Raw genomic sequence first — 259,715 nt, 5'->3', positions numbered from 1 at the left:
TCAGTTGATCCACAGCAGAATGAGAGTCGTGGCCTGTCCCTCGCGATCTTGCAGAGAGATTGAGCCACGTCCAGCACCCGGGCTTTTATAGTCCCACTCCCCATCCCCCCGGAAGGGGCCTGACATTCATGGCGGTCATTGACAGGCGACAGGATCTCAAGATTTTTTAAACACTAATAACTCTTTTATTTTTCATCAATGGGAAAAATCCTCTGGGCCTGATCAGCGGAGCAGGACTCTGAGTAAGATGGCCAAAAATCACTGCCATATGTGGTAACATTTTTTCTAAAATCAGCAACAACGCAAACAGGAAGTGGTCAAGATGAGACTTTTAATTAAATAGATGTGGAGAGATAAAGAACAATAAATGAAAGGTATGCAAAAGGTTACTTCTTTTGACACTTTGGCTTTCATCAGTCAGGGAACTGAGTATAGAGTGGAGTCTCAAGGAACTGTAGTTGCTGTGGTTGTTTGAGTTTTGATTTAAATCTTTTTATTTGAATTTCACAGCAATTTGCATACATACAATGATAACAGACAGTGACAGTCAAGGCATAATTGTGCAACAGTATGTAAGCGACCCTCAAAGCCCTTACCCTTACCCACCTTCAACCCATCCGAATCAGGTCGGAACCAAACGGGGACAAACAACACTCACATACATACACATCCACACAAATATGGTAAGATAAATGAAACAAAAAGCACTACATTTTTTTTTAATTAAATAAATTAAAAAAAAAATTTAAAAGGGGTCACCAATAACAGTAAATAAGTAAGTAATTAAATAAATAAGTGTGGGGGGGGGGGGGGTTAAGAGGAGAGCAGCTGCAGTAGAGCAGAACAATGGTGGAGAGCACTCAGTCCTCTTCCGAGTCCGGGGACAAGTTGAGAGAGTTAACAAGTTCCAAGAAAGGGTTCCATGTATCTAGGAATGTCTTGGTAGAGCCTTTGAGAGAGAACCTAAGTTTTTCAAGCTTTATATTGTAAAGCACCTCCTTAATCCAGCGGGCGTGTGTCGGGGGACAGGTGAGCCTCCAGTTAAGCAAGATCAGTCTCCGGGCTAACAAGGTTGTAAAAGCTAGGACCCGTTTAACCGCAACAGAGAGGTTGGTGTTGGGGTTGGGAGGGATACCGAAAATGGCTGACAGTGGGTTTGGAGGAATAGTCTGGCCGTAGGCTCTGCTTATCAAGTCGAAAGCACTCCTCCAAAAGGCTGCTAGCTTAGGGCAAGACCAAAACATATGGCTATGGTTGGCAGGAGATTGATTACATCTGTTGCAGGTGTCCCTAACAGCGGGGTAAATTCTAGATAATCTTGCATTTGTGTAGTGGACTTTGTGAAGGACTTTCCATTGGATTAGGCCATGACAGGCACATATAACCATATAATAACCATATAACCATATAACAATTACAGCACGGAAACAGGCCATCTTGACCCTTCTAGTCCGTGCCGAACACATAATCTCCCCTAGTCCCATATTCCTGCGCTCAGACCATAACCCTCCATTCCTTTCCCGTCCATATAACTATCCAATTTATTTTTAAATGATAAAAACGAACCTGCCTCCACCACCTCCACTGGAAGCTCATTCCACACTGCTACCACTCTCTGAGTAAAGAAGTTCCCCCTCATGTTACCCCTAAACTTCTGTCCCTTAATTCTCAAGTCATGTCCCCTTGTTTGAATCTTCCCTACTCTCAGTGGGAATTGCTTATCCACGTCAACTCTGTCTATCCCTCTCATCATTTTAAAGACCTCTATCAAGTCCCCCCTTAACCTTCTGCACTCCAAAGAATAAAGCCCTAACTTGTTCAACCTTTCTCTGTAACTTAGTTGCTAAAACCCAGGCAACATTCTAGTAAATCTCCTCTATACTCTCTATATTTTGTTGACATCCTTCCTATAATTGAGCGACCACAATTGTACACCATACTCCAGAATTGGCCTCACCAATGCCTTGTACAATTTTAACATTACATCCCAACTTCTATACTCAATGCTCTGATTTATAAAGGCCAGCACACCAAAAGCTTTCTTTACCACCCTATCTACATGAGATTCCACTTTCAGGGAACTGGAATGGAGGAAGAATGGATCAAATCCAAGGCAGAGTCCCATTGCTGGTCTGTTAGTTTTGTATTCAGCTCACCCTCCCACGCAGCTTTTAATGAGGTATGAGGTTTCAATATAACCGACCCTAACAAGTTATACAAAACAGAGATGCATTTCTTCCGGTTGGGATCTAGAGCTAAGATGGTATCGGTCAGGGTTTCAGGGGGGCGATTTGAGAAATGGGGGAATGTCTTCTTCACAAAATCCCTAATCTGGAAAAAACGAAAAAGGTGGGCGTTTGGGAGGCTATAGTTGGGCGAGAGCTCTGCAAAAGACGAAAAGATGACATGCTTGTATAGGTTTTTGATACTACTGATACCGTTGCTATGCCAGGTTTTGAATGCGTGGTCTGTACTTGAAGGTTTAAAGATGTGGTTTTTAAGCAGTGGGGTCAAGATGGAAGGGCCTTGTAAACCGACGTTTTTCCTGAGTTGACTCCATATCTTGAGCGAGAGGGATGCAATTGGGCCTGCACCCACAGATGTTATAGGAAGGGGGAGTTGGGAGCATAGGGCGGACGGCAACGGGAGATGTGAACTCGCCTTTTCCATTTGTACCCAGGCCGGTAGGTGGTCGCAATCATCATTCATCCAATACATGAGTTTTTGCAAGTTAGCTGCCCAATAGTATCGCCTAAAGCCAGGAAGTGCCAAACCGCCGTCACTCTTAGGAGACTGCAGTATCGCCTTTCGGATTCTAGCCGGTTTGCTACCCCATAAAAATTTAGATATTGTCCTTTCTAATTTATCAAAAAAAGATTTAGTGATAAGTATAGGGACATGCTGGAAAAGATACAGGAATTTGGGTAGGACGACCATCTTGACCAGATTTATCCGGCCCACGAGGGATAGCAGTAAAACTGACCAGCCGTCAAAGTCTCTTTCAGCTTTCTCAACCAGAAGCAGAAAGTTTGTGCGGAACATATCAGATAAGGGTGTTGTGATAAAGACGCCGAGGTAGCGAAACCCGTCCTCTGCCCATTTGAATGAGGTTAAAGAGCGAGGGAGCTGCTTAGCCAATGAGTTAATCGGTAATAGCTCACTCTTTTGGTAGTTAAGTTTATAACCAGAATACGCACCAAACCGGTCTAAAATATTCGTAATCACAGGGAGAGAGCTGACTGGGTTCGAGATGTACAGGAGCAGGTCATCCACATACAATGAGACTTTATGAGTTGTGTTGAACCGTGTAATACCTTTAAAGCCCTTCTCTGAGCGTAACCAGACCGCCAAGGGTTCTATCGCGACAGCAAACAGAAGTGGTGATAACGGGCAACCCTGCCTGGTACTTCTCCGAAGGTGGAAGTGGGGTGACAGTGTGCCGTTTGTTTGTACTGAGGCCACCGGGGACGAGTATAATAGACTGACCTAAAGAATAAAACTGTTACCGAGGCCAAACCTGTCCATCGCCTCATATAGGTACCTCCACTTGACCCTGTCGAAAGCTTTTTCGGCGTCGAGGGAGACCACTATCTCTGGGGTCTCACTACTCGGTGAATGGATGATGTAAAGGAGACGCCTAGTATTGTGGGAAGACTGTTGGCCTGGTATGAACCCTGTTTGGTCTAACGAGATAATAGAGGGCATCACTCGTTGAAGACAGAGCGCAAGGGCTTTAGAGAGGATTTTGAGGTCCACATTCAGGAGTGAAATTGGTCTATAGCTACTACAAAGCAGGGGATCTTTCTCCTTTTTAAGAATTAGGGAGATAGTAGCCCACGACAAGGTGGGCTGTAGGCGGCGATGTAAAAACGCCTCATTGTACATATCTCTCAGGACTGGTGCGAGGAGAGCAGAGAAAGCTTTGTAATATGGTTGTTTGAATCTTGAGCAAAACACAAAGTACCGGATTAACTCAATGGTCAGGCAGCATCGGTGGAGGGAATGAATAGATGATGTTTCTGGTCGGGACCCATCTGCCTGACCGGCTGAGTTACTCCAGAACTTTGTGTTTTGAATAAAGCATAGAAGTTGGAACGTCATGACACAGATTACAAGGCGTTGGTCAGGTCACACTTGTGTTGTGTTTGGTATTGTGCTCATTTTTTGTCATCCTGTAGGAAACATGCCATTAAGCTGGAAAGAATACAGAGAAGACATCTAACAATGTTGCCAGGACTCAAGGCCTGACCTATAGGAAAAGGTTGGGCAGACTAGGACTTTATTCCTTGGAGTACAGAAGGCTGAACGGTGATATTATCATTGTATCAAACCATGAGTGTATAGATAGGGTGAAAATGCAGAACCAGAGGACGGTGAAGAAAGCTAATGGCATGTTGGCCTTCCTTGCGAGAGGATTTGAGTTTAGGAGCAAGGAGGTCCTACTGTAGTTGTACAGAGCCCTGGTGAGATTGCACATGGAGCATTGTGTCCAGTTTTGGTCTCCTAATTTGAGGAAGGACATTATTGCTATTGAGGGAGTGCAGCGTAGGTTCACCAGCTTAATTTCCAGGATGGCGGGACTGACATATGATGAAAGAATGCGTCGACTGGGCTTGTATTAACTGGAATTTAGGATGAGAGGGGATCTTATAGAAACATATAAAATTCTTAAAGGTTACATGAAGGAAAAATGTTCCCGATGTTGGGGGAGTCCAGAACCAGGGATCACAATTTAAGAATAAGGGGTAGCCCATTTAGGACTGAGATGAGGAAAAACCTTTCACCCAGAGAGTTGTAAATCTGTGGTATTCTCTGCCACAGAAGGCATTGGAGGCCAATTCACTGGATGTTTTCAAGAGAGAGTTTGATTTAGTTCTTAGGGCTAAAAGAATCAAGGGATATGGGGGAAAAGCAGAAACAGGGTACTGATTTAAAATGAAATGGCTCCATAGATGCTGCTGCACCCGCTGAGGTTCTCCAGCATTTTTGTGTACCTTCGATTTTCCAGCATCTGCAGTTCCTTCTTGAATACTGATTTTAAATAATTAGTCATGATCATATTGAATTGTGGTGCTGGCTCGAAGGGCCGAATGGCCTACTCCTGCATCTATTTTTCTATATTACTATTCCCAGGGTAGGGGAATCAAGAACGAGATGACATAAGCTTAAGATGAGAGAGGAAAAAATTAATAGGAACCTGAGGGGCAACTTTTTCACTCAGAAGGTGGTGGGTATATTGAATGAGCTGCCAGAGAAAATAGTTGAGCCAGGTAAAATAACGATATTTAAAAGACATTTGGACAGGTACATGGATAGGAAATGTTTAGAGGGTTATGAGCCAAATGTGAACAAATGACAGTCGCTTAGATGGGGCATCTTGATCGGCATGGATGAGTAGGGCTGAAGGGCTTGTTTCTGTGCTGTCTGACACTCTGACACTTTGACTCAATGACAATGATTCAACCAAGCGTAGTTTTCATCCATAATCACCTCATTCTGTCTCCCACACTAGTTTGGCAGCAGGCAATAATTATACGCTGCTGTTCAATCTTAGCCGTTAAATTGACACCTTGGGTGACAACAGTTATGTTTTCCTGTCATCTCTGTTAGCCATCACTGAGCGGCAAATCATTTCTGAACTTGACTTGTACTTGGAGTACATTAGCATAGTCATTCAAGGCTCATATCAAGTGGGGGGCCTCAGTGAGTTTAAATTGTGCTTCTAGAAAACGTATCCTCAGTTGTTAAAATAAATCTAGAGCCAAAACCAAACTGCTCGAAGAACATGTCAAGCGGCATTAGTGGAGATAAAGGCATAGTCAGCATTTCGGGTCCAAATCCTGTGGTGGCGCCACCTGCTGGTCAGGCCACTTACTGGTCGAACGCTCGTCATCAGAACGGGGACTGTCACGTGACAGGCTTTGGCGGGAGCATGACATCATTAGTTAAGTGGAGTGTCCTGCCACATCAGCAGAAACTTACCTCGAGATCATTAGTCAACAGATGTGCCTCTCAGCAGCAACAATTGCATTTGTGTTAGAGTGCCAAATGTGCATGTATGCCTAACCTATAATGCCTGAATAATGAAACCGTTTATTCACAATGTTTGCTGTCTCTACATTGGTGACACCAACAACCCCATACGGTATTTTGGATTTTGCGTTATGTATACATCCGCCACCATGATGCTGCCGACGTCAGCCTCACGCACTACAGTAACCTGTAGCTTCCGACACCACTATTCTTGTCATTGCCCACTAAGAAGACTATAAATATGGTGCAGTAAAGATATATCTGTATGGATCTAGGAATTAGGGATTTCCTTCATGTAGATAAACTAGGGAAACTAGTGTTGGCCTCCTTGGAGCAGAGAAAGTTGAGAAGGGATTTGATAAACATGATCAAAATCAGGATTAGGCACATAAGTTATAAGTAAAAAGGAAATGCAGATGCTGGTTTACACTGAAGATTGACACAAAATGCTGGAGTAACTCGGTGGGATGGGCAGCATCTCTGGATAGAAGGAATGGATGACATTTTGGATGAGACCCTTCATCAGACTCTATCCAGAGTATAGAGAAGCTGTTCCTATTGATGAAAGATTCAAGGAGACACTGATTCAAAGTGATAGCCAAATGATCCAAGCGTGATTTGAGTAACAAAAAATAATGTGGCAAATGGCTGTGATCCAAAGACATTGCTTGAATGTATAATGAAAGCAGTTTCATTTGTGGTTTTCAACATATTGAAGGATGAAAAAAACTTGCAGGATTATGCGTCAAGAGCAGGGGTATTGCGACTGATTGAATTGGTCTTCGTAGAGCACACACTGACACTATGGGCTGAGTAGCCCCATCCTGTGCTGCAACGTTTTTTTGCCTATGATTCCCACTTGCATTTTTCTTCTGCTGAGATGCCCTCGCATCTATCTTACCAAGCTACCTGATGGCTTTGCTGGAGATCGGAAGCCAGATCGACATGGTCATTAAGGTCAGCCAGTCTGCCCAATCCCTGGCTCTACCGTGACCTTCAGTGCTTCAACTATCCCGCAAATAATATTTCAGAGAGCTTTTCTTCAAGAGGGCCCAGTTTAAAAGCATTAAACCTTGTATGTGACAACAGCTTCCTTTAATTGAAAGGAAATTAAATGTAAATGCCTTCCTTCATTTTAATACACACTCCAGATGTAGTGTAGTGCTCAAATGTTTCTATCCCAGCTCCACTGCAGAAATCCAAGAGCTTGGTTCAATTAATTGGTGCTTGAGATTCTTGAAAACAAGTGGAAGGGCTTTTCAACATTAATCCTCACCCCGTTGAATAAAACCCGTGCCATTGTGGGAAACTGAAACGTATTTCCTGGAGAGAACAAAATTACAGAACAACCAAGTTTTTAATCCATTTACAGAGCCCTTGTAAAATCCTTTTGACCAATTTAATTTAACATTTAACATTTAATTAGATTAAATATGTAAAACAGGAGCTTCCCCAGACAAAAACTTGCTTATAATTTTTAATTAATCTTTGTTTTTTTCCAAGTGTAGATAAATCGTGTATATTAATTTTTCCAATAACTCATCTACCATGGAGAATGTACTCCCAGGCCTGCAATTAGCCGGATTATCCTTGCTGGTCTTGTTGAAAAAACATAACATATGTTGTGTCCTCCAACGATCTGGCATGATACCTACGGCCAACAAAGATTTATAAAAACTCTGCCACTAACCCACCAATCTCCCCTTTCCTCGTATAGCAGCTTGGGATACGTCAGGGTGGCACAGCGACGCAGTGGTAGAGTTTCTGCCTTACAGCCCCAGAGACCCGGGTTCAATCCTGACTACGGGTGCTGTTTGTATGGAGTTTGTACATTCTCCCTGTGACCACGTAGGTTTTCGCCAGGTTCTCCAGTTTCCTCCCACATTCCAAAGATGTGCAGGTTTGTCAATTAATTGGACCCTGTAAATTGTCCCTAGTTTGTAGAATAGAACTAGTGTACAGGTGGTTGCTGGTTGGTGTGGGCCATAGGGCTGTAGTCCATGCTGTATCTCTAAAACTAAAACTAAAAAAAACTAAAAATTCAGCCTTGCGAATTTATCCACCTTTATTCATGTTTAGACATCTAACACATCCTCCTTCTTAAACCATCACATTGCTCCTCAACACTTACTTCATCCTCCACCTAACAACCACCATCATCCCTTGAATGTCCAGTGCTTACGTGGGTCTCAGAGAAGCAGCAATCAAAGAGAAGCAGGGAGACGAGCTTATTGGCTGAAACCCGTCGGAAAGGTGAGTCAGAGGGGGAAAACAGTTTAAAACTGATGAATTTGATTTGTAAATTTGCAAATTAGGCAATTTATCAGTCAGCTCTGGGGGAGCTGCAGTGAGGGAGTGGCCTTGTGAGGGAAATGTGAGTCTTTGGCTCGAGAGTCTTCGGTGAGGCGGCTGAGGAGAGGAGACGACGTAAAAAGCTGGCGAGGACGGGATGCGGTGAACACATGACAGGTAAGATGAGACAGTGTGATGCTTGCAGGATGTGGGAGGCCAGGGACACAGATGGAGCCTCTGACTGCTACAACTGTGGCAAATGCTTCCAGATTCAGCTCCTGAAGGACAGTGTTGGGGCACTGGAGACGCAGCTGGATGATCTCAGGGCCATCTGGGAAAACAAGAGTTTCCTGGACAAGACCTACAGTGAGGTTGTCACGCTGAGGATACGGGAAGAACAAAGATGTGTGACAGAGAAAGGGTGGTAACCGTGGAGTGCAGGAGACCCAGGTGGCTGTGCCTAATGAAAACAGGTACGCCCTCTTGGGAACTGTCCGGGGAGATGATGTTTCCAGTCCGAGCGGTCGACACGTCGGTGGCTCCAATTCTAGAGATGGGACTCGACCGGCGAAACCGATGGTGGACAGAGCTATAGTGGTGGGTGACTCCATTGTCCGACGAGCGGACAGGAGATTCTGTAGCGGCAGATGAGACGCGAGGTTGGTCTATTGCCTCCCTGGTGCCAGGGTTCAAGATGTCACGAGCTGAATTCAGAACATCCTCGAGAGGGAAGGTGACCAGCCGGCAATAGTTGTGCACGTAGCCACAAACGACATCGGGAAGAAGAGGAAGGAGTTTCTGCAATGTGAGTTCAGGGAGTTATGAAGAAGGAAAAGCAGGACCTCTAGGGTGGTTATCTCTGGATTGCTTCCAGTACCTCGTGCTAGTGAGGACGGAACAGGGAGATAGGCGATCTGAATGTGTGGCTGAGGGGCTGGTGCGGGGTGCAAGGATTTAGATTTATAGACCACATGGATCTCTTCTGGGGTAGGGGTGACCTGTACAAAAGGGACTGGAGGGGGGACCGATGGTTCTGGCAGGCAGGTTTGCTAGGGCTACACGTGTGGGTTTAAACTAAATAGTGTGGGGTGGAAGGATTGACATATTGGGAATATAAAGATGGAGTTGAAGGGCATGTGAGTACAGGAAAATTTACAAAAGACTCTCGAATTAATGGGAAGGAAAGTTCGAGAAGGGATAAGAGAGTAAGGAGGACACAAACAATCTTCCTGGTAAACTAATGGTCAGAGGATCTGAGGTGACGGAGGAACTGAAGGACATCCACATTTGGCAGGAAATGGTGTTGGATAGACTGATGGCACTGAAGGCTGATAAATCCCCAGGGCCCGATGGTCTGCATCCCAGGGTTCTTAAGGAAGTGTCTCTAGAAATTGTGGACGCATTGGTGATAGTTTTCCAATGTTCTATAGATTCAGGATCAGTTCCTGTGGATTGGAGGATGGCTAATGTTTCCCACTTTTTAAGAAAGGAGGGAGAGAGGAAACAGGGAATTATAGACCAGTTAGCCTGACATCGGTGGTGGGGAAGATGCTGGAGTCAATTATAAAAGATCAAATAGTAGCACATTTCGATAGCAGTAACAGGATCGGTCCGAGTCAGCATGGATTTACGAAGGGGAAATCATGCTTGACTAATCTTCTGGAATTTTTTGAAGATGTAACTAGGAAAATGGACAAGGGAGAGCCAGTGGATGTAGTGTACCTGGACTTTCAGAAAGCATTTCATAAAGTCCCACATAGGAGATTAGTGGGCAAAATTAGGGCACATGATATTGGGGGTAGAGTGCTGACATCGATAGAAAATTGGTTGGCAGACAGGAAACAAAGATTAGGGATTAATGGGTTTCTTTCAGAATGGCAGGCAGTGACTAGTGGGGTACCGCAAGGCTTGGTACTGGGACTGCAGCTATTTACAATATACATCAATGATTTAGATGACCCTTCAAAGTAACATTAGCAAATTTGCAGATGACACAAAGCTGGGTGGCAGTGTGAACTGTGAGGAGGATGCTATGAGAATGCAGGGTGACTTGGACAGCTTGGGGGAGTGGGCAGATGCAGTTTAATATGTATAAATGTGAAGTTATCCACTTTGGTAGCAAAAACAGGAAGGCAGATTACTATCTAAATGGTGTCAAGTTGGGAAAAGGGGAAGTACAGCAGGAGCTGGGGATCCTTGTTCATCAGTCAATGAAAGTAAGCATGCAGGTACAGCAGGCAGTGAAGAAAGCGAATGGTATGTTGGCCTTTATAACAAGAGAACTTAAGTATAGAAGCAAAGAGGTCCTTCTGCAGTTGTATAGGGCCCTAGTGAGACCACACCTGGAGTATTGTGTGCAGTTTTGGTCCCCTAATTTGCGGAAGGGCATTCTTGCTATTGAGGGAGTGCAGCATAGGTTGACAAGATTAATTCCCAGGATGGCGGGACTATCATATGCTGAGAGAATGGAGCGGCTGGGCTTGTATACTCTGCAGTTTAGAAGGATGAGAGGGATTCTTATTGAAACAAATAAGATTATTACGGGTTTGGACACGCTAGAGGTAGGAAACATGGTCCCGATGTTGGGGGAGTCCAGAACCAGGGGCCACAGTTAAAAAAATTTAAAACCATGTATCATTTTCCTTCCACTTCACAATTATGCGCCACTTTGTGTTGGTCTATCACATAAAATCCCAATAAAATACATTTACGTTTGTGGTTGTAACGTGACAAAATGTGGAAAAGTTCAAGGGGTATGAAAACTTTTGCAAGCCACTGTATTATTCGGTATTATATGAAGGTGTCAGCTAAAGTTAAGCACCCAGTTTCATGGTGATTCACAACTGAAATTGAAGTAGGTAAACCATCACCGACAAATTGAAGGTCAGCTGGCTCGAAAACATGACTTACACTAAATTTTATTTGACAATATTCCAGTGAATCATGTGATGTTTTACAGATTTAAATATGCTAAGTCTAAATAAATTGTCACAGATGTTATGGATATTTGGCAAATATCCTTTAATAGAAATCAAAAGCTCTGCACATGTTTGAAAAATGAAGCCTTTCTGTGAACTTTAAAGACTTATTTGATGAAGGCCAAAGATTGTCAAGGGTTGGCAAGGTTGGGAGAGGATCGTCAATTAAACATGATTAGAAAAAGTGACAGGGGATTAGAACAAATATAACCACAGAAGTGCTGGAACTAAACAGATCAGGCAATGTCTTCATCTGGAGGCTTTGACCTGAGACGTTAAGCCTTCTTTCTCTTTCCACAGAAGCAAGTAACCTGCTGAGTTTCCAGCATTTTCTGTTTTTACCTCTTCAACTGGATTCAACTATTCAGGATAATATAATATAATATAATATAACAGTTACAGCACGGAAACAGGCCATCTCGGCCCTACAAGTCCATGCCGAACAAATGTTTTTTCCCCTTAGTCCCACCTGCCTGCACTCATACCATAACCCTCCATTCCCTGCTCATCCACATGCCTATCCAATTTATTTTTAAATTATACCAATGAACCTGCCTCCACCACTTCCACTGGAAGCTCATTCCACACCGCTACCACTCTCTGAGTAAAGAAGTTCCCCCTCATATTACCCCTAAACTTCTGTCCCTTAATTCTGAAGTCATGTCCTCTTGTTTGAATCTTCCCTATTCTCAAAGGGAAAAGCTTGTCCACATCAACTCTGTCTATCCCTCTCATCATTTTAAAGACCTCTATCAGGTCCCCCCTTAACCTTCTGCGCTCCAGAGAATAAAGACCTAACTTATTCAACCTATCTCTGTAACTTAGTTGTTGAAACCCAGGCAACATTCTAGTAAATCTCCTCTGTACTCTCTCTATTTTGTTGACATCCTTCCTATAATTGGGCGACCAAAATTGTACACCATACTCAGTATCCTGTACCTGCCTTCTCTCCATACCCCTTGATCCCTTTAGCCACCAGGGCCACATCTAACTCCCTCTTAAATATTGCAACCTGGAACATCCTCTTTCAGGATCACAATTATTAAAAAAAATAACAAATAATTAAAAATAAATTTAAAATACTTTATTCAAAATTAAAGTTAATTCAGTACAACAATGGTTAATACCCTTCGTCAATAGTAATGCTGCAGCCACGAACCATCTGAATTTCACATCAGTGTTCTTTAGTAGAAATGTGTCTCTGTTTGGTCTCATCATCCTTTGTGGATAAAATACTTCAGATGTTGCAGATGGAATCCAATTAAAGCGCTGTCTCACATGTGAGGGAGGTTGTGATTGATCTCAACTGAGCTGAGAAGCAAGCAAGACAAATGTTCCCCCTCCTAGCTCCATCAGATTAAATGATTTCAGTGTGTCAGCAATAGAGAGTGTCTAAATGTGATGGAAATACGTTTCTGAGTTAATCACTGACTGATCACTGTGTCCATATGGAAAAAACAGTAACAGGGAATGATTTCAAAGACATTCATTTAACCAAGGGCCCTGGTGTCATTATATTGCATAAAACTCAGTTTACTGGAACGGCAGGATTATACTGCTTCCTAAAATCTCCTCTATGGTATCAATTAACAGATTATGCATACATACGTTCATTATTCCTCTCCTATCACCACAATATTACATAGAAAATAGAAACATAGAAAATAGGTCCAGGAGTAGGCTATTCGCCCTTCAAGCCTGCACTGCCATTCAATATGACCATGGCTGATCATCCAACTCAGTATCCTGTACCTGCCTTCTCTCCATACCCCCTGATCCCTTTAGCCACCAGGGCCACATCTAACTCCCTCTTAAATATTGCAACCTGGAACATCCTCTTTCAGCATTTAAGTCTTGATTATTTTCTCCCTCTGAAAATTTCTCAAAAAAAATGTCTGAGAAAATGGAGGAAGGAGGTGGAGGTGGAGGAGAGGAAGGGAAAGATCTAAAAGGAGATGGATGGGGGAAATGAGAAAGGAATGAGGGCAAGGGGAGAGAAATGGAGAGGAGGGGTAGAAGGGGGAGGGGAGCAAACGAGGAGATGGAAGGAAGGAGGAATGGGAAGGAGGGAGGAGTTGGAGAATTGGAAGAGCACCCTAGTGTGCCTCAGCATTGGGCACAGGGCTCGTTATAGTTTGTCATCTACATCAATGATTTGGATGAGAACATACACAGCAAGATTAGCAAGTTTGCTGATTAAACAAAAGGGGTGGTTTTGCAGATAGTGAAGATGGCTGTGAAAAATTGCAGCAGGATCTTGATCGATTGGCCAGATGGGCTGAGGAATGGTAGATGGAATTTAATACAGATAAATGTGAGGTGTTGCATTTTGTGAGAGATTCAGTAGGCTGGGACTCTATTCCGTGAAGCACAGGAGGATGAGGGATGATCTTACAGAGGTGTATAAAATCATGAAAGGAATAGATCGCACCGGGCATCGAAGGACGAGAAGCCGAAGTCAAAAAGTGGAAGCCAAGATACCGAAAGTACATCACGCCAAAAAGCCAAGATACCGAATGTATATCGCGCGGAAAGGATACGAACCCGAACGGACACCACACCGCAAAGACAAGACGCAGAATGGACATGACGTCGAAAAGTCGCCGATCGGACATGACGTCTCCGGAGACGAGATTTGTCCCAGACCTTGTCAGCGATTGATCCAGCCTCCCACATCCATCACTTCACTGGCCGGGGGGAGATGGGGAGGGGGAGGGGGGGGGGGGGGGGGGGGGGGGGGGATGGGGAAGCTTGAGCTTGTTTGTGTAAAATGGTGGCAGTGACTCCAAGCTGCTGCAATCACCACAGAGACAGTGATGTGATGGACGCTGCAGGGATCTGGATCAATCGCTGACCTTTGTTGATGACTGACAAGTTGTCGGACCAATCCCGTCCCCGGAGACGTAGAAGGTAAAAACAATTCAACTATTTCAAATTGTAACAAGGTACAACAATTCTTCCAGCAAATATAGATTTTTTTAAGAGTTTCATACCTATTTATCATTTCGGCTTCATGTGCATTCGGCATCAGATTGCTTTTCGGCTTAATGTACTTTAACTATCTTGGCTTTTCGGCGTGATGTACTTTCGGTACCTTGGCTTTTTAGCGCGATGTACTTCGCTATCTTGGCTTTTCGGCATAATGTACTTTCTATATTTTGGCTTCCACTTCTTGGCTTCGGCTTCTCGTCCTTCGACGTCCCGTCCGGGTACCAGATCGGGCAGATGCACACAGTCTTTTGCCCAGAGTAGGGGAATCGGGGAATCGGGGACCAGAGGGCATAGGTTTAAGGTGAAGGGGAAAAGATTTAATAGGAATCTGAAGGATAACTTCTTCACACAAAGGGTGGTGGGTGTATGGAACAAGCTGCCAGAGGAGGTAGTTGAGGCTGGGACTATCCCAAAGTTAAAAAAAAGTTTGACAGGTACATGGATAGGACAGGTTTGGAGGGATACGGACCAAATGCAGGCATGTGGGACTAGTGTAGCTGGGACATGTTGGCCTGTGTGGGCAAGTTGGGCCATAGGGCCTGTTTCCACGCTGTATCAGTCCATAGTTTTATAACTTTATTAGAAAAAGGGCAGAGGATGAGGGAAGAGAGAGATAGGGAGAGAGGGTGGGAGGGAAAGGAGAGGAGGAAGGGAGGGGAAGGAGGGTAGATGGTATTGGTTTTGCCTGGTGACCCTCGATCTACATTACACGAACCAGACACAAAGAACTGGATTTGTCAGAAGAGAGAAACAAGGGACTTCAGATGCTGGAATTGTGAGTAAAGAAAAGTGCTGGAGGAACTCAATGGGGCACTTGAGCACTTGCTCAAGATACCAGCATCTGATGTGTCTTGTTTCTCTCTTCTGACACATCCAGTTCTGTGTGCCTGGTTCATGTAATGTAAGCAACATGTCAGGCAACATCAGTGGAGGGAATCAGAACAGATACATTTTGGGTCAGATCCCTTCTTCAAACTAATTACACTCCATTTTTATGCGTCAAAAGAGAACCGCTCTCTCGTCCACATTCCAGCACAGAGGGAGAGAGAGAGAGACACGGAGCCCACTGTAAGCTTCACATTACATGCAGCACTGAGGTTAACAGGTATTCCCACTACTGTGCTGCCATTACTGTGAATCTTGCGACTGTCAAAAGTATTCCTGTTATTTCTGAATGGAAAGTAACAAAAGGTTAACATGGAAATATCCATGTTGCTTTCAGAATGCTGTGAAATATTTAAAATGTAATTCATTCATCAAATCCAGGCAGGCTTACACCACCACAACTAAGAGCAGATGACTGCTCTTTTACACAGAGAGTGGTGAATCTCTGGAATTCTCTGCCACAGAGGGTAGTTGAGGCCAGTTCATTGGCTATATTTAAGAGGGAGTTAGATGTGGCCTTTGTGGCTAAAGGGATCAGGGGGTATGGAGAGAAGGCAGGTACAGGATACTGAGTTGGATGATCAGCCATGATCATATTGCATGGCGGTGCAGGCTCGAAGGGCCGAATGGCCTACTCCTGCACCTATTTTCTATGTTTCTATGTTTCTATAATGCCTTAGCAGCTCCCACAGCAGTTTCATCATTGGATAGTTGGTGTCCCAATATTCCTGAAAGCAATAAATCAAATAGGGACTTGGATTCTAAAAAACAGGAATATCACTTGTATTCCTGATATCTTCAATATCATTACATTGAAAGAGGGAAGCTCCAAATTTTTTTTTTTAAATGAACATCATCCTGATAGCTGTACTCTAACACAACACACCACTGGGATATAAGATCAAAGTTTGGTTTAGTTTAGTGTATTATAGTCACGTGCATTGAGGTTCAGTCAAAAGCTTTTATGCTGTGCTAGACTAAGTGGGGCCCGTTGGGTCCCTGTCACACAGGAAGCTTGGTCCCCCAACGCAATATTCCACCACTCACCCATAGCCCCCAACTGCACAGGCGCAGCTCATTTCCCCTCATCCCAAGCACTCTCTCTCCCCCTCCTCGTCACCCTCCCTCTTCTTTCCCTTCTCCTCCTCCCCTCCTCCCCACAAACCCTCCCTCACCTCTCTCTCCCGCTCCTTTCCCCTACACTCAGTAACTCCTCCCTCCACAACTCCTCTCCCCACCACCCTCCTATCCCTCTAATCCCCATCTCCCCCAGTCCTCACCTCCCCCTATCCCTCCTCAACTCCACACCTCCCCCTATCCCTCCTCACCTCCACCACTGCCCTCCTCTCACTCAATTCCCCACCTCCCGCAGTCCCCCCTCCCCTAGCCCCTCCTCCTCTCCCTCTATCCCCCCTCCACCCCCACTCACCCCCCTCCCTCTTCTTTTCCCTATACTCCAACCATCCCCCAATCCCTCCCTCACCTCTCCTTTTCCCTACTCAATCACTCCCTCCCCCCTTCATAACTCCTCTCCCCTCCCTACTCCCCTCCTCTCCCTCTATCCCCTCTCCTCCCCCACTCTCCCTCCCCTGGATCTCGAGGTTGTTGCTCCTCTCCCTTCTTGCGTGCCCCGGAGGAGCATCAGCCATCAGCGCCATTAGAGCCGGGCCTCGGATCGGCCTGGAAGCACCAGCAGCTACGACCGCGCCAATGTGTGGGCGGGAGGGGGGGAGAGCTCGGAGAAAAGACGAGGGAAGAGCCATGGGGAAGAGGTGGGGTATCACGAGGGAGGAGGGGGAGGAGGGGCAAGTGCCAGCGAGGGGGACCAGAGGGGAAGGGGCTGGAGCTGCAGGACGTTGCGATGGCAGTGTGTGGCTTCCGGTCCCTCCGAAAATTGTGTCTGGTTGGAGACTTCCACTAGACACCCACAGTGTCCCTCAGCTCCAGTAAAGACGCAATGGCGCAGGAAGGGGCTGACCATCCCGGGGAATGACAGGAGAAGAGACCAATCCACGAGATGCTGATATTTAAACCTCGCCAACTTTTACAATACATCACCAATCGGAGTGAAACTTGTTGCACTTGCGGCACGGGAGAACGGTGAGTGAGCTGGCGAACAATTGTAACGCTATTGCGAACCATTTTTGCGCGAATAAAAAAACCGTGCAAACTGTAGAGCACAATATCCGAGCTTTAGTTATGTACAGATGCTTTCAAGAATATATATGATTACAATTAAGCCATCTACAGTGTACATAGAATCAAGGGTATAACGCTTAGTGTAAGATAAAGTCCAAATAGAGATAGTTTGAAGGTCTCCAACGAGGTGGATGGGACGATTCAGTTGCCTGGTAACAGCTGGGAAGAAACTGTCCCTGAACCTGGAGGTATGCATTTTCAGACTTCTGTACCTCTTGCCATATGGGAGTGGGAGTGACCGGGGTGAGGCTCATATTTGATTATGGTAGCCTTGCTGAGGCAAAATGAAGTGTAAATGGAGTTAATATAAGGGATATTGGTTTGCATGATGAACTGCACGAAAACTCTCTGCAATTTCTTAGTCTTGAATGGAGCTGGTCCCAAACCATGCTATGACCCATCATGATAAAATGCTTTCTACAGTGCATCTGTAACGGTTGGTGAGGGTGGTTGGGAACATGCCAAACTTCCTAAACCTTCTAAGGAAGTAGAAGCATTGGTGTGTATTCTTGCCCATTGCTTCAATGTGGCTGGTCCAGGATAAATTGTTGGTGATATTTATTCCTAAGAACTTGAAGCTATCAACCATTTCTACTTTGGCGTAAGAAATAGGAGCAAGAGTAGGCCAAATTGTCCTTTGGGCCTGCTCCACCATTCACCGGATCATGGTTGATCTTCTACTTAGCACCATTTCTCTCAATATCCCTTTATCCCCTTTATCCCTGAAAGCCTAACAGTTTATTAATCTCTATTTTTAATGAAAGTTATAACTGAATGGCCACGTCACTCTTGGTTAGATAATTCCAAAGGTCACATTTCTCGGAGTGAAGAAATCCCTCGTCATCCTAATCCTAAAGAACCTATCCTTCATTCTCAAAGTATTTCTCGCCCTCCCACATTCCTAGACTTATCTCTCAAAAGAAGTGTCCTTTGTGAGGAGCCCAGTCAGTGGCGCAGTTGGTAGAGATGCTGCCTCACAGTGCCAGAGACATGGGTTTGATCATAACATCGGGTGTTGGCTGTGTGGTTTGCATGTCCTCTCTGCTTGGGTTTCCTCCGGATGAAACTGATCCCACATCCCAAAGCAGTGCGGATCTGTAGGTTAATTGGCCTCTGTAAATTTCCCCAAGTGCGTAGGGAGTGGATGCAATAGTGGGATAACATAGAACTAGTATGAACAGGTGATCAACAGTCGGCGTTGACACGGTGGGCCGAATGGCCTGTTTCCATACCATATCTTTCAATCGATACCTCAATATCCATTGGCACATATGTTCTTCCCCCCACCTTCAAATACCAGCAGCGGATAATTGGGAAGAGTTAAAAGAACTATGAAAACAATTTTGATCTGCGAAGCAGCTGACACAGTCTGTTTTGTGTTAAAATAGAAATGGGAGAAATACTGAGAGAGAAACAGAATTAACACTTAAAGGTGATGACCTTTTGCATCCATTAGTGAGTATTCTTTCGTTTGTGTTCCCCTTTTTCTGGCAGTTACTCTAAAGTGCTTAAGTGAAGAAAGCGAATGGTATGTTAGCATTCATAGCAAAAGGATTTGAGTATAAGAGCAGGGAGGTTCTACTGCAGTTCTACAGGGTTTTGGTGAGAACAAACCTGGAGTATTGCGTACAGTTTTGGTCTCTTAATCTGAGGATAGACATTCTTGCTATAGAGGGAGTGCAGAGTAGGTTCACCAGACTGATTCCTGGGATGGCAGGACGTTCATATGAAGAAAGACTGGATAGACTCGGCTTGTACACACTAGAATTTAAAAGATTGAGGGGGGATCTTATAGAAACTTATAAAATTCTTAAGGGGTTGGACAGGCTAGATGCAGGAAGATTATTCCCGATGTTTAAGAGGGAACTGCAGATGCTGGAGAATCGAAGGTTACACAAAAAAGCTGCTGCAACCCGCTGAGTTTCTCCAGCATTTTTGTGTACCTTCGAACTTCCAGCATCTGCAGTTCCTTCTTCAGACTATTCAGATTATTCCCGATGTTGGGGAAGTCCAGAACAAGGGGTCACAGTTTAAGGATAAGAGGGAAATCTTTATGACCGAGATGAGAAAATCATTTTTTACACAGAGTGGTGAATCTGTGGAATTCTCTGCCACAGAAGGTAGTTGAGGCCAGTTCATTGAGTATATTTAAGAGGACGTTAGATGTGGCCCTTGTGGCTAAAGGGATCAGGGGGTATGGAGAGAAGGCAGATACAGGATACTGAGTTGGATGATCAGCCATGATCATATTGAATTGCGGTGCAGGCTCGAAGGGCCGAATGGCCTACTCCTGCACCTAATTTCTATGTTTCTATGTTTCTATGTCATGGAAAGTTACAACACAGAAACAAGCCCACTGAAACCACACTGAGTATTTACACCCAATTACATTAATCCTATTTTTTGCTTCTTCCTACATTCCCATCATGGGCAGTGGGCAGGTGTTATAGACCTGCACGGGAAGGTAGACGCTCCTGCCCCCATGAGTCTCGGGCAGATGGGGCTCACCAGCCTGGGAAGGCAGTCCATCTAGGAGAGGGAAAACTCTGATTTAAAACCTCCACTGCCTTGTGGCCATATCTAGTCATGGAAAAGGCTCATGGTCTAAACCTCAAGAAAATTCGGAGTCAGAGCCCCTAAGGCAGTTTGTCGTTGTCTACAACCTCGCTCTGGAAGCTCCTGCGACGGCGCAGGTGCCAAACTGTAACGGCCCCGCTGTTCCTTTGGATCGATCAGCGACGTGGAGAGGGGGGACGTGCTGCATGGGCAACAGCCTGTCCTCCATATGACATCGCCCAGGCTTGCATCCGACCACACATCACCTGCAAACTAGGATGCATCACCCATGGTCAGTCATGACCGAAGGGGGCCGACTACACTCCCATTAATATCCCCAGATTCTACCACACATCTACACACAAGGGACAATTTACAGTAACCAATTAACATACTAATCCATATGTGTTTGGGACGTATGAGGAAACAAGTATAACCAGGGAACCCCACAGGGTCAGAGTGAAAATGGGAAAATTCCAGACGGGAAATGCCGAAGTTCAGGATCGAACCAGGGTTGCTGGAGCTAAGAGGCAACATCTCTAACAGTTGTGGCATTCTGCTGCCTGGATTATGATCCGCAAATGTCTACATCTTGCTCATGGCCTTAACTCTTTTACTATTGCTAGCTGCCTTCAGCCGTCTGGGCCCCAATCTCTAGACTTGCCTGTCTGACTCTCTCATCCTTTCTCTCCTCTCCCACTATGTTTTTAATCACCTGCTCTAGTGTATTATATTTATTCACACTCCTCTGAACCATGAAATTCCACCATTCATCCAGAAGATGGAGCTGCTCACCCCTGTCCCAGGTATGTGCCTGTGGGGTTAGGATGGGTTGCTTGGGGGAAGAGGAGGACAAGGCAGAGGCTTGGAAACGTTGCTACTTACTGTGATGAGGAATGGGGTGAATGAAATGAACACTAATACAAAAAAAATTACCATCGGTTGCATGCAGCTCAGACACTGGAGGAGAAAGGGGATAAATAGAGTAACAGAAGCGTACACCACAGAAATGGGCTATTTAGCCCGCAGATGCATGTTATCTACACTAATTGCACATGCTATGTCCTCCTGTGCCTTACCTATTTGTGTCTTACCTGATTATAACTCACATCCTCTATCAGTGAGTTCCAAGTAAGAAGCATTCTCTGCGTAAAAATGTTGTCCCTCAAAACTCCATCCTCTCACCTTAAGCCTATGGATTCTTGTTTTTAACCCCCCTACCATGAAGAAAAGATTCTAACTATATACTCTATCTATTCTTTTCATAATTCTATATTCCTCAATCAGGTCATAGCTCATCCTTTTCTCAAGGGAAAACAAGCCCACTCTATTTAATCTCTCTGCATAACTAAAATTCTCCCATCTGATCCAAGTAATATCCTCATCATTCTCTCCAGTGCGACCCTGTTCTTCTTCCAGAGGGATAACCAGGACTGCAGGTAATACTCCAAGTGCGGTCTAACCAACAATTTGTAAAGTTTTTGCATTATCGGCCAACTTTTATAATTTACATCCTGACAGACCTAAAAAGGCTAATGTCTTAAGCCTTCTTCATCATTCTATCTATTGTGCTGCCATTTTCAGGGAACTAATGGTTTGAATCACTGCGTTCATCAATAATCCTTAGCTCCCTACAATTTACTGTTTGTGCCACAATTTGATTTGCCACAATTCATTTGTCCTGCACATGTCCAGATTAAATTTCATCTGCCAATGCTCTATCAAATTTTCCATCTAATCGGTATCCCACTGTAGTCTCAACAACCTTCCTCACTATCCTTAACATCATTAATTAGCCAGCTTGCCTTAAATCACATGTGCCTTGACCTTTTCGAGCAGCGTACCATGCAGGACCATTGTCAAACGCCTTACTAAAGTTCATTTAAACTACGTCAACTATCTTGCCTTCATCAATCTTGTTAGTTACCTCACAGGATTTACCCTACACAAGATTTACCCTACAAAAATTCCAGAGCACCCGCGCGATGTCGCGCACAACTACATACCCCTCCGTGTTTCTCAGTGGGACCGGTCCCGTGCGGCCATACGATGCCCGTGCGCCTCAACGCGACCACGAGGTCGCGTAATTTGCATGCCAATAACACGTAAGTGGGACAGGCCCTTTATATGTGACTTCTGTCTAACCTAATGTCTTAATGCCTGGGCCTCTTGCAAAAGAAACTGCCATTTCCTGAGGCAACCAGAGACAGATATCACATGCAAATTAAATAAATATTTTTCAGTTTGATCTCATTCCATTGATGTCAGCAATGTTGTTTTTAATGTGGTGTATGAGTGTGCCAAAGTTTAAATTATCACAATTTGCATTGGTAATGCAATCACTAAATATTCACAGGACATATTATTCAAATGATAATTGTGAAACTCAGTTGTTAAAATGTGTTAACATAGTGGCTGGTGGTCATCCGACCTCTAGTGAAAGCAAACCTTGCTTGAATAGCCATTTATAAAAGATAACAGGAAATGCGGAAATCCATTCTTGCAAATATATCTCCAGTATTCTACACCTGAGTGTACATTAGGTGCCAATTCTCCATCTTAATCATCATACTGAGATGTTTTCAAACGCTGAAGTGATGAAAGCATTGTCATTTTTTTAAGTACAATAAAGACCTTTGCAGACCAGTGGCTCATATTTCTTAATCCATCCCATTATCCAACCTACTATTTAATTATGCTTCCCTATTTAGTTTAATTATCTCAGTCAAATATTATTTTAATGTTAACTCATACAATCTTCCTTGGATGCCTTCCAGCCCAGTAGGTGGAAAGAAATTGCATTTTAAACAAGACCCAGTCATTATTACCCTATTCCCAGCCACAGTGCTTTGCAATCAGCAAAACACTTTTGAAATGCAGTCTTTTTAGTGGGTAAAACATTGCAAGGACTATAAAAAGACCAGATAAATGATGACAAATTGGTTGCTATACTGAACAATTGTTTTGTAATTGAACTCTGTCAATCGGAATTGAAATATTTCTGAGTAGAAAATTAGAATTGCCATTGAGAAAATGATTTAGAACATCGAAGGGAGGACAGTACAGCACAGGAATTAGTCCAACAGCTCATCATGTCTGCACCACCATAATGCCTTTCTAAGCTAATTGCAACTGGCTGCTCTTGGTCTATATTCCTTTATTCTCTGCCTGTTAATATATCTGTCTAAATGCCCCTATTTACATTGTGCTCCTATCTATTTCTATTGACTCCTTTGACAGTCCATTCCAGGTGTCCACCACTCTCTGTTTAAAAAAAAATTCCTACACATTGACATTAAAAGTTCTCATCTCACATGAAACCGATGCCTTTTACTTTATTAATCCTCCCTTAGGACTACCTATCCTATCTATACCTCTCATAGTTTTATAAACTTCTAACAGTTAACTCCTCAGCCTCTCCTTACACCTAAAGGGCCTGTCCCACTATGCAAGTTTACCCAAGACCTCTCCCGAGTTAAAAAAAAAAAGAAACTCGTGGTAAGTACGTAGAATGTACGAAGTGGGTACGTCGGAGCTTGGGACATCTCTTAGCGGCTCGTTATGCCCCTGTCCCACTTAGGAAACCTGAATAGAAACCTCTGGAGACTTTGCACCCCACACAAGGTTTCCGTGCGGTTCCCAGAGGTTGCAGGTGGTTGCCGGAGGTTGCAGGTAGTGGAAGCAGGTAGGGAGACTGACAAAAACCTCCGGGAACCTCTGGGAACCGCACGGAAATCTTGGGTGGGGCGCAAAGTCTCCAGAGGTTTCCGTTCAGGTTTCCTAAGTGGGACAGGGGCATAACGCTAACGGTAGGTACTCGGGAAACGCGGTAAGCTCATGAAGTTTTTTCAACATGTTGAAAAATGTCCACGAGAGCCTCGAGTACCTACGAGCGGCTATTACTGTAATTCTCCGAGTTCGAATCAGGGGAAACTTGGGAGAACTTTGGAATTACCTCGTACAGTGGAACAGGCTGCTAACACCCTCTATTCCAGCAGCGTCTCTTCTGCTAAACCTGCATTCTCTCTAAAACATACATTTCTTTCATACTGAGCAGTGACCAGAACTGCACAAGATATGGTAAATGAGGCCTAGCCAAAAGTTTATGCTGCTGCAATATGACTTCCTAATTTTGATATTCAATTCCCCAAATGATGAAGGTAAGCTTGTCCAAGTTCAAGTTCAAGTGAGTTTATTGTCATGTGGCCCTGTATAGGACAATGAAATTCTTGCTTTGCTTAAGCACACAGAAAATAGTAGGCATTTACTACAAAACAGATAAGTGTGTCCATATACCATGATATAAATATATACACACATGAATAAATAAACTGGTAAAGTGCAAATAACAGAAAGTGGTTATTAATAATCAGAGTTTTGTCTGAGCCAGGTTTAATAGCCTGATGGCTGTGGGGGAAGTAGCTATTCCTGAACCTGGTTGTTGCAGTCTTCAGGCTCCTGTACCTTCTACCTGAAGGTAGCAGGGAGATGAGTGTGTGGCCAGGATGGTGTGGGTCTTTGATGATACTGCCAGCCTTTTTGAGGCAGCGACTGCGATAAATCCCCTCGATGGAAGGAAGGTCAGAGCCGATGATGGACTGGGCAGTGTTTACTACTTTTTGTAGTCTTTTCCTCTCCAGGGCGCTCAAATTGCCGAACCAAGCCACGATGCAACCGGTCAGCATGCTCTCTACTGTGCACCTGTAGAAGTTAGAGAGAGTCTTCCTTGACAAACCGACTCTCCGTAATCTTCTCAGGAAGTAGAGGCGCTGATGAGCTTTTTTGATAATTGCGTTAGTGTTCTCGGACCAGGAAAGATTTTCAGAGATGTGCACGCCCAGGAATTTGAGGTTCTTGACCCTTTCAACCATCGACCCATTGATATAAATGGGGCTGTGGGTCCCCCTCCTACTCCTTCCAAAGTCCACAATCAGTTCCTTGGTTTTGCTGGTGTTGAGGGCCAGGTTATTGCGCTGGCACCATATGGACAGTTGCTCGATCTCCCTTATATATTCTGACTCATCCCCATCAGTGATACGTCCCACAACAGTGGTGTCGTCAGCGAACTTGATGATGGAGTTCGCACTGTGGTTGGCTACGCAGTCATGGGTATAGAGTGAGTATTATGCCTTTTGGTCACACTATCCACTTGTGCAGCTGCTTGCATGGAACTATGGAATTACATTTGTTCATCTTCTGAAATAAGGAAAAACAAAAATTGAAAAATGAAAGTTCTGAAAAAAATGTGATCAATTAGCAATTCTCTTGAAATTTACTTTGCGACCGAACCTAAATACAGTTATTTCTCATATTTTTGCTTTATGGCAGCCTATCCAATGGGTAATTCTACTACTATTTATTAACTTTCATATCATGAAGGGTTTACTCTTCATAGGAAAAGTTTAAAATGTCGGTAGTTTATTATTTAATGGCACCTCTCACTTGCCTCCTAATCCATCAACAAAAAAATGTTAGACCTTGAAAGCAAAATTGTTTCTTGGGTGTCTGTTTGTGAGAATGTTTGACAAAATGTGAAAGATCTCTGCTCTGGTCATTCCTTTAGAATATAAAGTATGTTTCCCCACTATAAAGGGAATGCGATGCTTTGATATAGAAAATGCATCTGTTATTAAATATGTACATCATCTCCAGATGAAAGCACATTTGGAAACAATTGAGTGTAAAATAGATTTAAGAACTTGATGTACAATATGGAGCTGTATTCATGTTCTTTCAATAACATGAGCACTATGTAAGATGGAGTACATACCACCTTTGTTTAAGGGCTGCAAGGCCAATTCAGGCAACTACAGGCCATTGAGCCTTGCATCAGTGGTGGAAAGTATCTGGTGCGGGTTCTGCCAGACAGGATTTACCGGCATTCGGAAAGACAAGGACTGATTAAGGATAGTCAGGATTGCTCTGTGCATGGGAAATCTTGACTCAAAAATAAGGTATCAAAGAGGATTGATGAGTACAGGGTGTAGATGTTGGCTGGAGACAATGTAACAAGGCCTTTGACAAGGTCCTGCACAATAGGCTAGAATGGAAGGTTATATCCAGGGGTTAGATCAGGAGGGCAGCACAGCGACACAGTGGCACAGCTGGTAGAGCTACTGCCTCACAATGCCAGAGAATTGGCTTTGATCCTGACCTCGGGTGGTGTTCTGTGTGGAGTTTGCAAGTCCTCCCTGTTTCCTCAGGATGCTCCGGTTTCCTTCCCACATCCCGAGGACATGCAGATTTGTAGGTTAATTGGCCTCTGTAAATTGCCCCGAGATTGTATGAAATGGATGATATGGTGAGATAACATAGATCTAGTGTGAAAGGACGAATGATGGTCAAAAAAATATAAAAGTGGATAAGTCTCCAGGTCCTGACAGGATATTCCCTAGGACATTGAGGGAAGTTAGTGTAGAAATAGCCGGGGCTATGACAGAAATATTTCAAATGTCATTAGAAAAGGGAATAGTCCCCGAGGATTGGCGTACTGCGCATGTTGTTCCATTGTTTAAAAAGGGTTCTAAGAGTAAACCTAGCAATTATAGACCTGTTAGTTTGACTTCAGTGGTGGGCAAATTAATGGAAAAGATACTTAGAGATAATATATATAAGCATCTGGATAAACAGGGTCTGATTTTGAGTATTTCCAGCAACGGTAGGCGGCGCGACTCTGGTCAGCAGCGGCCTCTGCAGCCTGTCCGCGTTTTTATTATTTTTTGTCTGTGTTTTTATGTAGTTTTTGTTATTTTATGTTGGGGTGTGTGTGTGGGGGGGTGGGGGTGGGGGGGGGGTGGGGGGGGGGGGGGACTTTTGAATCTCTCCCTGCACTGGAGACCCGACCTTTTCTCGTCGGGTCTCAGCTGTCGTTGGGGCCGCAACGAGGAGCGGCCTCCAACAGGAAGAAGCCGGGGACTCAGGTGCCGACTCACCTCACCGTCGCGGAGCTGGCCGAGACCGGAGCGGGTGGAGCGGTGGAGGAGCGCTGCCGCTGCCACTGCTGCTGCTGCTGCTGCTGCTGCCGATGCCGCTGCTGCTGCTGATGCGGAGGCTGCTGCTGCGGGCCTGCGGACGGCGGCACTGGGAGCCCGCGGATTCCTGGGGGGAGACCGCTTTTCGGGGCTCCTGCAACGGCGACTTCTCCCGCCCGAGTTGCGGGGTCGAAGAGGTCCTGGAGCGGGGCCTAGCACCACTGCCCCGCGCGGCTTGGAATGCGGGACTTTGCGAGCGCACGCCGGGGGCTCCAACATCAAGACCCGGTGTGCGACCTCGCACCACCCGGCGTGGCTTCAATGGCCGCGGGACAATCGCCATCGCCAGCCGGGGGCTTTGACTTTGACTCTGACATCGGGGGGGAGAGAGTGCAGTGGAGAGATAAGTTTATTTGGCCTTCCATCACAGCTATGTGATGGATGTTTATGTAAAATGTAATTATGTTGTGTCTGGGGTCTATTTGTGTGTAATGTATGGCTGCAGAAACGGCATTTCATTTGGACCTCCAGGGGTCCAAATGACAATTAAATATACTCTCTCTCTGATTAGGAACAGTCAACATGGATTTGTGCCTGGAAGGTCGTGTTTGACTAATCTTCTTGAATTTTTTGAAGAGGTTACTAGGGAAATTGACGAGGGTTAAGCAGTGGATGTTGTCTATATGGACTTTAGTAAGGCCTTTGACAAGGTTCCTCATGGAAGGTTGGTTAAGAAGGTTAAACTGTTGGGTATAAATACAGGAATAGTAAAATGGATTCAACAGTGGCTGAATTGGAGAAGCCAGAGGGTAATGGTGGATGGCTGTTTATCGGGTTGGAGGCAGGTGACTAGTGGGGTGCCTCAGGGATCTGTGTTGGGTCCTTTGTTGTTTGTCATGTACATCAATGATCTGGATGAAGGTGTGGTAAATTGGATTAGTAAGTATGCAGATGATACCAAGATAGGGGGTGTTGTGGATAATGAAGAGGATTTCCAAAGTCTACAGAGTGATTTAGGCCATTTGGAAAAATGGGCTGAAGGATGGCAGATGGAGTTTAATGCTGATAAATGTGAGGTGCTACACCTTGGCAGGACAAATCAAATAGGACGTACATGGTAAATGGTAAGGAATTGAAGAATACAGTTGAACAGAGGAATCTGGGAATAATCGTGCATAGTTCCTTGAAGGTGGAATCTCATATAGATAGGGTGGTAAAGAAAGCTTTTGGTATGCTAGCCTTTATAAATCAGAGCATTGAGTATAGACCATTTCCGACGGCACTCAAATACACCTGGACCATTTCCGACACTTCCCTACCATTCCTTGACCTCACTATCTCCATTGCAGGTGATAGTCTTCTGACCGACATACACTATAAACCCACTGACTCCCATGGCTATCTGGACTTGACACTTCTTCCCACCCTGCTTCCTGTAAGGACTCCATCCCCTACTCCCAATTCCTCCGTCTACGCCGCATCTGCTCCACGGATGAGGCGTTCCACACCAGGACATCTGAAATGTCATCATTATTCAGGGAACGGGGGTTCCCCTCCTCCACCATAAATGAGGCTCGCACCAGGGTCTCTTCCATACCCCGCAACACTGCTCTCTGGTCCCCATCCCCCCACTCGCAACAAGGGCCCCTAGTCCTCACCTTTCACCCCACCAGCCGTCACATACAAAAAGTAATCCTCCGTCAGTTTTGCCACCTCCAAACGTGACCCCACCACTCGCCACATCTTCCCATCTCCTCCCCATATCTGCCTTCCGCAAAGACCGCTCCCTCCATAACTCCCTTGTCAATTCTTCCCTTCCCTCTCGGTCCACCCCCTCCCCGGGCACTTTCCCTTGCAACCGCAAGAGATGCAACATTTGGCCCTTTACCTCCCCCCTCGACTCCGTTCAAGGACCCAAGCAATCGTTCCAGGTCCGACAGAGGTTTACCTGCATCTCTTCCAACCTCATCTATTGCGTCCGCTGCTCTAGATGTCAGCAGATCTATATCGGTAAGACCAAGCGGAGGTTGGGCGATCGTTTCGCCGAACACCTCCGCTCGGTCCGCAATAACCAAGCTGACCTCCCGGTGGCTCAGCACTTCAACTCCCCCTCCCACTCCGTCTCCGACCTCTCTGTCCTGGGTCCCCTCCATGGCCACAGCGAGCAGCACCGGAAATTGGAGGAACAGCACCTCATATTCCGTTTTGGGAGTCTGCATCCCCGGGGCATGAACATCGAATTCTCCCAATTTTGTTAGTCCTTGCTGTCTCCTCCCCTTCCTCAGCCCCCCTGCTGTCTCCTCCCATCCCCCAGCCTTCGGGCTCCTCCTCCTTTTCCCTTTCTTGTCCCCGCCCACCCCCGCCCCCGATCAGTCTGAAGAAGGGTTTCGGCCCGAAACGTTGCCTATTTCCTTCGCTCCCTAGATGCTGCTGCACCCGCTGAGTTTCTCCAGCTTTTTTGTGTAACCTTCGATTCTCCAGCATCTGCAGTTCCCTCTTAAACATTGAGTATAGAAGCTGGGATGTAATGTTAAAATTGTACAAGGCATTGGTGAGACCAAATCTGGAGTATGGTGTACAATTTTGGTCGCCCAATTATAGGAAGGATGTCAACAAAATAGAGAGAGTACAGAGGAGATTTACTAGAATGTTGCCTGGGTTTCAACAACTAAGTTACAGAGAAAGGTTGAATAAGTTAGGTCTTTATTCTCTGGAGCGCAGAAGGTTAAGGGGGGACTTGATAGAGGTCTTTAAAATGATGAGAGGGATAGACCGAGTTGATGTGGACAAGCTTTTCCCTTTGAGAATAGGGAAGATTCAAACAAGAGGACATGACTTCAGAATTAAGGGACAGAAGTTTAGGGGTAACATGAGGGGAACTTCTTTACTCAGAGAATGGTAGCGGTGTGGAATGAGCTTCCAGTGGAAGTGGTGGAGGCAGGTTCGTTGGTATCATTTAAAAATAAATTGGATAGGCATATGGATGAGAAGAGAATGGAGGGTTATGATATGAGTGCAGGCATGTGGGACTAAGGGAAAAAAGTTGTTCGGCACGGACTTGTAGGGCCGAGATGGCCTGTTTCCGTGCTGTAATTGTTATATGGTTATATGGTTATAATGTGAATGGGCCAAAGGGCCTGTTTCCATGCTGCATAATTCATGCCATCAATCAATCAATCAACAAATTAATCAATCAGTCACATGGGGCCCAGGGTGTGATAGCCAAATGGATTTGTACGTATTGGGGGTGGCAGAGGAAGATGGTAATTCTGAATGGTGGCCTGTGACCAGTGATGCGCCACAGGGATTAGTGCTAGAATTATTGTTATCCACATTCATGGTTTGGATGACAATGTTGTTTCGACATGGGTTTTTAAGCTGTAGAAATTAACTGTTTCAGGATCGGGTGAAGGATGGTCAAGAATAATAAAGAGCTATTTCTCCTTCAATCTCCCGTTTTCTATTCTTCTTTTTTTCCTAAAAAAAAAAAAGAAGTTGTACATAAAATGAATGTAACATGTCTAAACACGGACTGATTAGGGAGAGTCACCACACTTTTGTACATGGGAGATTGTGTCTCACGAATCTGATTGAGTTTTTGGAGGTTGATGAGACCAAAACTGTAGACATTGTCTAAAAAGGTTGATGAGACCAAAACTGTAGACGTTGCCTGTATGGACTTCAGCAAGGCATTTGATAAAGTTCCTTACAGTTTGTTGCTCTGGAAGGTTAGATCGCATGAGATCCAGGGAGAGCTAGCTGACTGGATAGAGAATTCATGGAAGGAAGCACAGGGTGATGGTGGAGGTTGTTTTTTGGACTTGAAACCTGTAATTAGTGGTGTCCCTCAGAGTTCAGTGCTGGGCGCATTGCTGTTTGTGGCTTATATGTTGAATTTGGATGAGAATGTACAAGGCATGATTAGCAAATTTGCAGATGACACAAAAGTGGGCGGCATTATAGATAGCGAAGATGGTAATAAAAAATTGCAACATGACTTTGATTAGTTGGACAGGTGGGCTCAGGTGGTTAAAGAAGTTTAATACAGATAAGTGCAAGATGTTGAATTGTGGAAAGTCAAATCATGGCAGGACCTACACTGTGAATGGTAGGCATTGGGAGTATGTTGTAGGGCAGAGGAATCTAGGAGTGCAGGTACACCGTTAATTGTAAGTGGCATCACAGGTAGAAAGGGTGGTCAAGAAAGCTTTCGGCACTTTGGCCATCATTAGTCAAACTATTGAGTATAGAATTTAGGAGGTTAAATAACAGCTGTAAAAGACATTGGTAAGGCTATATTTAGAGTATTGTGTTCAGTTTTGGTCACCCTATTACAGGAAAGATGTTGTTAAGCTTGAAAATGTTACAGATTAGATTTATGAGGTTACCAGGACTCGAGGGTCTGAGCTATCGGGGAAGGTTGAGCAGGCTAAGACATTATTCCTTGGAGCACATGAGGATGAGGGGTGAACTTATAGACGTGAATAAGAGCATGCGAGGAATAGATAGGACACAGAGTCCATTACCCAGAGTAGGGGAATCAAGAACCAGAGGACACAGAGATTAAGGGGGGAAGACAAGGTTTAAAATACATTTGGACGTACATAGAAGGATATGGGCCAAACGAGGGCAGGTGAGACTAGAGTAGATGGGCATGTTGGTCGGTATGGCCAGGTTAGGCTGAAGTTTCCATGTTGTATGGCTCCTGGACTCTTAGTGTAACCTGTTGCATTTTGGTAAGTTAAAGAGAGTGTAGAACTGGAGAACAGAAAGACCTTGGGATACAGGCACATAGTTCCATGAATGTGTTTAAGAAGGAACTGCAGATGCTGGAAAATCGAAGGTACACAAAAATGCTGGAGAAACTCAGCGGGTGCAGCAGCATCTATGGAGCGAAGGAAATAGGCAATGTTTCGGGCCAAAACCCTTCTTCACCCAAAACGTTGCCTATTTCCTTCGCTCCATAGATGCTGCTGCACCCGCTGAGTTTCTCCAGTATTTTTGTGTACCTTAGTTCCATGAATGTGTTGGCACAGATAGAAAGGCTGGTAACGCAGGCATTTGGGATGCTGGCCTTCATCAGTCAAGGCATTAAGTGCAGGTCTTGGGACGTCATTTAACAAATGTACAAGTCATTGGTGAGACCACACTTGAACTACTGTGCACAGTCTTGACAGTCCAACTATAGGAAGGATGTCGTTAAGCTGAAGATGGGGTAGAGGAGGAGAGGCTGAATAGGATGGGACATCTTTCCCTGGAATACAGGTGCTAGAGAAGTGACATTGTAGAGGTATATCAAATCGTGAGGGACATAGAAGAGATGGATGGTCCCAGCCTTTTTTCCCAGGGCAGGAGACTCTATAGTCTAAAGAGGGTGTAGATCCAAGTTGAGAGTGGAAAGGGTTAAAAGGGACCTGAGGGGCAACCATTTCTCACAGAGAGAAGTAGTGGGTAGATGAAACAAGCTGCCAGAGGAAGCAGCAGAGGTGGGTGCAATGTTTAAAAAACCTTTGGATAGGTACATGATTTAAAAAGTTTGAGGATATGGGCCAAATGCAGGCAAATGGAATGGCTCAGATACTGTAGATTGGTCAGCATGGACAAGTTAGATCAGAGAGCCTGTTTCTGTGCTGTATAAATCTATGACTCTATGACCATCACTATTCATCACGACTAAAACTTTTATTGATTGGTAACTACCAGCTGAAATACAACGTACTTCTCTGCAAGTCCCTCATCTCACCAACTACACTGGCAGGTTTGTACACAGACCTGAAGCCAAAAGGTTTCAGAAGAGATAAATATGTCAACTCAGACCCTACAATTTAGTCAAAATTCTATAAAACCAAAGTAATCGCATCTGAACAACACAAATTAAGACTGTAGTGGGCTGGCCTGTAAAACAGTACAATTGGAACTGCTGAAATACAAAAGAAGGCAAAAAAACTAATAGTTCTACTAATAGTACATGTCTGCTTTCGATGTGATTTCACATTTCTGGGGAAAAAAAAAATCACATCCATAGAAACATAAAACTGACAGAATTGCTACGTGTTTATTATCATTTTTCAATCTCAAACGATGGGAGATTCTTTCCAGGTGCTGCAGAGGTTCACCTGCATCTCCTCCATCCTCATCTATTGCATCCGCTGCTCTAGGTGTCAGCTGCTCTACATCGGTGAGACCAAGCGTGGGCTTGGCGATCGCTTCGCCCAACACCTCCGCTCGGTTCGTATTAACCAACCTGATCTCCCTGTGGCTCAGCACTTCAACTCCCCCTCCCATTCCGAATCCGACCTTTATGTCCTGGGCCTCTTCCATGGCCAGAGTGAGGCCCACTGTAAATTGGAGGAACAGCACCTCATATTTTGCTTGGGTAGTCTGCACCCCAGCGGTAGGAACATTGACCTCCAATTTCAGGTAGTCCTTGCTTTCTCCTTCTTTCCCCTCCCCTTCCCAGCTCTCCCACAGCCCACTGCCTCCTCCTCTTCCTTTCTTTTTCCCGCCCCCCCCACCCCCACATCAGTCTGAGGAAGGGTCTCGACCCGAATCGTCGCCTATTTCCTTCGCTCCATAGATGCTGCCTCACCCGCTGAGTTTCTCCAACATTTTTGTCCACCGGGGATTCTAACCTCTCTTTTTCCTAAAGGTTTTCCAAGTTATCTCACTATTACTGTGTTTTTCTCTCCCTTTATGTTCGTCACACTCTGTCACTCGCTCTCTATTAGTCTTTCTATGTTCTAGGGATTCTCATTTCCTATTTCCTTTCGCTCTCATGTGCTGTCCCTGCAAACAGGCATTTCTAATGCAACACATTTCAAATGCAAAGCTTAAAGGAAATACGTGTGAGGAAGCAGAAAGTTACCTGAAGGATCATGTTGCTTGTCCGAACAGAACGGGATTGTTGAATGTTGTCAGGAAGAACACGTGGAATTTATTCACTGGGCCGTTAAAATACACCTCAGGAAACCAGCGTCACTCTAATGTGATGCAAAGTCAACATAATTCCATTGCATTTGTGAGAACAAGTAGAAAATATTACAAAGAGATAATTATTTCTTGTTTTTTTTTAAATGCAGAGCTAAGTTCACATTTTTCAATTCTTAAGTATAGTTTCTACACATTGACTTGAATTAACTTTATTTGTTTTCAATTAAATAACGTAATTCAATGTCAAAACGACTGCAGTGATATGGGAACATTGTCCAATGGTTTTCAATTGCAGTGCAGGAATTACTCGATGGTTGTTTTTTATTTCATCTTGCTGCAAAGACCGTTATTTTGATACACACATGGTGCAATAGAGCTGATTGTGACTCCGTTTCTGAAGAAGAATTAAGTATCTCAAATAGTTTGAACTCAAGAGACTTTAGGAAACTTCAAAATCAACTAGCTATGTTGGAAGAAGTGATATCCTGGAGTGAAGTTGACCAAATAACATAGGACATTGAAGTGAAAGCCAGTGAAAAGTCTGCTGCCGGATTTTCCATAACATTTAAATATGTCCGGCCTTTCTTCCTATTGTGTTCGCTGTCCTTCCTATCTCCCAACACACTTCAAAAACAAAGTTGCAAGGCCTCTGAACTTTTCACCTCAGTGGGATATCACGCAAGTCTTCAACAGGAGGGGGACCTTGGTATTGCAAGGAATAGGCAGCAGGCAGGGTAGGTGCAATTGGAATTTTTTTTCACACTGTGAATAGGCACAGTGAGATCTTACTTTGCTTGCAGGAACACAATATTGTATCACACCATAGGGGGAGCAGACCCAATGGGTCGCACTTGGTCTGTAACAGTTACATATATCCGGCCGGCTTCTTGTTTATAGCCCCCCCCTCTCCCCGTCATGACCTTATGAAAGGAATAGGAATACATTATTGTCACATGTGAATAGGCACAGTGAGATTCTTTGCTTGCATACACAATGTATACACATAGCAGCCACCTACGGCACTGACAAAGTTACAATGCTTCCCGGCTTCTCCTTTTGCCCCACCCCCCCCTCTCTCCCCAACAGCTCCCCCACGCCAGATCCCCCCCCCCCCCCCCCATTCCTATTGCCCCACTCAGTGGCGGTGTCCCCCCCCACTCAGGATGCTCAAGGCATGCTACAGATATTAGAATACTTTAGAAATATACTCTCAATTTACATAAACCAGTAAAGCACTGGAACAGGCCCTCCAGCCCACAATGTTTATGTCGATAATGATGCCAATTTAAGCTGCACATCTGCCTGCATTCCCCACATTCCCAGCATGTCCATGTGTCTGTTTAAATGCCTCTTAAAAGTTACTATCTTATCTGCTTCTATCACCTCTCCTGGCAGCATATTCCAGGCACCTCTGTGGAAAACACTTTCCCCCTTAAAAGCTGTCCTTTAAGCAATGACCACCAGTATTTGACATTTCCACCCTGGGAAAAAAAACCATTCTGACTGGATGGGATGAATGATCAATTATCAACTGTTTTAAAGATAAGGGTTGAAGGAGAAATAATGGCCGGGACACCAGGAGAACTCATTTGTTGTTCAAAATATATGGGAAGATAGGACCATGCTTTAATGTCATATTCAAAAGATGCCACCTCTCTCAATCCTACACACTCTCAATCATCTGTCTGCACTTCCAGAATCTCCACATGGCATTAATATATTATTGGTTCATATTAAACTTTATGCGTTATATTTCAGTTGTCCATTAAAAATAAATAGGTTATTATTTTGAGCAATTTACTGGCCAACACTCTCTCTTGTTGCCATGGCCATTCCCCAAAGAAAAAAACAATTGATTCACTCTGCACATAAATTTGCAAGACAAATGAAACTCCACTCTTGCAGTGAGACAATTTAAAATCCGATCTTAAATTGGAAGATATTTGAGTGATCCATCCCTCAATAAAAGTTAATTAAGCAATCCAATGAAACTGTAAGGTTGCAAAGTGACTACATTTTATTGGAAGTGGTCTAAATAACTTGAAGACATCTTGGTGCTATGTTGGATTGAGTTCGAAAGGGTGCAACAGAGATTCACGAGGATGTTAAATGGGCTTTGTGGGCTTGAATTACAGGAAAAAGCTGGTTGGACTGAGACTTTTTTCCATGAAGCACAAAAGGTTGAGGGGTGACCATATTGAAGTGAAGAAGATCACGAGAGGCATGGATAAAGTGATACTGACAGACTTTTTCCCAAGGTAATGAATTCTAAAACAGGGCATCGACTTAAAGAGAGATGGGAGAGATTAAGTTTTGAAATACAGCATGAAGGGACCTCAGGCACAGCTTTTTCACTCTGAACATTATCCATATCTGGATTGAGGAAGGTGTAGAAGCAGATATAATTGTGACTTTTGAAAGACATTTGGACATATGTATGGGTTTAGAGAGTTATTCACAATTATAGGCAAATGGGACAAACCCAGTATGCCAACTTGATCAGCTAGGACAATATGGGCTGAAGGGCCTGTTTCCAAAGGGCGATGACACATGGATAGATATCCTAACTTTCCTAATGTGCAAAGCTAATGATTAACTGCTTTCAAAAGATAATTATCAATTGAAACAATCTTATTGGCAGAAAACTTCAATTTCGTTACTGGCTCAACATACTTTCGGGTTTGAGTCCCTGTACATGTGTTTTTAATTTAACAAATGATGTTGCAACCTTTCAGATCTCAGTGAATTGGAGCTATAATTTTGGAATCCCCATGTGATGATTAACAATCCACGTCACATAAAAGGATCATCCGAAGAATTCTAATCCATTAGATAAACTAGTTAGTGGTAACAATCAACATACCCACTCTGCCACTGTGGGACAAGATTTATCTGCAAATCTCCAAGACAAGTCTGACAATAATTGCTGCCTGCTAAATTACAGAGGATATTCATCTGTGCAGGAAGAAACTGACAAATGCTGGTTTAAACTGAAGATAGCCACAAAATGCTGGAGTAAAATCAACGTCCCACGGTACGAGTTCATTCCAAGAGTTTGCCCTGATTCGAACTCGGAGATTGACGGTAATGGCCACTCGTCGGTACTCGGGGCTCTCGTGGACATTTTTCATCATGTTGAAAAATCTTCACGAGTCTTCCCGTGCTTACCTTCCGTTAGCGAGTCTTCCCGAGTACCGGCCGTTAACGCTAAGAGACGTCCCGAGCTCCGACGTACCCGCTAAGTTCATTCTCCGTGCTTACCACGAGTTTGATTTTTTTTAAACTCGGGAGAGCTCTTGGAATGAACTCGCACAGTGGGACAGGGCTATAACTTAGCAGGACAGGTGGCATCACTGGAGAGAAGGAATGGGTGATGTTTTGGGTCGAGACCCATCTTGATATTCAACTACCATTTATAATTTGGCAATGAACAGATTTTATCGAGTCATTTCACTGGAAACCATGCTGGAGAAAGGCCATGGGCATAGAGAATTGTATATCTATGAAACTTGTGACATAAAGTGAATACAATGTAGTATTATATATGGCTTCAATGTATATTAAGAAATGCTGGTTTAAATCTGCCATCATCTTGCCTGGTATCTCCATCAACATGAGACTTGTGTCCAATTATATAAATTGAGACAGACAAATCCATTGTTTAGCAGGCATAAGGTCCGACCTTGTTCAATATCTGATGTCTTATAATATACTCTCGACACTGAAATGCAAATTGAGGCAATTGGCGAAAGAATAAATCACATCCATCATCCTAACTCAACAAAAAAACAGAAAATTACATCCGGAGAACTTGGCCCAACAATGGTTGTGGTAAAAGCATCAATCGCGAAATTCCGACCCTGAGCTGTCCTGTAGTATTAATAGGAGACCCTGCATTTATGTTGTGCCAGTAACTTACCCGCAGTTTTACCACTCTTATGGTGAAGGAAAATGTGGAATTACAATGCAAAGCATAATTGAGAACCAGGCCTAAGTAAAATATATGAGCGAATATTTGAGACTGATGTATTCAAGGATTAGTTCTGCATCTCAGTCTTCAGCCACATGTTGAATATATAAAAGTGTTCCCACTGTGATGATAGCTCCTATCAAGTACAATTCATTCTCAAAATATTCCCATGTAGACACATCCTGCGGTTATAACATTTTATTTCAGCAAAAGTATTACAGATATTTCAAAACAATAAAAGATTTTTAAAAACCCTGTACTATATTATGTTTAAACTGCATAGTTTATAAAATAAATAGGATTGACAGGTTATACTAGTTATTTATTACGAACAGCGGTGCTAAGTTTAATAAAGATTAAAACAAAAGAGTTATCAAACAACTGTACATTTTTGACATAGGATTGGAAGTAAAGCATGCATATGACCATGGGAGAACAAAGAAGGGAAGAGATTGAAGGTAGACAAAATGCTGGGGAAACTCAGCGGGTGAGGCAGCATCTATGGAGTGAAGGAAATAGGCAACGTTTCGGGTCGAAACCCTTCTTCAGATTGATGTGAGGGTGGGACGGGAGGAAGAAAGGAAGAGGTGGAGCCAGTGGGCTGAGGGAGAGCTGAGAAGGGGAGGAGAAAGTCCAGCATTTTTGTCTACATTCGATTTTCCAGCATCTGCAGTTCATTCTTAAACAGGGACTTTTTTTCCGCCTTCCTTCACAGTGAGGAATGCGGAGGAATCACTGTGGTGGATGTTTATGTTAAAATGTACTTTGTGTGTTCTGTTGCTTTTTATTGGTATGACTGTATGGCAAATGAAATTCTTCGTATGTTGCAAAACATACTTGGCTAATAAAGTATGTTTATGATTATGATGATTACGATTTTGGTTTTACTAGAAAACATAGATGCAGTGTGGTTGTGATTAAAACATAGACATTGGTAACTTGCTTGGTGTCTGGACTCAATACCAAGCACACTATTTAAAAGGAGTTACATTTACCACATTATTAGTTTTTTTTCCAGGATCCTTGACCCACAAATTTTCTATGACAACCATTTTATCATCATTACTAGCTCCTCTGCGAAAATATACAATATAGGAATTACAAAATTAGAATATTAGAAAGGCAAAAATCCCCAAAATTGGTAAGCCTGAGAACTTTGGTGCTATTTAAGACCACCAGGGGAGCCAGGGAGATGGCCAGCCCTGCCGGCAGTCCGTTCATTTTTTCATCTTTTGTTATTTTTAGCGTCTGTTAAGAGTTTGATTTAATGTACTTCGGTTTGTTTTATGTGGGGGGAGGGGGGGGGATCAGGGGAAACCTTTTTTTCAAGTTCTTACCTTCCCGGAGATGTGATCAATTTTCGGATCACATTCTCCGGGCTCTGCGGCCTACGATCGCTGGAGCTGGTAGCCGCCTCGGATTGTCGTGAGCCCCACCACGGGGCGCAGACTTAACATTGGAGCGGATCCCTTGCCTGGGATCGCTCTCACCGTCACTCTTACCATCAAGAGCTCGCAGTCTCGGGAGAGGCTAGTCGGGAGCTCCAACGCCAAAGAAGGTTATACCAGCCCTGACACGAGGTTCGGTCACCCTGAGCGGGGAGCTGACAACCCCCCGATGCAGGAGCTGAATGCCTCGACGTGGAGTGCCCGAATGCCGCCGGCTACGGGAGTCAAGACCGTCCCGTCAACGGAGGGCTCGAGGCCCCCGACCGAGGAAGAACAAAAGGAAGGACTTGAACTTTATTTTGCCTTCCATCACAGTGAGGAATGTGTAGGAGTCACTGTGGTGGATGTTCATGTTAAAAAGTGTTTTTTGAGTCTGTTGCTTTTAATTGTATGACTGACCTGGCCAGTGAAATTCCTCGTTTGTTGCAAAACATTCTTGGTGAATAATATCTGATTGATTTAAAGGAGACTGAACACCAGCAAGTTCAAAGGAGCCTGAGAATAGGGCCCCGGTGTGTTTATGGAACATCAAGTGGGGCTCCAGTGAGAGTAAAAGGAAGATAGACACAAATTGCTTCAGTAACTCAGCGGGACATATACAGTAGTGGCATTTAAGAACCTTATAGATAGGCACATGGATAAGCAGGGAGTGGAGGGAAATGGAAAATGTGGAGCAGAGGAGATTAGTTTATCTTAGCGTCTGTTCAGCACAGACATTCAAGAGACTAAAATATTAATCAGGAGAGAGAACATTGCTTGTGAATGAACCATGATATCAAAGCAAAAACCAGACATTTTATGGATTTATAATAAGAGTTAGCCAATGCTAAGTGCGTGAGCACTAGACAGTGAGACTAGAGAGTTAATGACAGGAAACAAGAAATTGGGGCGATCGGTTAAACCAATACTTTGCTATAATCCTCACTGCCACTGCAAACATGCCAATGATTTCAGATGGGCTACTGAGGAAAATTATGGAAGAGCCTGCAGCAATCATTGTTGTGAGACACAGACTACAGGAAAAGCTAATGAGACTGAATGCAGACAAGCCATCGGGCCTCCACGGCCTGATGAAAAAACATGAATTGCTCAAGAAGGGAGAAAGACAAAAAGCAATTATAGGTCTGTCAGCTTAATATGTGCTGCTGGCAAGATTCTGCCATCTGTTATCAATGAAGAAATAATCATTTTGAGAAGATCATTGCATGCGGACCAAGTCAACATTTTTTTGCTGAATGGTAAATCAAACCAAGTCAACATGATTTTATGAATGGTAAACCCTGTTTGAAAAACTTTGCCCAAGTACTTTGAGAATGCCAGTGCCTTAGCTGCCAATGACTAGTGGAGTTCTGCAAGGGTCGGTGCTGGGGCCGCTACTCTTCACGTTGTATATTAATGATTTGGTCTAGGGGATTGAATCAATTTATCAATTAATTAAGTAATTGTTTGATTAATTAATTGATTAATTAATTGACAAATTTATTGGCCAAGTATTCACACACAAGGAATTTGACTTGGTGCTCCCCCTGAATGTGACAACAGGGGTTCAGTGAAAGTTAGGAATGATACATAAAACATTAAACACTAATAACAAAACATCATTAATCATGTGAATTAAATAAAATACCGGAGCAAAAGGAGGCTACAGATTTTTGGTTATTGAGTAGAGCTACTACTCGTGGAACTTTTTTTATAACCATATAACCATATAACAATTACAGCACGGAAACAGGCCATCTCGGCCCTACAAGTCCATGCCGAACAAATATTTTTCCCCTTAGTCCCACCTGCCTGCACTCGTACCATAACCCTCCATTCCCTTCTCCTCCATATGCCTATCCAATTTATTTTTAAATGATACCAATGAACCTGCCTCCACCACTTCCACTGGGAGCTCATTCCACACTGCCACCACTCTCTGCGTAAAGAAATTCCCCCTCATATTACCCCATAAACTTCTGTCCCTTAATTCTGAAGTCATGTCCTCTTGTTTGAATCTTCCCTATTCTCAAAGGGAAAAGCTTGTCCACATCAACTCTGTCTATCCCTCTCATCATTTTAAAGACCTCTATCAGGTCCCCCCTTAACCTTCTGCGCTCCAGAGAATAAAGACCTAACTTATTCAACCTATCTCTGTAACTTAGTTGTTGAAACCCAGGCAACATTCTAGTAAATCTCCTCTGTACTCTCTCTATTTTGTTGACATCCTTCCTATAATTTGGCGACCAAAATTGTACCCCATACTCCAGATTTAGTCTCACCAATGCCTTGTACAATTTTAACATTACATCCCAGCTTCTATACTCAATGCTCCGATTTATAAAGGCTAGCATACCAAAAGCTTTCTTTACCACCCTATCTATATGAGATTCCACCTTCAAGGAACTATGCACGGTTATACCCAGATCCCTCTGTTCAACTGTATTCTTCAATTCCCTACTGTTTACCATGTAAGCCCTATTTTGATTTGTCCTGCCAAGGTGTAGCACCTCACATTTATCAGCATTAAACTCCATCTGCCATCTTTCAGCCCATTTTTGTACATTGCCTAAATCACTCACTAGACTTTGCAAATCCTCTTTATTAGCCACTATCTTGGTATCATCTGCATACTTACGGATGATCCAAAATACCACACCTAGTCATACAGATCATTGTAGAGTACATTGACAAACAAGTGGCAAAGGAAGTGGCACAGATCCCTGAGGCACCCCACTAGTCACCTGCCTCCAACCCGATGAAACAGCCATCCACCATTACCCTCTGGCTTCTCCCATTCAGCCACTGTTGAATCCATCTTGCTATTCCTGCATTTATACCCAACAGTTGAACCTTTTTAACCAACCTTCCATGAGGAACCTTGTCAAAGGCCTTACTAAAGTCCATATAGACAACATCCACTGCTTTTACCCTCGTCAATTTCCCTAGTAACCTCTTCAAAAAATTCAAGAAGATTAGTCAAACATGACCTTCCAGGCACAAATCCATGTTGACTGTTCCTAATCAGACCCTGTTTATCTAGATGCTTATATATATTATCTCTAAGTATCTTTTCCATTAATTTGCCCACCACTGAAGTCAAACTAACAGGTCTATAATTGCTAGGTTTACTCTTAGAACCCTTTTTAAACAATGGAACAACATGCACAGTACGCCAATCCTCGGGGATTATTCCCGTTTCTAATGACATTTGATACATGGGATCTTCATGAGCTACTCTGAACTGTTCCAATTTCTGATTTCCGCTAATGAAGTAGGGACATTCTCTATCCCCAGTTCTGTGTCCAAAATTTTTGCATCTCCAACACTGCATGACTTTTACTTCTTTTCCCAATGGCATCCAAAGTCCTCTGGTCGGAGCATGGGCTAGGAAGTCTCTAGCTTCTTCATTACCCGGCAGATCTGGAATACAATCTTCTGGCTTGTCATCATCTTCCTTAATCATTCCTGGTGGTGGCTTCTCATAAAAGGTCTGGCTGTGGCAGCTTTGACAGTCTGGAGTTGCCTTCCAGAGGGAAGTGATTCAAAGAGTTTGTGGCCAGGGTGAGAGGGGTCAGAGATGATCTTGCCCGCTCGCTTCCTGGCCCTTGCAGTGTACAGTTTGTTAATGGAGGGAAGGTTGCAGCCAATAATCTTCTCTGCTGATCGGACGATTCGCTGCAGTCTCCGGGTGTCGTGCTTGGTGGCTGAGCCAAACCAAACCACGATGGAGAAGGTGAGGACAGGCTCTACGATGGCCGTATAGAATTGTACCATCATTGCCTGTGGCAGATTGTGTTTCCTCAGCTGCCGCAGGAAGTACATCCTCTGTTGTGCTTTTTTGACTGTGGAGTCAATGGTGCCCCCCCCCATTTAAGGTCCTTGAAGATGATGGTTCCCAGGAACTTAAAATACTCCACAGATGTGACTGTAATGTTGTTGATGGTGAGTGAGGCGAGGGAAGGGGGGGGGGCTCTCCTAAAGTCTTCAATCAATTCCACTGTCTTAAGAGCATTGAGCTCCAGGTTGTTGCAATGGCACCAGGACGCCAGCTGTGACACTTCCTGTGTGTAGGCAGATTCCTCCCCATCCACATTTCACACAGAGAGTTGTGAATCTCTGGAACTCTCTGCCACAGAAGGTAGTTGAGGCCAGTTCATTGGCTATATTTAAGAGGGAGTTAGATGTGGCCCTTGTGACTAAAGGGATCAGGGGGTATGGAGAGAAGGCAGGTACAGGAAACTGTTGGATGATCAGCCATGATCATATTGAATGGCGGTGCAGGCTCGAAGGGCCGAATGGCCTACTCCTGCACCTATTTTCTATGTTTCTATGTTTCTATCCTGGATCAGTCCAATCACGGTTGTGTCATCCGCAAACTTGAGAAGCTTGACAGAGGATTCAGTGGAGGTGCAGTCATTGGTGTAGAGAGAGTAGAGGAGAGGGGAGAGTACGCAGCCTTGCGGTGCTCCTATGCTGAGGGCCTGCGGCTCCGAGATGTGCATTCCCAGCCTCACATGCTGCTTCCTGTCTGTCAGGAAGCTGGTGATCCACCGACAGAGGGGTTCAGGCACAGGAGGCTTTGAATGCTTTGTGGCAAAGTTTGCGGATGATACGAAAATAAGTGCAGGGGCAGGTAGTGTAGAGACTCTGTAGAATGACTTGGACAGGTTGGGAGAGTGGGCAGAGAAGTGGCAGATGGAATATAGTGTAGCAAAGTGTGGAGTCTGAAGAATAATCTTGACTTGAAACGTCACCCATTCCTTTTCTCCAGAGGTGCTGCCTGTCCCGCTGAGTCTATCTTCGATTTAAACCAGTATCTGCAGTTCTTTTCTACACATGTGCAGTCAAGGATTTTGGTAGTAGGAATAAAGGCACAGACTATTTTCTAAATGGGGTGAGAATCCAGAAATCTGAGGTGCAAAGTGACTATGGGGTGCTGGTGCAAGAGTCCCAAAAATTAATCTGCAAGTCGATTCGGTAGTAGAGAAAGCAAACTCAATGCTAGCATTTATTTCACAAGGGCTTGTATACAAAAACAGGGATGTAATGTTGAGGCTCTAGTAAGGCTATATGATAAATTGAGTTTCGCTGTACCTTAATTGGTACACGTGACAATAAACTGACGTTGAAACCTTGAAATGTGCGCCCCATATCTGAAGAAGGATGTGCTGGCTCTGGAGAGGGTCCAAAGGAGATTTACAAGGACGATTCCAGGAATGTAGGTTAGCATATGATGAGCACTTGACAGCACTGGGCTGGATCTCATTGAAACTTACAGAGTGGATGTTGTAAAGCATTGTGTCCACTGATGGGAGAGTCTAGGACTAGAGGTCATAGCCTCAGAATTAAAGAGTGTTCTTTTAGAAAGGAGGTGAGGAGGAACTTCTTTAGACAGAGGGTAGTTAATCTGTGGAACTCATTGCCACATAGAGCTGTGGAGACCAAGTCAGTGGATATTTTTAAGGTAGACAGAGATAGACAAATTCTTGATTAGAACGGGTGTCAAGGGTTATGTGTAGAAGGCAGGAAAATGGGATAAGGATGCAGAGATCAGCCAAAATTGAATGGTGGAGTAGACTTGATGGGCCGAATGGCATAATTCTACTCTTATAACCTGTGAACTTGTGAAACCGGAGCTCTGGGCTAACTCCGGGGAAGATGGTTTGTCCCATCATAACAGGCTAAAGAAATTAGATTATTTTCTTTGGAATTTAGAAAAATGGGAAATTATATTTTTGAGACATATTATGTGGCATGATAGGGTAGATGCTAGAATACTGTATCTCCACCTGTTGGATTATCTTGAATAAGGGAATATTGTTACCAAATTTGGATCGTCTCACATGGCTAGTGAATCTGGAATTCTTTGCTCCAGTAGGTTGTGGAAGCATTGTGGGTATTGAATGAGAAGATAGATATTTTATTTTGAAGAATCATGGAATTGAAGGCTAAGGGACAGAAAAGAAGGCAAATTTTCTGCCAGATCACCCATGATAATATTGAATGGCCCGATATGGCGGAGGAATGGTTGATGGAATTTAATACAGGGAAATGTGAGGTGTTGCATTTTGGGACGTCGAACAAGGGCAGGACCTACACAGCAAATGGTAGGCCTCTGGGTAGTGTTGTAGAGCAGAGCTGGTCAAAAAGGTGGTCAAAAATGCTTTTGCGCATTTGCCTTCATCAGTCAGAGTATTGCGTATAGAAGTTGGGAGGTCATGTTGCGGTTGTATAAGACGTTGGTGAGACTGCATTTAGAATATGGGATTCAGTTCTGGGCACCATGTTATAGGAAAGATATTGTCAAGATTGAAAGGGTTCAGAAAAGATTTACGAGGATGTTGCCAGGACTAGAGGGTGTGAGCTATAGGGAGAGGTTGAGTAGGCTGGGTCTCTATTCCATGGAGTGATGGAGGATGAGGGGGGATCTTATAGAGGTGTACAAAATCATGAGAGGAATAGATCAGGTAGATACACAGAGTCTCTTGCCCAGTGTAGGGGAATCGCCCAGTGTAGGGGAATCGAGGACCAGAGGACATAGGTTCAAGGTGAAGGGGAAAAGATTTAATAGGAATCCGATGGGTAACTTTTTCACACAAAGGGCGGTGGGGTTGTGGAACAAGCTGCCAGAGGAGGTAGTTGAGGCTGGGACTATCCCATTGTTTAAGAAACAGTTAGACAGGTACATGGATAGGACAGGTTTGGAGGTATATGGACCAAGCGGAGGCAAGTGGGACTAGTGTAGCTGGGATGTTGTTGGCCAGTGTGGGCGAGTTGGGCCAAAGGGCCTGTTTCCAGACTGTATCACTCTATGACTCTTAAAAGACCTATTTCTGTGCTAGTTATATTAAATCCATCATACTACATTCGCACGTTTCCTTGTTATGAAAAGTCAAACCTAGCGCCTGACTTGTTTTCTGGATCATAGTGCTGGATCTTTATAATTGCTGCCTTATGCCCCTGTCCCACTTAGGAAACCTGATCGGAAACCTCTGGAGACTTTGCGCCCCACCCAAGGTTTCCGTGCGGTTCCCGGAGGTTTTTGTCAGTCTCCCCACCTGCTTCCACTACCTGCAACCTCCGGGAAACTTTGGGTGGGGCGCAAATTCTCCATAGGTTTCCGTTCAGGTTTCCTAAGTGGGACAGGGGCATTACAAATTATTGCATGAATGTACATTGTTAGTTTCTATTCTCCTTTGGCACCAGTTTGTGGATAATTTGATTTTGTTTCTCTCTACACTGTTGGATTTGGGGTGGAATGCAACCTTCAACCTTGCTTTCAACCGTGCTCCTGTCAGATATCATAGAAAGTTCAAAACCATCATGAGTTGTAGCTGGAGCCCATTATCTGAAACCACCTTGTGTGATACTTTATTAGATTCAGATTCAGATTCAATTTTAATTGTCATTGTCAGTGTACAGTACAGAGACAACGAAATGCATTTAGCATCTCCCTGGAAGAGCGACATTAGCTTAATTATCCCTCTCGATACCACGGAAGGCAATTTTCCCAATCAGCAGAATGATTATGATGAAACCCACAGAATGGAGAGGTTTGTCCCGTATTTGTGCGAAATCTGATTAATCCGCCCTCGAACACAGTCCAGGGAGATGGCGGCCATTGTGCCGTTCTGGATGGTAAATGAAGCCCGCAGACTGACACTTGCCCATTGACTACCTAAAGGCATCCGACCTCCAATCTGGTGTGCCACAACAGATGGCTGACCGCGATCATCCGGCACCAGGTTCAGGGACACTTTGACGATATCACACGAGTGAATCAGTTTGATGTTGAACGCAAGGCTGGCCACCCCGCCGTCGCGGAACAGGATGCGCTTGTGTGCGAACTGCCCCGTTGTCACCAGCACAACCGGCCTCTGTTCTGCCACAGGCAAAACCTCCTGGAAACTGAGGAACCTGTTCCTCACAGCACCTGTTGGTAAAGCGGAGCCCGACACCGCCAGCCTGAGAGCCGAGGATATGGCCGGTGGAATCCACACAAGGCTGAACACGCTGATCCCAGCCGTCTCTCCAAAGTAACGCACGCTGCACTGCGCGGGGGTGTGGATCTGGAAGCTGACCGTGTCTCCAGCGTACACAATGGAGGCTCCAGAGGCAGATATCGAGGTGTCCCGATAGTTGACCCCGGATTTATAAACCTGCATCAGCTCGTCAGCGCTTCCATTCCTGGTAATGTAGGAAATCAAGGTGAAGCCTTCGCGGATGCACGTGTGGCCCATGGCGTAGAGCGCCTGGTGATATACAAACTTCACCACCCCTTCCTCTGTGAATCTTACTGCCCTACTGTCATAGGACAAGGTGATCATGTAGGGGTCGGAGATGGACACGACCTTGAAGACAGGCCGATAGCTGGTCTGGTAGTGAACGGAGCTCGTCATGAGGGCACTCATAGCCACTGCTCCTGTATCGTGGGAGAGCCAGAAGAAGCTGAACGGGTTGTGGAGTTGGTAGAAGTTGAAATCGTTGCTCTGGTTGCAGAACTGATTGGGGCTTTCCACGAAGAGGTGGAGCATGTGGCCAGGCTCCACCTCAGCTGAGCCACTCACACTGGCGCTCTGGTAGTACTTTCCCTCGGGCTGCTCGATGCGGACACCACTGACAACGTGCCCATCTTCCTCCTTCTCCTCCTCCCTCTCTGCCTCCGCCTCCATGTTCAGCCTCAGTGAAAACTGGAGGAAATTCCTGCAGTTGTGCCTGATGGCCAGGTTGTAATCGGCCCAGATCAGGCCATGCTGCCTGAAGACCAATTTGCCACCTTCATTTTTCACCAGGTCGGACGAGGGATTCCCCTGCAAGGGCAGGTTCAAGCCGGGATGAGCAGGGGTCTGCCCGAGATCCAGCGACACAACCGCGGTGTTCGTCGACCAGGATTCCGACAGGCGGCTTCCGGGCGACAGGATGCAAAGGGTGTCACTGTATTGGGAGCAGTGGTGAACCACCGTGCCTTTGTCACATCGCAAGCAGGCCTGGCATTCCTGCATCTCACTGTTGAAGAAGTAGTCGTACCCACAAAGCCCCAAGGGAAGATCACTTTCTGCAAAGCCCAGGCATCGGAATCCACCTGTTCAGAGCAAGAGAGAGATAGAGATGGACCAAGTGTCAGACTCGAGGGCCTGAGTTATAGGGAGAAGTGGGGCAAGCTAGGACTTCAATCCTTGGAAAGTAGGAGGCTAGGAGGTGATCTTGTAGAGGTGTATAAAATAATGAGTGGAACGGAGTGTGTGAATGCACATTATTTTTACTAGGGTTGGGGAATCAAGAATTAAAAGCCATAGGTTTAAGATGAGAGGGGAAAGATTTAATAGAAATCTTATGACGAGATGAGAAAAACATTTTTCACACAGAGTGTGGTGAATCTCTGGAACTCTCTGCCACAGAAGGTAGTATTTACGAGGGTGTTAGATGTGGCCCTTCTGGATAAAGGGATCAGGGGTTATGGAGAGAAGGCAGGTACAGGATACTGAATTGGATGATCAGCCATGATCACATTGAATGGCGGTGCAGGCTCAAAGGGCCGAATGGCCTACTCCTGCACCTATTTTCTATGTTTCTATGTTAAGGACAACGTTTCACAGCAAGGGTAGAGGGTATATGGAACTAAATATTGGAGAAAGTAGTTGCAGCAGGTACTATAATAACATTTGAAAGACCTTTGAACAGGTCGATGGATGGGAAAGATTTAGAAGGATATGGGCCAAACACATGCAAATGGGGCTAGTTTAGATGGTGCATATTGGTCGGCATGGATGAGTTGGGCATCCGTGCCGTACGACTCAGTCTCTCTGTAAGTGCCCCATGGTCATGCTGGGAAATCCTCATGATGCCAACACCCAATATATGCAAAAGCCTACCTGGAGTATTAAGGCACTTTAATCGATCGCCACAAAAATCCATTGACTCCTCCATGCACTCATCTTTGTCCTGGATTTAAAAGAAAAGATTAAAATAGCTACCGTGACTGAAAGTCATTCAACATAATGTGACCACATTGCTGCTCTGAAATCTCCACACAAAATCACATTCCTGTTGAATGTCCACAAAACTATCAGTCCCTAGTATCAGTCCCTAGTTTATTATTGTCACGTGTATTAAGGTACAGTATTTGCATTATATCCAGTAAGATTAAAAAAACTATACATGAATATAACCAACCAATCCCCGATACACAGATAAAGGGTGCAATATTCAGTGCAAGATATATTATTGGTCTGATAAAGTGTAATCAAAGATAGATCAAAGGTCTCCAAAGAGGTAGATAGGTGGCCCATACCACACTCTAGTTGATGAAAAGACCATTTAGTTGCCTGATAACAACTGGGAAGAAATTGTTCCCTGAAATAGCAGCACATTCGGATAGCAGTAACAGGATCGGTCCGAGTCAGCATGGATTTACGAAGGGGAAATCATCTTCGACTAATATTTTGGAATTTTTTGAGGATGTAACTAGGAAAATGGACAAGGGAGAGCCAGTGGATGTAGTGTACCTGGACTTTCAGGAAACATTTGATAAGGTCCCACATTGGAGATTAGTGGGCAAAATTAGGGCACATGGTATTGGGGGTAGGGTGCTGACATGGATAGAGAAGTGGTTGGAAGACAGGAAACAAAGAGTAGCAATTTGGGTCCCTTTCAGAATGGCAGGCAGTGACTAGTGGGGTACCGCAAGGCTCAATGCTGGGACCGCAGCTATTTACAATATACATCAATCATTTAAATGAAGGGATTCAAAGTAACATTAGCAAATTGGCATGGCAAAAGCAGTTTAAAGCGGATAAATGTGAGGTTATCCACTTTGGTAGCAAAAACAGGAAGGCAGATTATTATCTAAATCGTGTCGTTGGAAAAAGGGGAAGTACAACGGGATCTGGGGGTCCTTGTTCATCAGTCAATGAAAGTAAGCATGCAGGTACAGCAGGCAGTGAAGAAAGCGAATGGCATGTTGGCCTTCATAACAAGAGGAGTTGAATATAGGAAGAAAGAGGTCCTTCTGCAGTTGTATAGGGCCTTAGTGAGACCACACCTGGAGTATTGTTTGCAGTTTTTGTCCCCTAATTTGAGGAAGGACATTATTGCTATTGCGGGAATGCAGCGTAGGTTTACAAGGTTAATTCCCGGGATGGCGGGACTGTCAAATGCTGAGAGAATGGAGCGGCTGGGCTTGTATACTCTGGAGTTTAGAAGGATGAGAGGGAATCTTATTGAAACATATAAGATTATTAAAGGTTTGGACATGCTAGAGGCAGGAAACATGTTCCCGATGTTGGAGGAGTCCAGAACCAGGGGCTACTGTTTAAGAATAAGGGGTAAGCCATTTAGAACGGAGAAGAGGAAACACTTTTTCACACAGAGAGTTGTGAGTGTGGAATTCTCTGCCTCAGAGGGCGGTGGAGGCTGGTTCTCTGGATTCTTTCAAGGGAGAGCTAGATAGGGCTCTTAAAGATAGCGGAGTCAGGGGATATGGGGAGAAGGCAGGATCGGTGTACTGATTGGGGATGATCAGCCATGATCACATTGAATGGAGGTGCTGGCTCGAAGGACCGAATGGCCTACTCCTGCACCTATTATCTATTGAAACTGGAATATGCATTTCCAGACCTGAAACTCTTGCCCGATGTGTAGATGTCAATGCAAGGGAGGTTGGTTTGTGTGATGGTCTGAGCTTGGTCCACAACTCGCTGCAATTTCTTGAATGGAGCTGTTCCCATGTGATGAATTCTGATATGATGCTTTCTACGACACATCTGTAGAGGTTGGTGAGGATAGGTTCCATGTAACTGGTCCAGGGCAAATTGCTGGTGATAGTTCGTCACAGGAACTTTATACTTGTCTCCGCATATATCTAAACAATGTTTAAGAACCATTTAGGCAGGTACATGGATAGGACTGGTTTAGAGGGATATGAACCAAACACAGGCAGGTAGTACGAGTGTAGCTGGGACATGTTGGTCAGTGTGGGCAAGTTGGGCTGACGGGCCTGTTTCCACACTACATGACTATGATTCTATATTCCCATGAACTGAATGTGTGAAAAGTGAACATAACCAGAAGCAACCATACTCACACACATTGTTGGTTTCAATGATCAGTTTCCCTTGCCACATGATATCGCGAATTTACAGAGATGAAGTAGAAAGTGGCTTGTAGTAGTGTTATCCTGCTTTATTTAAACTAACTCTCAGATGTAAAGAAACCAATGCCAGTGCACACAGATCACACACGCCACTTCTACAGACTTATTAACACAAGTAGTGCTGGGCAAAATAAGACAAAGGAATCTGTTCTCTTCAGCACTCAAGGATACCCGAGATTCATTTATAAATTTGTTTCCAGTCAATGGCACCAAACAATCCACTAAATTGGTTCTTAACCTATCAAACATATAAAATTATAAAAGGACTGGACAAGCTAGATGCAGGAAAAATGTTCCCAACGTTGGGCGAGTTCAGAACCAGGGGCCACGGTCTTAGAATAAAGGGGAGGTCATTTAAGACTGAGGTGAGAAAAAACGTTTTCACCCAGAGAGTTGTGAATTTGTGGAATTCCCTGCCACAGAGGGCAGTGGAGGCCAAAACACTGGATGGATTTAAGAGAGAGTTAGATAGAGGCTAATGGAGTCAAGGGATATGGGGAGAAGGCAGGCACGGGTTATTGATAGTGGACGATCAGCCATGATCACAAGGAATCGAAGGGCCGAATGGCCTCCTCCTGCACCTATTTTCTATGTTTCTAACCTCAAAGAAACAAATTCAGAGACAAAACACAATATACAGCTCGTATTTAATAACCTAATTAATGCAAGCTGCACTGGATGAAATTCTGGGTAATAGAATCATGGAGAGATACAGCACAGAAAGAGATCATGATCTACAGTGCCAAAGGATTGCGTCAGCCCCCTATTATTTTCTCAATTCCCTATCATTCAATTTCATTATGAAAGCAATTTTAAATCTACTTCAACCCATGTGTTGGAGCATTCTAGGCTTTAACAATTATCCTAAAATATTTTGTTTTACTTAGAATAGGCTTTGATCATTTATTATGCTGCCATAAATCATTGTCTTTGGGTAACTGACTCTTCCTCATTTATTATACAGTACCAACATTCTCCGTAGTATGAACACATTGTTTTTTTTTCCTTAATCGTTTCTATGTGTGATCAGGGAAGCCAAAATAACAAGAGTTTGTTAACATGATGAACAATCTACAGCACCCAAAAAATCTTTCATGTGCAAGAGAATGATGGAGCTGAGAGCTGATTAGCTCTGTAATCTCAACAGTGGTAGGCAATTGTGGTGGCACAGTGGTGCAGCTGGTAGAGCTGCCACCTCACAGCACCAGAGACCTGGGTTCAATCCTAACTTCAGGTACTATCTGTGTGGAGTTTGCACGTACTACCTGTGACTCTGTGGGTTTCTTGCAGGTGCTCCAATTGCCTCCCACATCCCAAAGACGTGCGGCTTTGTAGCTTAATTAGCCTCTGTAAATTAATGCTATTGTGTAGGGAGCGGATGAGTGCCATAATATCAATCAAATGTGAATGGGTGAGTGATGGACTTGGTGGGGTGAAGGGCCTGTTTCCATGCTGCATCTCTAAAGTAAGCTAAACTAAATAATTTGGAATAAATAATCTCTGACATACTGTTGCCCCATCCAAAGGAGGCAAGTAGCCTTATAAAAGTACTGAAGAAGGGTTTCGACCCGAAACGTTACCCATTTCCTTCGCTCCATAGATGCTGCTGCACCCGCTGAGTTTCTCCAGCATTTTTGTGTACCTTCGATTTTCCAGCATCTGCAGTTCCTTCTTAAACAAGTCTTTGGTATTCACCAGCAAAGTAGAGTAGCTATGGAAACTATGAGATTCAAAGAAGAGGAAGTACTGACACTTTTGAGAAATATAAAAGTGGATAAGTCTCCAGGTCCGGACAGGATATTCCCTAGGACATTGAGGGAAGTTAGTGTAGAAATAGCAGGGGCTATGTCACTGTCATTATAGCTGAAACTGTAGCCACAACGTAAATAAATGTTTCTATCACTGCTTAGCTGTACAGTGCGTGTGAATTTAATCATATAGAACTTCAATAATGGGTGATGCACAATGGAAGAGTCCCACCGAGTCCACGCCAACCAGCAATCCCTATACACTAACACTATCCTACACACTAGGGACAATGTTACAGTTACCAACACCACTTAACCTACTAATCTACACGTCTTTGCAATGTGGGAGGGAACCGGAGCACCCAGAGAAAACCCACATGGTCACACGGAGAACGAACAAACTCTGTACAGATATCCCCCATAATCAGGATTGAACCAGGGTCTCTGCCACTACAAGGCAGTAACTACCGCTGCGCCACCATGCCGACCCAAGTAGAGACCATGCATTCAGCTTTTATTCTGGATTCAAACAACTACAATCTCTGTTATCTAACCCTGAGCATTCTTCCCTTAACCATTTATGCCGCCTGGAAGCTGTTATGCAGGCTCCCAAGAATCACTGCCAACTCCCCACCACAAACTTCAACACTGACACTTCATAATCTGAAACAGAGTCTCGACCCTGATATTATCTGAATGGTGGCCGATTAGGAAAAGGGGAGATGCAACGAGACCTGGGTGTCATGGTACACCAGTTATTGAAAGTAGGCATGCAGGTGCAGCAGGCAGTGAAGAAAGCAAATGGTATATTAGCATTCATAGCAAAACGATTTAAGTATAGGAGCAGGGAGGTTCTACTGCAGTTGTACAGGGTCTTGGTGAGACCACACCTGGAGTATTGCGTACAGTTTTGGTCTCCTAATCTGAGGAAAGACATTCTTGCCATAGAGGGAGTACAGAGAAGGTTCATCAGACTGATTCCTGGGATGTCAGGACTTTCATATGAAGAAAGACTGGATAAACTCGGCTGGTACTCGCTAGAATTTAGAAGATTGAGGGGGGATCTTATAGAAACTTACAAAATTCTTAAGGGGTTGGACAGGCTAGATGCAGGAAGATTGTTCCCGATGTTAGGGAAGTATAGAACAAGGGGTCACAGTTTAAGGATAAGGGGGAAATCCTTTAGGACCGAGATGAGAAAAACATTTTTCACACAGAGAGTGGTGAATCTCTGGAGCTCTCTGCCACAGAGGGTAGTTGAGGCCAGTTCATTGGCTATATTTAAGAGGGAGTTAAATGGGGCCCTTGTGGCTAAAGGGATCAGTGGGTATGGAGAGAAGGCAGGTACAGGATACTGAGTTGGATGATCAGCCATGATCATATTGAATGGCGGTGCAGGCTCGAAGGGCCGAATGGCCTACTCCTGCACCTATTTTCTATGTTTCTATGACCGGAAACGTCACCCATTCCACCTCGCCACAGATGCTGCCTGTTCCACTGAGTTACTCCAGAATTATGTGTCTATCTTTGGTGTAAAACCAGCATCTGCAGACCCATCCTACATACTAATGCTTTATAGTTGTACCAACATTATTCTCGAGCCACTGGGTAGGAATCGACTTCTGGGCACAGAATAGAAGGCAGGAATGTTTTTTTAAAGAGCTCCAGCATTAGTGTTTGGATCACAACCTGTTTCAGACGATGCAATGCAATTCCCATGCCTAGGGTTTAAAGTCAATCTTTATATTGATCATGTGCTAATCTCATGCTTTTCACTTGTTACGTCTCAGAGCAGCTGCAGCACCAATTCAGAACAACACTTACTCAAGTGGGAAGTCAAACCATAAGAATATGGGAGGAATCAAACTGGAGGAAAAACTGCCAACCTTTGGGTATTTTTGGAATGGTTTCTCCTCCAGTTTGATTGTTTGACTGATTACAAGGCAAGAAAATGGTAATTGACAAGATCCTGATTTAATACGATTCCTCAGCAGGTGGGGCATCAACATTCTCAGCAGATTGGGCAGCATCTGTGCAGGGTGCTACAGCATTAGTCTTTCCGGGTAATAACCGTGGATCAACCTGAATCATTAAATATGATGGTGCAATAGACAATAGAAAATAGGTGCAGGAGTAGGCCATTCGGCCCTGCGAGCCAGCAGCGCCATTCAATATGATCATGGCTGATCTCTCCATAAGCCCTTAACTGCGCTATCCCTAAGAGTTCTATCAAACTCTCTCTTGAAAGCATCCAGAGAACCAGCCTCCACCACCCTCTGAGGCAGAGAATTCCAGAGACTCACAACTCTCTGTGTGAAAACGTTTTTCCTTATACCCGTTATAAGTGGCCTACCAATTGTTCGTAAACTGTGGCCCCTGGTTCTGGACTCCCCCAACATTGGGAACATGTTTCCTGTCTCTAGCATGTACAAACCCTTAATAATCTTATATGTTTCAATAAGATGCCCTCTCATCCTTCTAAACTCCAGAGTATACATGCCCAGCCGCTCCAATCTATCAACATATGAAAGTCCCGCCATCCCGGGAATTAACCTCGTGAACCTACGCTGCACTCCCTCAATAGCAAGAATGTCCTTCCTCAGGTTTGGAGACAAAAACTGCACACAATACTCCAGGTGTGGTCTCACTAGGGCCCTGTACAACTGCAGGAGGACCTCTTTGCTCCTATACTAAGATCCTCTTGTTATGAAGGTACCTGACTTAGTAAGTATTTCCAGCACTTGTATCTGAGATTATTAATATTTTCAATGTTTTAGCCTGTTAATCAATAACATCACCATCTTGCTCTGTGCTTCTTGCCACATCCCACTTCAACAAAGACCAGGCCACTAACAAAAACCATCAGCCACATGTATGGTGCAAAACAAACTCTATTTGAAGGCTTTGCTTGAAGATAGTATTCACAACATCTGTCTCTCTTTGCTGCAGCCTGGGCACTTTGGGTTTTTGCCTAATACACTATTCACAGTTCAACACAAAATTAGACTTGGCATTACACACTGCACATTCGGCAGCATCAACAGATATTGTTTACCTTTCGATTGCATGTCAGTAGGAATGTTACAAAATTTTACGTTTTTGAAAATCAAGCCTGTAATTTACCTCATCAGATAAAGCATAAAAAGAACTTTAATTTGATGCCTAATTCACTTTCATATCTTCAGTATTAAAAAGGTTATGGTCATTTTCACAATCATGTAGATTATACCTAATCAGGTCGTCTGCCTAAATGCACATATATCTTATCCCTCACAATCCTCTTCAATAGCTTACCTGCCACAGATGTTAGGCTCACTTGTCTACAGTTCCCAGGCTTTTCCTTGCAGCCCATCTTAAAATAGAGGCACAACATTAACCACCCACAAGTCATCTGGCCCCTCACCCCTGTGTAACGATGTTTTATACATCTGTCAGGGCTCCTGCAATTTCCTCTCCAGCTTCACACAGTAATTTCCAAAATGATATTTTTTGAACCAAAGTACAGAGAATCAAGTTCCTTGGAGTTTAGTTTAGTTTAGTTTAGAGATACAGTGTGGAAACAGGCCTTTCGGCCCACCGAGTCCGCAGCAACCAGCGATCTCCACACACACTAACGTTATCCTACACACACTAGGGACAATTTACACGTACACCAAGCCAATTAACTTACAAACCTGTACGTCTTTGGAGTATGGGATGAAACTGAAGATCTCAGACAAAACCCATGCGGTCATGGGAAGAACGTACAAACTCCGTACAGACAGCACCCGTAGACGGGATCGAACCCGGGTCTCTGGCACCTTTACCTAACTCACATGGATTCTACATAAAGATCCGAGTTGGAGTTATCTTAAAAGAGACTTAGATTTGAGTGTTAACTCAGCTAGCAGCTGTCTTCCATTATCATTAGCTATGAAAGCCTTTCTAATGTGGCGCTATTAATCAACTGAAATCTCAAAGACACAAAGGCTGCCTCTCAAAAAAGCATAATTTGTAGCTGATTCTCCCATCTCTATGTTTAATTAAATCAATAAGAAACAATTCAAATCAACTTTAATCTGTTGAGCGAAATTCTGCAGATAATGGCAAGCAAAAGTAACACTCAATGTGAAAATCAAAGGCCATTCTAGAAAGACTGGTGTGGAATATTCTACACTTCAAGGTAAGAGAATTACATGGCACATCAAATATAAGGCATTCTCAAAGGTACAATAGTATTAAGGACACATATTTTCACTGCATGCAGTCTTTGGTTAGTTGCAAATTCAGATGAAAAGAGAGAGGTAAAGGAAAAAGAAAAATGAAATCTGATGCAGCTCATTTCTTTACAGGTATCCTTCAGGATCGAGGCCGACACCTCCACTTCAGTTTTGTGGGTTCTAACATGAATAATGAGGCCATTGTAGGAACTGCAGAGATCTCCAGTCTTGCAGATCAGGCAGGCTTTGGCCAACAGGACTAGTTGGGTAGTGTGTGAGGTGGCAAATGGTTTCTACCATTTATGCATGGCATTGAGAGTTTCAATGCCATCCTGAATGCTCCATCTCCACATTAGCAGTCACGGGCCTGGGGAATACTCCGGTGTCAGTGGAGGTATTACATTTCTCAAAGGAAGCTGTGATCACATCCTTGAATCTTTCTTCAGTTCAGTTTAGTTTATTAATGTCACAATACAGTGAAAAGCATTTTGATGCATGCGATCAAACCATCAGCAAAAAGACTATACATAGAAATACATACAAAGACTATTCATAGCAAAAGGATTTGAGTATAGGAGCAGGGAGGTTCTACTGCAGTTGTACAGGGTCTTGGTGAGACCACACCTGGAGTATTGCGTACAGTTTTGGTCTCCAAATCTGAGGAAAGACATTATTGCCATAGAGGGAGTGCAGAGAAGGTTCACCAGACTGATTCCTGGGATGTCAGGACTGTCATGAAGAAAGACTGGATAGACGGTTTATACTCTCTAGAATTTAGAAGATTGAGAGGGGATCTTATAGAAACTTACAAAATTCTTAAGGGGTTGGACAGGCTAGATGCAGGAAGATTGTTCCCGATGTTAGGGAAGTCCAGGACAAGGGGTCACAGCTTAAGGATAAGGGGGAAATCTTTTAAAACCGAGATGAGAAGAACATTTTTCACACAGAGAGTGGTGAATCTCTGGAACTCTCTGCCGCAGAGGGTAGTCGAGGCCAGTTCATTGGCTATATTTAAGAGGGAGTTAGATGTGGCCCTTGTGGCTAAGGGGATCAGAGGGTATCGAGAGAAGGCAGGTACGGGATACTGAGTTGGATGATCAGCCATGATCGTATTGAATGGCGGTGCAGGCTCGAAGGGCCGAATGGCCTACTCCTGCACCTAATTTCTATGTTTCTATGTTTCTATGCTTACAATCAAGCTGTCCACAGTGTAGTTACAGGATAGAGGGTATGGCCTGGTGATCTCTAAATAGAGCTCAGGATAATGTGGTTGATTCAGGAATCTGTTATCAATGCACGTCATGCGGAGGCCCAACATGGCCGAACAAGTGTCATTAGAGTCGTGGTACTCAGAACATTGGATTGGGATAGGCTATTGACATTAGATCATTTGCCAGATACAACACATCCAACAACCCTCCTGCAAGACAAGAACTAATCTTCAGATCTGATGGGAGGCTGTTAAACTTAAGGCGTCTACTCTCTGGAACCAAGGTTACCCAAACAAGAGTAGTCCACCTGTGGTATACACCGTACACTGATACTACTCCACATATCCCGCCTGATCTGCTGAGTGTCCCAGCATTTTCTGTTTTTTATTACATTATACAGAACTGTTTCAATTGACAACCCAAATTCCACCAGCCTGGCTGTGTAGTCATTAAAAATACAATACACAAATACAATACAATACAATAGTGTGGGACTGAAACTGCATAATGAAAGTGGAGTTCAAGAAACTTGTCAGATTCAGTATTAAAGTAAATGATATGGCAATATTAGTTGTAATGGGTTATCTACGCAGTGTAAAAATTGCTAATAGGTTGCCATATGCTAAGCCAGCAAGCTGCATTTTCTCATGTCAGTATAAAAACCTTCCTACAATGCAAAGATGCTTCTACGATGAAGCTATTTTCAAATGTCTAATTTCCTATTTGAATCCTTATGTTATTTAACCATCAATTTGATTTTCTCTTTTCGGTGGATAGGGGTGGGATCAGAAATTCATAATGGGAGTTTTTTCTGCATTTTCGGCTTTTGTTGAGTTGTGTATTGATATTTTTTCACACAGGATATAAAGCTGAATCAAACGCGATGAAGCTGCACTATAACATCCACAGACATCTCCGGCATGGTAGGAAACAGAGGGTGGTAGTAAAGGGCTGTTTTTCAGATTGAAGGCTTTAACAAGGGGTGTATCACAGGGAGCAGTGCTAGGTGCACTGTTGATCATTATTTATATTAATGCTTTAAATGTGAACTTGATCAAGTGGGACACGTTGGGCCCCTGTCACACGGGAGACCGGGACCCCCAACATAACCCGTTCCCCCAATGCAATATTCCTCTCACCAATAGCCCCCAACTGCGCAGGCGCAGCTCATTTCCCCTCAGCCTCCAGCACTCCCATATCCCCCTCTTCACACTCCCTTTCCTTTCCCCTCTCCTCCATCCCTCCCCAACTCCCTCCCTAACCTCTCCCTCCCCCTCCTTCCCCTACCCTCAGTCACTCGCTCCCTCCATAAACCCTCTCCCCTCCCTACCCCCCTCCTCTCCCTCTATCTCCCTGTTGCCCACTCCTCACCTCTCCCCTATCACATCCCCCACTAAGCACAATGTTTAAATAAGATTTCTCCTCCTCCCCTCCCCCAATCCCTCCCTCTCCTGACAACAATGTAACACATCTCTCATTGCATTGGGTGGAACACTGTTGACAAGCAGTTTATGTAAATGAAATCCTATTGTGATGTAATACGCTGCTAACTGCCAGTGGAACACTGGTGAGGGGCAGTTTATGTAAATGATATCCTATAGTGACATCATAGCTGCTAACTGCCAGTGCAGATGAAAGATTTTTTTCAAAGTGGGGTTTTGTAAAGTTAAAAAAGTGAATAATATAATATATAACATCAATCTGAATGAAACGATACACAACACCACAGGACAATGGTGAGGACTGTGGTCCAAAAATTGTAGTGCTATCGCTTACCAATTTGGCGTAATTCAGGGACAGGCAGACAGACAGACAGACAGACAGACAGACAGACAGACAGACAGACAGACAGACAGACAGACAGACAGACAGACAGACAGACAGACACACACACACACACAAGATGAGAGTTTTAGTAATATACTAGACCAAGTGAGACCCGTTTGGCCCCTGTCACATGGGAGTCCTGGTTCCCCAACGCAACCCGCTCCCCCAGTGTATTATTCCACCACTCACCCGTTCCCCCAACGCAACCCTTTCCCCCCAAAATATATATTCCACCCACCCATAGCCCCAACTGCGCTGGAATGGCTAATTTGCCCTTATCTACCAGTAATCCCTCCCCCTCCTCATCAGCCTCCTAATTGCACTTGCTGCCAGGACTTTAAAAATAATCCACTTGTACTTCCCCTGCACTCCCAACCCTCCTCTTCAGCCTTGTAAACTTAATAAACTTGCTAGCAGGACTCTGTGTTTTGTGATTGCAAAATTGTTGCGGGGAGGGCTCTATCAACCACAATAGGGAGCTAAGGACACCATAGTATTCAAGCAAGACTGCTCTTAGGGAGCGGCAGTGAGTGAGCGGCCTTGTGAGGGAAGTGCCCTGTGAGTAAAGTGTGAGTCATTGGCGAGGAGACCACGCAATACGCTTGAGAGGTAGAGACGAAAGAAGGAGATGTCAGGCAAGCTGATTCAGTGCGATGCTTGCAGTATGTGGGAGGTCAAGGACACCGCTGGTGCCTCTGGCTGCTACAAATGCGAGAAGTGCATCCAGGTAGAGCTCCTGAAGGGCCGTGTTGGGGAACTGGAGAAGCAATTGGATGACCTTCGGTTCGTCTGAGAAACTGAGTCGTTCCTCGACAAGTCCTACAGTAAGATTGTTACACCTAAGGTACTGGAATAGAGAAGGTGGGAGACAGTGAGAAAGGGAGGGAAGCATGGAATGCCAACGTTCCCGGGTGTTGTACCTCTTGTGAACAGGTTCACCCGCTTAGAAGCTGTCAGGGCTGTTGAGCCAAAACCAATGAGGCCAACGTCAGGCAACGCCATTGTAGTGGGAGACTCCATTGTGAGAGGTACGGACAGGGGTTTCTGCGGCAACAGACGGGATGCGAGGATGGTGTGCTGCTTTCCTGGTGCCAGGATCCAGGATGTCACGGACAGAGTGCAGAAAATCCTCAAGGGCGAAGGTGAACATCCGGAAGTGGTAGTGCATGTCGGCACAAACGATGTCGGAAAGAAGGGGATGAATATTCTGCAACGTGACTTTAGAGAGCTCGGAAAAATGCTGAAAAGCAGGACCTCCAGGGTTGTTGTCTCCGGTTTGCTTCCAGTTCCCCGTGCTGGCGAGAGCAGGAACAGGGAGATACGGGACCTGAACGTGTGGCTGAGGAACTGGTGCACGGGGCAGGGATTTAGATTCTTAGATCACTGGGATCTGTTTTGGGGTAAGGGGGAACTGTACAATAGGGACGGATTGCATCTTAACAGGTGTGGGACCAGCATTCTGGCAGGAAGGTTTGCCACAGCTACACTGGTGGTTTTAAACCGAATAAGGGGGGTGGGGTGTCGAATGGGATAGTGGAGGATGGAGTTAAAGGGAAAGGGTTTCTTAAATGTGTGAGCGTAGAGACAGAGGGGTGTAAAATGAGGGTAGAAGCAATAGGTAGCAAGGTGAAAAGTAAAAGTGGCAGGCCGGCAAATCCAGGGCAAAAATCAAAAAGGGCCACTTTTCAGCATAATAGTATAAGGGGTAAGAGTGTTGTAAAAACAAGCCTGAAGGCTTTGTGTCTCAATGCAAGGAGCATTCGTAATAAGGTGGATGAGTTGAATGTGCAGATAGCTATTAATGACTATGATATAGTTGGGATCACGGAGACATGGCTCCAGGGTGACCAAGGCTGGGAGCTGAACATCCAGGGATATTCAATATTCAGGAGGGATAGACAGAAAGGGAAAGGAGGTGGGGTAGCGTTGCTGGTTAGAGAGCAGATTAACGCAATAGAAAGGAAGGACATTAGCTTTGAGGACGTGGAATCGATATGGGTAGAGCTGAGAAACACTAAGGGGCAGAAAATGCTAGTGGGAGTTGTGTACAGGCCACCTAACAGTAGTAGTGGAGTTGGGGATGGCATCAAACAGAAAATTAGAAATGCGTGCAACAAAGGTAAAACAGTTATAATGGGTGACTTCAATCTACATATAGATTGGGTGAATCAAATTGGCAAGGGTGCTGAGGAAGAGGATTTCTTGGAATGTATGCGGGATAGTTTTCTAAACCAACATGTAGAGGAACCAACGAGAGAGCAGGCTATTCTAGACTGGGTATTGAGTAATGAGGAAGGGTTAGTTAGCAGTCTTGTTGTGCGTGGCCCTTTGGGCAAGAGTGACCATAATATGGTTGAGTTCTTCATTAGGATGGAGAGTGACGTTGTTAATTCAGAAACAAGGGTCCTGAACTTAAAGAAAGGTAAATTTGAGGGTATGAGACGTGAATTGGCCAAGATAGACTGGCGATTGATTCTTAATGGGTTGACGGTGGATATGCAATGGAAGGCATTTAAAGACTGCATGGATGAACTACAACAACTGTCCATCCCAGTTTGGCAAAAAAATAAATCAGGGGAGGTAGTGCCCGTGGATAACAAGGGAAATCAGGGATAGTATCAAAACAAAAGATGTACAAATTAGCCAGAAAAAGCAGCCTACCAGAGGACTGGGAGAAATTCAGAGACCAGCAGAGGAGGACAAAGGGCTTAATTATGAAAGGGAAAATAGATTATGAAAGAAAACTGGCAGGGAACATAAAAACTGACTGCAAAAGCTTTTATAGATATGTGAAGAGAAAAAGATTAGTTAAAACAAATGTAGGTCCCTTGCAGTCAGAAACAGGTGAATTGATCATGGGGAACAAGGACATGGCAGACCAATTGAATAACTACTTTGGTTCTGCCTTCACTAAGGAAGACATAAATAATCTGCCGGAAATAGCAGGAGACCGGGGGTCAAATGAGATGGAGGAACTGAGTGAAGTACAGGTTAGCCGGGAAGTGGTGTTAGGTAAATTGAATGGATTAAAGGCCGATAAATCCCCAGGGCCAGATAGGCTGCATCCCAGAGTACTTAAGGAAGTAGACCCAGAAATAGTGGATGCATTAGTGATAATTTTTCAAAACTCTTTAGATTCTGAAGTAGTTCCTGAGGATTGGAGGGTAGCTAATGTAACACCACTTTTTAAAAAGGGAGGGAGAGAGAAAACGGGGAATTACAGACCAGTTAGTCTAACGTCGGTAGTGGGGAAACTGCTAGAATCAGTTATTAAAGATGGGATAGCAGCACATTTGGAAAGTGGTGAAATCATTGGACAAAGTCAGCATGGATTTATGAAGGGTAAATCATGTCTGACAAATCTTATAGAATTTTTCGAGGATGTAAATAGTAGAGTGGATAAGGGAGAACCAGTGGATGTGTTATATCTGGATTTTCAGAAGGCTTTCGACAAGGTCCCACATAAGAGATTAGTATACAAATTTAAAGCACACGGTATTGGGGGTTCAGTATTGATGTGGATAGAGAACTGGCTGGCAGACAGGAAGCAAAGAGTAGGAGTAAACAGGTCCTTTTCACAATGGCAGGCAGTGACTAGTGGGGTACCGCAATGCTCAGTGCTGAGACCCCAGCTATTTACAATATATATTAATGATTTGGACGAGGGAATTGAATGCAACATCTCCAAGTTTGCGGATGACACGAAGCTGGGGGGCAGTGTTAGCTGCGAGGAGGATGCTAGGAGGCTGCAAGGTGACTTGGATAGGCTGGGTGAGTGGGCAAATCCATGGCAGATGCAGTATAATGTGGATAAATGTGAGGTTATCCACTTTGGTGGCAAAAAAAAGGAAAGTATTATCAATTATTATCTGAATGGTGGCCGATTAGGAAAGGGGGAGATGCAACGACCTGGGTGTCATGGTACACCAGTCATTAAAAGTAGGCATGCAGGTGCAGCAGGCAGTGAAGCAGGCGAATGGTATGTTAGCATTCATAGCAAAAGGATTTGTATATAGAAGCAGGGAGGTTCTACTGCAGTTGTACAGGGTCTTGGTGAGACCACACCTGGAGTATTGCATACAGTTTTGGTCTCCTAATCTGAGGAAAGACATTCTTGCCATAGAGGGAGTACAGAGAAGGTTCACCAGACTGATTCCTGGGATGTCAGGACTTTCATATGAAGAAAGACTGGATAGACTCGGTTTGTACTCGCTAGAATTTAGAAGATTGAGGGGGGATCTTATAGAAACTTACAAAATTCTTAAGGGGTTGGACAGGCTAGATGCAGGAAGATTGTTCCCGATGTTGGGGAAGTCCAGAACAAGGGGTCACAGTTTAAGGATAAGGCGGAAATCTTTTAGGACTGAGATGAGGAAAACCTTTTTCACACAGAGAGTGGTGAGTCTCTGGAATTCTCTCCCGCAGAAGGTAGTTGAGGCCAGTTCATTGGCTATATTTAAGAGGGAGTTAGATGTGACCCTCGTGGCTAAATGGATCGGGGGTATGGAGAGAAGGCAGGTACAGGATACTGAGTTGGATGATCAGCCATGATCATATTGAATGGCGGTGCAGGCTCGAAGGGCTGAATGGCCTACTCCTGCACCTAATTTCTATGTTTCTATGTTTCTATGTATGACAAGCGCCTCAGTAACTATTTCCACAACCCCAAATCCTGAATGATAAGAACAGCCTCCATTATTCATATGACTTCCAAAGTTCATTCACTAAGGAAAACTATTCAGGCTAAGTCAGAAGGTCATAAGGAATAATTAGGCCATTAGGCCCATCAAGTCTACTCCGCCATTCAATCGTGACTAATCCATCTCTCCTAATCCCATTCTCCTGCCTTCTCCCCATAACCTCTGACACCTGTACTAATCAAGAATCTATCTATCTCTGCCTTAAAAATATCCACTGTCATGGACTCTAGCCTTCTGTGGCAAAGAATTCCACAGATTCACCACCAGCTGACTAAAGACATTTATCCTCAACTCCTTAAATTCTATGACTAATGAAACTATGACTAGTGAAAATATCCTGTCCACATCCACCCTATCCAAACCTTTCACTATGTTTCAATGAGGTCCCCCTTCATTCTTCTAAACTCCAACGAATATTTACCCAGTGTCAACAAATAAAAGTATTGATGAGCTAGCTCTCTTGTTTTCATAGGGACAGGTGGGAAACGTGAAGAAAATGATGGAACCTGGATTTAAATAAGTATTTCACTCTTATTTGAAAGAGTGGCCATGACACAGGGACAACAGGAAGTGTCCCAGCAGACGGAAGCAAGCAGAAGATGGCGGCTTTCTTTACCTGGCATATCCGGTCAGCAGCGGCAGAGCACTCAGTAACCTGGAAAAAGCCTGCAGGGCACATGGTACATCTCTGGCACTGCGGCGGCACTTTCTGGAAATCACAATATTCAGCAGCTGGGCAAAAGCCACACTCCAGGAGGTGGTCACCCACATCAATAACCTCGGCATCCACGTCCACTTTATGCACTGCGTATGTCTTTTGGAGTTGACTTTGAATCCGACTCTGCAAACCATGAAAATGAGACTCAAACTGGCTCTGAATCTCAGCCTGCAGATTCAGGAATGAGGTCTGCTTAATGGAATCAAAGAGCATGGTATACTGGACTTTCACCAGCTCCAGCTGTTCAAACATCTTCCTCTGCTGTCCCACAATTTCTATTTGCTGGTGAAGCAAGGTGGCGTGTTGCTCTGTGAGCGTCTGCTGCAAATCAGAGATAGTTTTCTGCTGACTCTTCAGCATTTCCACAAATTTCTCTTGCCCCTTCGACAACTGGAGTTGCAAGATCAGGGCATCTTCCGACGGCACCTCGTTATGTCCTGAAACATTGAGGAAATTTAAGTCATTTACCACAGAAAGCTATCACCTCGTCGACTTGTGGCACCAAAATCCCCCACGTCAACAACAATCACTGGCCCTAAGAACTTCCCCTTCCTCTTAAAGATAGCGGAGTCAGGGGATATGGGGAGAAGGCAGGAACGGGGCACTGATTGGGGATGATCAGCCATGATCACAATCAATGGCGGTGCTGGCTCGAAGGGCCGAATGGCCTACTCCTGCACCTATTGTCTATTGGCAGCAGTGTGCACAAGTGGAACACCCAAAGCACTAATGCCCCTGTCCCACTTAGGAAACCTGAACGGAAACCTCTGGAGACTTTGTGCCCCACCCAAGGTTTCCGTGCAGTTCCCGGAGGTTGTAGGTGGTTTCCGGAGGTTGCAGGTAGTGGAAGCAGGTAGGGAGACTGACAAAAACCTCCGGGAACCTCCGGGAACCGCACGGAAACCTTGGGTGGGACACAAAGTCTCCAGAGGTTTCGTTCAGGTTTCCTAAGTGGGACAGGGGCATAGGGCTGCAGAGTTAAATGAGTTAAATGCAAAGGCTTTGCATTTTCATTGTCACCATTGTAAAGTAAGCAAACTATACCAGCAATTTAAATACCTAACAAACCCACAAGTAGCAATTGCATCGAAAGACAGTTTAAATTCGCACCTGATAAAAGTCCTCCGAGGAAAGAATGTGTTGTTTTGACAGTACAGTAAAAATAGGTCATTTACTGATTATATTTCCTATATATATTTTGATTCTAACATCTATTTAAAACAAGTCTTCCAACAGTGCAATATTCCACATTCAACTGTCAGTTAACTTACAGGGTTGTTAACTGAGATGTGTAGGAAGGAACCCAGATGCTGGTTTACACCGAATATAGAGGTAAAATGCTGGAGTAACTCAGCGGGACAGGCAGCATCTTTGGAGAGAAACGGAATGGGTGACGTTTCAAGTCAGGGTCCTTCTTCAGACTGAGAGTCATTCCTTCTCTCCAGGATTATTATCTGATATGGTTGCATTGTAGGCAATTGAGAACTATTCTAATTTCTTTTCAACCTCGTGTGTGCTAGAGAGGCTAACCATCACACAGTAATTTAAGTAATTAAGTAATTTGAAGGGTTTCGGCCCAAAACGTTGCCTATTTCCTTCGTTCCATAGATGCTGCTGCACCCGCTGAGTTTCTCCAGCATTTTTGTGTACACACAGTAATTTAACATGGGCTTGGATGGTCACAAAACCATATTTCTTTACAAAAAGTGGTACATAGATGGAGAACTATAAAATTAATGTTAAATAAAGGCACATCCAGGGAAAGCACTGTATTTGGAAAAAAGAGGGGTGATTATGTTTCCTTTGCAATTATTCTTTAAAGTACTGCATTTTGCTTTATAAGATTCATTTGTTGAAAAATTACACGGGTGGTCCTTTCTGACCCCATCATTTAGTATTAAATGTAATACTGTCATAGCACATTAGAGACTGACGAGCAAGCAATAACATTCTTATGTAAAAGGGAGAGTTGCACTTGCCATATAGGTTTATTTTAAGCCTATAAGATCAATACAAAAGGTTGCAATTTCTTTCTCCAAATGTAGCCATTGACCCAATGCTTGTATATGTTTCTGCTGTCAAGTAAATTGTTTTAGGCTATGCACAAGCTTATGTAGACACCAGAATCTGGTGAATTTGGTTACAGTGGTTCCTGACAATTTAATCTCGTCATCAGAGATGGGGAGGCAGGACACAGGCAAGACACAGCCTCAAAATTGGAATGACTCAGATAATACTGTGGAAGGTTGTAGGGAGCAGGTAGCTACTATTAGATTGGATTTAGCTCTTAGGGCGAAAGGAATCACGGGATATGGGGAAAGAACAGGAAGAGGGTACTGATTTTAGATCAGCCGTGATCATATTGTATGGCAGTGTTGGCTCGAAGAGCCGAATTACCTACTCCTGCACCTATTTTTCTATGTTTCTACTATTTGAAGATGCATTGGTCAACTTTATGTTTGAATGATCCACAATAAAAATCGACGCCGAGGAATTTAGTGGATCAACTTGATCGTAAGGTTATAAGTGATAGGAGCAGAATTAGGCCATTCGACCCATCAAGTCTACTCCACCATTCAATCATGGCTGATCTATCTTTCCCACCTAACCCATCCTCCTGCCTTCTCCCCATAACTCCTGACATCCAACTTGATAATGACACCTGGTCATGATCTAGTTTTAAGATTGTATGTCAGTTAAATTTACTTAAATAGATGCTACATCTTGAAGATATGAGATTCGTCTTAGCAGGAAAATCAGAGCAATTTTCAAAGATATGGTCTCCTTTCATTGAGTCATTACAAGGATAGTATGGTGCAACACAACTTTGGAGTTAAACCAATTTATGGACAGGGTGATGGGTGTGGTGAGAAATGAAGCAGGTATATCAACACGGTTTTTTTGTTTTTTTTAAATTATTTTTCGTTTTTGTCTTCTCATTTTTATTTAAGTTTTTACTTATTCACTCTGTGACTACACTCTTCGGTAGTTTAGGGGTTTACACATTCACTATCTCTTTCACTTTCCTTCTTTCCTGCTCTTTCTCCATTATTATATTTCCTTTTAGTCAAATTTTAAATGGAAGATGTACGATAAATCTATTTTGTCATATGCTGCGGTTTATACTACTGTACACTGCTTCTAATAAAAATATTAAGTAAAAAAAATTTAAAAATGTACTTTTATTCCATGCTTCCACAACAATTTCCATAAATAACCCATCTGGTCATTTGGTACATTATGAAAATGCCCGGGTGCAAACGTTATAAAACAGATCTATTAAAATACGGATGTAATCGAAATCCAGTTCGTAATCCACAAAATATAATCAGGCTTGCTGTTTGTCCATTACATAGATTCCAAAATTAGTTGATGCACAGGGTCAGTCTGACAGGAATGTATCTTGGGCACAAGAGGAAAAATATTTGAAGAAACCTCGACTGCAATAAGCTCTTTGCAGAAAATGTAATCAAGGCAATTAGTGCAGCACATGAAGCAATGGGCAATGTGGAATGGTAAATGAGCCGTGTTTCAACAAAACAAATTCAATTTATTTCTGCTTGAAACACTCAGAAAGTCAGGCAGCATCTGTGGAAAGAGAAACAGTTAACATTTCAAGTTTGAGACCATTTCTTGGGTCTTCAAGCTGACGAGTTAGCCCCGTTTCTCCTTCGACAGATGCTGCCTAAATTTCTGAATGGTTCAAGCATTTTCAGTTTTTATTTCAGATTTCCAGTATCTATAGTTGATTTTTCATTTTCAGCAACTGACCTCGTGAACAACTGCAATTTCTGCAGAGAAAGTACCTCTAAAATGTTATTAGGTAAGGATTTTCAGGATTATGACGAGGAGCATTAATATATTTAGCAGATACATGCCACTTTCCCACAAGGATGTACATAGGTAATTAAATTTCACAGAAAAGTATGCCAAATAATATGCATGAAGATTTATCTGTCACATAGGTTCGCATGGTGGCGCGGCGGTAGAGTTGCTGCCTAACAGCACTGTGGCGCCAGTGACCTGGGTTTAATCCTGACTACTAGTGCTGTCTGTACGGAGTTTGTGCGTTCTCCCCTTGACCGCGTGGGTTTTCTCCGAGATCTTCAATTTCCTCCCACACTCCAAAAAAGTTTGCAGGTTAATTGGCTTGGTATAAATGTACATTGCATTAAGAAAGTATTCAGACCCCTCCACTTTTTCCACATTTTGTTACGTTACAGCCTTATTCTAAAATGGATTAAAAAATTTTTTTTTTATCATCAATCTACACACAATACCCCATAATAAAAAAGCAAAAATGGGTGTTTAGAATTTTTTGCAAAGTAATTAAAAAGAAATAACTGAAATATCACATTTACATAAGTATTCAGACCCTTTACTCAGTACTGTGTTGAGGCACCTTTGGAAGCCTCAAGTCTTCCTAGGTACGACACTACTAACTTGGCACACCTGTATTTGGGTAATTTCTCCCATTCTTCTCTGCAGATCCTCTCAAGTTCTGTCAGGTTGGAAGGGGAGCGTCGATGTACAGCTACTTTTAGGTTCCTCCAGAGACTTTCGATCGGGTTCAAGTCCGGGCTCTGGCTGGGCCACTCAAGGACATTCACAGACTTGTCACGAAGCCTCTCCTGCGTTGCCTTGGCTGTGTGCTTAGGGTCATTGTCCTGTTGGAAGGTGAACCTCCGCCCCAGTCTGAGGTCCAGAACGCTCTGGAGTAGGTTTTCATCAAGTATCTTTGCTCCGTTCATCTTTCCTTCAATCCTGACTAGTCTCCCAGTTCCTGCCGCTGAAAATTATCCCCACAGCATGATGCTGCCACCACCATGCTTCACCGTAGATATGGTATTGGCCAGGTGATGAGCGGTGCCTGGTTTCCTCCAGACGTGACGCTTGGCATTCAGGCCAAACAGTTCAATCTTGGTTTCACCAGACCAGAGAATCTTCTTTCTCATGGTCTGGGAGTCCTTTAGGTGCCTTTTAGCAAACTCCAAGTGGGCTGTCATGTGCCTTTTACTGAGGAGTGGCTTCCATCTGGCCACTCTGCCATAAAGGCCTGATTGGTGGAGTGCTGCAGATATAGTTGTCTTCTGGAAAGTTCTTCCATCTCCACAGAGGAAATCTGGAGCTCTGTCAGAGTGACCATCGGGTTCTTGGTCACCTCCTTGACCAAGGCCCTTCTCCCCTGATTGCTCAGTTTGGCCGGGCGGCCAGCTCTATGAAGAGTCCTGGCGGACATTTACATTTTTACATTTACGAATGACGGAGGTCACTGTTCTCTTTGGAACCTGCAATGCTGCAGAAATTGTTTTGTACCCTTCCCCAGATCTGTGTCTCGCCACAATCCTGTCTCGGAGATCTACGGACAATTCCTTCGTCTTCATGGCTTGGTATTTGCACTGACATGCATGATCCACTGTGGCACCTTATATAGACAGGTGTGTGCCTTTCCAAATCATGTCCAATCAATTTAATTTACCACTGGTGGACTCTAATTAAGTTGTCGAAATATCTGAAGGAGAATCAATGGAAACAGGATGAACCTAAGCTCAATTTTGAGTGTCATAGCAAAGAGTCTGAATACTTATGTAAATGTGATATTTCAGCTATTTCTTTTTAATTTGCAAATTTCTGAACACCTGTTTTTGCTTCTGCATTTTGGGGGTATTGTGTGTAGATTGATGATAAAAAAAAAGAATTTAATCCATTTTAAAATAAGGCTGTAATGTAACAAAATGTGAAAAAAAGTGAGGGGGTCTGAACACTTTCTGAATGCACTGTAAATTGACCTTAGTGTGTGTAGGATAGTGTTAATATGCGGGAATCACTGGTCGGTATGGACTCGGTGGGCCGAAGGGGTTGTTTCCACGATGTATCTCTAAACTAAACCTAAATATCATCCTTAACCCATCCTATGTGCCAAATTTGGAAATATGTCACTTTTAAACATGGATTTGTAATGTCCATACAAATACACAGGGAGAAATCTTCTCCAATGATGTCAACGCTGGCAGTCAGTAAGCTGATTATTATCATGGTAAATCTACTGGATAACTAACTCTGGTTGTGGTATTTAAACTGTTTTTCTCTTAAAATGCAATCTAACCGCTGTACATCATTAGTGCTGGAACAGCTCCAGAAAAACTACATAATATGGATAGATTGCATAACATAGACAATAATGTGGCTAACAGCATCTCACTATGGAAAGGGGAAACCACAAATATCTTTTGATTATTATTCCCAAAACAGCCAGATATAAATTAATACCATATTTGGAGTTCTTGTGGGTCAGATATGGGGCTTTATATGTGGACCAGATATATTGTCAGTGCAGAGGGGCTAGGAGCAAGGTCAAGTGTGCATCCAGAGTCAAAGTCTGGAATAGTACTAGGTGTGCAGTCACAGCGGGGACAATGGGAGTGTTCAGCACTGGGAACCTAAGCATGTAAGCAGGTATGATCAGGGTAGAAAAGGGGGCCAGGTGTAAGGCTGGACTCAGGGTCAGGAATGAGAGAAGGTGTGCAACTGGAGTCAGGGTCTGGAGTAGTGCCAGGTGTGCAGTGAGACCCAGGTTGGTCAACATGGGCCAAGTGTTTGATTATAATCTGATTTCCATGCATGAATAAACTAAGATAATTCATGTGCTGCACCTGCTGATCAGAGCCTGGCTCTACTGTGGAACGTAATTAAGAATGTAAGTTAGCCTAACCTTATTCATACACATCGAATTTAAAGCATAAATATTGCATTCAAGTGTATGTTAAAAGACTCGCTAAAGTATGCACTGGATTGCATAATTTCAAGCTGAAAAATGCAAAAGCTCCGTACCAATGGGATGGGATGCGATGGGAGGGATGGGAGAGACCCCCCCCCACACACACCCCCCACACCCCACACACACTTAAGTCAATTCAAGTTGCTGGCTTTGATTTGTTCTTTTGCGCTTCTTTTATTCATTTGTTCGATATGCCTTTTCATGTCTCTCGTTTCCCTCTCCCCTGACCGAAGAAGGGTCTCGACCCGAAACGTCACCTATTCCTTTTCTCCAGAGATGCTGCCTGACCCACTGAGTTACTCCAACAATTTTGCGTCTACCTTCGGTGTAAAGCAGCCCCTGCAGTTTTGAGTATGTTTGATTTAAATATTTCATTTTGAATCGGTAATTTGCTGAGATCCCAGAAGACTTTTCCACCCACCTGGTTTGATGTCACAAGTCAGCTGAATTCCCAGCGCTGCGCCTCCCAGCTCAGGGGAGGAGTAGCCGAGGTCGGGGATCTCGCCGATTAACTGGGCGGTGGTGTCCCGTACGTGGATGGGGCTGCTGGGCTGGGCGAGGACCTCCGCTCCCAGTGGGAGTGGGACCGGGACCGGGGGGGGCGCAGCGCACCCCGGCACACTGAGCCCAGGGTCTGGGCTTCAGCCGCGTCCTCAGGGGCAGCCTGCACTCGATACCCTTGCACCCCTTCGTAGCGTTGTGCTTGACTTGCTGCCTCCCTGGGCAGTCGCCCCCAGCCCGCGGGCAGGGGAACCCGCTGACCCCAGCACCTTGTCCCTTCCTTCTCACGGCGTGCAGGCTAAGGTTGGGGTCAGCTGTGGGGTGGGAAGCTGCCCCGCCGCTTGTGCTTCTCTGATAACCTCGAAACGCCCAGCCAGTCCGGTCTCGAATCTGCCCCGAATTGGCCCGGGACGGTATGTAGGACCTGGTTTGGCAGTGGGGTCCGTGGCAGAGGCGGCTCCCTTCGCCACTGGCCGCCGAGTAGCAGTGGACACCTCGACACACCTCAGCAGTGGCCCCAGTACTTGGTGCTAAATGCAGGCAGGTCGGCAGGAGCAGGAGTGGGAGCAACGCTGGATGCATCCCGCCGGTTCTGTATTATCTGGGGGAACAAGAGAGAAACACATTGATTCCACAAACAGCAAGCTTTAATGATAACACATCGGTACTGTCCGCGCTCACTGGGACCTTACACCCGCCACTGTCCTGTAAGTCTCACCACTCACACTTTTCGGGATTCTTACCTCAAGGAGCGGATGTGTTTGTTAGCTCTCAAGCGCTGGTTGCAAACCGAGTTTCCCCTTCCTCCCGGTGTTTACTCAGTCCCAGCGCCCACCAGACCCCCTCCCCTTCCCGAGCTCTGCGAGTGAATGCTAAATGTGGCATTCCAGAAACTAATGAGGGCTTTAACCTTTTAACCGCCGGGATGCACACCCATCGCAGGTAGACCTTTCCACAGATTTCCCAATAAGGCACGGTTGCATTGTTAACAAATTACATTTCTGGGGAGCATTATTAATGGGAAAGTTAACGCAGGGCAACGAAAGTGTTTCTTGGTAGGCGACCCCAATCTGGAGCAATGCAATGGAGAATGGAGGAACATTAAATTGCAGAAAGTTTGTAATATGTATGTGAAGTTTCCCGGCCCATAACGTCATCTATCCATGTTCTCCAGAGATGCTGCCTGGACCTCTGAGTGACTAACACTTTGTGTCTTTTGTTGTAAACCAGCATCTGCATATTTTCCAACAATCAACACAAGTTAAACTTCAGGCAGAAACAGGGTAACTGATAACAAATAAACTAATCACCTTCAGATCTTTTAATCTTGGGGCATTGATAGTGAATGAGTTGTTGATGATAATGCTGCTGAATGTCAAGGATAGCTGTTCATTCTTGCCTTTATTGAAGACAATTATTACTTGCAACAAGAGTGCCACGAATGCTACTTACCAGGCCACGTCTAAATGTGGTCTAGGTCTTGCTAGAGAGATGCATGGACTACTTCATGTATTATTTAGCTTGGAATGAATTCAAATATTGCACAATCATTAGTAAACATCCCCAGTTCTGATACTAGTGAAGGAAGATCAGTGATGGAGAGCTGAAGATGTTTTGGCCCAGGACACTGCTCTGAGGAGTTCCAGCAGTGGTCTTCTGGTCTGGGATGATCAAGCTCTGTGACAACGACCTTCCTTTGTGCAAAGTATAAATCCAACCATTACTGTGTTTTCCTCTGGGTGTGCCCATTGACCAGTTTTACCAGGGGTCCTTGATGTTACAATCCATAAAATGCTGCAGTTGTGTCAAAAGTAGTCACTCAGTTCTGGAATTCAACCCTTTGGTCCATACTTGGACTGAGTGGAAAGCTTCATCAGCCTTATGAAGGCTGAAGCCAAGAGGTTACAGTGAAACCATAAACAGGGCATTATTGAGCATGTAATTGATGAGCATGTAAGTGCTGCCTGATACCACAGTTATAATAATAATAATAATAATAATAATAATAAATGTTATTTGTTGGGTGCCTTTCAGACATCTCAAGGACACCTTACATAGATTAACAGGAATATAAACATATAATCAGAGTAAAATAAATAATAAAGACATCGCAGAGACTCAAACTAAAAACAGAATTCAGTCCAAACACAGAAAATCAAAAACACAATGTGAAGAGAGAGCAGCGGCAGCCAAAGCGCGCTAGCGTCCACTCTCCCTTCACGGCAGCCATCTTGGACAAAGACTAACAGGATTACGTAGAGACAGAAAATCATAGCCCCACAATGGATACCACTGTGGGGGAAGGCACAATGTCCAGTCCCCACCCCAAGTTCACCTTAAAGTCAGGCCTATTGAGGCCACCGCAATTGCCTCTACGGAGGCCCGATGTCCCTGGCCGTTCTCACCGGGTGGTGTTGACCCGGCGTTGGGAGAGTCCTCTCAGCGGCTGGGCCACCTGGAACAGCCGCTTTCTAGTTGGAGACCGCGGCTTCCGAAGCTGACAAGGCCGTGCCGGTTTGGAGCTCCCAGGCTCCCGATGATGAAGTCGGCGCCGCCCGCTCCACTCCGCAGACCCGCAGCCCAGAGGTGTTGATCTCGGCTGTCTCAGCTCACCGGAGCTCCAGTGCGTTGATCCAGCGGTGCGACCCAGGCAACGCATCGCCCGCTCTGCTCCACAATAGCGCTCCAGCGCTATGCCGCCATCAAGGCCGAGGTGCTGGGCGGTCCCCGCCAGGAAACGGCGCTCCAGGCCCGCTGGTAGGCCACGAGGACGGGTCGACGGGCAGCCCGGAGAAAAAGCTGCCTCACCGACCAGGTAGGGACCTAGAAGTAGAGTTGACACCTACCCCCCACATTAAACAGTCCATATCCCCTACGAACGAAAAACAGCTCACTAAAAACTATTAAAAAAAAGCGAATTAAAACAGACGGCTGCTGGCTAGCAAGATGGCTCCTCAAGATGGCTCCTGCTCCGACAGTTATGCCCCTGTCCCACTTAGGAAACCTGAACAGAAACCTCTGGAGACTTTGCGCCCACCCATGGTTTCAGTGCGGAATCAGAATCAGAATCAGGTTAATTGTCATTTGGACCCCTGGAGGTCCAAACGAAATGCCGTTGCAGGTGGCAGCCATACATTACAGGTAAATAGACCCCAGACAAAACCCTTACATTTAACATAAACATCCGGAATACCTGTGGTGGGGGCGCAATAAGTCTCTCAGACTGTTTCCCCCCCCCCCCATGTCAGGTTTCCCCCCGTGGCGATGGCGAGGGGCATTAAAGCCACACCGGGTGGTGCGATCACAGAATAAGATGTTGGAGCCCCGGTGTGCGCTCGCAGAGTATTAGGCAGAAAAGCTATTTTGGCAATTTGGGGCATTTTTTCACTCTGTTGTGAAGATATATGTCACACACTAAGAGGTTGAGCTAATGTGTCCAAATTGTGTGTTGCAGTAATGTGAAATGTTCCCATTAGTTCAGAATGAACAATTGAGAGAGAAGGATTAAGAAAAGAATAACAAAGTTGTTGCAGCATAATAGCAACTTCAGGGAAGTCCTTGAAGCTCCGGACCGGGATTCCGCTACCCACCACAAAGCAGCCCCGGTTGAACTGGTGTGGCCGCTTCTGTAATGAGAAGCTCACCACGTGTGAAATCCCGACGTGAAGTTTCAGCAGAGATTCAAAAGATTTCCACCCCCTTCAGACATCACACCAACATAAAAATTCAAACACACGAAAACACAGAAAAAATAATAAAAACGCAGTATTGGGTATCTGCTTTGCCAGCACACACCATTCACCTGATGAGTGTTGTTCAATCAGTGCAGTAAGACCATGCAAAGGAACCAGCTTGACATTTTACTGCAGATGTGCCATCAAAAGTATTTTATCCGGATCCATCAGAGCATGCTTTGGGAACAACTCCATCCAACACCACAAGAAATTGCAGAGAATTGTGGACGCAGCCCAGACCATCACGCAAGCCAACCTCCCTTCCATTGATTCCATCTATTCTTCACGCTGCCTCGGCAAGGCCATCAGCATAATCAAGGGCAGGTCTCACCCGGGTCACTTCCTATTCTCCCCTCTCCTATCAGGCAAGAGGTACAGAACAGGGAAAATGCACACCACCAGATTCAGGGACAGTTTCTTCCCAGCTTTTATCAGGCAACTGAACCATCCTATCATCAACTAGAGAGCGGTCCTGTCTGAACATCTACCTCATTGGAGACTTATCATTGGAGACTTATCTCATTGTAGATCATCTTCAATCAGACTTCACCAAGCACTAAATGTTATTGCCTTTATCCTGTCAGCACACACCCATGCACCTATGGACAGTTTGATCAGCAGTAAGACCATGACCAGCTAACATCACCTGTGTTGAAATTCAGCTCTTTTTGGACCATCCAACACCACAAAATTGGACCAAGGCAATGAAGAGGTCTATAGCGGAATTTGGACGCAGCCCAGACCATCACACAAGCCAACCTCCCTTCCATTGGTCCGAGCGGAACTCAGAAATCAAGGGCATTTCCACCCGCAGACTTATATTCTCCCCTCTCCTATGGAGGTATACAGAACATGGAATCCACACCCCCAGATTCAGGGACTATATCATCCCAACCATATCAGGCAATGAACCACCTATCACAATTAGAGAGCGGAAACTGTCTGAACATCTACCTCATTGGAGACTTATCATTGGAGACTTATCTCATTGTAGCTCATCTTTAATCAGACTTTACCAAGCACTAAATGTTATTCCCTTTATCCTGTCCCTGTGCACTATGGACAGTTTGATAGTAAACATGACTCTAACATCACCTGTGAAATTCAGCTCTTTGGACCATGTTTGGACCAAGGCAATGAAGAGGCCTATAGCTGACTGGTCCGAGCGGAACTCAGAATGGGCATTTGTGAGCAGATTATATAAAAGGTTATGGAGGTATACAGCATGGAATCCGCCCCTTTGACCTACTATATCCATGCCAACCAAGTTGGCATTCTAGGCTAGTCTCTTTTATCTGCATTTGGCCTATAGCCTTCGAAACTTGAAATTCATATCACTATCTCAATGGTTTTTAAATGAGGAGGAAGTGACATTTGGTTACGCTGGGAAGAACACCCTTCACCATTTTGCTAATACATTTTTGGATGGTAGTTGACTGGATTGAATTTGTCCAATGCCAGATTATTGATGAGGGAGTGTTGCTTGGTTGTGCCGTGGACAGCACCTTTCGCCACTTTGCTGATGTTTTAGTGGACGGTAATTTGCGAGATGAGATCTGTGTCCAATGTCTTGTGATGGGACACGCCTGCACAGCTTCCATTCTACCAGTTGGAGCATAACTAAATCATCTAAACTGTCCAATAAGAAGATGATGAGCCACACTGGCAACAAGACCAGGGAAAGTAGAACCATGCAGGTTGGCTTGGATTAAATTAAATTGAAATAAATGCTGAAATAAAAAAAGTAAACGTTAGAAATATTCAGCAGACCAAGCAGCATCAATGGAAAGTGAAGCAAGATTAATGTGTCAGCTTGATGGCCTTTGCTCAGAATTGAAAAAAGTTAGAAATGAAAGATGTTTTGAGTTGCAGCCAAAGGTGGAAGGGTGCAGGGGTATTAAAGGAAAGGTCTGTACATGGGGGAGACCAGGATTACTCAAGTGGTGGTGATGCCGGCTGCAACAGTACGGTTGAGATGTGCCTTGAGGTGGTGTAAGGTTCAAGAACAGCTTCTTCCCACAACCACAAGGCTCTTGAACACTACACAATGCTAACTGATCAACTAGGAACTCTGGTTGCAAAAAAGACTTAGGACTTTTTTATCACTGGTATTGGGGGTTATTGATTAATTGATTTTTTGTTTATTATACATTATATTTGTGTTTTTTTTTACAGGCCTGTTATGCTGCTTCATGTAAGAATTCAATTTCCCATTGTCGGTACAGGTGATAATTAAATATTTCTGACTTGTCTCTTGGTTTGATCCACGCTCGCCTTGAACCACTAGGTGGCTCTGCAGTTCCAGGCTCCACAACTAGAGGGAGAGTTGCTGGGATCTGTACAACTCCTGATACAGCAGAAGTCACCACAATGAGGATGACCATATATTAAGAACGTACCTTTCCAATGAGACACATGCCCATCACAAAGGTTATTCCTCTCCTTTTTAACTATTCCCACCGCATGGCCAAAGCTAGTTATGGGAATAACCGTTGGGCAGCAATGTGACATTGTCCAAAAGGTGCAAAATCAACATGAGGAATTCAGACAGGACGAAGGACTGTCGATTGGACCCCAATATTTCTAAAGCTCCAGTCAGAATGCCCACTATGGAAGCTGTGCCCAAGCTTTGGACTTCAGCCAAGATGTCGGGCTGCAGGGGCTCCTCAAGTAACAATTGGTTTACATCTGGGCATTTGTAATATGGGGGCAAGATTCATCAATCATCTATTTTACGATGTGATCATGTACTTCTTCATTTGGGAAACAGTGATCCTAAGATGGTAACATTTACTACTTGGACTGAGATTGAGAAATTTAGGGGGGATCTTATAGAATGGTGAAATTGAGGGGTGATCTTATAGAGACTTACAAAATTCTTAAGGGGTTGGACAGGCTAGATGCAGGAAGATTGTTCCCGATGTTGGGGAAGTCCAGAACAAGGGGTCACAGTTTAAGGATAAGGGTGAAATCTTTTAGGACCGAGATGAGAAAACATTTTTCACACAGAGAGTGGTGAATCTCTGGAATTCTCTGCCACAGAAGGTAGTTGAGGCCAGTTCATTGGCTATATTTAAGAGGGAGTTAGATGTGGCCCTTGTGGCTAAAGGGATCAGGGGGTATGGAGAGAAGGCAGGTACAGGATACTGAGTTGGATGATCAGCCATGATCATATTGAATGGCGGTGCAGGCTCGAAGGGCCAAATGGCGTACTCCTGCACCTATTTTCTATGTTTCTATGTTTCTTTGTTTAGGTATGAGAAGCATAGACAGTCCCTGTGGATGGTCGGAACCTTTTGCCCAGGGTAGAAATGTCAAAGACTAGAGAGTGAAACTTTAATGTGAGAAGGACAAAACATAAAGGAAATCTGCAGGGCAAGTTGTTTACACAGAGTGGTGGGTGCCTGGAACATGCCGCCAGAGGAGATAATAGAGGCAGATATGCGAGTGGCATTTAAGAGGCTTTTGGATTGGCACATGGTATGCAGGGAATGGAAGGATTGGATCATTGCAGCCAGAGGAGATTAGTTTATCTCGACACGGGCATTTTGAGCTGAAGAGTCTGTCCCAGTGCTGTGCTGTTCCATGTTCTATGTTCTATGAAGTTACTGTAGTGTGTTAAACTTAAATGAAGGCATTTCCAAAGATATGAAGGCAGAATTAACAAAAGTAAACTGGAAAAGTAGATTAAGTGGTAAAACAGTAGATAAACAGTGACAATATAGTAAAGAAGGCTGAGAGACAGGGACATTCTTATAAACAAGAAAATATGACTACATTCGTAATAGCAGAACAACATTGAATACGAGGGAAAACGTCAGAGATATTTAAAAAAACAAATGCTTCTGCAATCATTCAAGAATTAAGACTAACTAAAGGTGAACATTGGAGGCAATTCAGAGAAGATTAATGGTTTCTGGGATGAAGAAGTTGTCTTATGAGGAATGAGTGTCCAAGGTTGTCCTATTAGAAATTAATTGAATGAGTAGTGTGCGTATGCAAGTGTGTATATATAAATAAATATATGATCTGAAAAAAGATGTACTGTATATGTGAGTATGTGTATCTAAACACACACTGAACTTTTTTCTCATTTATTATATTGTTTACAGTGTACTATATTTACATATTCTGTTGTGCTGCTGAAAGTAAAGGGCCTGTCCCACTGCGGGGACCTAATTCGCGAGTTTAGAAGTTTGCCCTTGACTCATATTCACAGCATGGTCGACACGAGGTCCTAGGAGGTCTTTGTAACTCTCCTTCATGCTCGAGAGTAGTCCCCGCATACTCGAGGCCTCAGCTAGGCCGCGCCGCTTTTTTCAACATGTTGAAAAATGCTCGCGAGTAAAAAAAGGTCGCCATGGAAAAAAAAAGATTTTTTTTATTCGTAGGTTTAGTCGAGGTAGATCGTAGTAGGTCGTAATGCTGTCATAGGTAGTCGAAGGCAATCAAAGGTAATCGAAGTTAGTCGAAGGTAATGCTCATTGAGAAAAAAAAGGTAAGTAAACCGACCGGTATTGTTAAATGCCCGCTAAACTTTATTAAATGTTGTCTGGCTTCTTAAAAGTGTCTCCACTCCTTCTTCCCCCCTTCTCTCACATTGTCTCCCCTTCTCTCCCCTTCTCTGCCCTTCTCTCCCCCTTTCTCCCCTTCTCTTCCCCCCTCTCCGCGCTCTCTAAAGGACTTACCGTACACTGTGCAGCCGTCTTTTACCTTGCTCTTCATCGTGGGTGTGAATTTCAGACAGCGTTCCCCCACTTTTCTTGGCCTCCGCCTTTGCGATGTGTTTTGTGTGTGTGTGTGTGTGTGTGTGTGTGTGCGCGTGCGTGCGTGCGTGCGTGCGTGCGTGCGTGCGTGCGTGCGTGCGTGCGTGTGTGTGTGTGTGTGTGCAAAACTTCGATCCAGCTCGCGGTTTCATTGACGAGTGCCCTCGAGCTTGAAGGCTGAAGACAGTGGCTGAAAAATCGCATTAGTGGGACAGACCCCTAAGTATCTCATTGATCTATCTGGGACATATGATAATAAAACACTCTTGACTCTCTTGATTTTATGAAAGACTAGACTAATTGGGACTCGTTGGGTCCCATCATCACACGGGAGGGCTGGTCCCCCAACGCAATAATCCACCTTTGCACCAATTCCAAAATTGGTGGCCAGTGGAGGGGGGGGGGGGGGGGGGGGGGGGGGAGCTGGAGTGCTAGTATGGGTGTTGTGTGCTGAAGGGACTGGTTTCCAGAGGGCTAGTATGGACATTGTGGGCCGAATGGATTCTTGGGCTGGCGGCTCAGTCACTCAAGCCTGTTGTGCTGGCAGCTCACTCACTCACGGCTGGTGGGCTGGCAGTTGACTCACGGCTATTCCTTGAAATTCCATTTCATGCAGGATGCAAGGCCACCAAATTCAAGTGCAGTTTTTTACCACTTCAAGCAGGGTGACAAGGCCACCAAATTCAAGGCCAGTTTCATTCCATTTCAAGCAGGGTGCAAGGCCACTAAAGACAGTGAGTCGTGACCTCTCCCTCCTCCATCTTGCAGAGACTGAACCACGCCCACACTTCTGGGTTTTATAGACCCTCCCCACCTCCCACAAGAAGGGTCATGGCATTCATGGTGTGATTGACAGGAGAGAGAATCTCAACATTTTTAAACACTAATAACTCTTTTATTTTTCATCGATGGGAAAAATCCTCTTATCCTGGGCAGCGGCGGGGGACTCTGACTAAGATGGCCAAAAATCACAGCCGTAAGTGGCAGCGTTTTTTTCTAATATCAATATATAGAACAACAGGAAGTGGTCAAGATCAATGTTTTAGTAATATCGATATGAGGGAGCTTGACAACATATTACGTAGAGGTATCTAAAACCAATGGCTATATTTTGAGAGTAAAGAGTCACCCATTTAATTGAAGATGAGGAATATTTTCTTTCAGGGAATTGTAAAGATCTATAGAGCCAGCCCCATGGAATATATTCAATGATAATTTTGATCGATAGAAGAGTCAATGTAAATGGGAATAGACAGGAGAGTGATGCTCTGGATAAAGTCAGTTCAGATATGTTCATATCAAATAGGAGCTAAATGACCTCATGCTCCTATTTCTTATGTTCATATGTCAATGTTGATGATCCCTGAACCAAAGATGTTCTTCCTGTTGCAGACACGAGCTGCAGATATTGAACAGCTTTATAATTAAAGAATGAATGAAAAAAAAGGTAAAATAAGTAAACAGGTAAAATTAAGAGTTTGGTTTATTATTATTACTTGTACCGAGCTTTCATGCATATATTTTTAGTAGGTTAGATTATTGTAATGGCATCTTTACAGGTCTCAATAAAAAATCAATTAAACAACTGCAGCTTATCCAAAATGCCGCTGCCAGAGTCTTGACCAACACCAAGAAAATGGATCACATTACACCTGTCCTTAAATCTTTGCACTGGCTCCCTGTGTGTAAGAGGATAGATTTTAAAATTCTGTTACTGACCAACAAGGCACTGAATGGTCTAGGTCCAAAATACATCTCTGACCTACTTGTTGTATATGAGGCGCCTAGACTCCTCAGGTCTTCAGGGACAGGTTTGCTCTGTGTTCCCAGGGTCAGAACTAAAAAGGCTGAAGCAGCATTTGGTTTTTATGCTCCACACCTGTGGAACAAGCTCCCTGAACACCTGAGGTGTGCACAGACTATAAGCGCATTTAAATCAGGCCTAAAAACACTGTTGTTTACTATAGCTTGTCCATAAACCCGACATGCAGGTAATCTTAACCGTCTAATTTTAACCCTTTTATGTGCTTTTTAAAATCGTATTGTTTCATTGACGTTGTTTTATTATTTATACATTTGTCGTATTGCTTATTTTGCAATTTTTAATTATTGACTATTTTATTTTTTCTTTCCTGTAAAGCACCTTGAATTGCTGTTTGCACGAATGGTGCTATACAAATAAACTTGCCTTGCCTTGCCTTGCCTTTTATGAGATAAGCTAATCTCCTCTGACTGCAATGATCCAATCCTTCCATTCCCTGCATACCATGTGAAAATCTGTTGCTGCGGATGTGCGCGGTTTTGGCGCCGTTTAGAGGGGGCGGGTTTAAAACGCAATTTCCCCTAGGCTGTTCCAATCGAGGATGTTCAGCCTAGTTAATTATTAACGGAAAATTCCATCGCTTTAGCTATTATTAGTTTTAAAGGCTTTATATAATTGTTGTAGTAGTTTAAAAATTAACCTCTAAACCCGCGACCACCGGCAACCGGCAGGGTCTCATACAGCAGACAACAGAAGGTAGGCTGTTTATTTTTACATTAAAAAGGGCTTCTTAAGATCCCTTTATACAAAGTTTAAAGTTGCGAGTAGCTCATTTTGGGCCCATTATATCCCGCAGTATTTTTCTGGGCATTTGAGGGGCACAAATCTAGCGCAATAACGTCTAGCCAGCAATGTGAAAGCGTTCTAACCAGCGCGTTCACAGGATCCCACTAGAAAGCCGATTTAAATGAACATTAATTTACAGCAATTGAACACTAAATTCCTTCCATTTGGCCTAACTAATTATTAATGTCAGGTCATGAGATTTTTAAAAATGTTTCAATCTATGATAACTGAAAATTTCATTCAGTTTTTATTGTGAACGTTATTTTTGTCTGTCCTCGAATATTGTTTATGTCCATACACTCAATAGGGAACTATTTTCCGAAAAAATGGCCATAATCAGGGTGGAAGTGGGTGTCAAATTAAATTTATTTTTATGCTGGGGGAGAAAAGACTTTTTTTTAAATCTTTCCCCTGCTACGGAGAACCCCAAAATGTAATTATTTACCTGTTGTCCTGTACGGATACAGGGTCTCATAACATTAGTCGTGTCGGGAATGTTTGAATGCACCGTGGAGCGGCCTTTTAAAATCGGAACCCGACCTTTTCCCTGGGGCTCCGTTGTCGCGGAGCTGCGGAATTACCCACCATTGCGGAGCTGGCCGAGTTCGGAGCGGGAGGAGCTGTGGTGGCGCGCGGCTGCGGCCCGACCCTGGAGATTCGGGGGCTCCAGCCGCAGGTCTGGTAGACGGTGACACCGGGAGCCCGCGGGTCCCTGCTGGGAGGCCGCTTTTCGGGCCTTCCGCAAAGGCGACTTCTCCCGCCCGAGTTGCGGGGTTGAAAATTACCTGGAGCGGGGCCTTACATCACCGCCCCGCGCAGCTTGGAATGGCTGTGGGACTTGTTAGCGCCCGCCAGGGGCTCCAACACCAAGACCCGGAGCGCGGCCTTGCATCACCCGGTGTGGCTTTAATGGCTGCTGGACACTTACCATCGCCCGACGGGGGCTTTGACTCTGACATCGGGAGGAGAATGAGGAGTGCAGGGGAGAGATAAGACTTTGCCTTCCATCACAGTGAGGAGGAGATTCACTGTGATGGATATTTGTGTAAATTGTGTTGTGTCTTGGTTCTTTATCTTGCTTGTATGACTGCAGAAACCAAATTTTGTTTGAACTGCTCCTTGATTATGCCTGCGGCCTTGCCGAGGTAGTGTGACGTGTACATGGAGTCAGTGGAAGGAAGATTGGTTTGTGTGATGGTCCTGACTATGCCCACAACTCTCGTCAAATTCTTGTGGTCAAACTATGCTGTGATGCATTCTGATCAAATGCTTTATATGGCATATTTGTAGAAGGTGGCGGAGGTTGTTAGGGACGTGCCAAACTCCCTACACCTCTAAGGAAGTAGATATGTTGGTGTGCTTTCATGGCCATTACTTCAATGTGGCTGGTCCAGGACAAATTGCTGCTGATATTTATTCCTAAGAATATTAAACATTTGACCATCTCTACTTTGGTGCCATCAATGTATATTGGAGTGTGTGCACTGCTTCACTTTGTGAAGTCAATCACAGTCACCTTTGTCTTGCTAACATTGAGGGAGAGGTTGTTATCTTGGCACTTGGTTATGTGGTTCTCAATCTCTCCCTGTGCTCCGTTGCGTCATTATTAGATATCTGGCCCACTAGTGGTGTCATCTGTGAATTTGTAACTTGAATTGTTATTTACCTGCACAGTCATGAGTGTATAAGGACTATAGTAGGGGGCTGAGAACCCATCCCTGTGGGGTGTTGAGGATTAGCGTAGAAGATGATTTGTTACCTATCCTCACTGATTTTTAGAGAGATAGATTAAATAAATGCAAAAATAAATTAAGGTGTGCATGATAAATTCTTAGTGGGTTGGACAGGCTAGATGCAGGAAGATTGTTCCCGATGTTGGGGAAGTCCAGGACAACGGGTCACAGTTTAAGGATAAAGGGGAAATCCTTTAGGACCGAGATGAGAAAAACATTTTTCACGCAGAGAGTGGTGAATCTCTGGAACTCTCTGCCACAGAAGGTAGTTGAGGCCAGTTCATTGGCTATATTTAAGAGGGAGTTAGTTGTGGCCCTTGTGGCTAAAGGGATCAGGGGGTATGGAGAGAAGGCAGGTACGGGATACTGAGTTGGATGATCAGCCATGATCATATTGAATGGTGGTGCAGGCTCGAAGGGCCGGATGGCCTACTCCTGCATCTATTTTCTATATTTCTGTTTCTATGATTAAATGAGCGATGTGTTGCAACTGTAGTATGTGCACACTGATGTTGGCCACTGCAGCTCATGGTGACAACATCAGCAGCTAGCATCCACATTAGGAAGAACTCTTAATGCATCACAGCCCTTAGATTTCAAACTGCATAACTGATTAGCAAGTGGGAAAGGAGAGGGTAACCGCGGGGTGCAACAGGTACGGAAGGGGAGGGGGAGGGAGGGGGGGGGGGGTGGGGGGGGGGGGGGTGTGCAGAAGGCTGTATTGGGGAATCTTTAGCCAATGTGTGAAATTCTTGTACAGGACAAGAGCAGAAGCCACAGAGCAAAGTGAGCAAAGCATGGTCATAGAGGAAACAATTCTTGGGGGGAAATTAAAGTGACATAGCAGTGATGGAAGGGATGTGTAGGAGGGATCTGCAGATGCTAGTTTACACCGAAGATAGACACAAAATGCTGGAGTAACTCAGCAGAACAGGCAGCATATCTGGATAGAAAGAATGGGAGATCTTTCAGGTCGAGACCCTTCTTCAGACTGGTGACGTTTCAGGTCAAGACCTTCTCCAGACTGGTCTGAAGAAGGGTCTTGACCTGAAACATTACCCATTCTTTCTATTCAGAGATGCTGCCTGTCCCACTGAGTTGCTCCATCATTGTGTCTATCTTCATTGTTAGAAGGGAATTTGGTTAAGCAGGTCGCTAGTTTTTTCAGCTGTTCCTTGCAGGCAGCCCCAAAGTCTGTGCTACCTGCCTTTTGTCAGAGTTGAGGACATCTGCTCAGGACTGGAGGGGACCTTGGTGAGGATAAAGATCGCTTTACCGCGCACAATACTTTTGTATCAATACTTCCCACACACTGAACATAGTAAAACCAGACAAGACAAATACTCAAGTTGTGGCTGAAAAGAGAAGTTAAGATAATATTTTAGAGGAAGAAACTTACAACGTTGCCAAAGAAGAAGAATAAGTATGAGGATTCGGGGAATTTCCAATTTATAAAAGGAGGGCCAAACCATTTTGATAGAATGACAAAGTAAGATACAAGAGTATTTAAGAAAGAAACATAGAAAGGTTACAGAGAAAGGTTGAACAAGTTAGGGCTTTATTCTTTGGAGCGCAGAAGGTTAAGGGGGGGACTTGATAAAGGTTTTTAAAATGATGAGAGGGATAGACAGAGTTGACGTGGAAAAGCTTTTCCCACTGAGAGAAGGGAAGATTCAAACAAGGGGACATGACTTGAGAATTAAGTGACTGAAGTTTAGGGGTAACATGAAGGGGAACTTCTTTACTCAGAGAGTGGTGGCTGTGTGGAATGAGCTTCCAGTGAAGGTGGTGGAGGCAGGTTCGTTTTTATCATTTAAAAATAAATTGGATAGTTATATGGACGGGAAGGGAATGGAAGGTTATGGTCTGAGCGCAGGTATATGGGACTAGGGGAGAATATGTGTTCGGCACGGACTAGAAGGGTCGAGATGGCCTGTTTCCGTGCTGTAAATTGGTATATGGTTATATGGTTATAGATAAAATTGCTGGAGAAACTCAGCGGGTGAGGCAGCATCTATGGAGCGAAGGAAAGAGGTGACGTTTCGGATTGAGACCCTTCTTCAGACTGATATGGGGGGGAGGGGGGGGTGGCGGGAAGAAGAAAGGAAGAAGCAGAGACAGTGGGCTGTGGGAGAGTTGGGAAGGGGAGGGGAAAGAAGGAGAAAGCAGAGACTACCTAAAATTGGAGGTCAATGTTCATACCGCTGGGGTGTAAACTAGCCAAGCAAAATATGAGGTGCTGCTCCTCCAATTTACGGTGGGCCTCACTCTGGCCATGGAGGCATAATCAGACTGTAATGATTTCTGCAAATGTGTAAAATGGTGAAATTTTAAAATTCATAAACATTTATGTGAGACAAACTAAAGCAGGGAAATTGAGGAACAAGGAAATGTCAGTGAAATGTATTCACATATTTTGTGCTTGTCTTTGCATGAGAGGATGCAGAAGTCCTCCCAGAAATAGTGGAAACAGCAGTAAATGAGGAACTGGACAAAAATTAGCATGAGCACAAAAAAAAGTATTTTGGAAATAAATAGAATAAAGGCCAAGTTTACCAGCTTGATTCCTGGCATAAATGTTCTCACTTGTGGGGAAATTAATGAACAAGAAATATGAATTAGTAAATGCAATTGAGAAGCAAAGCTCACTTAATTAGAACATAGAACAGTACAGCACAGAGACAGGCCCTTCGGCCCATGATGTCATACTGACCAGTTTACCAAATTACACTAATAGAAACATAGAAACATAGAAATTAGGTGCAGGAGTAGGCCATTCGGCCCTTCGAGCCTGCACCACCATTCAATATGATCATGGCTGATCATCCAACTCAGTATCCTGTACCTGCCTTCTCTCCGTACCCCCTGATCCCCTTAGCCACATGGGCCACATCTAACTCCCTCTTAAATATAGCCAATGAACTGGCCTCAACTACCCTCTGTGGCAGAGAGTTCCAGATATTCACCACTCTCTGTGTGAAAAAAGTTCTTCTCATCTCGGTTTTAAAGGATTTCCCCCTTATCCTTAAGCTGTGACCCCTTGTCCTGGACTTCCCCAACATCGGGAACAATCTTCCTGCATCTAACCTGTCCAACCCCTTAAGAATTTTGTAAGTGAATTTTGTAATCCCATCTGCCTGTATATAATCCGTAATCTATCCATCCCCTACATGTTCACATACCTGTGTAGATAACTCTTCGAAGTTACTATCATGTCTGATTCTGCTACCACACCATACCCTGCCTCCATGTCCTCAGCAGTCCCTTTCAAACTCTTTGTGTAATAGATTTGCCTCACGCATCTTCTTTAAACATTTCCCCTCTCATCTTAAAGCTATGCCCTCTAGTATTTCTACCCAGGGAACAAGGCTACAAGACTACAAGGAACAAGGGATCTGCTCCGCCTATTAAATTTTATAAAATTCTATCCAGTCTCCTCTTAACCTCCGACGCTCCAGAGAAAACAATCCTAGATTGTCCAAGATGTAGGAAGGGACTTCAGATGCTGCTTCAAACCGAAGATAAACACAATGCTGGGGTAACTCACTGGAGAGAATGTGTAATAAGGTCTGGATGAGCAAGGACCGGAGCTGGGCGAGAGTCAGAGTGAGGGTCTGCTGGTGCTGGTGCATCGCAGCCAGTGTAGAACACGGGTCATGGAAGGAGAACTGTAGCAAAGAGCCACAAAAAGGACTATCAGTCTGAAGAAGGGTCTCGACCCAAAATGTCACCCATTCCTTCTTTCCAGAGATGCTGCCTGTCCCACTGAGTTACTCCAGCACTTTGTGTCTATCCTAGATTGTACAACTAGTTCATACTCTTTAATCCTTTCATCACTCTGGTGAATCTCTTCTGCACCGACTCAACATCTTTCCTGTCATATGCTGGCCTGAAATGCACACAAGGAGGAAGGAAACAGTTACACAGAGCGATATGCCTTATCCAGTAGGTGGCATTTTGAGGCCTCTGAGAGAACTTAACTTCTTTAAATTTTATTCAACGAACATTCAACCTATTTCCGTTAACACAGGAAACAGTCGGTCCCTGCCCCAGTGAAAACTGATTGTTAAATGTTACTCAAATAGAGAACATTGAATATTACATAGTGCATGCTCGCTGCACAAATTTGAAACAGTTTTGAAGATCAGAAGATATTCAAAGGTGAGTTTTGCTCCATATCAAATATTACTTAGAAATATTTATCATTTGGAACCCATGATACCACATGGAGCCATAATGAAGTGCGATAACTCGGATTCCATGGTTGGTGTTGCTCACAAAGAACTTTGTCACTCTTTTAAAGTCATAACTCAAGGTATGAAAATTCAAGGTTAGAAAAAAAAGTGGCAAAGACAACCTTAGAGAACTTATTTACATTAATGTTGAAAACCACGCTTTGCTCGTGTTGTCAAGAATTTAAATCTTGTTGCAATCTATGTTTTTAAAATGGTACGAGATGCCTCCTGAATCCTGTGTTCATTTCTTTAAGTTGCATGAAATAAATTTCATAACTGTAATATTGCATGCAGTTCCAAAGCAAACAGGTTGACAGAATAGAAGTTCTTAGTAATTACGAAATAACTTGACCAATTCCTAAAAATGTCCCGGAAACATTGCAAACAAACAATATTGAAATAACATTATGTATATTTTTCTTGATGTTTTATCTTGTGAAGGATAAAGAAATGGCAAGTATTGGAAAGGGCAGAGGAAAACAGGGCTTGGCTATTTGATCTTTCTTTCAACCAGAAGAATAGGATTCCTCGTGAATGGGCCGTTTGAGATGTTTTAGCTCAGGGGGAGAATTTCAGAACTGATCCTGTAAAAGTTCATATGCACTTATCTGAACCTCTGCAAAATTCAACTTGTGGGAGCTACTGTATAACTTTTCCCTACAGCACCAATAGGGGGAGAAAAGGGGCTCACGATACTCACGATGTCTTTGAGCACTGGATTAAATTGGCAACAGTTGCAGAGACGCAGCCTGCACAAGAAGCCCTGTAGACATGGAATACTGATTGTGCTAAGCCAGACTTTGAAACAAAGTTCTAATTATACATTGAGTTCACGTTCACAAGGTATAGGAGAAGAATTAGGCCATTCGGCCCATCGAGTCTACTCCCCCATTCAATCACGGCTGATCTCTGCCTCCTAATCCCATTTTCCTGCCTTCCCCCCATAACCGCTGACACCCGTTCTAATCAAGAAATTGTCTCTCTCTGCCTTAAAAATATCCACTGACTTGGCCTCCACAGCCCTCTGTGGCAATTAGTTCCACAGATTAACTACCTTCTGACTAAAGAGGTTCCTCCTCACCCCTTTAATTCTAAGGCTATGATCTCTGGTCCTAGACTCTCCCACCAGTGGAAACATCCTCTCCACATCCATTCTATCAATTTCCTTTAAATCTCTCACCCATCACTCTATTCTTTGAGATGTCACTGTCAGTCAAAGGTCATGGAAAAGACTAATGTGATGTGTAAATGAAACCTATGCCCCATTTTTGGAATAGCATTATATGAGAATTTGAAATGTAAACCCATCGCCACACACAAGAAAATCTTAAAATGCTGTACTTGCAGAGGACTGATAAGATAGTCAAATTTTTAGAATCATCGCATCAAAGAACATGGAAACAGCCCTTTAATAATAATAATAATAAATTTTATTTATGGGCGCCTTTCAAGAGTCTCAAGGACACCTTACAAAAATTTAGCAAGTAGAGGAAAAACATGTAAGCGGAATGAAATAAATAGTAGAGACATGACTAGTACACAAATTAAAGACAGAATTCAATTCAAAACACAATATGAGGCAATTCAAGCACAGATGAAAAGGGAAGGGGGACGTGGGGCTAAGGATAGGCAGAGGTGAAGAGATGGGTCTTGAGGCGGGACTGGCAGATGGTGAGGGACACGGAATTGCGGATCAGTTGGGGGAGGGAGTTCCAGAGCCTGGGAGCTGCCCTGGAGAAGGCTCTGTCCCCAAAACTGCGGAGGTTGGACTTGTGGATGGAGAGGAGACCGGCTGATGTGGATCTGAGGGACCGTGAGGGTTGGTAGGGGGAGAGGAGGTCAGTGAGATATGGAGGGGCCAGATGGTGGAGGGCTTTGTAGGTGAGGACCAGGATTTTGTAGGTGATCCGGTGGGAGATGGGAAGCCAGTGAAGTTGTTTGAGGACTGGAGTGATGTGATGCCAGGATTTGGTGTGGGTGATGAGTCGGGCGGCTGCGTTCTGGACCAGTTGGAGTCGGTTGATGTAGGTGGAGCTGATGCCAAGGAGAAGTGAGTTGCTGTAGTCCAGTCGGGAGGAGATGAAGGCATGGATGAGTCTTTCAGCAGCGGGAGGTGTGAGAGCCCTTTGGCCCAACCTGTCCATGCTGACCAAGATGCCCATCTACATACATTTCCCTGTGTTTGATCCATATCCCTCCCAACCTTTCCGACTCTTGTAACTGTCTCAAAGACGTTTGGATGTCACAATTTTTTGCTTGGGCAGCTTACAACTCATTGGCATGAGTATTGATTTCTCTAACTTCAAGTAACCCTCGCTTTCCTCTCTTTCGGTCCCTCCCCCAACCTAGTTCTCCGACTAGTTTCATCGTCCTTCTAATTCATTTTACTGATTGTATGCATCCAAGTCACCTTCCCCTCAGTTAACAATGAACCATTCTACATTTCCTTAGCATCGTCTGCTTTGATCTGTCATTTTCACACCTTACCCCCATATCTCGAGAGTCGCTTCCGCTGACTCACAGTCTGAAGAAGGGCCTCGACCCAAAACGTCACACATTCTTTCTCTCCAGAGATGCTGCCTGTCCCGCTGAGTTACTCCAGCATTTTGTGCACATCTCTCTCCTTTCATGTCAGGCTCTTGGTTGGTCCGGATGAATTTGGTCGCCACTGAAATGAACAAGGAGCAATCACTGACTGAAAGACTGGCTTGTGATCTCCTTCCAGAAGCTTGAAAATGTGTGCCAGTTTGATAATCACAAAGGCCAAGCGGAAGACACAGAACCTTTCTTGAGGCTCTCAGAGGAGTCACCCCATTCATTTTGCTTTGGAGGAAACTGGAACACACACGTTGTGGACCTGGAAAGGGGAGGGTCGGAGATGTGAGATGCTTCCTTGTCTCTTGTCCTGGCATGAGATGAGCATAAAATCAAGGGTACAATTGTTACCCAATTGCAAAACACTAGGAGTCTTATTGATGGCAAATAGCAGAGAAAAAAGGCTGTCTGACATTAGGCCCATGTCTCACCTGCTTGCTGGACTGTTCTGGTGACAACGACAAACTACATGTACATGTAACCTTTAACATAGATAATATCCCATGGCAAGTCATAGATTAGGTTGCCTTTCAAGAGGATAAATAACCACTAATTGCTCATTATCCATCTGTTCTTTGCACCGCCTTAGGATATGGTAGGACCATTTGTGTTTTTCCTTTTTCTCATGAATGTTTTTTGTTTATTAGACTAGGCATGGGAAACCTGTATTGTTTTTTTGACAACTAAATGTGCAATGTCCAAAGTTGCTTTTTGTTGAAATATTCAATTGCTTAAGACTGTCTTAATTGACACAGTTCACTCACAGAATAGCCTGTTTGTAATGATATTGAAGCCTTCCTGTGTGAAGCAGGTTTTACTTGAGTTTGTGCACAAAGTGCTAAGCAGCTCTCTGCCAAACAAAGCCTACGTGTGCTGAACCAAACTGGGATTCCAGTCATCAGAGCCCCGTGCTTCAGTAGGTTTGATGTCAAAATTAAGTGACATCAGAAATTGCGCAAAAAGGAAGGTGTTTTCATGAAATGTGAAGTAGCCAAAATTGCTGATGATGCAAAGATAGAAGGGTTAGCAATTATCAGGAGCCTGCAAAGTGATATGAATAATGTAGGAAGGAACTGCAGATGCTGGTTTAAACCGAAGATAGACACAAAATGCTGGAGTAACTCAGCAGGACAGGCAGCATCTCTGGCGAGAAGGAATGGGTGACTTTTCGGGTCGAGACCCTTCTTCTGACTGGTTAGGGATAAGGGAAAGTGAGGGTAAACGCAAATTGGAGGAACAGCATCTCATATTTTGCTTGGGCAGCTTACAGCCCAGTGGTATGAACATTGATTTCTCTAGAAACATAGAAACATAGAAATTAGGTGCAGGAGTAGGCCATTCGGCCCTTCGAGCCTGCACCGCCATTCAATATGATCATGGCTGATCATCCAACTCAGTATCCCGTACCTGCCTTCTCTCCATACCCTCTGATCCCCTTAGCCACAAGGGCCACATCTAACTCCCTCTTAAATATAGCCAATGAACTGGCCTCAACTACCCTCTGCAGCAGAGAGTTCCAGAGATTCACCACTCTCTGTGTGAAAAAAGTTCTTCTCATCTCGGTTTTAAAGGATTTCCCCCTTATCCTTAAGCTGTGACCCCTTGCCCTGGACTTCCCCAACATCGGGAGCAATCTTCCTGCATCTAGCCTGTCCAACCCCTTAAGAATTTTGTAAGTTTCTATAAGATCCCCTCGCAATCTCCTAAATTCTAGAGAGTATAAACCAAGTCTATCCAGTCTTTCTTCATAAGACAGTCCTGACATCCCAGGAATCAGTCTGGTGAACCTTCTCTGCACTCGCTCTATGGCAATGATGTCCTTCCTCAGATTTGGAGACCAAAACTGTACGCAATACTCCAGGTGTGGTCTCACCAAGACCCTGTACAACTGCAGTAGAACCTCTCTGCTCCTATACTCAAATCCTTTTGCTATGAAACTTCAAGTTTTGCTCTAACTTCAGGTAACCTCGTCATTCCCTCCCTCTCTACACCTAGGTCTCCTCCATTGTCAGAGTGAGGCTAAATGCAAATTGGAGGAACAGCATCTCATATTTTGCTTGGGCAGCTTACAGCCCAGTGGTATAAATATTGATTTCTCTCACTACAGGTAGCTCCGGCAATCCCTCTCTCTCTTTTTGCATATCTTTCATTCATTGTTCTTTATCTCTCCACATCACCATCTATATCTCTTGTTTCCCTTATTCCTAACCAGTCTGAAGACGGGTCTCGACCCGAAACGTCACCCATTCCTTCTCCCCAGAGATGCTGCCTGTCCCACTGAGTTACTCCAGCTTTTTGTGTCTATCCACTGGGTTGTAAGCTGCCCAAGGGAAATGTAGTTGTATTGCAGTTGTACAGGGTATTGGTGAGACCACACCTGGAGTATTGCGTATAATTTGGGTCTCCTAACCTGAGGAAGGACATTCTTGCCATAGAGGGAGTACAGAGAAGTAGAGGGAGTACAGAGACTGATTCCTGGGATGTCAGATTCAGATTCAGATTCAATTTTAATTGTCATTGTCAGTGTACAGTACAGAGTACAGTACAGAGACAACGAAATGCATTTAGCATCTCCCTGGAAGAGCGACATAGCACATGATTTGAATAAATAATAATAAGTGTCCGGGGGGGGGTGGTGATTGGCAGTCACCGAGGTTCTTTCATATGAAGGACTTTCATATGAAGAAAGATTGGATAGACTCGGCTTGTACTCGCTAGAATTTAGAAGATTGCGGGGGGAATCTTATAGAAACTTACAAAATTCTTAAGGGGTTGTACAGGCTAGATGCAGGAAGATTGTTCCCGATGTTGGGGAAGTCCAGAACAAGGGGTCACAGTTTAAGAATAAAGGGGAAATCTTTTAGGACTGAGATGAGAAAAAACATGTTTTATACAGAGAGTGGTGAATCTCTGGAATTCTCTGCCATAGAATGTAGTTGATATTGTAGTATATTTGTATGTAGTATATTTAAGAGGAAATTAGATGTGGCCCTTGTGGCTAAAAGGATCAGGGGGTATGGAGAGAAGGCAGGTACAGGATACTGAGTTGGATGATCAGCCATGATCATATTGAATGGTGGTGCAGGCTCGAAGGGCTGAATGGCCTACTCCTGCACCTAATTTCTATGTTTCTATGTTTCTAAATAAATAGGTTGAGTAAGTGTGCAAGAAGTTCACATTTGAATTACAATGTGGAAAATATCAGGTTATTCACTTTGGAAGCAAATTATTATTAAACCATGTGAAGCTACAAATATGTTGCAATGCAAAGGGACCTGGAGTAAGCTTCCACATAGTATAAAGAATTGATATGCTGGTTGAATGAATAATGAAGGAGGCTGATGGTGTGTTGGTCTTTATTTCAGAGAGTATGGAATATAGACATAAGGAAGCTTTTGATGTAACTTTAATGGATGATGCAGAGCCCAGGACTGATATATTGAATAGAGTTTCATCTCTATATTCAAGGAAGGATATCTGGCAGTAAAGGTTCACTTGGTTAATTCCACTAGGATGAATAGGTTGAAGCATGATGAGCAAGTTAAGTCTATACTCACTGGAGTACAAAAGAATGCAATGGTTTTAAGATCAGAGGTGGGAATTTCAATGGGGATCTGAGAGCTAGTTTTTTTTTACACACAGAGAGCAGTTAATATCTGGAACACTCTGCCAAAGGAGATGGTGAAAGAGGCATTTAGTCAGACACTGAAATAGGAGTGGTATAATAGCCCTGCCCCACGGTAAAAGTTCATTCCAAGAGCTCTGCCGAGTTTTAAAAAATGAAACTCGTGGTAAGCACGGAGAATGAACGTAGCGGGTACGTCGGATATCGGGGACGTCTCTTAGCGCTAACGGCAGGTACTCGGGAAGACTCACTAACAGCAGGTCAGCTCGGGAAGACTCGTGAAGATTTTTCAACATGGTGAAAAACGTCCACGAGAGCCCCGAGTACCGACGAGTGGCCATTATCGTAAATCTCAGAGTTCGAATCAGGGCAAACTCGGGAGAACTCTTGGAATGAGCTCGTACCGCGGGACAGGGGTTTAAAAGGGTGTGGTTATTCTGCAGGCAAATAGATTCGTGAAGATGAGCAAAAACGTTGGAAAAGACATTTCTGCGCTGCTCAACTCCATGACTCTGTGACTAGAGGTGGCTTTATTAAAATGTCATAGATTTAAGAGTGATTAACAAGCTAGATGCTGAGATGTTGTTTCCCAAATGAGGATTATCCTAAATATAGAGCAATAGTTTCAAATTAAGCTGTCACCCATTTCAGTTTGAGTTGAAGAAGAATTATTTTTCTCCCAGGAGGATGTTACTTTTGATTTTACTTGTGAAGGCTATGTTATTGAATATATTCAAGACAGAGATTGTGTAGATACTGTATGTAAATATCTTGGGAGCGCAGGGTTTACAGAGAGAGCACACAAAAAAATTGTTTTCAGTCCGAGATTGGATCAGCTATTGGATCTTAGTGAATGGTGGAGAAGCCACAGTGGGTGAATTGCTTCTGTTTCTAAAGTTCTTATATTCCAAGTGAGATTTAAAAAAAAGAGAAATATTTTTCAGAAAGTAGGCAGCACTAAAACCATTTGCCACCCTCCTTCATAACTTTGACATCAGGAAGAAGTCCTTAAGTCATCATGTCACAATACAAAGGGAGCATTAGTGTGAACTGGTGTCGTCAGAGGTTAAGGGAAAACCTTAAGTAGCTGACAAATACATATAACTGTAAGGTTGCAAGTTAGACATCTCTAGAGAAAAGGGATAGGTGACGTTTCGGGTCGAGACAAGTCACATACTCCTTTTCTCCAGAGATGCTGCCTGACTCGCTGAGTTACTCCAGCATTTAGTGTCTATCTTCAGTGTAAACCAGCACCTGCAGTTCCTTCCTTCCAGAACAATTACATATGTTGCTCCCAAAGTCATGGCCACTCCTCACTTTCACCGACGTTGCCTCAGGAACCTTGCAAGACTCATGAGGCACTTTGCTGCCAACTGCTGCACTGCAGACATCAAAAATAAAAGGCTCCCGCCAGCAATGTGCAAAGCCTTAAGATTGCTGGACGATGTCCATTTTACACGTGGTTATATCAATGCTGCTCCTGCCTTTAGAAATATCTCTTTGGGAACCTCCTGCTGTAATTACACTTTGGACAACGATGCTGGCTCCCATACAACACCGTACTTCAGAAACTTCATCAGGTTCCTGTGCAAAGTACTTATGATATAGAATCATTATATATCATAACGAGTACTTTAATTTGTATACATACAGAGACCATCGAAGTGAGTAAACACAACATGGCCGCCCACATGCACTAGGTGGCGGTGGTGTGGGAAACCTGACATGGATTATGGATCAGGTCATCAGCAGCAAAACCAGACACAGATCAAATAAGCAATATTGTCTGATCTACAGTTCCTACTCCCACTGCCCTCCCCACCTTCCCCCATGCCATCACTCTGCCATCCACTTCCCTTCCTGCAAACAAGCCTCAATGTATCCAGAAAATGAAAGACTCTTAGTTGTATATCTGAGGTCTAAACTGTGAGGAAATGATAGTGTGATTGATTGATAGAAAGATACAGCATGGAAACAGGCCCTTCGGCCCACTGAGAACGCGCTGCCCATCATTCGCCGTTCACAGTAGTTAAATGTTATCCCACTTTCACATTCACTCCCAACAAACTCAGGGCAATCTACAGAGGTCAATCAACCTATAAACACACACATCTTTGGGATGTGGGAGGAAACCTTAGCACCAGTGGGAAACCCACAAGGTGATTGTGTAAACTCCACACAGACAGCACCCGAGGTCAGGATCAAAGTCGGGTCTCTGGTACTGTGAGTTGTTCTGCAGTTGTATAGGGCTCTGGTGAGACCACATCTGGAGTATTGTGTACAGTTTTGGTCTCCTAATTTGAGGAAGGACATCCTTGTGATTGAGGCAGTGCTGCGTAGGTTTACGAGATTGATCACTGGGATGGCGGGACTGTCATATGAGAAAAGATTGAAAAGGCTAGGCTTGTATTCACTGGAGTTTAGAAAGTTGAGGGGTTGATCTTATAGAAACATATAAAATTATAAAAGGACTGGACAAGCTAGATGCAGGAAAAATGTTCCCAATGTTGGGCGAGTCCAGAACCAGGGGCCACGGTCTTAGAATAAAGGGGAGGCCATTTAAGACTGAGGTGAGAAAAAACTTTTTCACACAGAGAGTTGTGAATTTGTGGAATTCCCTGCCACAGAGGGCAGTGGAGGACAAGTCACTGGATGGATTTAAGAGAGAGTTAGATAGAGCTCTAGGGGCTAGTGGAGTCAAGGGATATGGGGAGAAGGCAGGCACGGGTTATTGATAGGGGACGGTCAGCCATGATCACAATGAATGGTGGTGCTGGCTCGAAGGGCCGAATGGCCTCCTCCTGCACCTATTTTCTATGTTTCTATGTGAGGCAGCAGCTTTACCAGCTGCGCCACTCTGCCTCGCTACCCTGGCAAATCTGACCTATCAAAGTCACAGTATCCGAAACAAAAACAGAGTTACACCATTGGGGAAAATAGTACTATTTTGGAACTGGGAAGTTATTTTAAATAGCAGAAGGTGGATTGCTAACTACAGATAAGTGGTAAAATAGCACAGGCAATTTTTACAGGCCCAGAACTCTTAGCTTAAACAAATTTCCATGTGAACATGTAACATTTTGCACATTTCACATTAGCTCATGCGACATAAACAAACCAATTTAACCGACAGATGAATGTCAGACAGATATGTCAAGTGCGCAGCTGGTAATATTGGCAACAGTAGGTCTTCACAAGGCCTCTCACCGGTAGCTGGTTCAGAACTGCAGCTGCTCATCTGTTGTTGATGCAAAGTTGATTTGAGTTTTAAAGTCCCAATAAGCATTGTGAATGATTTTTTGGCTTAAACACTGCTGATGTTGGAAATCTGAAATAAAAACATAAATGCTGGATCAGGCAGCATCTGTGGAAGGAGTAACAGCTAATATTCCAGATCTGAGACCCTTTCACAGAACTGAGAAAGAGAGAAAAGGAAAACATATAAACTGCTGGAGTAACTCAGCAGGTCACGCAATATCTCCAGAGAACAGGGAGAGTCTTGGGCAAGACCCATCTTCAGACTCGTTTTGGGTCAAGACTGAAGAGAGAAAAGAAGTTACTTTGTGACTGTGCCATGTTAATTTATGGCAGTGTCACAAATTAACTTTTTTTCGCACATTCCTTGTGATGAAGTTGGACTGATAAGAGGGATCTGGCATCTCATGTTGCGAGACTACTCCAGCAGGCTCACAAACAGTGGGGCAGATCTGGCCTTTGTGCTATTGCATGGTGAGAATAAGTTGACAGCCTGATTTAATGATGATGGAAATCGGAAGAGTGGCAAAATCAGCTGATTATCTCTATTGCCCTTTGTGCCCCCATTACACAAACAATACGCTGTATTAATTGTTCCAACCATATAGACACGGGAAACCAGTTTTACATTAATTATCTGAAAGTTGATTTTATTCAGTTTACTTGCACTTTAGTGGATGCTAGAGAAACATTGTTTTAAAGCCAATTGAACTTTAACCACTGACCCATTTTCTCGCCTTGACTATCTGATGTTGAAATAAACTACTCAAAATACCTCGGTTATTTCTTCCCCCATCGTGTGTTTCAGAACTTACAACCACATCATATCGAGAACACTTATTTCTCCACCCAATTGCTTGCTTAACTTGTATCTTGTTGAGTCCACCTCCTATAGCTCAGTTACTTCTAGACAAAGCTATTTCGCCCCTGGTTAGCTTCATTCACTTAATTCACTGTAAACCTGAGGCCATCCAAGACTTAATTTCCTGTCCTAACTTGCAGGAAGATACTAGAGTCATGGAGTCATTAAGGCAGCTGGTCGTAAATCATAGAATATTGGGTCATACGGTCATAGAATCATGGACTCATGGTGTTATAGAGCCGGAAAGTCGTCATTCATAGATTATTAGTCATAGTCATGGAATCATGGAGTCATAGAGTTGTAGATTCAATACTACTTTTTAAACACGGGAGTCATTTGCACACTCAAGTCAAGTCAAGTCAAGTCAAGTTTATTTGTCACATACACATACGAGATGTGCAGTGAAATGAAAGTGGCAATGCTCGCGGACCTTTGTGCAAAAGACAAACAACATAGAAACATAGAAACATAGAAATTAGGTGCAGGAGTAGGCCATTCGGCCCTTCGAGCCTGCACCGCCATTCAATATGATCATGGCTGATCATCCAACTCAGTCTCCCGTACCTGCCTTCTCTCCATACCCCCTGATCCCCTTAGCCACAAGGGCCACATCTAACTCCCTCTTAAATATAGCTTAAATTATAACAAGCAATCATTACACACATTTCTTTTACATAATAAATAATGGAAGGAAAAAACGTTCAGTAGAGTTAGTCCCTGGTGAGATAGGTGTTTGTGTGCAGTCCGAATTGCCTCTGAGGAAGAAACTCCTTCTCAACCTCTCCGTAGTTCTCACCGCATGGCAACGGAGGCGTTTGCCTGACCGTAGCAGCTGGAACAGTCCGTTGCAGGGGTGGAAGAGGAAATCTCCCATGATTTTATTTGCTCTGGAGTGGACCTCCTAGTTGTATAGTTCCTGCAGGGGGGCGGGTAAGTTCCCATAGTGCGTTCGGCCGAACGCACTACTCTCTGCAGAGCCTTCTTGTCCTTGGCAGAGCAATTCCCAAACCAGATGGTAATGTTCCCGGACAAGATGCTTTCCACCGCCGCTGCGTAGAAGCACTGGAGGATCTTCGGAGACACCATGATCTGAATTTCCTCAATTGCCTGAGGTGGTAAAGGCGCTGCCTTGCCTTACTCACGAGTGCTGAGGCGTGTGATGCCCATGTCATATCCTCGGAGATGTGGACTCCCAGATATTTAAAACAGTTCACCCTATCCACAGGGTCCCCATTTATCCTCAATGGAGTGTACGTCCTCGGATGATGTGCCCTCCTAAAGTCCATGATCAGCTCCTTCGTTTTTTTGATGTTCAAGAGGAGGCTGTTATCCTGGCACCAGAGTGCTAGATCAGCCACCTCCTCCCGGTAGGCCTTCACGTCGTTGTCTGAGATCAGGCCCACCACCACAGTGTCATCAGCAAACTTAATTATTGAGTTGGAGCTGAACCTAGCCACACAGTGATATAGGGGGCTGAGGACGCAACCCTGGGGCGATCCTGTGCTCAGGGTGAGGAACATCAATGTATTCCCTCCCATCTTGACTACCTGGGGCCTGGCGGTGAGAAAGTCCAGGACCCAGGCACACAGGGAGGTGTTGAGCCCCAATTCCATTAGCTTCCCGGCCAGTCTGGTGGGGACTATCGTGTTGAAGGCTGAATTGTAGTCTATGAACAGCATCCTCACGTAGCCCCCCTTCTGGCTGTCAAGATGGGAGAGAGAGGTGTGCAAGACCTGGGAGACCGCATCGTCCATGGACCTGTTCGGACGGTATGCGAACTGCAACGGGTCCATGTTGCGAGGGAGGAAGGCGCAGATGTGATTCTTCACCAGCCTCTCAAAGCATTTCATGACTACCGAGGTAAGGGCCACCGGACGGTAGTCATTCAGACAGGCTGGGGAGGCATTTTTAGGTACAGGCACAATGATGGATTTTTTGAAGCAGGCAGGGACCACGGACTTGTCCAGGGTGAAGTCGAATATTGTAGTGAGCACTGGAGCTAGCTGCGTAGCGCAGGACTTGAGTACTCGCCCCGAGATGCCATCGGGGCCTGCAGCTTTTCTCGTGTTCACCCGTGTCAGTGCCCTCCTCACGTCGTGCTCGGACAGCGAGAATGTGTGCACATTCCTCCCTTCAGCTTCGGTAGCCAGCCCGCTGGCGGTATTGTCGATAGTCGGCAGACCTGAAGCTGAGTTCCAATTTCTTGTGGTCTTGGATGGAGCTGTTCCCAAACCATTATGTGAGAGTGTAATTGAAATCCCCCCAGGAAGGCCTCCCGAAAATGTGGCACCTAGGCCAGGTAAGGCAGCTGTTCTCAACTTCGTCAGCACTTCCGCAGCTGATCGGTGGATCGAATTTGCCCCGTGTGGCCGGGGCTCTGAAACCCCAGCCCGACTGGAGCCGGCAGATCCATCCCCTTAGCCGACCTCTGCGGCCGACTTTGCGGGCTGGTATCTCGATAGCCTCGACGGTCCGTTCTGGTACCATACCACTCCTCTCGGAGGCCGTGACCTGTTGGTCCAGCAAAACTGTTGGTGCAGCAGGCAGTGAAGAAAGCGAATGGCATGTTGGCCTTTATAACAAGAGGAATCGAATATAGGAGCAAAGAGGTCCTTCTGCAGTTGTACAGAACCCTAGTGAGATCACACCTGGAGTATTATGTGCAGTTTTGGTACCCTAATTTGAGGAAGGACATTTTTGCAGTTTAGAGGGAGTGCAGCGTAGGTTTACAAGGTTAATTCCTGGGATGGCGGGACTGTCATATGTTGAGAAAATGGAGCAGCTGGGCTTGTACACTCTGGAGTTTAGAAGGATGAGAGGAAATCTCATTGAAACATATAAGAATGTTAAGGGCTTGGACACACTAGAGGCAGGAAACATGTTCCCGATGTTGGGGGAGTCCAGAACCAGGGGCCACAGTTTAAGAATAAGGAGTAAGCCATTTAGAACGGAGACGATGAAACACTTTTTCCTCGCAGAGATTGGTGAGTCTATGGAATTCTCTGCCTCAGGTGGAGGCTTTCAAGAGAGCTAGATAGGGCTCTTATAAATAGCGGAGTCAGGGGATATGGGGAGAAGGCAGGAATGGGGTACTGATTGGGGATGATCATCCATGATCACATTGAATAGCGGTGTTGGCTCAAAGGGCCAAATGGCCTACTCCTGCGCCTATTGTCTATTGTCTATTATCTAGTGTCTATTGTCTATTGTCTATAAAACGGATAATCCAGCTATGCTCTGAAACCAAGGATGCCAGAAAATCAGTGGTGGACCTGCATATTATTTACCTTCCTAATCACTTGTTGCACCTTCATGTTGACCCTCAGTAACATTTATATAAGGTCCATTTGAGAATCACACCCATTTTCTCACTATTTAAAAGAAACCTATGATTTTCTGATTTGTTTTCCACTTTATTATTACATACATATTAATAATTAATTAATTAACGCTTTATTTCAGACACAGGTCCATATAACACATCATACAGTATAAGGAGATACAAAAAATACATTAAAAATTGCATATTAGCCTATAAGATATACAAGCTATTGCACCAATGCCATCTTAGCCTAGAAGTGAATCTATAGCAGATTTTCAGAGGGCTGACTCGGGCTTCAATTATGTGGTTCTCTGACTTGTCCAGGCGACACATAAAACTAAACATCAGCTGTCTTAAGAGTGCCTCACAGGTTGGCACTCTAGTGGACACAAACAATTGACTGGCACTATGCCACCTAGGGACACGAAGCAGCAACCTCATTGCATCATTGTATGCTACCTTGAGCCTCTGCATACTCTTTTTCTTATAGTTAGACCACAATTGAGCAGTATATAACGGTGTGATATAGGTTCTGAACAAGGAACACTTCACAGAGTCAGAGCACATAGAAAACTTCCTTATAAGTATGTTAGCTTGAAAATAAATTTTACAGCGCTGTCGGTAGAGGTCTTTGTCATCCGTCCAGTCATCGGATATGACATGACCTAGGTATTTAATTTCCTCACACACAGCAAGAGGACTGTCTGACAAATAAAAGGTCGGAAAAGTTGATTCCCTGTCCTCAGCGCTTCTAACTATCATTATGCGGCTTTTCTTAGCGTTATACTTTATGTCATAATCAAGGCCATACTGAGAGCACACCTTCAACATCTGCTGCAGCCCAGCACTATATGGACAGAGCAGGACCAGGTCGTCTGCATACATAAGATGATTAACAATAGTGTTGCCCACAAGACAGCCAGTTTTTAACCTATTTAACTGATTTGATAATTCATCCATATAAACATTAAATAAAATAGGAGACAAAATTCCTCCTTGCCGCACTCCGTTAAACCCCTTTTTCACAGGGCTACTTGACGCAAGAGGTAACCAAAGTTGAACATCGTGGGAACCTCTTGCGATAACCGTACGCCATTCGTGGACCACCGTGGCGCTAACGGCAGGTACTCGTGTAACTTGGTGACTCGGGAGAAAATTCAAACAAGCTTGAATTTCTCCAAGAGTGACTTGTACACATGTGGTTGAATATTGCAACATTATATGCACGTAGTGGCCAGTGCGATATCCGTACTGACTCTTGCGTGTACCGTGGGAACTCCTGCGAACGGTGAACCCGGAAGCTGGACAGAGGGGACAGAAGGTGAGTAAAAATTGTCTTCTATGGGATTGAATTTAAAAAATAAAGATTTGAATCCGCATATGGACATCAACTTATTCATGAGTTATGTTAATGTGATTCAAGAAAATAACTATAATCTTTAAAGGGGACTTTACTGAAAGGTCCCGCATTTTTCACATGTACTTCTTCGAGAGATACAGCTCGGAGTCCTCGCCGACCAGCGATCGATGCCTTTCCGAAGCAGGGTCCGGAACGCTACCAATCAATGTTCTCCAGAGACCCGTGTAAAGGAGTGAACTGCACATGCTGGTTTAAAACGAAGACAGACACAAAAAGCTGGAGTAACTCAGCGAGTCAAGCAGCATCTCTGGAGAAAAAAAAAATAGGTGATGTTTCGGGACGAGACACATCTTTAGACTCAATTCCGATTAGGATGTCTGAAGAAGGGTTCCGATTCGAATCGCCACCTATACTTTTTCTCCAGAGATGCTGCCTGACACACTGACTTACTCCAGCTTTTTATGTTTTTCTTCCCAGATCTGACTTACCTGCTGAGTTACACCAAAACTTTTTGTGTCCGTGTTCACTATTTCTCACATTGAATTATTTAATTTTAGGCAACTTACCACTCTCTCTCTCCCCCGAGTACCATCCCCCCTCCTGCCCCCCCCCCCCCCCCCCCCCTCCCCCATGCAGTAAATGTCGGTTAACCAGTCCAAGGTTTGCAACGCTGGTTCCCTCTTGGGATCACACTATCCCTAGCCAACAATTGGCCTATCAGGGAACCAACCAAATATAGACATAAAGTGCTGGAGTGACTCAGTGGGTCAGGCAGCATCTCTGGAGGAAAGGGTTAGGCGACATTTCGGGACTCGGGACCCCTCTTCAAAATACCTTGAGGTCATCTGTTGTTGGCCCTGATTTGACCCGTGTCTTTTTTCTTGCTTCCAGTTCCCCGCTACAATCTTCCCGAAGAAGGGTCCCCAGACCAAAAATGGAATCTATTCCTTTTGGAGTTTAGAGATGCTGCTTGGCCCGCTGAGTTACTCCAGCATTTGTGGTGTCTAAAATTGCTGATTCAGACAGTTTTTTGATTTACTCTGAAACACACGTTGGAAATTTAAACTTGGGCGCAACTAACCTCGTCTTACTACCCGTGGGAACTCTTTAACTCAGCGGGCAGGCAGCAGTTAATTGTTGCTCCCTTCAGTTTCCCAGGGGGTCGGGACGGGACTGGAGTTGGGAGGGAAAGGTGGGGGAGTCGAGGGAGAGGAGGGGGAGACAGATGGGGGTGTCTTCATTTACTGGCGGCGGGTGTCTGTCTCTGAAACAGGCAGGTGAGATTTCACATCCACATTGTATGTGCCTCTCTCTCTCTCCCTCCCTCCCTCTCACACAGGCTGAGAGACTCTGCCTCTGTGAGTGTACGTCTCTTTCTCCCCCTCTCCCACACACAGTAAAGACCGAGTAACTGTGCTCACTCCATCTGTGTCTCCCACATACACAGTAAAACTCTGCTTTGTGTGTGTATATACCAATTCAACCAAGGGAGGATATTTATAGTGTGTGAAAAAAAAAAGTGACATCATTTGTGCCACGTGATGATTTAATTACACTTGACAGTATACAATGTCATTCAAGATTTAACGGGAAAGCTCGGGAGACGAACAAGTCACTCGCACAAATAACAGAAATGCCGAGTACCGTGGGAACTCTTTGTCTACCCCCCCGTTATATCGTGTGATATCGTGCTAGACCACGACCACTTCACTCTGGCTACATCTTGCGTCAAGTCGCCCCATGAAAAAGGCCTATTACTAACACAGAATGGAGCAGATACAACATTGTCCCATTTAACCTGAAACGTTTGATGGGCATACCAAAACACTAAAATTCTCACTAAAAATTTAGGGGCACCTCTATCTAGCAATTTTACAAACAATTGTTCATGATTAATTCTATCAAATGCCTTGGACGCATCAATAAAACATAGGAATACAGATGAATTCAGGCTTGTGTACCTGAACACAATCTCTTTAAGAGCATAGATACACAGGTCAGTTCCATGTTTTCTTTTGAACCCAAACTGATTGTCAGTAGTAAGGACATACATTTCTAGCTTTGTTAGCAGTATTCTCTCCAGTACTTTAGACAAGATACTGGCTAATGCAATAGGTCGATAATTGTCAATACTGTTGAGCTTACCAGCCTTGTCTTTAAGCACAGGCACTAACATTACAGACATAATAGCATTTGGCAGGACACCATGAACCAGACAACCATTAAAGCACATGGAAAGCAAAGGGCAGAGCTTATAGCTGGCATATTTTAGATGTTCTGCAGTAATGCAGTCCATACCACAGGCTTTGTTGTTATCCAACATGTTAATGGCATCATAGACATCTGCTGCCCTAACTATCATATCTGCTGAGAGATCAATATGTTCATGATTGATTCTAACTGGGTTACTTTTAACACAATTAAAAAGGTTACGGTAGTGTTCACGCCAGATCTCAGCTATTTTTTCTGGGCTACTAACACCTCCAATGTCAAACGGTAGGGGTGTTTTATTGTTATTCATTACTTTGACCTCTTTCCAGAAGTTAGTAAGGTTGTTGTTCTGTAGCTTCCTGGCAAGCGAGTCTGCTCTCATTGTGTTTTCATTTTTCTTAATAACACGAAGTGCATACTTAACTCTAGCATTTGTGCGTTTTTTCATATCTAGCAATACCCCCTGTCTAGGCCTACCTGCCTCTGACCAGAGTCTAAAGGCCTCTCTTGCCTCAGCGTACTGCTCAGCCACAAACTCATTCCACCCAGGTCTGATGTTGGGTACCTTACATTTACTTTTACGAAAGGGTTCACTGGAAGCATTGAGACATTTCACAATAACATCATACATGGCACAGAGTTTTTCAGCATGTTGCACATCCTTACAATTCATATCTGAGCACATTAGGGCCTCTTGAAGCAATTCAATATTATTTAAAAAACTGTCCGTTCGCAGTGAGTATCCAGCCATAACCTCTCTGCTCAGTTTTGACCAGTCCAGTTTACTTGAGGAAGCAACATTATTATTACTGGACATCAGGGGTACATTCTCAACATTTAACCGTGCAGCAATAGGTATGTGATCAGAGGTGGCAAGTTCATAACAAATCTCCACATTTTCCAGTGTGGCATGAGCATCAGCTGTGGTCACAATATGGTCTAACCAAGATGTTGTGTGCCACGCTTCACTAACATAGGTAAACTTGTGTCAGGCAACAGAGCTTTACTCGATATAATTAATTTAGACTCATTACAAAACTGCTGCAGGTGTGCTGCAAATAAAGATTTGCTATCTGCCATGTCAGCATTAAAATCACCCATGATCTAGACACAAGATGAGCTGTTGTCCTCTATGAGGACTGAATAAAAGCTAACCTGTTCAGAAATCCGTCCTCATGCTCATATGATTCATACGGTGTATAAACATTTAAGACAGTAAATTTCTTTTCATTATAATTACACTCTAGCCCTATGGCCCAGTCAACATTTAGACGCACCACCTTCACCACCTATTAATGTTTTGCATTACCACAAGTTACTTACTACAAATAATTTCATGATTACAAGTTATTTATTACAAGTTATTTATTATATTGTAAATGCAGATCTATTCCAGATCCTCAAGAATTCATTTTGATTTTGGCAACACAGGTCCACATGGAGCTGATTGATTAGTTTTTTTATCCTCAGGAAAATGATGTGCCCTCTATCTGCAAAGAATTGTGTTCCTTTTATATTTGGTCAATATTAACCTTGTAACAATATGGCAAAATATCTGATTCTGCATATGATTTTGACTATTTTCAAGTTACAAATTTTGCAAAGTCCAAAGTCCATGCCTCGTACTTACATTATGAATATATCATTACGTCTCCATCAAACTTTGTCGAAGGAGAATTCCAAAATTTTTGATATCAGAAAAATGATTACAAGGATCATATCTAAGGTTGTGAGATCGACAACTATGAGATTAGTCTAAAATCCTGCTTTGTGTTTTGAGCACTGATGGACAAACTGAGATGGGCAACGAAAATTTATTGATTTATATTATTCAGAAAACATGTGAAATTAAGTTCAACCCATTCAAAGCAAATTTGAGTACTAAGGGATCCTTCACTTGTTCCCAGAGTAACTAAGGTGTTCCTGTTGACAACAGAGCAGTAGCAGTCACTGACATTGTTATCTTTCGTTCATTTTTGTCTACCTTCGATTTTTCCAGCACCTGCAGTTCTTTCTTAAACACTGACATTGTTATCTATTATTTTAAGGGAATGAAATCCTTTCAAAAGGGGAAGAAATTAGGAATTCCATACTGTAGGTTAAATGTCTTAAGGGGTTGGACAGGCTAGATGCAGGAAGATTGTTCCCGATGTTGGGGAAGTCCAGAACAAGGGGTCACAGTTTAAGGATAAGGGGAAAATCCTTTAGGACCGAGATGAGAAAAACATTTTTCCACACAGAGAGTGGTGAATCTCTGGAATTCTCTTCCACAGAAGGTAGTTGAGGCCAGTTCATTGGCTATATTTAAGAGGGAGTTAGATGTGGCCCTTGTGGCTAAAGGGATCAGGGGGTATGCAGAGAAGGCAGGTACGGGATACTGAGTTGGATGATCAGCCATGATCATATTGAATGGCGGTGCAGGCTCGAAGGGCTGAATGGCCTACTCCTGCACCTAATTTCTTTGTTTCTATGTTTCTATGTCAATTTAACTTTCCAAAACTTAGGGGACTGAAAAGTTCAGAAGAGACATGCAGAATGGAGTTATTTAGCCCATCATCATAAGGTCATAAGTGATAGGAGTAGAATTAGGCCATTAAGTCCATCAAGTCTACTCCACCATTCAATCATGGCTGATCTATCTCTCTCTCCTAACCCCCTGTCCTGCCTTCTCCCCATAACCCCTGATACCTGTACTAATCAAGAATCTATCCCTCTCTGCCTTAAAAACATCCACAGACTTTGGCCTCCACAGCCTTCTGCGGCAAAGAATATCATGCCTCTACCATCTCATTGAAAGAGCTTTATAGTCATTCTTTTCCCTGGCTCTATTTTAATTTCTTTTCATACATCTGGTCTTCATTTTAGGCAGTCGTTTGGGTTGAGATCACTTGCTTCCTTTTGGTTCCGTGCTGGTTTATGTTTAGGTTTATTATTGTCATGTGTAGCGAGGTAGAGTGAAAAGCTTTGTCTTGGATGCTATCCAATCAATTCAAATAATAATATGCATAAATACAAGCAAGCCAAAATCAAGAGCAATAGATAATAATATGCAATAGGTAAAATATTATATTATAATAATATAATATTACACTGTTATATTGCGATATTAGTGCAATGTAAAAGTTATATATTATATTTATAACATTATAACCAGGTTAAAAGTGCAATAACCACTCCCTCAATATCAGCAAGAGAAAGGTGATTATGATTGAGTTGATGAAGCAAAGTAGCCCACATACCCTGGTGTACATTGATGGTGCTGAAGTTGTGATGGTTGGTGGCTTCAAGATCTGGGGAATAAATATCACCTGCAATTTAACCTAGAACAGCCACATCAAAGCAATGGCAAATCAAGCACACTAACACCTCAACATCCTTGGAAATTTGGAATTTCACCATGTCCCCAACAACCTCAACAACCTCTGCAGATGTGCGGTAGAAAGCATTTTTTTGGGATGCGCCACAGCGTGATTTGGGACAGTTCCATCCAAGATTGTAAGAAATTGCAGTGAGTTGTAGATGTAGCCAAGTCCATCGCACAAATCGACCTCCCTTCCATTGACTCCATTTCACACTGCCTTGGCAAGGCCACCTGTATAATTAAGGATGAGTCTCATCCCGGACATTCCCTCTTCTCCCCTCTCCCATCAGGGAAGAGATACGGAAACATGAGAACTCATACCTCCCGATTTAGAGGCAGTTTCTTCCCAGCTGTAATCAGTCTTCTGAATCATCCTCTCAACAACTAGAGAGTGATCCTAACCTTCCATCTAGCTCCTTGGAGACATTCGAACTATCTTTATTCGGACTTTACTGGACTTTATCTTGCACTAAATGTTATAACTTTTATCCTATATCTGTACACTGTGGACGGCTTGATTATAAGTATGTAGGAAAAAACTGCAGATGTTGGTTTAAACGGAAACTAGACACAAAATGCTGGAGTAACTCAGCGAGACAGGCAGCATCTCTGGAGAGAAGGAATGGGTGATGTTTTGGGTCAAGACCCTTCTTCAGACTGAGAGTCAGGGGAGAGGAAGACAGAGAGATAAGGAAGGATAAAGTGTGAAAACACAGATCAAAGCAGACGATTGATAAGGAAATGTAGAATGCTTCATTGTTAGCTGAGGGAAAGGTAACAAGGAGGCATACAATCAGTAACATGTAATCAGGAGGACAATGAAACTGAGGGAAAGCAAGAGTTAAGGGCCTGTCCCACGAGCATGCGACCTGCATGCGGCAAGCGCGACCAAACCGGAAGCGGGGGCCGCGCAGAGGTCGAGCGAGTGACATGAAGTTCAAGAGAAGTCCGCGGGAAATTCGCGTGAGACGTACGACGTCAAGACGCTGCGTACATCGTTGAGATATTGCGCACGCCCGTTGAGGTGGTGCGTACGGCGTCGAGGCAGCTGCGGGCCGGCAGGCCGTTGCCGCGCAGAATTTTTGAACACGGTCAGTTTTTCGGAGCCCCGCCCAACTCCAAACAGACCCGGCGATCGAAGTGGGTCCGGCCCCGCGAGGCCGTACGGCTCAAGCGACCACGTTAGGTCGCGCTTGCCGCATGGAGTCGCATGCTCGTGGGACAGGCCCTTTACTTGAAGACTAGATAAATCAATATTCATACCACTCGGTTGTAAGCTGTTCAAGCGAAATATGAGGTCCTGTTCCTCCAAATTTTATTGGGCCTCACTCAGACTGTGGAGAGGGCCAAGGACGGGAAAGTCGGTGTGGGAATGCGAGGTTGAGTTAAAGTTAGCGGTTTTGTAGGACTTCACAGAAGCAATGTAGGGATTATTCAAGTGCTTTGAATTACATGGTGCTCTCTGGAACATGCTTTTAGACAATGTTTCTCTGTGTACAGACCATGTGCACACTCAGATGCTGAGTTCCAAACCATTGAGGATCCCTTTGATTAGTACAGGTCTCAGGGGTTATGGGGAGAAGGCAGGAGAATGGAGTTGGGAGGGAGAGACAGATCAGCCATGATTGAATGGCAGAGTAGCCTTGATGGGCTGAATGGCCTAATTCTGGTCCTATCACTTATGACCTTATGACCGTCACTATAGCACATGAAAGCATGGGCCTCCCAATAAATGCCTCACCATTATTCCTTTTAAAATTTGCTAGTTGCATCATGCTCTCATACTATACATTTCAAACAATAACTACACAGTGCCGAAATAAATGTTTCCACATCTTTCCACTTGCTACCTTGCCAAATATTTTCAATCTGTCGCGTGAACTATGTTTCCCCACTCTCACGACCAAAACTCTTCATAACTTAAGTTCTAAATTCTCTCTCTGCTTCTGTTCTCAAAAATCCAATTCAAGCTTCCCTTGCCTCTCTTGCAACCGGTTCCCTCCCATGGATTTAGTTTGGCAAATCTTTCCTGCACCATCAACAAACTTCAGTTTCTCTTGTTCCTTTAAATAAAATATCGATGTCTTTTCTGCTACTCCTGCACCTTTTGCTGTTATTTCTGCCTCACACACTATCAAAAGAACGATGACTCTCTGCTTTCCTACCAACAAAAAAAGGACATAAAAAATAACATGGGGATCTTTTGCCTGTGTAGCTCACAGTATATATATAATTTCTGCTCCGTATTTATCACAAATTTATATATATATATGTGTGTGTGTGTGTGTGTGTGTGTGTGTGCGCGTGTGTGTGTGTGTGTGTGTGTGTGTGTGTGTGTGTGTGTAGATAGATAGATAGATAGATAGATATATATATAGATAGATAGATAGATAGATAGATAGATAGATAGATAGATAGATAGATAGATAGATAGATAGATAGATAGATAGATAGATAGATGTTGCTAGTTTAAATCGAAGGTAGATACAAAATGCTGGAATAAGTCAGTGGGACAGGCAGCATCTCCGATCTCCGGAGAGAAGGAATGGGTGACATTTCGGCTCAAGACCCTTCTTCAGCTGTTGCTCTAATTTACCCCTTGTCAAGAGATGACCCACCCACCCAGTTGAAAGCATGGGGGTTGTGTATGAGATACCAGCAGTGTATAAAAATATATTATGCAGAATGTTTTCGTGTTGTTGTGTGGTCAGATCACACCACACCCAATTTGTTCATTTATAAATGCACACATGTATAAGTTCTAAAACAGTTATTTTTAAGTTGCATAATATATTACATATTATTTCCCTGTTTTAGAATTATTCAGAATACTAGAGATTATGTTTATACCAGAAACTGATCATGGGTATAACGTTTTAAGATACATTAACCCATCGGCCACACAATTTGTGTGTTTTGTTTTAACTTCAGGAGTAATTGATAACTTGTTTCCCATATTTAAAGTTGGACCTTCCCCTATCCCTGCCACATTGTGTTCTGGTTTATAAAGCAGGGTACCAACTACCCAAAGGAAAATAAAGCCACAACTATAGAAAATATGTTTTTATGGGTGTGGCAGGTTGGCAGTTTAGCAATCAGTAAGCACAAAAACGACACTGCATGGCAACTCATGATTGTTTGAGCATTGCCATCAGAGTTTGGTTATCTACTCCACTCCTCATTCAAGTGTTCAATATGTGTCACACCCGATTTCCAGATCTAAGAACCTGAAGCAACAATCATTTCACCCGTCCACACTTCTGTTAAACTGAACCATTCAGGGCTCCATCTCTCAAAAGAGCACTGACTCACAAATAACTCACTGCAGCTGAAAATAAGTGAGGAAATTGCATTTGCGTCAGTTCCAATCATGCACTACAAGAGTTCTGCCAATGGCCAGGGAGTGGGCCCCCCTTCAGTGACTTGATACGCTCAAAGAAGTTGCAAGGAAGTGCTCTTGCCAAAGATCTTATAGCGAAGATCTTTGCTCTCTGCTAGTGCGCCTCATGGAAAAAGCAGTGTCAGTGAGGGAAGGTACTACAGGCACACAGCTAGAGACCCGGGTTTGATCTTGACCTAGGATGCTGCCTGTGTGGAGTTGGCATATTCTCCCCGTGATCACGTGGGTTTCCTTCGGGTGCTCTAATTTCCTCTTACATCGCAAAGATGTGCGGGTTTCTAGGTTGATTAGCCTCCGTAAGTAGCCCCTAGTGTGTTGGGAGTGGACGTAAAAGGGGGATAACATAGAAACATAGAAACATAGAAAATAGGTGCAGGAGTAGGCCATTCGGCCCATCGAGCCTGCACCGCCATTCAATATGATCATGGCTGATCATCCAACTCAGTATCCTGTACCTGCCTTCTCTCCATACCCCCTGATACCTTTAGCCACAAGGGCCACATCTAACTCCCTCTTAAATATAGCCAATTAACTGGCCTCGACTACATACTGCGGCAGAGAATTCCAGAGATTCACCACTCTCTGTGTGAATGGCGGTGCAGGCTCGAAGGGCCGAATGGCCTACTCCTGCACCTAATTTCTATGTTTCTATGTTTCTATGAAAAATGTTTTTCTCATCTCAGTCCTAAAAGATTTCCCCTTTATCCTTAAACTGTGACCCCTTGTTCTGGACTTCCCCAACATCGGGAACATAACATAGAACTAGTGTGAATGAATGCTCGGCATAGACTCGGTGGGCCAAAGGGTCTGTTTCCATGCAGTATCTCTAAACTAAACTAATCAAAATAGAATTGCTCCCAACTATTGCGTAATTCTTTTAATAAACAAACTGCAGGCAAAAAGAAAATAATTATTTCACAGTTTAAATTTGATTACACTTGTGAATAGGATAAATCACAAGATGCACACCATTCGATTTTAAAAGCTAAATAATAAGAGAAAATGTTTAATTAAAATTAAAATTAACCATCCTGCTTTTCTTTGAACGAATACACTTTTATGGACGGGAAAGGAATGGAGGGTTATGGTCTGAGTGCAGGTATATGGGACTAGGGGAGAATACGTGTTCGGCACGGACTAGAAGGGCCAAGATGGCCTGTTTCCATGCTGTAATTGTTATATGGTAATATGGTTATATGGTTTTATCGGGACATGCTTACGTATTACACACTTCACCGAGTTTTTTAAAGAGTCGCATAAAGTTGTGCCAGTTCCCATTAAAATATACATTTAGTTATGCCTCAAAAGCTTAAACAGATGGACGATTATAACATAACAAAGTCTCTCCACTGACTTCCTGTAATGGATACAACAATCATTGGCTTCCCATGGTTAATAATTATAGGCTAGTGAGAACTCTGCTGTTAGGTTTTTCTAGCAAATTAACAAATAGACCAACGGCCATTTTACACTTATTTATCCTCAGATAGTTTCTTCATTAGTACGGGTGTCAGGGGCTACGGGGAGGAGGCCGGAGAATGGGGTTGAGAGGGAAATAGAGTGCTGCCATGATTGAATTGAGGAGTAGACTTGATGGCCCAAACGGCCTAATTCTGTTCTCTACAAGTTATGAACTTATGAAGTTTGGTTTCATGCCATCTTTGTACAGATTGAAATAAATTGTCCTCTGTAAATAGGTGGACCAAAACTTGGAACCTATTCTCTTTAACAGTAGCTAGGTAGCTAATTTAACAGTAGCTTTCTTTCTCTTAACCCAAAGCTCAAGGGAATCGTTTGCTCTGTTCATGGGATGCAGAACTTGCTCATAAGTTCAATGTTTAATAGAAACATCGAAACATAGAAAATAGGTGCAGGAGTAGGCCATCCGGCCCTTCGAGCCTGCACCGCCATTCAATATGATCATGGCTGATCATCCAACTCAGTATCCTGTACCTGCCTTCTCCCCATACCCCCTGACACCCGTACTAATGTAGCATTAAACTCCCTTCTTGAAACTTTACAGAATTAATGCTGAATGAACCCCCACAATGTTCTTGAATAAGCAATTGGTACACTTTACCCATGGACTGTGAGGGATTAGTGATGCAGTTTGAAGCTGGAATGGTAAATCGGTTGGGAGTCATGGCTGTCCTGTAATCCTGCTGCCCAGATCTTTCCAGGACGCAGACATTGCAGATTTGCAAAGTGATGTAAAGAAAAAGCCCAAATGAATTGCTGCTGCACCTTTGCGTTTGGCACACACTGCAATCACCATGCACCTTGTGGTAGACGTAATACCAACTATTTCAGTGATTTGTTCTGAACAAGGTTCTTTCTTGCATATGATTGACTGCACTCAACCAGGCAAGAGCAGAGTACACCTTCACATCTCTGTTATGATCTTATTTGTAAGTGATAGAATGACATTGGGAGGTCAGCTGTTGGTCGAGTGACCTCTATGCCTTTGACCAACCCTTCTAATTTTTGGATAAAAGGTTATTGCATCTCATGTCTTCATTTTCCACCAACCCCCAACAGGACTTCTGTGAGGCTTTCAATAAGTTCATGACCACCACCCATCACATCTTCTCCTCCCCACCTCTTTCTGGTTTCTGCAGGGACCATTCTCCCTGAATCATTCATTCTTTTCCACTCATCCCGGCCCCACCCCAGGCACGTTCTCCTGCAACTGCGGGAGGTGCAATACCTGTCCCTATTTCTCCTCCCTCAACTCCATCACCGACCAAGTCTGAGTCAGCAGTTTAAATGTACTTCCTCCAAGGGCAGATGAAGTTTAATCCAGGTAAATGGGAGTTGTTCCATTTTGGAAGTACTAATGAGACCAGGACGAACATGAATGGAAAAGTCAATGGGTGTATTGAGAAACAGAATGACCTTGGTGTACAAATCCAAAGATCCTTGAAGGTGGCAGCAGAGGTAGATAACCAGGTCAAAAGACAAATGGAGTACTGGCCCTCAATAGTTGGGGCATTGAGTATAAAAGCAGGAATATACTTCAACTTTTTCAACGTTGGTTAGACATCATCGCAAATGCTAATTGCAGTTCTGGTCACCATAATATAGGAAGGATAAGATAGTCGGAGAGAATGCAGAGGAAGTTCACTGGAATGTTGCTCGAGATGTATCCTTTTAGTTATAAGGCTGCAGAGGGCATGATTGTAACAGTGGACATGATTATGAGGACTGCAGCGACTGGTGGGGTACCGCAAGGTTCGGTGCTGGGACCGCAGCTATTTACAATATATATTAATGATTTAGATGAAGGGATTAAAAGTAACATTAGCCAATTTGCAGATGACACAAAGCTGGGTGGTAGTGAGTGGGCAAATGCATGGCAGATGCAATTTAATGTGGATAAATGTGAGATTATACACTTTAGTGGCAAGAACAGGAAGGCAGATTGTTATCTGAATGGTGTTAAGTTAGGAAAAGGGGAAGTACAGCGAGATCTGGGTGTCCTTGTTCATCAGTCACTGAAAGTAAGCATGCAGGTACAGCAGGCAGTGAAGAAAGTGAATGGTATGTTGGCCTTCATAACAAGAGGAGTTGAGTATAGGAGCAAAGAGGTCCTTCTACAGTTGTACAGGGCCCTAGTGAGACCACACCTGGAGTATTGTGTGCAATTTTGGTCTCCAAATTTAAGGAAGGACATTCTTGCAGTGTAGAGGAAGTGCAGTGTAGGTTCACGAGGTTAATTCCCGGATGGCGGGACTGATATGGGGGGAAGGATGGCGGGAAGGATGAGAGGGTATATTGAAATATATAAGATTATTAAGGGATTGGACATGCTAGAGGCAGGAAACAAGTTCCCGATGTTGGGAGAGCCCAGATCTAGGGGCCACAGTTTAAGAATAAAGGGTTGACCATTTAGAACGGGGATGAGAAAAACTTTTTCACCCAGAAAGTTGTGAATCTGGAAAATTCTCTGGCACAGAAGGCAGTGGAGGCTAATTCACTGGATGTTTTCAAGAGCGGGGTCAAGGGATATGGGGAGAAGGCATGAACGGGGTACTGATTGTGGATGATCAGCCATGATCACAGTGATCACATGATTGTTGCTGGCTCAAAGGGCAGAATGGCCTACACCTGCACCTATTGTCTATTGTCTATTGACCATAGATAGAGTAAACCGTGGGTAAGTTTTCCTTTTAGCAGATTTGAATAGAAGTCAAGGATACAGTTTTAGGGTGAATGATAAAAGACTTAGAGGGGAATTGAGAGGGATCTTTTCAATCCAGAGAGTAGGATGTACCTCAAACACATTGCGTTGTCATTGTTTGCACTATGGCCCATTAGGGTGATGTCATCCGCATAGTCATAAATGGAGTTAGAGCAGAATTTGGCCACATAATTGTGATTGTATAGAAAAGGTCTGGGAACACACTCTTGTGGAGTACCAGTAAATTCATAGCAGCCTTTTAAATTAATAAAATCATCAGTTTCTTCTGACAATTTATTGTTCAAACTTTTCAAAACAATTGATTGTCAACTCTTAATTCCAAAGCTACTATATATGATACATTCAAAATAAATTGTAGGGCAGCACAGTGGCGCAGCGGTAGAGTTGCTGCCTTACAGTGCTTGCAGCGACAGAGACGCAAGTTCGATCCCGACTAGGGTGCTGTCTGTCCGGAGTTTGTACATTCTCCCCGTGACCGCGTGGATTTGCTCCAAGATCTTCAGTTTCCTCCCACACTCCAAAGATGTACAGGTTTGTAGGTTAATTGGCATGGGTTCGTATACTTGGTATAAGTGTAAAATTGTCCTCAGTGTGTGTAGGCTTGTGTTAATGTGCGGGGATTGCTGGTCGGCGTGGACTCGGTGGGTCGAAGGGCCTATTTCTGCGCTGTTTAACTAAACTAAATAATTCACCATTTGTGTTTATTCCACCTATTTGTAGCAATATGGGAAGGAATGCAGCTGCACGTCTTAAACTGTTTTGTTAATGTCAGTGTTTCCTTCACTTCAGTGTGCACTTAGTTGCATGACCCTTGTGGTTTGCCACTTCCTAGATCAGCTGCTTGCAAAAGGAGTGCAATGAAGCAAAGTGTATGTGGTAACCTTCACATATTAGCAGCAAAGTATTATTTTTATTCAAAGTTCATTGATCAAAAATAAAATGTTTAAGGATGAAATTTAAAGTTGCATTTCAGTTCTATTCCATTTCCAGAGCAACAAGCAATAACATTTATTTGCAAACATCAGGAAGTAAGGTGCCGTGTTTCATTTGGTCCAAGTTGTAAAATGTATGCTATCATTTGGCAATCTAACACAGGCACTCCCTCAACCACAGCAGATTTACAAGATAAACATGTAATGTTATCAAACCGGCAACATGCTAGCTTTTTCCTAAATGTTTGCAGTTCAGTCTTTAATACACTTTGTAAAATGTGAATTTGCATTTTATACAACCAAATTTGCATTATATACAAGAGTGTTCTTACTCAGAAGGGGTCAGTTTTGCAAGCAAGCAGTCCAGTCTTGCCCATCCTATGTATGTATTTGGGAAACTATCTGCCTGCCACCATCCCCTAGTGTTCTGAACACTTTCTGAACCACAGCCATCTTGTTACCCTCACAGATGCATGTGCTGCAATTCCCCTGGGCCCATGTTACCATATGTCTTTGAAACAAGACAAGATACAAATTAACTTTGAGTAAATTTTGCAAAAAGTAATGTGTGAGATCTATTTATTGTTCAGTTGCGAAAATTTATTCAAATTGACAAAACCTTATGTTTGTGCCCGCTTTAAATTAAAAGCAAAGTGAATGAATACACTGGACCTTAGCATGGCAACCATTTCCCTGAACAAATATACTGGTTCTCCCAACCATCTCACCAATTTTTCTTTTATTTACCTTCAGCGAATGACAATCTGTAATTTGCCCTGGAACCTGGCAGAAATTGCAGAAAAATACTATGTAATATGTTAATGTGAAATGGAATTTGGAAATGAAAGCCATGTTCTAACAACGTCATGAATGAGGACATCCTATTGATCTGGATAAAAACTGTATCATTCATAATAACATGCAGTAGGATGTACGTATCTCTTGTTGAACTGTTATATCTTCAAAGCCTTCAGTCAAGGCATTGAGCATAAACGTTTGGGAAGTTGTTGTGGCAAAATAAAGCTATACTTAGGGCACATTTGGAGTATTACTAGAGTAAGTGGGACCCATTTCACATGGGAGGGCTGGTCCCCCAACGCAATATTCCACCTCTTCACCAATTCCAACACACACACACACACACGCACTCACGCACGCACACGCACATGCGCACACGCACACGCACACGCACATATGACAGTAAACTTTCTTGAATCTACTCACGCGGCTGTGGGGCTTCCACAGTTAGCGGCACTTCCGCAATCAGCGCGACCTCTGCACTCACCGGAAATTACGCAATCAGCGTGACCTGTCCACTAAGCGGAAGTCACGGAATGAGCGGGACCTTTGGTCTCAACACAGTCGGACCTAATAAAGCATTTATTCCTTCCAAACACAGTCGGACCTAATAAAGCATTTATTCCTTCCAAACACAGTCGGACCTAACAAAGCATTGCAGTTTCAAGCACAGGCAGGGCAGCAGGGCAGCAGGGCAATATAAGTTAAGCAGGGCAGCAGGGCAAACAACTCATGGCATTGTCATTTCATTTCCAATTAAGCATTGCACTTTCAAGCACAGGCAGGGCAGCAGGCCAAACAACTCATGGCATTGTGATTAAGGGCTAACAAATCATTTATTGCAAGTACATTGCAGACTCACAGTTCTGTTATTTTACAGCTTAGAATGGTAGTCATGACCTCTCCAATCACAATCTTGCAGAGTGACTGATTCACGGCCAGGGGGTTTTATAGTCCCGTCTCCCCCCCCCCCCCCCCGGAAGGGGTATTATCTTCATCGCATTGATTGACAGGCGAGAGGACCAATCAACTGATTCAAGGTTTTTTAAATACTCATAACTTTTTTATTTTTCGTCAATGGGAAAAATCCTCATGGCTGGCTCAGCGGAGGAGGAGGGTAGCGTTTTTTCTAAAATCAATATACAGCGCAGACAGGAAGTGGTCAAGATGAGATTATATAGATATGCCATTTTGCTCACTGAACTATCGGAAAAATGCTGATATTATGGAGAGGGCAATGAGGAGATTTACCAGGATGTTGGCTGGATTGAGCAGATTATCTATAAGAAGAGATTTTACAAACTTGGATTGGTTTCTTAGGAACATCAGAGGCTGAGGGCCGATCTGATATTATAGGCATAAAGTCTTTTTTTCCCAAGGTGGGAATGTCCACCACTAGAAAGCAAAGATTTAAGGCGTGAGGGAGAAAGTCTAAAGGAGATTGGTGTGGCAAGTTTTCTTTTCACAGTGATAAGCACTTGGAACACACGGCCAAAATAGGTGGTAGACAATCACAGGAACAAGAAAGAAATAGAGGTAAACAGATCATGTTCCGGCCGATGGGATTAGTTAGATTGTCATCATGGTTTGTACAGATCTGATGAGCTGAAGGGCCTGTTCCTATGCTGTATTGTTCAACGTTCTAATATGCTTAGGGACAGGTTGGCATCAGACCTTTCCATGAATAATTTGCACCACGTGTGCAATAATCAGGGCTCATTTACCTCTGCTTGCTCCACATTCCTCCAAACCTTTCCTATCCATGTACCTGCCTAAACATCTTCTAAATATCACCATTGTACCCACCTCTACAGCTTCCTCTGGCAGCTTGTTCCATACACATACCTGCTGCCTGAAATTGCCTCTCAGATTTATTTTAAATCTTACCACTCTCACTCTAAACTTTAGTTCTGGAGTGCTCTACCCTGAGAGAGAGACTGCGACCATTCATTTTATCTATCCCTCTCGTGATTTTGTACGCCTCTATGTGTCACTCCTTAGCCTACTGCGCTCCAAGAAAAATAGTCCTAAACTATCCAATCTCTCCTTATAACTCAAGCCCTCAGGTGCTGGTAACATCCTGGTGAATCATTCTCTGCACTCTTTGCACCTTAACAACATCCTTCCGGCAGCAGGGTGATCAGAATTGCACACAATGCTTCAAAAGTAATCTCACCAACATCTAGTGCAGCTGTAGACACCCCAACTCATGTACTCTATACCGTTAAGGGCCTGTTCCATGAGCATGCGGCAAGCGCGACGAAACCAGAAGCGGTGGCCGCGCGGGGGTCACGCGGAGGTCGAGTGAGTGGCGTGAAGTTCGAGTGAAGTCCGCGGGAAGTTCGCGCGTGACGTACGGCATCAAGAAGCTGCGTACGGCGTCAAGACGCTGTGTATACCCATCGAGGCAGTGCGTACGGCCTCAATGCGGCTGCGGGCTGGCAGGCCGTTACCGCGCCAAATTTTTGAACACTGTCAGTTTTTCGGAGCCCCGTGCGATCAGGACCAGCTCCGCACAACTCTATTAGGCTCCGACAATCGAAGTGGGACCGGCCCCGCGAGGCTGTACGGCTCAAGTGACCACATTAGGTCGCGCTTGCCGCATGCAGTCGCATGCTGGTGGGACCGGCCCTTTACCGATGAAGGCAAACGCGCCAGATTCCTTCTTCACCACCCTGTATCTGATTCATAACTTTGAGGGAACTGTGTGCTTGTGTACTTTAGTATAAACTAGCATCTGTAGTTCTTTGTTTCCTACCTGTAAACCTCGGTATTTCAACTCTACATGACTCTCCAGGGACATACTCTTTACTGCGTAAGTCCTTTCCTAGTTTGACTTGCCAAAATGCATCACCTCCACACTCATCTGGGTTAAATTCTTTGAACTACTTCTCTAAGAGATTCAGATAATTGGGTAATCTTAGATATCCTTTGTCACTGTCCACTATAGCACCAATTTATATACCTGTAGAATCTCTTAGGATCATCCTTTACCACACTGTCCTACACACTTTGTACAATTTATAATTTTACCAAAGCCATTTAACCTACAAACCTGTACGTATTTGGAGTGTGGGAGGAATCGGAGGAACCGGAGGAAACCTTTGGGGTCACACAGAGAATGTACAAACTCCACACAGACAGCACCCGTAGTTAGGATTGAACCCGGGTCGCTGGTGCTGTAAGGCAGCAACACTACAGCCGTGCCACTGTGATCGTCCCCATCCCCACCCACCGATTGTCCCATCCCCGCCCGGGGGGCAGCAACACGGAGACGTCCGGAGTGACCCCGGGCCGATGGGACACTGACCCAGAGCAGCGGCCCACAGGCCCACAGCCAGCTCAGAGAAGAAGCATCAACCACAGCTCAACTCCGTCTGCCCCACCAGGCCAACCGACAGCTCCGGACCAACGGGACACCGGCCTGGAGCAGCGGCATCCTCAGGCCCACAGCCTGCACGGAGACTATGCGCCAACTCCAGCCTAAATCCGCTCCAACTCCTGAGGAACCCGCTTCCCGACGGGCCAGGGATTGCCAGCCACACCCACCGCCCCACCCAGCGGCCACCAGCCAACCCGCCCAGCGCCAGCAAAAGCCGAGCACCAGCCATCAAAGGGGACACACACACACACACACCAACCCTGGAGAAGAGGAATGGGTGACGTTTCAGGTCGAGACCCTTCTCCAAAGATGTTGCCTGATGTTGCCTGACCCGCCGAGCCACCTCAGACCCCGCCAGCACCGAGGGGGCCAATCGACAGCCCTGGACGAAGCGAGAGGCGCAGCTGACGGTCCCATGCCCGCCGGGGAACGGATACCCCGGGAGCAGGAGCAGAGCCGAGCCGGAGCCAGCAGCCCCCTCTCCACGCCGGCTGCAAGTCCAGAACTGCCACCACTCTGGGCCGGCGTCCCGCCAGCCCAAGGCTGCCGGCCAACCCGGCGGGACAGGCAGAGCTGGAGCCAGTGCCTCCCCCTCCCACGCTGGCTGCCAGCCCAGGGCCACCCGGCCAGTGCCTCCGCCCGCCCCCGGACAGGGACGGGACACCCGGTAGGGGACGGGGACAGGGAAGGCCCAGCAGCAACGCAACTGCGCCCGCAGCGCCGGATACCCGGGCCCGACCCCGACCACGGATGAATCGCAAGCCTGCGCACAACGTAACAGCACAGCTGCCTTGAATGTTTATCGCGAGTGATTTGTGACCTGGGCATGTGCGGTCAGAATACCGAACATGCTTATTCTATCATACCTGCAGCATCAGTACCCCTGAACATTGAGCTGCCAGTACTCTCCTGCCCTGTTTCTGTTATGACTATAATATCCCAGACCCATGTACCCAAACACACCCTGAGGTCATCCGCCGTGCCAGTCAGGCGTTTTACATTAAAATAAATGCGGATTTTCTATGTCAGGTCGTTTCTGACGTGGAAAACGGAAGCCAGTAAAAAAAGTTGAAGGATACTACAATGTAATAGGGCCAGTTCTCATTCACGCTGAGAAGGCACAATGATTCTCAAACCTTCATCCCATTCAACAGGTTCAAGTCGATGTCAGTAAAAGCTATTGCTTTCTCTACACATTCCAGATATTGGGACATTCCTCCCTAATCACCTGTTTTCCCTGGGCTAGTGGATTGCCTTGCCCCGAAGGGGAAAAACAGTGTGTTAATAGACAGATGTTGTCTCTAGATCATATGGAAACAGTACAGATCCATAAACTAACATAAATAATGCAAGGTAGAAACATTATTTCTGTTTGTTTATGGATTTGTATTGTTTTTATATTCCAGAGACGACAGCTTCCAGTTCGTACACTATCACCACCTGTTAAATAACCTCATTACTTTACTTTACTTTAGACTTGATACTTTACTTTAGACTTGCATCTTTGAATCAGGCTCTTCTGCCCACACCAACTGGCAATCACTCAGTACACTAGCAATGTCCTACACACTAGCAACACTTTAAAATTCACAATAGCCAATTATCCTACACAGCTGTACATCTTTGGAGTGTGGGAGGAAACTGGAGCACCCAGAGAAAATGTACATGGTCGCAGGAAGAACATACAAATTCCTGACAGATCTGGTGCTGTAAGGCAACTTATAGAAACTTATGGAACATATAGAAACTTACAAAATTCTTAAGGGGTTGGACAGGCTAGATGCAGGAAGATTGTTCCCGATGTTAGGGAAGTCCAGGACAAGGGGTCACAGCTTAAGGATAAGGGGGAAATCCTTTAAAACCGAGATCAGAAGAACTTTTTTCACACAGAGAGTGGTGAATCTCTGGAACTCTCTGCCACAGAGGGTAGTTGAGGCCAGTTCATTGGCTATATTTAAGAGGGAGTTAGATGTGGCCCTTGTGGCTAAGGGGATCAGGTGGTATGGAGAGAAGGCAGGTACGGGATACTGAGTTGGATGATCAGCCATGATCATATTGAATGGCGGTGCAGGCTCGAAGGGCCGAATGGCCTACTCCTGCACCTAATTTCTATGTTTCTATATCTATGTTGCTAACTACCACTGCGCTGCCATGTGCAACTGTGCAGGTATTGTGTTCCTATTTGTTCATAGATCTGTACAAGAGCCATAGAGTCAAGGTCAAGGTCATTGTGACATGTAACAATTAAGGTACAATTTTACTTCGGAGTCACGTGAGTGACTACGTGAAGAACCCACCCAGCGCGCAGGCGCGGCATTACGTCAGCAGCGCAACAGCGGCAGCAGCTGGAGCCAGGCTCTCCAGCGGCAGCATAAAGACAAGACCTCAGGTAAGTGTCTTTTGTGTTACAGAGTCGCTAAACGGAGGAAAAAGAATGGCTTCCCGAAAGCGACCAGCAAGGAGGACTGCCTGCCCAACTCCACCCGAGGAGGGGTCAATATCTGGGCGGCAGCCACCAGCGGCGGAGGAGCTGTTTCAACGCTCCCGCACACCCGAAGCCGAGCCGCTCCCTGTGCCGCCGATTACGACGCCCCGCACAGGGAGGAAAGCAACGCGCAAAACAGACCGGCCGGTGACCTCCGACTCGTCGGAGGAAAGGGAATGCTCTCCACCGGCGAAACGGGGAGACAGCCGCATCAGCTGCATGAGGCAGCTGCTTGAGCAGATGCTCGACGAGGAGATGCGGGCTAGGCATCTCCAAGGAGGACGGGCTTTGGCCTCCTCCAAACCATCGCCACACCCTTCTGTTCCCTCTCTGTTCGAGGGCAGCAAGGGAGGCCAGGACTGGGCTGGCCTATCACAAGGGCAGGCGGACGACAGCACAAGTATGCCGGGCGAGCTGGAGGAAGAAGAGCTACTGGGTGTTGTCAGTCGGTACGCGGCGCCCCCGACGACCGGGATGATACTACCACCAAGGATGGCGGCCAGTATCATCAGGCTCTCCAACAAGCCCTTGCAGGAGAAGGTCGTTCAGGAGGCCCTTGACACCTATGCAGCGCCAGAAAACTGCGAGGCGCTGCGGGTAAAGACCGTAAACGGCCAAATATGGAACCAGCTGGGGCAGCAGATCAGGACTCAGGAGGTGAAAATGCAACGAATCCTGAAGCTCCACACTGCAGCCATTACCGCCTTTGCTCGGTCCGTCGGAGACGCAGAGCTCTCTACACCCCAGCAGGATGTGCTGGCGTTAATGTGCAACACGCAGTACGAGCTCAATAACCTACGGCGTGAAAACATCAACCCCAAATACGCGGGCCTCTGCAAAGCTCCGGCGCCAGAAAGGGAGGCGCTGCTATTCGGAGCAGACTTGGCAAAAAAAGCTCAAGGAACTGGAAGAGGCGGCCAAACCTGTTGGCCTTATGAGGGCAGCGCCAGGACCGAGCAGGGTGAAGACACCCAGTTGGCAGCACGCCTTGGCATCCACCAGTAGGTACCGAGCTGGTGAAAGCCTGGTGACCGCCTCCCACTACCCCCAGAGCTCTTTTTTAGAGCGGGGCCCAGGGCGGAGCCGTGGGAAGATACGCCGCCCCACCGCAGCACCAACAAGGACACCCTCGGGCCAAACCCATCGGAAACGCTCCCAGAAATAAACATGGAGGTAGGTGGGTCTGGTTCCTGTCGACATACACAGACAAAGGGTGTTGTATTAACAGGAGGGCGTTTGAGGTTCTTCAAACATGTTTGGTGCTCCCTTACTAACAACGAGTTTATACTCAACAGTATCAGTGGATACAAAATTGAATTCAAATCAGGCATAGAACCGCCAGTTCAGCACATGCCCCAAAGGGTATTCCTTCCCTCAGATTTAGAGAAGGTAGAAGGACAAGCTGAACTAGACAGGCTCGTGGCCAAAGGCATCATAGAAAGGACCAGACACGAGCCGTTGGAATTTGTATCGAATATCTTTCTCAAAACTAAAAAAGATGGTGGATGTCGTATTATCATTGATTTGACATCACTTAATCAGTCTGTTGAGTATCAACATTTCAAAATGGAGACGTTTGTCACTGCCAGACAACTGATCTCCAATGGATACTTCATGGCAAGCATAGATATCAAGGATGCTTACTATTTAGTACCCATTCATAAGGATCATTACAAATATCTGAAATTTATCTGGATGGGGCAACTATGGCAGTATAGAGCATTACCCAATGGTTTAACGACAGCTCCCAGATTATTTACCAAAATCCTTAAAGTACAAAAACATTTAGTCGTGGCCTATCTGGACGATGTTCTCATATTAGGGAGAACAAGGGAACTAGCTGTCGCAGGAGTTTTAGCCACTAAACAACTCCTTGAAACATTGGGATTTATTCTACACCCAGATAAATCAATATTGGAGCCAACTACTAACATGGATTACCTAGGCTTCACTATTGACACTATCCGTATGACTGTCACTCTGCCTAGAGATAAAAAAGTTACACTTACAGAAGCCTGTAACAGTTTAATCGCAAAACCGCAACCAAGGATACGGCACGTAGCCAGAGTCATTGGTAGTATAGTAGCAGCATTCCCAGCTGCTCAATATGGGCCCTTGCATTATCAAAATTTGCAAAGAGCAAGGACACATGCACTACGTCTAAGTAGGGGGCATTATGACCGTAAAATGGATTTACCCGCTGAAGCCAAATCAGAACTTCAGTGGTGGGTGGATAATATTTGGCACAGTTACAGTCCTATCGCCGTCACCAATCCTAACATAACCATCACTACGGATGCCAGTGCTTTAGGCTGGGGAGCTACTAACTCTATAGCCAGCACAGGTGGCAGATGGACTAACTCAGAGGCATCGCTACTACAATCACTTGGCATAAACTACTTGGAGATGCTCGCCGCATTTTATGGGCTAAAAGCATATGCATCCGATATGCGGCATGTGCATGTCAGGGTTATGATTGATAACACAACGGCGGTGTCTTACATCCAGCACATGGGTGGCATAAAATCAGTATCATGCGACAAATTGACTACTATAATCTGGCAATGGTGCGTCGAGAGACATATTTGGCTATCAGCTGCCTACTTACCAGGCAAGCTAAACTCAGTGGCGGACACCAGGTCACGAAAATTCAATGACAACATCGAATGGATGTTAGACCCAAAAATATTTGCTAGAATTGTCAAGCAATACGGTACGCCAGATATAGATTTGTTTGCATCTAGACTAAATCACCAACTACCCATGTATGTGGCTTGGGAACCAGACCCAGAGGCAGCAGCGGTAGATGCCTTCACGCTGGACTGGGGAAATTTCTTTTTCTATGCTTTCCCTCCCTTCTGCCTCATCAGTCGGGTACTCCAGAAAATACAAGCTGACTCAGCTTCAGGTATTCTGGTCGTACCCGACTGGCCTACCCAACCATGGTTCCCAATTTTCCACGACATGGTGGTAGAGTCACCTATGGTTTTTCACAGCCACCCACAACTATTGACTCACCCGGTATCTGGCATAAGCCATCCATGCCATCAAAAATTGAACCTCCTGGTTTCCAGATTCTGAACAGACCTTACCAGGGATTGGGGTTATCAGAACGAACAATCACCACCATGTCGGCATCCCTGCGAGTTTCTACCAAGAAACAGTACTTGACCTACATCAGGAAATGGGAACAGTACTGCCTGAATGCAGGGACATCTTACAAGACAGCTTCGATCACGGACGTGCTGGAGTTCCTGGGCCACTTGCACCATGACCAAAAGATGAGCTACAGTGCCATCAATGCAGCACGAAGCGCCCTGTCCGCATACCTTATGCCCTCAGGACATCATAGTATTGGATCCCACCCCCTGGTTATCAAACTCCTTAAAGGGATTTATAATACCAAACCCCCTACACCTAGATACACCCATGTGTGGGATGTTAGTGTAGTTTTGCAACACCTTCGAGGTTGGCCTCCGGTGGGATCCTTGAGCCTGGAGCAGTCCACTATCAAGACCCTCATGCTCATGGCGCTCGTCTCTGCTCAGAGGGTTCAGTCGCTGCATCAATTAACACTGGACTACATGGTGACCACCCCAGATTCCATTACTTTTACCATGCCGGGGTTGGTTAAACAGAGCAGGCCAGGTATATCCAACTCTCCGTTAATCTTCCGGGCTTACCCTCCAGAACCTAGGCTATGTGTTGTGACCCACCTACATGATTACATAGACACAACCCAAACACTTAGAGGGAGTGAGAAAGCCTTATGGGTCAGCCATAAAAAAGCCTTTTGGACGGGTTACCAGCCAGACAATATCTAGATGGTTGAAACAGGTCCTAAATACCCCGGGGATTAACACGGATGTTTTTAAATCCCATTCAACCAGGGCAGCGTCCACGTCAGCGGCGAAACGGATGCAGGTTCCCATAGACCACATCCTTAGTACAGCGGGATGGTCAAGGGAATCGACATTCCAAAAATTCTACCACAAACCGCTGATGGAGAAGGACGTCTTTGCGGAAAAAATTTTAGAATCCGCAAATTTATAATTTAAAGCCCAGGGGAGCTATTTTTGTTATTGTTAAATAAACATTTTTGTTTTAAAAAACTAACAAATTCGTTGGTCTTTAGATACCACTTCCTCCCTCGATGATCTTTCGGCAGTGAGTGATATAACTGTTACACGGTTTGAAATCACAGACCTTTGAAGTCTTCACGTAGTCACTCACGTGACTCCGAAGTAAAATAGTGAGATTAAACGAGTACTTACCAGTACGAAGTTTGATCTGTATTTTATGAGGAGTTACGATGAGGGATTACGCGCCCTCCGCTCCCACCCTCATTGTATAGATCAAACTCGGGCTGATGTCTCATTAATCTTTACTATCTTTACTTCAATATTGTGTCTACCTGTGATTCCACACCGCTGCTTGGAAGTATGCCGCGCCTGCGCGCTGGGTGGGTTCTTCACGTAATCCCTCATCGTAACTCCTCATAAAATACAGATCAAACTTCGTACTGGTAAGTACTCGTTTAATCTCACTATTAAATTTGAGTTACCATACAGCCATACTAAGTGAAAAGCAACAAACGCACAAGCACATAAACATCCATCACAGTGAATTTCACATTCCTCACTGTGATGGAAGGCAATAAAGTTCAATCTTCTTCCTCTTGTTCTCCCACGTTCGGGGCAGTCAAACCATCCACAGTCGGGGCGATCAAAGCCCCCGCAGCCGACGATCGAAGCCCCCGTCGAAATGATCGAAACTCCCGCGTTGGGGCGGTTGAAACTCTCTCCGCAGCAGGAACTCCCGAGTCGGCCTCTTCTTACCACAGACCGTGGGCTTCACTGTTAAAGTCCACAGTTCCCGCGATTGGAGCTTTGATCCCCGTCAAAGGGATCGCAAACTCCGCGATGTTAAAGTCCCGCAGACTCTCGCGGCTTGGAGCACCGGGTCGGTCTCCAGGGAAGGCTGCCAACTCCACGATGTTAGGCAGTGGGGACAGAGATACGTTATGGGAAAAAAGCGCATCTCTGTCAAGGTGAAAAATTCCCCCAAAACCCCCCCCCCCCCCCCCCCCCCCACCTCCCCACATAAAACAAACCAAGGAACACTAAAACATACTTTATAACACATACTAAAAATAACAAACAAGAAGGAAGGCCAGACAGACTGTTGGCGAGGCAGCCGCTGCTGGTGGGCACTAGGCCCAACTTTCCCACACCAGCCAACATGTCCCAGCTACACTAGTCCCACTTGCCTGCGTTTGGTCCATATGCCTCCAAACTTGTCCTATCCATGTCTAGCTGTTTCTTAAACGTTGGGATAGTCCCAGCATCAACAACCTCCTCTGGCAGCTTGTTCCGTACACCCACTGCCCTACGTGTGAAAGATAATTGAATTGAAAGATACAGCAAAGTATCAGACCCTTCGGCCGACAAGTCCAGGCTGACCATCAATCATCCATTCACTCGAGTTCTATGTTATCCCACTTTCCCATCCACTCCCAACACACTAGGGACAATTTACAGAAGCTAATTAACCTACAAACCTGCACGCCTTTGGGATGTGGGAGGAAACCGGAGCACCCCGGAGGAAACCCACGTTGTCACAGGCGAGAACATGCAAACTCCACACAGGCAGCAACCGAGGTCAAGATCAAACCTGGGCTCTGGTGCTGTGAGGTGAAGGCTCTAACGCTGTGCCGCCCGTGTTTTCATATGATTCAGAAACGACATCAGCCAATTCGTATACTGTTTTGCCCTGTAAGGGTAGAAGGAATCAGGGGCCTGGTTTATGAGATTTATTTTTGTTACCTTAGTGATACATTTAACACAAATTCTGTCGTGATTTTGTTTTGTTGTAATGAAGTGATAACCTTTAGAAAGATAAGAATTTTCTTTAGTAGGGTGGTGAACTTATGGAATTCATTGCCACAGATGACTATGGAGGCCAAGTCACTGGGTATTTTTAAGGCAGTAATTGACAGATACTTGATTAGTAAGGGCGTCATTGGTGATGGGGAGAAGGCAGGGGAATGAGATTGAGAGGGAAAGATCGAACAGCCATGGTTGAGTAGACTTGATGGGCCAAATGGCCTACTTCTGCTCCTATTACATAAATTTATGCACCTAAACATAGTTGGACAATTATGCTTAGGAAATGCCTATCTCTCTCCAGTTCAGTCACATGCTCACATAGGAGACACTGTTTACCTTTGTTGGCCTCATGAGGTTATTAACTTTTTAGGCATTGCAAAGAAATGCTTTAGAAAATGGAGGTCTCATTCACAGTCTAAGTCACAGCCATCTACTTCCACATGACTGGGGGAGCACATATGATGGTACCATCCCTGGTTTGTCAACAGTAGCAAAGCCGCACTCCTCTTCATTCTAACTTGTGCCAGCAGCACTTTGGCACTTCAGTCTCTGAAAAACAAGTCACTCGAGCTATTCCTTCTCTTGTTCCAGACATTTTGGTTTCCTTTCTGCAACTCTGCTTTATTTTTTTTAACAGCCCTGCCTCCTTTAAAATGGGGAAGTGCTTCTAAATTCATTCTCTCTTCCTGAATCTTCTTCGAGGCTCTGCCCACCACTTCTCCCCTCCATCCTTAGAGGTGGGAAGTCCACATGTTTCCCCAGAGATAGGCAGCACTGGAATGTATGAGAAGATCTTCTGGTTAAGGAAGGTATGTGCTCAGCTACGATTTATGAGCAGAAGTGATTCTCGGGAATTCCCCAAGTTGATTCCAAATTTGATATTGACTCTTTCAGTTCACTTTTTATCCAATATTATTTCAGTATTCAGTATTCCGTATTTACTTTAATGTCATTTTAACTGAGTACTTACATACATAGAAGAAACAAAAAATTGTTTCTCAATCAGTTCCCATCAGTGCAGTGAATAAAAACAGAATAAATACATATAGCTTTAATAATTAAAATTAACATATCTAAAATAGGCCTAAAAATTGAAATAAAAAACAGACATTCAGACCGAACAGGCTTTGCTTTGACAGGTGCCTAGCTGTCAAAGTATGGGCGAGGTTAGATGTGTTGGTGAACGATATATGGGGAGGGGACACAGTCCGTTAACCAGTCTTATTGCCTGTGGGAAGAAGCTGTGGAGCATCCTGCTGGTTTTGCAGCTGATGCTCCTCTACCTCTTCCCAGATGGCAGAATGGAGAAGATGTGGTGTGATGGATGATAGGGGTCCTTAATAATGGAGATGGCTCTGCTGATGCTCCGCTTCTGATAGATCTCCAACAGGAAAGGGAGTGGAGCACCAATGATCCTGCTGGCTGTCTTCACTATCCTGTTATCTTGCAGCTCCCAAACCAGGAAGTGATGCCGTAGGTCAGTATACTCTCGATGGTGCCCCTGTAGAAGGTCCTTAGATGAACAGTAGGGAGACCTGCTTTTCTTAGTCTCCGGAGAGGGTGGAGCCATTGCTCAGCTCTTTTGATGACTGCTGTGGTGTTGGTCGTAGAGGTCAGGTCGTCCGCCAGGTGAAGTCCCAGGAACTTCACACTGCTGACCCTCTCCACAGCAGCACCATCAATATGCAGCGGAGTGTGATGGTGTTTTCCAGCCCTCCTGAAATCGATCACCATTCCCTTTGTCTTTTCCACGTTGAGGGTGAGATTGTGAGATCTGCACCACTCCGTAAGCAGCTCCACCTCCATCCTGTACGCCGACTCATTGTTGTCACTGATGAGATCCACCACTGTTGTGTCATCAGCGAACTTGTTGATATAATTATTGCTGAGTCTGGCAGTACAGTCATGAGTAAGCAGACTGAACAGCAGGGGGCTTAGGACACAGCCTTGGGGTGAGCCAGTGCTCACAGCGATGGTTCTTGATGTCCGACTGCCCACCCTGACTGTCTGCTGCCGTTGTGTCAAAAAATTAAGGACCCAGTTGCAAGTGCCAGTGTCCACCTTCAACAGCTTCAGCTTCTCCACCAGCTGCTGTGGGATGATTGTATTAAAAGCTGAGCTGAAGTCTATGAAGAGGATCCTGGCATAGGTATTCTTCCGGTCGAGATCAGATTCAGATTCAGATTCAGATTCAATTTTAATTGTCATTGTCAGTGTACAGTACAGAGACAACGAAATGCATTTAGCATCTCCCTTGAAGAGCGACATAGCAAACGATTTTGAATTAAAAAAATAAATAATAAGTGTCCGGGGGGGGGGGGGGGGGGGTGTGGTGATTGGCAGTCACCGAGGTACGTTGTTTAGTAGAGTGACAGCGGCCGGAAAGAAGCTGTGCCTCGACCTGCTGGTTCGGCAACGGAGAGACCTGTAGCGCCTCCCGGATGGTAGGAGGGTAAACAGTCCATGGTTGGGGTGAGAGCAGTCCTTGGCGATGCTGAGCGCCCTCCGCAGACAGCGCTTGCTTTGGACAGACTCAATGGAGGGGAGCGTGGAACCGGTGATGCGTTGGGCAATTTTCACCACCCTCTGCAATGCCTTCCGGTCGGAGACAGAGCAGTTGCCATACCATACTGTGATGCAGTTGGTAAGGATGCTCTCGATGGTGCAGCGGTGGAAGTTCACCAGGATCTGAGGAGACAGATGGACCTTCTTCAGTCTCCTCAGGAAGAAGAGACGCTGATGAGCCTTCTTGATCAGAGTAGAGGTATTGTGGGTCCAAGAGAGGTCATCGGAGATGTTGACTCCCAGGAACCTGAAGCTAGAAACACGTTCCACCTCCGTCCCGTTAATGTGGATGGGGGTGTGCGTGCCGCCTCTGGACTTCCTGAAGTCTACAATGAGCTCCTTGGTCTTCTTGGAGATGTGATAGTGCGATGTTGAATGTTGTAGAGACTGCGACCTCTGTGGACCGGTTGGCGCTGTAAGTGAACTGCAGTGGGTCCAGGTTGGCAGGGAGACAGTTTTTGATGTGCTGCATGACCAGCCGCTCAAAACACTTCATTAATATGGGTGTGAGAGCCACTGGATGAAAGTCATTGAGACAGGCATTTGGGAAGAAGTTCCAGTACAAATGCAAAACAAAGCTAATCTACTATAGTATAGTTCAACGTAGCCTATAGCGTCCCAACAAGTTACAACTCAAAAGATCTCTATAGTTTCCTTAATGATCATTATATTTATAAGTGTTAATCAAATGTATGTGTGCCATACATAAATAACCTATTTCCAAAGCTGAGCCTTGTAACATTGGACCAGTATTGCGTGACTTCTATCTGGTTAATCGTGTTGTATTGTGCAATTCTGGCCTTGGTCGTTATTTGTCCGCAACTTTAAAACAGCAGAATTGCAAGAATGTATTGGGCCACTAGCATATTTAAAGTCATTTTTAAGACATAAAATGAACCTTATTCAAAATTACCAGGTTCATTCCTTCAATCCAGAGATGCTGCCTGTCCCGCTGAGTTACTCCAGCATTTTGTGCATTGCTTCTATCCAGGGATGCTGCCTGTCCCCTTGAGCTGTTCCAGCATTTTGTGTCTATCTTAGGTTTATATCTATATCTGCCACAGTTTGTCCTGCCGAATATATCCACTGAGTATAAAATGATCCCTGGGCGCTGATGTTGTCAAAACATACATAATATTACATCAAATGACACAAAGTGCTGCAGTAACTCAGCAGGTCAGGCAACTTCTCTGGAGAACATTGACTGATGATATCTCGGGTCAGGACCCTTCTTCATAAAATTATAATATTTCTGAGTAGCTTTTACCCAACACCATTAACTATTAATGTTCCCTCTGTAGTGCGTGGGTCTCAAACCCTCAAACCGCCACACCTCCAACAATAATCACAACTGTACTGCCAGTGCTGTTTTCATTAATGTGAACACTTACATCTAGCTTCAAACTTACAATTTCTCATGCAGCTGATGAGGCAGCATGAGGAGGGAATGTACCCAGGAAATGCAAGGATGAAGCAACAGGCACAGGAGACAATCATCGCCATCAGTACTATTGCGCACCTCATTCAAGGGTAAAGATCGAAGAGTGAAAAGTTACCCTATAGCCACAAACGTATCTCACAGGCTGGGGCTGGTAGAGTGATCGTCAGAGGTTTGTCAGAACAACTCCGGGCCATTTTGACTAACTTACGTAAGACAACATACAGTCAAGTCCAAACGGGGCATCGATGATGTGATATTGACAGACAGAAGCAGACTGACGTAACGTACAAGATCGAGTACTTCCTTACCAAGCTAAGTTGGTGAGTCAGGGATATCTTTCAGCACTATGCAACTGAAAATCATTTTTTCGCAATAAATGAAGCATTTCCTGGTCACTTCACGTCACTTGGAAGATAAGAATAGGTATTTCCTGTTTGACCCTCCCTTGCAACCTGACGCTCAGATAGTTGCCATTCCCAATGCATTATTCCCGGTGCCACATTGTGGGGAACTTGGATTACATTGTCCTGAGAATGCCCAGGTTTTGAGCACTCCCAGAATAACAGGGTTATTACCTTGCAGTACCTGAAAGATAAGTAAATGATATACCTTTATCCTTCAGCATCTTATCCCCTTCACACACCAAACTCTCGCCATTCCTCAATCACCAACATGCACCCTGACACATCCTATTATCTGAATTCTTCTCAATACCACCATTCAAAAGTAGACTGCTTTCCCACCTCCACGTAAAAATGTGTTACTGAATTCTGATATGATTGAAGTAATATTAGACATTCCATGAAATTGTACTAAATTAGGAGATGGGTTATGGACATGGCTTGGTGTGACTGGTTTTGCTATGCCTAATGGAATATGATTCATCCCGGCTTTTTATGGACATTGCCCCTGGATGAATTATTCCATCTCCAGCTATTTATTTTGTTCCCTGTTCAACAAGGAATTGCTGGCAAACTCTGAGTATAACATAATATTAAAAATATAGGTAGAAAAAAATGCTGGAGAAAATCAGCAGGTGAGGCAGCATCTATGGAGCGAAGGAAATAGGCGACGTTTCAGGTCGAGACCCTTCTTGAGACTTCAAACCCTTTTCCAGCATCTGCAGTTTCTTCTTAAAAATATAGGTGGTATGTTTTCCCTTATAAATGGAAGCTGATTGTACAAAATAAATAGTTGTTGAATGAGGGCGTTAATTAGATTATTGGACTGACATTCAGAACTATGTACCATTGATGCAAGAGCTTAAATCCCAATTTGGAAGCTGGGGAATCTAAATTCAAGTGTTTAAATGTATTTTGAATTTAGAAAAGAAACTAGAACATAGAAACATAGAAACATAGAAAATAGATGTAGGAGGAGGCCATTTGAACCTTCGAGCCAGCACCGCCATTCATTGTGATCACGGCTGATCGTCCCCAATCAATAACCCGTGCCTGCCTTCTCCCCATATCTCTTGATTCCACTAGCCCCTAGAGCTCTAACTTTCTCTTAAATCCATCCAGTGACTTGGCCTTCACTGCCCTCTGTGGCAGGGAATTCCACAAATTCACAGCTCTCTGGGTGAAAAAAAAAATTGTCACCTCAGTCTTAAATGGCTTCCCCGTTATTCTAAGACTGTGGCCCCTGGTTCTGGACTCGCCCAACATTGGGAACATTTTTCCTGCTTCTAGCTTGTCAAGTCCTCTAATAATTTTATATGTTTCTATAAGATCCCGCTCACTCTTCTAAACTCCAGTGAATACAAGCCTAGTCTTTTCAATCTTTCCTCATATGACAGTCCCATCCCAGGGTTCAATCTCGTGAACTAGTGGCAATGATGGTAACTGTGACCAACTGGATTGTTGTAAAAACACATCTGACACACTAATATACTTTAGTGAAGGAAACCTGTTGTCCTTACCCAAACTGGTATGTATGTGACCTCAGACCACCAAAGTGCTTGACAGCCTCTGGACTATTAAACCCCTTTTTCACGGGGCGACTTGACGCAAGAGGTAACCAGAGTTTAACATCGTGGGAACCTCGTGCGATAACAGTACGGCATTCGTGGACCACCGTGGACCACCGTGGCGCTAACGGCAGGTAATCGTGTAACTTGGGTACTCGGGAGAAAATTCAAGCAAGCTTGAATTTCTCCAAGAGTGACTTGTACACTTGTGGTTGAGCATTGCAACATTTTATGAACGTAGTGGCCAGTGCGATATCCGTAGTAACTCTTGCGGTTACCGTGGGAACTCCTGCGAACGGTAAACCCGGAAGCTGGACAGAGGGGACAGAAGGTGAGTAAAAAAGGTGTTCTCAATGTCGCCAATGGAACATGTGTCCATCGAGGACGTCCCACCTCATTGTCATTGTTGGAGAATCTTTTTAACAGGAACACGCAGAGATGGCTCCCAGAAAAGCTCAAAGAAAGGGGGTAAAGCATGTCAGAAAGGTTTTTGCCATGCAGGAGAATGAGGAGGAGACGCAGCAAGAGAGACAGGTGGAGAGGCAACAGGAGATGTCAGAGATAACACTGCCTGTGGGCTCCTTGGAGCAGGGAGAGGGTGAGCAAGGTGGATTTCAGATTGCCTCCCCAGTAGCCGTTGTAGGAATAGCCTCTACAGACACTTATGTAAAGGGAAGATGGCAGAAGGTAAAGCCATATAACTTCTCCAGGGAACAAGAGGGGGAACTTGTAGAATGGTACCAATTTAACGAGATTCCCTACGATAAATCCAGAGAGGATTATAGAAACAGGGAGAGAAAACGGAACCTGCTGGAGACGAAGGCTGCGGAGTATCCCGGGTGCTCATGTGAGTATATATAACGATATATCAGTTCATCAACAGGAGAACCATTTAATGTTATCCAAGATTTAAAAACATACAATGCTATAGATGTAAAAGTGCTGTTTTTGCAGTTAACTTAAACTTCTCTTATAAGTCTGTCTGTGCCCTGCAGCTGCAAACTAAAAAAGTCGCAGACAGCTTTTACACCCTCTGTGTTTGAGGTTGGAATCATGTCTCTAAGTGCCATAAAATAAATTATGACATCATTTGTGCCACGTGATGATTTAATTACACTTGACAGTTTACAATGCTCATTCAAGATTTAACGGGAAAGCTCGGGAGACGAACAAGTCACTCGCACAAATAACAGAAATGCCGAGTACCGTGGGAACTCTTTGTCTACCGCCCCGTTATATCGTATGATATCGTGCTAGACCACGACCACTTCACTCTGGTCACATCTTGCGTCGTCGCCCCGTGAAAAAGCCCCATCAGGGTGGATAATAAATGGCGGAGCATCCACACACTGTGACAAAATGCATAAATAAATCATGTTTATATCTTCCTAGTTGGGCATTGGCTTATGTGTTGAGCCGAAGTCTGGATCTACTCAAGAAGCTGGGATTGTTTCACTGAGCAAAATACTAAAATAGTAGACAAAAGAAACGTGTAAAGCTGCAGGGAGGGTGGGGTAGGGACAAGATTCCCACACAGGTGACCAACGGGATACGCTGAAAACAAGGTTATCTGGTCAATAAGTCAATGGGAGCAGTTAGGGTGAAAGCATAGGCAAAAGCACACAAAATATAACTATAATTTCTCATGATCATTTTTGCCCCCCTTTCGAAGAGGGGATGTGCTGGCGTTGGAGAGTGTCTAGAGGAGGTTTATAAGGTTGATCCTGGAGATGATTAGGTTAGTACATGATGAGCATTTGATAGCCCTAGGCTTGTACTCGCTGGAGTCTGGAAGGATAAGGAGGGCCTCATTGACATTTATCGAATAGTGAAAGACCTGGATTGAGTGGATGTGGAGAGGATGTTTCCAATTGTGGGAGAATCTAGGACCCGAGGGCACAGCCTTAAAATAAAAGAAGGTGCCTTTAGATGGGATGAGGAGGATTTCTTTAGTCAGAGGGTGGTGAATCTCTGGAATTCATTGCCACGGATGGTTGGGGAGGTGAAGTCATTGGGTATTTTTAAAGCGGAGATTGACAGGTTGTTAATTAGTATGGGTGTCAAAGGCTATGGGGAGAAGGCAGGAGAATGGGGTTGAGAGGTAAAGATTGATCAGCCATGATTGAATGGCAGAGCAGACTCGATGAGTGAAGTCATCTAATTCTGCTCCTATGACTTATGAACATACAAAGTTAATCATTCATCCACAGCGCCAACACTGAGCTTCTGTTGCCAGCCACTTTTTACTTCCTCATCCCACTTCCTCTCTCACCTCTCAGCCTGTGGCCTGTGGCCTGTGGCAGCTCATTTGTCATCAGGGCGCATTTTAACCTTCTGGATTCAATTATGAATCCAACAACTTCAGACAAGTTAATTATAAAATACATCTGCAATATTATCTCGGTGTGTTTCTATTCCTTTATTTTTCTCTCTCTCTCTGGGAGTGTCAGACATGCCTTGCCTAACCTGCCAGGCTTGTCCCCCCCCCCCCCCCCCCCCCCCCCCATTCATTTATTGACCGGATAACAATGTTTACAGCTTATGCCCTGTTCAAACTATTTTACTCTATCAGACATGTTCCCCTCCCGCACCCCCCCTACAGGTTTACCGGCTTATTGTATCTTCCTTTTCAGATATGGTGAACAGGGGCAGAAAACCCGGGGGGGGGGGCCAGAGGGGACACGTCCCCCCCATGTTTTGAGAGGTGGGGGACATCCCCCCCGAGTTTTTGTAATCCGGATTTTAAAATCTCCGCTTTCCGCGAGACAGTGGGGATGGGACTGATGATCGAGGGAGCGATGATTGGAGGAGGGAGGAGTGGGGAGACTGAGGATAGAGGAGTGAGGAGAGAGACGTGGCACAGACCTGCGCCTCATCCGCATGCAGGATCGATCCCGGATGGGTCTCTGGCGCTGTCCCAAGTGCCCCCCCCCATGGGTGGCCAGAGAGGTCGGGAGTCAGACGCAAGCGGTGCCCCCAGACCCACAGCCAGCGCGGAGAAACAGCACTAAACCCAGCTCAACTCTGCCTGTCCCACCAGGTGAACCTACAGCCCTCCCTGGACTTGCGGGAAATATGACCAGCGCGGAGAAGCAGCTGTTAACCCGGCAAGACAGGCAGTTGAGCTGCATTTAGCGCTGGATTGAGCCTCCGAAGCCTCGCGCGCATGCGTGTGCGTGTGTGTGTGTGCGTGTGTGCGTGTGTGTGTGTGTGCGCATGCGCGCGTGGCTACCAAAAAATGGTGTCCCCCGTCCCCTCCATGTTTTGATAGCGAGTTCCGCTCAAGGATCTCCAACCCAAAATATTGACTATGTCTTTTTCACACACAAAGTAGTTGATGTCTGTACCACTCTGCCAGAGGTGATGGGGGGACCTGATACAATTACTGTGTTTACAATTTCGACAGGCACTCAAATAGGCAAGCCATAGAATAAATAATCCTAATGCAGGCAAACAGGAATAGTGTAGATGGGCAAATATTACGGCATAGTTATGGCCAGCCTGGTTCTTTGCTCTGACTTTGTCACTGTAAAATGCATGTAGGCACCTATAGGGGCAATCAGAGTGCAGGCAAAATAGAGAACTAGTTGACCTTAAAATAAAATTAAAATCATGTAAATGCGACAAAAAAAAATCTTTAAATAGACATGTGGCATTTCTAACCACTACCTTTCAGAAGTATGTTAGTCCCAAAAGCATAAGCATAGCATCTCGGAATTTTGCTTGCATGTAAATGTTCTATTCTTCTGAGGAAAGATTTTGACGTTTTTCTCACATATTGCAAATTCCAACACATGTTGCAACATTACCGGCTGTTCTCTCAGACCGAGCTTGGCTGCAATTAGTTCACTTCAATTACTGGTAGAGAGGAGTTCAATACAGATCGTAAATACATCCTTAGTTTTCTGAGAGTTCAAGAGTCTGATAACAGAAGAAGCTGTTCTTGAATTTGGTGGCAGGTGTTTTCAAGCTTTTTGTGTCATCTGCCTGACAGATGGGGGAGAAAGAGAGAAGGACTGGGGTGTGAGTGGACCTTGATTATGTTGGCTGCTTTTCTGAGGCAGCTTGGTGTAGATGGACTCAAGGGGGGGAGGGGGGGTGGGGGGGAGAGGCGTAGCTCTTTTGTGCGATGGACTATGCTGCATATGCTGATCTTGGGCAGAGCAAGTGCCATGCCAAGTATTGATGATTCCTGCTATACTCACAGCTGAGCTTCCTTAGCCCTCCGGGATACAGAAATCCAAACATTCACCATCCTCAATGGGAAAGTTCTCCTTCGCTCAGTATAACTGGACTACCACTTAATTTTGAGACTGGTTCTAGACCCTTCTGTCTGAGGAGGCCTCTTTCCTGCATTCGTAAGAATTCCATAAATTTCAATGAGTTAATTCACAGACGGCTGTGGAGGCCAATTCAATATTTTTAGGCAGATCTTGATTAGTAAGGGTGTCAGGGGTTATGGGGAGAAGGTGGCAGAATGGGATTTAGAGGGAAAGATAGATCAGCCATGATTGAATGGTCAAAAGTCAAGAGTCCAAACCTTGAAACCTTTAAAAACATGATGGATTTGACTTGATGGACTGTTCTATGCAGTTTAAGTCTCATGCGTGTTATAGAGCGTGTGGATCCTTAGCTCCGTGCTCCGAAATCAACAATCAGCTCCTTGGTCGTGCTGACTTTAGGAGTTCTGGTGCCATTTAATCAGTCAATTGATCTCCCTCCTAACTGTGTCCCATCATTACCTGTAATTCGTCCAACAATGGTGGTGTCATCGGCAAATTTAGAGATAGAGCCTTCGGCCCAATGAGTCTGTGCTGGCCAGCGAATCCCGCATACTAACACTATCCACCACACTAGGGACAATTTGCGATTTTACCAAAGCCAATTAACCTACAAACCTGTACGTCTTGGGAGTGTGGGAGGAAACCAGAGCACCCGGATAAAACCCACGCAGGTCACGGGGAGAACGTACAAACTCCACCAGTAATCAGGATCGAACACACCTTTTTCACACAGAGAGTGGTGAATCTCTGGAACTCTCTGCCGCAGAGGGTAGTCGAGGCCAGTTCATTGGCTATATTTAAGAGGGAGTTAGATGTGGCCCTTGTGGCTAAGGGGATCAGAGGGTATGGAGAGAAGGCAGGTACGGGATACTGAGTTGGATGATCAGCCATGATCATATTGAATGGCGGTGCAGGCTCGAAGGGCCGAATGGCCTACTCCTGCACCTAATTTCTATGTTTCTATGTGTTTCTATGAATCCGGGTCTCTGGCACTGTAACTCTACTGCTGCGCCACCGTGCCACCAATTTAAAGATGACACTGGAACTGTCGCTTTGTGTACTCATTGTCAGCCCGGAAAGACACTGGGATGAAATGTTTGTCATCACCATCACCTTCATTGGGAGAAGCGGTCTGGCCTTGGACTGCAGTTGCAGGGCTTGGTGACCACACCTGTTGTGGTAGCTATTGAAGAATATCTCAAACTCATCCACGTTGATAAGAAACCTATCAAAAATTCACGTTGATGTTAAAGGAGTAGAATTAGGCCATTCGGCCTATCGAGTTTACTCCGCCATTCAAACGTGGCTGATCTCTGCTACCTAATCCCATTTTCCTGCTATCTCCCCTCATTTTAATCAAGAACTTGTCTATCTCTGCCTTAAACATATCCACTGATTTGGCCTCTGTGGCAATGAGTTCCACAGATTAATGACCCTCTGACTAAAGGAGTTCCTCCTCACCTCCTTTTTAAAAGAGTGCCCTTTAATTCTGAGGCTATGACCTCTGGTCCTAGATTCTCCCACCAGTGGAAACATCCTTTCCGCATCCACTCTATCTATGCCTTTCTTTATTCTGTAAGTTTCAATGAGGTCCACCCTCAATCTTCTAAACTGCAGCGAGTAGGGGCCCAGTGCTGTCAAATGCTCATCATATGCTACTCATATCCCACTCATTCCTGGAATCATTCTTGTAAACCTCCTCTGGACCCGCTCCAGAGCCAGCACATCCTTCCTCAGATATGGGCCACAAATTTGCTCACAGTACTCCAAATGTGGCCTGACCAGCGCCTTATAGAGCCTCAGCATCACATCTCTGATTCTGTATTCCAGTCCTCTTGATGTAAATGCTAGCATTGAATTTGCCTTCCTTACTACCGATCCAGCCTCACCTTCGGCTCAATTGGAGCAGATAACTTTGCTCAGCGACCCTCTCCTCAGTCCCTCTATCATGTTGTCAACACAAATGAATGATCACCAGGATGCTCCTCATCCAGTGGTTCTAGATTTTTGTTAAAATTAGGAGATTACGTCAATATTCTGTAACTCCAAAATTAGCTATGAAGTGAGAGATATCGAACTCATCGTCCAATCAATCGCCTGCAAATCTGTAACTAGCTAATGGTATATTTAAATATCAAACCTGGTGATAATCCCATCTGCTAAACATTAGGTTTCCAAACATATTTTGCACATAATGTCAATTGGCTAAGTCCAATTTAACAGGAATCCCGTTTGATCAACATTAGAACATTCTGGAAGTGGCGGCGCGGCTCTGGCTGCAGCGGCTCATCGGCAGTCCTGTTTGTTTTGTGTTTTTTGTGTTGTTTATTTTGTTTGGTTAGTCTAGTTTTTGTTTTTTTTAGTGGTGTTTTGTGGAGGAGGGGGGGTGGAACGGGGTGTGCAGTCTCTCCCTGCGGGGGAATGCGACTTTTCTGTCGTATTCCCCTTCTCTGCCTCCGTCGGCGCTGAGGCCTAAATGGAGCTGACAACCTCAAGGCTCCGGAGGCAGAGACCGTCAGGACTTGCCCTGAGTTCGCTCCCGTGAGGGCGGTCCGGCACAGGAGAGGAGCGGCCAGCCCGAGATGGAACGAGGCTCCCGTCGGAGTGGCCGAGCTCGGGGAGATGCGGCGCTCGCAGCCCGAGGGAGGCTTGGCGCCCATGTCGGGGTGGCCCGGCCCGGGGAAGAAGCAACGCTCGAGTTGGGGCGGCCCGGCCCGGGGAAGAAGCAACGCCCGAGTCGGGGCAGCCCGGCCCGGGGAAGAAGCAACGCCCGAGTCGGGGCGGCCCGGTCCGGGGAAGAAGCAACGCCCGAGTCGGGGCGGCCCGGTCCGGGGAAGAAGCAACGCCCGAGTCGGGGCGGCCCGGTCCGGGGGAGGTTCGGCGACCATGTCGGGGCAGCCCGGCCCGAGGCTGAAGTCGACAGTTACTCACGTGAGGGTGGCTGGGACGGTGTTCTGGCGGCGGTGGCCTGAGTCCGGCGTTCGGCCGCGGGCCAGCAGCTGCTTCTGCAGGACTGGGTGGGCGGCAGCTACGACCACCCCGGGCCGCGGTGTTGAGCCGCGGGACTGTTATAACATAGCCCGGGGGGGTATCACCGCAGCGCAGAGGGAGAAGAGGAGGGAAGAGACTGCAGACCTAAGACTTTTGCCTCCATCACAGTGAGGAGATGTTGGGTGGTCTCACTGTGGTGGATGTTAATGTGTTTATTGTTGTTTTTTATTGTATGTATGACTGCTTAAATTTCGTTCAGACTTCGGTCTGAATGACAAATAAAAGGCTATTCTATTCTATTCTATGGCTATTCTATTCTAACATAGAATATACAACACAGGAATAAGCATTTCAGCCTACATTGCCTGTGTCAACCACCGTAGCAATCACAACATTGCATAGGATTACTGCTGGATTACTAGATATAGGATTCCTCTGCATATTTCCAGTATGTGCAAACATCAAGGGGAACCTCTTTTCTGGGAATGACCAAGGTGCATGTATGTCACACCTAAAATTCCAGCTAATCCATCACCTAGAATATCCAAACAACAAGCACAATAGAGGTTAATTTCAAAGATCAAAAATTAAATACAGTCCTTGTATATATAGTTTCACAAGAGCTTGGGTTATGTGCGTGTGGGCTGGATGCTGGAATAAGTGTTCAAATTAATATAGAGAACAAAACGTCTGTGTGTGTGATCGATGTAGTTTCCTCGTAAAACCTTGCCTTTAAAATGCTCACCTTAGTTTTCAAAATTCTTCATAGCTTTGCCCATTTCTTTCTTTGCAGTTTGATCTAGCCCTACACCTATACTTTATCTGATAATGCTGCCATGACATGCCTTGTTAAAAGTTCCATATAAATGCAATCTGATTTTTTTGTATTGCTCTAGATTAAATGAGTGGAGCCGACCAGAGAGATTTCAGATTTAACATCTTGATCTGTTATACTCTGTCAGTGTAACTCAGCAGCTTGATTACTTAATTGAATGTTTGTGGTTACTTTAGTGATCACTGGTTTTGTTCAGGTTCCTCCTAACATTATTTGGACCTCAGTGCAGGTGATATCCTAATTATTGAGGTCAGTTTCCCCATCTTCTATTATGGATGAAACTGTACTTGCTCATTTCTAGGCAGGTAGGTATCTCCACAAACAGTTTTTAGTTCATCTTCTGCTTTGACTGACTTAGTATCCTTATGCCCCTGTCCCACTTAGGAAACCTGAACAGAAACTTCTGGAGACTTGGCGCCCCACCCAAGGTTTCCGTGCGGTTCCCGGAGGTTCCCGGAGGTTTTTGTCAGTCTCCCTACCTGCTTCCACTACCTGCAACCTCCGGCAACCATCTGCAACCTCTGGGAACCGCACGGAAGCCTTGGGTAGGGCGCAAAGTCTCCAGAGGCTTCCGTTCAGGTTTCCTAAGTGGAACAGGGGCATAAGTATCCTTAATCATTCTTAATTCACTTATTATTGTGAAATGTTGATAGGAGTTACCGGTTTTGGTTTCCCTAAAGTATGGCTCCAGTAAGTATTAATATTTACCTCAGATGGTATTTTTGTATTTACATTTTATGTAGGGTTATTAAGAAATGTGCAATTACTTACACTTCCTTTTTGGTGTGTACCTTGTTTTACCTTTAGTGGCTTGTGCCTTGACAAGTGTCTTGTGTTTTTTGGTTCAGTTTGATAGTTTGTGGCAGATTCTTGGTGTAATCTTTCTTCACTTAGCACTAATTCCAGACAATTAATTTGGAACCTTATCCAAGTGGGTCCAATTCAGCAGCTTTGGCTGCTTGAGTTCTTAATTCTCTTCACGTGCTACTAAAAGCTTCTTTCCTAAGTTTTCCATCGACAAAATTTATTTCTAAAACTCTTCCATCAAAAAAAAACATCCTTATCTTTCTTGCACAAATTCTAGCTTGGTCAGAATTTCTCTCAGGTCTGTAGAGATGCTCCCTTGTTATTCCCCTGTAGCCTCCTCTTCCCAAACTCAGTAAAGTTTTGTACATTTATCCGTAAGGATCAGTCGTGCCTGTGAGTGATCAGTCTAACATGGCATTTGAGATGCAAGATGGGTTGGGCTCAGTGAGATGTTGGCTTCACAAGATGATTTCACTGTACTTCTGTTCAATTTACATAATAATTATTTTTCAAAAATAACTTCATTCCTAAAATATATACAGAAAATACAATACAATTATAACATCTCTATCTTTAGTGTCATCAAATCAAGATATTTATTCTGCTATCAAAACAGTATATACTATTGACAATGCATTAAGACCATTTATGGTTCTTCTTTAAACTGTACCCTTTGAAGTGCTTAAGGGGCTGGCTATATGGAGTCTTGGCCCCATTCATGACAGGACCTTAGACTGCAATTTATTCCCACATAGCCTTTGCGGTCAGTGGCTGCACCAAACTTCACTGTGCCCTTTAACACTTCACGTGCAGCCTGGAATGTGCCAATTGACAGTAATCTCTTAAGGACATCGTGTTGCACTGGAAAACCAACACGTTTTGGGCAGACTAAAATGTACCTTTCACCAAGTTGAATCTTCTTCCAGCAACAGTTACATAGAAACATAGAAAGTAGGTGCGAGAGCAGACCACCAGGTCCATCGAGCCCGCACCGCCATTCGCTCATGGCTGAACACTAAACAGACACACTTACCCACAAACAGTAGACACAAGACACAGAACACAAGACACTACCCTCCCCTTTATACCGCTATCACCCCTCTCCACCCCAAGAACCTCGTGATCTCCTGGGGGAGGCAAAAAAACGGATAAAAACCCAGGTCCAATTCGGGAAAAAAATCCGGGAAATTCCTCTCCAACCCCATTCTAGGCGATCGACACTTGTCCAGGAGATCACTCGGGTCTTACTATACTAACCATACCTAGGTCCATATCCCTGCCCTCTCCCCGTAGCCCCTTATCCCCTTGGCAGCTAAAAAACCATCTATTTTAGTCTTAAAATATTTAAAGTTTCTGCTTCCACTGCTCCCTGGGGCAGTTAATTCCATAAATTAACCACCCTCTGGGTGAAGAAGTTCTTCCTCATCTCAGTTTTAAAAGAGCCCCCCCTTATTCTGCAACTATGTCCCCTAGTTCTAGTTTCCCCGATCATTGGGAACATCCTCGGGGCATCCACCCCTTCTATCAGGCCCCTCACGATCTTATATGTTTCAATGAGATCGCCTCTCATTCTTCTAAACTCCAAAGAGTAGAGTTCCAGCCTACTTAACCTTTCCTCATATGTCAATCCCCTCATTGCAGGAATTAATCTTGTAAACCTTCGCTGCACTGCCTCCAGGGCTAGTACATCCTTTCTTAAGTATGGACCCCAGAACTGTACACAGTAGTCCAAATGTGGTCTCACTAATATTGTGTACAGCTGCAGCAAGACCTCCATGTTTTTATACTCAATCCCCCTAGCAATAAAGGCCAAAACTCCATTAGCCTTCCTGATTCTTTGCTGCACCTGCTTACTAACTTTCAGTGATTCATGTACTAATACCCCTAGATCCCTTTGCGTTGCATTACAACGCAGCTCCTCCTCATTTAGAAAATAACTTGCCCTATCATTTTTTTTCCCAAAGTGAATGACTTCACATTTATTAGTATTAAATTTCATCTGCCAAGTTGTTGCCCACTCACCTAGCTTATCTATATCCTTTTGCAGACTCTTCCTATCCTCCTCATCCCCTACTTTTCCTCCCATTTTTGTATCGTCCGCAAATTTTGATATATTACACTTGGTTCCCTCCTCCAAATCATTTATATAAATTGTGAACAACTGGGGTCCCAGCACCGACCCTTGCGGAACCCCGCTAGTTACCGGTTGCCATCCCGAGTATGAACCATTTATCCCCACTCTCTGCTTCCTATTTGTTAGCCAATCCTCTACCCATGCTAATATAATGATGTTGATGCCTATCTTGGAAGGCATCCCTCAGAGCAGCTATAGATCAGAGAGTTCTCTGTTACACAGCTGCAAGGACACTTGCATCCTTTTCCTGACTTTCTTGACAAAAGTACAGTCTACACGGAAGTGGACAATCATGTCACCACACTCCCGCCATCTTAACAGCAGCAAGCTTTCAAGATTCAAGATTCAAGATTCAATTTATTTGTCATTTGGACCCCTTGAGGTCCAAACGAAATGACGTTTCTGCAGCCATACTTTACAAACAAATAGACCCAAGACACAACATATCTTTACATAAACATCCATCACATCGCTGTGATGGAAGGCCAAAAAAAACTTATCTCTCCACTGCACTCTCCCCCCTCCCCCGATGTCAGAGTAAAAGTCAAAGCCCCCGGCTGGCGATGGCGATTGTCCCGCGGCCATTAAAGCCACGCCGGGTGGTGCAAGGTCGCATACCGGGTCTTGGTGTTAGAGCCCCCGGCATGCGCTCGCAGAGTCCTGCGGCCATTCCAAGCTGCGCGGGGCGGTGCTGTAAGGCCCCGCTCCAGGAGCTCTTCGACCCTGCAACTCGGGCGGGAGAAGTCGCCGTTGTGGGAGCCCTGAAAAGCGGTCTCCCTCCAGGGACCCGCGGGCTCCCGGTGCCGCCGTCCGCCAGACCCGCAGTAGCAGCCTCCGAATCTCCGGAGGTCGGGCTGCAGCAGCGCTCCACCACCGCTCCACCCGCTCCGGACTCGGCCAGCTCCGCGACGGTTAGGTGAGTCGTCGGCACCAGAGCCCCCGGTCTTCCTGTTGGAGGCCGCTCCTCGTTGCAGCCCCAACTACAATGGAGACCCGACAAAGAAAAGGTCGGGTCTCCCGTGCAGGGAGAGATTAAAAGTTACCCCCCCCTCCCCTCCCACCCCACCCCCCCCCCCCCCCCCCCCCCCCCCCCCCCCCCCCCCCCCCACACACACCCCCCAACAAAAAATAACAAAAAACTACATAAAAACATAGACAAAAAATAATAAAAACGCAGACGGGCTGCAGAGGCCGCTGCTGACGAGAGTCGCGCCACCTACCTTGGGCTTTGGGAGTGAGATTCCTACTAGGCATGAAGGATCTGATGATGAGGGCTCCTCTCACTGCCAGCTAAGTGAGGGGTTGGTTCTTGTTGGTGTGTTCTAATGATGAGAGATTCTGCCAAATAAATTTGACAGTCTTCCCAGAAAAATATTTCACAGGTTCCATCATATCGTCCTCCCGGCAGGACCTTCAAAATACTTAATCAAATCCGTGAGATATGATTTCCCTCACATGATGAGTATCCCTAAGCAGCCATTAGCTCTCAAGCACCTAAGAAGCTTGGTGTTTCTTCTAGATGCAAATGCAAATTAATTCTATCATATTTGCCTACTTACGTTATCTGGGCCCCTTGTGACTACGTCTCAGTTAAATCTCCCCACAAGGGGCCCAGATAAAGTATGGGGTTGTTTTATTTAGTACAGCCTCCTCTGGTCCAAACAAAACAACCCGAGCTTAGGCTGGGCAATAAGTAATTGACCTTCAGTTTTGGAAGTTGCCTGACTAACAAGTCTGTCAAACTGAGAGAAGGTAGGAATGGTGATTGAAGTTGTCCTGCATCCAAAATATATCTGAATAATTGTGGAACTTTTAATTTCATAACTAATATAAATGTAATTCCATTTGCCATACACCTTACTTCATAAACAAGGTTTGTACTTCTCCTATTTCCTGCTTTACATTGTGGTATTTAATTCTCTCAGTTAAGAGGACAAAGCCAAGAGTTTGCCTGCTGTAACATGTTATGGATGAGGAACATAATCCAATCAAACACACACCAAACTAAAACATGCAGCTTCAATGCATGTGGTATTCATGACGTTGGCTTGTTGGAACACAGCAGTACTTCAAGTCTACCTGAATCTTGACACAACATTCTTTATCCATGTCCGAGCTTGTAGCGGCAGCTTCAGCGAACTGTATTTACCTTAATTAGGCTGTACAATGTGTTGCTGAAATGCACATTAAGTTGCTGCTATTTCAATCTGCTCTCCTGACTTGATACTGGCATCTCATATCAGTTCAGTGAAGTGACCTACATTGGTATTAAATTGCACGTGAAGGTGAGATTTATTTTTCTTTTATTGTTATTTTTGTTTTTATTTGTGCATGAAATACAGATTCCTGGCTACAGTCTCATTGCTAGAGAACGATACACTTGCTTGTTTCTCTTCTGGTGTCAAAAGTCTATTTTCATAAAGAAGCTGGGGTTACAAATCCTTTTGCTTTTCGCTTTTTCATTTCCTTCCGTGTGCAAGTACAAAATCTTTATCAGAACCATGTTGATGCAGGAAACAACAGTTAAAGGCATGGGTGGAGCACGGAATAATCACTGAAAACTGAAAAACAACAACACTTTTGAAAGTTTCAGATTTTCTGTGCTGTCTGGCTATCTGTGGGCTTCAGAGATAACCTGAATTGTTCGCTAGACAATGGTAACAATGTCTAGGTAACATTGTACATAGACAATATTAGTTTGTCTAGGATCACATACTGCTTCCAGTGCAGTTCTCGGGACACTGACCATTGATAGCAGGGATGAACCGATCTATCATTTATTGTTCTGACTGCTGCGCACAGTTTTATTGTACGGAGCCACAGCTAATTCTTTAAGTGATGGTTAGTTTTAATTTGATAACCTCTCTGTAACATTAAGACCACCAGCACATTTTACTTGTCTAAAAAAAGAGTGTTTAGACACAAGAAATTGCAGATGTTGAAATCCTGAGTAAAATACCAATTGCTGGAGTAATGATACGGATCTGACAGCATCTCTGGAGGACATGGATAGGTGACGTTTCAAGTTGGGTAGGGTCTGAACAAGGGTTCTCCAGCATTTTGTATTGTGCTCAAAATGCCTAAAAGCCCTGTCCCACGGTACGAGTTCATTCCAAGAGTTCTCCCGCGTTTGCCCTGATTCGAACTCGGAGATTTACGGTAATGGCCACTCGTCGGTACTCTGGGCTCTCGTGGACATTTTTCAACATGTTGAAAAATCTCCACGAGTCTTCCTGAGTACCTGCCGTTAGTGAGTCTTCCCGAGTACCTGCCGTTAGCGTAACGAGCCGCTAAGAGACGTCCCCGCGCTCCGACGTACCCGCCACGTTCATTCTCCGTGCTTACCACGAGTTTGATTTTTTTAAAACTCGGGAGAGCTCTCGTACAGTGGGACTGGGCTTTTAACCACTGAAGCTCAGCAAGTATCGATGGAGTGGGATATTGCCCACACCCTCAATGTTACTGCAACTCCATGCAATCTCCAACCCTGCTGCGTGGAATAGGTCAAATAGTGTAACCCATGGATTGTGCTCCTAATTGGCTATTCGCACAATAACAGGGATCTCCCAGTTTTCCACTATGAACAGATGAAATATAAGGAATTTAAACTGGGCTCTCACAGTATAATGTGGAAGAGGCTCTGAAGCCTCCAGCGTTTAACAAGGACTGGAAAGCATGAAAGCAAAGATGGAGTTGAAGGTTCCGATGAAATGGCTTCTTTTGAAAAATACTCTAAAGAACATTTTCAACTCTTCCAAACCACCCAGTCAAACTTCTCCACAGCCATGAAAACCGACCTCCATTCACCATTTAGGTTGATCATGAACATCGACTCAGGCTTCCTGGTTGTAGTCATTCTCTCACCCACAACCAGACATCATTTAAAGGGCAGTAGTAACAACTTGTTATGATATCTTTCGGCATCATACAGTATGGCAAAGGCCATTCAGCCCACTACATCCATGTTGACCTGTGGAAAGGGTACCCATCCATATTAATGCCATCTTCCAGCACTAAGGCATGGTCTTCTATGCCAGGGTCATTCAAATGCACTTCTTTCAGACTTCCTCCTCAGCCTTCCATTTCCTAGTCTCTCAGAGCAGTGGTTTCAAATTGTTATATCCGTGAAACTGCACTGTATTGGCTCAATGTGTGAATTTACTATTTCATGCAATACAGTTCAGGACAAGTCCCAGGTCAATTCCTGGTCATTGCTACATTAGTTAATCTCATCCGGAGTTACAGGAGGAGATGTGTAATTAATATCAGTATCACAAGACAAGGAGGAGTAAAATTAGACCGGATTTTCTGTTTCTGATCGCGATGCAATATTCCCACTGGAGCATGTTGACCTGTTGGATTAAATGAGAATCAATTTGTCCGGTGATGAACTATTTCATGCAATACAGCAATGACCAAGAATTGATCTGGGACTTGTACTGAACTGTATTGCGTGAAATAGTTCATCAGCGGACAAATTGCATGAAATTGCATGCAATTAAGCAAATCTTTACTTAATTAACCTTCTCATCACAGAAAAGAATAATATAACATTTACGGCCTCGAAGGAAACCTTTCGATACATCATGTTGGTGCCATAAAGAGATACCTGGCCTAATCTCACCTCCCAGCACCAGCTTGGTGACTCTGCAGGCGATCATCTCTCTTCAAGAACACATTCTGGTCCTGTTTCAGTATGACAAAGCACATTTATGGCTGTTTTTTGACAAGGTGCCTCAGTAGGTAATGGATTCTGGGGAACTGCAAAATGAAAAGAGTAGAGAATCACATGAAATAAAGGTGAAAAATTAGAAATTAAAAAAAGTTACCAGTTTAGTTCAAACAATTCAATACTTATTTGATTTTTAGAAAATAAAAGATAGGGAGAAATTTACCTTTAGTCACTATCACTAAATAGGTGCCCGATAGTCAGCCTCTGATTGTACTCAGCTCCTGACGTTTGGTTTGGTTAACCATATAACACCACCAATTATTGAATACTTTGTCCTTTACAGATGGAGTCCAGTGATGACATCGATGCCATGTTCAGTGACCTCCTTGGAGAGATGGACTTGCTAACACAGGTTAGTTGGCTTTTAAAATGAACAACTTTACATTATCAAAGGACCGCACCACTTGGAATTGATCAGAGGATGGCAGGAAGAATCTGACAGAGAGGAGAGAAATATTCCAATGAAATGTTTTTGTTTGTGTTTGATAATGAAACCATGGAAGCCCTGATTATGTCAACCTATGGCTGACATTAATGAAGGGATTTCCCTTTTTCTTTGGATAATGATTTGGGGTTTTTTTCAAAATGCAGAAGAAAGAAACGGAAGGATTATACAGTTTTGGTTGTGGCAACATCAAAGGATAACATAGAATTATAATTGCAGGTGATTAGCAAAGTCACAACAGTGCATTCAAATAAAATCTTGTTATTGACAATAGACAATAGCTAGTAGGTGCAAGCCATTCAGTTCGAGGTGATCATGGCTGATTCAGCCCTTCGAGCCTTCTCATCCCTTGCCATTATCAATGTGATCATGGCACGATCAGGCCATCCGACCCTTCTAGTCCGTGCCGACCCATAATCTCCCCTATTCCCATATACCTGCGCTCAGACCATAACCCTCCATTCCCTTCCCATCCATATAACTATCCAATTGACTCCTCCACCACCTTCACTGCTATCTTTAAGAGCTCCCCTAAACTCAGTCACTTATTTCATGGCCCCTGTCCTGTCCCCTGTCCCCACTTCTCACTGTGTGAAACTTCAGTCACTTAATTATCATGTCATGTCCCCTTTCTTGAATCTTCCCTACTCTCAGTTTTTCCAGGCGATTTTTTTTAGACTCTATCAAGTCCAGGCGACTAGTTTGCCAACCATATCTGTAACTCGCCGGGAGTAGTCCTCCTCTCTCTATTTTGCACAAAAAATCGTAGCGTCTTTCTGATCACCGCTAAATTTTCAACATGTTGACATTTTTTCGGCGAAGGTGGGTTTGACGCCAATGAGTGTAGCTTGTCTTCCCATGACGTAGGTGCTGTCGTAGGTTGTCGCCAGGATGACGTAGGTTAGCGCCCGTTTTTCGGCGACCTGCTACGACAATGACAGTCGCCGGCAGTGGCCTAAAAAATTGTCAAGTGGGACAGACTCATAACTCTCTCTTTCTGATAGAACCTTTATCAAAAATTGGAATCAAATAAAACTGTCTATCAGTTGCCTATGCAAAAAAGATGGCTATGTACCATCTGTATATAAATATAGATCTCAATGTAAGAATGTTCGTCAATATTACATGTGTAAGAAGGAACTGCAGATGCTGGTTTAAACCGAAGATAGACACAAAACGCTGGGGTAACTCAGCGGGACAGACAGCCACAGTTGCCTCCTACTCCCCTTGGAATCTTTCTTCCTTTTTGGAATGAAATGATCCTGCGTCTTCCGGATTATGCCCAGAAATTCCTGCCATTGCAATTCCACCGTCATTCCTCACTCAATACTCAATGACTTCTGTCCATTCACCCTTCCCCTTGAGAATGTTCTGCAGCTATTCCAAGACATCCTGGGCTCCAGCACCAACGAGGCAACGCACCAACCTGGAGTCCCACAGAATCTACTGTCTGTCTCCCTAACTAATGGATCTCCTATCACTGTAGACTTGTCTGACTTTACCTTATCCTGCTCTGCTTGGGACCCAGTCTTTGTATCACAGATCGGATTATTGTATTGGGTTGCATCTACTGTAATGATCTACTTGTTTTGGATGAGAATGGCCACAGATGATTCCTGATCAGTCCCTTTCACATTCCTGGTGGATCCAGTCTTGGTACCACAGATTGGACTGCTGCTGTTGTTCTCCTCTGAACTCTCATCCCCTCCCCCAACAGTATCCAAAAGGATTTACTTGTTTTGGAGGGGAATGGCCACAGATGATTCCTGCCCAGTCTGGTTCACATTCCTGGTGGTCACCCGTCTACTTTGCGCCTGCACCTTGTGAATGGCCACCTCGCCAAAAGTCTTCTGTATGAAGCCGTCAGCTTTGCGGACAAACCTGACATCCTCCAGCTGCAGCTCCAGTTCCTATGTGCGGTCAGTCAGAACTGCAGCTGTGAACACTTCCTATTGTGACAGTAGATTGCTCTCCCTCGCTCCGAAATTCAGAGAGAGGGAGAGCTGACAGTATCACATTGTGTGTTATGGAAGCTCATTGAATCACTATCTTGGGGTGATGAGTGAATAGTCAGGGGACTTGGTACGATGATTGCACACATTATGTTGGCTCTGCAAAGGGCTTGCAATCACAGGTTTGGGACGAGCTGAAACATTAGACATTAAGCGCAATGGGTTCAATTTCTCCCTCCAAACAATTGCTGAAACGTTTATTAACATGACATCTTTAGTTTTAGTTTGAGAGATATAACATGGAAACAGGTCATTCAGCACATTAAGTCCACTCTGACCAGCTAACCAATTCACACTAGTTGTATGAAGGACATTCTTGCCATAGAGGGAGTACAGAGAAGATTCACCAGACTGATTCCTGGAATGTCAGGACTTTCATATGAAGAAAGACTGGATAGACTCGGCTTGTACTCGCTAGAATTTAGAAGATTGAGGGGGGATCTTATAGAACCTTACAAAATTCTTAAGGGGTTGGACAGGCTAGATGCAGGAAGATTGTTCCCAATGTTGGGGAAATCCAGAACAAGGGGTCACAGTTTAAGGATAAAGGGGAAATCTTTTAGGACCGAGATGAGAAAAACATTTTTTACACGGAGAGTGGTGAATCTCTGGAATTCTCTGCCACAGAAGGTAGTTGAGACCAGTTCATTGGCTAGATTTAAGAGGGAGTTAGATGTGGCCCTTGGGGCTAAAGGGATCAGGGGGTATGGAGAGAAAGCAGGTACAGGATACTGAGTTGGCTGATCAGCCATGATCATATTGAATGGCGGTGCAGGCTCGAAGGGCCGAATGGCCTACTCCTGCACCTATTTTCTATGTTTCTATGTTTCTATGTTTCTATCCCACTTTCCTATCCACCATACTCCAAGGGCAATTTTACAGTCACCAATTAACCGCAAACCCACAGGTATTTGGGATGTGGGACGAAACTGGAGCACCTATCCGAAACACATGTGGGTCACAAGGGGAATGTGCAAACTCCACATAGATAGCACCAGAGGTCAGAATCAAACCTGAGCCTCTGGCACTGTGTGGCAGCATCTCTACCAGCTATGCCACTGTGCTGCTCGCGAGAGAAAGTTACTCCAATTCTACATGGGAAAAGTGAGATGAGATGAAGAGATGGGTGTGCTCACCCACTCATTTGAAGTTATTTCAATGACTGAGTGGCTGGAGATCCTGTTCACTCTGGAACCCAATGCAACAGTGGGATTCGTGGTGGAATGGCACTGTGGGTGGAAGTGACAGGTGGAAGCTGCAGCCCCTGTAGAAACCATCAGCAGTTGCTGTATAATCTCCCTACTAACTATGCACCACCCTTGCTTCAATCAGCCCAGTGCTTTGATTACCATAACATGTTATTACATATCTCTTTAGTGTCCTTCTGAGAAGTTTCACTGGTTTCTCCAGTATATTATTCAATAACAATCTCTAACTTAGTGCCTAGACATCAGTCTCATTCTCCCTCACAGGAAGTGAAGAATTACTGAGTTGGATGATCAGCCATGGGTTAGATGCTTAAATAAATGACAACGTGTGGAAGGCAGCCTGAAGGAACCAATTAATTAATTGAAATTTGATTTGCAATTTACACTGTGCGAGATTATCTAATATAAAAATTGTAATAAAAGGTTGGAAACATAGAAACATAGAAATTAGGTGCAAAAATTGTAATAAAAGGTTTTTGTTAAGTCCCCTCTCAGTCTCCTGAATTCAAAAACTGAGCCGTCCTGATAAGAGCAACCACTTTATGGCAATAATGTCCAAATTTGTACGCAATCTGATCAGGAACTTGCAAAAAAGCTAACATACGCTGTGCACCTGTTCTTGGTGTACCATGACTTCAGCAGGCCAGTATTAGCTGAATTCAAAACTGGGCTGTAAGACATTTTAATCTCCGGCTTCAATGCAGCATAGCATCGGGGCACATTATCTCCTCCGGACACCCACACCCACCCATTCCAACATCTGTCTAACTACACTTCCCCTTGCCCTCCTTTCCCCAGTCCCTTATCCACTCCCCATCACCGGCCAAGAAGGGAATGGCAGTGGTGATGTCCACGTCCGGGTCCACTGAAATCTAGAAGACACACTGGACCCAATGTGCTCCTCACAGGAAGACCTTGAAATAGGGTGAAGGGTTTCATTTAGATATGCAAATGTCTGGTTCTCTGTCAACTATGACATCTATTGACATTTGGGCTGAGCCAATACGACCCAATCTCTGTCTATTCTACCCTTCAATCGATCATGCTAACCATCAGCCCCTAAAAATGTTCATCAAAAGAGAATTTTAAAAAGTTGCTTTGAGTGAGGAGATGGGTCAGAGTGAGCTGGATGTGCTGCCCTTCATTCCACAAAATTAATCTCTCCTCACCGCCTGTTTCCAAGTGACCATGCCCCTGGTTTCCCTTTAAGGGCGGCACCATCGCTCAGTGGTGGAGTTGCTGCTTTACAACGGCAGAGACCTGGGTTTGAACCTGGCTACGGGTGCACAGAGTTTGTGCATTCTCCCTGTGACTACATGGGTTTTCGCTGGGTACACTGGTTTTCTCCGACACTTCAACTACATACAGGTTTGTAGGTGAATTGGCTTTGGTAAAAATGATAAATTGTCCCTAATGTGTAGGGTAGCGTTAGTGGATGGGGATCGCTGGTCGGTACGGACTTGGTGAGCCGATGGGCCTGTTTCTGTGCTGTATCTCTAAGCTAAACTCACACACAATATGCCCCTACCCACTCTCCTCAGATCTGCACTGCCAATAAGCTTGGCATTGATGACACCATTAGGCTGCTGTCTGCTACTGGTCAGCTGCCTGGGACTGAACCTGCAGCACCACTCCCATGCCAGCCTAAATACTAAGCAGAAGCAGAGTCCGTGCATCCAGATTGTGGCTACAACAGCTCATAATGGTGGCAAAACAATTTAAATCCCAAGGAGCGTAGCTATTAAGTACAAAATTAATAATAATTGATAATTATTGCAATCATTTCAGATTTTTGATCATACTGTTTGCATAGGTCATAGCGTCATAGCATCTAGCTGTTTACAGAGAGTCATACAATATGGAAACAGGCCTTTCAGCTCAGCTTACTCATGCCAATCGGGATGCCCCATCTACACTAGTACCACCAGCTTGCATTGGGCCCACATCCTTCTCAACGTTTCATAACTTACATAGGTAGCACAAATTTGAGGTTGTTCACGTTTCATGATGACATGGTAAGATGAGCACTCAGGCGCTGAAGAAAGCTCATACTTGGAGAGCGATGTTTGTCTTAATAAGCCTAGATGTTAATCGTTTTCTCAATTTAACATCTGAAATATATTACAATCAACATCATTTTCTTTTGTTGCTCTATGATTTAAATACATTAAAATGTTTACTGTTCCTATCTTCATACAGAGCTTAGGGGTAGATGACAATCCACCTGAACCGATAAAACCCAGTCACAACACAGGGTTCAACTTCTCCATTGGCTTTACGGATGAAAATGGTAAGAGCACATAAAACAATGTGATCTGAAATGTATTTGATATAAATGGTTTATAGTGTCATAGAGTCATACAGCATGGAAACAGGCCCTTCAACTTGCCCACACTTGCCAATATGTCCCAGCTGCTCTAGTCCCACTTGTCTGCATTTAGTCCATATCCCTCTATACCTATCCTATCCATGTACCCTGTCTAATTGTTTCTTAAATGTTGCGATAGTCCCTGCCTCCACTACCTCCTCTAGCAGTTCGTTCCATACACCCACCACCCTTTGTGTGAAAAAGTTACCCTTCAGATGCCAATTAAATCTTTTCCCCTTCAATTTAAACCTATATCCGCTGGTATATATGGTTTATATTAAATGGTTCAAATGGTTTACATTAAAATACAAACACACATAGTCTTCGAATGGAATGTTTAGTGTGACCTCATATTTCTACTGTGAATTTGTTCATTTTTAGGAGCATCATCTTTGTATCTCAACCTTTGCAGTTTCTACTTGTCTGCACTGGAAACATCAGTTTGTGCTAATGGACATTATGAGGCTATTCAGATCCTTGTATCAATTCCCCATTCAGTAAGATTGTAGCAGATATTTTACCTCACCACTTTGCTATAACAGCCCCCTATCCCTCAATTACTTTACTACCTAATAAAAAACCATCGATCTGTCTTGAATATATTCAGCCTACACAGCTCCCTTAGGCGGTACATTCCAAAAACGTACTGCTTTCTGTGATGATATTTCTTCACACCTCTATCCTGAATAACCACCTGTTTATTTTGAGATAGCAATCCTGGTTCTGGACTCCCAACCAGGGGTCAAGAATGTTTAATTGTAATTTGAAACAAAAAAAACCCAGCATAACAGGTCTGTAAACAACAACAGTACTCCTAGATGGCACCATAAACAAAAAACACTTCAACGAATTAAAGCAAAATAATATTAGTTCTCAACAAAAGCCGGAGGTTCATAGTTCAGACAAGACAATTCGTAGTTCGTAGTTTAGTTAATGTTTGTAATTTTTGAGAACCTGATGGTTGTTGGGAAGAAACATAGAAACATAGAAACATAGAAATTAGGTGCAGGAGTAGGCCATTCGGCCCTTCGAGCCTGCACCGCCATTCAATATGATCATGGCTGATCATCCAAACTCAGTATCCCGTACCTGCCTTCTCTCCATACCCCCTGATCCCCTTAGCCAGAAGGGTCACATCTAACTCCCTCTTAAATATAGCCAATGAACTGGCCTCTGTGGCAGAGAGTTCCAGAGATTCACCACTCTCTGTGTGAAAAAAGTTCTTCTCATCTCAGTTTTAAAGGATTTCCCCCTTATCCTTAAGCAGTGACCCCTTGTCCTGGACTTCCCCAACGTCGGGAACAATCTTCCTGCATCTAGCCTGTCCAACCCCTTAAGAATTTTGTAAGTTTCTATAAGATCCCCTCTTAATCTCCTAAATTCTAGAGAGTATAAACCAAGTCTATCCAGTCTTTCTTCATAAGACAGTCCAGACATCCCAGGAATCAGTCTGGTGAACCTTCTCTGCACTCCCTCTATGGCAATAATGTCCTTCCTCAGATTTGGAGACCAAAACTGTACGCAATACTCCAGGTGTGGTCTAACCAAGACCCTGTACAACTGCAGTAGAACCTCCCTGCTCCTATACTCAAATCCTTTTGCAATGAAAGCTAACATACCATTCGCTTTCTTTACTGCCTGCTGCACCTGGATGCCTACCTTCAATGACTGGTGTACCATGACACCCAGGTCTCGCTGCATCTCCCCCTTTCCCAATCGGCCACCATTTAGACAATAGTCTGCTTTCCCGAGAAGCTGTTCCTGAACTTGAAGGTTACATTTTCAGACTGCTATGCCTTCTTCACGATGGCAGGAGTGAAATGAGAGCATGGCCAGGGCAATATGAGTTCTTGATGACATCGGCTGCCTTTTAGGGGCAGCACCTCCTACCAACTCCATGGTGGGGAGTTCGGTACCTGTGTGGGCAGTGTCCACCACTGAAGCGTCTACCTTGTCATACAAGATCCCTTTGATCTTACACTCAATATCTTGCTATACTTTGACAACATTCCTCACTGACCACACCCTATCAATTTTGGTGTCATCTGCAAACTTATTAACCAACATGTCTACTTTTATGTCCAAGTCATATTTTGTACAATAAACACTAGAAGTTCCAGCACCGAACTCCAGAAAGGAAACTTTTTTTTCAAATAAAATGATAATTTCTGCTTGCTGTTTCGTGGTTCAATTCAGAGTCCTGTCACTGCTTGATTTTTTTTAGCTAAAATTCTTCCACTCTCCAGCCGTATGATATGTGCTCATTTCCCATTTTTCATATCCATTTTAAAGGTTAAGCATCATGGAATATTTATTTAACAAACTTTGGTCATTTTGCAACCATTTTTTCTGGACAACTATTGGATAAAACCCTGTTACTTTTGTACCATCAATTCATCTTACATGTAACAATAGCCGCATGCACTTAGATAAAGAGCCTCCAGTTTAGCTTTTTGTTTATTTTTACTTATTCTGTGGCGAGACAATCATATGTTTGCGTGCTCTGTTCATGATATACTGTACTGCTACAAAGAAAATATCTAGATTGCATTAATCTTTCTTCACATCTTATTTTTTTCAATGACCAGAATCAAAATTCTCCTCTGCGCTTTTTCAAGGGCGTGAGATCTTTAAATAAAGATAGATTTATGCTTCTGCATAACAGAAATGAAATATCTCCTTAGTATTAGCACCAATATTAATTTAGCTTCAGTCAATTTTTCTCTAACAACAAATATTTTCAGATTAATTGTGTGAAGATGTACTTGGCTATGAAAGCATTTATTTTCCAAAGCTATTATGTCCCTTCCAATTCCTCACCACCATATAGATGTTGATGCACCTCCTAAATATTTTTCACTGATCCACAATGCCTCCTTCCAGTACAAGATACAAGATACAAGATGAATTTAATTGTCACGTGTGCCAGATGGCACAGTGAAATGAATTCCCATACAGCCATACAATAAAAATAAACAGGACTCAACACACTATAGAATTCACACAAAACATCCCCACACAGCAGAACCAAAATTTCCCACTGTGTGGGAAGGCACCAAAGTCAGTCTCTTCCCACTGTTCCCCGTGGTCAGGGTCTCCCCAAGCCCTCCACAGTTGCAGCTACGGGCGGCCCGATGTTCAGGACCGCTCGCCGGGATGATACAAGTCCGACGTCGGGGCTGCGGGACGTCCTCAGCGGCGTGGACACCAGAGTCGGCCCCCTCCTACCGGAGTCGGCGGCTTCCAAAGTCCGCAGGCCGCGCCGGGTGGAGACTGCTGCTGTAGGCCCTCTGCAAGGCGCCCCAGGACTCCACGATGTTGTTCAGCGCCGCCCGCGTTGGAAGCTCTCCGCACCAGAGCTCCACGATGTTGGAGCAACGGCCCAATGCTCCGGAGCTCCAACGGCGACCCAAGAAGGCATCGCCCGCTCCGCGGTGACTCCAGCGCTGCGCCGCCGTTGTAGCAGCCCTGGTCCGGATCCCGGTCCCCGGCAGGAAAGGCCGCTCCGATCCAGCTGGTAGGCCGCGAGGTGGGGGGCGAGGACGCGACTCGGAGAAATAGTCGCGTCCCCGCCAGGAAGAGACTGGGAAACGGTTTCCCCCTTACCCTGCCCCCCTCCCCCACATAGAAAAGTAAAAGTTTCCCCCCAAAACAGACTTTGGACTAACTAAAAATAATAAAAAAGATGGAAATGACAGACAGGCTGTAGGTAGAGGCTGCTGCCAGGGCAGCGCCCCTAGTGCACCTGTCACAGACAGACAGATATACTGTGTTTTGTAACACATTTAAAATGCTACAAACATACCAATACGATCAATTAATGAAAGAACATGTGACTTTTCTGGTACATATGTGAAGCATGGGGGAAAGAGAAATACATACTTTAACTTAACAAAAAAAAAGAAATGTCAAGCTCGGGGTAGAAGGTACAAGCATCTTAAAAAGGAAGCAAATAAGTGTATTGAGAAAGAGGAAAAGCAATTCAGGTAGTTCAGGGTGAAATGAAAGCAGAAAGACTAGGGAAAAATGTACCCTCAGTATTTGAGTCAAGTGGGATGTTAAAAGGTTAAAAAACTGAAAGAGTCATCGAATCATAGAGTGATACAGTGTGGAAACAGGCCCTTCAGCCCAACTTGCCCACACAGACCAACATGTCCCAGCTACACTAGTCTCACCTGCCTGCGCTTGGTCCATATCCCTCCAAACTTGTCCTTTCCGTGTACCTGTCCAACTGTTTCTTAAACGTTGGGATAGGCCCAGCCTCAACTACCTCCTCTAGCAACTTGTTCCATACACCAACCAACCTTTGCGTGAAAAAGTTACCCCTCAGATCCCTATTAAATCTTTTCTCATTCACCTTGAACCTGTCCTCTGGTCCTCAATTCCTCCACTGTGGGCAAGAGATTCTGTGCGTCTACCCGATCTATTCCTCTCATGATTTTATACACCTCTATAAGATCACCCCTCATCCTCCTGCACTCCAAGAAATAGAGACCCAGCCTACTAAACCTCTCCTTATAACCATACAACCATATAACCATATAACCATATAATTAAGAAGGAACTGCAGATGCTGGAAAATCGAAGGTAGACAAAAGTGCTGGAGAAACTCAGCGGGTGCAGCAGCATCTATGGAGCGAAGGAAATAGGCAACGTTTCGGGACGAAACCCGAAAGGGTTTCGGCCCGAAACGTTACCTATTTCCTTCCTGAAGGGTTTCGGCCCGAAACGTTGCCTATTTCCTTCGCTCCATAGACGCTGCTGCACTCATAGAAAATAGGTGCAGGAGGAGGCCTTTCGGTCTGTTCGATCCAGCCTTAAATGAACAGGATTGAAGGACTGAGGTACGAGAGTCTGGCACATTCGTGCCTTTAGTGTTCATTAAGTGCCTTCATTTTTCTGGAATCATACGGCATGGAAGAGGCCCTTCAGCCCATCAAGTCCTGGGTGACCAGTTAGACTCATGGAGTTACACAGCACGGATACAAGCCCTTCAGCCCAACTTGCCCGTGCTGACCAATGAGGCCAGTTCATTGGCTATATTTATTTAAGAGGGAGTTAGATGTGGCCCTTGTGGCTAAGGGGATCAGAGGGTATGGAGAGAAGGCAGGTACAGGATACTGAGTTGGATGATCAGCCATGATCATATTGAATGGCGGTGCAGGCTCGAAGGGCCGAATGGCCTACTCCTGCACCTAATTTCTATGTTTCTATGTTTCTAACAATTACAGCACGGAAACAGGCCATCTCGACCCTTCTAGTCCGTGCTGAACACGTATTCTCCCCTAGTCCCATACACCTGCGTTCAGACCATAACCCTCCATTCCTTTCCCTTATAGCTCAGACATAGGATAACATAGGTTGCCTCAAACCAACCCTTGTCCAATTTTAATAGAACTGGATTGAGATAGTCAATGTGCTTGGAAGTGTTGGGTCAGTTACTGAAACCATTCATTTTAACAGTATCTTAATGTTGATATCATCATGGTCAAGTTTCCACGTAAGCTCTCTGACCCATAGATCTCAGCATCTCACAATTTCAAAAATAAACCTTTCCAATACCTTGTTTATTAAGGCTCATCTTACTGGCTTATAATTTATTAGATTATACCTTACCAGTTTTTTTAAAAAGGACCAACTTTGGGTATTCTCCAGTCTCCGACACCTTGCCAGTGGTTAGAGAGGATACAAAACACTCGCTCATGGCCCCAGCAATCTTGTCTCTTGACTACTTCTATAATATGGGCCCATCAATGACTAGGGACTAATCTATCTTAATATTCTCCAATAAATCCCACACCTCAGCCTTCTTGAGCTCAATATGCCTCACTCAGTGTACCCCACTCAGTATTGGTGTACCCCACTCAGTATTGGTGTACCCCACTCAGATTTCAATATCCTCTGTCAACCTTTTCCTTAGTGAATGCCAATAGTACCTCACCATTTAGTCATTTAGTACCTCACCAGCTTCTTCTGGCTACAGGCATAAATTCCCTCCTTTGTCCTTGGGTGGTCCTACCTTCTCCCTAACCACTCACTTGTTTTAAATGTATTTATAAATTGCCTTATAGTGTTCCTTAATCGTACTCGCCAAGGACTTTTCATGACCCATTGTGACTCTTGATTCAATTTGAATTATTTCAGGGGCCCATCTACAGGCCCTGTTCAACTTCAGCTTCCTAAGTCTTACATGTGCTTCCTTGTTCTATTTGACTACATTTACAACATTGACCAATGAATATTGTTTTCCTCTATGGCATCGGCTCCGTTATACATAGATCTCAGTGCCACGGAGATTGCAAAGTTTTCCACACAGTTAAATTCCTCATGTAAGCAATTACAATTAGATTATATTAGCAATGAACAGGCAACCGAAATGGTTAAAGACATTGTCAGAAATTTCCGACAATATAGAAACATAGAAACATAGAAATTAGGTGCAGAAGTAGGCCATTCGGCCCTTCGAGCCTGCACCGCCATTCAATATGATCATGGCTGATCATCCAACTCAGTATCCTGTACCTGCCTTCTCTCCATACCCCCTGATCCCCTTAGCCAGAAGGGCCACATCTAACTCCCTCTTAAATATAGCCAATGAACTGGCCTCAACTACCCTCTGTGGCAGAGAGTTCCAGAGATTCACCACTCTTTGTGTGAAAAAATTTCTTCTCATCTCGTAACTTCACAGAAGCCGTTATATTTCAGTGCCAGTTATGATGTGTACATTTTACACGCAGGCTTTAAATCAGTTTTAGAGCCAGCAACATTGGTCATTAACACAACTGGCAGCAGCTGTCACCTTGGTGTGGCATAAGACAAAGCTTTCCTACTCCATCTTCTTCTCTTAGTGGCTTCTTTTTTGAAAACTTTACTTTTGGTTTCCTCCACATCCTAAAGATAGATTAGAATTTTAACTGGCCTCTGTGTGCAGTTAATGATAGAATATGAGGGGGGTTGGAGGTAATGTCCTTCCAAATCTGAGGAAGGACATTATTGCCATAGAGTGAGTGCAGAGAAGGTTCACCAGACTGATTCCTGGGATGTCAGGACAATCTTATGAAGAAAGACTGGATAGACTTGGTTTATACTCTCTAGAATTTAGGAGATTGAGGGGGGATCTTATAGAAACTTACAAAATTCTTAAGGGGTTGGACAAGCTAGATGCAGGAAGATTGCTCCCGATGTAAGGGAAGTCCAGGACAAGGGGTCACAGCTTAAGGATAAGGGGGAAATCCTTTAAAACCGAGATGAGAAGAACTTTTTTCACACAGAGAGTGGTGAATCTCTGGAACTCTCTGCCGCAGAGGGTAGTCGAGGCCAGTTAATTGGCTATATTTAAGAGGGAGTTAGATGTGGCACTTGTGGCTAAGGGGATCAGAGGGTATGGAGAGAAGGCAGGTACGGGATACTGAGTTGGATGATCAGCCATGATCATATTGAATGGCGGTGCAGGTTCGAAGGGCCGAATGGCCTACTCCTGCACCTAATTTCTATGTTTCTATGTTTCTATGTAAGGGAAAATAAAATGAGATAAGTATAATTGGGTGTTCGATGCCATCATGGACTCAGTAGGCAGAAGAGTCTATGTTGTGCTATATAATTATATGACTTTATATAACTGAATGATCTTTAGTTGAGGGCTGAGGAATGGAGTACATAGATCAACATTTGCAAGGAGATCTATATGGTCGGCCCGATTGACTATTCATCAAGACAATGCTGACAAATATAGGCATTTCACCACAATTATTAGAATAGGTCCAAAACCAAGTTCTGTTATCCTATCATAGAACAGTACAACACAATGATGTCCGTAATGCCAAGCCCATCATTTATCTATCTGCACCTAACACATATCCATCCATTCCCTGTACATCCATTTACATATTCAAAAGTATTTTAAAAATGTCACTAAATATCTGCCTCACATGGGAGCACGTTCCATGCGCTCACCACCCTCAGTGTAAAAATAACTTTCCCTACATATCTCCTTTCAACTTTACCTCCCTCACCTTAATGCTCTGGTCTCCATTATTTGATTTTTTTTATCCTGGGGTAAAGATTCTGATTGTCTATCCTATCTATTCCTCTCAGAATTTTATACACTTCTATCGAGTCACCCTATAACCTCCAGCGTGCCAGATTTAGGGCTAATGCAAGCAAATACAGCCTAATACCTCTGCCCAGAATGCCCAAGGTGGGCCGAAGAACCTGTTTCCATGCAGTATGGCTCCATGACGCTGGATATCCAGATTTTGCTATTTGCATCAGTGTTAACTTATACTCCATAAAATATTTCTAACCAGAATAATTTGAAGCAGTTTTGTATTGTAGTTCATCCAGAAACGCACTGAGCATAGAATCGTAAAAAAACATAATAATAATAATAATCTTATTTATATAGCACATTTTTAGTCAACTTGCATTGACCCCAAAGTGCTTCACATAATTACATTACATTTACACACAGGCAAAGGTGGGTGAAGTGTCTTGCCCCAAGGACACAACAACAGTATGCACTCCAAGCGGGATTCGAACCGGCTACCTTCCAGTCGCCAGCCGAACACTTAGCCCATTGTGCCATCTCTCGTCCATAACATAAGCCATAATATAAAAGAAGGCTTTTTGGCCCTTTGCACATGCACTTTAATATGTGTTTCATTAATTTTACTAAGATTCATTTCACCCCAAGAGGTAAAGAATACTTTTAGCTCATGACTTTTAGCTCATGATCTGTGTTCAAAGGTCTGCGATTATTGGAGAGTAATCCAATGCACTATGTATTCCTCTCTCGTGAATTTGTCGTTTTAGATGTACCATTCCATTTTAATATTCCTCCTTTGTTTCGTTAGAGTCTCTCGAAGACCTGGAAGAAACCGACTTTGATGCCTTAATGGCTGACTTGATGCAAGGGATCAGTGAGACAGAGAAAATCTGTAATGTTACATCTCAAGCCTCACCAGCGCCAGACATTTGGAAACCCACCACCACCCCAGATTTCCCCAAAGTTCACTCAGGAGGGCCTCCGAAGCCACCGACCAGGCACACAGAGGCACCAAGTTTTGATTTACCGCCACCTCCAGTTGATTTATTTCCCCCGATCCCGTCAGTCTCTCTGCCTCATCCATCACCACCCCCTCCAGAACCTGCAGAACCATTAACAGAGGTAAGGATTCAGTGAAAGTTTGGTCTAAGGGGGTAAAAAATATTGAAAAATCAATTAAGATCAATCGAATCAAATCAATGATGAGCGTTTGAAGGCACTGGGCCTGCACTGGTTGGAGTTTAGAAGGATGAGAGGGACCTCATTGAAACTTCTGAATATTGAAAGGTCTGGATAGAGTGAATGTGGAGAAGATGTTTCTACAAATGGGAGAGTTTAGGATCAGAATAAAAGGACATACCTTTAGAAAGGAGATGATAAGGAATTTCTTTAGACAGAGGGTGGTGAATCTGTGGAATTGCCACAGACAGCTGTGGAGGCCAAGTCAATGGATATTTTTAGATATATAGATATGCCATTTATTGTCACTATACATGTACAGTGAAACTGAAAGCTGCTCGTACTCAGTGCATACATACAATTTTACACAAAAAACAAGAAACAGAAAAACAAAACAGAAGGGAGATGGGGGGGGGGGAATAGGTGCACAAATTCTACGGCGCTACATACATATATACATATATACAGATGGAAGTCCGTGTTGGGCGGTGTAGTCAGTGCATGTGTGGATTTGAATTTATGGTAGATATAATTCTCGGGAAGCAGCTATTCCTGAGTCTGTTTGTCCTGGATTTGATGCACCTATAGCGCCTTCCAGAGGGCAGCAGGTCGAACAGTCCAAACGCAGGATGGGAGCTGTCTTTGGTGATCTTCTTTGCCCTGCTAAGGCAGCGGGAGGTGTAGATGTCCATCAGGGAGGGGAGAGGGCAACCAATGATCCTCTGCGCTGTCCTGGTTACCCTCTGAAGCCTCTCCCTGTCTGCCATGGTGCAGCTGCCATACCATGCTGTAATGCAGTATGTCAGCAGGCTCTCGATGGACGAGCGGTAGAAGGTCAGCAGCAGGTTAGAGTCCAGGTTGTGCTTCCTGAGGACCCTCAGGAAGTGCAGCCGCTGCTGAGCCTTCTTGATGACCGCTGTCGTGTTGTCCGTCCAGGAGATGTCAGCCGCGATATGGACGCCGAGAAACCGGAAGGTGTTGACCCTCTCCACACACTCGCCGTTAATGTGTAGGGGGACTAAGTCGGTGCTGTGCCTCCTGAAGTCGACAATGAGCTCTTTTGTTTTCCTGGTGTTCAGAGCCAGATTGTTTTCTGAGCACCAGGTTGTCAACTTCAGGACTTCCTCTCTGTAGGCTGCCTCGTCTCCCTTTGAAATAAGTCCGACCACAGTAGTGTCGTCAGCAAATTTGACGATGCGGTTGTTGTTGTGGGCCGGACTACAGTCGTAGGTGTAGAGACAGTATAAGAGGGGGCTTAGCACACAGCCCTGTGGGGAACCGGTACTCAACCTGCGAGTGGAGGAGAGGTGGGGGCCAAGTCTCACAGTCTGGGGCCGGTTTGTGAGGAAATCCTTAATCCAGGCACATGTGAGAGTGGGGAGGCCGAGAGTGACCAGTTTACCAATGAGGATGTCCGGGATGATTGTGTTAAAGGCTGAACTAAAATCCACAAAGAGCATCCGGACGTAGCTCTGCCCCTGCTCCAGATGGCTCAGCACAGAGTGGAGAGCTACGGTGATGGCGTCTTCTGTGGATCTGTTTTGGCGATAAGCGAATTGGTGGGGGTCGAAGTCTGGTGGTAGATAGTCCTTGATGTGCTGGAGGACCAATCTCTCGAAGCACTTCGTGATTACCGGAGTGAGGGCAACAGGACGGTAGTCATTAAGGCTGGTGATGGGAGACTTCTTCGGCACAGGGACGATTGGGGCTGATTTTAGGCAGGACGGAATAACTGCCTGGGCCAGGGAGAGATTGAAAATTCTGGTGAAGATGGCAGTGAGCTGGTGGGCGCACGCTTTGAGCACCTTACCAGGGACTCCATCTGGGCCGGTAGCCTTCTTGGGGTTCACTGCCAGGAGCACCCGTCTGACATCGTGTTCCCCGACACTGAGTGGGGTAGTACAGGAGCCAGGTGAGGGTGGGAACAGGGCTGTAGCAGGTGAGTGCTGCTGTTGTGATGTTTCAAAGCGGGAGAAGAAGCAATTTAGCTTTTCTGCCAGCGGCGCACTCAGGTCTTCTGACTTTGTGGCACAGCCTCTGTAGTTGGTAATGTCTTGTATGCCCCGCCATACCTCCCGTGTATTATTGCTGGACAAGTGGGACTCTATGCTCCTCTTGTGATCCGCCTTGGCCTTTTTAATACCACTTTTCAGGTCGGCTCGAGCAGCCCTGTACAGAGCTCTGTCACCTGACCTGAAGGCAGCATCGCGGGCTCTGAGGAGTGTGCGGACCTGACTGGACATCCAGGGTTTCTGGTTTGGGAAAATCCATATGTTTAAGGGGGATATTGACAGATTCTTGATTAGTATGGGTGTCGGGGGTTATGGGGTGAAGGCAGGAGAATGGGGTTGAGAGGGGAAGACAGATCAGCCATGATTGAATGGCGGAGTAGACTTGATGGGTCGAATGACCTAATTCTGCTCCTGAAACTTATGACCTAAGTAAAATTAGCTGTCTAGTCAAATTTGCATTTGAATAGCCAAGACATCGAAGGTTACAGACCCAATGCGAGTAAATGGGATAGGTATAGGAAGGGGCAACAATCAGCATTGACATGATGGGCAGAAGGACCTGTTTCCATGGGCTCTGGCTCTATGGGCCTATTTGAAGACGTGGCTCATGACGCTGTCCGTGTTTGTACAATTAGAGTCCTGCATGAAGCAACAACTTAAGTAGTTGAGAAGATAAGCTTGTTCAGGGATTTAAAATTAGAAAGGGGAAAGAGCTGTACTAACCACTTCGTCAGACTGAATGCAGAGTATTTTGGTGATCAGGCTTTATTTTTACTTGCAATAATTGCTGACAACTGATTTCCGGTACTATTGCTGCCAGAACATTCCAGAATAAGAGTCTCGCAATGGCTTGACTACTTAAATTAAAGCTTTACTCTAATAATGCTGACAGTTAATATATCTCCAATTAATAATTGTCAAAGAAAGCACTAAGACTTTGTCTACTTTGTAAAGCAGAAGGTTTGCTGATGATTGACTAATTCTGGACACGACAGAAGGCCATTTGGTCCACTTAGTCCCTGCTAGTTCTCCAGAGAGCAACTTTTTCAGACCCATTTTCCTGTTCTTTCACCCTGCACTGTAAGTTGTCTTTCTAATTCCCTGTAAAGAAACATTTTAATGATTGAATGAATAAATGGATGAATACGTTAATGAATGGATAAGTTTATGAATGAATAGGTTTATTAGCCAAGTATTCACATACAAGGAATTTGCCTTGGTGCTCTGCTCGCAAGTGACAACATTATCATACAGTGACAGTTAAGAATGACACATAAAACATTAATAATAAAACATCATCGATTAAACATGTGAATTAAATAAAATACCAGAGCAAAAGGAGACTACAGATTTTTGGTTATTGAGTAGAGCTACTACTCGTGGAAAAAAATAGTTTTTATGCCTGGCTGTGGCAGCTTTGACAATCCGGAGTCGCCTTCCAGAGGAAAGTGATTCAAAGAGTTTGTGGCCAGGGTGAGAGGGGTCAGAGATGATCTTGCCCACTCGCTTCCTGGCCCTTGCAGTGTACAGTTCATCAATGGAGGGAAGGTTGCAGCCAATAACCTTCTCTGCTGATCGGACGATTCGCTGCAGCCTCCAGGTGTCGCGCTTGGTGGCTGAGCCAAACCAGACCATGATGGAGAAGGTGAGAACAGACTCTACGATGGCCGTATAGAATTGGACCATCATGGCCTGTGGCAAATTGCGCTTCCTCAGCTGCTGCAGGAAGTACATCCTTTTTGACTGTGGAGTCGATGGTGGCCCCCCATTTAAGGTCCTTGGAGATGATGGTTCCCAAGAACTTAAAAGACTCCACAGATGTGACTGTGGTGTTGTTGATGGTGAGTGGGGTGAGGGGAGAGGGAGCTCTCCTAAAGTCTACAATCAATTCCACTGTCTTAAGAGCATTGAGCTCTAGGTTGTTGCAATGGCACCAGGACATCAGCTGTAACACTTCCTGTCTGTAGGCAGATTCCTCCCCATCCTGGATCAGTCCAATCAGGGTTGTGTCTTCCGCAAACTTGAGGAGCTTGACAGAGGTGTCTGTGGAGGTGCAGTCGTTGGTGTAGAGAGAGCAGAGGAGAGGAGAGAGTACGCAACCTTGCGGTGCTCCTATGCTGAGCATTTGCGGATCCGAGATATGCTTTCCCAGCCTTACATGCTGCTTCCTGTCTGTCAGGAAGTTGGTGATTCACTGACAGAGAGGTTCAGGCACAGTCAACTCGGAAAGATTGGAGTGTAGTAGCTCTGGCACAATGGTGTTGAATGCAGAGCTAAAATCAACAAACAGGATCCTCAAATAGGTCCCCTGGCAGTCTAGGTGCTGTAGGATGAAGTGCATGGCCAGGTTGACTGTATCATCCACAGATCTATTGGCCCGATATGCAAACTGCAGAGAGTCCAGCAGGGGGTTTGTGATATTTTTCAGCTTGGACAGCACAAGCCTTTCAAGGATCTTCATGACTACAGAAGTCAGGCCTGTAATCATTTAGACCAGTAATCTTTGCCTTTTTGGGTACAGGGACAATAGTGGAGACTGAAGCAGGCAGGGACAGTACAGGTTTGCAGGGACTGGTTGAAAATGTCTGTGTAGACCGGTGCCAGTTGTTCGACACAGAGCTAGAGAGTAGAGGGGGAAACATTGTCCGGTCCTGGAGATTGCCGGCTTTTCTGATTTACAGATTTACTTATGTTTCGTGTGTATACTTCACCCTTTGCATCTCTTGGTCTTTACACCATTGATAAACGTAACAGCTCCTCTCGGCTTACCATGGTTAAACCCACCACAATTTATACACACCTATCAAAGGATAACATGAGCTTTCGGAAAACGTGGAGAAGATTTATTCTATTGATGCAAAGGGAGCAAGGGAACAGGAACTTGCTGCATCTATAAATAATTAAGACTACTCTGCTGTATGATCTAAAATCATAAAGAAGGATAAAATAATCTATCAGCTGAAGGGTTAGTGTTCAGGAAATACAATTAAAGGTAATATGCAAAAGAACAAAATGTAAATAGGGTGGAAAAGGTTAAGAACATTTGTGAACGTTATGCAATTAGTTATTCAAGGTTTGTGCTGTCCAAGCAGAAAACACTAGTGGGAGTTATGTACAGGTCACCTAACAGTAGTAGTGGAGTTGGGGATGGCAAAAAAGGAAATTAGAAATGCGTGCAACAAAGGTAAAACAGTTATAATGGGTGACTCCAATCTAAATATAGATTGGGTGAATCAAATTCAAGTCAAGTCAAGTCAAGTCAAGTTTATTTGTCACATAAACATACGAGATGTGCAGTGAAATGAAAGTGGCAATGCTCGCGGACTTTTGTGCAAAAGACAAACAACAAAACAACCAAACAAATTCTAAACACAATCATAACACACATATTCTTTTACATAATAAATAATGGAAGGAAAAACGTTCAGTAGAGTTAGTCCCTGGTGAGATAGGAGTTTACAGTCCGAATGGCCTCTGGGAAGAAACTCCTTCTCAACCTTTTCGTTCTCACCGCATGGCAACGGAGGCATTTGTCTGACCGTAGCAGCTGGAACAGTCCATTGCAGGGGTGGAAGGGGTCTCTCATGATATTGTTGGTGATGGAGTTGCACCTCCTGATGTATAGTTCCTGCAGGGGGGCAAGTGAAGTTCCCATAGTGCGTTCGGCCGAACGCACTACTCTCTGCAGAGCCTTCTTGTCCTTGGTAGAGCAATTCCCAAAACAGATGGTAATGTTCCCGGACAAGATGCTTTCCACCGCCGCTGCGTAGAAGCACTGGAGGATCCTCGGAGACACTCTGAATTTCCTCAATTGCCTGAGGTGGTAAAGGCGCTGCCTTGCCTTACTCATGAGTGCTGAGGCGTGTGATGCCCATGTCATATCCTCGGAGATGTGGACTCCCAGATATTTAAAACAGTTCACCCTATCCACAGGATCCCCATTTATCCACAATGGAGTGTACGTTGGCAGGGGCAGGGGTGCTGAAAAAGGGGTGGCAGGGGTGCTGAGGAAGAGGAATTCTTGGGATGTATGCAGAATAGTTTTCGAAACCAACATGTAGAGAAACTAACGGAAAGCAGACTATTCTAGACTGGGTATTGAGTAATGAGGAAGGGTTAGTTAATAGTCTTCTTGTGCGTGGCCCCTTGGGCAAGAGTGGCCATAATATGGTTGAGTTCTTCATTAGAATGGAGAGTGACATAATTAATTCAGAAACAAGGATTCTGAACTTAAAGAAAGGCAGCTTTGAGGGTATGAGACGTGAATTGGCCAAGATAGACTGGCAATTGATTCCTAAAGGGTCGATGGTGGATAGACAATGGAAGACATTTAAAGACTGCATGGATGAACTACAACAATTGTTCATCCCAGTTTGGCAAAATAATAAATCAGGGAAGGCAGTGCATCCATGGATAACAGGGGAAATCAGGGATAGTATCAAAACAAAAGATGAAGCATACAAATTAGCCTGAAAAAGCAGCCTACCAGAGGACTGGGAGAAATTCAGAGTCCAGCGGAGGAGGACAAAGGGCTTAATTAGGAAAGGGGAAATAGATTATGAAAGAAAACTGTCAGGGAACATAATAACTGACAGACATGTGAAGAGAAAAAGATTAGTTAAAACAAATGTAGGTCCCTTGCAGTCAGAAACAGGTGAATTGATCATGCGGAACAAGGGCATGGCAGACCAATTGAATAACTACTTTGGTTCTGTCTTTACTAAGGAAGACATAAATAATCTTCCGGAAATAGCAGGCGACCGGGGGTCAAATGAGATGGAACTGAGTGAAATCCAGGTTATCCGGGAAGTGGTGTTAGGTAAATTGAATGGATTAAAGGCCGATAAATCCCCAGGGTCAGATAGGCTGCATCCCAGAGTACTTAAGGAAGTAACCTAGAAATAGCGGATGCATTAGTGATAATTTTTCAATACTCATTAGATTCTGGAGTAGTTCCTGAGGAGTGGAGGGTAGCTAATGTAACCCCACTTTTTAAAAAGGGAGGGAGAGAGAAAACGGGGAATTACAGACCAGTTAGTCTAACATCGGTAGTGAGGAAACTGCTAGAGTCAGTTATTACAGATGGAATAGCAGCACATTTGGAAAGTGGTGAAATCATTGGACAAAGTCAGCATGGATTTATGAAAGGTAAATCATGTCTGACGAATCTTATAGAATTTTTCGAGGATGTTACTAGTAGAGTAGATAAGGGAGAACCAGTGGATGTGTTATATCTGGACTTTCAGAAGGCTTTCGACAAGGTCCCACAAAAGAGATTAGTATGCAAACGTAAAGCACATGGTATTGAGGGTTCAGTATTGATGTGGATAGAGAACTGGCTGGCAGACAGGAAACAAAGAGTAGGAATAAACGGGACCTTTTCACAATGGCAGGCAGTGACTAGTGGGGTACCGCACGGCTCGGTGCTGGGACCCCAGCTATTTACAATATATATTAATGATTTGGACAAGGGAATTGAATGCAACATCTCCAAGTTTGCGGATGACATGAAGCTGGGGGGCAGTGTGAGCTGTGAGGAGGATGCTAGGAGGCTGCAAGGTGACTTGGATAGGTTGGGTGAGTGGGCAAGTGCATGGCAGATGCAGTATAATGTGGATAAATGTGAGGTTATCCACTTTGGTGGCAAAAACAGGAGACTATTATCTGAATGGTGGCCGATTAGGAAAAGGGGAGATGCAACGAGACCTGAGTGTCATGGTACACCAGTCATTGAAAGTAGGCATGCAGGTGCAGCAGGCAGTGAAGAAAGCAAATGGTATGTTAGCATTCATAGCAAAAGTATTTGAGTATAGGAGCAGGCAGGTTCTACTGCAGTTGTACAGGGTCTTGGTGAGACCACACCTGGAGTATTGTGTACAGTTTTGGTCTCCTAATCTGAGGAAAGACATTCTTGTCATAGTACAGAGAAGGTTCACCAGACTGATTCCTGGGATGTCAGGACTTTCATATGAAGAAAGACTGGATAGACTCGGCTTGTACTCGCTAGAATTTAGAAGATTGAGGGGCGATCTTATAGAAACGTATAAAATTCTTAAGAGGTTGGACAGGCTAGATGTAGGAAGATGTTCCCGATGTTGGGGAAGTCCAGAACGAGGGGTCACAGTTTAAGGATAAGGGGGAAATCTTTTAGGACCGAGATGAGAAAAAAAAAATTCACACAGAGCGGTGAATCTCAGGAATTCTATGCCACAGAAGGTAGTTGAGGCCAGTTCATTGGCTATTTTTAAGAGGGAGTTAGATGTGGCCCTTGTGGCTAAAGGGATCAGGGGGTATGGAGAGAAGGCAGGTTCGGGATACTGAGTTGGATGATCAGCCATGATCATATTGAATGGCGGTGCAGGCTCGAAGGGCCGAATGGCCTACTCCTGCACCTATTTTCTATGTTTCTATGTTGCAATGAACTTAAAGAATTATAGAATCTATACACATAGAATAATCTGAGTTGCTATAGAAAGCAATTGTTTCTGATTTACGGAGAAATCACCTTGCAGACATTTCTCAGAAACGGAACCTTCACGTAGCCCAAAGGCAACCTGCAATATGAAAAAAAATGATTTTATGATCTAGATTGCACAAAGAGTCATGAAGCAAATTCAATAAAAATAAATGAGGAAACAGCATGGGATTGGGATGAATTGGTAGCTCTTTCAAAGAGCAGACATTCATAATGGACCAAATAGCATCCATCTCTACGATTCCGTGAAATGTTGCCAAACCACAATGATCACAGCAGTGGAAAAGCAGCCACCTCAAATACAGCAGAATGCTGGTGCAATACATTAAATGCTGTGATTACAAGAAACTAACAATGCGCATTATGCAATTAACCATAGCTTATATTAAATTGTACCAAGGGAAAGATGCTTTGACAATTTAAGGTTTCTGGGCAAGTTTATACCTGCATTATGTTGGATCCTTATGTTTCTTTATATGATATGTTTGATGTGAAAATACTTGAAGACATTTCACGACAAAATATAATGGTTCAATGAATAAGGTAGGAGATGCTGAAGGTGGAACGGTTAGGAAATTTAGATAAAATGTACAGATTTTTCTGTCAAGAGGAGGAGTTTCAGAACATCTGCCAGTATTGATAGGATGAGTGGCATAGTGCATAGAGTTGGATGGTGTAAAGGATTAAAATAATGTCTTAAACTGTGGCCCTTGGTTCTGGACTCCCCCAAAATTGGGAATATGTTTCCTGCCTCTAGCGTGTCCAAACCCTTAACAATCTTATATGTTTCAATGAGATCCCCTCTCATCCTTCTAAACTCCAGAGTGTACAAGCCCAGTTGCTCCATTCTACCCATTCTACTCCATTCTAAATGGCCTACCCCTTATCCCTAACTTCCAATGATAGGTCTTCCACTGCTATCTCAAATAATGGCAGAACATTCTCAAGTGCAGGATGCGATCTGGCATCAGCTGGCTATTGTCGGAGGGCCAACAGCTGACTATTTGGACGGTGGGGGCGCTGCACTGGCAGCAGCCTCTACCTACAGCCAGTCTGTATTTCAATCCTTTTTATTATTTTTACTTAGTCTAAAGTTTTGTGTTGGGGGAAACTTTAACTTTTCTATGTGGGGGAGGGGGGCAGGGTAAGGGGGAAACCGTTTCCCAGTCTCTACCTGGCGGGGACGCGACTATTTCTCCGAGTCGCGTCCTCGCCCCCCACCTCGCGGCCTACCAGCTGGATCGGAGCGACCATTCCTGCCGGGGACTGGGAACTGGACCAGGGCTGCTACAGCGGCGGCACAGCGCTGGAATCACCGCGGAGCGGGCGATGCCTACCTGGGTCGCCGTTTGGAGCTCCGGAGCATTGGGCCGTTGCTCCAACATCGTGGAGCTCTGGTGGTAGAGCTTCCAACGCGGGCGGCGCTGAACGGCATTGTGGAGTCCTGGGGCGCCTTGCAGAGGGCCTGCAGCAGCAGTCTCCACCCGGCACGGCCTGCTGACTTTGGAGGCCGCCGACTCCGGTAGGAGGGGGCCGACTCTGGTGTCCACGCCGCTGAGGACGTCCCGCAGCCCCGACGTCGGACTTGTATCACCCCAGCGAGCGGTCCTGGACATCGGGCCGCCCGTAGCTGCAACTGCGGAGGGCACGGGGAGGCCCTGACCATGAGGAACAGTGGAGGAAGAGACTGGCTTTGGTGCCTTCCCACACAGTGGGGAACTTTGATTCTGCTGTGTGGGGATGTTTTATGTCAAATTCTATAGTGTGTGTTCTTTATACCCTTTCTGACTTAATCCCTCCCTTCACCACCTCCAGTTTAAATTCCAGTTGGAATATTTTGGAGGACCCAAGAACCAAGAACCAAGCCATAACCATCACAATGTAATGTTGCATCTTCTGGTAGCCAACAATAAAGGGTATTAGGTTTCATGCAGCAACAGCCTGCTTTCCAACATGCATTGGACAGAAATTAGAAGAACTGCAATGTCTATCTACAAAGTCAGGATGGGGAGCATGCACAGAATCTGTGTAGATAAACAATCTTTAATATACATGGTCGATCAACTGTCAATGGAATGAAGACCACATCCATGCAGAGCAGCCTCTAACACTGCCAAGTTTAAAGTGGTCCAGAGCAGTACCTCCAGCCATGAGTCCGACAACGCCTTCAAAAGTTTTTTTTATTTTTACATTTAGTTTAGCACAATAGTACGCATGATAAAAATGATGCTGAATAGGAACCCACTCTGGTGGGAATCTCTTACAAACATTAGAGACAAGTAATCATAGACTCATAGAGTCATGCAGCACAGATTGTTTCCATGCTCTATGAACCTTTGGCTCTAAACATCATGCCCTTGAAGTATTATCAGAATAATCAACCCACCACTATCTCCAAAGATAGCAGGTGCAAGGTTAAACGCACTTGGCACATTGTAGAGGCTTCAGTGATAATCATTCATGATGAACTTCTGCAGGGAACTGCTGTCTTTTAACATAACTGAAAAGACCCCTTCTTCCAACAGTTTCTTCAGAGATATTGCAATCAAAATGTCAATTGCTGCAATGTTATCTGTAAGGCCAACACAATATCACATCACACACACACACACAAGATCAGATCAAATCGCACAATTGATTTTGCAATTGAAAACTATTGCACATTGTTTAAAAATCAGTGGGTCTGCAACAGAGTTTCAAGACTTTAAGGTTTATGCTAGAATCCAAATCAGCAATTTTGCAAAAACACTTGACCGCATGCGCCAGAGTTATATTGCAAGATTGTTCTTTGTGGTCGAGTTTCTTATGCATTGCACAGCTCCAGAGTCAGCATGGTGTTCTATTTTTACAGAAATATTAAAGCTGGAGGGTTAGGACATCGGTGGTGGGGAAGATGCTGGAGTCAATTAGAAAAGATGAAATAGCAGCACATTTGGATAGCGGTAACAGGATCGGTCCGAGTCAGCATGGATTTACGAAGGGGAAATCATGCTTGACTAAAGGGCCTGTTCCACCAGCATGCGACTGCATGCGGCGAGCGCAACCAAACGTGGTGGCTTGAGGCGTACGGCCTCGCGGGGCCGGTCCCACTTCTAACCGCGGAGCCGTCTGGAATTGTGCGGGGCTGGTCCCGACATCATACTCACCAATCAGCTGGGCAGGAGGTGAACTGACTGAATTTGGACGTCGCACGGCATTGGGCGGTTACGTCATCGCGCAATGCCACACGCTAGGCGTACGCTGTCAAGACACTGCATACGGCGTCCAGACGCTGCGTACGGCATCCAGACGCTGCATACGGCGTCAAGTCGCAGCGTACGGCCTCAATGCGGCTGCGGGCCAACAGGCCGTTGCCACGCGGGATTTTTGGACAGTGTCAGTTTTTCGGAGCCCCGCGCGATGTCGGGACCAGCCCCGCACAACTCCATACGGCTCTGGCGATCGAAGTGGGACCGGCCCCGCGAGGCCGTATGGCTCAAGCCACCACGTTAGGTCGTGCTCGCCGCATGCAGTCGCATGCTGGTGGGACCAGCCCTTGAGCTTCTCGAATTATTTGAGGATGTAACTTGGTAAATGGACAAGGGAGAGCCAGTGGATTTAGTGTACCTGGACTTTCAGAAAGTATTTGATAAGGTCCCACATAGGAGGTTAGTGGGCAAAATTAGAGTACATGGTATTGGGGGTAGAGTGCTGACATGGATAGAAAATCGGTTGGCAGAAGAAACAAAGAGTAGGGATTAATGGGTTCCTTTCAGAATGGCAGGCAGTGACTAGTGGGGTACCACAAGGCTCGGTGCTGGGACCACAGCTATTTACAATATACATCAAAGATTTAGATGACCCTTCAAAGTAACATTAGCAAATTTGCAGATGACACAAAGCTGGGTGGCAGTGTGAACTGTGAGGAGGATGCTATGAGAATGCAGGGTGACTTGGACAGAGAAGGCTTACAAGAATAATCCCAGGAATCAGTAGGTTAACATATGATGAGCGTTTGACAGCACTGGGCCTCTAATCGCTGGAATTTAGAAGGATGAGGGGACACCTCGTAGAAACTCACCGAATAATGAAAGGTCTGGATAGAGTGGATTTGGAGAGGATGTTTCTACTAGTGGGAGAGTCTAGGACTGGCAGGTTTAGGCTATATATTTTTTTGAATTTCTCACATGAGACAATGTTTCATCCCTGGTGCATATTCAGTGATCAAACTTTTCACAATATGCTTTGCAGAAGCTTTTCCGGGCAATAGAAGTTGGGATGTAATGTTAAAATTGTACAAGGCATTGGTGAGGCCAATTCTGGAGTATGGTGTACAATATTGGTCGCCTAATTATAGGAAGGATGTCAACAAAATAGAGAGAGTACAGAGGATATTTATTAGAATGTTGCCTGGGTTTCAGCAACTAAGTTACAGAGAAAGGTTGAACAAGTTAGGGCTTTATTCTTTGGAGCGCAGAAGTTTAAGGGGGAGACTTGATAGAGGTCTTTAAAATGATGAGAGGGATAGACAGAGTTGACGTGGATAAGCTTTTCCCACTGAGAGTAGGGAAGATTCAAACAAGGGGACATGACTTGAGAATTAAGGGACAGACGTTTAGGGGTAACATGAGGGGGAACTTCGTTACTCAGAGAGTGGTGGCTGCGTGGAATGAGCTTCCAGTGAAGGTGGTGGAGGCAGGTTCGTTTTTATCATTTAAAAATACATTGGGTAGTTATATGGACGGGAAAGGAATGGAGGGTTATGGTCTGAGCGCAGGTAGATGGGACTAGGGGAGAATACTTGTTCGGCACGGACTAGAAGGGTCGAGATGGCCTGTTTCCATGCTGTAATTGTTATATGGTTATATGGTTATAATAATGGAGACTTAGAAGAAGATATGAGGAAAGATTTCTGTAACTAATTTCTTCCAGTCTTTATCCAATGCTCTTTTCTTGTAGGTTCCTAAAAATGAATAAAAATGAATTATGGTCTATTATCAAAATATCATCATAGAAATTTTTAAATGAAATTGATTGACTTATACTACTAAAACTGTGTAAAAATGCTGGTAAAATGTAGCAATGTAGTACTTTGTGCACATGTTCCAAAAAGTGGCTATTGCATAATCTGTCTCTTTGTAATGTAGGGTTGGTGGGTGAAAGAATGATTTTGAGCTGCATGTGTATGTGTCATCATTCTTCTGCACATCTCACTAAAGGACATTCAAGTCCACTGCGAAATATGCATTACCACAGTGACTGTTCTTCCTGGTTTGCCCTTTTCCCTCTCAGGGGAAGATATAATAATTAAGAAGAAAATGAAGAACAGGCCCTTCAGCCCATTGTAAGCTTGTTCCTGTGCTGTACTGTTCTGAGATGGAATTGAAACCATTGCCTGTCTTGGGAACAATGGCATTAGGTGTCTTAATGGCAGAGAACAGAAATATGTTCAAGTAAAAGAATCACACACTTCAGAAAGAAACATTTCCAATGGGCAATATTAATTTTGAATCCAGACGATTTTTTGATAAGATCAACTTTTTTTTTTGCAGGAGGAACAAAAAGCCAAGGAAAAAACTGCCAAGATTAAACTTGCTTTGGAAAAGCTGAAAGAAGCAAAGGTTAAAAAGGTCAGTGTAATAACAAAATTGTCGGCAAATGTGTATTTGGTCGGCAATCTAGAGGAGGTCAAACTAAATCGCACTCTGCCAAGTTGTAAGATTTTAAACATCAATGGTCTCATGAGCATCACAGGATGGACTTTAAAGCCCACTGTCAAACTCCACTGCTGCCTTGCAAGCTGCACCTAAATACTCACCTCCCCAAATTGCAGCTTTCCTCCCATGTTTGTTGTATGATGCGCTTGGAGGTAGATGAGGGTAGTTACATCATTGATATACCATCCAAACACTTGTTCAATTCTTCTTGAGCAAATGAAGCTTGTCAAATCAACAATCTTAATCACAAACTATTGACTACATGAGGGAATCTAGTTGCAACAGTCCCAAAGCCTCAACAACCAAGAAAAACAATTGAGAGTTAATGGAATAAGGATTACCTTGTGCAGGATAGAAACATAGAAACATAGAAATTAGGTGCAGGAGTAGGCCATTCGGCCCTTCGAGCCTGCACCGCCATTCAATATGATCATGGCTGATCATCCAACTCAGTATCACGTACCTGCCTTCTCTCCATACCCTCTGATCCCCTTAGCCACAAGGGCCACATCTAACTCCCTCTTAAATATAGCCAATGAACTGGCCTCGACTACCCTCTGTAGCAGAGAGTTCCAGAGATTCACCGTGTGTGAAAAAAGTTCTTCTCATCTCAGTTTTAAAGGATTTCCCCCTTATCCTTAAGCTGTGATCCCTGATGAATTTAGCAATGGTCCTTTGGTGTAATTTTACTTTGCATAATCTGGCATAATCTAACATTTAACTATAAATGTAAAAGCCATTGAATGATTTGGCAGCATATTATCATTAGGATATCACAGTTAATACCAATAGTAGAGAACTTTACACAACTGCCCAAATCTAACAGAAAAACGTCAAAAATGTAATATTTTACTTAACCCCATTGATTTTTTTATTTCTTTGCTCTTAAAGAACTGGATCACATGTGCAAATTTGAACTCGAAATGTAATTTTTGTATCTTCCCCTATAGAGGGTTTCTAATGGACTCGGCAATTCTAATCAAACTGACAATTATGGAGATTGTTCTAATTGGGAGTAAGAATTATATTTTAAAGCAGAAAACATATTCTGCACCGTTCTCCCATGGACAGTTGATTCCTGGGATGTCAGGACTGTCTTATGAAGAAAGACTGGATAGACTTGGTTTATACTCTCTAGAATTTAGGAGATTGAGAGGGGATCTTATAGAAACTTACAAAATTCTTTAGGGGTTGGACAGGCTAGATGCAGGAAGATTACTCCCGATGTTGGGGAAGTCCAGGACAAGGGGTCACAGCTTAAGGATAAGGGGGAAATCCTTTAAAACCGAGATGAGAAGAACTTTTTTCACACAGAGAGTGGTGAATCTCTGGAACTCTCTGCCACAGAGGGTAGTCGAGGCCAGTTCATTGGCTATATTTAAGACGGAGTTAGATGTGGCCCTTGTGGCTAAGGGGATCAGAGGGTATGGAGAGAAGGCAGGTACGGGATACTGAGTTGGATGATCAGCCTTGATCATATTGAATGGCGGTGCAGGCTCGAAGGGCCGAATGGCCTACTCCTGCACCTAATTTCTATGTTTCTATGTTTCCGGTACCCTTCAATAAAGAAGACCTTTATAACTATCTCCAGAAGACTATCTCCAATATTTAGGTTATCCTCTCAATAGTTAATCCCTAAATAGTTTAATTCTCCCTGCTCCAGCCCGGTGAAGGTACAGAAGCTTGAATGCGTGCAACCCCAGACTCAGGAACAGCTTATTATAAGGCTTCTTAACATTCCTTCCATAAGTTAGGGTACTGTCCGATTCATCTCTACCCCATAGTGGACATTGGACTTTGTCTATAGTATTGATGCACTACAAAGCGACATTCTGTATACAACTACAGTATATCCTGCATTGTGTATCTTCCCCTTTGCTCTATTTATTGTTCTTGAGTTTGACGATGTTATTTATGTGTAGTATATCTGATCTGTTTGGATAGTGTACAAAACAATGTGTTTCACTGTTAATTGGTACATGTGACAATAATAACCCCAAACATAAATACAGCCAGGAAACAGCATGGAAATTGTCCCATCGGTCCACCGAGGCCACGATGACCATCAATAACCCGATTTGGATATCTTGGAAAAGTGAGGACGTTAAGGGATTAGTGATTAGTACAGGAGAGTTTACTAACATAATATTTATGTTATTATGATTATAGTTTCTCCTCATCAATCAAATCTTTTATTAACCTTCTATTAAATTTCAGCGAATGCGCTGATGTTGTATTTTGTCCTCTAAATGCTTGTTGGAAAATATTAGATCATTCATGCGTGTTCAATCAAAATCACATTTACCTTCCAGCTTGTTGTCAAGGTCCTCATGAATGACAACAGCAGTAAAACTCTGATGGTCGATGAAAGACAGACGGTGCGAGAAATTCTGGACAATTTATTTGAGAAGTCTCACTGTAACTGCAGCGTGGAGTGGTGCCTGTATGAAAATAATCCTGAACTACAGATCGGTAAGAAGTGCGATTTTAAAATGACATTCAGAACATTCAAAGCCAGGTCTTTGATTTTGTAAAGACTAGTGATGTTCATCTGTAATATTATGTGAGATAGCAGCTTTTGTTTGTCACAGATGTGTACTTTTACAAAGAAAACACAAAGTTAATTTTGTTATTTTTTCTTTTTTTCAAAATGTAAGCCTCACTGTCCAGGGCACCATTCTTTGCTAACGTTGAATTGCCTGAGCATAGGTGGCAGTAAATGTCCCTGCTGCAACAGTCCTTCTGGTAAAGAACTGGGATGTCAGAGAGGGAGGTCCAGGAGCTGCACCCAGTAATGAGGAAGAAAAACAGATGGATTTCTAAGTCAGCATGGTGTGCAACTTGGAAGGGGCCATCAGGTGTTAGTGTTTCCAAGTGCCTGTGCCGGAACTCCTTGTCGTTCTTAAAGATGGAAATCACTCTGTCAGTGAAGAGATGCTGACAGAAAAATGCAGGAGTATAGAACATAGAACAGAATTGCACAGAAATAGGCTATTTGGTTCACAGACAATGTCTGTGCCAGATACATCTGAATTTTGCATGTAAAATTTGGAGAGGCTTTGATAAGGTAGACCGTCTAAACCTTTTGCCCAGAATGAAAATGTCCAACATTAGAGGGCATAGTTGAAGGGGTAAAGTTTAATGGAGATGTGCAGGGCAAGTTTTTTTCACAGAGAGTAGTGGAGGCTTGGAACACATTGCCAATATGGTTGTGGAGGCAGATATGTTAGTGGCATTTAAGAGGCACATGTAAGAGGAGGGAATGGAAGGATATGGAACATGTACAGCCAGATGAGATCAGTTTAACTTGGCATCATGTTCTGCATATACATTGTGGGCTGAAGTGCCAATTCCTGTGCTGTACTGTTCTATGTTCCAACATGTGATGCACCAATGGTGTCGAGTACGGAAATGAACGATGATGTGCAGGAAAAAACTGCAGATGCTGTTTTAAACCAAAGATAGACATAAAATGCTGGAGTAACTCAGCGGGACAGGCATCGTCTCTGGAGAGGAGGAAAGGGCGTTGTTTCGGGTCGAGAAACAACACCCTTACAACACGGCATTCAGCTTCTTGTTGGAGTTACAATCACATGCGCAAGCAGAGATTATTCAATCATGCATACACAAAAATTCAGCTGCTGGAATCAGCACCATCTTAACAGCATTATAGGCCCCCGGGCAAAGCAGTGCACTGGGGCCCCTACCCACTCAACCACTCACAGTATTAAAAAGGTAAATGGTCGATAAAATTAAACATATTTATTGGCACTTCCAACAAAATTAGTGTTTAAACATTAAAAAACATGCTGTACCGCAAAGATTAATCAACACAAACATTTGAACAACGGGTGGACCGTGAGCTGGCAGCCTCACCAGCAGCTGTTCGTCCTTTCCACTTTTATTTTGTTTGTAGTACACTGTATGTCTAAAAGTGTGTTTTAGTGTGTTTTAGTGTGGGGGCGGGAATTGGGGGAAACGTTTTGAGTCACTTACCTCGGTGGAGTGCGACTTTCCTCCTAGTTGCATTTCGCCCACCCTCACGGCCTAACAGCTTGGATTGGTGCGGCCTTTCCCGGAGTCGGCTCCAGAGCTTCTAGCCGCGTGCATGGCGTGGACTTTCCGTCGCGGTGCGGGTGAGCCCTTGCCGAGGGTCACCAGAAGAAGTGCCCCGACTGCCAGCCTGCGGCCTATAACATACTGAAGCCGCGGTCTGCGGAGCTTCTAGACGCGGGCGCGGTGTGGACTTTAAGAGTTCCGACCGCCGGTCTGCGGCCTATAGCAAGTCACAACATACATAGATTAGCATGGGGCCCCCATGCTTGTGGGGCCCCGGGCAACTGCCCAGTGTCCCCATGCGTTAAGACGGCCCTGGCTGGAATATAAAACAGCTGGAAGAATTCAGTTAGTCGAGCAGCATCTGTGGAGGGAAATGAACACCTGATGTTTCGTATTAGCACAATTCATCATCGTCCTCAGTGCAGATGAAGGATTCCGAGCTGAAACATCAACTGTCCATTTCCCTCCACAGATGCTACTCAAACCATTGAGATCCTCCAGCAGATTATTTATTATTTAATTGTGCTCCTGTATTATGCCCTCGAAGCGGTGCAAAGGCTTTGAGATGTCAGGAGGTGAATCACGCACAGCAAGATACCCAGCCTCTAACATGATCTTGCAGCTGCAATATTGTGCTTACTTATAGTACAGGTGCACAACCTTTTATCCGAAAGCCTTGGGACCAGACACTTGTCGGATTTCGGACATTTTCGGATTTCAGAATGGAAGATTTTTAGCGTAGATTAGGTAGGTAGCGCGGGCGGCTTGAAAAGTCTGGAGCTGCTGCCTCCTCCCCGGTGACCGGGAGAATCATTGCATAAATGTTAGTCAGTTAGTTTGGAGGGATTTTATGTGGTGGTGGTGGAGTCGCGGTGAAGGGGGAAACTTTAATTCTTAGTCCCCTACCTGGTCGGCGACTCCCAACCTTGCGGAGCTGGGGGCTCCGTCCGGCCGCGGGCGGCGCCGGTTGTAGCTCCGACCCCGGAAACTCTACCCCTGGCTGCGCGGCTCCAAATCCAGCGCCGCCCGCGGTCGGACGTCCCAGCTCCGGGAATGTCGGGAGTCGGCGGCGTCGCAGCGCTGGGATACCAGCGGGGAGCGGGCAATGCCTTACCGGGTCGCCGTGCGGCAAGCTCCGGAACGCTGTGGCCGCCAACACACAACATCGCGGAGCGTCGCTGGATTTGGAGCCGCGGAGCTGGGGGCTCCGTCCGGCCGCGGGCGGCGCCGGTTGGAGCTCCGACCCCGGCAACTCTACCCCTGGCTGCGCGGCTCCAAATCCAGCGACGCTCCGCGATGTTGTGTGTCGGCGGCCACAGCGCTCCGGAGCTTGCCGCACGGCAACCCGGTAAGGCATTGCCCGCACCCCGCTGGTATCCCAGCGCTGCGACGTCGCCGACTCCCGACATTCGCGGAGCTGGGGCGTCCGGCCGCGGGCCGCGGGCCGCGCTGGATTTGGAGCACCACGCAGCCAGGGGTAGAGTTGCCGGGGTCGGAGCTACAACCGGCGTCGCCCACAGCCCCACCGGCCACAGCGCTGCGGAGCTTACTGCACGGCGACCCGGTAAGGCATTGACCGCTCCCCGCCTCTCCGACCAGGTAGGGGACTAAGAATTAAAGTTTACCCCTTCACCCCCCTTCACATAAAAGCCCTCCAAACTAACTGACTAACATTTAAGCAATGATTTACAGATGTTTAAGCGTCTCCCGGTCTCCAGGGAGGAGGCAGCCGCTACAGTAGTACAGACCTGGGTTGACCGTGGGTCGTTTTGGGTCAAGTTTGGCGCCAAACGCAAGCTTTGGTGCGCAGACGACATCTGGAAAAAATGGCCGGTTTTCGGAGCTTTTCGGTTTCTGGAACACGGGATAAAAGGTTGTGCACCTGTACTCACGGGATGTGTGCTTGGATGAAAATGCTGGTGTTCCTGGTTGCCTGTTCCTTCTTGCCCTCAGTTGAGGGGCCAGCAGAGAGTTAGAAACATAGAAACATAGAAATTAGGTGCAGGAGTAGGCCATTCGGCCCTTCGAGCCTGCACCGCCATTCAATATGATCATGGCTGATCATCCAACTCAGTATCCCGTAGTGCCTTCTCTCCATACCCTCTGATCCCCTTAGCCACAAGGGCCACATCTAACTCCCTCTTAAATATAGCCAATGAACTGGCCTCAACTACCCTCTGTGGCAGAGAGTTCCAGAGATTCACCACTCTCTGTGTGAAAAAAGTTCTTCTCATCTCGGTTTTAAAGAATTTCCCCCTTATCCTTAAGCTGTGACCCCTTGTCCTGGACTTCCCCAACATCGGGAGCAATCTTCCTGCATCTAGCCTGTCCAACCCCTTAAGAATTTTGTAAGTTTATATAAGATCCCCTCTCAATCTCCTACATTCTAGAGAGTATAAACCAAGTCTATCCAGTCTTTCTTCATAAGACAGTCCTGACATCCCAGGAATCAGTTTGGTGAACCGTCTCTGCACTCCCTCTATGGCAATAATGTCCTTCCTCAGATTTGGAGACCAAAACTGTACGCAATACTCCAGGTGTGGTCTCACCAAGACCCTGTACAACTGCAGTAGAACCTCCCTGTTCCTATACTCAAATCCTTTTGCAATGAAACCTAACATACCATTCGCTTTCTTCACTGCCTGCTGCACCTGCATGCCTACATTCAATGACTGGTGTACCATGACACCCAGGTCTCGCTGCATCTCCCCCTTTCCCAATCGGCCACCATTTAGATAATAGTCTGCTTTCCCGTTTTTTTTGCCACCAAAATGGATAACCTCACATTTATCCACATTATACTGCATCTGCCAAACATTTGCCCACTCACCCAGCCTATCCAAGTCACCTTGCAGTCTCCTAGCATCCTCCTCACAGTTAACACTGCCCCCCAGCTTAGTGTCATCCGCAAACTTGGAGATATTGCCTTCAATTCCCTCATCCAGATCATTAATATATATTGTAAATAGCTGGGGTCCCAGCACTGAGCCTTGCGGTACCCCACTAGTCACTGCCTGCCATTGTGAAAAGGACCCGTTTACTCCTACTCTTTGCTTCCTGTTTGCCAGCCAGTTATCTATCCACATCAATACTGAACCCCCAATGCCGTGTGCCAGAGTTGGTGGGTCTAGAGTCACGTGGCATCACAGCTGTTAGATGCCAGCAATTTCCTTGAACTGATGCTTAGCAGCAACTGTTGGAAAAGGGAAGCTATTACCGCAGAAATTGTTAGGTGGTGTGGGGAGTTTTCACAGAGATCAGCAGAAACACTGTTACTTTAGCACTGACTGCAAATTTTGCCCGTGTAGCTCTTAAGCCATGCGATTTCTGTGTCAGTTTTTAAGGCTAATCTTTATTCATTTCTAAAGTAAATGCAGCATTTCCCTTACAAATTGATTGATTGTATACGTATGGTATGATTCTTAAAGCTTGATTATGTTATTAAACGGAATTGTGGCTGTACCCATCTGGGAAACCAAGTTTATTTTTTTAGTTTCATCTTCCTTTGCTTACAGCCTTTTCTTTACTGAAGAGACGAAATTGGTTCTTAAAATGGCACATTATTTCAGCTTCATGCAATCAAATGCAAGCCTAGAGTATCTAATGCTAGGACTCCAGCCTCCCTCCTTAGAGCAGGATGCCTAAAGGGTGGCACGGTGGCACAGCGGTAGAGTTGCTGCCTTACATCGCCAGAGACGCTGGTTCGATCCTGATTACGGGTGTTGGTTGTATGGATTTTGTACGTTCCCCCCGTGACCTGCGTGGGATTTCTCAGGGTGCTTCAGTTTCCTCCAACGCCCCAAGGATGTAGAGGTATGGTATAATTGTAAATTGTCACTAGTGTGTAACAGAGAAACATAGAAAATAGGTGCAGGAGTAGGCCATTCGGCCCTTCGAGCCTGCACCGCCATTCAATATGATCATGGCTGATCATCCAACTCAGTATCCTGTACCTGCCTTCTCTCCATACCCCCTGATCCCTTTAGCCACAAGGGCCACATCTAACTCCCTCTTAAAAAATTCAATGAACTGGCCCCAACAACCTTCTGTGGCAGAGAATTCCAGAGATTCACCACTCTCTGTGTGAAAAATGTTTTTCTCATCTCGGTCCTAAAGGATTTCCCCTTTATCCTTAAGCTGTGACCCCTTGTCCTGGACTTCCCCAACATCAGGAACAATCTTCCTGCATCTAGCCTGTCCAACCCCTTAAGAATTTCGTAAGTTTCTATAAGATCCCCCCTCAATCTTCTAAATTCTAGCGAGTACAAGCCGAGTCTATCCAGTCTTTCTTCATATGGAAGTCCTGACATCCCAGGAATCAGTCTGGTGAACCTTCTCTGTGCTCCCTCTATGGCAAGAATGTCTCCCTCTATGGCAAGAGTGTAGGATAGTATTAGTGTGCGGGGATTGCTGGTTGGTGCGGATGCGGTGGGCCGAAGGGCCTGTGTCACACTGTATCTCTAAACTAAATTTAAAAAAAAACTAAACTAAGTTTCCCAGCAGAGGAACCCAGAGGCACAACGTGCTGCTGTTCAGTTCCAGGAACCAGCTGCCATAAATCAAGAGCCTACAGTCTCTTAACACATGGTGGCTTCAAGTAATCATTTGTCAGATTTCTGGCCTTCAAGGCATTGTGAGGTCAAGTTAACGTGTACCAGGTGGGTGCAATGTTATGACCGAGTAGGAGTATTGTTTGGTTGGTTGCTTGACCTTTGATAGCGATCAATGTGAATTATGTTTTTAATAAAAATGAAAAATCCTGTAAACACTCAGTGGGCCAGGCAACAATTGTGGAAAGAGAACGGAACAAGTGTTCATGGTACATGGTACAGAGAAAGTGAAAGAATAAAAAAACAAATAAGTTGGGGGAGTGAAGGATAATAAGCGAGTTCGGTATTCCGACTGCGCATGCCCAGGTCATAAGTCACTAGCTATAAACAGTCTCGCCAACGGTGGTGCTGCGTTGTGTGCAGGCTTGCGTTTCGTCCGTGGTCGGGGTTGGGCCTGGCTCTCTGGCGCAGCGGGCGCTGTTGGGTTGCTGCTGGGCCGTCCCCGTCCCCGTCCCTGTCCAGGAGAGGGCGGACATGTCCATCCCAGTCCTGTGGCGGCCCTGGAATTGCAGCTGGCACGGGGGGGGGGGGAGGTGCTGGCTCTGCTCCGGCTCCCAGAGGGGCCATTCCCCGGCGGGCCGGTGACCATCGGCTGCACCTCTCACTTATTCCAGTGGCTGTTGAGAACTTACATTCTCTCAATGGGAAAGATGCCACCACCCCTTGCCCCCTCCAGTCTTTCATACTCGGGTACAACAGCCCCCACAAATCTAGAGGGGAGGGTGACACCCTATGGGAGATGGAACCCAGCCCCAGCTTGGGAGAGGCAACACCCTGATTCACTTCTCTTCTCTACCTCCACCCCCCTCCCCTCAGTCTGACACCGAGATCCTGCTGAAGATGGGCAGTCGCCGGCCCTGCTCGAAGATGGGCGACTCGGAGCCGCTGCTGCTGGAGTCGTCCTGGTCGGTGAGAAAGTCTGCGGACGGGCTCCTGCCGGCCATTAGCAGGCCGGGCGCCCACTGGAGCTGCTGATGCTGGCGGCAGCAGCATCCTCCACCCCCTCCCTTGCCCAGCTTCATGCCCAGAGTCCGGGCCAGCTCCAACTCCAGGTCAGGGCTGAAGGCCGTCCGCAGCGCGGCCCAGTCGAGCGATGGGCAGGAGGAGGCTGAGCCCAGGCTGGCGCTCTGGCGCAGGTGGGGCCAAGGCCCTCGCTCCTCCTCGCGGTTGTAGATTAAGTGGCAGCGGGTACCGTAGTGGCAGAAGCCGGTGATGTGGAAGGTGCAGCGCGGCTCCGTCTTGTACTTGGGGTGGCGGCTGAGGGAGCACAGCTCGGCCAGGCCGTGGGCGAATTGGCACTTGTCGCCGTAGAGGCCCAACAGGGAGCGGGTTCCTCTGGAGTTGGAGCGGAGTTGGGCTGGAGTTACCGCTTCTTCTCCGCGCTGGCTGTGGGCCTGGGGCCGCTGGTGTCGTCAGTCCAGGGCTGTCGGTTGGCCCAGCGGGAAAAACAGAGTTGAGCTGCGGTTGCCACCTCTCTGCGCTGGCTGTGGGCCTGGGAGCCGGTGTCCGTTGGTCCGGACGTCTCTGGCCACCCCCAGGCAAGAATGGGACACTCGAGTGGGGGGAAACGGTGCAGTGGCGGTTCGGCAACGCTTGCTGCGCCAGGGACTTGGGTTCGATCCTGGCTGTGGATGAGGCGCGGTTCTGTGTGCGTGCAGCTGCCGAGAATGTCTCTCCGCCGGTCCAGTCTCACCCCACTCCCCGGTCTCCCACTCACATGTGCCCCCTCTATCTGCCCCCTGACAAATACAAGCTTGAAAAAAGAGTAAAAATCAGACCCAAACTATACTCACTGTATCTACAACACTTCATTTGATTTTTCATTATAGCATTTGACCTTTGGCAAATCCCATAATTCCTTGCGTTTATCAGAATACTGAACTTGCTTATTCAAAGAGGCTACCTCCGATGGGGTGAGGGCAGGTTGACAAAGTAAGTTAGTTGAAATGATACCATTTGATATTGAGTTGCCCCGCACATCACATAAACTTTGCCCATCTCAGCTTAAAACTATGCCCTCAATAGACAATAGACAATAGGTGCAGGAGTAGGCCATTTGGCCATTTAATGTGATCATGGCTGATCATCCCCAATCAGATCCCCGTTCCTGCCTTCTCCCCATATCCCCTGACCCCTATTTTTAAGAGCCCTATCTAGCTCTCTCTTGAAAGCATCCAGAGAACCTGCCTCCACTGCCCTCTGAGGCAGAGAATTCCACAGACTCACAACTCTGTGAGAAAAAGTGTTTCCTCGGCTCCGTTCTAAATGGCTCACTCCTTATTCTTAAACTGTGGCCCCTGGCTCTGGACTCCCCCGACATTGGGAACATGTTTCCTGCCTCTAAAATGTCCAAACCCTTAGCAATTTTACATGTTTCAATGAGATACCCTCTCATCCTTCTAAACTTCAGAGTGTACAAGCCCAGCCGCTCCATTCTCTCTGCATATGACAGTCCCGCCATCCCGGGAATTAACCTTGTAAACCTACGCTGCACTCCCTCAATAGCAAGAATGTCCTTCCTCAAATTAGGGGACCAAAACTGCACACAATACTCCAGGTGTGGTCTCACTAGTCAAGTCAAGTCAAGTCAAGTCAAGTCACATTTATTTATATAGCACATTTAAAAAACAACTCTCGTTGGCCAAATTGCTTTACATTTGTTATAAGAATAGCGCAGCAAAACAAACTACATACATTTGTACATGTACTCCTCACTCAGAGGATGTCAGGAAAGGCTTGGGCTTTAGGGCTCTGTACAACTGCAGAAGGACCTCTTTGCTCCTATATTCGACTACTCTTGTTATGAAGGCCAACATGCCATTCGCTTTCTCCACTGCATGCGTACTTTAATAGACTGATGTACAAGGACCCCCAGAACCCGTTGTACTTCCCCTTTTCCCAATTTGACGCCATTTAGATAGTAATCTGCCTTCCTGTTTTTGCTACCAAAGTGGATAACCTCACATTTATCCGCATTAAACTTAATCTGCCATGCATCTGCCCACTCCCCCAACCTGTCCAAGTCACCCTGCATTCTCATAGCATCCTCCTCACAGCTCACGCTGCCACCCAGCTTTGTGTCATCTGCAAATTTGCTAATGTTACTTTGAATCCTTTCATCCAAATCATTGATGTATATTGTAAATATCTGCGGTCCCAGCACCGAGCCTTGCTGTACCCACCTAGTCACTGCCTGCCATTCCGAAAGGGACCCATTAATCCCTACTCTTTGTTTCTTGTCTGCTAACCAATTTTCTAGCCATGTCAGCACTCTACCCCCAATACCATGTGCCCTAATTTTGCCCACTATTCTTCTATGTGTACCTTATCAAATGCAAGTATGTGATATTTCCATTCTGGGAAAAAGATTGTGACTATCTACCTTATCTGTGCCTTTCTGAATTTTTTATGTGTGTATGGTCTCTTATATGATGTCCCCTCAACCTCTGGCTTTCCAGAGAAAACAAAGTCTGTCCAAGCACTCCATGTAGCTAATACCCGTTAATGCAGGCATAATTCTGGTAATCCTCTACTGCATCCTTTCCAAAGCCTCCACAATCTTCCTGTATGATGGCGACCAGAACTGTACAAAGTACTCCAAATGAGGCGAGTGGATGGCGGGGGGAGGGTTGGGGGGGGGGGGGGGGGGGGGGGGAGGAGAATGGAGTGAGTGCATGGAGGGGGAAGGGCAAGAGGAGGAGTGGGCGGGTGAGGGGAGATCAGGTGCGTCACAACGAGAACCCGTCAGCCGCGCCTGCGCAGTTAGGGGCTATGGGTGAGTGGTAATAAAATGCATTGGGGGTACGGGTTGCATTGGGGAAACGGGTGAATGGTGGAATATTGCGTTGGTGGACCTGGCCTCCCGTGTGACTGGGACCCAACGGGTCCCACTTAGTCTAGTTGTCAATGTTATTGAGCAGTAAACTATTTACAAAGAGATCTTGGATTAGTTTTGTAACTGTTTTTCGATTTATATTAGTGCATTGTTGACATTCAAGCAGGAAAGTTGCATCACCTCGGCTTTTGTACGCAGGGTGGAACTTTCAACATAAGTGTTGCAATGTTCCAACAGACAAATTGCAGAAACAGTTAAAAACAAGAAGGGAACTCGTGTGCGCTGATTTTTCAATTTGCTTTTTAAAACCTTATTTGCCTTACAGACGAGTGCCTTCCTCTGGTAAACCCTAATGAACAGCTTAAAAATAAAGGTCAAGACTGGGCATGGATATCCACACAGATGGAGATAATGTGGAGATAGTTCCTCTTGGGCTGGCCAGCAGATTGTAAACAAGGCTAACTGTTTGATTGGGGCACACTGTCAACTGTAGGGAATCTGGCCAACTGTTTCAAACAACGGAAAGAGAAAGTGTGATGAAGACACCAAGAAGTGCAGATGCCGGAATCTTGAGTAAAACACGAAGTTCTGGAGGAACTCAGCAGGTTAGACAGCATCTGTAAAAGGAAAGGATAGGTGATGTTTTGGGTTTGGACCCTTCTTCAGATATCAAGTTAGCTTTAGGAAACCAAGTAGAAGCCATCTTGGGGTTACAAACACCTGACTTATGGTCACCTCTATATACAGACGAGGTCCCACGATAGATTAAATTAATTTATCTGATTTATCTAAATACATTTGTTTCTATGAACAGCAGAACTAGTTTCAACTCTCTGCCCACTTTGAATAATTCCTCTTTCTTAACACTCATATGCTTTTTCTGCCATTCATTACGGAGGTATGGTTACCATATCGTGATTTTTTGTTTGTTTGTATAAAAACAGAACCCATTTGTTTTCTAGGGTATATCATATGGTTGGCCTTAAGTTATATATAACAACAGCAGTAGAGTACATAAGTAAATGTACTTGCTAGAGTATTTTTGTTTTGGATTAATTTACTGAATTAATTGATACTTTTATGTGATATCAGATCAATAGAAAACCGAACCTTTGCTCCAACAGTTACAGTCTGAGAGCCAAACAGCACAGAAACAGGCCACTTGACCCATCCTATCCATGCCGACTAGTTACTACCAGTCTACACTAATCCTATTTACCAGCATTTCATCCGTATCTTTCTACTTCTGGTCCAGATCTCTCTTAAATGTTTTGATTGTACCATCCTTGCTCTGCTCTTCATGAATAAAAAATAATTTAAACTGAGGAGTCTTTAAGACTTAAGACCACATTACCATTAGCTAGACACCTAGGACCTGAAATTCCTGCGCATCAATCATTAAATATGAAATATGTTCTGCTTTGTAATAATCTGATGCACTAGATCAACTCCGTCTGTCCATAATAGCACCTTTAATCTATAACTACAACCTCTAGCATCTCTCACTCTTTTATTAGGTGATCAATTTTGATTGATCGATCTATTGAAAAATACAACATAGAAATTTCTGTCCAGTGACTTTAAATGCTATTATAGTACCTGCCTTCTCTGCAGCTCATTTCGTATACCCACTATCCTCTGAGTGAAAAAGCTGCCGCTCAGAATCCTATTAAATCTCTACCCCCACCTCACCTTAAAACTGTGCCCTCTAGTTGTTGAATACTGTGACTGATGAAGGTCAATGTACCAAAGGCCTTCTTTACCACCCTATATAGCTGTGACTCTATATTCAGGGAAATATGTACTTGTACTCAGTCATGGAATTATACGAGCATGAAAACGGGCTGTTCAGCCCAGCACAGCCCAGCACAGCCCAGCACAGCCCAGCACAGCCCAGCACATCCATACTGACAAGTAGGCACATATCTGTAATAATCCCATCATCCAGCCCTTAACCCATAGCTTTCTTTGCCTAGGCTCAGCTAGACAGCTGTCTTAAAAACTGTCTGTAACCATTCTTCCTCCATACTCCCGAGCAACGCATTACAGATGGAACACTTGAATGCTTTATAAAGTAAAATAGCTCTCTGTCTGTTCTGCAGACAGGGTTAATGGACTTTGAAAGATTTCCAAGTCATTATTAGAGAGTGTCACGAGATACCGAAGGATATGTCAGCTGATACCAAACAGCCCAACATAGTGCCCATAGTTTAAAAGGGCAAAAATCAAACTCATGCATCTAAAGCACCAACAGATTCATTTTATAATTTCATGTAAAATAGTGGGACTAATTTTTCAATGGAGTCACAGTGACGATCTATATAAAGACATGAGCCAATATAGATTCAGAAGAGGAAGATGATTTAAATCATTTTTTACACAGAGAGTTGTGAATCTGTGGAATTCTCTGCCACAGAAGGTAGTTGAGGCCAGTTCATTGGCTATATTTAAGAGGGAGTTAGATGTGGCCCTTGTGGCTAAAGGGATCAGGGGGTATGGAGAGAAGGCAGGGATGGGATACTGAGTTGGATGATCAGCCATGATCATATCGAATGGCGGTGCAGGCTCGAAGGGCGGAATGGCCTACTCCGGCACCCATTTGCTATGTTTCTATTTGTTGATTTCTTTGAGGTTGTAGCATCATAGGTAGACTGTAGTAAAGACATAGATGATCACTCTTGGAGACAGAAGAGCCTGCAGATGCTGGAATTTTGATTTAAAAAAACAAAACAAACAGCTCGAGGACCTCAGGTAGACAAGAATGCTGGAGAAACTCAGCGGGTGAGGCAGCATCTATGGAGCAAAGGAAATAGGCAACGTTTCGGGCAGAAACCCTTCTTCAGACTGATGTGAGGGTGGGGGGGGGAAGAAGAAAGGAAGAGGAGGAGCCAGTGGGCTGAGGGAGAGCTGAGTAGGGGAGGAGAAAGTAAGCACTACCTGAAATTAGAGAAGTCAATGTTCATGCTGCCGGGGTGCAAACTGCCCAAGCGAAATATGAGGTGCTGCTCCTCCAATTTATGGTGGTCCTCACTCTGGCCATGGAGGAGGCCCAGGACAGAAAGGTCGGATTCGGAATGGGAGGGGGAGTTGAAGTGCTGAGCCACCGGGAGATCAGGTTGGTTATTGCAAACCGAGCGGAGGTGTTCGGCAAAACGATCTCACCAATGTAGAGCAGCTGACATCTAGAACAGCGGATGCAATAGATGAGGTTGGAGGAGTTGCAGGTGAACCTCTGGAACGACTCCTTGGGTCTTTGAATGGAGTCAAAGAGGGAGGACCTCAGCAGGTCTGGCAGCATCTGTGCAGAGAAAAAGGCAAACAACATTTCAAGTCGAGACCCTTCTTCAGACTCCTGAAGATTTTGTAATTCCTAGTCTTCCTGAAGCCACATGACAAAATGTCTTGCAGAAAGATATTAGTTAAAGTCGATGCTGTTGTGATATGAGATTGACTGTAGCTTTGATTCCAACTGGTTCATGTTAGAAAGTGATGGGGGTAGGTATTGAATAAAGTAACCTATGGATCAGCGGGTGCAGCAGCATCTATGGAGCGAAGGAAATAGGCAACGTTTCGGGCCGAAACCTTTCTTCTGAAGAAGGGTTTCGGCCCGAAACGTTGCCTATTTCCTTCACTCCATAGATGCTGCTGCACCCGCTGAGTTTCTCCAGCATTTTTGCGTACCTTCAATTTTCCACCATCTGCAGTTCCTTCTTAAAAATCTATGGATCAGTCTTGATTATAGGAAATTAGAAAGCAGCATAATTTAGGTGAGTCAGGATGGATATCACTAAATCGTTTTTATTTTAACAAAAGGGTAAAATAATCATATTAGCCACTTTAATGAACACTGGTGCTGGAAATATATATATTAACATTGGGAATAGATGTCTAGTGATTATGATACTGTTCTAGAGAGCCCGAGTCTACGCTCACTGTGACAACCACTCAAATGTAATGAGGCCACCTGGAATTACTTGAAGTATATTTCACCCAGTGTTTAAAGAGATCAATATGGCAAAGAATTCATACACCATTGGAAAAACCTGAATCAAACAAAGGTTTGCTAAGAATGTTTGATATTAAAATAGATTTGTTAATCTGCAAAGTTAATCTGAGGCGTGATAGTTGCATTGCCATTGGTGGATTTCCTTTGCAAATGTCTTTGAAATGACTTTTGATTTAATTCAACATTCACATTAAGGATTTCCATACATTTGATCACTCATCTCTATGCTATTTGTTCCAAATGATTTTTTTTTTAAAGTGAATCAGGAGTAAGTTGCTGTAGATGCTGTGCGTCATCTTTTTAGAGAACAAGATGACCCATCTGAGCTAATTCCTTTTGCTCACATTTGACCCAGATCCACTGAACCTTTCCCAGCCATGGACTTGTCCAAATCTCTTTTAAATGTTATTATTGTACCTGCCTTAACAACTTTCCCTGGCAGGTCATTCCATGTACCCCCACTGTGTGTGAAAAGGTTGCCCCTCAGGTTTCTATTGAATCTCTCTCCTGTCACCTTAAATCTAGGCCCTCTTGTTCTTGATTCCCCTACCCCAGGAAAAAGACTCTGTATTCACATTATCTATTCCTGTGCTCCAAGGAAATAATGTCCTAGCCTGCTCAAACTCTCCCTAGAGCTTAGGCCCTTGAGTTCTGGCAACATCCCCATGAATCCTCCCTGCACTCTTTCCAGCTTAATGGCATCCTTCCTATAGCAGGGTGACCAAGCATAGTACTCTAAGTGTGGCCTCACCAATCAGGGCCATCTTTCTCCCCCGGCATGTTTAATATTTTTCATTCTACCTCGATAAACAGTGGATGTCACTAATTGTGGGCACACGTATTGTTTTAACACTTACATTGACAGGGAATGAACATTGAGCAATATGAGCCGGTTTTCTCATTGCTGCTCGAAGTCTCTAGCTGGCAGTCATTCAGATCTTTACATAGAAACATAGAAATTAGGTGCAGGAGTAGGCCATTTGGCCCTTCAAGCCTGCACCGCCATTCAATATGATCATGGCTGATCATCCAACTCAGTATCCCGTACCTGCCTTCTCTCCATACCCCCTGATCCCCTTAGCCACAAGGGCCACATCTAACTCCCTCTTAATTATAGCCAATGAACTGGCCTCAACTACCCTCTGTGGCAGAGAGTTCCAGAGATTCACCACTCTCTGTGTGAAAAAAGTTCTTCTCATCTCGGTTTTAAAGGATTTCCCCCTTATCCTTAAGCTGTGACCCCTTGTCCTGGATTTCCCTAACATCGGGAACAATCTTCCTGCATCTAGCCTGTCCAACCCCTTAAGAATTTTGTAAGTTTCTATAAGATCCCCTCTCAATCTCCTAAATTCTAGAGAGTATAAACCAAGTCTATCCAGTCTTTCTTCATAAGACAGTCCTGACATCCCAGGAATCAGCCTGGTGAACCGTCTCTGCACTCCCTCTATGGCAATAATGTCCTTCCTCAGATTTGGAGACCAAAACTGTACGCAATACTCCAGGTGTGGTCTCACCAAGACCCTGTACAACTGCAGTAGAACCTGCCTGCTCCTATACTCAAATCCTTTTGCAATGAAAGCTAACATACCATTCGCTTTCTTTACTGCCTGCTGCACCTGCATGCCTACCTTCAATGACTGGTGTACCATGACACCCAGGTCTCGCTGCATCGCCCCCTTTCCCAATCGGCCACCATTTAGATAATAGTCTGCTTTCCCGTTTTTGCCACCAAAATGGATAACCTCACATTTATCCACATTATACTGCATCTGCCAAACATTTGCCCACTCACCCAGCCTATCCAAGTCACCTTGCAGTCTCCTAGCATCCTCCTCACAGCTAACACTGCCCCCCAGCTTAGTGTCATCCGCAAACTTGGAGATATTGCCTTCAATTCCTCATCCAGATCATTAATATATATTGTAAATAGCTGGGGTCCCAGCACTGAGACTTGCGGTACCCCACTAGTCACTGCCTGCCATTGTGAAAAGGACCCGTTTACTCCTACTCTTTGCTTCCTGTTTGCCAGACAGTTCTCTATCCACATCAATACTGAACCCCCAATGCCGTGTGCTTTAAGTTTGTATACTAATCTCTTATGTGGGACATTGTCGAAAGCCTTCTGGAAGTCCAGATACACCACATCCACTGGTTCTCCCCTACCCACGCTACTAGTTACATCCTCGAAAAATTCTATAAGATTCGTCAGGCATGATTTACCTTTCGTAAATCCATGCTGACTTTGTCCAATGATTTCACCACTTTCCAAATGTGCTGCTATCCCATCTTTAATAACTGACTCTAGCAGTTTCCCCACTACCGATGTTAGACTAACTGGTCTGTAATTCCCCATTTTCTCTCTCCCTCCCTTCTTAAAAAGTGGGGTTACGTTTGCTACCCGCCAATCTTCAGGAACTACTCCAGAATCTAAAGAGTTTTGAAAGATTATTACTAATGCATCCACTATTTCTGGAGCTACTTCCTTAAGTACTCTGGGATGCAGCCTATCTGGCCCTGGGGATTTATCGGCCTTTAATCCATTCAATTTACCCAACACCACTTCCCGGCTAACCTGGAATTCACTCAATTCCTCCAACTCCTTTGACCCGCGGTCCCCTGCTATTTCCGGCAAATTATTTATGTCTTCCTTAGTGAAGACGGAACCAAAAGTAGTTATTCAATTGGTCCGCCATATCCCCTGGTTCCCCATGATCAACTCACCTGTTTCTGACTGCAAGGGACCTACATTTGTTTTAACATAATCTCTTTCTTTTCACATATCTATAAAAACTTTTGCAGTCAGTTTTTATGTTCACTGCCAGTTTTCTTTCATAATCTATTTTCCCTTTCCTAATTAAGCCCTTTGTCCTCCTCCGCTGGTCTTTGAATTTCTCCCAGTCCCAGTATGCTGCTTTTTCTGGCTAATTTGTACGCATCATCCTTCGCTTTGATACTATCCCTGATTTCCCTTGTTATCCATGGATGTATTACCTTCCCTGATTTATTCTTTTGCCAAACTGGGATGAACAATTTTTGTAGTTCATCCATGCAGTCTTTAAATGTCTTCCATTGCATATCAACCCTTTTAGAATTAATTGCCAGTCAATCTTGGCCAATTCACGTCTCATACCCTCAAAGTTACCTTTCTTTAGGTTCAGAACCATTGTTTCTGAATTAACAATGTCACTCTCCATCCTAATGAAGAACTCAACCATATTATGGTCACTCTTGCCCAAGGGGGCACGTACAACAAGACTGCTAACTAACCCTTCCTCATTACTCAATACCCAGTCTAAAATAGCCTGCTCTCTCGTTGGTTCCTCTACATGTTGATTTAGATAACTATCCCGCATACATTCCAAGAAATCCTCTTCCTCAGTACCCCTGCCAATTTGATTCACCCAATCTATATGTAGATTGAAGTCACCCATTATAACGGCTTTTCCTTTGTCGCACGCATTTCTAATTTCCTGTTTGATACCATCTCCAACTTCACTACTACTGTTAGGTGGCCCGTACACAACACCCACCAGCGTTTTCTGCCCCTTAGTGTTTCACAGCTCTACCCATACCGATTCCACATCCTCCAAACTTATGTCCTTCCTTTCCATTGCATTAATCCGCTCTCTAACCAGCAACGCTACCCCACCTCCTTTTCCTTTCTCTCTATCCCTCCTGAATATTGAATATCCCTGGATGTTCAGCTCCCAGCCTTGGTCACCCTGGAGCCATGTCTCCGTGATCCCAACTATATCATAGTCATTAATAGCTATCTGCACATTCAACTCATCCACCTTATTACGAATGCTCCTTGCATTGAGACACAAAGCCTTCAGGCTTGTTTTTACAACACTCTTACCCCTTATACAATTATGTTGAAAAGTGGCCCTTTTTGATTTTTGCCCTGGTTTTGTCTGCCTGCCACTTTTACTTTTCACCTTGCTACCTATTTCTTCTACCTTCATTTTACACCCCTCGGTCTCTACGCTCACACATTTAAGAAACCCTTTCCCTTTAAATCCATCCTCCACTATCCCATTCGACACCCCACCTCCCTTATTCAGTTTAAAGCCACCCGTGTAGCAGTGGCAAACCTGCCTGCCAGAATGCTGGTCCCACACCTTTAGGTAAATCTCCCTCCCCCCCCCCCCCCCCCCCCCCCCCCCCCCCCCCCCCCCCCACCCCCCCCCCCCCCCCCCCCCCCCCCCCCCCCCCCCCCACCCCCCCCCCCCCCCCCCCCCCCCCCCCCTTTTTTATAGGTCTGCATTATTTAGCTAGAGTAAAGGGATTCACGGGAGAGAAAACTGTATTCGAGGAAGTAATGGTAAAAATAAATTAAAGCTTTATATTCAATTTAACAAATTGAACAAGGGGACTTCACAAGAAACAATACCACAAAGGAATAAGATCTGGTCTGCAAATATAAGCCATGGAAGAGAGAATAGAGACAAAATGTGTAACAAAATAATTGTTTACTAAATTTATTAAAATCGCCTCATATCACCTCAGAAAGCGCTGTTCAACAAATGTCACAAAGGTAATCTTGCTGCCGACTTTGTGCATGGTATATTCTTTAAAATGTCAATGAGTTCATGGTCAATTTGTGATGAAGGGTTATTGTACTTTGTTGATTGCTGTATCTTGTCCCTTGTTTGTGATTGTTTTAAAAACTTTGACCTTGCTCCTTCTATTCAGAGAGATTTCTGGAAGATCATGAGATTCTGGTGGAAACCTTATCCCACTGGATGCGGGACAGTGAAAACAAACTTATGTTCGTTGAACGACAAGAGAAGTACGCTGTCTTTAAAGATCCGCAGGTAAGCAAAAAAAGTCATAAAAAGAGAGCAAAAAAAAAACCTACAAACCTGCTCACGGTTTAAAATCAATGGAATTCTAGGCCAATAAACATTTCTCCCAAAATGGAGAAACCTGAAATCTACAAGGAGTCAGGAAAAAGATTCAACCTGCTGTTTCAAATCACGGTTGTCAGCATGATGAAATCAAACCAAGATGGAATTCTAGGCCCTTCGAATATTTTGATGAAATCCATTTCTCCAGCTGCATTGTAATGGAGGGCCAAACATTGCCTGAAATCCAACTGGGAGACTTCCAGGCAAGGAAAAAAGTTCTCCTCAGGAAAATTTCCCCCTTATCCTTAAGATCAGAATCCTTGTGTGTCATGTTTCAGAATAAGACAACTCCTAGCCCAAGTTAAGTGTCATAAGCATGACATGAAAGAGTTGGTTGTTGATCCAAGGAAGCAAGGGAACGAACATAACCTTGTCCTCCTCAACAGAGAGGCTGTAGAGATGGATGACGACTTTAGGTTCCCAGGGATAATATCACCAGCAACCTACCTGGGTCCTCTCACACTGACGCAGGGATCAAAAAAGCACAACAACTCATTTACTTTCTTAGGCACATGAAAAGATTTTGCATAACTATGAGATTATCTCGAACTTCTATAGATGAACTATAGAAAGCGTGATGTCAGGATGCATCTTGGACTGGTATGGCAACTGCTCTGCTCTTCACCGCCTGAGCCTGCAGAGAGAGTGGGGGTGAGACCAGTCCATCACTTCCTCATCACTTCCTTCCAACCAGTCCATCTTCACAGTGTGTTGTGTCAGGAAGGCTGGAGAAGAATTGCTGCGACCCAGGCCACTCACTTTAACTCTCTTTTACGTTCTCGGAGAAGACACGGAAGCCAAGATGTTCAGCCTTACAAACCATTTCTTTCCCCTGAACTAGTCTCTTTATACCACCTCCACTCCCCGACATGCTGCATCATAGCCTTACTCTTAACTCTATCCCATTCGATTACTCCACTATTGTACTCACGTTTTTTAGTTTGCTTCATGTAAACAAGGAATTTAATTTCAACCTGATGTACATGACAATAAACTAATCTAAGCTGAATCTAAATGAAAATTTAACCTAATTTAACTTAGCAGAAACAAGAAACTGCAGATGCTGCCCTACACAAAATGATACGAAGTATTGTAGTAACTCAGCATGCCATGCAGCATCTCTGGGGAACAAAGTTAGGTGACGTCTCGGGTTGAAGTGGATCACAACTTGAAACGTCACCGATCAATGTTCTCCAGTAATGCTGTCTGACTAACTGAGTTACTTCAGCACTTGCCCTGCACTTAAATGTGCCTATCTAAAAGCCTCTAAAACACCACTATTGTATCTGCCTCTACCACCAACCCAGGCAATGCATTCCTGGCTCCCTCAACTCTGTAAAAATCCTGCCAAACATCTCCATTAAACTTTTCACCTCTCAATTAATTGAGTCTCAATCTCTGGCGTTGCAGCAAAAACAATCCAAGTCTATCCAATCTCTCCCTGTTGCTGAAACCTGCTGTAGTAGGGGATTTTGTACTATACCCATGCCCTATATCTGACTTTACTCAGATAGGCACAGACACAAAATAAAACCGCTCATAGATCTGTGGTGAGTCTATTGAACAAGTCGAATTATTAAAGGCCTTGTCGATGTACATAGGGAAACCCAACCTATCCAAGTTACCCTGCAGCCTCATAGCATCCTCATCGCAGCTCACACTGCTACCCAGCTTTGTGTCATCCGCAAACTTGCAGATGTCACATTTAATTCCCTCATCAAATCATTAATATATATTGTAAATAACTGGGGTCCCAGCACCGAGCCTTGCGGCACCCCACTGGTGTTGTTCGATAGACTCACCACTGATATATGAACTGCCATTCTGAAAAGGACCCGTTAATTCCAACTGTTTGCTTCCTGTCTGCCAACCAGTTCTCCATCCATGTCAATACCCTACCCCCGATACCATGCGCTATAATTTTGCACACTAATCTCTTGTGTGGGACCTTGTCAAAGGCTTTTTGAAAGTCCAGATATTCCACATCTACTGGCTCTCCCTAACCCATTCTACAAATAGATACCATAAAAGTCAATGTCCATGTAAGGAGAATTAATTGTACTCATTAAATGGGGTCCCCTCGTTAATGAGGTCGATCGTTAACCTTTGGAAGAATTGCCTGCTAAACACAGTGGCAAAAAGCAACTGTAATCACAAGATTGTAAGAGATAAGAATGTAGATAAAACAATGAAGGAATATTCTCCTCCCAATAGATAAGAAAGCCTGCTTTTCAGCAGAATGTTTCAGCTTTAGCTATTTTAACTTCATTCTATGTTGGCCATTTTCCCATCATGCTCCCCAGTAAGCGAGCACCACGGTTATCTTCCTTATAACTTTCAAAATTCTAACCCCCTCTAATCCAGGCAGCTTCCCGGTAAACCTCCTCTCCAAAGCCTCCACATCTTTCCTGAAATCGGGCAACCAGAATGGCATGCAATACTCCAAATAGAGCTATATTATGACTTCCTGACACTTATACTCAATGACCCTAGTAATAAAGGCATATCATACACCTTCTTTACAACTCTGTCTACGCGAGCTGCCACCTTCAATGAGCTATAAGTGTGGACTCTAAGATCCTCCTGTACATCAATGCTTTTAAAGATCGTGCCATTAACTGTATACTTTCCCATTACATGCCACCTCCCAGTTTGCTTGGGTTAAACTGCAGCTGCTCACAATTTAACTCAGTTTATTTAATGAAACATGAAATGTGCAAAATGGGTTGACAGTGTTGGAAATCCCCACCCCAAAAAAAAATTGCAAGAAACACAAAAAGGATTTCAAGGATTTTCGGAAAAGACAGAGCATTTGATGGATATTTCTACATTTTAAGAATCCATGTTCGGATGGTGACTGCTATATTGCTTCCTTGCATTTACATGCTTCAGCTAGGTAGGTCAGCTCTGAAATTGGAAACTCATTTATCATATGAGCTCAAACACACTGAAGCATTTAGAGAACACATGCTTTGATGTTGTGCTGATTTTAATATGTCATCTCAATATAATTGTGAATAAGCAAAGTCAAATCTTGATCACCCATCCAGATGGTTGCAATTGCTGGGAAGGTGTCATGGGAATGGGAGTGGGTGTTGATGGACATGTTACTAGATTTGGGAAATATGACTTTGTAGTGGCCTGGGCGCGGTCAGAAAAAGGTTAGACGCCAGGCAGGTTCAAAGGTTCTTTAATGATGGTTGTGAGCATCCACTCACAACGAGTTCCACAGAAGGGAGAAAACAAACTCCCAGAAAACCCCTGAGCAGAAACCGGAGGCCTGTGGGCAGTCCCTCGTCCCTGTCCCTCAAGTGCCAAGGGGGCTGCCCAAGGAGTGGCCTAATATCCAGGGACTGCCACAACTTAATCATTTAATTATTAATTTAATTCCATGTTGACAATTACAGCTATCTTCCCGTTTTCTCTCTTAGACCTTTGATAAATAAGGTCATGTCATAAGTGATAGGAGCAGAATTAGGCCATTCAGCCCATCAAGTCTACTCCACTATTCAATCATGGCTAATCTAGAAACATAGAAACATAGAAATTAGGTGCAGGAGTAGGCCATTCGGCCCTTCGAGCCTGCACCGCCATTTAATATGATCATGGCTGATCATCCAACTCAGTATCCCGTACCTGCCTTCTCTCCATACCCTCTGATCCCCTGGGCCACAAGGGCCACATCTAACTCCCTCTTAAATATAGCCAATGAACTGGCCTCAACTACCCTCTGTGGCAGAGAGTTCCAGAGATTCACCACTCTCTGTGTGAAAAAAGTTCTCCTCATCTCGGTTTTAAAGGATTTCCCCCTTATCCTTAAGCTGTGACCCCTTGTCCTGGACTTCCCCAACATCGGGAACAGTCTTCCTGCATCTAGCCTGTCCAACCCCTTAAGAATTTTGTAAGTTTCTATAAGATCCCCTCTCAATCTCCTAAATTCTAGAGAGTATAAACCAAGTCTATCCAGTCTTTCTTCATAAGACAGTCCTGACATCCCAGGAATCAGTCTGGTGAACGTTCTCTGCACTCCCTCTATGGCAATAATGTCCTTCCTCAGATTTGGAGACCAAAACCGCACGCAATACTCTAGGTGTGGTCTCACCAAGACCCTATACAACTGCAGTAGAACCTCCCTGCTCCTATACTCAAATCCTCTTGCTATGAAAGCCAACATGCCATTCACTTTCTTTACTGCCTGCTGCACCTGCATGCCTACCTTCAATGACTGGTGTACCATGACACCCAGGTCTCGCTGCATCTCCCCCTTTCCCAATCGGCCACCATTTAGGTAATAGTCTGCTTTCCCGTTTTTGCCACCAAAATGGATAACCTCACATTTATCCACATTATACTGCATCTGCCAAACATTTGCCCACTCACCCAGCCTATCCAAGTCACCTTGCAGTCTCCTAGCATCCTCCTCACAACTAACACTGCCCCCAGCTTAGTGTCATCCGCAAACTTGGAGATATTGCCTTCAATTCCCTCATCATCACCCCCCCTCCTAACCCCATTCTCCTGCCTTCTCCCCATAACCCCTGACACCGTATATTAATCAAGAATCTATCTCTCTGCCTTAAAAATATCCATTGATGGCCACCACAGCCTCCACAGAATTCCACAAATTCCACAGATAGCAGGATTATATTTGCTACATTGTAAGAATATGTCTTGGAATCTTTGGAATTTTAGAAAATAACACCTAGGGCATGTACTATCTCAGTTGCCATCTCTTTCCAAACTGTAGGATATAGTCAAATCTTACAGTCAAGAGTATTGTTGGCTGTCAGTCTCATTGATTTCTCCAAAGCTTTTGGAGAAAGGCTACTTTCAGCTCCTCTTTCACTCCTGCCCTATTGTTCGCCACTATTTCGAGGGGGTTATGTGAGTCTTCCCCCATGAAATTAAACTTGAATTGTTCTATCTGGAGTGCGGTGCCTGAAGGCGTTCTTGATGGGGAAAGTATATCAAATCATGAGAAGCAATAGATAGGGGAGACAGTCAGAACCTTTTCTCCTGTGTGGAAATGTCAAATACCGGAGGGCATGGCTTGAAGGTGAGAGGAGGAATGTTTAATGGATGTTTAATGTGCATCGTGAGTTTTGTCACACAGAGAATGGAGGGTCCCTGGAATGCGTTCCTAAAGGTGGTGGTGGGGCAAACATAATAGTTTTCATAATAGTTAAACATAATCAAACAAGAGGACATGACTTCAGAATGAAGGGACAGAAGTTTAGGGGTAACATGAGGGGGAACTTCTTTACTCAGAGAGTGGTAGCGGTGTGGAATGAGCTTCCAGTGGAAGTGGTGTCGGCAGGTTCATTGGTATCATTTAAAATAAATTGGATAGGCATATGGATGAGAAGGGAATGGAGGGTTATGGTATGAGTGCAGGCAGGTGGGACTAAGGGAAAAAAGTTGTTCGGCACGGACTTGTAGGGCCGAGATGGCCTGTTTCCGTGCTGTAATTGTTATATGGTTATATGGATTAATAGTGACATTTAAAAGAAATTTACCTAGGCATGTAGAAATGCAGGGAATGGAGTGAGATGGATAGAGTGCAGACAGATATCTTTATTTAATTTGGCACCATGTTCAGCATAGACATCATGGCCTGAGGGGCTTGATCATTTGTTGTATTATTCTATGTAGATCACATTCATAACTTCTAGGAGCAGAATAAGGGCATTTGGCCCATCAAGTCTATTCTGCCATTCAATCATAGTTGATCTATCTTTCCCTCTCAACCCCATTCTCATACCTTCGTCCCATAACCCGTGACATCCTTATTAATCAGGAATGTACAGTGTATGTTCTAACAGAACTGCTGTAGATTTGGGAGCAACAGCAGGAGGAGATTAGCAAGAGATCAGACTGATTGGCTCTAGCCCGAGTGGGAGGAGAGAAGTGAGTCTGTGCTGGGAAAACAGTTGAAAACTGAGGAATTTGCTTTGTAAATTGGTAAATCAGGCAATTTATCAGTCAATTTAAGCAAGACGGCTCTTAGGGAGTGGCCTTGTGAGGGAAGTGCCCTGTGAGTAAAGTGTGAGTCTTTGGCTCGAGACTCTTCGGCGAGGAGGCTGAGGAGAGGAGACCACGCAAAACACTGTAGAGGGAGAAACGAAAGAAGGAGATGTCACGCAAGCTGATTCAGTGCGATGCTTGCAGTATGTGGGAGGTCAAGGACACCGCTGGTGCCTCTGGCTGCTACAAATGCGAAAAGTGCATCCAGGTAGAGCTCCTGAAGGGCCGTGTTGGGGAACTGGAGAAGCAAGTGGATGACCTCTGGTTCGTACGAGAAACAGAGTCGTTCCACGACAAGTCCTACAGTAAGATTGTTACACCTAAGGTACTGGAAGAGAGAAGGTGGGAGGCAGTGAGAAAGGGAGGGAAGCATGGAACGCCAACGTCCCCGGGTGTTGTACCTCTTGTAAACAGGTTCACCCACTTAGAAGCTGTCGGGACAGAAGACGTGTTTACACTGAGCGGCGGACTGGTCTTGCGATGCGAATAGGGCTGTTGAGCCAAAACAAAAAAGGCCTAAAGCAGGCAACGCCATTGTAGTGGGAGACTCCATTGTGAGAGGTACGGACAGGGGTTTCTGCGGCAACAGACGGGATGCGAGGATGGTGTGCTGCCTTCCTGGTGCCAGGATCCAGGACGTCACGGACAGAGTGCAGAAAATCCTCAAGGGAGAAGGTGAACATCCGGAAGTGGTAGTGCATGTCGGCATAAACGATGTCGGAAAGAAGGGGATGAATATTCTGCAGCGTGACTTTAGAAATCTCAGAAAAATGCTGAAAAGCAGGACCTCCAGGTTTGTTATCTCCGGTTTGCTTCCAGTTCCTCGTGCTGGCGAGAGCAGGAACAGGGAGATACGGGACCTGAACGTGTGGCTGAGGAACTGGTGCACGGGGGAGGGATTTAGATTCTTAGATCACTGGGATCTGTTTTGGGGTAAGGGGGAACTGTACAAAAGGGACGGATTGCATCTTAACAGGTGTGGGACCAGCATTCTGGCAGGCAGGTTTGCCACTGCTACACGGGTGGTTTTAAACGGAATAAGGAGGGTGGGGTGGCGAATGGGATAGTGGAGGATGGAGTTAAAGGGAAAGGGTTTCTTAAATGTGTGAGCGTAGAGACAGATGGGTGTAAAATGAGGGTAGAAGCAATAGGTAGCAAGGTGAAAAGTAAAAGTGGCAGGCTGGCAAATCCAGGGCAAAAATCAAAAAGGGCCACTTTTCAGCATAATAGTATAAGGGGTAAGAGTGTTGTAAAAACAAGCCTGAAGGCTTTGTGTCTCAATGCAAGGAGCATTCGTAATAAGGTGGATGAGTTGAATGTGCAGATAGCTATTAATAACTATGATATAGTTGGGATCACGGAGACAAGGCTCCAGGGTGACCAAGGCTGGGAGCTGAACATCCAGGGATATTCAATATTCAGGAGGGATAGACAGAAAGGGAAAGGAGGTGGGGTAGCGTTTCTGGTTAGAGAGCAGATTAACGCAATAGAAAGGAAGGACATTAGCTTTGAGGATGTGGAATCGATATGGGTAGAGCTGCGAAACACTAAGGGGCAGAAAACGCTAGTGGGAGTTGTGTGCAGGCCACCTAACAGTAGTAGTGGCGTTGGGGATGGCATCAAACAGGAAATTAGAAATGCGTACAACAAAGGTAAAACAGTTATAATGGGTGACTTCAATCTACAAATAGATTGGGTGAATCAAATTGGCAAGGGTGCTGAGGAAGAGGATTTCTTGGAATGTATGCGGGATGGTTTTCTAAACCAACATGTAGAGGAACCAACGAGAGATCAGGCTATTCTAGACTGGGTATTGAGAAATGAGGAACGGTTAGTTGGCAAAGGTACACAAAAAAGCTGGAGAAACTCAGCGGGTGCAGCAGCATCTATGGAGCGAAGGAAATAGGCAACGTTTCGGGCCGAAACCCTTCTTCAGACAGAACGAGGGCGCTGAGTTTCTCCAGCTTTTTTGTGTACCTTTGATTCTCCAGCATCTGCAGTTCCTTCTTAAACATGGTTAGTTGGCAGACTTGTTGTGCGTGGCCCCTTGGGCAAGAGTGACCATAATATGGTTGAGTTGTTCATTAGGATGGAGAGTGACATCGTTAATTCAGAAACAAGGGTCCTGAACTTAAAGAAAGGTAACTTTGAGGGTATGAGACGTGAATTGGCCAAGATAGACTGGCGATTGATTCTTAATGGGTTGACGGTGGATATGCAATGGAAGGCATTTAAAGACTGCTTGGATGAACTACAACAATTGTTCATCCCAGTTTGGCAAAAAAATAAATCAGGGAAGGTAGTGCATCCGTGGATAACAAGGGAAATCAGGGATAGTATCAAAATAAAAGATGAAGCGTACACATTAGTCAGAAAAAGCAGCCTACCAGAGGACTGGGAGAAATTCAGAGACCAGCAGAGGAGGACAAAGGGCTTAATTAGGAAAGGGAAAATAGATTATGAAAGAAAACTGGCAGGGAACATAAAAACTGACTGCAAAAGCTTTTATAGATATGTGAAGAGAAAAAGATTAGTTAAAACAAATGTAGGTCCCTTGCAGTCAGAAACGGATGAATTGATCATGGGGAACAAGGACATGGCAGACCATTTGAATAACTACTTTGGTTCTGTCTTCACTAAGGAAGACATAAATAATCTGCCGGAAATAGCAGGGGACCGGGGGTCAAATGACATGGAGGAACTGAGTGAAATCCAGGTTAGCAGGGAAGTGGTGTTAGGTAAATTGAATGGATTAAAGGCCGATAAATCCCCAGGGCCAGATAGGCTGCATCCCAGAGTACTTAAGGAAGTAGCCCCAGAAATAGTGGATGCATTAGTGATAATTTTTCAAAACTCTTTAGATTCTGGAGTAGTTCCTGAGGAGTGGAGGGTAGCTAATGTAACACCACTTTTTAAAAAGGGAGGGAGAGAGAAAACAGGGAATTACAGACCAGTTAGTCTAACGTCGGTAGTGGGGAAACTGCTAGAATCAGTTATTAAAGATGGGATAGCAGCACATTTGGAAAGTGGTGAAATCATTGGACAAAGTCAGCATGGATTTATGAAGGGTAAATCATGTCTGACGAATCTTATAGAATTTTTTGAGGATGTAACTAGTAGAGTGGATAAGGGAGAACCAGTGGATGTGTTATATCTGGACTTTCAGAAGGCTTTCGACAAGGTCCCACATAAGAGATTAGGATACAAACTTAAAGCACACAGCATTGGGGGTTCAGTATTGATGTGGATAGAGAACTGGCTGGCAAACAGGAAGCAAAGAGTAGGAGTAAACGGGTCCGTTTCACAATGGCAGGCAGTGACTAGTGGGGTACCGCAAGGCTCGGTGCTGGGACCCCAGCTATTTACAATATATATTAATGATTTGGACGAGGGAATTGAATGCAACATCTCCAAGTTTGAGGATGACACGAAGCTGGGGGGCAGTGTTAGCTGTGAGGAGGATGCTAGGAGGCTGCAAGGTGGCTGCAAGGTGGCTTGGATAGGCTGGGTGAGTGGGCAAATGCATAGCCGATGCAGTATAACGTGGATAAATGTGAGGTTATCCATTTTGGTGGCAAAAACAGGAAAGTAGATTATTATCTGAATGGTGGCCGATTAGGAAAGGAGGAGATGCAACGAGACCTGGGTGTCATGGTACACCAGTCATTAAAAGTAGGCATGCAGGTGCAGCAGGCAGTGAAGAAGGTGAATGGTATGTTAGCATTCATAGCAAAAGGATTTGAGTATAGGAGCAGGGAGGTTCTACTGCAGTTGTACAGGGTCTTGGTGAGACCACACCTGGAGGATTCCTGGGATGTCAGAACTATCATATGAAGAAAGACTGGATAGACTCGGTTTGTACTCGCTAGAATTTAGAAGATTGAGGGGGGATCTTATAGAAACTTACAAAATTCTTAAGGGGTTGGACAGGCTAAATGCAGGAAGATTGTTCCCGATGTTGGGGAAGTCCAGAACAAGGGGTCACAGTTTAAGGATAAGGGGGAAATATTTTAGGACTGAGATGAGGAAAACTTTTTTTACACAGAGAGTGGTGAATCTCTGGAATTCTCTCCCGCAGAAGGTAGTTGAGGCCAGTTCATTGGCTATATTTAAGAGGGAGTTAGATGCGGCCCTTGTAGCTAAAGGGATCACGGGGGTATGGAGAGAAGGCAGGTACAGGATACTGAGTTGGATGATCGGCCATGATCATATTGAATGGAAGGGCCGAATGGCCTACTCCTGCACCTATTTTCTATGTTTCTATGTAACAGACTGAAAATATATTTACCATTTTTTTGTTCCACACACATTATCTCTTGTCTCACTGTATCAAAGATCTGCATTAACTTTAACTAATTTGCCCCTTTTTTGTCAGTTCATACATTAGGAGCAGAATTATGCCATTCAGCCCATCAAATCTACTCCGCCATTCAATCATGGCTGATCTATCTCTCCCTTTCAACCCCATTTTCCTGCCTTCTCCCCATAACCCCTGGCACCCGTACTAATCAAGAATCTATTTCTGCCTTGAAAATATCCATTGACGTGGCCTCCGCAGCCTTCTGTGGCAATGAATTCCACAGATTCACCACCCTCTGACTAAAGAAATTCCTCCTCATCTCCTTCCTAAAGTGAAAAATGTCCTTTAATTCTGAGGCTATGTCCTCTGGTTCTAGACTCTCCCACGAGTGGAAATATTCTCTCCACATCCACTCTATCCAAGCCTTTCACTATTCGGTGTGTTTCAATGTGGTCACCACTCATCCTTCTAAACTCCAGCGAGTGGAGGCCCAGCACCATCAAACGTTCATCATATGTTCACCCACTCATTCCAGGGATCATTCTTGTAAACTTCCTCTGGACCCTCTCCAACGCCAGCACATCCTTCTTCAGATATGGGCCCAAATATATGTATAGAAAGTTAGACAGACTTTTCTGTATATTTCGCACTAGATTACGGTGGTACTTTTCTTTCCCTTTCCTTATAAAGATCTTGGTAGTCTTTGCCAAAGTTGTGACATTTCTGCCCAATCATTAGGTTCACTGTTCTTTTTGGCAATTCTATGAACCTTTTTCATTGATCTAAGCAAAACGCAATGTTCTGGAATAACTCAGCAGGTCAGGCAGCATCTATGGATGGAATGGAACAGCGAGGTTTTTGGTCAGAACCCTTCTTCATACTGAGTGTAGTTGGAGGAGAAAGCTAGAAAAGAGGTGGGAGCAGGACAAAGCTTACAACTGACAGATGGATACAGATGAGGGGGCTTTCATTGGCAGATGGGTGGATTATGTGACAGAGGCTAAACATGCAAAGGAGACAAAAATATGCCGGATGAGGAGAAAAGGGGAATGAAATACAGCCAGAGAAAAGGATGTAGGTGGAAGTAAATAGGAGAGGGAGAAAAGAAAAAAGGGGCAATATAGGGGAAGAAATGGGTGCTCACCAGAGTTCAGTTTAGTTTAGTTTATTGTCACATGTACCGAGATACAGTGAAAAGCTTTTGTAGTGTGATAACCAGCAGTGGAGGTTACGCACTAAGTAGACACACAAAGGAGAGAGGGGAAAAGGGGAGGTTACTTGAAATTGAAGAATTCAGTGTTCATATTGTTGCATTGTAAGCTCCCCCTTGATCTAATGCAGTCTTTAACAGCTCTTGTTAATGGTGATCTGGACTACTTCTTCCATTGTGCTCTAGACAAAAGATATCTAGAAAAGGACTGGGTGAGTCACAGATGGATCATGCTATTGGAAATGCAGGTCAAAGGTTTGCAGGAAAGGTGATGAAACTTCGAGTTCAGGAAATACCGTCAACACATATTGCATGGAAACAGGCCCTTCGGCCCAACTTGCCCGCGTCAACCAAGTTGCTCCATCTACACTAGTCCCACCTAGTTGCGTTTGGCACATTTAATTCTAAACCTTACCCATCCAAGTTCAAGTGAGTTTATTGTCATGTGTCCCTGATAGCACAATGAAATTCTTGCTTTGCTTCAGCACACAGAACATAGTAGGCATTTACTACAAAACAGATCAATGTGTCCATACACTATAATATAAATATATACACACATGAATAAATAAAATGATAAAGTGCAAATAACAGATAATTGGTTATTAATGATCAAAGTTTTGTCTGAGCCAGGTTTAATAGCCTGATGGCTGTGGGGAAGTAGCTATTCCTGAACCTGGTTGTTGCAGTCTTCAGGCTCCTGTACCTCCTACCTGAAGGTAGCAGGGAGATGAGTGTGTGGCCGGGATGGTGTGGGTCTTTGATGATACTGCCAACCGTGTACTTGTCCAAATGTTTTTTAGATATATTGGGAAAAGAAATGGTGAAGAGAGGCCTGTTCTTTGTATCCCAGAAACTATTTATATTAAACTATTTCTGTATTATTTTACAATGTATTCAAATAACATTTTTAGATTTAAAATACATGTAGCCTGAATGATCGCAGAATTCACTGCAGAAGGTTTTTTTGTTACTATTAATATATGAAGGTGGGCATTTAACTGATATTGAAACTCAAATCTTAATTGTATACTGAAATAATTATTTTAGGATCTTCCACTATGTCTCTTCTGGATCTTTTCAGCGCTTATATTATCAACATTATTTGATAAGATGGTGATATGGAACACATTGATCCTTAATGTAACTGAATATCTTGCATGAGAGCTGATAACAGGTTATACAATTAAACCTCAGTTACTCTCCAGGAGAATATGGCATTGAAAAGTTTCAATGAAAGTAGTTTTAGTGTTTCAGATTCACTTGGTGAGGTGGAATAAAATTAAATGAGAATGAGTCTCGACAAAAACCTGGACCCACTGCAGTTCGCGTGCCACCACAACAGATCAACGGTGGATGCGATCTCGCTGGCCCTCCACTCCGCACTGGACCACTTGGACAACAAAAACTCATATGTCAGGCTGTTATTCATTGATTACAGCTCGGCATTTAACACAATCATCCCCTCCAAACTGGTTACCAAACTCGCAGAACTGGGTCTCTGCGCATCCCTCTGCAACTGGATCCTCGACTTTCTCGTCCACAGACCACAGTCTGTTCGTATTGGTGGAAATGTGTCAGCCTCGATAACAATCAGCACGGGAGCACCTCAAGGCTGCGTGCTCAGCCCCCTGCTGTACTCACTCTATACCCATGACTGCGTAGCCAACCACAGTGCGAACTCCATCATCAAGTTCGCTGACGACACCACTGTTGTGGGGCGTATCACTGATGGGGATGAGTCGGAATATAGAAGAGAGATCGAGCTACTGTCCATATGGTGCCAGCGCAATAACCTGGCCCTCAACCCCAGCAAAACCAAGGAACTGATTGTGAACTTTGGAAGGAGTAGGAGGGGGACCCACAGCCCCATTTATATCATCGGTTGAAAGGGTCAAGAACTTCAAATTCCTGGGCGTGCACATCTCTGAAGATCTTTCCTGGTCCGAGAACACTAACGCAATTATCAAAAAAGCTCATCAGCGCCTCTACTTCCTGAGAAGATTACGGAGAGTCGGATTGTCAAGGAAGACTCTCTCTAACTTCTACAGGTGCACAGTCGAGAGCATGCTGACCGGTTGCATCGTGGCTTGGTTCGGCAATTTGAGCGCCCTGGAGAGGGAAAGGCTACAAAAAGTAGTAAACTGCCCAGTCCATCATCGTCTCTGACCTTCCTTCCATTGAGAGGATTTATCGCAGTCGCTGCCTCAAAAAGGCTGGCAGTATCATCAAAGACCCACACCATCCTGGCCACACTCATCTCCCTGCTACCTTCAGGTAGAAGGTACAGGAGCCTGAAGGCTGCAACAACCAGGTTCAGGAATAGCTACTTCCCCACAGCCATCAGGCTATTAAACCTGGCTCGGACAAAACTCTGATTATTAATAACCCATTATCTGTTATTTGCACTTTACCAGTTTATTTATTCATGTGTGTATATATCTATATCATGGTATATGGACACATTTATCTGTTTTGTAGTAAATGCCTACTATTTTCTGTGTGCTTAAGCAAAGCAAGAATTTCATTGTCCTATACAGGGACACATGACAATAAACTCACTTGAACTTGAACTTGAGTGATCCTCTAATTTGATGCGTCTAATTGCCATGTCGCTGCAGAAGAACGATGCATCACTGTTGCATTGAGCTAAATTCAATGACATGACAGTAATTGCACTATGATAGAAGTCAACGAATTTAGGCATAGAGGCAGTGTTATGTTGGATGATTTCCTCCAGTGCCTGAAGCACTACCAGATAAAATACTGATATAATTGGCCTAATAATCTTAAAGTTTGCAACTCCTGGAGAAAGGATTCTGTTCTCTGCCAAAATTCAAAAGAGTCTGTTGCAGCCAGTGTAAACTTTGTAGAATTTGAAATCTGCATGTCATCTCAGTCTTGATGTACTGACTTGCATATCTGCTTTATAGGCCAATAATCAGGTTGCAGTCAAGATTCAGAACACAGATAGAGCCATACAGTCATTCAGCTCGGAAAACAGGCGCTTCAACCCAACTTACCCATGCTGACTACAATGCCCCATTTACACTATTCCCACCTGCCTGCATTTGGCACATGACACATACAGCACCCTCTAAACCTTTCCTATCCATGTACCTGTCCAAATGTCTTTTAAATGATGTTGTACTACTATACAAAAGATAATAATGGAAAGAATGGAAGACTATAAATTATGCAGTCTTATCGTTAGAAAATACTAGCTTATTTCTTAGTTAAAGCTTTCCTTGACATTTCAGAACAAAATATTTTCTTTGTGTTTGTGTCCAGAATTTCTATATTGCAAAAAAGAAAACAGAAGGGAAGAATATGAAAGAGAAAAATAAGGAAACTTTACTGGAGGTGAGTAAATCCCTAACTTTTGCAGCAACCACTATTTTGGTTACCCCCGTGAATTGCTACAAAAGATAATCTAGCCAATTATTTGCATCAGTGAGAGCAACAAATATTAATTTGCACTATGATAGAAGTCATCGAATTTAGGCATAGAGGCACCCTAGGCATAGAATAGCTATAGAACCCGTGCATAATTGAAAACACTTCAATCTGCTCAATCTGCAATTCAATGCCTGAAAGGGTTTAGGAAATATATTTAGAAGTAACTTTGAAGAAGGTTATTTGATAGTGAAAAGGAATATTTTATTTAAAAACTACACAGGAACACAAGGGGACACGACGATCAAATGTATTTTTTGCTATGCTGTTTGATTTTTGATATAATTTTTATAACTATCGTTTTTTTTAAACCTATCACAATCTTAACATTTTGGACAGAGATAACTATATGCAGGTAGAATATACTTTAAAGATACGACTGCAATCAGGTAATAATGGCGCAGTGGTACAGCGGTAGAGTTGCTGCCTTGCAGCGTGAAAGACTCGGGTTTGATCCTGACTACGGGTGTTGTCTGTATGGAGTTTATACGATCTCCCTGTGACCACGTGGGTTTTCTCTGGGTGCTGTAATTTCCTCCCACATTCCAAAGAAGCACAGGTTTGTAGGCCTCTGTATATTGTCCCTAGTGCATAGGATAGAACTAGTGTACGGGTGATTGTTGATCAATGCGGACTTAGTGGTCCAAAGGGCCTATTCCATGCTGTACCTCCCAACTAAACTAAAATAAGAAGCCTTCAATAGAGTCCCGAATCCCATAACAATGATAAGCGATGACTGAGCAAAGTGAAATCATTGCTTTCTGTTTGATTTGTATGTTACTGGGTGCATTTCATATCAGACCAGAAGGGGAAAATATTAGTATATCATTATTTTTCCCCTCGCCTTGTTTTGATTTTCTTGTTGAGAAATCAACATGATCATACCAAAATGAAGAAAAGGATCAGTACAAAAGCAGGGAGAACAAACATCAGCAGCCATGAGATGCAGAGCTCGAGCCACCAGTGGAGAGATGTTCAAAATGCCCCACAATGTCCTCACAAGCAGATTGAATGTTAATGGAAGATAGAGGCAAAAAGTTAGAGTAACTCAGCGGGACAGGCAGCATCTCTGGCGAGAAGGAATGGATAACATTTTGGGTTGAGACCCTTCTTCAGTCTGAGTTACTCCAGCTTTTTAGGTCTATCTTTGGTTTAAACCAGCATCCGTAATACCTTTCTACACATTCCTTCCTGAAATTCCTTCCTGCAACTCCATTTGAATGTTAATGGAGCAGACATCGGTTGAGATTCAGATCTAGAGTAATAAAAAGAGCTAAATTTCAGGCATTAAAAAAAACATTAACCTACCTTTCAGCTCTTTAGATGTAAACATACCTAGTTTGTGTTTCTGGCAGTTTTACATTTGGACACCTTTTTTCTTTGGTCTATCTCAACCTTCATAGATCTTAGTAACCGTTTCAAACACCTGTTCAGTCGCTCCTTGCAGCAGTTAAGAAACAGGAAAATGAATAATAGTCAAAAAACAATTTTTAAAAATTAGTCCAACAGAAGCATAGGCTTGTTTAGAAATATTGACATACTGTAGAACCCTGCATAACATACTGCATAATGTGGACTAATAAAACACCAAGTCAGACGAAGGGTCTCGACCCGAAAGGTCACCTATTCCTTCTATCCAGGGATGCTGCCTGTCCCGCTGAGTTACTCCCGCATTTTGTGTCTATCTTTTATTAAAATAGAATGTAGGTTAATAAAACATTGTGAAGTTATTCAGCATAAAGTCATAGTTTGTACTGAAGGCACGCTTTCAATTTTATATTGAAAACTTGTATTCACTTGTATTCTTGTATTCACTGGAGTTTAGAGGGATGAGGATCTTATAGAAACATATAAATTTATAAAAGGACTGGACAAGATAGATGCAGGAAAAATGTTCCCAATGTTGGGCGAGTCCAGAACCAGGGGCCACAGTCTTAGAATAAAGGGGAGGTCATTTAAGACTGAGGTGAGAAAAAACGTTTTCACCCAGAGAGTTGTGAATTTATGGAATTCCCTGCACAGAGGGCAGTGGAGGCTAAGCCACTGGATGGATTTAAGGGAGAGTTAGATAGAGCTCTAGGGGCTAAGGGAGTCGGGGGATATGGGGAGAAGGCAGGCATGGGGCGATCTGTGCTGTCGGGGAGGATTTAAACTAATGTGGCAGGGGGATGGGTACAAGAGCAGAGAGGCAGGGGGGTGTAAAATTAGGGTAGAAGCAATAGGTAGCAAGGTGAAAAGTGAAAGTGGCAGGCAGACAAAACCCGGGCAAAAATCAAAAAGGGCCACTTATTAACATAATTGTATAAGGGGTAAGAGTGTTGTAAAAACAAGCCTGAAGGCTTTGTGTCTCAATGAAAGGAGTATTCGTAATAAGGTGGATGAGTTGAACATGCAGATAGCCATTAATGATTATGATATAGTTGGGATCACGGAGACATGGCTCCAGGGTGACCAAGGCTGGGAGCTGAACATCCAGGGATATTCAATATTCAGGAGGGATAGAGAGAAAGGAAAATGAGGTGGGGTAGCGTTGCTGATTAGAGAGGAGATTAACGCAATGGAAAGGAAGGACATTAGTTTGGAGGATGTGGAATCGGTATGGGTAGAGCTGCGAAACACTAAGGGGCAGAAAACGCTGGTGGGTGTTGTGTACAGGCCACCTAACAGTAGTAGTGAAGTTGGAGATGGTATCAAACAGGAAATTAGAAATGCGTGCAACAAAGGTAAAACCGTTATAATGGGTGACTTCAATCTACATATAGATTGGGTGAATCAAATTGGCAGGGGTGATGAGGAAGAGGATTTCTTGGAATGTATGCGGGATAGTTATCTAAATCAACATGTAGAGGAACCAACGAGAGAGCAGGCTATTTTAGACTGGGTATTGAGTAATGAGGAAGGGTTAGTTAGTAGTCTTGTTGTGCGTGGCCCCTTGGGCAAGAGTGACCATAATATGGTTGAGTTCTTCATTAGGATGGAGAGTGACATTGTTAATTCAGAAACAATGGTTTTGAACTTAAAGAAAGGTAACTTTGAGGGTATGAGACGTGAATTGGCCAAGATTGACTGGCAATTAATTCTAAAAGGGTTGACGGTGGATATGCAATGGAAGACATTTTAAGACTGCATGGATGAACTACAAAAATTGTTCATCCCAGTTTGGCAAAAGAATAAATCAGGGAAGGTAGTGCATCCGTGGATAACAAGGGAAATCAGGGATAGTATCAAAGCGAAGGATGATGCATACAAATTAGCCAGAAAAAGCAGCATACCGGAGGACTGGGAGAAATTCAGAGACCAGCAGAGGAGGACAAAGGGCTTAATTAGGAAAGGGAAAAATGGATTATGAAAGAAAACTGGCAGGGAACATAAAAACTGACTGCAAAAGTTTTTATAGATATGTGAAAAGAAAGAGATTAGTTAAAACAAATGTAGGTCCCTTGCAGTCAGAAACAGGTGAGTTGATCATGGGGAACAAGGATATGGCGGACCAATTGAATAACTACTTTGGTTCCGTCTTCACAAAGGAAGACATAAATAATCTGCCGGAAATAGCAGGGGACCGCGGGTCAAAGGAGTTGGAGGAATTGAGTGAAATCCAGGATAGTCGGGAAGTGGTGTTGGGTAAATTGAATGGATTAAAGGCCGATAAATCACCAGTGCCAGATAGGCTGCATCCCAGAGTACTTAAGGAAGTAGCTCCAGAAATAGTGGATGCAATAGTAATAATCTTTCAAAACTCTTTAGATTCTGGAGTAGTTCCTGAGGATTGGCGGGTAGCAAACGTAACCCCACTTTTTTTAAGAAGGGAGGGAGATAGAAAACGGGGAATTACAGACCAGTTAGTCTAACATCGGTAGTGGGGAAACTGCTAGATTCAGTTATTAAAGATGGGATAGCAGCACATTTGGAAAGTGGTGAAATCTTTGGACAAAGTCAGCATGGATTTACGAAAGGTAAATCATGTCTGACGAATCTTATAGAATTTTTCGAGGATGTAACTAGTAGTGTGGATAGGGGAGAACCAGTGGATGTGGTGTATCTGGACTTCCAGAAGGCTTTCGACAAGGTCCCACATAAGAGATTAGTATACAAACTTAAAGCACTTAACTTAACGGCATTGGGGGTTCAGTATTGATGTGGATAGAGAACTGGCTGGCAAACAGGAAGCAAAGAGTAGGAGTAAATGGGTCCTTTTCACAATGGCAGGCAGTGACTAGTGGGGTACCACAAGGCTCAGTGCTGGGACCCCAGCTATTTACAATATATATTAATGATCTGGATAAGGGAATTGAAGGCAATATCTCCAGGTTTGCGGATGACACTAAGCTGGGGGGCAGTGTGTTAGCTGTGAGGAGGATGCTAGGAGGCTGCAAGGTGACTTGGATAGGCTGGGTGAGTGGGCAAATGCATGGCAGATGCAGTACAATGTGGATAAATGTGAGGTTATCCATTTTGGTGGCAAAAAAGGGAAAGCAGACTATTATCTAAATGGTGGCCGATTGGGAAAGGGGGAGATGCAGCGAGACTTGGGTGTCATGGTACACCAGTCATTGAAGGTAGGCATGCAGGTGCAGCAGGCAGTAAAGAAAGCGAATGGTATGTTGGCTTTCATAGCAAAAGGATTTGAGTATAAGAGCAGAGAGGTTCTACTGCAGTTGTACAGGGTCTTGCTGAGACCACACCTGGAGTATTGCGTACAGTTTTGGTCTCCAAATCTAAGGAAGGACATTATTGCCATAGAGGGAGTGTAGAGAAGGTTCACCAGACTGATTCTTGGGATGTCAGGACTGTCTTATGAAGAAAGACTGGATAGACATAGAAACATCTTTAGGTGCAGGAGTAGGCCATTCGGCCCTTCGAGCCTGCACCGCCATTCAATATGATCATGGCTGATCATCCAACTCAGATCCCGGACCTGCCTTGGTTTATACTTGGTTTATACTCTCTAGAATTTAGGAGATTGAGAGGGGATCTTATAGAAACTTACAAGATTCTTAAGGGGTTGGACAGGCTAGATGCAGGAAGATTGGTCCCGATGTTGGGGAAGTCCAGGACAAGGGGTCACAGCTTAAGGATAAGGGGGAAATCCTTTAAAACCGAGATGAGAAGAACTTTTTTTACACAGAGAGTGGTGAATCTCTGGAACTCTCTGCCACAGAGAGTAGTTGAGGCCACAGTTCATTGGCTATATTTAAGAGGTAGTTAGATGTGGCCCTTGTGGCTAAGGGGATCAGAGGGTATGGAGAGAAGGCAGGTACGGGATACTGAGTTGGATGATCAGCCATGATCATATTGAATGGCGGTGCAGGCTCGAAGGGCCGAATGGCCTACTCCTGAACCTATTTTCTATGTTTCTATGATCACAATGAATGGCGGTGCTGGCTCGAAGGGCCGAATGGCCTCCTCCTGAACCTATTTTCTATGTTTCTATGTTCCTATATACAAATGCATTATGACAATTCTCAAGTGCCTTGAGAATATATTGCAACTAATTAGGAAAATTATCCGAAACAGGTTTTATGGCTCGTGTCAGGTCCAAATCACATAAAGAGATCTCTGTCGGGTGATTGTAATGTTAAAATTGCACTGCTTTCAGCAATTTTTTACACCTTTTCTTTCCAAGCAGTTTATTGTTTTCATAATATGAATCAACATCCACAATGTTTGTAATATGTGATAATTGCTAGAATGTTAAAAGGGTGATCTAAGGCATTAAAATAAGCTTCAAGTCATCCATGCCATCTGTTAAACATCATTTACACTCTTCAGAAAACAACATTTGTCCTTCCTACAGACTTACCATCTTTTTTTCAGTTTCACCATTTTTGCAGTTGGGTTATGTTATCAGCAAATTATTTGTTGCCACCTTGACACAACTCTCTGAATTCTGAAGACATTTTCATATGACTATGATTCAAACGTGAATTGCTTTAAATCATAGAATCATACAGCACAAAAATGGGCCACGTTGTCCATGATCTTGTTGCCTATCTAGGCTAATTCTATTTGCTAGCATTAGGCCTATATCCCTCCATGCCCTTCCTATCAAAGTACCTGTCTGAATGCCTATTCAATATTGTTATTGTATCTGTCTCTACCACCTGCACTGGCAGCTTGTTCAAGATAACCATCATATCCTTGAAAAACCTGACCCTCAGTTCTTTGTTTTATAATTCACCTCATCTTAACTCTGTGGCTTCTAGATCTAGACATCCCCAGCCTTAAAGAAAGTCTCAATCTGTTCTATCTATGGCCATCAAAATATTATAAACCTCTTTTGGGTCACTCCCAGCTTCCTACATTCCATTGAGAATAAACCTGGCCTATCCAATCTGTCTTTATAACTACAACCCTCCAATTTCCTGGTGAATCTCTTCTGCACTGTCTATTACTACCAATCATTCTTATAATATGGCAAACAAAACAGTACTCCATGTGTGGTCTAAAAAGTGTTCTATATGACTGAAACATGACATCCAAACTCTTAAACTTAATGCCTCGGCCTATGATGACAAGCACAGCAAATACCTTCTTCACTACTCTATCCATCTCCATTGCCATTTTGTTAGTGAATAATAGACTTGCACCACAAAGTCCCTATGTACATCAACACCCCTAAGCTCCCTGACATTTACTCTATCTGCCCTATCAGAATTTGACCTCCAAAGGTGCATGACCTCATTTGCCTGAATTAAATTCTACCTACCACTGCTCCACCAACATTTCTGCTAATCAATATACCACTATACCTTCAGACCTTTACCTCCAAAGACGTGGAGGTTTGCAGGTTAATTGGCTTGGTATAAATGTAAATTGTCCCTAGTGTGTGTAGGATAGTGCTAGAGTGCGTTGGACGGCACAGACTTGGTGGGCCGAAGGGTCTGTTTCCACTCTGTATCTCTAAACTAAACTAAACAAATGTCTTTGTTTTCTACAACTCCACCAAATTTTGTGTCATCTACAGATTTACTAATCTAAGTCATTTGTACAAAAAAACAAGTGGCACAGCGCCAATCCCTGCAGTACACTACTCAACGCAGACTTCCAGAAAGAAAATGACCTTTCCACCACCACTATTTGGCCAGATGTCACTATGCTAATTTTGGATCCAGTTTGCCAACATGCTTCAGATTCCTTGCATCTTAACTGTCTGGAACAGCCAAACATGCAGGACCTTTTGAAAAATCTTACTGAAGTTCACATTCCCATAAACCACATCTGCCTTCATCAAGTCTGTTTCCATGTTGCACCTTTCAATTCAATTTCAATCAATTTTCATGAAAAAACTCAGCCAAATTTGTGAGACAAAATTTCCCCTATATAAAACCATATTTTATATGGACTTCTAATCCAGTGAAATTCTGTGAAAGACAGAGAAATTCAGAAGGGTCTCAATCTAAAACATCACCTGCCTATGTTCTCAGAGATTCTGCCTGACACACCGAGTTACTCCAGTATTTGTGTCCTTTTTCAGTTCCTAATTAACTCCTGCCTTTACAAGTAAACATGAACTGTGGACTTCAGGATGTTTTTCAACGGCTTCCGTACCACTGATGTAAGGTTCACAGACCTGTACATGTAGAGAAAAACAAAATAAACATTTCAGGTCAACAGGTAGATCTGACGCACCAATTTCCAATGGACCATGTGGCCTTTTTCCAAAATCTCAGTACAAGATGAAAATTTGGAAACTTGTCACATGCACCAAGTGTGTCGTTCCCCGGAAAATACACGTTGAAACATCGAAACATAGAAAATAGGTGCAGGAGTAGGGCCATTCGGCCCTTCGAGCCTGCACCGCCATTTAATATGATCATGGCTGATCATCCAACTCAGTATCCTGTACCTGCCTTCTCTCCATACCCCCTGATCCCTTTATCCACAGGGGCCACATCTAACTCCCTCTTAAATATAGCCAATGAACTGGCCTCAACTACCCTCTGTGGCAGAGAATTCCAGAGATCCACCACTCTCTGTGTGAAAAATGTTTTTCTCATCTCGGTCCTAAAATATTTCCCCCTTATCCTTAAACTGTGACCCTTTGTTCTGGATTTCCCCAACATTGGGAACAATCTTCCTGCATCTAGCCTGTCCAACCCCTTAAGAATTTTGTAAGTTTCTATAAGATCCCCCCCTCAATCTTCTAAATACTAGCGAGTACAAGCCGAGTCTATCCAGTCTTTCTTCATATGAAAGTCCTGACGTCCCAGGAATCAGTCTGGTGCACCTTCTCTGCACTCCCTCTATGGCAAGAATGTCTTTCCTCAGATTAGGAGACCAAAACTGTATGCAATACTCCAGGTGTGGTCTCACCAAGACCCTGTACAACTCCAGTAGAAGCCAATGCAATTCACTATTATCTTAATCTACACGGGCAGCTAAAAATACTCCTGAGTTCTCACTGTTCAGGTAACCCTCAATCTTAAGGAATGATGATAGGTTTATTCAACCTCACACAATAATAATAATATACTTTATTACGGACTCAAGGTCCAGACAAGGGGCAACATTACATTAAAAATGTATTGCATATCAAATATCACAAATATATATAAAATCATGGTATCTTCTATGTACATTTAAAACTCTGGCCCCATCCGACCGACTGCCGACCGGCGCCCTTCCTGCCTTTTGATTCGTGCCCGATACTCGCAGATGTCCAATCGGAATGGCCGATGCTCGCAGATGTCCAATCGGAATGGATTCATTTGCATGTACGGCTGCCGGCTGCATTTCTTCCTTTGATTCATTGCCACGCCCAATCCAGACGTTCAATCTCCAAGATATTTTCCATTTCGGTAGAGATTTCGCTTTTCTTTCTAAGTATCCGCTCCTCATTTCATTTCGTCGTGTTGAAGTACACGTTTTTAATCAAATCCTTCTTCCCCCCCCCCCCCACCCATGCCCAAGTATTTCAAAAATAAACAGGCTTCTCCATTTACATGCCAGCTTCCAACACACTTCGAAACAAAGTTGCAAGACAGGAACACTGAACTTTTCACTGCTGCAGCAGGCAGGGGAGGTGCCATTGGATTTTTTTTTAAAGAGGCAGGGCAGTGCTGGAATCTTACTTTGAGAACGGCTTCAGTTCCATTGGAGGAGACGGGTGCATGGTGGAATATTGGGTTGGGGGATCACACCATTGGGATTACACCTTGGTCTAGTATCACATAAAAACATCATAATTTATATATTTTTTAAACCTACAATACTTAAGTTAAAAATCCAGATTAAAAGATGATCAATGTCCTACAACAAGACAACGATACCAGTGTCTCCACAGCTGGGATTCGTAGCGTGTAGTACTAACCCTTATGTTTGTCAAGGCCACAATAAGCACATTTTTAGAGTCATTTATCCTGCAAATTAATTTATACGTGTGGTGTCTTAGGATAGCTTCTAAAGTACTGTCTCCTGCAGCCACAAACATATTTCTGGCACTACACCATCTAGGTCGCCTTAGCAGTGTTCTCATGGCATCGTTATATGCCACCTTTAGTCTCTGCATACTTGTCTTTCCATAGTTCGACCACAATACAATAGACAGCACTGTACATCTCAGAATGAAGACCAGGCTTTTAATGTTTCATTTTTCTCACATCCTCACTTTACTTAACCATATCAGATCTCACATCGCATTTAACAAATAAATGCACTAAATATTGCTGAACTGGTGAAACTGATATTAATAACAACGTCAAGTTGTAGTATTAAATATATTCAACGGAAATAGAGAACTTTGCACAATATAGGAACAAACAGGAAAGTGAAGTTGAAGATCTAATCAGCCGATTTAAACAGACTTTCAGCATGGAAATAGCCCCTTCGGCCCACTGAATCTTCACCAACCAGTCATCACCCTGTGCATTAACACCATCCTGCACACTACAGATGATTTACAATTTTTACCGAAACCAATTAACATACCAAACCTGTACATGTTCGGAGGGTTGGAGGAAACCGGAGCAGCCAGAGAAAACCCACACGGTCACAGGGAGAAGGTACAGCCTCCATATAGACAGCACCCATACTCAGGATCGAACCTGGGTTTCTGACACTGTACTTTTGTATTGTTGTATTGTATTGTATTCAATTTATCGTTATTATCTCATATTAGAGACAACGAAATGGATTTTCCTTACAGTCAAGTAACATAAAAATAAATAATAAATAAATAAAACATATTTTTAAAAAAGCACAAACACAGAAGTCCACGACACATAACCTCACAGTGGCACCAAAGTTGAGGAAGGTACCATAGTCCAGCCAGCCTCCTCACCGATCTTCCCAGATGTTCACCCATGGTCGGGGCCTCCCGAGCACCCGCAGTCGCCGCCACGGGCGGCCCGATGCTCAGGCCCTCACGCTGGGATGATGGAACCCCGACGCCGAACCCCGACGGAGAACATCCTCAGCAGCCCGGACATCCAGATCAGTCACCTCCCACCGGAGTCCGCGGCTCCTGAGTCCACAGGCCGAGCCGAGCGAAGTCGCAGGACTCCGCGATGTTGATCAGCGCCACCCGCGTTGGGAGCTCCACGAACCACAGCTCCGCGATGTCGGTGCAACAGGCCCAGCACTCCAGGGCTCCAAACGGCGAGCCCCGGTAAGGCAGCAGCTCTACCACTATGCCACTGTGCCATCTTGTGATATGCTATTAAACAGCGTAATTGCCTTGAGCTGGAACACCAAAATTACTCCAACTTGTTGCTTAAGTTCTCATGGAAGGCTGATTTACTAAATTAACAGGTTCCAAATACCAAATGTCTATTTTTTAATACAAGGCATAAAAAGCCACTGAAATCGGTTTATTTATTGACCAACTACCCAACATATAAACACCTCTGTTTTCTATGAATATTCTTAAGAGACAGCTCATCATTAAAGTTAAAAGTTTTCACTTTGCAATGCAAGGAAAATAAATCCTATTTATACTAGTAAGTAAATACATATTCAAGCTATATTTTGACATTTTATTCATAAATGTATTCTTACTGCACTGCCTTAGCTCACTTTGATTAATAGTTCTTTGCAATACTACAGTGCTTAATAGGCTATCATTTGTTATATCATTCCAAAGCAGATTATTAGCTTTTGATTACTTCAATTAGGATGATCCACATAATCAATTTCCTCATGACAAGAAGCTTTATTTTCACTATGGAAAATCATTTTGTACGAGGTTACTCTTGGGGAAAATCTATTTGATTATCATATTTCAAGCTCACATATAATGTAATTAATTCTGCTTAAAAAGCTGTCCACTTGAGAACAGGAAACTGCAGTCAAGGAGATGCATAAGCACAGTGATGTGAGCTAAGGATATAATTGTGTTGGGACAGTACAGCATTGTACCACGAATCATAATGAAAATACCCAATGCAGGACTGATCTAACAAGCCAAGTGCCAAATTAATCTCTAATATGTTCTGAATCTATTAGCCTCCACAACAGGATATGACACATTTGCTTTTACACATCATGGTGAGACGGTTCCAAATAGTCCACCAAAATTTTGACTGAATGTCAAAAATATCCATCTATTTTCAGTTGAAGGGCAGAATCGGACTCAATCCCCTCAAAATATTCCATCATTTTTTTTATTTGATTTGAGAATTAAGGGACAGAAGTTTAGGGGCAACATGAGGAGGAACTTCTTTACTCAGAAATAGGTAGCTGTGTGGAATGAGCTTCCAGAGGAAGTGGTGAAGGCAGGTTCGTTTTTATCATTTAAAAATAAATTGGATAAGTATATGGACGGGAAAGGAATGGAGGGTTATGGTCTGAGTGCAGGTAGTTGGGACTAGGTGAGAGTAAGTGTTCGGCACGGACTAGAAGTGCCAAGTTGGCCTGTTTCCGTGCTGTAATTGTTATATGTTATATGGTTATTAACATTTAGATATCATACAATTAGTCATAGATATATTGTCACAGAATTTTTGCTTTCTATTACAGAGTTTGAGTGGAACTTGGCAAATCAGCACAAAATATTAGGGGATCCACAAATTAGGCACAAGGCACTCACATTCATGTCTTCTGCAGTCGTTTACATCGGTTCAAGATTAAATTTAGCTTAATTATCCATTGCCTACAAAAATAGTCCCATCACAGACAAAAAAGCGGAAAATTCGACAAACCACTCTAGTTTGTTCATTTCCAGACCTTTAGACCTGTTGTATAAGACACTAAATGCTGTGGTCTCTGGAGATGCAGCATCTCTGGAGAAGATGGATGGGCAATGTTTCAGTTCAGAACCCCTCTTCAGACATCTACATTTCTATGTATCTACACTTTAGACCCATTTTATTTAACATTCACCTCAATAACCTGTCTGCAGAACAGGCTTGTGTAGACTTTCAGGGAAGGGAAAAGGAATGCCTGTGATTCTGTGGAAAAGGCTATGAAACATCCCAGAATCAAAACATCATATATTTTCCTTTCATAGATTCTGCCTGAGCTAGTCGGCATTTTCAGCATTTTTTTCTTTCTGATTTCACCATCAGCAGTCTTTCGAATTTCATTTCAATTTATAGTGCTTTAAGTAATCTGGCTATGTGTAGCTGACCTAATGGCAAATCATATTTATTAAACCTAATGTAAAAACGCATTTGATTGATACAAACTAATATGTTTACATTTCCTCTCAATTTATCTGCACATGCAGGAATGCTTTTGTGGAACATCTGTCATTATTCCAGAGCTAGAAGGAGCTCTCTTTGTAAAGGAAGATGGTAAAAAGTCATGGAAGCGTCGATACTTTCTCCTCCGAGCTTCTGGAATTTATTATGTTCCAAAAGGGAAAACTAAGGTCAGGAAATATAAAATTATGCATTTACTAACTGAAAATTCTTGAATGCTAAAGTCAAGTACTGCCTAATCAAATACCCGAACCCATCCCCCCGCAAATTGCTTGGGCATATTGTGGAATAGGGCAGGATTCCCAGTGAGAACTCTCATGGCAAATTAGGCTGCAAGGAGACCTATTAACAAGGGATCGTCAGAGGTGTTTGCACTCCCCCTAGTGGCTGTAACATATCATGTAGCCAGTCAAAATATATCCATTAGCCCACCAAGGATAAGAGCTCCTCCTGGAATTCAGGGGAAATAGGTAGATAATAGGTAAATGAGTTTCTCTCTCTATATTTCCATGACATTGCAATTATTGCCGAGTCCAGTGAGCGGGTGGAGCGGTGGTGGAGCGCTGCTGCTGCTGCTGCTGCTGCTGCTGATTCGGAGGCTGCAACTGCAGGTCTGGCGGACGGCGGCACCGGGAGCCCGCGGGTCCCTGGAGGGAGACCGCTTTTCAGGGCTCCCGCAACGCGCCTTCTCCCGCCCGAGTTGCGGGGTCGAAGAGCTCCTGGAGCGGGGCCGCGGGACTCTGCGAGCGCCCGCCGGGGGCTCTAACATCAAGACCCGGTGTGCGACCTTGCATCACCCGGCGTGGCTTTAATGGCCGCGGGACAATTGCCATCGCCAGTCGGGGGGCTTTGACTTTGACTCTGTCATGGGGAGAGGGGGGGGGGGGGCAGGGGAGAGGGGAAAATTTTTTTTTGGCCTTCCATCACAGCAATGTGATGGATGTTTATGTAAAATGTAAATTATGTTGTGTCTGGGGTCTATTTGTTTGTAATGTATGGCTGCAGAAACGGCATTTCGTTTGGACCTCAAGGGGTCCAAATGACAATTAAATTGACTCTTGACTTGACTCTTGAATTATGTTCTAATTTTCCCACAGACATCTTGTGACCTGGTTTGTTTCATCCAGTTTGAGAATCTGAATATTTACTACGGAATGAATTATAAAGCAAAATACAAAGCACCAACTGACCATTGCTTTGTACTGAAGGTAAATCATGCCAAATACATTTAACATTTTAGATGCTTTTAATTTTCAATTTGTTGAGAATTATGTATGAAATTGCAAACTAAATCTGCTTTCAGATGTATGTCTAATTTAGGGAATCAGCTCATATTCACACATAATTATTTAGTTCAGAAAGATATCATGGGAACAGGCTCTTTGGCTAATCAGGTGCAAGGAAACCATCAATGACCCTTTCACACTAATTTTACTTCGGAGTCACATGAGTGACTACGTAAAGACCCCGTCCAGCACGCAAGCGCGACATAGCGTCTCACGCAGTGCACAGCGACGGACGGGAGTACGAGCTCTCCCGCAACAATTTGAAAACGGACCTTCAGGTAAGCAAATCTTACTCTGAGGACATGGTGTTTTCGAAACCCTGTTCTGCTTAATTTTTAAATAGGAATAGAACAGGGAAAACACCAAGGAAGGTCGTTCCCGTCGGGCTGCTATGGACCAGGAGGGTTCCAGCAGTGGGGGGCGCACAACGCTGCGGTCCACAGTCACCGACAGCATTCCAAGCCGAGCCCAGCGCCGCTAGCATAGCTCAAGGGAACATTGGCGACCAACCGCAGCGGGCTGGATGTAAGGCACAACGGAAGTCGGACCGGCCGGTTCACTCAGAAGAGCCCGGCACGGTAGACTCACCGCCCGAGAGCGGCTAAAGGAGACCGTTTCAAGCCTTATGGAAAGGCTCATGGAGCAAAAGTTCCAGCGAGACTTGCTCCGGGGGATGGGGCAAGCTCGCCAAGGGAGCACAAACACTCCCGCTCCATTACACTAACAAGCACTGGCCATCGCATCTCCCTCAACAGAGGGGAACGTTGGCGACCAGGGCTGGGCTGGTCAAGAAGAGGGGTCACTGGCTGAACAACATCGGGAGTATGCTTGGGGTACAGGACCAGGAAGAGCTGCTGGGTGTGGTGAACCGCTACGTGGCAACCCCACAAGCGGAACGCCCGTTATAGCCTAAACTGGCGGCCAGCTTACTACCTGTCCTTTAAACCTCTCCAAGACAGGTAGTCATTGAGGCGTTGGACTTTATCACGCCTCCCCAAAATTGCATTTGCTCAATCTGCTTGCCATTACAGGGGGTACATTGAGCAGGGTATTTAAACCCCAAAAAAAGCTTAAAATTGCAAAAAATGTAGATACCCCTGACGTCAGCTATCTGCTCATTCCATGGGCAGGGTTGGCATGCCAAAACACCCTGGCTCTACTGTGCAACACAGTATGTGATTGGTAACCTCCGGAAGGAGGTCATAAGACCTGCCCTCAACCTCAAAAATTTGCAGGACTGTGTAGAACGCTGACCTCAAAACCACAGATCCTGCTATTTAGCAAAGAATTACCAAATCAAGCCTAAAATCTGGACAAAAAATCCAAGGTATTTTGGCCTCATGAGGGCAGGACCTGGAATGAGCAAACCACGCAAAAACCCAGATGGCAGTACCTCCAGGCATCCACCAGTAGGCGTCTACTTCATGGTACTGGTGAAAGTTCGGGGCCTGCATACCGTCCCCGCAAGTCTTTCGGGACAGGGCCCAGAGCGGGTCCCATGGAAAATGCACCATCCCCCCAACAACACCACCCCGACAGACAAGGAACCAAAAACCGAAGAAATGAACACACCACTAAACAACAGTGGAGGTAGGTGGGTCTGGTTCCTACCACCACATAAAACCTGGTTTTGGAAGCATGAAGAACTATCACACTTGGTAGTTATATACCAAAAGGTATTCAAGGATAAAAATTGAATTTAAGAAAAACTTGCTATCAGTTCAGCATGCACCCCAAAGGGGTTTTACCCTCTCACTAAAAAGAAAACATGAGGGACAAGCTGAACTGGAGATGACATACAAAGGGGTCATAAAGAAGTCTAAATATGAACCTTTGGAATCCGTATTAAATTTACTAAAAAATCAAAAAAGATGGTGAATGTCGCACCATCATTGACTTAACCACATTGAATACTTTCGTCAGGTATACACACTTTAGGGAAAACATTTGTAACTGCCAAACAATGGATTACCTAAGGATACTTTATGGTAGGCGTTGACTTAAAAGATGCATACTATTGAGTACCCATTCATAAAGATCATCGGAGATACCTAAAACTTACCTGGATGGGGTAACTATGGCAGTATAAATTATTGACTAATGAACTAAATATGAGCCAAAACTGTTTTCCAAGATATTTAAACCAGCCCTGACACTATTAAGGAAACATATTATCATGGCATACCTCGATAATATTTACCAGCTGACAAAACCATGGAATTAGCTAATTCAGCAGCATTAGCTACTAAAAACGTATTTAGCCTGGGCTTTGTCATACAATCCAGATAAACCTACGTTGACACCATCCACAACTATGGACTACCTGGTATTCAATTAACTCAGTCCACATGTCTATAACGCTGCCAAAAGGAAAGCCAGCATAATTGGCACAAACCTGTAACAAATTAATGGTTAACAATCAACCAACCATTCGACAAAGTGGCAAGAGTAATTGGGAAATTAGTAGCAGCATTACCAGCTACTTAACTTGGACCTTTCCGTTAGAGCAAAGGTGCTAGCGTTTAAACAAAATAACCCATATCCAGAACAGGTGGTAGATGGACTAATCTAGAGTCATCACCACTACAGACACTGGACATAAAACCTAGTTGGAAATGTTGGGTGCGTTCTATGGGTTAAAAGCATATTGTTCAATAGTGCACCATTTTGCATGTTCGTTTACAATTTGACAATATCACAGTAGTGGCCTATACTAACCACATGGGCGGAATAAAATCGATATCATGTGACAATTTGATCAACACAATCTGGTAATGATGTGTCGTCAAACATATTTGGCTATCAGCAACTTACCTACCAGGTAATGCTGTGGCAGACATGTTAATACAAAGTATTTGCTGAAATTACAAAGCAATATGGAACACCAGATATCGAATTCTTTGCATCCCGACTGAATCACCACGTACCGATGTATGTCGCTAGGGAACCAGACCTTGAGGCAGCGGCGATGGATACATTCTCGCTGAACTGGGGGGGGAGCTAATCTCTAAGTTCCCCCCCCCCCTTTTCTGCCTCATCAGTCAGGTGCTACGCAAAATACAGATGAACTTTGCTTCGGACTTTTGGTAGTACCCGACTGGCCTACGCAGCCATGGTTCCCAGTGATCCTTGACTGGGTCTCCTCAGATCCTGGTGAACTTCTACCGCTGCACCATCGATAGCATCCTTACCAACTGCATCACAGTATGGTATGGCAACTGCTCTGTCTCCGACCGGAAGGCATTGCAGAGGGTGGTGAAAATTGCCCAACGCATCACCGATTCCTCGCTCCCCTCCATTGAGTCTGTCCAAAGCAAGCGCTGTCTGCGGAGGGCGCTCAGCATCGCCAAGGACTGCTCTCACCCCAACCATGGACTGTTTACCCTCCTACCATCCGGGAGGCGCTACAGGTCTCTCCGTTGCCGAACCAGCAGGTCGAGGAACAGCTTCTTTCCGGCGGCTGTCACTCTACTAAACAACGTACCTCGGTGACTGCCAATCACCACCCCCCCCCGGAAACTTATTATTTTTTTATTCAAATCGTTTGCTATGTCGCTCTTCAAGGGAGATGCTAAATGCATTTTGTTGTCTCTGTTGTCTCTGCACTGTAATCTGAATCTGAGGGTCATTGAAACCCATGACTATTCCCCACGGACCAGATCTACTGATCCACCCTGTATCAGGCGAAAGTCACCCATGCCATGACAAAATAAGCCTACTGGGTTGCAGATTCCAAAAAAGACCTTTTGATGGACCTGGGATTGTCAAATAGGACCATGAACACGATGACAGCATCTCACCGACTTCCACCAAGAAACAATATCTCTCCAGTATAAGAAAATGGGAAACATACTGCTCGAGAACAGAGACAACCTACTAATCAACCACCATACCTATGTACCGGAGTTCCTGGCCAGCCTTCACCACGATGAAGGTCTGAACTATAGCACTATCAAATGTGCTAGAAGTGCACTGTCAGCCTATCTAAGACAGGCACCAAGGGAAACAGGCCATAGGTCTCGTCCACTGGTGGCCAAATTAATGAGAGGTACCTTCTATTCAAAACCCCTAGACCTAGATATACCAAGATCTGGGATGTCAGCGTTGTCCTGACATACCTAAAGGATGGCCACCAGCCAGATCCCTTACTCTGAAAACAGCTACCCTGTATACGGCCATGTTGATGGCTTAGCCTCAGCATAGGGTCCAGTCGTTTTACCTACTCAGACTGGACAATCTAATCATAACATCAGACCAAATAACATTCACCATTCAGGAGCTGGTAAAACAAAGCAGACCAGGAACTTCAGGACTCATTATGGAATTCCGGGCGTACTCACCTGACGACCGTTACATGTCATGACTCACCTTCTACAATGTATCAACACAATTTAAAGTTCCCGAGGGAGACGACAAGCACGATGGGTCAGCCACAAAAATGCCACTGGGTCAGGGTACCGAGTCAAACCATCTCTAAATGGCTCAAACAAGTTTATTCGTCACATACACATACGAGATGTGCAGTGAAATGAAAAGTGGCAATGCTCGCGGACTTTGTGCCAAAAGACAAACAAACAAACGACATACAGAATGGAACAGAATCACATATTCTTTTACATATTGAATATTGTGGGCGGAAGGAAAAAGGGGGGAAAAAAACAGCAAACTCTACCAGTTGCACCACTGTGGATATATACGATATATCCAATAAGATATTTCTTGATTGGAATATGGAAGAGTGACCCCTTGTCCAGTATTCTTCATCTATAAATGGCATAATTCAGAAATAGTGATTGGCAAGTATCGGCGTTTGCTTCAGATTCACGTTGCCAATAAAGGTGTACAGCTATCCCATGCTTTAATATTCCAAGGTTTCATTAACATAGGATTTATGTTTCTCCTACCGAATCTGTGTGTAATGGCCAAAGTTTCATTTAATGGACATTGTGCTTTATATATGCTATTCATATGCTATAATATTTGGAATGCAATGGGTATTCAGTGGGAATGCAACAGTGAATGACCTTCAGCATGATGTTATATATTTATTTCAATTCATTTATCTTTTAAGTCAATGCCAATTGAATTGCATTACCTTAAAAAGACCCATGCCATCAATCCAGCCACCTGAGATGTCACCTACTTAAGTTTTACAACAAGCTGAAAAATCTTTGTGCCATCTATTGTAATGCTCAATGCAAGGTGACTTCGTTCTTCACTGATTCACAAACACCATGGTGTAGGACAGTGAATTATTTGCTTGTTTATTTCAGGCAAGATCGATATCATGTGGAGGCTTTTTTTTGTTGCAGAAATCTAGAGATATTAAATCTGCTCCCTTCTTCATAACAGAAGTAATATCATAAGATTACATTATCCAGGAAGGATTTTATTCCAATATCTATGTATCCAGTTATGAGGAAGAAATAAAATCATGCTCCCACCTCATTTTTCAAATCTAAACAATATAAGCACATTTAAAATTAACATTTAATCTATAATTGTTACTTGACATCCATGTATTCAGGAGTGTGACAGAAAACTCTGCTTACCTGGATGAGTCAATTTCCTAACAGTGCCCAAGATTCTGAATGCCATCCATGGGAAAGCATCGCACTTGACAGGCACTCTATCCACCAACCTAAACTTTCAGTCCGTGTACTGCATTTCAAGTCAAGTCAAGTTTATTCGTCACATACACATACACATGTGCAGTGAAATGAAAAGTGGCAATGCTCGCGGACTTTGTGCAGAAAGACAAACAAACAAACTACAAACAGAATGGAACAGAATCACATAATCTTTTACATATTAAATATTGTGGGCGGAAGGAAAAAGGAAAAACAACAGCAATTTAAAAAAAAAACAGTAGAGTGGTACAGTAAAAGTTAGTCCCTGGTGAGATAGGAGTTTACAGTCCTAATGGCCTCTGGGAAGAAACTACTTCTCAACCTCTCCGTTCTCACAGCATGGCAACGGAGGCGTTTGCCTCAATGTAGCAGCTGGAACAGTCCGTGCAGGGATGGAAGGGGTCTCCCATGATTTTATTGGCTCTGGAGTTGCACCTCCTGATGTATAGTTCCTGCAGGGGGGCGAGTGAAGTTCCCATAGTGCGTTCGGCCGAACGCACTACACTCTGCAGAGCCTTCTTGTTCTGGGCAGAGCAATTCCCAAACCAGATGGTAATATTTCCGGACAAGATGCTTTCCACCGCCGCTGAGTAGAAGCACTGGAGGATCCTCGGATACACTCTGAATTTCCTCAATTGCCTGAGGTGGTAAAGGCACTGCCTTGCCTTACTCACCAGTGCTGCGGCATTTAATTGCATAGGTTACTCAAATCTATCTCCCAAACCTACAATCTCTCCCACCAAGAAGGACAGGCACACCAGGTGCATGACAGCATCACTTGCAGGTTCCCTTCCACTGTCCACCATCCTAACTTGGAATAGTTCTAAATGAAAACACTTCATCATCACTGGGTCTTCATTCTGGTACTACCATTGTTACGAAAGGACTCAACAGCTCAAAGAGCAGGATTAATGCCCTGGATCTATTTAAGAGAATATGAAACAAATATCACTGACCAAACAATAGAAAAAGCAATTGAAATAAGTATATAGTAAACCCAACAATAATGAGGAAGTACTTTCACCAGAAACACTGCAGCGGTTCAACAAATTAGTTCACTACCCATTCTGAAGCACATTTAATGAAGGCAAAAAAAAAGTTGGTTTTGAAATTGTTGTCTCTTGTGGTAAATTAATTTTAAGGACACGTGCGCGTTATCTGAAACAAAAGTCAGTGTAAAATTGAATAGCTCAACATAGAAACATAGAAACATAGAAATTAGGTGCAGGAGTAGGCCATTCGGCCCTTCGAGCCTGCACCGCCATTCAATATGATCATGGCTGATCATCCAACTCAGTATCCCGTACCTGCTTTCTCTCCATACCCTCTGATCCCCTTAGCCACAAGGGCCACATCTAACTCCCTCTTAAATATAACCAATGAACTGGCCTCGACTACCCTCTGCGGCAGAGAGTTCCAGAGATTCACCACTCTCTGTGTAAAAAAAGTTCTTCTCATCTCGGTTTTAAAGGATTGCCCACTTATCCTTAAGCCGTGACCCCTTGTCATGGACTTCCCCAACATCGGGAGCAATCTTCCTGCATCTAGCCTGTCCAACCCCTTAAGAATTTTGTAAGTTTCTATAAGATCCCCTCTCAATCTCCTAAATTCTAGAGAGTATAAGCCGAGTCTATCCAGTCTTTCTTCATAAGACAGTCCTGACATCCCAGGAATCAGTCTGGTGAACCTTATCTGCACTCCCTCTATGGCAATTCTAGCTCTTCATCCAAACCCATTCATAAGTAAGTTTTATTTTCCACCTTCCTCTTTAACTTTGCCAAATTTAGCAGGGCATTATTTATGTAAACAATAACCAAATAATAAATAGATTGCATTATCAGATTGCTCACTAACAACAAAACCAATTCCCAGACATTTAAATGCAAGATCCTGCAGTTGATTGTATTTTACATTTAAAACACCAGAAATGATGTCTGATTTTGACAATATATATAATGTGCTAGCATCCCCAGATTCAAAAGGAATCACAATACATCAAGTACCTGTGCTGTGATAATGCTTGGAGTCTACAACAGTGGGTAACTGGAATACGAATCGGAAAGGTGAGTGAAAATGGGATTGTTGAAACTCTTAATAAAATATGGTAATGAGAACAGAGACACAAACGTTCCTCCAGCCATTTTTTTTTGCTGTAGTAATGAGTGCTGGTTAGTAATCAGTCGACCCTCATTAGAAAACAGATCTTACAAACTTTTTCACTTGATTTTGTCTGTAACCTTTCTCTAAAAATGTATATCATATAGCACGGAAAGAGGCCCTTTGGCCCAACTCATCCATGTTGACCAATTTGCCTATCCCCACTGGCCTGCATTTAGTCCATATCTCTCTAAATCATTCCTATCTATGTACCTGTCCAACTCTTTTAAACTTGGTAATTGTACCCTCCTCTAACTCTTTACAGCCAGCTCTTTCCAAATACCCAACACCCTCAGGTCTCTTTTAAAGTTACCCCTTTAGATTTAGACTCCCCTCCCCTGGAAAACAAGACTTTGATCATCATCCTATCTATGCCCCTCATTATTTTATAAACTTCGGTGAAATCACCCCTCAACTTCCTATGCACCAGGGAAATAAAACCCCAGTCTATCTATTGTTCCCGTATAACTCAAGCCCTCCAGTCACAAGGACATCTTTGTGAATCTGCATCCTGCATCCTGCATCCTTTCCAGCTTAATTACATCCTTCCTATGGCTATTCATCCAGATGTGCTAATAGTCCAAGTACAGCCTCATCAACGTTTGATACAGCTGTAAACTGATATCCCAACCGTTGGGATAATTGTTCTTCTTTATTTTGCTTTATATGGGCTTCCACCTTCACCAAATTCTCTTGCTAAAAACACAATGAAAATCTGATCAGCAACTGTTAACCCTGGTTGAACGAACGCTGGTTTGTTATATTGATAGTGCACATACCTTGATATTTAAATAACAATATAAAACTGTATTTAAATAAACAGTATAAGTGTGCTTAATTGAATTCAATGAACCATAATTGAACCATTGGGCGGTCATGGTGGCGCAGTGGTAGAGTAGTTGTCTTGTATGAATGCAGTGAATGCAGTGAATGCAGCGCTGGACACCCGGGTTCGTTTGTACGTTCTCCCCGTGACTTGAGTGGGTTTTCAAAAGATCTTTCGTTTCCTCCCACACTCCAAATACGTACAGGTTTGTAGGTTAATTGGCTTGGTAAATGTAAAAATTGTCCCCAATGGGTGTAGGATAGTGTTAATTAAGTGGGACGACAGATGGCGCAATGGGCTAAGTGTTCGGCTGGCGATCGGAAGGTAGCTGGTTCGAATCCCGCTTGGAGTGCATACTGTCGTTGTGTCCTTGGGGCAAGACACTTCACCCACCTTTGCCTGTGTGTAAATGTAATGTAATTATGTGAAGCACTTTGGGGTCAATGCAAGTTGACTAAAAATGTGCTATATAAATAAGATTATTATATTATTATTATTATTATTATTATATTATTAATATGCGGGGATCGCTGGTCAGCCCAGACCCGGTTGGCCGAAGGGCCTGTTTCCGCGCTGTATCTCTAAACTAAACTAAAAAATGACCCCAGTTCTGTGTTCTCAGGGCCTTTCTTTGACATTAAAATGTAGGTGAATCAGATTGAATATTGGAAACGTATATTCCATTTTAGAACCAATCATAGCAGGAGTAAACCATTAATTAAAAAAATTGAGAGGCATGGATAGGGTTGACAGTCAAATCATTTTTCCCAGGATGGACATGTCACAGGCTAGAAGGCAGAGCTTTAAGACGAGATGGGCAACATTTAAAGGAGATGTGCAGGACAGATTTGTTAATATAGAGAGTAGTGGGTGCCTGAAACATGTGGTGGTGGAGACAGATACAATAGTGGGCATTTACGAGGCTTTCAGATATATGAATATGCAGGAAATGGAGGGATATGGATAGCATGCATGCAGAGAAGATTAGTTTAACCTGACATAATTTCATCAGAGACATTGCCAAAAGGCCTATTCCAGTGCTGTGCTGTTCTATGTTCTTTATTTCACAATACATGGAGGATAATGAGTTCTCTTTTCTGCCTTTAGTACAGTAAGACATTGTACGACAATTACAAAGTGGCATTACAAAAGGCTGGGCTGGCATCACGATGGGCGGATTTATCAAATGCCAAGCCTGTCGATACCACCAACACCACTCCAGGTACACAAGTGCTTCTATTTTCCTTCCAGACTACTTATACCCATGCTTCACCATTGAAGAAAATGGCAATGGAAGCTATTAAATTGTTTGGTGGCATTGAGGGCACATAATCTCGTATTTTATGTCGTCTCATCCATCAAACACATCAAATATTTCCCTGTTCAGGCGAGTTACAGCTTGCATTTGTATTGCATCTTGTTACATGCTTTGAATATTCTTAAATAACTCACTCCCAACAATTGCTTTTGCAAATTATAAACCGTATTTAATAAATATGTCACGATGAAACACATAAATAAAAATCCTTAAAAACTCCTACAAAAGCAGATTCGCTGGATCTAATATCAACTGGCAAGCCCAACATCTATTGTCTTTTCCTAACTCCCATGAGAAGGTGCCTTCTTAAACACCAGCATCGGATGAGGGAAGATCATATCATGGAATTTATAACATCAAGAGTTACACATAACACTCCCCTCGACTCCATTCAAGGACCCAAGCAGTTGTTCCAGGTGCGACAGAGGTTCACCTGTATCTACTCCAACCTCATCTATTGCATCCGCTGCTCTAGATGTCAGCTGATCTACACCAGTGAGACCAAGCGGAGGCTGGGCGATCGTTTCGCCGAACACCTCCGCTCAGTCCGCAAGAACCTACCTGACCTCCCAGTGGCTCAGCACTTCAACTCCCCCTCCCATTCCCCATCCGACCTCTCCGTCCTGGGTCTCCTCCATGGCCAGAGTGAGCAACACCGGAAATTGGAGGAACAGCACCTCATATTCCGCTTGGGGAGTCTGCATCCTGCGGGCATGAACATTGAATTCTCCCAATTTTGCTAGCCCTTGCTGTCTCCTCCCCTTCCTCAGCTTTTTCACAGCATTCATTGGAATTCTCACCACAGTGAATAATTTCCATTGTCACTTCTAGTTCATAAATTTCACTAATTCACCCTCTTTACCAAAGTAGCCAATATTGACTTGGATCTGAAATCAGTTACAGTTACAATTTAATTTGTATTGAATAAACCTGAAAGTGTACATTTGGTGAAATTACTACTGGCTGTTAAAACAAAGAATGGACCACAGAATAAATGCTTTAAAACAGGGAAAATATTTGAATATTGTCTTGTCTTCTTGCATGAATCTCCAGTTACAATAACACTGAGGATCAACGTTTCTGTGCACATATTGTGGGTGTCTAGCTTTTTATTGGTAACATTGATGAAATAATTGTCAAAGTAGCTTGTAGCTATTGATATAACAACTAAATAGCTTGTAGCTATTGATATAACAACTAAACATAGAAACATAGAAAATATGTGCAGGAGTAGGCCATTCGGCCCTTCGAGCCTGCACCGCCATTCAATATGATCATGGCTGATCATCCAACTCAGTATCCTGTACCTGCCTTCTCTCCATACCCCCTGATCCCTTAACCACAAGGGCCACATCTAACTCCCTCTTAAATATAGCCAATGAACTGGCCTCAACTACCTTCTGTGGCAGAGAGTTCCAGAGATTCACCACTCTCTGTGTGAAAAATGTTTTTCTCATCTCAGACCTAAAAGATTTCCCCCTTATCCTTAAACTGTGACCCCTTGCCCTGGACTTCCCCAACATCAGGAACAATCTTCCTGCATCTAGCCTGTCCAACCCCTTAAGAATTTTGTAAGTTTCTATAAGATCCCCCCTCAATCTTCTAAATTCTAGCGAGTACAAACCAAGGCTATCCAGTCTTTCTTCATATGAAAGTCCTGACATCCCAGGAATCAGTCTGGTGAACCTTCTCTGTACTCCCTCTGTTTATCTTCAAAAATTAATACTTACATATTTCCAAATTGAGCACTCGTGCAGCTCTCTGAGAGAGACCACAAGTAAAAGCTCCTCATCCTTTTTATGGTAGGCCAGGCAAGTACAGGAACGCAAGTCCAATATTACATCAGTCATTAAAACTGATCTGTTGAGAATGCAAACTGGGTCCATTTTGAACTAGAAGTGACAAAGATGACCCATGAAATTATGAAGAACGTTCTGATCCAAAACGTCACCTATTCTTTTTCTCCAGAGATGCTGCCTGACCTGCAGAGTTCCTCCGGCATTTTGTGTCTAATTTTGATATAAACCCGCATCTGGCGTTCCTTCCTATACAGGAAATTATTCACTGTGTCGAAAGTTTAGCATACAGAAAGATGCAGTGAAAACAATTAAACACAGTTGTAACAAAAGGAGGGACATTTTCAGCATAAAAGAACAGATATTGCAGCATTCATTCACAAAATTAACAGTTCTACAGAAACCATGTAAGATGATGCTTTTCTTACACGACCTTTACGTTTTCTCTGTAGCCCCCCCCCCCTCATCCAAAGGTTTTTCTTTCTCAGAAAGCAGGGTAAATGGGTTGCTGTCAGATGTCCTCAATGCTTTTCAAAGGTTTGACATCAGGAAAGATTACAGGAAAACCTGAATGGCGTTTTTTTCACCTCTTTGACACTTAATTTACCTCCTCGGTGATTGAGTCTGGGAATTCAACAAAAAAACAGATTAGACCTGTGTACTTCATTTTAATTGCAACTTAAAACTAAAATAAAAAAGGCAAAACATTTTAGTTTCACTGTGTTTTGAATGTCTTGTAAAATAAAGATTTTTGAGCAGATTAAGAGGGAATTATTCTATGCAATAAGTAAGTCCTTGAGTTTGTCTATCTGTTGCTCACCAATTCTTAACAAGCAAATTTTCCATATTGTCATCAAGCTCCTCTTCAAGCGAATGGCCACCCAGGACAAGCCCAGCGACCTCCGAACCCAATTGGAGCCCAGTATAATGAAGAGGTAAGCAAAGTGAAAATATTGACCGAGATCAATTAATTTTCCTGTTTAATAACAATTTTCTTTGATAACAATCTTTAATAACTATCTTTGACAATCTTATCACTAGAATGCTGAATGGATGGAAAGACAAAAAATAGTTGCAGGAGTAAGACATTTGGCCCTTCAGCACCGCCATTCAATATGATCATGGCTGATCATCCAAAATCAATAGTTCGTTCCTGCTTTCTCCCCATATCCCTTGATTCCGTAGGTTAGGATTAGAAGGTTTCATCTAACGGAAGAGTTTGGATAGAGTTGGATTGTTTTCTCTAGAATGTCGGAGGTGAGGAGAGACCTGATTGAAGTATATAAAATTATGAGTGGCATGGGTAGGATGGACAGTCAGAACTTTTTTTTCCCAGGGTAGAAATGTCCACCACTGGAGGGCATAGTTATAAGGTGAGATGGTTAAGGTAAGTTTAAAAGAGATATGCGGGGCAAGTTATTTTACACAGAGAGTTGTGAGGCAGATGTGACAATGGCATTTAAGAAGCTTTTAGAGAGGCACATGGAAGTACAGGGAATAGAAGGATATGAATCATGTACAGGCAGATTAGATCAGTTGATCATGTTCGGCACAAACATTGTGGGCCGAAGGGCCCGTTCCTGTGCTGTACTGTTCTACGTGTAGGAAAGAACTGCAGATGCTGGTTTAAATCGAAGTGCTGGAGTCACTTAGCGGGACAGGCAGCATCTCTGGAGAGAAGGAATGGGTGACGTTTCGGGTCAAGACCCTTCTTTTGTTTTATATTCTAACTTTAACTAGTGAGTACATAGATTTCCCCTAAAACTGATCGTGTAGTCTCAATAGTACAAACATTGGCCTGGAAAAATGGACGGTACAGTGGTACACGGGATCTGCAATGTAAAGCATAATCTTAAGCCATAGTGTTCTTTCAATTAAAATAACCTTTTTTGCCTAAGCTTTGCCTTCAAACAGGTGATGGGAGAACAAGCCTCTCGCAACAGACAAGTCCATGCTTGTCTGTTGCCCAGATAATGAGCAGTGTGTGACTACAACCTTCCCATCCTCCATAAAATTAAAGTCTTACCAGTGGGATCACAGACATTGGGGATATCTGTGAGGATTCCAGGACTTGTTGCACAGGCAGTCTTGCCCATATGATTGCATGTAAAAGCATGAGGTCAACTGTTCATTTCAAATTCACTGACCTCACTTTTGCAGGCTCAAAGCCTGTGTTATATGTGGAGAGAATCACGGCATAATTTACCAGAGATGATGATTTCTTTCTCCAAACTACTGGGTAACAAGTGAAAAGTGAGCCCACACCTCATCTTTGTTCTCCAGCAGGGGACATCCCTTCTGCAACTATCCACAGGATGGTCATTGAGAGTGACCTGGCTTCAGGCCAGGGGCCCAGCCTAGGACCACCCTGTTAGCTCATAATGAAGGAAGACTTCTTCAACGGTCTCCAAGCATGCCTGATGAGAATTATCATATCTATAAATAGATTAAAAAATTAAAACATGCTGATTAAAATTAGTTAATGGAGTCATACAGCATGGAAACAGGCCCTTCGGCCCAGCTCATCCATGCCATTGATGAAGCCTTACTTCATCTAAGCTAGCCCCATTCGCCCATATTTGGCCCATTACCCGCTAAATCGTTCCTATCCATGTACCTTGTAGATATGTGAAAAGAAAGAGATTAGTTAAAACAAATGTAGGTCCCTTGCAGTCAGAAACAGGGAAGTTGATCATGGGGAACAAGGATATGGCGGACCAATTGAATAACTACTTTGGTTCCGTCTTCACTAAGGAAGACATAAATAATTTGCCGGAAATAGCAGGGGACCGCGGGTCAAAGGAGTTGGAGGAATTGAGTGAAATCCAGGTTAGCCGGGAAGTGGTGTTGGGTAAATTGAATGGATTAAAGGCCGATAAATCCCCAGGGCCAGATAGGCTGCATCCCAGAGTACTTAAGGAAGTAGCTCCAGAAATAGTGGATGCATTAGTAATAATCTTTCAAAACTCTTTAGATTCTGGAGTAGTTCCTGAAGATTGGCGGGTAGCAAACGTAACCCCACTTTTTAAGAAGGGAGGGAGAGAGAAAAATGGGAAATTACAGACCAGTTAGTCTAACATCGGTAGTGGGGAAACTGCTAGAGTCAGTTATTAAAGATGGGATAGCAGCACATTTGGAAAGTGGTGAAATCATTGGACAAAGTCAGCATGGATTTACGAAAGGTAAATCATGTCTGACGAATCTTATAGAATTTTTCGAGGATGTAACTAGTAGCGTGGATAGGGGAGAACCAGTGGATGTGGTGTATCTGGACTTCCAGAAGGCTTTCGACAAGGTCCCACATAAGAATTAGTATACAAACTTAAAGCACAAGGCATTGGGGGTTCAGTATTGATGTGGATAGAGAACTGGCTGGCAAACAGGAAGCAAAGAGTAGGAGTAAACGGGTCCTTTTCACAATGGCAGGCAGTGACTAGTGGGGTACCCCAAGGCTCAGTACTGGGACCCCAGCTATTTACAATATATATTAATGATCTGGATGAGGGAATTGAAGGCAATATCTCCAAGTTTGCGGATGACACTAAGCTGGGGGGCAGTGTTAGCTGTGAGGAGGATGCTAGGAGACTGCAGGGTGACTTGGATAGGCTGGGTGAGTGGGCAAATGTTTGGCAGATGCAGTATAATGTGGATAAATGTGAGGTTATCCATTTTGGTTGCAAAAATAGGAAAGCAGACTATTATCTAAATGGTGGCCGATTGGGAAAGGGGGAGATGCAGCGAGACCTGGGTGTCATGGTACACCAGTCATTGAAGGTAGGCATGCAGGTGCAGCAGGCAGTAAAGAAAGCGAATGGTATGTTAGCTTTCATTGCAAAAGGATTTGAGTATAGGAGCAGAGAGGTTCTACTGCAGTTGTACAGGGTCTTGGTGAGACCACACCTGGAGTATTGCGTACAGTTTTGGTCTCCAAATCTGAGGAAGGACATTATTGCCATAGAGGGAGTGCAGAGACGGTTCACCAGACTGATTCCTGGGATGTCAGGACTGTCTTATGAAGAAAGACTGGATAGACTTGGTTTATACTCTCTAGAATTTAGAAGATTGAGAGGGGATCTTATAGAAACTTACAAAATTCTTAAGGGGTTGGACAGGCTAGATGCAGGAAGATTGTTCCCGATGTTAGGGAAGTCCAGGACAAGGGGTCACAGCTTAAGGATAAAGGGGAAATCCTTTAAAACCGAGATGAGAAGAACTTTTTTCACGCAGAGAGTGGTGAATCTCTGGAACTCTCTGCCACAGAGGGTAGTTGAGGCCAGTTCATTGGCTATATTTAAGAGGGAGTTAGATGTGGCCCTTGTGGCTAAGGGGATCAGGGGGTATGGAGAGAAGGCAGGTACGGGATACTGAGTTGGATGATCAGCCATGATCATATTGAATGGCGGTGCAGGCTCGAAGGGCCGAATGGCCTACTCCTGCACCTAATTTCTATGTTTCTATGTTACCTGTGCAAATGTATTTTAAATGTTGTTAGCGTACCTTCCTGAACCAATTTCTCTGGCAGCTCATTCCATATATGACTCGCCCTCCGTGTAAAGAAGTTACACCTTAGCTTCCTTTTAAATCTTTCCCCTCTCACCTTAAATCTATGCCTTCTAGTTTTTGATGCCCCTTTCCAGAGAAATAAAACTGTGTGCCTTCAACCCATGCAGCTCCTCATGAATTTATACATGTCTGTAAGGGCACTGCTCAGTTTCGTACACTCCAAGGAATAAAGTTTTAGCCTGCCCAACCACATCTTATAACTCAGGCCATCAAATCCTGGCACTAAGTGAATGACAGAGCACTAAGGGCAGTGCAGGACCATATGCAGGACTATATGGGACAGTTCTGTTTCAATGTCTTATGTTGTCGTGTCCGTGCATGTCTGGGATAGATGGGGAATGAATCATACTACTTAGCAAATATTTAAATGATTCCAGGTTCCTGTACATATGCTCAGAAACTCAGCAATAGACGATAGACAATAGGTGCAGGAGTAGGCCATTCGGCCATTCGAGCCAGCACCGCCATTTAATGTGATCATGGCTGATCATCCCCAATCAGTACCCCGTTCCTGCCTTCTCCCCATATCCCCTGACTCCGCTATTTTTAAGAGTCCTATCTAGCTCTCTCTTGAAAGCATCCAGAGAACCTGCCTCCACCGCCCTCTGAAGCAGAGAATTCCACAGACTCACCACTCTCTGAGAAAAAGGGAATTGAAACTAATGCATCATTTTGCCGCTTTATAAAGATAAGATTTATCTTTAATAAGTTACCACATATACACAGGGCCGCAAGAAAATAGAAGCAGGAGTAGGCCATCAGGCCTTTCAGGTCCACCTGCCATTTAATAAGACCATGGCTGATCTATGCTGGCCTCAGCTCCTCTTCTGTGCCCTTTCTTCATTCCCTTCTTTTCCTTGACTTAGCAAATATTAATCCACCTCCATGAAATAATAATAATAATAATAATAATAATAATAATAATAATAATAATAATATAATAATATATTGTCATTGCACATAAGCGCAACAAGATTTGGTATGCAGCTTCCATCCGATGTCATAACATAAATAACTAATAAAATTTAGATTTAGATACCCCGAGAACATGGTTTGTAAAAAGAACAGTAAAACAGTCAAAACAGTTCAAACAGACTAAAGTGCAGATGTGTCTGTGCGACGTGACCATCCGAGGAACACAGTCCATGGGGGGGGGGGGGGGGGGGGGGGGGGGGGGGCACTCAGCAGGGCCGGTTCAGAGCCATTATAGCTCTGGGAATTAAGCTGTTCCTGAGTCTGGAGGTTCGGGCGTAGAAGGCCTTGTAACGTCTGCCGGAGGGAAGTAGTTTGAACAGTCCGTTACAAGGGTGTGAGGAGTCTTTATGGATGGTATATGCTAGAAGGTATAGCTTTAAGCAGAGAGGCCCAAAATGTAAAGGAGATGTGCGGGGCAAGTGTTTGACGCAAAGAGTGACGAGTATCTGGAACCTGCTGCGAGGGAGTGGTGGAGGCCGACACGATAGTGGCATCTAAGAGTATTTTGGATAGGCACATGTATATGCAGAGAATGGAGGAATATGGAAAGATATGGATTATTGTGCAGGCAGGTAAGAGTTAGTGTGGGCTTTATGCTTGGCACAGACTTTGTGGGCTGAAGGACATGTTCCTATGCTGACCTTCTATATTTTATGTTCCATTTAAAAATGTTCGAATGATCCAACTTCCACCATCCACCAGGGTAGAGATCAGCATAATCCAAATACTAAACCTGGCCCAGGGTGAATGGCACTGAGTTATAGGAAGTAAAGGCAAACTAAATTTGTAGCCAAGCCAGGAAAAGGAGTTAACTGAGGGGTTGCTAAATAATAACATTATTACTTAGGAAAATGACGTGGAATATTACTTATGACGTGGAAAAGCTTTTCCCACTGAGAGTAGGGAAGATTCAAACAAGGGGACATGACATGAAACATAGAAACATAGAAACATAGAAATTAGGTGCAGGAGTAGGCCATTCGGCCCTTCGAGCCTGCACCGCCATTCAATATGATCATGGCTGATCATCCAACTCAGTATCCCGTACCTGCCTTCTCTCCATACCCCCTGATCCCTTTAGCCACAAGGGCCACATCTAACTCCCTCTTAAATATAGCCAATGAACTGGCCTCAACTACCCTCTGTGGCAGAGAGTTCCAGAGATTCACCACTCTCTGCGTGAAAAAAGTTCTTCTCATCTCGGTTTTAAAGGATTTCCCCTTTATCCTTAAGCTGTGACCCCTTGTCCTGGACTTCCCCAACATCGGGAACAATCTTCCTGCATCTAGCCTGTCCAACCCCTTAAGAATTTTGTAAGTTTCTATAAGATCCCCTCTCAATCTTCTAAATTCTAGAGAGTATAAACCAAGTCTATCCAGTCTTTCTTCATAAGACAGTCCTGACATCCCAGGAATCAGTCTGGTGAACCTTCTCTGCACTCCCTCTATGGCAATAATGCAGCATGAGAATTAAGGGACTGAAGTTTAGGGGTAACATGAGGGGGAACTTCTTTACTCAGAGAGTGGTAGCTGTGTGGAATGAGCTTCCAGTGAAGGTGGTGGAGGCAGGTTCATTTTTATCATTTAAAAATAAATTGGATAGTTATATGGATGGGAAGGGAATGGAGGGTTATGGTCTGAGCGCAGGTATATGGGACTAGGGGAGATTATGTGTTCGGCACGGACTAGAAGGGTCGAGATGGCCTGTTTCCGTGCTGTAATTGTTATATGGTTATATGGTTATATGGTTAAAATGAAAACTCAGCCATGAACACAATGAATGGCGGAGCTGGCTCAAAGGGCCAAATAGCCTCCTCCTGCAACTATTTTCTATGATAACAACTACAATCAATGTTTGTTGTGCGAGTGGCTCATAAAATAACATGTATTTTTGATTTTAAGGTGAAGACGACGAAAGATATTGACACCTTCCTCCCGCCACCACCTGCGCAAATAATGTTTCAAGGCCCTAACGATTTTGATGAAGAGGATCTCCCACCTCCTCCTCCTCCATCCTTTGAACCTCCCCCTCTGCCTTTCAAAGCTCCTCTAAGTGCAGCATCACCATCCAAGCCAAAGCTCTTCTCGAGACCTCCTCCAACACCTGTCCGATCTTCAACAGCATCAGCAGCACCACCTCCAACCCTACTCAAACGGAAAAATTCAGGTGGGAAAAATGCCATCTTTACGGCGTTACCTCCACCGCCACCGGATCCGGAGAGTTTACCAGAGCCGCCTCCAGATTTCCTGCCGCCGCCTCCTCCTTGCTTTAACAGCACTTCAGGTGGAGGGGCACCACCTCCACCTCCACCCCCTCCTCCTCCTCCTCCTCCTGCTTCAGCTCCAGCCACCTATGCCGCAAGAATAGTCGTGCCGAAGAGGAGTGAAAACAGCCCCAATTCTAGACCTGTTGTCTCGGACAAGCCAGACCTTATGTCAGATCTCATGAAAGTCTTACAGAAAAAAAGAGCGGCACTGAATGAATAAGTACAAGCAGTTTCAAAACAAAGCTTTGAGTTCGTACTGAACAATTTACCAAAATGTTTTACGTTATTTTAAGAGAGAACTGAAATTCTATCAAAGGGCAAATCTAGCTTGGTGAGGTCCTCTTTTCAATTTCTCTTACTGATTCAGTTGAACTCAAGGCTCCACTATTGAAACATGTTGTTGTATGATTGATGGCGATGTTTAAAGTGTGATCTCCAGTTTAGAAGGATGTGAAACAGGAAGAGTTTGGACTCCTAACGGCCATAACGGCCGGGATTGCGGTCAAACAGCTCACAAACCAGATCCAGATTCACATGAAGAATTTCTGTTCGGACAAGTTAATAAAAAGGATTTATCAGATGCAACAAATACATTCTGCTTCATTCTCAATACAGTATAGCAAAACAAAGAACAAATTAAGTGCCTTGGTGAAAATGGCTACCAACCATGGATTTTGAGCTTTCTTGGTTCCAATTCTTTCTAGTTAATAGTCCAAAAGTTTGTGTTTGTAAAATTGAACAGTGATACAGGAGGCAGAGTTTTCAGGCAATTTACCATTTTACGCTTAGTCTGGGGCTCCACTGTTTCATTATTGGCCAACATACAATGCAGTTTTGAATTTGACTAACACCCTACTGAGAAGAAACTCAACCAGTCTCACCAAATTTTCTGTGTTCATAGTGCCTAAAATCTTCGGAAACTAAAACTCTATAATGAGTATATTTGCATTATTGTTATTAAAATTTTATAAATAGTATACCATGGCTACCATGACTATCGAAGGGCCGAATGGCCTACTCCTGCACCTATTTTCTATGTTTACCTAATGTACTGCACATTTCAGAGAGAATTCTGAATTTTCCTTTCTTCTGTTTTAAGAATGATTTTACCACTCACAGAATCTGATTTCCACACATGGAGCAACTGCTGTTGATGGGAATATCCGATTAAAGCTAATATTCATGGCATTACAATTAGTGTATGAAAAGGTTCCCAATAGTAAATCTTACATGGTTTCCTGATGTCGAGACTGCAGAAGTCTTCACTGAAATGCTGGGTGTCAGTACGAATGGTCCTGAGGTCTGGGAAATTTTATGACTCGGACTTTTATGGCACCAATCTAGTGGGGATGCCACAATATCCTATTAATATTATCATCTCAATGTGAGCAGCAAAGCTGAATTAAATCTGCACCTTGAACAGTCAAGTTTACTTTGCAAAGAAAAGGTAGCCCTGACAATCCACAGCTCTTGCAGCTATAACCCCCCGACTATTATCTGAATGGTGGCCGATTAGGAAAAGGGGAGGTGCAACGAGACCTGGGTGAGGTGCTGTTCCTCCAATTTCTGGCAATGGAGGAGAGCCAGGACAGAGAGGTCGGATTGGGAATGGGAGGGGGAGTTGAAGTGCTGAGCCACTGGGAGTTCAGGTAGATTATTGCGGACTGAGCGGAGGTGTTCGGCGAAACGATCGCCCAACCTCCGCATAGTCTCCCCGATGTAAATCAGCTGACATCTAGAGCAGCCGATGCAGTAGATGAGGTTGGAGGAGATACAGGTGAACCTTTGTCACACCTGGAACGACTGCTTGGGTCCTTGAATGGAGTCGAGGGGGGAGGTGAAGGGACAGGTGTTGCATTTCTTGCGGTTGCGACGGAAAGTGTCCTTGAATGGAGTCGAGAGGGGAGGTGAAGGTAGGCATGCAGGTGCAGCAGGCAGTGAAGAAAGTGAATGGTTTGTTAGCATTCATAGCAAAAGGATTTGAGTATAGGAGCAGGGAGGTTCTACTGCAGTTGTACAGAGTCTTGGTGAGACCACACCTGGAGTATTGCGTACAGTTTTGGTCTCCTAATCAGAGGAAATACATTCTTGCCATAGAGAGAGTACAGAGAAGGTTCACCAGACTGATTCCTGGGATGTCAGGACTCTCATATGAAGAAAGACTGGATAGACTCGGCTTGTACTCACTAGAATTTAGAAGATTGAGGGGGGATCTTATAGAAACTTACAAAATTCTTAAGGGGTTGGACAGGCTAGATGCAGGAAGATTGTTCCCGATGTTGGGTCACAGCTTGAGGATAAGGGGGAAATCCTTTAAAACCAAGATGAGAAGAACTTTTTTCACACAGAGAGTGGTGAATCTCTGGAACTCTCTGCCACAGAGGGTAGTCGAGGCCAGTTCATTGGCTATATTGATTGATTGATTCTTTTAATGAAGAACTTTTTTCACACACTGGTGAATCTCTGAAATTCTCTGCCATAGGAGGTACTTGAGGCCAGTTCATTGGCTATATTTAAGAGGGAGTTAGATGTGGCCCTTGTGGCTAAAGGGATCAGGGGGTATGGAGAGAAGGCAGGTACAGGATACTGAGTTGGATGATCAGCCATGATCATATTGAATGGTGGTGCAGGCTTGAAGGGCCGAATGGCCTACTCCTGCACCTATGTTTCTATGTTTCTATGTCTGTGTGGTTAGTGATGGACACATTCACTCGAATGACCACAAGTCACCAAATTAATATGGAAACACCTGCCACAAGAAATACCTCATGCTCTCTTTATTCATCCCTACAATCTAAGGATCCCTGAGCATGGTTGCAGATCCATTTCTTTTCATATATATGTATCTTGTAAATGGGGCTTTTCTATGTTCTCTATTGTGGAGCCAATTACACCTGTTAGGATGCCACCACCTAGACCAGATATGCTTACCTTGCTGATCTCCAGAAAGGGTCTCAACTAAAGAAGTGAATCAGGAACTATCAGCAACCACAGACATACCAAGCACAAATGCTGCCATAAGGGTTATTAATTTACCAAAGAGTTGTAGAGAGCTTGTACCATGCACAAAGCTGACTGAAATTCTTAGCATAAGAGTCCTTCCAATTTTCCAGTGGCCTTTGGTAGGTTCCCATCAGGCCTTATGTTGGAAATACAGAGGAAGTTAAATGTAACTTTGGTTGGAACTAGATACTATGGCACAACTAAAATAAAATTCTAATATTTTAACGGTATTCTAATATGGTAATAGGACAATGTTGTAATTTGGGAAAAGAGAGACAACAGCCAAGAGTCTTTGCATTAAAACTGAACAGTCTGCCCTATGCCTCCATGAAGTGTATGAGGGTGTGAACAATTAGTAAATGTTTTGTACATAAGTATGAAAGAATGATAAGAATAAGTAATTACAGAGATAACATTTGACGTACTTGATCATGCTCCTCTTCCAGCTGCGCCACTGTGCCGCCCAGAAATCTGTAGACTGAGCATTTTGCTTAATAGATAAAGTGGCTATAATTCATATTTAATTACATGAAACTCTGCTATACCCACTTCTGTCAATCTTGTTCCATTGAAGGTAAAAATATTCAATAGCCTACAATGCTCCACGTACTTTGAATTGCCAATTCCACTGTTTTAACAGAAAATAAAAAGTTATAGATTCCCTGTGACTCTCAGTAAATGCACCGCGATATGTAACAAAGTTGACCAGGATGGTCCCAGATTTGATAACTGGTTATTGCTGAGTTTACTTATTGCACCTAGAACTGATCTCAATGTCCTAAGATTAATAGTGAGTGGAAAACTGTCATCTTCAGTATCTGCCAGTTATCTGTAGGTATCTTCCCACGGGTCATCATAAATCCCATCAGATTTTACTAATCAGCATAAAAAGAACTAATTTAGGCAAAGTACAGTACATAGAACAGTACAACTGAAACAGGCCCTTTGGTCACAATATCTGTGCCAAACTTGTTGCCAAGACCAACTCTTAACTGTCTGCACACAATCTATATCCCCCAATTCCCTGCATATCCACGTGGCTATCTAAAAGTCCCTTACATGCCACTATTCTAACTACCTTCATCCTCAGCAGCAATTGTTTAAAAGATCTTGCCCAGCACATCTCCTTTAAACATTGCTCCTCTCACCTTAAAGCAATGCCCTCTAGTATTTGGTATTAACACCCTTGGAAAAAGATTCTGACTGTCTGGTCTATCTATGCTGCCTATAGTGTTATGTAGTTCTATCAGGTCTCCCCTCAACTTTCATATCCCAGAGAAAACAATCCAAGTTGCTCCACCCTCTCACTGTAGCTAATGCCCCCTGACCCAGGCATCATTCTGGCAAACCTCCTCTGCACCCTCTCCAAAGCCTTCCTCTAATAGGACAACCAGACCTGCATGCAATACTCCAGATGACACCTAACTAAAGTCCTAGAAAGCAGCATCATGACTTCCTGACATACTCAATGCCTTGACGAATGAAGGCATGTGTCCATATGCCTTAAGCCCCTGTCCCACTGTTCGAGGTAATTCAAGAGTTCTCCCGAGTTTAAAAATGAATCGGACTTGTGGTAAGTATGTACTTACCAGGAACGTTGGAGCTCGGGACGTCTCTTAGCAGCTCGTAACGCTAACGGCAGGTACCCAGTAAACGCGGTAAACTCGTGAAGATTTTTCAACATTGTGAAAAATGTCCACGAGAGCCCCGAGAACCCCACGAGCGGCCGTTACCGTAATTCTCCCAGTTGGAATCAGGGGAAACTCGGGAGAACTCTTGAATGACCTCGTACAGTGGGACAGGGGGCTTTACCACCCTATCTACTTGTTACCACTCTACCAAAAGTGTGACAGCAGCAGCATTTAAACTTTGACCTAGAAGGGCATTGCCTATTAAGATGATAGCGATAGTAAGTTATAGGAGTAGAATTAGGCCATTCGGCCCATCGAGTCTACTCCGCCATTCAATCATGGCTGATCTCTGCCTCCTAATCCCATTTTCCTGCCTTCTCCCCATAACCCTTGACACCTGTTCCCATTCCCAGGATCTCAACTGGTAAAGGAGTGATGCCCTAAATCAGGCCTTATTATGAACAGCTGTTCCTTGTCTTCATGGAAATTTAATATTTCTTAAACAAATTTTGGAACAATTATTTGAAAATGCCTCAACAATGTAATTTTCTGTGAGTGTAATAACTTTGTGTTACTATTATTGCCAGTGTTTATGTGAATAAAGGTACCATTCATGCTCCTTCTCTGAGAAACTCATTACAGACATTGAATTTTGTGATAAGGAATACAAGTGTCGTAGTAACTCAGCGGGACAGGCAGCATCTCTGGAGAGAAGGAATGGGTGACGTTTTGGGTCGAGACTCTTCTTCAGTTTCCAGCTTGTTGTGTCTATCTTCGGTTTAAATTAGCATCTGCAGTTCCTTCTTACACAAGAGTCAAACATTATGAAGCTTTAAGCTTTAATGACAGACAAATAGCAGAAGGAGCAGGAGCATTCAGTAATTTGTGCCTGCTCTATCATCCATTAGGATCATGGCTGATCATTTATCTTAATACCAGATTCCAATTATTTCTTTATACTACTTGATGCTCACTTTACTGACAAATGTATCTTCTTTTTTCTTAAACATCTTCAACGATTTAGTCTTCTCAGTTTTCTGTGGATCGCGCATATTTATCACCCTCTCAATGAAGAACTGGAGGAGTGCTCTTCCCACTCAATCCTAAATGTCTTGTATACTCTTGAGAGAGCAACCTCTTGGTCTATCACAAACACGGGGAATTCCCGGGATGGCGGGAATGTCATATGTTGATAGAATGGAGTGGCTGGGCTTGTGCACTCTGGAGTTTAGAAGTAAGAGAAGGGATCTTATTGAAACATATAAGATTATTAAGGGATTGGACATGCTAGAAGCAAGAAACATGTTCCCGATGTAGGGGGAATCCAGAACCAGGGGCCACAGTGTAAGAATAAGGGATAGGTCATTTAGAACAGAGATGAGGAAAAACTTTTTCACCCAGAGAGCTGTGAATCTGTGGAATTCTCTGCCTCAGAAGGCAGTGGAGGCCAATTCTCTGGATGCTTTCAAGAGAGAGTTAGATAGAGCTCTTAATGATAGTGGAGTCAGGGGGTATGGGTAGAAGGCACGAACGGGGTACTGATTGAGGATGATCAGCCATGATCATATTGAATGGTGGTGTTGGCTCAAAGGGACGAATGGCCTACTCCTGTACCCATTGTCTATTGTCTAATTTAAACATGTGAAGAATGAAATAAAATACCAGAGCAAAAGGCTACAGACTTTTGGTTGTTGAGTGGAGCTACTGCTCATGGAAAAAAGCTGTTTTTATATTAGGCTTTGGCAGCTTTAACATTCTGGAGTTACCTTGCAGGTGCATCTTAATCTTCTGGATCAGCCTATCACGTCAAATACCTACTAAAGTCCACATTGAAATCAACCCTTAAAATTGAGAAATCTATCTCACCTCTTTACCAATTGCCAATAATCCCTCGTTTAAACCGTCTACTTTAGACAAGGCGTTTGTACAATGGGAAAGCTGAGCTGGGAGACCTTTACGAGATGGGGACCTTCCTCTCGTTTCAAGAATTAGTTGAAATATCATCTGAAAGGTAGTCATTACTTCAGATACCTTCAAATACGAGACTATGTGAAAATACACGCAAGATTGTCACTCCATGGGTCCAGATATACTAGATGAATGCATGAATAGAAAGGCGGATTCAAATAAGTTAATATCGTACTTCGATAATACCCTTTTAAATTTACATATCCCATTGTCGGAAATAATTAGGCG

General features: G+C 44.2%; 2 protein-coding genes across 4 annotated transcripts; one reads left to right on the top strand and one right to left on the bottom strand.

Moving 5' to 3' along the window:
• Positions 1-46,592: 46,592 nt before the first annotated feature.
• Positions 46,593-73,122, bottom strand: nell3 (NELL (neural EGFL like) family member 3). Its single transcript, XM_055652189.1, has 4 exons — positions 72,989-73,122; positions 65,688-66,226; positions 49,108-49,177; positions 46,593-48,317 (listed from the first exon to the last, which is right to left on the bottom strand). Exons 2-4 carry the CDS (start codon positions 66,147-66,149, stop codon positions 46,762-46,764), a joined length of 2,088 nt encoding a protein of 695 aa, XP_055508164.1. The 5' UTR covers positions 66,150-66,226; positions 72,989-73,122; the 3' UTR covers positions 46,593-46,761.
• A 16,653-nt stretch (positions 73,123-89,775) lies between these two features.
• On the top strand, positions 89,776-258,138 carry apbb1ip (amyloid beta (A4) precursor protein-binding, family B, member 1 interacting protein). Of its 3 annotated transcripts, XR_008725163.1 has the most exons (15): positions 150,798-151,131; positions 153,862-153,930; positions 159,443-159,533; positions 168,464-168,777; positions 182,853-182,930; positions 185,330-185,489; positions 204,223-204,344; positions 219,263-219,334; positions 232,095-232,238; positions 233,166-233,276; positions 240,949-241,047; positions 243,075-243,189; positions 245,940-246,016; positions 252,521-257,416; positions 257,660-258,138. XR_008725163.1 is itself a non-coding variant. In XM_055652177.1 (14 exons), exons 2-14 carry the CDS (start codon positions 153,862-153,864, stop codon positions 253,103-253,105), a joined length of 2,037 nt encoding a protein of 678 aa, XP_055508152.1. In that variant the 5' UTR covers positions 89,776-90,070; the 3' UTR covers positions 253,106-258,138. The 3 variants fall into 3 exon arrangements, 2 of the variants coding, with proteins under 2 accessions (XP_055508152.1, XP_055508140.1); XM_055652177.1 differs by lacking the exon at positions 150,798-151,131 and adding an exon at positions 89,776-90,070 and having other exon boundaries at positions 252,521-258,138; XM_055652165.1 differs by having other exon boundaries at positions 252,521-258,138.
• Positions 258,139-259,715: the final 1,577 nt, after the last annotated feature.

Source organism: Leucoraja erinacea, chromosome 2 (assembly GCF_028641065.1).
Source record: "Leucoraja erinacea ecotype New England chromosome 2, Leri_hhj_1, whole genome shotgun sequence".
Lineage (NCBI taxonomy): Eukaryota > Metazoa > Chordata > Chondrichthyes > Rajiformes > Rajidae > Leucoraja > Leucoraja erinaceus.
Note: the sequence above shows the minus strand (reverse complement) of the source record. Positions and strands in the feature narration are given on the sequence as shown.

Excerpts from the sequence above, each read along its gene's own strand:
- nell3 (XM_055652189.1), bottom strand. The coding sequence starts at position 66,149 with ATGCTGAAGAGTCAGCAGAAAACTATCTCTGATTTGCAGCAGACGCTC. Across the intron at positions 49,178-65,687 it reads CTGCTGACCGGATATGCCAG|GACAAAGATGAGTGCATGGA; the intron begins GTAAAGAAAGCC and ends TTTTAAATCCAG. Across the intron at positions 48,318-49,107 it reads AAAGTGCCTTAATACTCCAG|GTGGATTCCGATGCCTGGGC; the intron begins GTAGGCTTTTGC and ends TGCTCTGAACAG.
- apbb1ip (XM_055652177.1), top strand. The coding sequence starts at position 153,862 with ATGGAGTCCAGTGATGACATCGATGCCATGTTCAGTGACCTCCTTGGA. Across the intron at positions 219,335-232,094 it reads ATAAGGAAACTTTACTGGAG|GAATGCTTTTGTGGAACATC; the intron begins GTGAGTAAATCC and ends CTGCACATGCAG. Across the intron at positions 243,190-245,939 it reads TACCACCAACACCACTCCAG|CTCCTCTTCAAGCGAATGGC; the intron begins GTACACAAGTGC and ends ATTGTCATCAAG.